The following is a 288,358-nucleotide window of genomic DNA, read 5'->3' as shown; positions in this document are numbered from 1 at the left end:
CTGGAACAAGGGTCAGATGTAATAGAGAGCAAAGGTGTAATGCGGTGCTCATGGCCATGTAGAGGTCAAGTAGGGGCTGGCTCTGAGGCAACATGTCACCTCGTTCCTTGGTTCCTTCAGAGCGTGGCCAACCTCTCTGCTGTGATTTCCATACCCAATTCTTTTATCATACGGACAAATCCTCATATTTCAGGATATTTGGACATCATCCTCGTATTGCTAAGATATGCCCTCTTGTATTAAGCCTCAAGATACTCCGAAGCTCTTCTTTGGCAAACATGGATGGTAAGAGTTCCAGATCATCTTTTAAAATGTCCCTCAAAAGAACAATGGGTGCTAAAACAGGTAGACTGACAATACCCAATTTGGACCACCAGATGTCAGGCTTTGCACAGTAATCAATCTCAGCAACCCCCAAAGATTGAAGATAAATGCATTCAGGATAAACATGAATTTTCCATAGCAGACCAAAGGCATCAGATGCTTCTATTAGTAAACAGACAGGCTCTGAAAATTATCTTGCAGTCTCTGCTGGTACCCACATTAGATCCTATGTGTCAATTGCCCTATACCAGGCAGAAACACATGCCAAGAGTGTTGGATTTGATAGGGCTAATCAATGGAAGATCAAAAAAATTCCCGTTCCAGGTTGAGGTGGAGAGAAGGTGGGAAGAATACACACTGCTTACGTAACACCGATTACATGTATGGCAAAAATAATTGTCTAGTTTGCAGAGCTTTCCCCATTTGGTAAGGGTACATTAAAGACCAAGTAGTCAAAACACTGCTAAATTTATATCATACTTAATCTAAGCATAATGGACTGGAAGAATTGTTCCCATCAGTTTGCTAGCCTGGATCTGTAATCTTATCCATTTCTGTGGTAGCATTGTTATCTTCAAAGACTTTCCTCAAATGCAATACCTTGGAAATCTAATCAGTGTGTCCTTCTCCATTTCCAGTGGCTTCCTATGCCACTTTAAACTCTCTGCCATGGTCTGCAATGTGCTGCATTATCTGGTCCCTGCCTACTCTACCCTTCATTGTGCTCACTACTCTACCACCCACAGTGGCCATTTTGCTATTCCAAGAATAAATCAAATGCATTCCTGCCTCAGGACATTTGCACTCACTGTTCCCTCCTCCTGGAATTTTATTCCTGGAAATCTTTGCCTACTTCCTCCCTTACTCATTGAGGTGTCTGCAAAAATACTGTCTTTTAGGAGAAATTCCCTGACAATTTCATCTAAAATAGAACTATCCACAACCCTACCAAACTCCATTTCTTTCTAACCCCTCACTGTACTTTATTTTTCTTTATAGACCTTTCGTATAACCCACAAAGAAATTACGTCACATTTTCTTTCTTTTTTGAGACAGAGTCTCACTCTGTTGCCCAGGCTAGAGTACAGTGGTACATTCTCAGCTCACTGCAACCTCCACCTCCCGGGTTCAAGTGATTCTCCTGCCTCAGCCTCCTGAGTAGCCAGGATTACAAGCACCTGCTGCCATGCCTGGCTAAGTTTTATAGTTTTAGTAGAGACTGGGTTTTACCATGTTGGCCAAGCTGGTCTCAAACTCCTGACCTCAAGCAATCTACCTGCCTCAGTCCATGCCTGGGATTACAGGCATGAGCCACCATGTCCAGCCTAGATCATATATTCTTTATTTGTTTGTTGCCTGTCTTCCATACTAGACTGTAATCTCACAAGGGCAGAGGTCTATCTTGTTCACCACTGTACTGCCCATGATTAAAAAGCAATGCCTGGTGTACACATAGCAGCTCCATAATAAATATTTGTTGAATAAATATATGAAATGTAGCCCTTATCCTACGACTACTTTTTTCATTTTCTGTTTATGGCACTACCATCCTCTTAATCAAATTCCAAAACTTGTGGATACTTTCGACTCATCGCTCTTCCTCATTCCTATATTCAGTCACTACCAAGACCTGTCTATTCTTCCATGCGTCTATCCCTTCCCCCGACCCTTCCATTCCCAGACACTATCTTAGATCGCTGACTTGCCATCTCATCCTGGGACATTTGCAATCCCTTCCATCCAAACCTCTGCTCCACACCATCTTGCCCATCACACCAGCTTCATCATCCCAAACCCTGCCCTCAGTAAATCATGACCTTCTATTGCCTCACCCCCACAACACACTGACACACTACCTCTGCCAACCCCGAGTCCAGATACCATCAGAATACAGTCTCCATATTCCTCTATGCAAACCATTTCCGCCAGTCGAGCTGCTCTCTGTTCCCTGCTCCTGCTTTCCCTTTCCTGACGTTGTGTACACTCTTCCTCCTACCAGTAGGCTCCACTCTTCACTTTGTCTGACTGAATCCCCTTCCCATTCTTCATATCCCACCCTAAATTCCCCTTATTCATAAAACTCCCCAATCCAGACACGGTGGTTCACACCTGTAATCCCAGCACTTTGGGATTACAAGGTGGGAGGATTTCTTGAGGCCAGGAGTTCGAGACCAGCCTGGCCAACAGAGTGAAACTCCATCTCCATTTAAAAAAAAAAAAAGAGAGAAAACTCGCATTGACCACCACACACTATGATGCCAGCTCCCTCCCCTGGCCTCTTGTCTATACCACCCCTGTAGCTCTAATGGACGCCTTCAATTAATGCTTTTACACACATGCATATACACAGACTCACTCACCTTTGCTGGGCATCATGCCCACTTTCAAACACTCTTCTTCCTTTTGCTACCAAATGTAAAAATGAGTGTTACCATTTACTGTCTGTTCATGTAAAATTACAGAACACTAGTTCTATAATTGGCTCAATTCCCTAAGTTTTAAGGATGGATATTCTGAGGTCTAAAGAGGCTAAGAAACTTACTGAACAACACATCTTCATTCCCCAAATATGATTTCTTTCCCTGGTTTTGGAATAACTCTAAGCTCCAGAATCTTATACTTACCACAGAGCTCTTTTTGTCCAGATAGAATTTGATAGAATATGTGATAGTTCCTCTCTCCAGGCTGCTGGAAAATCACCCTGGACTTTTCAAGCAAATCTGGATGATGAGAAATGAATAAAGATTCATACTTAGGTGTTCTTGCAAAACACAGAAGAAAAGTAATCAAGCTGAGTGCAGTGGCTCACAACTGTAATCCCAGCATTTTGGGAGGCCAAGGCAGGAGGATCACTTGAGGCCCGGGATTTGAAACCAGCATGTACAACATAGACCCCATTTCTACAAAGAAAAATTTAAAACATTAGCTGGGTATGGTGGCACATGCCTGTAGCCCCAGCTACTTGAGAGGCTGAGGTAGAGGATTGCTTGAGCCCAGGAGTTTGAGGCTGCAGTGAGCCATGATCATGCCACTGCACTCCAGCCTGAACAACAGTGAGACCCTTGAAAGAAAGAGAGGAGAAAGGGCGGGAGGGAGGGAGGGAGGGAAGAAAAGAAAAAAGTAATCAGACAGTGCAATGACTACTTACAGATATCAATGTCCACAGATGACAGCATGCCTCTGGCACCAAAGTGCATCCTGATGAATTTGCCCTAGTGTGAACACAGAATACAGTCTCCTATTCAAATTTTCCAAACACTGGCAATGGCTTCATTGTATGTAACTGTCAAAACGACTACTTCCCCAAAAGAAAAAATAAAGTAAGAAAAATGTGATGTGGGTTTGAGATGAGATAGCACCAGCTAATCTCTGAAGGAAGCCAGAGTAAGTGTCAGGACCAATGGTGGTTCTGGCTTCTAGCCCCCCCAGATCTGCTGATTGCTACCTGTGTGTTTTATGGGCACTGTGAATTGTGAAATGTCTTTGGGTCTCTGATCTAAAGATGAGAAAAATATTTCCTCAGCATATTTATTTATTCATTCAACAAACATTCATTGAGCATCTACTAAGATCCAGGAAACCTTCTAGGCACTGGAGATACCACACAAGAAAAACAGACATGAATCTTACAGTCTCATGGGTAAGCAGCTAATGCAATAGCTCTGACATAAAACTCACAAGAAAAGCCAGTATCCTGGAACTTACAAAGTCAGAGAAAAGGGTGCATAAAATGGAGTCAAAGAGGTAGACAAACTCCTTATCATGTGAGCCACATAGAACACAGGAAAGAGTAAGGTTTTATTTTACGTGTGCTTGGGAGATATTGTAAGGTTTTAAGCAGAGGAGTGATGTGATCTAATTTATGTTTCAAAGCACACCTTGGCATAAATAATAGATGAACACCCGTTCTTCCTTAACACTGAGAACCCGGAAGGCAGGCTCTAGAGGGGCAGAAATGCCATCCAGAGGTGCCAGTGCTCATGTCAGAATGTCAGATGCAGTTGAGAAGGTGGCACCATCTGATGGCAGCTAGAGCCTGTGGGATGAGGATGCTGGAACAGGGTGGAAGGCAGCCTGGTGGAGGGGGACCATGCCAGAAAGGCATCACGGCAGCACAGCAGCCTGGCAAGGGGAGGTGAGTGGCTCTGTACAGAGGGATCGAACTAGTATGTTAAAATATGTAGGACAGTAGGAGTCACACACACAAACACACATGAATATACACCCACACATACAAATGTGCAGGTACATATATATGTGTGCACATACACATATACAGAGGTATTGTATACATACCTACTCAGTATTAATTGAAAATTTTAACCCAGATTTCTTGATTTTTTTGAACTCCTTTCTCTTTTTCCTTCTCTCTTCTTTCTTTCCACTTATCTATCTTTATGTTTATTTTGCTCCTTTACTTCTTTCCTTCTATCTTTCCAACTTTTGTCTCCTTTCTGTTCTCTTTCAATTGCTTTCTTTTCTTCTTTTTCTTTTGTTTAAGGCAAGTTCCACGTCTGTTGCCCAGGCTGGAGTGTAGCCATATGATCATAGCTCACTGCAGCCTCAAACACCTAGGTTCAAGCCATCCCCTGCCTCAGCCACTCGAGTAACTAGGACTACAGGTGTACACCACCACTCCAGGCTATTTTTCTTTTTAGTAAAGACAGAGTCTCACTGTGTTATCCCGACTGATCTTGGACTTCTGGGCTCAAGTGGTCCACTCACTTCGGCCTCCCCAAGTGCTAGGGTTGCAGGGCTGAGCCAACATACCTGGTTACTTTTCTTTCTACCTGATGTTTTTCCTTCTTCCTTTTATTTTTCCTTGTCTTTCTTTCTTCTTACCTTATAAAATTTTATTTTTCCATCCCTCTGTTCCTTCCTTTTTCCTCCCTTGCTTTTTTCCCAGCTTTCTATCTTTCAGATTTCAGCAGAAAGTCCTTTGACATTCTAACAAATCCCAAATCTAGCAGTTGTTTTATGAACCAGTATTAGCACCTGCTATGACCAGCCAGACACTGTAAGCACATCTAAATGTGGACAGAGCAGCTCTAAGGCTTTGGATGGAAACTAGCCAAATCAGCATGAGGCTATTATTTAATTATGCCCAGAGACTCAAACAGGAAGCCTTCTGCAAATTTTCTTGTAAATTATACAGTGGCTCCCTGCCACTCATTCTTGGCATAATATGGATTTGTTAAGCTAGGTTTAGAAATCCAAATTCTTCCTCTGTCATGGGACTTCTAGTTATCAAAAGCTACTTAAAAATACTTTCTCCGTACCCCTCAGAAAGTTTCCAGTGAAAAATATGCAGGAATAAGGAGGCCATAGGCAAAAGTACAAACAGTAATTATAGTAAGCAAATTAGGAAGTGCCTACTAAATTGACTTGTTATAAGGAGTTTAGGAAATTATGAAGGAGAAAGTATTTCAAATACATAAAATGTAATAAAATATAAAGCATTATGATAATTTTTTTGGTGAGCTTCTCTAATGGGAGTGGAATTTGAAACTATTAAGATAAATGCTTTTTTCTTGGAATTGACCAAATAGGAACTCTTCAGATGCATATTTATTTATAAAAATTTAATTGTCTTAATGACATAGATGGTAATTATTTTTGAGAAATAACATTACAGACTTTAATCAAAGACCTTCCATGGTGTCCTAGATGTTTTTCATACCTATGTGCTTAGATATGAGTTTTGCCATTGCTTACAAATGAAAGACTTTGATATTATGCTAAATCATGTTACTTACAAAACGAGAGGAGTTGTCATTTCTCAGGGTTTTAGCATTTCCAAATGCTTCCAGGATAGGATTCGCTTGCATGATCTGATCTTCTAACGGCCCCTGAGATACATGCAAGAGAAGTACAGCTGATGAAGCTATTAGCAGAACTCTGTAATATGGCAAGCCCTCCATCCCCAGGTCAAACCCCATTCTTGCTTTGATAACCAACGGCCAAAAGCTGCTTCCAAATTTGGTTCTATTATCTTGGAATGAGGAATCAGAAAAACAGATGGATGAGAGAGGCTCACAATACACAATGCCCCTATGAATATGTGGGAGCTCATTTATTTGCAGTGCTTCGTTTTTGGTTGGCATTGGCCTGAGTGGGAAAAGAAAATGGTCACCAAATAAAAAAGAAAAATGTACCAGACCTTATTTCCAGACAAACGTTATATCATATATTCCCCCCATTATTCATCTTCCAGCTGATCTTCACACCTGGAAATTTATCCTAGGATAATACAACATACTCTTGGTATTATTAAGCCATATTTTTGCTTGCTTCTTTTCTTAAGCAATCTGGAGGTTCACACCATGTAGTGACTTTTAATAGTAATGATCTTGAATTTGAATCACGGGTGCTCAGGCTGATCGGCCAAAACAGATCGTCTACGTATCTACCATTTCTACATGGCTGTGTTGTTTTCCAGTCAGCCTCAAAGACCCAATTTATGGGGGTAATTTTATAGTACACAGTGTTCAATAATTTATGGATTTATAAATATTATATCCCTTCTCAGTAATATGGGTTTATCGTCCTTCAAATAAGTTAGGGAACATTATATGTATGGGCAGAGATTTCCATAGAAGTGTTATGTATTATGTATTGCATTATATATTATCATGAAACTCAATGGCTAGGCCAAACCATTTAATGCACACCCAAAAAAACCCACAAAAAATCTAAAATGCTTGTAAAAACAAAGTTATATCTAGTGAATAAAAGAGTTAAATGATACCCAAAGAAATCAATAATCGAATTCAGGAATGTGATAGTTAGAAAAGAAACTTCTATAGTTTAAAAATTGGGCCAGATGACTTTTTTTTTGAGATGAATTCTTGCTCTGTAGCCCAGGCTGGACTGCAATGGTGCAATCTCGGCCCACTGCAACCTCCACCTCCTGGGTCCCGGTTCAAGCAATTCTCCTGCCTTAGCCTTCCAAGTAGCTGAGATTACAGAAACATGCCACCGTGCCCAGCTAATTTTTGTATTTTTAGTAGAGACAGGGTTTCATCATGTTGGCCAGGCTGGTGTTGAACTCCTGACCTCATGATCCACCCTCTTTGGCCTCCCAAAGTGCTGGGATTATAGGCGTGAGCCACCGTGCCTGGCCCAGATGGCTATTTTAATATATTTCTTACTTTGCAAAAACAGCTGACAGCATCCAGTATCGAACTGAAAATGCAAAATAATCATGCCAGACATTTTTCTATAAGAATGAGAGGTCTAACAGCGCAATAACTCATTGATTTTGAGTTCTATTCAGCATTATCTAATTTTATTTTGCATAGCAATGTTTATGGTCTTAGTTATTCTCAAGTTATTATGACATTCATTAACATGCTAATGGAGCTAAACAAAGTAAGCTAAGCTAAAATCAACAAGGATTTTTTTTTTTTTTAATAGGGAAGGCAAAGCTTTTCTGGACATGGTATGTGATTAACATTGAGGGTATGTCCATTAGGCATTTAGAATTTGATCCAGGAGTTAGGTATGAATGAAGCAAACTTTTACTGGTACCTATGTGTGAGAATCTGATATCTCATAGTAGCTAAAGGGATTCAGAAATATCCAAGCCACTGATGACCCTAGCCTTCAGGTAAGATGATTTGAGTGCTGAGGATATAACTTACAGGTCCAACAAACAAAGACCAGACCAGAAAATGCCCTTTTAAGTAGATGTGAGATTAATTATGTAATTCATGTTTTCATGTTGTTGTTTGAAGCACTTGACAATCCTCTCAAGGAGCAAAGGAAAGATTTAAAAACATACTTGTCTATAATTTGCAAATTGTCCTGCCGTGCTTGTTGCCTCCTTACTTCCCAAAGGTAGTCAGGACAGAGCCCCCATGCTCCAGTGGATAGGGTCACCTTATCTTTTCTGCCAAGGTACATAAACACTTACCGACTTTTTCCTGGGTTCACTCACAGCAGCTATGGTGGCAAAATAGTGGATAATATGTTTGCTGTTCACAGTCTTTCCAGCACCAGATTCTCCTCTGTGATTTGAAATTCAGTGACACAGTTTACTGGTTCTGATTATCAATGCAATGAAAGTTGCCATGGCAAGCAGGGAAGCTTTACATAAAAGTAGAGCTTCAGATGGAATTTGAGGATATACTGACATTTACTTGGTTGGGAGAAGGACAAGGGCATTTCAGGCTAGAAAAATAGCATGAGCAAAAATCTGGAGTTAGGAATATCACAACTTTTTGTAAATATTAGGAAGCCTGTTCCTTGTGGTCCCAATAACAAAAAGCAGGACAGCACCTCTCCTAGCTAGACAAGTCTCCTCACAACCAGCTGTTCAAGAGATTCTCCTGTGTAAAGGCTACCACACAGCGAAGTCCAACCCTCTTCTCAGAAGAAGGCTACCAATCACTTCACCAGGCAGTTGGGCTTTGGGCTTTACCTTACTCTTGACAATCAGCTAACTTTGTAATGTGGGAAGAGCACAGTGGTGAATTTATAGCCTCTTCAATGTAAGTACCATAGGATCAAGGCCTGCCTGCCTTTATCTATACAAAACTCCAGAAAATAGTTCTGTTTTTTTTTTTTAGATGGAGTCTCTCTCAGTCACCCAGGCTGGAGTGCAGTGGCATAATCTTGGCTCACTGCAACCTCCGCCTTCTGAGCTCAAGACATTCTCCTGCCTCAACCTCCCAAGTAGCTGGGATTACAGGCACCCACCACCATACCCAGCTAAGTTTTGTATTTTTAGGAGAGTCAGGGTTTCACCATGTTGGCCAGGCTGGTGTTGAACTCCTGACCTCAGGCAATCCACCCGTCTCAGCCTCTCAAAGTGCTGGGATTACAGGCGTGAGCCACCGCGCCCAGCCCAGAAAATAGTTTATCCTCTCTGTGAAAGGCTGAACTCCAATTGTTCATTTAGCTCTAGAATTCTGTGACATGATGATCCCTCTTGAGATAACTGAAGCCAATGGAGAGCCCAATATACAAGGTGGTATCATCATTGCATGGGATGGTTAAGGACTTCAGCACTTCACAGCCCCTTGAATCTCAGTCACCATGCTGACACTTTTCCTGGCCTGCCAGTGCTCTTTTCATCAAAATTGACATATAATAAGATATCACTGTGATCTTTCCTTCTATCCTTTTCTTATTTCTGTAAACCTAACCATCTTTTGTTTGTTTGTTTGAGACGGAGTCTCACCCTGTCGCCAGGCTGGAGTGCAGTGGTGCAATCTCAGCTCACTGCAACCTCCGCCTCCTGGGTTAAAGTGATTCCCCCTACCTCAGCCTCTCAAGTAGCTGAGGCTACAGGTATGCGCCACCATACCAGGCTAATATTTTGTATTTTAGTAGAAATGGGGTTTCACCATGTTGGCCAGGATGGTCTCGATCTCTTGACCTCATGATCCACCTGCCTAGGACTCCCAAAATGCTGGGATTACAAGTGTGAGCCACTGCGCCTGGCTTAAACCTCACCATCTGTTAGTTCCCACTGCTTCTTGTACTTTGACCTGCCCCAATCTGGCTGCCCAAAACTGCTTGCTCTCTGTTCCATGGTCATACCTATTGGATATTCAGCCCTTCTGCTTAGCTAGTCCAGAGGCCTTTGAAGATAACCATTTGGGACAGTTGAGCTCTCTTAATCATCAAGAAGATGATTAAGACCAGCTTGTGCACTATTTCTAAAAGATCTCTGAAAATGAGGGAGGCAGACTAGCTGACAACATATTTGGAGTCATCACTGACTAAAGCACTATGACAATTTCCTGAGTATCTTTTTCTTATCAAATGTATTGCATCTAGGGGACAATGAATTCAAAGACGGTGAATATAAGTTTTATTCCCAGTGAAATGGAGGTGTCTATTGCCACTGGAACTTATTTCAGGCCAGAAATGAAAAGCAAGGCAAACACTTACGTGAAGAGTATAGTCTGATTTTCTCGATCTACAAAAGAAATAAAAACGCCAAAATATTCTTATGTTCGAGGCTTATGTATTAACATGATCTTATTCAAAATTTCCCTGGCTACAGTTTGAAATCAGACACAAGGGAAAGGATTTGAATCATTTATAATTGGAATAAAATACCATTCAAGTGGTACAGAGTAAAATGGATTTTCTCTTGCCCCCATGTATGCCAGTGATAAGAACATATACATTCAAGGCCTATTTCTTTGCTCTACACACAAATGATAATCAACTAATGGTTGAGATTCTTGCCATTTTAAGCCGTTTAAGAATCATTGTATAATAATAGCTATAGAATAACTTCTTTGTGCCAGACACTGTAGCTGATGCTTTATATAATAAAGGCTAACATCTATAGGGGGCTTACACTGGGCCAGCTACTGGACCGAGCACTTTAAATGCATTGCCTCACTTTGATGTACAAACTAATCAGCGCAATAACCCTAGGAGGTAGGTACTATTTTGCCCACATTTTATCCAGAGGGAAGCAGAGCCTTCAAGTGATTAGCTAACTGTAAAGGCCATGCTCTGCTCACAATGTCTAAGTGCCTCGTAGGGACACAGAGAAAAAGTAGATCAGATATTTTTACTTTTCATTTTGTAGGGCAGCTACTCACTGTGAAGCATGTCCTGAAATGCGTTATCGGCGACAGCAAAGATGTGAGGGGGAGCCTCTGATCGCCTCTTCCCTTTGTAGGCGGCCACAACTTCTTTCTGATACACGGGAAGCCATTTGTATGGGTTTATGGTCACACAGAAGAGGCCTGAATATGTCTGAGGGAAGATCAGAAAAGATTTCAGAAACTAGATTAGAAATACTTCCAGGTCTGTCAGCTCTTCCACTGTCAAGTAACATTTGCTCAAATATTACTTATAAAGGAACTCAGAGGAGAGCTTTTGGAATCATGTAGAGAAGGGACTTCTAACAAGAAGAGACAGAACCAGGTTAGAGTAACATCAGGACCTGGGATTACCTCTCTCCTGGGAGGCCTGCTAATTACTAACACATCCGACTCATGGAACTTCTGAAGACAGAGAAGACCCTAACGGCAGGCCTGCAGAGACTTCAGTAACCAGCCATCAGGCATTTGAGGCTGGAGGGGACTCTGCCTCAGCAAGATCAGGGGCTTGACTTTTAGGGCACTGAGAAGGAATGGCTCATGTGGGTCACTTAGTCACTGAAGGGGTTGAATTGTGGCCCCCACATAGATATGTTTATGTCCTAATCTCCAGAGCCTGTGAATGTAATCTTATTTGGAAAAAATGGGATCTTTACAAACGTAATTTAAGGGTCTCAAGATGATGACATTCAGGTGGGTCTTACATCCAGTAACTCATGTTCTTATAAGAAGACCCACAGAGGAGAAGGTGATGTGACAGTGGAGGCAGGGACTAGAGTGTTGTGAACAAAAGGAACACCAGAGCCACTAGAAGCTGGAAGAGATGAGGAAGGATTTCCCAAAGAGTCTCCAGAAGGAGTGCAGCCCTACTGATTGGATTTGATTTTGGACTGCTGGCCTCCAGCGCTGTAAGAGAATAATTTCCGTGGTTTTAAGGCACCCAGTTTGTAGTAATTTTGTTGCAGCATCCCAGGGAAACTAACACAGTTACATGGTAACTCAGAGAGCTGAGGAGCAAGCTGATTGCATGCCACAGCTTCAGTGGCAATGGGTCCCGGATGCTACATCTTAGCTTAATCTATTTAGCACTGCTTCTGCTACATAGTTTTTGAGTAAGTCCAAGAACTGGAGCAACTAACCATCATCAATTTAATGATGATGAAAAAAATCATCTCACTCATTAATCACTAACTAGTAGGTGATGGTGCTGGTGACTAGTCTGCCAGGCTTCAAGCCTCATGCTTTTAACTAAGGATGGCCTTTGGGAAGGCACATGAATGTTGACAAAATAAAATTGGGGAAACGCCAAGATAAGGACCCATCCCAGTAGAAATTCCTTAAGGACTATCCCCATGTGAGCACGCTTAAACTCAATGTAAGAGATCACCCAGGAGAGATTGGGACATCCAGTATGAATGCCAGCACTACAGTTGAGCAAGAAAGCTATGACACACATAGATCATCCACTGGCCATAGCGCCCCTTCAGGGTATGCAGCACGGAGGCCTCATTGAGGTGAGTCAGCATTGCCATGTCTTCAATCATTTCAAACTCCGGAGGATTCATCTGCTGGATTTTGTCCTCTTGTATGCTCAGATTCTGCAGAGAGAAGTAAAACATGATATATTCCCCTGTCTCCTACGCTTAATCATTTTCCCATGCATTAGAAAGAATATTCAGACTCAAAAAGAAAAAAAGATGCCTCATTAGGGGATGGGGCCAGAAGAAATTAAGCCAACCTTTGTGGAAGAAACAGGTGTTCTCCCTGAAAAAGCCCTCTCCTTTCCTAAAGATGAAGCAAACATAGTATTTTTGTTATATCAAGATTTTCTGTCTTGCAATACCTTAAGTTTGTGGCTTCTTGCTAGCCCTGATTCCCTCTGACAGCACACAGATCATATTACACATGACCTAACCCCTAACCCCTAGCCCTTGATGTCCCAACATATCTTAGAGATTTAGAAGAAGAAATCTGGAGTGGAAGATTAAGGAGGCAGACCTTATCCCTCCAGACGTAGTTCAAAACCTGTCTCCTCCATCAGACGTTCCCAGCTACTCCAGTTCATCAGTTTGTCCTCTTTTGTTAAGTCTTACCACTTGTACTATCTTTACATTAATACTCTTGTGTATGTTTTAATAATCGACTATGTTAGACTATTTTCTGGCTAGATTATAAGTACCTTAAGAAGGATTTTTGATGTTGTCTTCTTCTTGAATGAAGTTCAAAAGCTTGCACATGCATGTTCATTTTTGATGTTGTTGTCTTAATAACTATAGTTATTCAAGCACCTATCACAATGCCTGGGATATGGTAGATAATAAATATTAATATCTTGATGAAAACTATCAAACGGTTTCTTGGGATTCTTCTCACAGGTTTCCTAACACACTTTTGATAACCCTTTTCCACAATTAATAAATATTTGTGTCAACTGATTGCTCTATTTAATTATAGTTGGTGGTGGCTTCTTTCCAAGGCTCTCACACTCTTTACATTCTCAATTCAATTTCTATCCATCTGTCTTCCTTAACATTGTTCTAACAGTAATCCTTCTTCTTTTGAGTTTCCTCACTTTCTGTATCTCAAGGACTCCTCGTCTCCCCTCAAACCCATGCGGAATGTAATCATATCTCATACATCTTCAAAAACCTCCCCCTTTCTCTGATTCTATTTTTCTATTATTTTTCATTACCAACTTTTATCAATAAGTAGTACTTTATACCCACTGGATTTATTGCCTTTGTTAATGTTACAAAGACCAAAGGTGATAGGAAGTGTAGTCACTTCTAACATCAGGAAGAGGAATCCTGGAGCCAGCGAGACAGAGTGAGAGTGAGGCTGGGGGAATGGGACCTTCATTAAGTGAAGGAAGGACAAGCAGGACAAATTAAACCACCTTCAGGCTCTTTTTACTACGTGCATTAATGGCTTTCATGCTCTTCTTCCTGCGGTTGTAACCACATTATCATCACAAATCACCTTAAGTACTGTTGAAGGGACAGTGGTTTTGGAGAATGTGCTCAGAAGAGCAAGCCTCACATCTGGAGGCCTAATAAAATTTAGTTGGTCATCATTAACAAAATGAAAAGACAATGCATTGACTGAGAGAAAATATGTACAAATAATACATGTGATAAGGGATTTACATTCAGAAGGTAAAAAGAATTCTTACAACTGAATAATGAAGAGGTAATAGCCCAATTAAAAAATGGGCAAAAAGCTTGAATAGACATTTATCTGAAAGAGATAAACAAATGGCCAGTATGTACATGAAAAGGTGCTTGACATATTAGTCACTGGGGAAATGCAAATAAAAATTGTATAAAAATACCATTTCATGCCCACTAGAATGGCTGTAATCAAAAAGAAAATAAAATGTATTAGTGAGGATGTGGAGAAAGTGTAATTCTTATATGTTGCTGGTGGAAATGTAAAATGGTAGCCACTTTGGAAAGAAGTTTGGCAATTTCTCAAAATGCTAAACAAAGAGTTACCACATGACCCAGCAAATGCACTCCTAGATATACACCCAAGAGAAATGAAAACAGGTATCCCCACAAAAACTTGCACATGTATGTTCATAGAAACATCATTCATAATAGCCAGAACATACAAACAACCCAGTGACCATCAACTGATGAATGGATGAACAACCTCGTATATCCACAAAATGGAATAAATTTAGCCATGAAAAAAGAACTAAATATTTATTCACATGACATTGTGAATGAACCTCAAAAACATTATGCTAAGTGAAAGAGGCCAGGAACAAAAGGCCACCAATTATATGCTCTTATTTATCTGAAGTTGCTAGAATAGGCAAATCTATGGAGAGAAAGCAGATCAGTGACTGCCTGGGGCTGGTGCAGGAGGAAAGAAGTGGCTGTGACTGCTAATGGGCACAAGATTTCTTTGGGGGATCTTTTTTAATAAAATATTGTCCCAAGGCTAAATGACCCTGATTGAGTTTCTCTCTATTTTTTCGTTTACTAATTTAGGACTAAGGAAAATTTCTTGCTGAATTTTTCCTTGTCCACCTATTTATATTCCAGTTGAAAAGGACCAAGTTCTTTTCCTAATTTCATGAGTTATATAACATCTACCTAATTTGAGATTTATGTTCATAACGGATATTGACTGTCAGGAAGACATATGAAAGCATTCTGTGTGGTAGTTTATGAGTAGCTTCCAAAATTTTAAAAATCAAATTGCAACACGTTAGAACATAAATTGCCTAAAAACAAAGATAGCATTAAAAAGACAAACTTTCTTGATAACAACAATATCTGTTTGTTATAGGATGTGGCTTGTTATGGATTTAGGAAGAAGCAGAATTGAAAGGAGCTTAGAGAAGGGAATATTTGCAGGGAGTCATCTGTAAAATCTATAAGGAAATGTTCATTGAAGTCATGACGGAAATGGGACTAGGCTTACACCACGGAGTGGCAGGTAATGTGAAGTCAGAAATGTAGGCAAAGGTTCTGAAAGTCAGCTGTCTTCTCAATGTTACCCTGATGCTCTGAATGCTTTGGTGGTAGGGAGGAGGTCTGGGGCGGTTATGGCTTCACTACACATTTCCTCTGTGAACCTTAGAGTCTAGCTTATACCCCAACACTTGGTATAACCTTTTCTCTCAGAGGTCATAGATGACGTCCTCATTCTGAAATCCAAGGCTCTCTCCAACTCTTAATCTCCTTCTGGAGCATTTGACATTACTGGTCATTCCCCCATCTCCTGGCTTCTGTGACACTATGCCACTTTTATTCAAATTATACATCTCACTTTTGGTCCTACAAACATAGCTTGCTTCATGGCTCTTTAAGTCATTATTCACCCCACGGCAGACCTTTTTAAAAAAACTAACTTGAAACATTGATGAAAAAGTGAAAATGGCTGTGAGTTCTAGTCAATAATCCTGGCCACTGACAATTGTTTTACTGTGATTTATTCACTGTTCTTCATTCAATCTTTGATGGTAAGTAAAGGAGCTTTGTTTAAAAAATTTTTTTTCCTTCCTTCCTCCCTCCCTCCCTCCCTCACTTCCTTTCTTACTGCCTTCATTTTTTCCTTCCTTCCTTCCTTCTTTCTCTTTTTTTTGTGACAGGGTCTCACTCTGGCTGCCCAGGCTGGAGTGCAGTGGTGTGATCACTGCTCACTGCAACCTTGACCTCCTCAGACTCAGATCCTCCCACCTCAGCCTCCCAAGTAGCTGGGGACTACAAGCACACACCACCATGCCTGGCTTATTTTTGTATTTTTCGTAGAGACAGGATTTTGCCATGTTGCCCAGGGCGGTCTCAAACTTCTGGGCTCAAGCAATCTGCCTGCCTCAGCCTCCCAAAGCGCTGAGATTATAGGCATGAGTCACTATGCCTGTCCACTTAAGGAGGAGCTTCTTAAATGAATGACTTCAAAGTGAGTCAGTAGCATCTCCTATCCCAGGTCTTTAATTAAAATATTATAGAAAGAATATATTTAGTTATTTGATAAATAGAGAACATAGTTATCCCCACAATGAAATAATTCCTTTACCTTCCCATCTGTTGTCTCAACAATTACTGTTCCATCATCTTCACTCCCTTTTACCTCAGCCTCAATGTAAGCATTCTCACCATCAGGAATCCAGCATTTCTTCTTCCCTATAGAGAAAAAAAATAGGTTATAGCTATAGTACTTATAGAAATATACACTGGATACTTTCATACTGATAGGTCTAATCTCATTTCTGCTGAATCAGCTTGTTGACTATAGGAACTTGCAAAGTTAGATCAAATCATGAAAGCTCATCCTGAAGATACACTCACTCACACAGTGACTCTACAGGAACAAGAAACATCTCAGCAAGCAGCACCTTGGGGGCGCCACAGACCATTTTGCTACAAGAAAGTCACCTGTCAACACCCACCAAAACTTTAACCACCCTCCCGACACTTAACCTCCACTCACACCCCAGGACGTCAGTGGTTGCCCTGGTGCTTGCACCCCTTCCAGATTCCCTCCCCCAAAAAAACTCATTCAGAAAGGTCTGGGGATGAATAAGTGAAAATTTAGGTTAATGGTCATGTTCTTCAAGTTTCTTTAGACCTTACTTCTACTCTTGGAATGGAAGTCTGCTAAGTGAATTACATGATAGAATTGGCAGGGTCAGGTTGAGGAGAGAACACGGGTTGTTTTTGTCACACCAACTCATGTTATCTTCCCCCCACATGTTATTTTTCTCTCTTCAGCTTCCTCACTCCCATACCTCATCTCTAAGCAAAGTAGCCCTCTATAAAATGATTAACCAACAAGAGGTCTCAGGTGAAATGACCCAGAAGTCTTGTGAACACCTGAGGCAGCTTCTCTTTCTCTCCCACTTGAAGCAGATAGCCAGTGATAACAAATAATATACTTTTAAGGGCCTGGGTGCAGTGGCTCATGTCCATAATTCCAGAACTTTGGGAGGCCAAGGTGAGAGGATCGCTTGATCCCAATTCAAGACCAGCCTGGGCAACATAGCCAGACCCTCCATTCCCCGTTCTGTCTCTACAAAAAAAAAAAAAATTAAGCCAGGCATTGTGGCTCATGCCTGTAATCCCAACAATTTGGGAGGCTGATGCAGGCAGATCACGAGGTCAGGAGATTGAGACCATCCTGGCCAACACGGTGAAACCCCATCTCTATGAAGTACAAAAATTAGCTAGGCAGGGTGGCACGTGCCTGTAATCCCAGCTACTCAAGAGGCTGAGGGAGGAGAATTGCTTGAAGCAGGGAGTTGGAGGTTGCAGTGAGCCGAGATCACACCACTGCACTCCAGCCTGGCAACACAGCTAGACTGTGTCTCAAAAAATAAAAATAAAAAATAGAAATTAGCCAGGTGTGATGGTGCATGACTGTAGTCTTAGCAATTCAGGAGGCTGAACAGGGAAGATCACTTGAGCCCAGGAGTTGGCTCATTTTCCTTTAAAAGGTGTGTGTGTGTGTGTGTGTGTGTGTATCATACTTTCCTTTTAAAGGAAAATATGTGTGTGTGTGTGTGTGTGTATATATATATATGTGTGTGTGTATATATATATATACATGAAAAATGAGCCTTAGTAGAAGCTCAGAGAAGTTCCCACCTCACAGCTACTCAGGTAGATGGGGAAAGCCTTTGATTGAAAGAGGGAAAATGTTAGCCAATGGCCAGGGAAGACAGGCGAAAACCCCACCATAACCACAGCACTAGCAGATAATGCAAACTCAGTCACCACCACCACCTCTAAATATATGAGTCACAAAAGCTAGAGAGGGCTCACTGCTGCAGGATAGGCTGCCCTTATTTCCCAGAGGCAGGCAATAAGACTGGGGAAGGAGTGTGTGAGAAGAAACTGAATTTAGGTACCATTCGCCCTTCTTCCACCATGCTTGTTTCTGCAAAGCGTTTGGTTGCTCACGGCTTTCTTGCTATCAGTGCTGCCTATTTCGTTTCCCTGATTACAAACAATTCACCACTAAAACTGCTTGGCAAGAGGAGTTTATGTTCCCATCTGATTGTGCATTTGCTTTCTACTTATCGTTTGTGTTTTAAATACTGGCTTTGCATTGTATTCATTATTTTGGTCCCTTTTTGCAAAAACTGATTTTGCTTTGTGTCAAGTCTATGAAAATATGCTTGCTTTTGAAAAGCATCCATTTAGCATACATTTTTGTGTGTGTGTTTAAAATGCAGAGCATTGTCACTTGAAAGAAACTTGAAGGTCACCTGGCACAGATTCTCTCCCTCTGTCTTTCTCTCTATCTTTTTAGAAGAAGAACTTTGGGTGAGAGATAGAGTTGCCCATAGTCACATAGCTAATTAGTGGCAGTCACTGTAATAATGACTCTAGAAATGAGATCATCCACCTCCTAAATCAGTGTTCCTGCTTTCAGCCTGCCTCCTCTAACACATGCTTAGCTTTTTCTCCTCCAATTCTTCACATCAGGAGTAGGCTCACCGCCCACGTCATGATGAAGTCGCTCTTTTACCACCCCTGGAAACACTTAGTGGGGGATAAAAGTTTTCAGAAATCCTTTCTTATCTGAGCCCAAACCCTGACAGGGACATTTTGAAAAATGAAGTAAATGAACTCCATCAATTTTAATTCCTGGTGTCCATAAATAATGCAGAGCTGGAAATGCAGATAGCAATGGATTTGAGGAGCCAGCCAGGATTTTACATTGGCTTTACTTGTAACAAGATACAAACCCATGACTTCATCTCTTTTGGCCTTTGTATTCTCATCTATAAAGTAGGCCTTTTCCTATATAATTTCATATTTTTAGACAATTAAATATCTTTTCCAACATAAAGCTAATAAGTGCTTATTGAAGAAAACTGGAAGGGCAGAGAAATGTATGAAGAAAAGAATGTTTTTAATTATCCGTAATCAAACTCAGAGATAACCACTGTTACGTATTCGAAGCATTTCTTTTGAATCTTTTTCTAGAATATTGATTAAAACAGGGGTAATACTATATTCAGTTTTATAGTTATTTTAAATAGATTGCTTATATGTTCTAATACAAGAATTATTTACATTTGGCTTTGGAATAATGTTTTGTCTTAGCTCTGAAAACACCTGGACTTCTTCCCTGACACCCAGGAATTCTAGTTTTCCTTCTCTAATATCATCATAATGCATTATATTTATTTTTATATTTATGGTGTCATTTGGTCCTCACAGCAATGGAGGAATGTAGATAGGACAAGTATTATTATCTCCTTTTATACATGAGGAAACCAGGGCTCAATAAAGTGAAGTCGTTGCTCCAATCACACAGCCAGAGCTGGTCAAGGACAGGGAATTGGAACCCAAGACTACCTGCAAAATACTTGTCCTCACACCGCTTCCATTTGACCCGACTACAAAAAAGCAAGCAAGCTCCACTGTGTACCAGGCTGGGAAGATGAACGACTTTTGCTAACACTTGTCTCTTTGCTGCCAGTGCATTTCTATGAGGAAGGATTGTTTTGTCCAAAAATATTAATAGAAAATTACGTAGATTGCTATGTTTTAAGTAATTATTTATGGTGCTGATTTTAACAAATGCATCATCCAATTATCTCTAATGCTTAGGAGCAACTTTTATTTTCTTTCTGGTACCACTATTATCTTGTTCTCCATTATCTAACTACCTGCGATAAGCCTCTGCATGACCAGTTCTGACCTCAGGGATAGTTCCGTTAATGTATTTGATTTGATGGATTGTAATTAGCCTAAAATCCAATCACAGTCATGAAATCCAATGACTGGAAACTGGGAACTGATCCAGGACTGGCCTGTGATGGAAATATAATATCCTCCATAACTGGCTTAAATTATAATTGGTTATATTAAAGCCTAATGTTGACTAATTCTGAGTACAAGAACAACATTCAGCCAGTTCTTATGTTGCACTGTTGAGTAACTTTGGAATTAAGACATGTAGGTAACTTGATGCTATATCACACTGTGAATCTGATTTCTAAATCTCTAATTAGCTGAAATTCAGCCCAGACATGTAAAGGTAGCTGGAAAAAGAATAACATTTATTTAGAGATTTCAATGTAGAACTTAGCCTTGTTTTAAAAAAAAGGCTAACTCCTCACTAACCTTTGTCCTTGCCTGTAACTACCAAGGATTTATGAATCAGGGTGAGCAAGTCTCCTGATTATCTTTTGTTTAGCATTGGCTGAGTGACCCTGCTAACCTAGAAGACTGCCAGAGGGCAAAGCTCCAACATCAGGAAACGCTGGAGAGCCAGAGACAACTTCAAAGTCTGCAGCCTTACCAGAGCCTTTCCCTTTCTTCTTCCCCACAGTGTACAAGCCCCACCCTCTAGTCTAAAACAGTCCCCTCTCTCTACTGTGGCATTCACTGATAACTAAGAGGTTTCTGGGAAAGGCTTTGTCTGTGGCCATTCCTGCAGGTGTCTATGTTATAACTCTGGCTCCTTGAAGAGAAAACCTGTCCTAGGACCATGTGTGTAGGGCCCAGGCCTAGGCTGCCTCCCAGCCACCCTCCTCTTCTGTGGATACTTCCATTCCTACCCTGAATACTCAGAGGTCCTCAGTTACTCAGTTTCCTAGAGGCTGATCGCACCCCAAGCAAATAAGCTAGTCTCTAGAACTGATGGCTCTTCTCTATCAGTCAAAAATCTTAGTCGCCACCTTGAAGTAGCAAAATAAAGTGAAGCCAGAAGCCACCACATGTCTCACCGTCCCAAGCCGCGGCCTGTAGCAGAAGCAGCTCAGCCTTGCTTCTTCTGAGGAAGGCTGCAGCTTCTCCAAGCTCTGACAGATCCATCCTTATTAAAGCGATCCACCAACAAAGGGCTAGGCCTAAACATGAACAGAAAAGATTCACTCTGCAAAAAAAAAAAAAAAAAAAAAAAAAAAAATAGAGAAAATAAAAGTGAAAATGAGGCATCAAGCTCTAAATGAACAACCATTCACATAGATAGACCAAAGAGTGTTAAGTTTTCCTTTAATTACCTGTGCCCCTTCTTTCTCTTTGCTATGTCTCAAATTTATGACAAAATTGGACTCAAGAATATCTGACTCTAGCAGGGCTGACTTATTCACTGGACATAGAAGGCACAGTGCCTGAAGCCCACGATGCTTTCAGGGGCCACTGAAAATATTTATTTTAAAATCAGAAGAAAAATATAATATGAATGACACAAAATAGTGAACAGAGCCTGGATTATATTCATCTTTATGCCAACATAGTTATGAAACCTGATTTTTAACATTTTTTGGTAGAGAAATGGTCTTTAAAAGACAGAAGTGCCTATAGCCTGTGAAAGTCATTATGCAACCCTGGGCCATGGAGTTCTTACTGGTGGTGGATGGTCCAGATGGAGAAATGTCAAGTTGCAGACAGTAGGCCCTTTGTTAGAAGTGGACGCAGGTTTCGAGATATCTAATTACATCCAGGTGGACAGACCATCATAGACAGAATATGGTTACAAAGAGAAGTGATTCACGTAAATGTTCAGTAGTAGACAGTAAAGGGATAAAAAGATAAGGATCCTGGCAGAGATAAGTGTCTGGGAGTAGATGATTTACAAAAATACAGGTGCAGATGGGCATTTGGGAGGCCTGGCCAAGAGCAGTAATGAGGAAACCCAGGCTGAAGGTGGCTAGCAGGTGACAGGGTGATGAGAGTGGGGCTGGAGTAAATAACGAAGCTCATTGGCTCAAGCAAGGCAAGTACCACTCTTAAAGGGACTGAGTTGCTAGGCAAATTATCAAGGCTGAAGTCATTGAGCACCCGCTCTATACCAAACACTGGACATAGTTTACCTTTAATTTTCACAGTTTACATTTGATAACAGGGAGGAGAAGAAATAGAAACTGGGACTTCACTATCTTAAATGCGAAGTTATTCTCTCTGTTTGGACAAAAAAAAAAGGCTTCCTCTTCACGCAAGTGTGAGAGGCAAGTGTTACTAGCCCCACTTATAGATGAGAAGGTAGAGAAGGACTGCCCAAGTTTGCTTAGCTCAAATGCTGCCTTTGAGGACATATCAGAACCAACTTCAGAACGAGCTGTAATCACTTTCTGTCTTGCAATGAACAAATTCAATAAAGTCACTTTACTGCACTTAACCTGCACTCTTCTTCATGGTGGCTTGGATAGGTATAGTGATACCACTTCCAGGATCTAGTTTCAAGGAGTATGGTTTAAAGCAAAGACTAGTGGTCCGGGCTAAGAGTTAGTTTTGTTTTTGCCAGAAAATAGGCATGCGGCTTGTGGAATCAGTCCCCGTAGGTGCAGCTTTCTCGCCTATGCAATGCAAGGACTAGTCTTAATGTATAAGAATATTTCCTGATGTGGAGAGAAGAAAAGATGCTCAAGAGAAACAACATATGTGAATTCCCTCCAGAGATGGGACTGAAGGTGGCATTTCTCAGCAGAAAAGACAAAACTGATTTTTCTGTGGGTGAGCATTCAGATTCAGGTTTTATAACCATTATAACAGCAATAACATTATTAGACATTTGAATGTAGAAGAACTCAAGATAAAGGAAAGCTCTGAAAGTAAGGCAGAGAAATTTAGAAATAGATGATGGGAAACATCATTAACTCTTTGGGCAGGGACATGAGGAAGCAGTGTTTAGGAAAATGGCCCTGGCAGCATATTCTGGGTAGATGGGGATAAGGAAAAGCTGCAGTCAGGGAGACAACTTGTGAGTCTGCATTTGTGAAAGAATGCACTGTGTCCTCCTCCTCTCTGTATGTGTGACTTCCCAGTGGCTTACACTCAGTAGACAGTACAGCTCAGGAAGTATGATTGGAATATAAAAGATATCCATTAATATATGTGTGTACAAACTTCCTGAAAAGATACCTAAGAAATGGATATCTGTCTGAGTAGTGAGAACAGGAGGTGGGAAGGAGAGGAGAGAACTGCCTTTCATTTCGTTCCATTCCAGTCTGTCAATGTGTGCCATGTGCTTATATTTCATAATTAACAGATTTTTTACAAGTAGTTCTTATTATAACATCAGAGATGAAAAGATCACAGCAAGACATAGAGCGCACAGCTGTGTAACTCTCCTTCCAAGTTTGGAGCGTTTAACATATTTAAAGGTATACAAGGAACAGAATGTGCAGGAGAAGGCACTAGAAAGGAGGAAACAGTAAGTGCCAGGAGTCGGGGGCCCTGGCAACCACTTGGAGATAGGTAACTGCAGCCAAGAGAGTGATTCACCTTTCTCCTTGGCCCCCTCTGCATCCATTAACCCCCTAATGTCCTACTGACCTCCGGGTCCCTTTAGGTTCCAGTAGCACATATGGCTTTACCATTTTATAAAATAACACACTCGTCACAGCCCAGCCCTAGCAACATCTTAAAATAGAAAATGAAAGAGCCCAAATGCCCAAAAGAAGTAAACAAATTAACCTTGCCAGCAAAATAATCAGGAAGCTGTATTTTGTGAATGACAGAGAAACATAGAGGAGTATAGAACTAAAAGCAATTCTCTTAGAAGGGAAAGTTTATCTACGTGTTGAAGGGAAATTACATTTGAGACTGGTATACATGTACGTGTTTATCAGAGGATTCTGACGTCCACCATAAGTAAACTTGTATCTGCTACCGCATATATTTACAAGACAGGCGAGCAGGGGGCAGCAATGGAATGCTGGGAGAAGAGGAAAGGGTAGGGCAGAAGGGCTGCATCCACATTGCTGTGAGTCTCACTTCTAGGGCCTAGCTCTACCTCTGAACATTCAGGAGCTTGATTTATCAATACCTCCTGGAGTGATTAAGCTCTGGCAATCACATAACTATGCTTGTAAGAGTGCATATAATTCATCACCCAAACCTGGACATACTTTTTCTTACTGGGATTTTTAAGAAGGGATGCTATTAATATTTAAATCAGGACAATGGACTTAATCTAAGGTTGTCCCAAGCAAATAGAGACATATGGACCGTCCACTAATATGAGAATTGATGACTCGAAATGGTAATTTCTAAACCGACAAGGAGGGTACACCTTTTTCATAACTGCAAAGTCCATTAATTTGTCTGCACGATCCACAGGACACAGAGACAAAGCCATCACTATCAGAAGGTTGGATTCAGAGAGAGGCATTACATCATTATGTGCATGACATAATGCAGTTTGTAACACAGCAAAAATAATGCATCGTGCCCTGTTGTAGAGCTCACCGTTACAGAGACTAAGCATCATATAAACCACCAGTATTCTGTTTACCTTGACAGGGCACAATTCTAAGAATATCTTAGTTACCAGTTAACAAAGTCAAGACAAAGAATGGGAAGTCCTTACAGGGAAGGGAGAGCTGAGATGTAAGCTTTTCTCCTTGGTCAAGAAAGAATCATGTAGGTCTGACCTAGCTGCCCTTCGCAGAAAATATGTTTGAGCAGCTGCCCGCTGAGACAAGACATGAGCTATGAGGACCAACGACCTTTGTCTGCCCAGAACTGAGGTATTTCCCAGGGCTTGAGACTTTCAGTGTGAAAACCAGAAAAGTCCCAGGAAGGCTAGAACAAGTTGGTCAACCTACTTTTAAGTGTAGTGCCTATAGTTCTTTTAGGAATTCAATCTCTATTTTGGAAATTAGCTATTTTTATACTAGTTATATTTCTGTGGCTATCTCCCTCTCTCTCCTCAGGTATTTTGTAAACATCTGTTTGAAAATGTCTATTTCAAATATACATTTGAATATATTCATGCAAAATATATGTACTGCCCATCTATAATTGCCCATGTTAGGCCCAGGGGTACAATAATAGGCAGAATAAATACTGTGCCCTCTTAGAGTAATAGATTTGAATGGGGGTAGAACTTTCTTCTGTCTTGAATTATTATGCATTAGACAAATCCGTAGAGAGAAATTTTCACACTTTGGGGTGGGGTGTGGAGCTGGTCAGAAAAGGTCAGCAAAGAAGCCCAGAGAAGGACTGAAGAAGTGAAGGGAAGAGGTGAGCTTGTACAGCCATGGCTCCCAACACACTCTTCTGAGTGGAAACTTTAGACTGAGTTATGCTTTCTTAAAATGAGAGGCCTTTTCCTCACATCATTGTTTCATAGGCTCTTTGACTCTCTCGTTCTAATGGAAGGATCTCATCCTAGTCCTCCTAGTCCCCCAGGATAGAACCCTTGGAGTCATCTCTAATTGCTCCTTCTGTCTCATGTCACATTCATCTTCAAGTTTTATTGATTGTATAATTACCAGTTTGTATCCACTGGTAGCCGACACAGTTTGGAGTGCTCGCTGAGCCCACACTCCTATTAGAAGTGCCCGCTCTCAACCACAGGAATGAGCCACGAGTAGCCATATCCATAAGGTGACACTGGTGTCCTGGCCCAGCTTATAAACCAGGCTTGAGTATCTATCTGTTCCTGGGATAATCAGAGACAATCAGGGTACCCCCCTGGAATATAGATTTGAGATGGAGATGCCACTCTCCCTCTGGGCTCTTTGCTTGAGTGGGTTGATGCACACTTGAGGGTTGGGGTTGGCATTGTGGTGTGGTCATGTGGTGCCACATGCATGCTAATCAGCAAAAGCGTTAGTAGAGAGGAAGCCACAAGGATGAGGAGAAGTGGCAATAACAGACCAAAGAGAGAGAGAGACCATTTTCTTATATCCCAAAGAGCTTTCCTGGCAACAGTACCTCCTGAGACCTATATTCAGTTTTTGCCTTTGGTTTCTATAAGCTCTCTTAATGACCTTTCAGTACGTTCTCATTTCTTTCCCCACTTTTAATAATCTCAAGTGAGTATTTGTTATTTGCCGTCAAAATATCCTTAACTAATGCATTATGTCTCAGTCTTTGTCCTAACACAGGTTCTTAGTTTCTCTCCTAAGACGATGTGAAGATTGTGAATAAAACTCAGCACATTGTCTGGTGCATAGTAAAACCTTAATCAACGTTAACTGTTCTTATTACTATTCAACAAGCATTTATGCAGTCTTCGAACACTGTGCTAAATATGTAAGAGAGTAGCTTTGCTTTACAAATTGCTTAGTCTATCTGAGATGTGCAAAACCATAATGGAGAATAGTACCATAGGGAAGTAAAGAGGGAAATTCACATAGCGGCCGCTATTAGCTGAGTAGAGGGCGATAAGAGAAGGGAATTGTCTATTTGGATGGTGGTCGCTTCTGAAAGGTCACACTTTCTAGTCCTCTTACTGCTGACCACAGTAAATCTATCACTTAGCACCATCTCCTTCCATCAAAGCTAGACAATAAATGTGGAGATGAGGGGTGCAGAAATCCATATCTCCTTGGCATTTCAGAGCCTTAACGGAAAGCAGAAACTCAAATGATGCCTATGAAGTAAATTGTTAAAAGAGTTAAACTCTTTTCATGTTAGCAGCCCTGATACTTTTTAGAGAAGGTTTCGTCATAATTGATTAGATTTGCTTGAGTCCTTCATCAAGACACGTTATTATGTGTGTTACTTTCAAAGCCTTCTACTGCTGGGAAGCCATGATGCAAGTAACAAGAACAAATATTCATATTCCTTTGAGTAAACAAACACTAAGCATCTTTTGACACAGCCTCTTCTGTTATTAAAATTGGAGACAATGCCTGAAAATGAGAATGGATTTATCCAGATGTCAACAGCTAAAGGGGAGAATTATCAAGCACTTAAATGATCCCAAACAAGCTGAAACATATGTCTTAAGGCAGTAAATGAAACACATTTGAGTTACAGGGCCCAGTAAATGCCACAAATCTGGGGAAATGCTGCAAGATGCTCCTAATTAGGGACACTACTGGGTAGACAAATGATGCTGATGTTTCCTAGTATTCATGCTGCTGAGATAATCATGTTATGTGCCTTAACTCAGCAAGGTTCCCTCCACAGAAAATCTTAAGTGGTTAGTCTTTAGGAACAAATCTACCACCCCTTAATCAGCTTCACTACCTGTAATTTATTTATTCATATACAGTTTATCTCTCTACAATAGCAGGGGCTTTAGGCAGGTTTTATCTTCAAAGGAGGAATGTTAAAAGGTTGAATTACAAATCAAGAGTATTGTACAAATATTGATTATTTAAAGCATTTGCTTCAAAGGGTGATTATTATTACAGCTACAGGTCTCCAGGCAATGCAGTTTACACTCCTAGATTCTGCTCCCCACTCCTTTCCCACTGGGATTTGGCTTTTCCTTCCATCCCACCACAGAAAATTTTATTTCTAATGATCCCCTAAAGACAAATCCTAAATAGGTGCTTTTCAGTTTCTAATCTTACCCCCTCTGCAGCATTTGACACTCCCTGGTTTCTGGGATCTCTTCTTCTTTTTCTTCTCTTCTGCAGTTGTTCATTTACTAATCAAAGTTCCATCCACAGTAAAAATTGTGAATATCAATGACATTTCTTTTTTGCTCCCTCCTTCCAGTAGTTCCTCTCTCTCAGCGTTTGCTTGCTCTTTTATCCTTTCCAGAACTACCTTCTCCTACACTTTTCTGTCTCTCAATATCTGATCAAAATGCTAGATCTCTGCACTGAGCTATTGGCTATTGATCTAGAGAAAAAATTCCGATTAAATTCTTTTTTTCTGAAACAAAGTTTTGCTGTTTTCGCCTAGGCCGGAGTGCAATGGCGTGGTCTCAGCTCACTGCAACCTCCACCTCCCAGGTTCAAGTAATTCTCCTGCCTCAGCCTTTCAAGTAGCTGGGATTACAGGCACCTGCCACCACACACAGCTTTTTGTATTTTTAGTAGAGTCAGTGTTTCACCATGTTGGCCAGGCTGGTCTCAAACTCCTGAACTCAAATGATCGACCCACCTTGGCCTCCCAAAGTGCTGGGATTACAGGCGTGAGCCACCATGCCCAGTCACCTTCTAATTAAATTCTGTCATGCATTCATTTTATTTTTTTTATTTTTATTTTTTATTGCATTTTAGGTTTTGGGGTACATGTGAAGAACATGCAAGATTGTTGCATAGGTACACACATGGCAGTGTGATTTGCTGCCTTCCTTCTATATCTGGCATTTCTCCCCATGCTCTCTCTCCCCTCTTCCCCACCCCCATCCCTCCCCCATTTCCCCCCAACAGACCCCAGTGTGTAGTGCTCCCCTCCCTGTGTCCATGTGTTCTCATTGTTCAACACCCGCCTATGAGTGAGAACATGCAGTGTTTGATTTTCTGCTCTTGTGTCAGTTTGCTGAGAATGATGGTTTCCAGGTTCATCCATGTCCCTACAAAGGATACAAACTCATCGTTTTTGATGGCTGCATAATATTCCATGACCAAAACGCCAAAAAAGACAAATGGGACCTAATCAAACTCCACAGCTTCTGCATGGCAAAAGAAACAGTCATTAGAGTGAATCGGCAACCAACAGAATGGGAAAAAATTTTTGCAGTCTACCCATCTGACAAAGGGCTGATATCCAGAATTTAAAAGAACTAAAACAGATCTACAAGAAAAAAACAAACAAGCCCATTCAAAAGTGGGTGAAGGATATGAACAGACACTTTGCATTCATTTTAAAGTATGTCCTCTTAGGATCTGTGGATTAAAAAAGTAATAAGACTTCAAGAAGTTCCCACTCTAATGGGCATGGGCAACAGAGATATAAATCAGTGACTATAATTCAATATGATAAATGGTAGGTGCTAGGATAGAGCAATGTACAGGGCCATACAGGTCAAGGAGGCATAACTGTCTCACCTATATTTGTATTTTTAAGAATAACAGTTTACAACTTGAAGGAATCTCAAACATCCCTGAAATGGTACCTTTGGAAACAATACCAATATACTATTTAATAGAAGCAAATCTGAGTGTATCAGAAAGTTACCATTTCTGAATGTGTATCACACCCCAGGCACTAGGTTAAGTGCTTCACAAGTAACAACTCTTAGGTTTACAATAGCTCTATGAAGGACATATGTAATAACCTTTATTATATCGAAACACTGAGCCTTAGAGAACTAGCAAGTGTTGTCTCTAGTTTTAAATACAGATATACAAAAGTCATTCTTGTTTCCTACTTTGTTAATCTTTCTCTCCAATCAATTGCCAAGCTCTGCTAACTCTTTCTAAATATCACTCAAAACCATCTACATCTCTCCATCGCCCCTGCCAGCATCTGGATCAAGGCCATCATCATTTTTCTGCTGGCTTATTGCTGTATTCTCTTACTTAGTCTTTTGACAGCAGCCAATCCAGAATGAGGACCCCAAGCAGAGAAACACAGTTATCGTACTATCTGATTTAAAAAACAATGCATGTTCACCTTGTAAGTGGGTGTTGAACAATGAGAACGCATGGACACAGGGAGGGGACTATCACATACTGGGGCCTGTCGGGGGTGGGGAGGCTAGAGGAGAGATAGCAGGGGGTGGGGAGGATTGGGGAGGGCTAACATTAGGAGAAATACCTAATATAGATGATAGGGGGATGGATGCAGCAAACCACCATGGCACGTGTATACCTATGTAACAAACCTGCATGTTCTGCACATGTACCCCAGAACTTAAAAAGTATAATAAAAACAAAAATAAATCATTCTGCATCCTATGATAAAACCCCAACATGTTAACAGAGCCTATAGAGCTCTCCATCCTATTGCCTGACTGACACTCCCACCCCTATCTGTCTTACTGTCTCATCCCCAGGCTTGACCTGGCTGGGACACTGCTGATAGATGCCAGGAGAACTCTCTGACCTCTGGGTGTCCACACATTATGTAACCCTTGCCAGGAACATTCAGCCCTGTCCCTCCTCCTCTGGCTAATTCTTAATCATCCTGTGGGTCTCCAGTAGACAACATTTCTACAAGAAGGTATTCTCTAGGTTTGTTCTGTCAGCTAGATGTGTTCTTAGATTTCTTTGCTACTTGCATCATGATAATTTTCATCCTATTGTTATATAATTGCCCATCTACCAAATGAAACATAAGCAATCTGAGGGCAGGGACTAGGTCTGAAGCACTCAGAGAAGACTAGTTCTTTGCACAGTCTAGAGCTTTCATAAACACTTAGGGAACGAATCAACAAATAAAGTAGACCCATCAGTCTGACTCCTGAGTCCCTGCTCTTAAGCATGATGCTATACTTCCTCTGGCTGAGCTTCCAGCCTAGGAGGGGATGATGTTCTTGATTAGAAAAGCATTTAAGCAAAATGCAACATATCCATACAGGCAACATGTCCTTGTTCTAAAAAACCATCACCACTTCATTTCTAAGTTGGATGAGAAAAATTTAGATTTACAGTTCAAAAGAAGTATGCTAGGGATAAAAATCAACTGGGATACCATAACAAGAAAACCAAACTGGTAGGGAAAGATTTAAATAAGCAGCTTATTTTTTAAATAAAGCTATGTAAGTCAATACATCTGAATTGTATTGCCCCAAGATTTTTGAATCCATGGAATCTTAGAACTAAAAGTTCTTTAATATCAGCTGGCTCAGTGCTTCATAATTTACAGGTGAGTATGCAAGGACAAGCAAAATACATGCTTGACCCACATTGACCAACCAATAACAGTAGAGCAGGATGAAAGTATGGATAGCTTTGAGCAGAGTTGAGGGAAAAATACTGATGTGAGATCTATGAAGAGGAACTGAAGGAAACTAAGATTGAGGGCTGTATTTTTGTGCTTCATAACTGAAGGCAAATATACCCTCCTATAAAATACTGGTTAATACCACAGTCACGGAATAAAGATTAGCTCAAATCACATTGTCGTGATAATATTCCTTAGGGTCAGTGACCCATGATCTGCATAATACAGTGACACCAGTTTAGAATTGAGGCTGCTATTATTCAACACAAAAGATATGCATTAAATGTATTTAGTGATTCTAAAAGGTGATACATAGATTCAAGCTATTAATTGCATTATTTTCATTAATTTATTGGTTTCATATTTTCTGAATGTTCTTTACCCAGAATAATTATGAGTTTTAACAAAGTACAAATGTAGTAAACATCTTTGCATAATATTCAGATATCTAAAATAAAACTAGACTACTATGTATTCTAGTTCAATTAAATATAACAATTTTTTGAACATCCAATAAGTGCCAAGAATTATCAAAATGCTTGGGATATCAGAATAATTAAGACGCGGCCTCTGTTTCAAGATTCAAGTCTAGCAGGAACCAAGATTTGTCAGTACAGTTTTCAATATGATAAGTAAAATAATAGAAATACATTCTCCAAAAGATTATACTAAAAGAAAAACAAATTGCTGTTAAAATTCTCACCTCAGAGCAACTATCCTATTCTATGAATACATCATCTTTTTCTTAAAATATTTTGTTTCGTATAAAAACGCCCATGCAAAAACTATCAGTAAAAATAGCAAATTGTTTTTCATACCCGCTATTCAATGTAATGGTGGAAAAGGGAGAGATGGAAACCTACCTTGGAAAGATCAAAAGAAATGAGCAGACCAGGGTTGAGTCAAGACTTTATACACTCTTGTCAAGGTCAATGGTGACAGCCTCAGTCAATTTTGCCATTGTTTCTAAATTTGTCTACTGGTTTTTGAGAAGTTGAACCCTTGGATCTGGATTTAGCACCCCAAATATCTCTGAGGCAAGGGTATGAGATGCCAGAAAATGATTCCATTTCTATAACTAAAATCCACAGACTAATTTAACTCATTCCCCAAATGCTTGCTGCATAATAGGATTAGACAATATTAATAAGAGAAACAGCAACACCCTCTGGGGTGGCATCAATTTTGGAGACTTCGGCTCTAGTGCTATCTCTCCAATGATTTGGAGCAATTAAGTTAAGGGTCTCAACATTTTCCATATTGCCAAGAAAATAGTTAATCATAGTTATCTACTATTTATTTAGGCTATTCTAAGAACACTAAGAAACAGTATTTATTAAGGGTGTATTATGTTCCAAATAATTGTTCCCATCAATTTGCCTATGTAAATTCATATATGCCTAATAAAAACCTGATAAGATAGATTTTATTATTCCCATTTTAAAGATGTGGAAACAAAGGCAGAGGTAATAAGCTAGTAATTTTGGCATACAATATTTGAGCCTAGATGTTGGGCTTCAAAATCTATTCTTGTAATAATTATGATATACAATTTTTATCTCATACTTCTTATACAGTTCTTTAGTGTCTTCCCACACAAAAGTGTAATTTTTACAAGTGTCTATCCAAAGAAGTGCATTTTTTTTTTTTTTACCAGCTATCAAATTTACTAAGAATGTTCAGAAGCAAACCATCACAAATAAGACTTTTTATTTGCCACTATTATAAGTCTGAACTTTAAACAGATTCTTGGACTGGTGGTTCGTATCCATCAGCTCGTTCAACTTTAGCACCTGTCTCATCCCCAGTGGCTTTTCCAGAACTACTGCCTTCACCATGAAGCTCCATGAGTTTTCCCAATTCAAACTTGGGCTTCTTCAGCATTTTTACTTTTCTAACGAAGACATCATGGAGAGGATAAATAGATTGGCAAGCTTTTTCTATGTCTTTTCCAATGCTGTCTGGAATCAATTTATTGACCACTCAAAGAAGTGCATTTCTATTTGCCTCTTTCAACATTGAGAAAACTTTCTTTTACTGAGTGTCTAGGTGAAGCAAACAGCTAACTGATTGCTATAAATGGGGAGATTAGCCAGTAGGCCTTTGACTTTGAATTACTTTCTTAGGATTTATAAGCCTTTTACAAAACCTCAAAATGTCTCTCTGCAGCAAAGGACTTTCTGCACTATTTTTAAAATGGCTTTTGGGAAATAATTTTTTTAAAAAAGCAAACTCTTTGAGGCATAGGAAACAGTTTACGCAATCAGTTCTCACTACTCATGGGTCAGTTCTGCATAACTATTTTACAGAAACAATTTATTAACCATTTCCCATTGAGGAATAAAAGATAGTAGAGAGACACCTCTACTGAAGTCTATTACAACAGTATTGAGGGCAGAAATAAGCTAATAGTAAATGCTGAATCAAGTACTTATAATTACACCCAGTCAAGAATTTTACCAAAATAAGTCAATATGGCAGTCTAATTGAGATGATCCTTGTTGCTTCTAACAGGAATGTGATTTAATTAGAATCTCCAGCGATTGTAAATAGGTAAACTGAAGTCACCAGTAACCTCACAGAAATCCCAGGCAATATGAGATGAAGCGATAGATATAACACCCTGGCTGGCTTTTTGTTCACAGGAAATGGACGTGAAAGTTCCCCACTTGGCCCTTGGGAGGCTGCAAGCCATTTGAAAATGGAGTGCTTGGGGCCTAAATAAAAGGGTGTGGTGTTATGTCCAGACATTTGTAAAAGATTCAGTCCAGATCAAGCAAACAAAACAGTTTAACTTCCATTTCAAGGAGCTCTGAGGATTCAAGATGTCCAATTGTGGAAGAAATTAACAAGACTGGGTTTAAGAGGGGATTAGTTTGAAATAAATGAGAGACAGCTGTTAAAAGTAATAAGCCTATTTCCATTTTTGAAAGGTTGGGAGACATGCCTCAGTAGACTCTGAGGGCAGGTTGTGGGGAGCAAGAGGAGGTGTATGTAGTGAAGATGGTGGACAAACAGAGAGGGATTGTGGTCCTGTCTACAAAAAAAATCCCAAGAAAGGGCATGAAGCATGATCAGGGAGATGCTGATGTGGCTTAGTAGGCATTTGGTAGTTGACAAATCCGAAGAGTATACAGGTGTAGCAACTCTGGAGATTCAAATTTTGCCTATGGCATCATTTATTATAACCTCAGGAACTTGAGGCAGTTTTACTTCTTCTCTGGGTTGAACAGAGAATAGGGATCAAAACCAGGGTCTTAATGTAAAGTAAGATCTTTTTAAAAAATCAAGTGAGAACTAAGCTCTGTTAACAGTTGCTGTATCCAAATGATTCAATCCCATGGAATCTGTGGATGGCTGACTTGATGACAAAGTAACTATTCCCAGCATAGAGCCCCTCTGAAGATTTCTTGCCTATTGAAGACCACAAGTTGTCCTACTTCACATGTAGTTGATCTAGTACTGTAATTCACAGAGCCAAAAGTCAAATCTGAAACCTTTCTAATATAATTGCTAAAGAGGAAATGTTTTGTAGCATTTATGACACAGATGTTACCCAACTATTTGAGAGCCAAATAACAATTTAAAACATCAGTTATTCCTTCCTGTTCCTAAAGAAGGGGTGATATAATAAAAAATGTTAGTATGTATTAGGTGACGGAGGGATGGAAAGAGGGCATCTTCCACGCAGATTTTCTACAGATTTACAAAGGAAGGAAAAAAATCCTCTCACTTCCAAGGTGCCTATCTTCCTCCTTTCCCAGTTTTGTTGGTGTGATTTCAGAATGAGAACATTTGTCAAAGGACTTAATGTGTGGATATAAAATGATAGTTTCATATTTGTTAGAATGTAAGATCCTATGCTTCTGAGGAGAATTCATTATTAAAAATGTTTGTTATATTTAAATGAGCATGAATTATAAAACAGTATCTACAATATATTTAAGATTATATGCATAATAAAAGTTCTAAACTGGCTATCGCTGGATAGTGAGATTATGGATTCTTTTAAAATGATTTTGCAACTCTATATTTTCCACTCTTCTCTTTCTTTTTTTTTTTTTTTTTTTTTTTTTGAGATGGAGTCTTGCTCTGTCATCAGGCTGGAGTGCAGTGGAGTGATCTTGGCTCACTGCAACCTCTGCCTCCTGGGTTCAGGTGATTCTCCTGCCTCAGCCACCCGGGTAGCTGGGACTACAGGCACGTGCTACCATGCCCAGCTAATTTTTGTACTTTTAGTAAAGAAAGCATTTCACCATGTTGGCCAGGCTGGTCTCGATCTTCTGACCTCATGATCCACCTCACTTTGGCCTCCCAAAGTGCTGGAATTAAAGCGTGAACCACTGCACCTGGCCTCTTTTCTTTCTACAATAAAAATATCTTTTTTGTTCAATAAAGATTATCATAAAATAAGGTGATGGTCAGTATTTCTGGGTATAAATTGGGTCAGAATTAGATATATATCATATTGAAACATTACAGTGTACCCTATAAATACATACAATTACTATTGTGCAATAAAAATAAAATCAAACTTCAAAAGCCATTAAAGAATTATTTATATGTTTTTATATACATACTATATAATATGCCTCTGTAAATATATAAATAACATATAATTAATTTTACATATCGAGAAGTTAAACATGTCATAAAGCTTGGGGTTTTTTTCTGGCTTGCCTTTGTCCTTCTGTCATAGCCCATATTAGATCTTGGATTCTCTTAACCCTTCCACTCACATTATCCCTCTTGCTTTTACTCATCCCACACATAATCCAGATTAACGATTTAAGATGTACTCTTCAATATTTTTCTCCATGCCTATGTGCTCAGGTAAACAAATACTCAGACACTTCGCATATTGTTGTGGGTCATTTAACAAAATAAGAACAATTATATACAGGCCTCTATGTCCTAATTCTTCTCACTCAATTATACCTCATTGAAAATCTGCCAAATCAACTGCTACAACTCAAATGCATGATTTTAATGATTTCATATCGTACCTTATGTATCATAATTTATTCAGCAATTCCCTACGGACATTTCTAGAGTTGTTTTTTTTTTTTTTTGCCATTATAAAAATGTAATCAGCATCCTTGTATGTGTGTCATTACTCATGATTTTATTTATTTGCAAAATTATCCTGGGATGGGAATGTTAAGTCAAAGAAAATACACATTTAAAATTATAATAGATATTGCCAAATTGTTTTCCAAAAAGGCAGTGACAATTAACAATTTCACCAGTCATATATGAAAATACTTTTCCTGCATTACTGACAGTAATAGATCTTTTCATTCTTTGTAACTTTTTGACAATCCAATAGGTATAAAGTAATATTTCATTGTTAGTTTAATTTCATTTCTCTATTAAATAATTTGAACATCTTTTCAAATACTCATTTGGATTAGTTCTTGTCTGAGTTGTTTGTTCTGCCTGCTTATTTTGTCTACTTTTCTATGGGGGTATATGCTTTTTCTTTTCAATTTGCAATAGTTCTTTGTACATTTTGGGTGCTAATCTTGTCTTTTATTATTAATTTAATTTACCAAATTTATCATTTTTCTTCTGAATTCACTTATGGCAACTTTTGTCTTACATTTTTATACAGTTAAATATGCCTATCTTTTCTTTTTATGACGTAACATTTTTTTTGTGTGTCCAGCTTTGGAGGATTATAAATGGTTATATTTAGTCAGTATTTCTTGGTAGTCCTAGTATTAGTTGCCAAGGGTAACAACAACAATAACAAAATTGCCCTTTGCAAGTAGAGAAGCTAAAAACAGAAAAACCTCAAAATAACAATGACTTACATACAGCCAAAGTTTATTTCTCTCGTGAAGTCTGGAAGGAGTTAATCCAGGGCTCCTACATATATCCCAATGTAAGAGAGCAGGTTTCTTCTGTCTTGATGGCTGTTCATGGCTTTTATTCCCTAGGTCAGGGCATGATTCAACATTCTGATAAAGGCCCAGCCATTTTGTTTATTTCCACTTGGAAAGAAAGAAGAAGAAAAGAAGAGCCATGTATTTTAAGGATTTTTCCCAAACTTTGTCTGCCATTTCCATTCACATCACATTATCAAGAACTTAATTACACAGTTATACCTAGTTGCAAAGGATGCTTATGTTTCCCTGGCCACTACTGCAGAAAGTCTATGAAGTTGTCCTGATTTCAGCTAAAGAATAGGGGTTCCAGTCTTTAGAAGATGTGAAAAAATGGCTATTGGTCACTGCAATTACTTCAAAGAGTAATTAGCTGACATATTTTAAACCTTGTGATTTGGGATAGAATGATTTTGTAAAGATGCTATGCTATTCTAAATAAAACAGATAAATAATGACTAATAAATGAATGAACTCACTTTTAATATTTTTCTAGAGCTCATTTATTTACCTTAACCTCTCTCTTCCAACACAATCACTCTCCAGTCATCATATTCTGTAGCTACACGGGTACAGATGTTTTAGCAGATAATGTCTACTTGTTTGAAAAATTTCTGTCAGCCAGAATGACCCAGCACACTGCGTTGCTCCATTTCATTAATTGCTTATCTCACACATCTGATGGTCTTAGCAATTTAGAAACTTCCCTCATGAACCTGGTAAAATGATAAATGAAAGAATCAACTGGACCAAAAACACTTTCCAGCTAGAAGGATTAATGCTACTGGGTGTTTTTTTTAACGAGTGGCTGTATTCAAAGGAGTATCTTCTGTTTAGATGCTCTCATGTCTAGCCAATTTTTAATAAGATTACACATTGAAAAAAATGTAATAAATTTTATCTTTAACTGGTAAAGATGGAGGCAAAGCAGATGCCATGGCTTATAACATGGGTTGTTATCTGTCTGCTGTTTGGACCTGAGCAATAAATTTCAAAATCTATTTCACTGATGCCTGCTATATATTAAAAATACTGCAGACTTTTTGATGAAATCAGATCTCTAATTTTGAAATAAAATATCTGTATTATTAAATAAATGGTCTGGAATTAGAATTAAGGGCATCTAGTAGGCAAACAAATATCTTTTGATTTTATTCTTTGATCAGGTCTAGTAGTAACATGGAAAAAAAAAAAAAAAAAGGAAGAAATATCCGGTTCTGAGCTACTCATTTACAATTCCAATATCTGTGAAAACTCCCGGGTCTGTCATTCAGCACAACTTCTTCCCTCATGATTGAAACTCAACTCAAATGTGCCAAATGGGCCAATAAAGCTAGGCTCTTACACAGTGATGCTTCGATAAACAAACTCACCATGCAGCACTTTATTAATCAGTTCATGCCACCAACAAGTACATTAAAATGACAACTTATGCAAATTAGAGCATACCTAATTTTGCAGCTGTGTGGTGTATACTTCCACATAGAGCTTCTATTAGTCGTCACTAAACTAAAGAAGATAAAGTTGTCAATTCTAAAATTTATTTTCCCTGTTTGCTTCCTTTTACAATTTCTGTTTTCTCACTTGTGAGGGTAATGCTCTCTGATCTGTTCACAGGTTTCCAGTCAGTTCAGCTCATGATCTGTTTATTGAGCCAGTCACGTAGAGTGCTCTGGTGAATAAAGAAGGTCCCTGCCCTCAGGGAGCTGGTGCTCTAGAGCAGAAGTCAGACCTGTGTTAAGACCCCTGACAGTTACTTGAAACAGGCCAATAATAATTGCATTCTGATGTTTTCCAGTGATTTTCATTTTAAAAAGTATAAATTAGAACAGATTCTAAAATATCTGTCCATTAACACTTACAGCTTGATATCACTCACATATGTTTTCTCCAGTGGAAGGGTACGGCTGCAACCTGGTCATAAACTGCAGCCCATCTGATCGACGCTGCAAGCCTTATTAAGCCTTGACTTTAATGAACATGAGTCCTGTACGTGGCTGAGAAGGGTGAGGACTTATGTTTTGGTTGACTTATTTCCATCAAAAAGAATTGGAAAACAGATCAAATGCAGTGAATGAAAATTTATTTACATTTATCCATAACTAATCCACTTTGAAGAGCTCTCAACTATGTTCTCACATTTTAATATTCTTATTTCTAGTTGTGGAGCTCAAAAAGTTTTCTGCTTGCAGTTGTTCTTAAAATTTAGTTATGTATCAGAATTATTTAGGTGGTTTGTTAAAACACAGATTGCCATGTGCCACTTCCAGAGTTTCTGATTCAGTAGATCTGAGATGGGGCCTGAGAAGTTGCATATGAACAAGCTCCCTGTTGATGCTACTTGTCTGGGGGATCTCACTTTGAGAAGTACTGTGCTAGACTGGAGAAATTTTCTACCACAGTAAGCAAGCAGGAGGATTCTGTTTAGCTGCCAGGGGTTACTGAATTCTCATCAGATCTGCCTACCCAGCCAGCCCTATGGAGCAGCCTCAATTAGCCTTTCTCTGGTGACCTCAACACTAACATTCCCCAGCCCTTCTCCATAGTCCAGGAGAGGCAAATCTTGCTCCTCCCATGCACCTAGCCCTAGCACAGGTCTGCCTGAAAACATCCTTTACCACCTCTCATTTTAAAGGACTCTCAGCTGCAGATAGTCATACGTTTTATGAGACAATTTATGTTATTCTAATAGAGTCTAATTCTTTCTTTAAAAAGTTGCCTCCTACCTCACCCCTAAGAAGTTATCTGCAATGCATTTCCATGACTCCTACTTTGTGTTGACCATGTCTCTGAATTTCTCAGTATATACACTAGTCAGATCAATTGTGGGTTTGAAAAATAAGTCACCATAGACAAAATCTTATCACTTATCAAGGAGTTTAGAGGTTAAGAGTTGGCTCTGAAGTCAGACTGAGTGTGAATCACAACCCTGTTCTTGCCTAACTAGGTGTCACTGAGCAATTCTTTATTCTTTCTGGGATATAGTGTTCTCATCCATAGTATGCCTTCATCTTGGTCTGTTTTGTGCTTTTGTAGCAAAATACCACAGACTGAATAATTTATAAAAAAGAAATTTATTTCTTAGAGTTTTGGAAACTAGGAAGTTCAAGGCCAAGGAGTCTGTATCTGGTGAGGGCCTTCTTGCAAAATCATCCCTTGGTGGGGGATGGAGAGCAAAGTGGAGGGGGAATGCAACTTTTTATAAGAATCCACTTTCTTATAATAGTATTAAACCATTAATGAGGTAGAAGCCCTTATGACCTAATCACCTCTTTCTTAATAGTTTACCTCTTAATACTGTAACAATGGCAATTAAATTTCAACCTGAGTTTTGAAGGGGACACATATTCAAACCATAGCAGTCTACCTCATAAGGTTTTCATTTTAAATAAAATAATATCCGTAAAATATTCAGAAGAGTACCCAGAACAGAGAAGGTATTTGATAAAGAGAAAAAACAATTATTACAAAAGAACTGTAATTATATTGGGGGTATCTATGAGTAGAATTTGATCCAGTTTCTTAATAATAAAGAATGGCCATATCATGGGAAGACTAATAGGTAGGCATAAGGTATGATGGATTTCTCTGGATCTTAAACTTCTTGCAATAGTCTTCCTGGTAAAACAGTTGAGATTACAGACACACTAAAATCTGGGTGATGGTTGTGTTTTTCTGCATTCTGCCATGGGTTTTAAATAGTTTGATAAGGAATTTTGTCTTTAAAAGCAATGACTTAATTTAGTTGAATGAGCATGTATCTCAATTCAACCCAGAAGCAGTAAACTCTCACTGAGTGTGCAGAAAGATGATCTAAGTTCTTGTGTTTACACAGGACTCTATGTGCTGGGTACTATTATTGTCTTCTGTTTGTAGGTGAGGATTTGAGATTTGGAAAACAGAGATGACTTCACAAGGTCAGAGTGCTAATTAATACTCAGCAGAACCCATAGTCAAACTCATCCAGTCTGACACTATAGACTGTGCTTTTAACTATTCTGACTTTTTGCCTTGGGGTTGGTCCCAGAGAAAACTACCCTCAGTAAATTAGAATTCAGGCAACTTTGGTATCAGCAAAAATAGAGAAGGTGACATGTCACACTCTGTCCCACTAAGTACAGAGGGAAAATGTGGTGGAAAATTTCAGCACCATGACCCTTGGTGTCTGAGAAAAGGGGAGTGAGAAGTTGCGTGTTGTGGACTGGACACGAGCACACAGAATGAAATCACATGAAGCGTTTTACCATCTGTCTGGATTTTTAAAAAGCAGGCTGACTACATTTATGTCATATAATGATCACTCGGCAATTACATCATGGCCTATTTTTATGCTATCATATAGTAATTGGAGTGCTGCTGATTAAGACTAGCAAGAATAAAATTCTAGGCGCCTACTGTCAAGCTATTCAGCATTCTGTTAGATAAATTACAAACATATGTTGGGAGTCCACTCACTGTCCAGTCTTTTTGCTAAGCCTTTCAGGAAAAAAAATAAAGATATTAGACATAGTTCTTATCTTAAAAGAGCATATGATCTTTTTGGTAAGATGTGGTAATACAAGTAAAATGATTATAAGAAGAAGTAGGAATGACCTAAATCAAGGATCAGATGGGAGAACCGTAGCCAGGAAGGCAACATCGTGTTGACAGCATGGGAAATCTGTGAATAAAGAGGTAGAAACATGCAAGATATATTTAGTCATTGTGCTTGGAACAGGGAAATAATTTCAAAATTCAGAGTGACAGCATGCTGTGGAATGCTTTGGCTGCTTCGCTACAGAGTTTAGATTTTATTCCAGATTTCAACACATTCTTTTGGGGCAAAACACATTTTTCAAACAAGTCCAATATCGGTCTTTTGACTGAGACATTTGCTTCCAACAAGGCGTGGACAGGGATTTATCTACTTTTAAATAAAACACAGAACATGATACAATGGGTTTAAGTAATTGATTAATAAACAAAAAGGACAATGATCCCTGAAAGAGGGGAGCCAACAAAGTGAGCCCCATGACTGCCATAGCTTGGAGAGTTTCCAGGACATAGCACAGGGAATTTTCAGACCATGACCAGCAACCTCTTTGAGTTAAGGAGATGAAGATAGTCTGCAGTGGCCATGATGACTACAGTTGACAGAGAAGAGTACTGGATAGGAGAGAGCTGCTCAGAGAGAGCTCTGGGGAACTGCAGAGGATCCTTATCTACTCATCAGTAGAGCAGTGATCTGTGCATGTTTATGAGGAAAGGACTACTCAAATAAATTAGAAGAAAAATCCTTGGAGCCCTTTAGAAATAGATTTTGTGCTGCAATCAGAGTGGGAAACTTCATACTTCATGGGGAATCAGGAATTGTATTCACAAGGGTTTCATATCAATAGTGGTGATTAGACCTAGACTAAACACTGCACTTGTCCTTTCTAGCAAAGCTTAAAAATCCAAATGGAAAGGATCAGTTTCCAAGTAACTTAATTATACCTCAGAACAAAGCTCAAGGATATTTATAGGAATACAAACATACCTACCACCCAACAAGCTAGAATTCACAATGGCTGGCATCTAATTAAAAATTACCAGGCAGAAAAGGCTATATACTATATGACTTCAACTGTATGATATTCTTGAAAGGTAAAACATGGAGACAGTGAAAATATCAGTGATTTCCAGGGAGTTGTGAAGAGGGAGAGATAGGTGGAGGACAAAGGATTATTTAGAGCAGTGAAGCTTTTCTGAGTGACGCTTTAATGGTGGATATATTTGTCCATATCCATAGGGTGTACAATACCAAGAGTGAACCCTAACGTGAACTATGGACTTTGGGTAATAATAAGGTGTCAACACAGGTTCAGCAGTTATAACAAGCATTACCACTCTGGTGGGGATGTTGATAACGGGTGAAGCTATGTAGGTGTAGGGGCAGGAGGTATATGGAAAATCTCTGTACTTTCCTCTCAATTTTGCTGTGAACCTAAAACTGCTCTAAAGAATATTTTAAGAAATTACCAGGCATTCGAAGAAGCAGAAAAATACAGCTTAAATGAGAAGAAAAATCCAATAAAAATGAACCTAGAAATGACACAGATGATGGGATGAGTAGATAAAAACATTACAATCGTTATTATAACTGTATTTCATATATTCAAGGAACCACAGGAAATACTGAATATGATAAGTAGAGCATGAAATAGCTGTTCTGGCTCAAGAAGTGTTGACCTCAAGATGAGCAATATCATGGGATTCAGTGAAGCACAATTTGAGAATTATTGCTGTAAGTTATTGGAAACTCAATACTGAAGGCTTTTCAGCAAAATTTGGCTTAAAAGTTTTGGTATTTTAAGAAGATTGAATGGGTAATAGGACGCAGGACAGAACTGATGGAGAGAATGAGACCAATGATTTCAGGCACATGGTAACCTTAATACAACAGAGAAATGAGAAGTTTTGACCTAAAACCAGTGGGAATACAAAGAAAGATCTTATTTTTTAAATTAATATGTATGATAACACGAATGATCCCAGAGAAGCTGGCGGGAGCCCCAGGGAGAGTTTTATTTCCTTTGTGAAGGGCAGGGTACGCTAGAACGGGTTCATCCCAAGATAGTGGCCTGTGTGTTGGAAAGTGTCATGGTTCCTGCAGCATCTGGTGAGCTCTCGCTAGCTCTTGAAAATCTGGGGGAGAGGGTGTAAATCTCAAGCTGGGCCATACCCATATTTGCAGCAGGTTTCCAAAGTAAATAGCCTCTGACATGCCGAAATAATGTAGGAAAGGGAGAATATTTTTAAAATATTATAAAAGTAAAATATAAATATTTTGTTACTAAGAATGCCTATTAGCAACAGGTCTTGCCATTTGAAAAATTAAAACTTGACACTTAGAGAGGTTGAGTACTTATCCTAAGGGTACAATATTAGAGTAGAAACTGAAAGAGATAAAAACTGAAAAACAACTATCAGGCGTGTGAGAGAGCTCCCACTCTCATCTTAGAATAAATAATTTTTAGGGAAGCAATGAAAGGGAGGGGAGCGTGGGGAGAAAGTAGCTGAAGTTTTCTCAAGAAAGGTAAAAGAGAAAGGAGATAGAAATTAAAAGAGAACATTTTCCCTGTATAGAGATCATAAATGTTGCCATTTGTGACGGTTAAATTTTTGTCTTAACTTGAGTGGGCCACAGAGTCCTCAAATATTTGGCTAAACATTATTTTCGGTATGTCTGTGACAGTGTTTTTGGATGAGGCCAATCTGCTTTGCTCAGTCTACCAATGAACTTTTCTCAAGAAAGGTAAGAGAGAAAGGAGATAGAAATTGGTACAATATTGGGCAGACCTTATCCAATCAAAACATGTAAATATGATGTAAGGCTGACCTCCTGAGAATAAGAAGGAACTCATCCTGCCTGACTCCTTAGAGCTGGGACATTAATCTTTTCTGGTCTTTGTACTCTGACTAAAACATTGGCTATTCTTGAGTCTCTATTCTTCCAGCTTTCAAACTGGAACTAACACGGTCAGATCTACTGGTTCTCACACTGAAGCTACACATTGGCCCTCTTGTATTTACATCTTGTCAACTGAAGATATTGGGACTTCCTAGCCTTCATAATCATGTGAGCCAGTTTCTTATAATAACTCTGTCACTCTTGCTCCCTCTGTACACACATACAATACACCCTGTTGGTTCTAATTCTCTGGAGAACTAATATGTCATCTCAGAAAGACTTTCCTACTATTGATTTAGGAAGTAAATAGTTCTTTAAGATCTAAAGAACTTTAAGTATAGTTCTTTAAGATCAAGGGTATGCAACCCTTATTGTTTAAAAGAGGGCAGTAAAATTAAAGGTCAGAGGTGTACCAGAGAATACCAACAAGGTCATGCTTATCTGAATGATGAGCTCATCAGGAATAAGTACACTGTCAAAGCACAATATTGGCTACTGAGCCTGTAGTTCCACTTTACCATTGTTTCAACAACTGGTAACTGTAATGTATTCAGGGTTGAAACATGATGGTGGTGATTATGATGATAGAATTAAATAAAATAAACTTCCATGGGCCAGGATCCTTATTTATGAGATAAATTTGTTGTTTCTAAGTCTCAAATTATGCATTTTTTGGATTGTACTTTCATTTGATTCAGATATAAATATTTTTTAAAATAATAAAAATTTTTTTTTTTCTTTTCAGGAGTACCGGCAGGAGGATAGGCAAAATGGGCGAGACCAAGTTTGCTTTGAAGAGCAGACTGTCCTTGAGAAGGTCCCAACAGAATGGAGTAGAAACAAGTTCAGGCAGAAGTGCATGCCAGAATTTCAGGGAAGTCTGGCACAAAGGAAAGACAAGAAAAATACCAAACTTATGCTCAGAAGACCTGATCTCCCCTAATTATCTATTATTTACTAGCTCTAAGATCCTGGGCAGTTTACTTAATCCTTCTGAGCCTTAGATTGTCTGTAATTAAATTATTAAATGAAAATGTGATCACCATACTCGCCTGATAATTTTTGATGATCAAATAAGAGAATGTATAAAAAGATTAAGGTGGTTTGTTAAAGGCAGAGTCCTACACAAATATTAGTTATGATGATCAACCAGGGAGAGATACAATGGAATCTCCAATGGGCAAGCAAAAGATTTCAAAGTACTGGGTAGAATGCCAGACTGTAAAAATGGAGTTGGGACTATATATCTGGAAAGACTTGGGGACTACACAAGGCCCTACTCATGGAGGAATTGGAGTTCTGTAGAGGAAACCAGAATACCTGTGGCAGGACAGGAATCCATTTATTAGGACTTGGTTTTAATTTAGGATTTCGTTAAAAGACAAAAGCCTAGGTAATGGAATCTGGACATACAACTACAACTGGCTAGACAGCAAGTTCAGCAAGGTGAAACTGCCACCCTGCCTTCTCCTGCAGGGGGGTTAAATATATCCAGATAAAAGCCAGGACTGACCTCAGCATATTGAGACTGAATCTATAGATGAAGGGAAACAATGTATAACCAAGTAGATCTTTACCATAATCATTTAAAAAAAATACTTACTCTAAAAAAGATTGGCTTACAGGTTTGAAGAGCTTTTCTCAAAGATTCCTGCTTTCCATTCATGGGTCACTACCAGGCATTTCTTGTCATTAATCTAAGGAGTCCTGTGAAATACATGATCCTTCTCCAGCTGCTGCACAAATGATTGCACTGCTCGGTAGCAGAATTCTAATGAGATGCCTAGGTTTTTAAAGAAAGCTGAATGAATGATAGTAATCACTAAGACTCACATCAGAAAACTCCAATTGCATATTATAATAAAAGACAATGTCAGCCATATTAATTTTTTCCTTGAAAATAGAAAATTAGACCAGTCTATTTGATAGTATATTTTCTTCTAATATTTTTATCCCTAGAAGGATGTCTGATGAATGCTCTATCAAACCAATGGCATTTAAAGCTAAATTAAAACTATTTGGTCATAAGTTCAAAAAAAGTGAGGTATTCAATTATCACTAAACCAGAAACTGGTTTTTGTCTTAATTTTTATCACAAAATTATATGGTAAAAATAGTCTCATAATTATCTTCTTTACAAGTTGTTTCTGAAGCTTAAGAAAAATGATACAAGAAATCATTAGGTCAGGTTCAGTGGTTCATGCCTGTAATCTCAGCGCTTTGGGAGATCAGAGCAAGAGGATCATTTGAGGCCAGGAGTTCAAGACCAGTCTGGGTAACATAGCAATATCCCATCTGTACAATTTTTTTTTTTAATTACCTGGGCATAGTGACATACACCTGTAGTCCCAGCTGCTTGGGAGACTGAGGGCAAGAGGATCACTTGAGCCCATGGGGTTGAGGCTGCAGTGAGTCGTGATCACACCATTGCACTCTAGCTAGGGTGACAGAGTGAGACATTGTCTCTTAAACCAGTATGAAAATAAACCTTCACCGTTTCTGAGAAGGCAAATTTTGATGATGTGTTTGGTATTTCAGTTACTTCTGTATTCCCACTTGGTGGAAATTTAACATAATACACAGCTCCTCACAGCATCCGACACCAACTGGGGTCTATTATCTCAAAATAGGTGTGGAAGAAGACAACATGGCATTGGTATTGTAAGACGGCAAATTTCAAAACATGGTTCCAAGATCAGGGCCATTAACATTGCCTGGGAACTTGTTAGAAATGCAAATTCTTGAGCTGTCCCAGACCTACTAAATTAGAAACTCTGACGATGGGTGTCTTAGTTCCATCTGGGCTGCTATAGCAAAATACCATGGACTGGGTGGCTCATAAACAACAGAAATTTATTTCTCACAGTTTTGGATGCTGAGAAGTCTGAGATCAAGGCACCAGCAGATTTGGTGTCTGATGAGGGTTTGCTTTTTACTTCATAGATGACATCTTCTCACTGTGTCCTCATGTGGTACTGGGGGCATGGGTCTCTCCTGAGCCTCTTTTATGAGGGCACTAATCCCATTTATGAAGGCTCCACTCTCAGGATCTAATTTCTTCCCAAAGGCCCTACCACCAAATATCATCACATTTGGAGTTAGGATTCAGCACATGAATATTGTGGGAATGCAAACATTCAGTCTATAACAGTGTGTCTGCTGGGTGCCAGTAATCTGTAGTTTAACAAGACCTCCAGGTGATTTTAATAGACACTCAAATTTGAGAACCACTAAGGCGATTCTAACAATGTGAGAGCCTAGTAAAAAGCTATAGAGTACTTTTTTGAGGGTGGAGGTTTGTACACTAAGGTAAGTTTATTAAGAAGTAATATTAACTATTTTGACTTGTTATTTTATCCTCTTATAGTTAATAAAACAGGCCACCCCCAGAAAACCAAACAAACAAAAACCACACACACATCCAAATCTGACGTAAGTATCCGCTAACCAAGACATCCCCTAACTCCCAATTCAGAATAGTTGGTAAGGGTTATTTATATGCATAGTGACATTCCCTTTGTTGCTGAACAAATTGCATTAGAAAAACAGTGGCCTGTTTAGGCTGGGCCAGGTGGCTCACCTCTGCAATCCCAGCACTTTGGGAGGTCAAACTGGGTGATCTCCTTGGGTCAGGAGTTTCAGACCAACCTGGCTTTCTCCTTGTAGACACTGACATGCACATTACTGGTCCTGTCAACTGAATGGCCAATTTGAGTTCAGCAGAGTTGTCTTCCTTCATCGGATCCAACGGCTTCCTGGAGAAGAAGAGGAGCTTGTAGTAGTACTCCTTCAACTGGAGTTGCTGGCATTTAAGGACTCACCAGACTTGTTCTAATGTCTCCTTGGATCCCCAGATACCAAAGGTCGGGATCACCATATGGATGCTGGTCACATTAACTCATCTAAGCTGAAGCCCCTGCTAGCTCATACTTTGATGTGATACCTCCCTGTGGGTCGTATTACTATGGGCTGGATGGGTCCAGATGCAGGGTGATAGGCAATAGAAGTGTGCTTTTGCTTGCTGGGCCTTGTATCTGTGGATCTTTTGGGTCACCTGGTTGAGCTGAACAGCCACTGGCCACTCCTTGTGGAACTGAGACATCAGGATCATGCCATTCTGACAGGGTGCCATCGCTGCATGTGGTCCTCCTTTGAAGGAGAATGGTTGACTGGAAGGGCTCTCAACAGTTTTAAATTCCCAAGCTAGTTCACACAGCCTCTAGTAATTTGTCAAAATTACAGTTTAAGTGTTCCTACCAGAGCTTCAGGTAGGTTGATCCATACTCAACTGTATTCTCTACAGTGCTCAGAATGATTTATCCTGTAACCTCAATTCTATGATGGATCTAAAATAAGCCACTGATTTTTCAGTTTGTTCAGCTTTTTTTCTTGTGAGAGCAAGAGACAAGTTCTTTGCATGTTAAAACAGAAAGTCCATGTATCTTTTAATTTTTGAATTTTGTGCCATGTGCTCATATTCTCTCTTACTTTCCTCTGGCTCCCCACTTTCCTAAATAGAGAATCACACTTATAGTTGCTAAAATTAAGGTGATACTATTGTTTGTAGAATGGGAGATTTAAAAGAGGCATAAAGAAATAAATTTGATTAGTATGTAATGATCACAGAACTAATCCTACAAAGAAACATAGACTCTGGAATTAGCAGTATGATCAGAAGTTGGGTGGATCACATCTCACATCTACCCAGGCAACATGGCAAACAAAATATTATGTTCCTTGCATCAACCTACCACATCAATAATCTAAGTGTCTTATTTAGTAGCTCAAGGATAGCAGCAATTCAAGTCATGGCTTCAGTCAGTCTTATCTGAAGGGTACTTGCATGAAACGTCATTCAGACTAAATGGTTCAGGGTGACCTTGATTACTGCTCTGTTTTTACACAGCCAACTTCACGCATCTGCTATCAAGTTCTCTCTCCTCTGGATTCTATACAAATTCCTAAGATTCTTGTAACCCTTCCTTCATATTACAATTAAAGGTCTGTATTTTCATTATCTCTGTAAACATAACACATACATCTTAACTTTGAGGTAGATAACACTAAATGTTTTTGCACTTTTAAGAGGCTACCACAAAAAGGATATTTCTAAATAGAAATACTAACATAGATTAGGAAAACTTTTAAATCTGTCAAAAGAGCTGGGAATATAATGGGATCCAAGTCTTAGACATGTTGTTTTACTACAAAAATTTGGCAAACTTTTCTCAAGTACATCTTTTCCTCATAATCTCTTCCAGGAAATTAAAGAAATAACAATGTACAACCTCACAATGAATTTTGCAGGTACAGTCATTAGAAAATACTATGACATCCAAGAGAAGGCTAATTTGAAGTATGAAAAATGCTTCTTTCAAGAAGAGATGTTAATTTAACACTGCTTATAATTCATACCTAATAGAAATAAATAAGTCTGAGCAACCCAGACTAGTCTAGCCAATAAAATTGTTACTCTCAGTGTAGACAATAATTTAAAGATTTCACTCCTAATCTCTTTTCCTCCACTACTCGCAAAAGTAACAGAGAATCTTTATTGTTAATTTTACTTTTTCAATTGGCTACACGTTTGATGAAGAGAAAGAAGATACCAAGGACAAAGGACATAAAACTTTTTCATTCCTTCTCCAAAAGAGAGATAAACCATTATTGAAAATCTACTAAAAGCCATGAGCTTTATTTGTATTTTTTCTAACTTTTTTCTATTAAGTATGTATTATCCTCATTTACAAAAGAATAAAACAGATTAAATAAAAACTTTCCTTAGGTAGAGCCAGAAGTCAAATCCAGATGTGGTTACTAATCCAACGTTTTAAAACATGGTTTAAAAAAGTTAACGTAATATCGTAATTTTAGAAACCAAAGAAATCAATTATAATTTCATTAGGCAGAGGTTACCACTGCTCACGGTTTCTAATACACACACACACATGTGTAAAAAAATCTTAAAGACATTCAGATATCTGAATCATTGTTTACAAATACTTTGGTTTACTTTTTTTCACTTAACACACCAAAAATCTCTTCCCAAGTTTTTATATATATTTCAGTAACTTTTTAAAAAGAATACATATTATTTTACATGACTATACCTCATACCATTAACCAATCTATTATTGCATACATAAATTGTTTCCAATTTTGTGCCATATTACTGTACATAAATCTTAGTGTACAACCTTATTTCTTTCAGATATATTGCCAGAAGTGAAACTTCTGTGTGTTTCATAACAACACATGCTTATTTAAAAGTCACATCAGTTTGTGTTTGAATTATGGGACCTCTTTTCTGAGAATGAATCTTTTTTCACACAACGAACGGGCTTGGGCTCACTGTTCTTTCAGAATTCTCTCAGCTCTAACATGCTGATTAACTGTGGGTATTACACAAATTAATATGTAGTAGTTGATAGTAGCCTTCACTTTGAAGTAAAATGAAAACCCTGCCTAATTGAAGATGAACATTGTTGTCTTTTGCTAGGGCTAATCATAAGCCTTTTTATTTGAAGTTTGAGAAGAGCATAAGGCTACTCTAATAAATTATATCTTTTGGCTCTTTGAGATAAGTGAGATGAAATATAATGCTTAGAATAACAGTGAAGATAATTTAATGGAGAGGCAAAATCATGTTCACTACTAAATCCCTGCCAAATGCTCAGCTACTTAGTGGAAAATTAGTTTTTAATAAGGTAATGAAAGTGAAAGCCAATCCACTCTGTTGACTTTGAAAATGTCTCTCTCTAATGTAGTAGTGGACAGTCCTTTGCTATGTATCCTGGGATTATCCATCATATTTTGAGGTATCGAGAAAATATAGATACTGGGTCCTTAGGGAAGCAGACAACTAAAATACTACGTTTAGTTGGAAAGAAAGAGGCTTACTCTTTCTTGCATTTATGAAGGGATACTTGTTGCAAAAAAGCTGGGTTTTAAGAGTTATGATACCTCTTATTCATGGTTAAGTGATAGGTTTTCTCTGGGGTAGTTTTGAAATGTTTAAATGAACACAAGCATAAATGAAACAGGTCTCACAGAGGCATCTGACGACAGGAAGAAAGTAAATTCACTACAAAATGCTTAACCAAGTGAGACTGTATAAGGTTTCAAAGTGATTTGCATGTTCAAAATAAACCATGAGTTTTTGAGTTCACAATGTTTCCTCTCAATTTATGAAGTACACAGACATACACTTTCAAGTATTTATCAGGCTTATTATTCACACTAAAAAATTAATGAAACATCTGCCTTTAAAAAAAAAAAGGCCGTATTTTATATACACACATATAAAGTCTGGGGTGCAATGGTGCAATCACTGCTCACTGCACTGCAGCTTGAGGGACATGCCACCACACCCAGTTAATTTTTTTTATTATTTTTTGTAGGGACGAGTGTGTCACTTTGTTGCCCAGGCCAGTCTGGAACTCCTGCCTCAAACGATCTGCCTGCCTAGGCTCCCAAAATTACAGGAATACAGGTGTAAGTAGTAACCAAGTTTTAATTAATTTTTAAAAGTTAATTATCTAGAATGTAAACTCAGTGAAGCCTGGAAATGTACAATTATTTTCTTAATCCAAGATACTTTATTATGAGTAATAAACATTTAATATTCATTGGTGATCACTGAGAGCCAAGGTAAAGTGATGACCCAAATGAATCGAATCTCATGATTTAAACAAGCAATTCTCAATTTAGAAGGTTGGGGTAGAAAAATAATATCCAAAGGGTCTTGCAGTTAAAAAAAAATCAATATGCTTAACATACATATTTATTTTCTTAAAGTATAGAAAGCAAATCTCACATGCTTTGCTTGTAAGAATATGCACGAAAAGTATATGCTGTATTAACTGTAAAACTATAAGTACTATATTTTAATTTTATGAATGATATAAGTGATTTCATGTAGACTACTATTTTCAGCACATTATAACATTACCAAAATGTTCAATTTTCTACCTTTAAAAGGTAAGAATATAACCACTTGGCAACCAACCATCAAATTAAGAACTGATTCAAGTAAGAATTAGCAACAATACTAAAACCAGCGGATGTAAGGTGGAAAAGAAACAGCATATATGCAAGTATCTGCCCACAAATTACTTATTACTTCCAAAGGGAAAAATAGGAATGTTACACTGAAGAAACTATTGTATTGGTGCACGCAAATAGGTGAATATACTGATGCTGACAGTCAGAGTTTTTCTATATGACTGCTTAAAGCAAAAATTATCACATTGTTTGAGGGTTAGCTACATAAGCAGAGGTAATATACATGTCGACTACAGTATGCAGGATGAGAGGAGGAGAGATGGACCTATATAGTTGCAAGGTATTTACATTTTTATGTTAAGTGGTACAATATTAACTCTAACTGGACTGCAATAGATTTTGTCAAAATTGATTAAAAAAGCAAGACCTAACTATATATTTTTTAAATAAGTTATGAATTTTACATATAAACATACAGGTTAGAAGTAGACTAACAGAAAAAGATGTATCAGGACAACAGAAAACATGAAAAGGATTAAGTGGCTATATTTTTATCAAATAAAATAGACGTCAAAATAAAGACTACCAAGCATAAAAAGACATTTCTTAATAAGTAAATGTAACATCTAATAGCAAAATTTAGACTAGTTTTGTTAATAAGTTTTATTGGAACCCAGCCATGACTATTAATTTATGTATTGTCTGCTTTTGTGCTACAATAGCAGGGTTGAGTTGCTATGACAGAAGCTACGTTTAAAAAGCCTAAAATATTTACTATCTGGCCCTTTACAGAAAATGTCTGCTAACTCTTGCAAAGGATGAAGTCACAAACAGGACACATGTTTGGTACAATGATATATATGCCAATAGCAAAGTTGTAAATACAGTTCATAACTATCTGAAGGGAGGAAAAGAATAAGTAGATAGATCCTAAAAGACATTGACCTGATCACTTCCTAAGACACAGCATACAGTTTCATTATTTTTATACTGACATTAAATTAATGACCAACTTAGTATAAACTTCAATCAACCAAATTTTATGAGAAGTATCTATTTGTTCAAGTGGCCAGTGTAAATAGCAAAAGGAACTGTGTTAATGTATACTCTGGAGACAAACTCTCCCCAGTAAAATTTTAAGAAGGTGTGAGTAATCCTAATGTAATGATGCACTTCCTAAGTTTTGTTTTTTCCATTAGGAAATGGGCATGCATACACACATGGAAAACCCTGATAAGGTGGTGGTTCAAATTTGATTAAAATTATTTTTTAGAAAAAAAAAATTACACACACTTTTGTTTTTTTAATATGAGGTACACGGTCCAACAAGAAAAAAGGTAACCAATATAGTAAAGGTATTAAGAAAAACAACAGAAACAATATGAAAGGTGCTACAAGAGACAGAAAGTGGTAAAGGATGATAATTGGTACTCACCTTCAAAGCTACAGTATGGACTTTCCTCTTTAGGGAGAAAAGATTAGAATAAACAGGTTAAAAGTATATTTAAAAAGGGCTACTAATATATACATGGAGTAACTATGTAGATCTTTAAGAAAAGGCAAATTGAGTTCTTTAAATAAACACATGAGAATGGGATAGATCTGTATTTTCCAATAGGGTGGTTATGAAAATTAAGATAAAATAAAAGTAAAAATTTATTTTTTTCAGTTGCACAGGCCACATTTCAAGTGCTCAATGGCCACCTATAGCCACTGGCTATGGTACTGGACAGGATAGAACATTGCCATCATCACAGAAAATTGTATAGGGCAGCACTAGGATAGGCTGCCTCGAGATGTCTAAATTGTAAAGATAGATTGACTTTCCCTAGAGTTTTTGGTTCATTCATTTATTTCTTTAACTTTTTGTCCCTTTTATTTTATAGAACCTTCTGTTCTTCAGTCATATCTACCCACTTAAACTTTTTTATATTTGGTTGAAAATGCCATTTCAAAAGAGAAATAGAATGTACCTCCTCTTTAGAACAAGTAGTAATTTAAAATGTTTTACTCTGCACAATACTTGTTAAAAATTTCCAGAACTGTACAAAAAATCTAAATTCACTTAAAGAGATATATGGTGAAGAAAACCAAGTAAAATTAATGACTGTAATGGTAGAGCAATAAATTAAATCAAAATATTAATGTAAAAGCTTTTCTTACACAGAGTAGTTAGAGTATATGATGCAAATGAAAAATACAGAAGGACTCTTATACTTAAAAAAACCCACATTTACCCTCTCCTTTAAAATTAAATGAATTAAAAACTATTTAAGACAACATATTAAATGGAATTCCTGTCAGAATTAACAGTAAATAATATTTTTCTGAATATGTAGCAAGAGTAGAATCCAAATTATCCTTATGTAAATCATGAGAAACTTTAATTACAGATGATATGGACCACTATGCAACATTTTAAAAAAAGAGAAAAAAACTAAAGATACCTTACAAATAATTCTACAAGCTATTAGATTTTTTATGAGACACCTATGGTGTTAAATGTAATAATTTAAATGTAATAGTGTAACACAATAACAGTTTTCTAGTTTTTATACATTTGATTACCATTGCATTTTTTTCAAATTTAGAAATTACGTCATGTCATGCAGTAATAAAAATTATTTTAAATCCACTAATATTTTCTTTAGTGCTTCTTTAGAGAAAAACTTCTCTAGCAGTATTATACCTTCTCTCTTTTTACTAATAATTATATTTTAAATTTATAATCTTAGCATTGTTATATCAAGAAAGTTTGGTCTTAAAGATCTAAATAATCACAAATGAGAATAATTAAGACAGGCAAAACAGAATAGAAAGCAACTAACAAAAAGGAAAGAAGCTGAGAAAAATGATAATAGAGGCTAAAAAGGATTTTCTAATGTGAGAACCAACCTTAAGCAATAAAAGTCAGAAACAAAAAGTAAAACTTAAAAAATTAAATTTCTAATTCAAAAAAATCAAATAAAAAACATGTATCAGATCAGGTTCTTTACTAAATTAGATAATAATATTTTATTGTTGTTAAGTCACAAATTCCCTACCCACCCAGCTCCAATAGATAAATACATCAAAAAATATCATTAGATTACAAATTCCAAAACGCCATAATGTCTATATACTGAGATTCACAGTTTCCGGATTTATTTTTCCACCACTTAAACTGTGGATCATCGCTATCATGTGGGACTGTTTGTTCAATTCCTCTTGCTGAAGTTTCACCAAGGACTCTTTCTCTTCCAAACAACCTTCTAATTGTGCTTTTTGAACCTCTAGGGAGGAAGCCTAAGGAATTGGGGTTGGTGGAGGAGGAAGAATTGAGAAGAAAAATAACTTTAATGTTTTCTCTGTACAGATATTTTAAGATGCTTTTATTTTTTATTTGTACGATAACCATTTCAAGACACACTATAAATATTATGCTTTAATTAATTATATGGTAAGTTTAAAATGAATAATCATTGAACAATGTAATACAAATTGAGAATACACTTTCAACTTGTCTTAATGTCAGCAGCTGAAATTCTGTAGAAAATGCTATATACTACATATTAAAATTACTAATAAGATCATCACATTAAAGAGGAACCAGAAAAATTGTAAATGCAGTACTAAATTTTATGCTTCTGTTACTCATGCTCTGTACTAGATCAGTCTTTTAATCCTAGTCTGTTCTCATCTTCTTGGTAGTAAATGGGCCAGAAAGTACAATTCATAGCTACCACTCAAGGTATGCAACCATTGTAATGTAGAAAGAACCCTGGACTCGTATTCAGAATACGTTATCTATTGATTCACTTATTAGCTGTGTGACTTTAGTAAGTAACCTCAGACCCAGTGTCTTCAGCGGTACGTTGAAAATATTTATTAATATTTACATATTATATAATACTTGTTAAAGTGAAAATTATACAGCTACCTATATATGACATCAATAACTGGAAATCCCTTTCTGTATTCTTTGCAGAAAGTAGTAAGTAGTAAGTGCTGACACAAAGTATTTGTTTAATAAGGGTTTATTTTAGGAAATACATTGTGAAAACCTCATAACAAATGATACTCAAGTGGCTTTAAGATCCTAATATCTTTTTAAAAATTTGCTAAAGAAATAGAACATTCATTTATACATATTCACCCTTTTCACAACAGACTTTTTCATTTTACTGAAAATGAGAAATGGAACAGAGTCTTACGTTAATGCTCAACTCTTTTCTTATCTGTTCTGTTCTGCTTAATTCTTTTCTAAGGATATCAATGGTTTCTTCCGTATCTTCCTTTTCTTTTTGTATGGTTTTAATCTTTTCTTCTTGTACTTTTGTTTTTTGATGCAAATCTTAAAAAAAAAAATCAGTCAGCTATATACTCAGAGGTATTACGCTGACTACTCTGAAAAGGTTTAGTAGTTACTATAAGAGCAAAAGAAAAATAATTAGAACAATGAAGAGAAACTTAACACAGTATTCTATAGAAAATATCAAATCTCCATGTCTTTCCTCCATCCTCTGTTCTAAATATAATACGCTTTATAAGTGAAGGACAATCTCAGAGCATAAGGGTAAGAAAAGGGAGACCTCCAACTATGAAAAATTGTATAGGTAGGTGCCTGCACTTTAGGGCAAGTGAGAACAAAACTATTTTCTTGGATCATTTCTAATATACCATTAAGAGGCTAGTAACCAAAAGTTACCTAATACTGCCACCTGCTGTTACGTTCCTTTAACATTTTATCATTTTGAAAAGTGCAATCCATAATCCTAAGTGATTTAATGAACAAATAGAAAACTAAATACTCCAAGTTTTCACTTGTAAGTGGGAACTAAATATTGAATACACATGGATATAAAAATGGAACCAATAGAAACTGCAGACTAGAGTTGGGGGGCATTGAAAATTACCTATTGCTACCTATTTGGTACTATGCTCACTGGGTGATGAGATCCATACCCCAAGCCTCCATGTCAGGCAATATACCCAGTGTTACAGACCTGAACACATGTTCCAGATTCTAAAAGTTGAAATTATAAAAAATTAAATGTGCAATCATTTCTTTATTTTTTTGAGACAGAGTCTCAGTTTGTCACCCAGGCTGGAGCACAGTGCAGTGAACACAGCTCACTGCAGCCTTGACATCGCAGGTTCAAGTGATTCTCCCATTTTAGCCTCCTGAGCAGCTGTAACTACGGGTGCCCACCACCTGGCTAGATTTTTGTATTTTTTTGTAAAGATGGGGTTTTACCATGTAGCCCAGGCTGGTCTCAAACTCCTAAGCTCAAGCAATCTGCCCACCTTCATCTCCCAAAGTGTTGGGATTACAGGCGTGAGACACTGTGCCTGGCCAATTTCTTACAGCTCCTAAATTTCAAAAAAATGTACTGCTTTTTCAGCTTGATGAAACTGAAACACTTTTGTGAAATATTATGGCAAGAAAAGGGAAGAAGCCATTTCAAATGTGATTAAGGTTTAAAACAATAAGGGAAGTAGAAAATAAAAAAGCAAATGAAACCACTCATGCTTCCAACAGAAATACATTAAAAATTGACAATGTATTAAATAAGAAGCCACTTACTTGCTAGCTTATATTCTCTGTCTATTAGCTGATTCTGTAACTCTTTTCTCTGTTCTTCTTTCTCTATTAATTGGGCAATACTCCTGAAGTTATTTTAAAAAGAAGAAAACATTAATGACCATATGTCATTTGTGACTTTTTCTCCCTAACAAGTATTTTAAAACAAAATTTCTTTTATTTTTTTTAAGACGGAGTCTCGCTCAGTCACCCAGGCTGGAGTGCAGTGGAATGATCTTGCCCTCACTGCAACCTCTGCCTCCTGGACTCAAGCAATTCTTCTGCCTCAGCCTCCCGGGTAGCTGAGATTACAGACGCCCACCAAAATGCCCAGCTAATTTTCATATTTTTAGTAGAGATGGAGTGTGGCCATGTTGGCCAGACTAGTCTCGAACTCCTGACCTCAGATGATCCACCCATCCTGGCCTCCCAAAGTGGTGGATTATAGGTGTGAGCCACCATACCCAGCTTTTAAAACAAAATTTCTATGAACAGCAATTGCCTGCAAATTCCACCGAATGTATATCTTATATCTAAAATAACTGATAATTCTCTTAATTTTATCAATAAAAAACAATGTTCTATATAGAAAGAGAATCATTTTATTTTTGAAGAACCCCACATATTCAGAATATAAGACTAGAGATTTTACTTTTCATTCTGTTCCTTAAGTGACTCATTCAACTTTTTCACTGTCTCAATTTGTTTATTCAGAGAATCACATGTGATCTGTAAATCTTTATTCTTCTTTTCAGTACTTTCATTTCTGAAAAGACAAGAAAATGAGTTGGCACCATTATGGAGGAAAATATATGAACGGGAAAAGAAACTCGCAGTGTTTTCTCTACTACTTCTTCTAACCAAATTACGTATGCTGAAAGAGAAGGAATGTTATGAACAGACAAGACATAAATAGAATTTGATCAACTCTAACAGGACGTACATACATGTTTTAACTATGTTTTGGTTGACTGATGTGGTAAAAATTACAATGAAATAGAAATGTGTGCAACATTATCCTCATATTTATGGATATAAAGCTTTATTTCACAGATGATATTGCATTACATAATTTGCTCTAAATAAGTTTAGGGTTCTATATTTGTCTCCTTAACACTCTGCATCTAATAGTCTTATTTTATCTGCAAAGTAAACACAGAAAAAATACTTTCTAAAGTGATACTTTAATACTCAACTACCATAAGCATAAAATGTCACTTTTATTTCACTAAGTACCAAGACTTTTAAAAAGCAACCCAAAAACCAAATCAAACAAACCAAACCAACAAACAAAACCGACAGCCAAATTTGGCTAGCAGTTTTTGTATATAATCCATATAGGATTTTTAACAACCTGAGTTTGAGTCATTTGAGTCCTGACCATTACAAATGACCTTTTCCCTAGCCAGCGTCATTTATGTTACACATTTGTCCATTCAAGGAATTTCAACTTTTGGCCCCTAAATCACTAGCTGGAACATAAGCAGGTCTTAGAAACCATCTACCTTTCTTGGACCCTGCCTATATTCGTTCTCTATGTAAGACATAGCAGGGACCCCCTTTTTTGGAGGCTTGAGGACCTCAAGCTTGGAAATAAAGGAAAATCCTGAGTTCATTCAAGGGAAATTCCAAGGATCTAGGAGGCCCTCAAAGTAAATAAGTAACTTGTTAAACAGGAAGGTAATAGTAGCCTACATCAATAGTTAACAAACTTAAGAGTACCAGAGAGGCTTGATTCCTTACAGAGCTTAAAGAAGACAACTTACCATATGTCCCTGAGTTGTATTTCTGAGATCTGGACCCTCACTGAGAAACCCCACGGACCAGATCCATGGGCAAGTAGACCTCAGATAAGGGGGAAATGAAGGCTGAATTGTAACCATTGTTTTTCGTTCTAAGTTTCTTTCTCAGGGTCTTGAAGAAAGTCACTCTCCCTAGCTAGTTAACATTTTTCTACTGATCCCAAATTTTTAAACAAAGCTGCTCTACCTTAAACGGCAAATCGAAAAATCTCTGAGTCTACCTATGACCTATAAGCCCCTGCTTCACAATATCCTGTCCTTTAGGCTTAAACCAATATGTAACCTTTAACTATTGATTTATGATTTTGCTGTAACTTCCACTTTTCTGAAATTTACCCCTACCTTTAAAAATCTTTGCTTGCAAGCTATTTGGGAGGTCAGGATTTCAGCATTTTGCTGCCTGGTCCTCTTTACTTGGCACCCTGCAATAAAAACCTTTTTTTCCATCACTGCAAACCTTGGTGCAGATACCTGATTTTACTATATTGAGCAAGCAGACCCCATTTCAGTTCTATAATTTATTTTCTTCACTGCTGAAGTTCTCAACCTGACTTATCGCTAATGCCACACTTTATCAGTGGTGCCTCAAACAATCAGACTTTGTAAAATGTTGCTGGGGAAAGTATCCTGTTAAAAAATCACTTCATTATCATTTTCTAGATATTATTCATTTCTTACCATTCATTATTATTGATGGACAAATAAGCATATGTACTATACCAAACTAAAAATTTCTGTATCTCTGTATTAACAGCATGGAATGATCTTAAAATATAAAGTAATAAACAACTTCCTCCAGAGTGTTTTTATTTTTATAGATTGGTAGAAAATGTATAATTGTTCCTGGTCTTCCCTGTAATTCAGAAGTTTTAAAACTGGCCTAAAAATATAAAAGAGTTTATAAGGGAGGAAAAACCAAACTTTGTTAGTAGGGACACAAATTGGTACAGGTTGAGCATCACTAATTTGAAAATCCAAAATCAGTGCAAAATCGGAAGTGCTCCCGAATCTTAAACTTTTTGAGTGCTACCATTGTGTTCAAAAAGGATACTCAACCTGTCATATATTAGAGGAAAATTTGGAAATATCTATCAAAATTTTAAATACATATACCCATTAACTTAGCAATTCACCTATAAGAACTTATTCTACAGATATAATCACACATATAAGTAAACTATAATCAATGACATCAAGAGATGAGTTAAACACTTACACCTAAATTTCCATTCTATTAATCTGAATGATAAGAAATTGCCAATGTTCAACTACTTTCGATCTGCAGAATGACTATTCAACCTAATACTAATTTGCCTACTAAGTCTATTTAAAAATTATTAATGAAAGGCCTAACTATGCAGCAAGCACTCCTGAAGTTCCTAGGGATTTGTCAGTGATCAAAACAGACGAAGAAACTTGTCCTTGTGGAGCTTATCTCCCAAATGACTGGTGACTGTATGAATACATAAAAGAAGTCAACTGGAAAGATCTGTATTTTGTTTCCAACACTGACACTGAGTTTGAGGAAGCAATACTTCATTTCACGATGACTTAAGTTTCTAATTACTTACCTTATGTGTTATCAGAACATATGAAATGCTTACAGAAGGATTTTCGGGTCACAGAAAAGAAATGCTGCATGTTCATTTTAGGTTCTAACCTTACACAGAAGATTTTACTTTATTTACCTCTGAAGAAGTTCCATGTAGGATTTTGTCAGTATTTCATGCTCTTCAGCCACAGACTCTAACTTCCTATTATGTTGAAAGAGATGCTCAATATCACTCTGGGCTCTTTCTGATTCCACTTGCTGTGCCTTCAGCAACACACTAAGCTCTTCATTTTTTCTCTCAACCTCTCTCAACATACTAGCAAGTGTCCGTGCCTTAAACAAACAACAACAAAAAGAACATAGACTTTTCTACTATCATCTATACAACATGCTCAACAAATTCCTACAATTTAAAAGGTTTACTAAGTATCTAATAAGCTGGTATCTGTTGGGTCATGCAAAGCTATATTAATTAGTCATAAATACTTATGAATTTACTTCTAACAAGTATAGTTTTTTATTTAATTATCTGATAAAAACAATCTCATTATGATCAAATTAATGGAAATGAATACAACTGCAGAAATATGAAGATAGTGCTACATACAGTATTCAATTAAAAGGGTATGGTCCTCAGGGGTAGTCACTAACACTAAACTGCTAAGTGTGCACACCATCAGCATTCTCATTTCTGGTGAGAATTAAGAACAAAATCTTAACTACATCACAGATGCTAAATCAAACACTTAAAATTAATCTAGCATAATCAAGGAATGTAACCTATACCATAACCTGTATGTATGTATTATGTGACATGAAACACTAAAAAAAGCAGAAAAGTCCCGAGAATAAAAAGTCAGTTCCCCCCAGCCCTTTGGACTTTATCTTAAAATCCTAGACAAAACCCTAAGCCCTTCTGCTTTTATGACTTTAACTGTGAAGAAGTTATATCCAGTTATTTAGTGCTATTTTTCTAAGAAGCTTTCCCAGTAACAGGCATAAAATATTAAACTCTCTAATAAAATATAAGACATGTCCAATAGACAGAGAATATAAAAATGAGCTATGAGAGGGAAAAATTATTTTAATATTACTAATGATTCTTCCTTGTAATTTGTGACAGATTCGACATACCAGTCAAATGAAACCATGTAAAAATAAAAAGTAAATAAATACAGCTATATTTCTTTATATTATTTAGAATACCTTTATTCTGAAAAGACTTAAGAGGCATTTTACTTGTCACTCACTTTGATGCCTCTTTCAAAAGCCAGGAACACTGTATTATAATTCATTCATTGTAAATAATATCAAGTTGTATAATTCCATTTGTATCTGCTGGGAATTTCATGTTACTGCAGTAAGGTCACCCTCATAAGGTATACATTATATATGTACATAGTACAATGCCAAATTTACTGAGCACCTACAATGTGCCAAGTGCTATGCTAGGGCTTGGAGCTATAGAAGCAGTCTCTGATACCATGGGTGGGGGATAACAGCATTTCCGCGTGGTTTGAAAAATGTTATGGAGAGGTAAGCATAGGTTTGATACAAAGAGGAAGGATTGTCAAACATATGTAAGGGAAGGAGGAGACCAGAGTAGGCTTCTGGGTAATGTGGGTATTTTAACTGAAATCTGAAGGATTGTGAGTTAGGCAGAAGAGAGGAAAAGGTGTTCCAGACATAGAAAGTCAAGTGCCGTGACAAAGAAACAACCAGAATATGTTAAGTTCCAGAAAAAGCAAAGTGGCCAAACGTGGTTGACTGCAAAGAATGCACAGAAATGAAAATGTGGATTGAGAACCCTGTAGTTAGAATCCTTATATGACAAACTAAGGAATTTTAATGACATTCTTAAAGCAATAGCAGCTACTATGAAAGATACTCAGCACAAGAGGGACAGGATCATTTTACTGCCTTAGAGATCCCTGAGGGAGGGGCTAGGTGAAGGAAAGATGACTGGCTGTAAAGGAGCTGAGAAGAGAGTACTAGACTAAAGATAGGAAGACTAATTAGAGGTTCTGCTATGATTCATACAAAAAATGAAAAGGATCCAGCCTATAGCAAATAGTGGTAGAAACAGAAATAGGGCAGAAAAGAGTAATATTTACAAGGCAGAATCAACCGGACTTAGTAAATAACTCTAGAAGGCAAACTGTGTGATTTCCAGGTTTTCTATTTGTAGAACACTAAAAACAGTAGAGGGACTGCATAAGAGTAAATTTTTAAAAAGGGAAGAGCAATTAGTTCAATATAGGTTATGCTGAGTTTGAAGTATTTCCTGTATATTTAAATGGAGCAAATAGGCACGTAGTGCTCAGGAAAATGATCTGTGTTTGATATATAAAATTGGGAACGTTAATATTTTGGTAAACATTGAAACCAAGGAACACATAACTAAAGGAAAAAGGTTTAGAACATAATCCCTAGAGCTCCCAACACTTAAAGGTACAACATAAATAATATAGGAAAATGATATTAGGTAGAAAAAAAAAAAAATCAGAGGATAACGATGTAACCAAAATTAAAGAGGGCTGAATTTCAGGATGAAGGAAGTAAGCATGTCAAATGTTAAAGAGAATTTACTTCCATTAAAGTAACAAATACATAACTAATATTTTGCATGTTTTACTTCATTTGTTAATTTTTTTACTAATCAGATGTGTCTTTATATTCTACATACCTCTGTTTCTGCTTGAGTTCTTTGACAGCGATGTTGAGCAATCAGTCTATCAGCCTGTGCAAGGGCTAGAGCTTTTGTTTCCAAAAGATCTTGTAGCCTGCTTTCTTTGGACTACGAGAAAACATATCATTAATTTTCATTTTAGGAATACATCTATGAAAGCTTATTACACATCATTAAAATAAGCTTATACTCACAGCTAATGTGGATAGTTTCATCTCATATATATCCATTATGTCAGATATTCTCACATCACAAATCTGATCCTTTACCTACATTTTAAGAGTAAAAAAAAAATCAGAAAATTTCATTAAAATATTTTGACACAATGACAAAATAAACGCCTACTTCAAAACTAAATCATTAAAATTTAATGATGAGTAACAAAATAAAAACAAATGGTACATCAGGTCACAAATATTTCCTTTTTTAAAAAAAAGGTTTTTTTGAGACAGGTCTCACTCTGTCACCCAGGTTGGAGTGCAGTGGTGTAATCTTGGCTCACTGCAACTTCTGCTTCCTAAGTTCAAGTGATTCTCCTGCCTCAACCTCCTGAGAAGCTAAGACCACAGGCTTATGCCACCACGCCCAGCTAATTTTTTGTATTTTTGGTAGAGGGGGATTCACCATGTTGCCCAGGCTGGTCTTGAACTCATGAGCTCAGGGGATCTGTCCGCCTCGGCCTCCCAAAATGCTGGGATTACGGGCAGAAGCCACTGCACCCAGCAAAATGTTGAAATTTTATGACTTATTTTTCTTCCTTTATTTCCAAATTTGCCAGAATATTGTTATTTCTTATATTAAAAAATAAGTTTTCAATGATGAAATCTGTACCTAATGGTGTTTAGATAAACGTTATAATCAGGGCTGACATACAGCTGGTAACGTACCAGGTTATAATAGCTATTTTTCACTCACCACCATTCCAGACTGAAGTTTCTCTATTAATTCTTCAATATTCAATCCAGGAATGCCATCTTTCAAATGAGGAGGAGTTAAACACTTTACTGATGTTGGAAAACTGTGATTTAATAATTGCCAAGGCATTTTTCTGGGTATATGTTCTGTTTCCTGTTGTCTATAGGCATTATTTGCCGCTATACTTTCTCCAAGTCTGAATGGGAGTCAAAGAAAGGAAAATAAAAACTATATGAAAATAGAAAAAAAGGCAGACTTAGTGTAGAATTAGGAAATCTTTAACAATGGGTCCTTTTTTGGAATAGAAGTCTTCAAATAATCCTGAGACCATGATGAAATGAAGTCTTGGGAAATATTCCAAATTTTCCAGAGCACCCACTTTTCTGTTTCTAACCCTTTATAATGAGAGCTTCACCATTGGTTTGCAGGCATTCTAAGGCTAGTTTATGAGTGTGGATTATCTGTTATAAGTACAAAGTTAATGGTACTGGTCAGAATAATATTCTTATCATGGGTGATATCATCTGGCCTTTATGTCCTTATTCCTTTTCCTTTCTTACTCAGTATATACTTTTCACCAACCTGACTTCCATTTTATCCCTTTAAAATCCTATCTTTCTTCCGCTGAAGGCTTTCATATGAGCTATTCCTTTACCTGGAACATGCTTCCTACCAGATCTGCATAGGGCTGGCTCCTTCTTATCATCAGGTCTCAGTTCTAATTCACCTTTTCAGAGAGGCCTTCACTAATGCCGTAAATAATATTATTATTAACCACTCATCCTCTCTATAGTGATGTAGACAATATGAAAATTTTTTTTTTCACTTATCTTCTAACTAAAGTGCAAACTGTATGACGGCAGACACTCAGTCTAATTTACTATAGGCTGGCTCACACCTGTAACGCCAGCACTTTGGGAGGATCACTTGAGTCCAGGAAGTTCGAGACCAGCCTGGGCAACATGGTGAGATCCTACCTCTACAAAAAAATTAATAAATTAGGCAGGTATGGTGGCACACAGCTGTAGTCCCAGCTCTTCAGGGGGTTGAGTAGGGAGTATCATTTGAGCCCCAGAGGTCGAAGCTACAGTGAGTCATGATCACACCACTGCACCCCAGCCTGGGTGATAGACTGAGACCCTCTCTTGAAAACAAACAAATAAATACACACATAAAAAATGCTACCTACCAATGCATCCATAATATACATTCAGCTTATTAAACTGCTCAAGATAATGTCAAATAAGGGCATTAAATAGTAAGCATAAAATGGACACCAGAGAAAATGCTCAAAAAGAAAATTATCTGCAACACAAATAAGACAGGGAATGCCAAGACAAAGTGAAAATAGTGGGAAGGCCTCACATACAGAGGCAGAGGCTAAGACTCCCATGTTCAGTGAGACTGCAGATTTCCCCTCTGAAGCTTTGAGGTTTTGTTTCATTTCAAACAAAATCTGACATTTTGTTTCATGTCAGATTGCCAGTTTAGGCAAGCAGGCCACCACACGGACCACTTTTAACTTGTTACTTGAAAAGCATCCTATGTATTTTTGTTGTTGCTGTTAAAAAATACGTATTATAAAATTAAGGGAATTTTGGTTATATGGTCTCTAGGTCTTGCATACCATTCTTTAACTCTTAAGGTACGATGACCTAAATTGCTAATTCCAAAAAGTGGGAATTGCTAAATCAGTGAATAGCAGATAGCATGGACCAGCACACTTTTTCTTATAGGTCAAAATAGTAAGTATCTTAGACTCAAGGGTCTATTTGGTCTCTGTCACAATTACCCAATTCTGCTTTTATAGAGCGAAAGCAACATAGACAGAGTATAAAAATGAGTGGGTGTGGCCATATTCCAATAAAACTATTTACAAAAACAGATGCCTGTCCACTGGCCAGTTCGCTGACCCCTGGTATAAAGGGAATATCTTTCCTGTTTATCAACTGCTTCAAATTATTCAAACCATTTTTACAAATTCATACATATAAATAACTTAAATGAAAAAGAATTTTTTAACCAGACTCCTAATAGCCATTAAGTTCAGAAAGCCCTGTAACCTGATTTTTTTTCAAACATAATTGTAAATATTCTTATTGCTTGAAATTAACAAGTATAGTAGAAAACTCTGCCTGATCATCATTTTTCCACTTTGTGATAAAAGCACCAATTTTTTTTCTTTAGGAACACTCCCATTCTCCTATTCCCCAACTAACTTTTAGTCTACATTGTTCTCATGGCTGACCCAGATCTGGTCAACAACTGATGCTTAGACCTTTTCCTTAAACAGTTGAGAAGGAAACTAAACTTTCTATAGAGGAACTAAACTGGGAAGATGTAAGTTTAGAGTGTCCAGAAGTTATCATTAAAAAGAAGTGGCTAGAGACATAGAGGGATAGTAAATGAAGAAAACTTAACCACCAAGATCTAGCTTTTCCCTGAGTGAGTATACATCTGGACTTTTCATTTAAAAGAATCAAACATTTTTAGAAATCATTTGAAAAATTACTATTACAATGAAGTCTTCAATTCACTAATATGCTTGTCTATCTATATTGAGGACTAAAGAAACATAGTGGGATATTCCGACATCACAAGAGATAGACTGTAAATGATTACAACTCACACTAAAGCAGGGAAATCTGGCAGTGGAGCAGCTTCCAATAATATTCTCAGTCCAGACTGTACTTGTTCTCTATTATCTGACGTTAAAGCAAAAGCCAAAGGAGTAATCAAACGTGGGTCCTAAATAAATCAGAAACCAAAAAGGAAGCAGCAGAAAGAATAAACAATGTTAGCTCTTTCAGAGTTGAGGTGAGTAAATATATCTAAATCTTAATTCTGGGCAAATTATAAAGTGTTTCTAATGTCTGAATGCATTATAGTCTCTATTATAATATAGCTTGAATATCTTATACCTTGTTATGGCTGTTTACACTGCCATGCAATCAATATGAACATTAGTTTAAAAAAATCTGGCAAAGGTTTCGAATGCTTTCAAATATGCCTATAAAAATTATGCCTTATATATTTTCATGGCTTAAAAATCCACAACTGACTGATGCATAGAATTAATGTTTTTTTCCAAGCTATCATTTAAAAGAAAAACTTAAAAACGGCCAATCACTTCCAAATTAAGGCTATAAAATGAAAAGTAAAATTCAAATTAAATTAGAACATTTTATACTTACTTCAATCATTCATGTCAGTAAATATTTTACATTAGTACTGTAAGCCCCAAATCATCAACAGGTTGAGTATTCCTTATCTAAAATGTCTGGGACTGGAAGTGTTACACATTTCTGATGTTTGCAGATTTTAGAATATTTACATATACTTACTAGTTGGGCAACTCTAATCCAAAAATCCAAAATGCTTCAGTGGGCACTTCCTTTGGGCCTCATGTTGGTACTTAAAACATTTTGGTTCTTGGAGCATTTCAGATTTTCAAATTAGAGATGCTCAACCTGTATTATAAAAAACGTATCTTAAATAATTGACATAACATCAGTTTGACTCCTTTAAAAAATACACTAAGTTACTAGTGAAGACAATATTAAAACATAAATCCTCAATTAAAATGTTGAGTATCTTGTAGGTATTCAAGTATAATCCAATGTCATAGAACTGTGTAACAGCAGGGCTTTATCTCCAAAACTCTCAATGGTAAGCCTTGCTATTTTCAGTTTTTAGTCAAGGACATTGAAGTTGAGAGAGGTGAAATAAATTACTCAAAAGCGTATTAAGACTAGTAGAGCCAACATTTGAACTCAGTCCCTTAAACATGCTCTCAAAACATACCAGTGGTCCCTGCCTAAGGTTTCAGTTTTGGCTTCTATACCGTCTATATAGTCACTAGAGCCATCTCTGTTAAGCTACTGTAGTAACCTAATCCACCTATTTTTGTTAAACATCTGTTGTAAACATAAGTGTTGTAGATACCAAGGTAAATATTATTACACAAAGTTTTAAGAGGCCACTGTTTTGGACTAGACTCCTACACTAGCCTTTAGCAGACCAAACCTAACCAGAAAGGAGTCGCTCAGATGAGTGCCATGTAATCAAACTGCACTTTGAAATGGGCTAGTTTTCCAAGAAACCAGGAGATTTTAGTCAACCTGAGACAGTATTATAAGGAAGTCCCCTTTATTACAACTCTATAAGCAAAATAACTTTGAAATGACCAATCTGCTTTTAGATCCCTATTTGTGCTTTCTTCAGCCCTTTCCTGTCTATAAAGTTGACCTCCTCTGTTAGCCCAGGAGAATGATTCATTCTGTTTTATAGAATGACGCTGTCAAATTTTAGAATCACAAATAAAAGCCAATTAGAACTTTGAACTAAATTTGTTGTACTTTATCTTTTGATAACATCTAGAGATCTTACTCAGCTACTTATTGTCATTGAAATTTGTGAGTTATTACTTTCTGCACAGCCCTTCTAATTATCACAATCAAGTCCCTTACTTTCGGCTGTCTCCCTATCCCCTTAATACCCTACATCAACCCTAACCAAAAACAAAAGCCCTAAAACAAATACCACTCTTCCTCCAATGCCAACAGAAACAAATGAAGAAATTTACAAGCACAACACAAGAAAGGAAAGGGCTAAGGAAGCAGCACTATTGTGAACATTCTCTACATAAGGGTCATGAGCACTTATGTTCAATTCCTATAAAAGTATATAAAATAACTGTGCAGTGAGACTATTATAGCCACTTAAAACAAGAACTTTAAATTTTCTTCTCATGGCCAAATCTAAGAGAAACATCTTCTAAAGATTATTAAATATTAAAACAGAATATTAAAACAGAAACTTATATTAGGACCATTTATGTATGAATAAACTTCAATGTTTCAAGAGTTTAAACCCACCTGAAGGATTTTGTAGAAGCTTACTTCCATACCAGGAACCAATGGTTTAAGTTTGTTAATCAAATCAAGAGTTTTCAAAATTACATCAGCAGCAAGTTTGCTTTAAAGATAAATCACATTTAAATTAGACAACTGAAAAATTTCTTAGAGCTTGTTTCTGCCCAAAATTCTAAAGAAACTGAAAAGAAAAAAAAAAAAACTTGTGTTTTTAAGATTCAAGATGATAAAGTACTATTTCTACTGAGAAGTAAAAATACAAAGCAATCAACATTATAACTCGAGACCCAAAGAAAACAAACCGGCATTAATAGCCTTAGACAGCATTTCTTTTACTACCAACAGGCTTCAACTTTCTGTTTCAAGTAAGTAGTAGTTTTAAAACATGGTCCATTTAATTCTTAGCTTTGTCATTAGAATATCAACAGAGGGTAACCTTAGGCAATACAGAATATCTAATGTGTAATAAATGAATTATATTAGGTCATGTTCTGAATTTTGTACCTGAAAGGAGTATAAAAATATAAAAACAGATAATTCTTATTCTAAAGGTACACAATTACTGACAACTGTGACATTTACGGAAATAGAAACAAATAATAGTGTCTAGCATTTAGCAGGTTTTCAATGAAGATTTGTTAGATGGACTTAATTTATAGGGTATAAAAGAGTATCTTACTACCATCCAGCGAAAATCCATCTTTAACCATAATTCCTGACATGCTAAGGAAGGAGAGCTGTGATTAAAAATATCTTCAGCAGTGACTGATTTCCTTGTAATAAAACTACCCTTCTGTTTTTTCATGCTTTTCATTTAAAAAAGTAAAATTAAGGCCGAGCGCGGTGGCTCACTCCTGCAATCCCAGCACTTTGGGAGGCTGAGGCGGGTGGATCATGAGGTCAGGAGATCGAGACCAGCCTGGCCATGGTGAAACCCTGTCTCTATTAAAATACAAAAAATTAGCCAGGCATGGTGGCACGCACCTGTAGTCCCACCTATTGAGGAGGCTGAGGCAGGGGAATCGCTTGACTTCGGTAGATGGAGGTTGCAGTGAGCCAAGATCGTGCCACTGCAATCCAGCCTGGCAAAAAGAGCAAGACTCCATCTCAAAAAAAAAAAAAAAAAAAGTAAACAAATAAATTACTGAGGCAATGTCAAAAAGGAGCTCCAGAAATGTTCAGAACCCTTAGATAATTACAGTAAAACAAGACAAAAGAAACCTAAACAATAAAAAGCATGTTAATATCTTTCTTCAAAAGCACAAAATCTACAAATTGAATTTACAAAAAAGTCATTATGAAAATATGTTTGTTAATCTGTTATATATTAAGTTATAACCAAAGGATGGTCCTCCAAAAGGATGAGAATCACCGTATCTTTTGATTTTTTACTACCTTGCCATTTTGTCATTAGATTTCATATACTCACGATAATTCAGAATCTGCAATCTTTGTTCCAAATCCCAGGTCAATCTTGCCATATGTAAACTGTTGTTCTATCAGAGTGGTACACTTGACAGTTGTCAGGATTTTTGCAATATGCATTTTCATTGTATCATCTCCACAGAGAGGTAAGTTTTGTTAAGATACACAACAAAAAATTCTCAAATTACTTTATGTATAAAATATACCATTCGGGATGATTTCATACCAATTATATAATTACTGTTGTCCAGTATAATTATTGTTAAATTAGCTCAATGACAGACAAGGAAACTGCAACTCAAATAATTTAAGTGGCTAATAAGTGGTAAGAGATGGACTGGCACCCAAAGTTTCTGACTCAAAGGTTAAAAAACCAAGGATATTTCTCCATTGGATGTCTGTTTTTGTTAGCAAGAATCTCAATGGTTCAATAAATATTTATTGAATAAAGGGAAGTTGTTTTGTCATATTTGTATATTATAAATTAAAGTAAATAGCTATTATTTTTTAAAGGGCCAAGTTGTGGTCCAATTCAATGAGAAGGACCCACTTTATTAATTGTAGATATCTCTAAGGTCAAGCAATCATGTGTCCCTACTGCAGTGGTTCTCAAGGACCGTATGTTAGAATCACCTGCATAGTTTAAACAATCACAAAAAAGCCAACACACAAACACACACTACCGAGTGATTTCAGGGTTTCATATTACTCCAATTAAATCAGAATCTCTGGAAGTAAGGTTTTAGCATCAAATTTTTATTTTATTTTATTTTTTTTTACATGTTCTCCAGGTGATTCTAGGTAGGAAATCAGCGTTCAGAGTCACTACTTTAAAGAAAGAAGAAAATTAAGGAGCAGTACCTTAGAAGAGGATATTAAACAGAGGAATTTGCTCTAGGACATTTTCCTTTTGCTCTGAGATACAAGGAAACCTGACTAGATCAATTTAAGAGATCAGGTTGAGATACAGTGGCTCTTTGCTCACGGTAAAAAAGTATTAATGAACTGTTTTAAAATCGGGACTTGGACTTCTTTGCAACTCAGAATTATTTGATCTAGGAAAAAGTGAACACAAGGAAGACCTAGAAAATCAGTATACAGAAGTTAAGCAGTGAAACTAATTGTTCAAGTTTTCTTTTTAAATTAATTAATTTGTGTTGATATACTTGCCTTTTCTTATAACCATTATTAAGGCAATTATGAAGGCTTTTATTTTTAAAACATAAGCTAAAACAACTGGGCTAAAATCGTGACAACTCCATCAGTATTTCTTTATCCATGAATATATACCACCAAAAAATGGCACTACTAATCATCCAGCGGCAATAATTAGCAACAAGCAGAAACGAGTAACATGGAATAACAGAACAGTCATTTTAGAATATACTACCAAATATCAAATTGTGATACAAATGTAAAAATCAAGCTTAAACAGCATTTTAAAAAACGTATCTCCCCTTAAAAGTTTCAAACAGAAAAAGAAGGAAAAAAAACCTTGGATCTTTTTCAGACTCATTGAGAATTTTTTCTATAGTTTAAATTTTAGTTCAATAATTCTAGATAAATATGAGCAAAAAGTGAAAAATTACAAAGACAAAATGCAGTGAATGCAATATAGAAAAAAATGGTTATTTATATAGTTTTCACATTGATGACAGTAAAGGATATTTAACAAAACTTCAATGGCCTTGGCCATCCTTTCACATTTTTTTCTTATTAAAGCCTCATCTAGATTTTGTTCTGTGAACTGAAGTTGATCAAGGATTGTAGGTAGCAGAAGGGTCACAAAACGATCAGCTGAAGAACAGTTAGCAGCATCTATGACATCCTGGAGAATTACCCATCACAAATGATTAAAAACAAAGATGGAATATATGATACGGAAATAGTCATCACTGAGTTATAACACTCTCTTTAAATTTTTTATATTTCCTGCAGTACGCCATTGACCTAAGTCTCCTATTAATATTGAAGTTTTTATTTATAATTTACACCTTTATCCAGTTTTGAGGGCTTTCGCTTTTTTTCTCAAATTAGACAGTAAGGTAAAACTTTTTAAAATAAGACTTTTTAAAACAGGCTTTGTGAATTAAAAATTATTCTAAACTAAAAGTACTTATTGAAAACAAACATCCTAAATCTGCTAAAAGTAATTATAATAATAGACCTTGGTCTTAATAGTTTATAACCACAAATAATTTCCATCAAGACCTCAAAGAGCTTAATTGTTAAAACTGATTGTTAAACAATCATGAACAAGAGAAAATAGAAAATTTTGTGCATAATTCTTAATGAACACACTTAATCACTTCATACACATATTTGTGTATAAGATCAAGTTGGACAAGAAATGCTTTCAGAAGATATTGGGTTGGGCAGAATGAATTTAAAAACAGGGAGAATAGTAGAGAATACTAAATTGCCCAGATAGTAAGATCTACCAGAATGCAGAGTTTTGTCTGTATCTTAAGTGCCTAACACATTGTGTGGCATGCTCAACTCCATTTCACTGACTGAATCCAATATTCCTATATTATTCACTCAATGGCCTAATAAACTTGGAATGGAGAGACAATGTGACTATTCCAACTAGTCATGCAACAAATCATATAAATCTTAGTATCTTTACTTATTACACTGAAACAAGCGCTACATATATAAGCTATTCAGTGAAAAAAAAAGGAAAATACTAATATATATGAGGGGCAGAAAAAAACTTAGGGAGTCTAGTGGGTGACTGTTAGTAATTGACAAGTTTTCCTCGAGTGTATGAACTGGAAGTTTACTAAGAATGTTTTGAAGACAAATTGCTGAGAGTCACAAAAGTAGAAAAGTCAATCTGTCATTCATCCTATTACCTCAAATATTTCCTTGAACAACTCCAATGCTAAAACAGAACAGTTTTCTGATCCATCCAAAGGTTGGTTTAACCAGCGCAGTAGAGCCACAGTAGGCTCTAAACATTTAGGATGGCTTCCTAGAGTGGCGTTGCCAGATGGAGACTGTTCAAACATCATCTGAGTGAGCACATGGCGCAGCTGAGTCACTGAACAGAAGGCAAGAAGTAATTCTAAAACCTGTGCAATAGAAAGTCTTCATTAAATGTCAATTTCATTAGATTTTTAATATACAGAGCAAGTGTATGATGAAGCTGAAAATGCCATGTATTTTTAAAGAAAACATTCTAAAACAAAACTTAAAAGTAGCTTCTAATTTTTCTTTCAATATTATTTTTCAAATGTGTGAATAGGTTCCAGAATGTTACAAATAAATTTATTAATGGTGCTTACTCCTGAGAAGCAGGACTGTGAGAACCTCAGAGGCAAGGTCAACTTCAACTAATGTTACACTACTCCCACCCCTTCCACAGTACTTATTTTTAAACATACACGTTTTGTTTATAAATGACCAAAAAAACCCTAAAAAATAAAATTAGAATGAACAATACTTGTTATAATCCTAAAATTCAATAACTGCTATAAAGGATACTGCAGCATAGAATATTAAACCTTCAGGATGGTTATTTCCACATTGTTTGCACTGTTGGCATTATGACCCTTAGCTCTCCTACTGTACCCCATTTCTTCTCTACTTTATAAATGAGCCTTCCACCATTACATAACATTCCCCATCAATCTGTTTATTAGATGTTAAGCTAAATTCCACCTCATTTCATACACTACCAATCATTAAAAAAAAAAAAATTTTTTCATAAGATCTCCTTGCCTCTCTGATTTCCAATTTTTTAAGTCTGATTCTTACAAATGATATATAATTGAGATTAGTGTTTTAATCAACTTGAGAGTATCTGTATTTAAGAGAATCCAGTCCGTTAGCATTTGCAGTAACAAATAATCTTTAATAAATATAAACTGTAGCACAGCCATGTGGCACTTAGTGATGATATGTCGCTTAATGCATCATTAAGTGATTTTGTCGTGTGATCATAAGAGTGTACTTACACAAACCTAGATGGTAGAGCCTACTGTACACCTTTATTGCCTGTGGGCTACAAGCCTGTACAGAATACTAAATACTATAGGCAACTATAACACAATTGTAAGTACTTGTGTATTTAGACATAGAATACAGTATAAAAGATTAAAAATGGTATACCCGTCCGCATAGAACACTTACCATAAATGAAACTTGCAGGACTGGAAGTTGCTCTGGGTGAGTTGTGAGTGAATGTAAAGGCCTAGGACATTACTGTATATTGCTCTAGACTTCATAAAGACTGTATGCTTAAGCTATATTTTAAAATTTCTTTAATAAATTAACCTTAGCTTAACATAACTTTTTAACTTTATAAGAGTGTCAATTTTTAAAGTTTTTGACTCTTGTAGTAAGAGAAACACATTATATAGCTATACAAAAATACTTTATTTATATCCATATTCCATCGGTTTTTTTCTATTTTTAAAATGTTGGGTTTGTTTTTCTTTTTAAACTTTTTTTGTTGAAAACAAAGACACAAACAGATACATTAGCCCAGGTCTACACTGGGCCAGGGTAATCAATATCACTTCCACCTCCATATCTTGTCCCACTGGAAGGTCTTCAGCGGCAGTAATACATAGGGAACTGTCATCTCTAATAACAACAATACCTTCTTCTGGAATACCTCCTGAAGGATCTGCCTGGCTGTTTTACAGCTAACTTTTTATAAGTAGAAGTACACTCTAAAATAACAAAGAATAAGTGGTAACGCCTTTATCAAAATATTGTGTACTGTACATAATCTTATTAATACGTGCTATACTTTTATACAACTGGCAGCTCAGTAGGTTTGTTTACACCAGCATCATCACAAACACATGTAATACACGTAACACTACCATGTTAAAATGTCCATGATGTCATAGGCAATAAGAAGTTTGTGTCTGTCATTGACTAAAATGTCATTATGTAATGTATGACTATACTTATTTTTGAATAGGTAATAAATTTACATGGTTCAAAAGACAAACCCTGGAGGCAAGCAATGTTACCAGTTGCTTGTGTATCTTATAAGATGTCCATTATGAACACACAAGAAGACAGCTTTCCATGCACATTAGTTTTCTTTTAACGTACATACATAAAAGTAAAAAAATTAATCACTAGTGCAGAGCTGGATGACTTTCCCAAAATGGAACATATTCCACTGTTGATGGTATTTGGGTTATCATTGTTAGTTATTAGGAACAGTACTGCTACATTCTGTACACATGTATACAATTCTTTGTGAAAAATACCTACAAGAGAGATTTCTAGGTCACAGTTTATACATATGCCCAGTATTAATAGATACCAGTTTTCATAATTGGTTGTACTGGGAGTACTAAATGAAAGTTAAGGTATGTTTGCTATTTTCCATTTTAATCAACTGATGGGTGACAGATGGTATCATACTACCATTTAAATTTGCATTTCCCTGAAGATTGATAAAGTGTTACAATCACTTCATGTTTATTGACCAATTCAACTTTTTTGCTCGGGTTATCTTCTGGGCTCTGTGTTTTTTTCTGATACATACGTACAATGTAGAAAAATGATGCATTTTGGATAAGAGTTCTTTGTTAGATATATACATTGTAGATATCTATTCCCATTCTTCGACTTTTCTTTCTTTTATTAGTGGTCTTATCATGAATAGAAACTTAATTTTAATGTAGCCCAACTTATAAACTTTTTCCTTGTAGAGTTAGTGCTTTTGTTTCCTGTTTAAGAAAATCATTGTCTACCCCAAGGCCATAAAGATACTCTGTTAAGTGTTTCTTCTAAAACCTTCATTATTTTTACTTTTCACATTTAAATCTACAACCTGTCTTATACTGAGTTTTGCATTTGGTATGAGGTGGGAGTGGGGTGGGGTGAAGATTCAGTTTTTGCCATATGCATATTCAATTGACCCAGTGTCAGAAATGACCATACCTTTAAGACTCTACTGTTGTCAATCAGGAGACCATATGCTGTGGGTTTGGTTCTGCTCCATTCTGTTCCATTGGGCTATCTATCATTATGACAAAATACTGCACTGTCTTTAGACTAATCCCCTAAGCACCTGACATTTTAAAAAATCAGTAAATAGCATAAAGTTCTATTTGTCAAGAGAATATAAGTAAAATATGTATTTACTGATCTTGTATCCAGCCGACTTGTTAAATAGATTGACTTAATTTTAATAATGGTTTCCATAGATTTTAGGTTTTCTATATTCTCAGGTCATCTGAATAGTGAGTTTTATTCTCCTTTCCAATCTCTATACCTTCTTAATTTCTCTTGCCTTATTGGGCTGGTTGGGACCACCAATACTATGCTGAACATTACTGGTGATAATGAGCATTGTTTTCTTATTCCTAATCTTGAGGAAAGCTTTCAATAATTTGCATTTAAAAAGATGATGCAGTAGATTTTTGGTAATTACTAGATCAGGGAAAGGAAGTTTCTCTTTATTCCCAATGTACTAATCTTAATCATGAAGAGGTATTAAATTTTATCAAATGCTATTCTCCCTTTAATGAGATAATATAGGTTTTCTGCTTTTTTGGTAATGTGGGAAATTATATTAATTTCCAAATGTTAAACCATCTTTGCATTCCTGCAATAAACCTCATTTAGTAATAAGACATGATCTTTTTTATGTGTCGCTAACTTTGATTTGCTAATATTTTGTTTAGGATTTTTGCGATACGTTCATGAAAGATAAAATTTTCATCTGTTGTAGTATCCTTGTCAGGTTTTGCTATTAAGGTTATACTGGCCTTATAATAAAACACACTGTACTCTATTATCTATTTAAAAAGACACTCAACTATTTCTTCCCCACCAAGATGTATTTTGCTTTCACTGCTCCCCACTTCTATCATAACAAGAATTATTTTTTACTTTAAAATAAAAACTAAGTTTTAAATTTTTATTTATTTTTATTTTTTTACTTTTTCATTCTCTTCCAGGTTTTCTGATACCCATAGAATGCTTCTACTCCCCTGAGCTACCTGACCCCCTAAATTCCCTGAGATGGTTTAATAACTTTAGATTCGATTATTAGATTTTTCCCTTGCTGTGTGTCTCCTCTATTTCAAGAATCCTTATTTAGCACCTATATTAGAGATTCCTAGTCACTTTATTAAGATCCATTTAGATGCTAACTAGGAATAGTTCTCACATTGCATAGGAGAAAGGAATGTAGAAATTCTAGTGTTCAAAATAAAAAGAAAATATAGTTAAGTAATAAACTTTGTACTATTTCAACCTTTCTACCATCTTTTATATCACTGTTGCAAATGATTAGTTCAAAGTCATTCTAATTTTTTTCTTCTATAAAAACTTATAAGGTAAAAGCTGACCTGAAAAAGTCTTACTTCACACCAGACACAAAAGTCAATTGTAGGAAGACTACAGATCTATATGGGAAAGTTAAAAAAGCTAGAAAGCTTTTAGAGGAAAACAATGGAGTCCATCTTTGTGACTTTGGAATATGCCAAGAGTTCCTAAGTGGAACACAAAAAACACTAAATTGATCTAAGTTAAAATCAAGGCACCATTAGGTGAGTAAAAAGGCAACTCACAGAATGGAAGAAAATATTTGCATGTCATATACCCATCAAAAGACTCCAAAATAAATCCTCCTACATGTAAGTGAGAGAAAGACAGACAATGCATTAAACAAATGAGCAAGAGACATAAACAGGCATGTCAAAGAATATATAAATGGCCAATGAATAAGTAAACTGATATTAATTTTCATTAATTAATAAAATATTAATTTAAATCATAATGCAATACTACTATTAGAATTGCATAAATGGCTAAAATGAAAACGTGAAAAATATCAAGGGTTGACAAGAACGCAGACTGACCAAATCTTCATACGCTGGTCCAACTGATATTTTGGGAAAACCGTTTCATAGTGCCTACTGAACATATGTATATCCTATGACATAGTGATTCCTCTCAAAGGTATAAAGCTAAGACAAGCATGTCCATAAGCTCATCAAAAGACATGTAGAAAATCGTAAATGGAGGTTTCTTCGTAACTGATAATCATAAACAAAAGAACACCAATTGTGCTCCTTTCCTCCTGGGGGCCCAGTGTGCAATGGCTGCAAATAGCTGCTTCCTCGGTAACATATGCAGCCTGTTGCTTGTATGGGTTGCACTAAGAAACCTTAGAAACAGCCCTTTCCAATGTACATTCATGTCTCTGACCTCCTGCTGTCCCTCATCTAGGCTTCCGAGAGGTATGTAAGGTGCGTTTGGAAAGCCCCCAGGGCATAGTGACCAGGGTTCACATTGGCCAAGTCATCATGTCCATTCACATGAATCTGCAAAATAAGGAGCATGTGACTAAGGCCCTACATGCAGGGCCAAGTTCAAGGTCCCTAGCTGCCAGAAGATCCATCTCAAAGTGGGGCTTTACCAAGTTAAATGTCAATAAATTTGAAGACATGGCAGCTGAGAAGTGGCTCATTCCAGACGGTGGTGAGGTCAAATACATTCCCAAATGAGGCTCCCTGACAAGTAGTAAGCACTACGTTCATAAGGGCTTTCATTGTAATGCCCCCTTACTCATGCTCATCAATAAATCATACTTCCTTTCTAAAAAAAGTACCAATCTAACAATCTACAACTATATGAAATATGAATGAATCTCATCACATTAACATTATGTTGAACCAAAAAAAGTCTAGACTGAAAACCTATTTATTATATGCTTTTATTTACATAAAACTCCAAAATAAAAAAAAAACCTCTCTCTATATACGCTGTTAGAAGTCAGTATAGTGGTTATAGCAGTTATCCTTGGTAAAGATAAGGAATGGGAAGGAATAGGTACTGACTGCAAGGAAGCATAAGAAGGGTTCTAGAATACTGGTAACATTCTACATTCTGATCTAGACACTGGCTACATAACTGTATCCCTATTGTAAAAATACAGAGAGCTGTGCTTTAGATTTTTCTGCATTTTACAGTTTTTTTAAAGTTTAAACAAAAAGTCATGTTTTTACATACCTTTGAAGAGGAATCAGGATCCTTTCCATTAAGAAGAACTAATACTTGATTAAGACATGAAGAAAAGTGCTCATATCTAGGTTTAAAATAAAAATATACATCAAATGATAAAATTGATATATCAAAAGGGATTTACAAGATAAATATAAAAATTATGTGTATCTTCTTTCATCTATTTATTTATTTGGGCTTCCAATATAGAACACATTCTTGTAAAGTTTATACTTAAAACTTGTCATATGTCTTATCATTATGATATACATAAATTGGCCCTGTCATTTATAAAAACAGTGATTCATGTGGCAATAAATAAATCATTAAAATTTTCAGTGCCTCAGTTGCTCTATTTTTTTAAGATTTTGTTCAGTTTGTAAAAATCCAAAGGATAGAGGAACATCCTAACAAATTATACAGCTGCTTATTTATTTAAGGCACCTAAAATTGCCAGGCACTAAATAAGTTTCTGCAAGTAAAGAAGTAAGGGGCAGCAACCTGTGTTACACAACTCCAAGAGGTATCAGAGGTACCCCTAGCATTATATTCTATGTGACTGATGTATCCTAGATTTGGGAGATGGTGCACTGACAGGGAGCTCACAGTCTAAAGATGAGGGAGAAGGACAGAAAGAGATAATACAAGGTAATATAAAATATAATGCTCTAATGAAGGAATGTATGGGACACTATGGAACAAAGAATATTGTCTCGGTATTAAACCCAGACTCGAGTCTTAAAAAACAGAAATAGAAGTTAGACATGTAAAAGAGAAAGTACTCTAGTCTTCTAGAGGGAATACCCTAGAGAAAATAGCACATGGATACATGAAAGGGTATTTCTAGTAAGGTGGAAGTTCTATTTATTGTCTAATATGATTAGACAAAAAAACAAAATGTATGAAGAAATAACGTTGAGAGGTTGTCAGGGATCAGATTTTGAAGGGCTATACTGAGAATGTGGATATTTACCTTGAATGTAATGGTAGGTAGGTCAAAGATTTTAAAAGGGACATGTGGTTGAAGAAAAAGTTTTGAGTATATTTATAAGTTAAACAGGAAAGGTCAACTGAATGGAAGGGCCCTGAAGAGAAAGGAGCAAGTGCTTCAGAAAAGTCAAAATGAGACAATGCATAGAGTAATGAACATACTTATGAGTAAAACAAGATGCAACTAAGTAAGAATTTGGTATAAACATAGGTAAGTTTGTCCAGGGGCAAGGATTTAAGACATCTCCATTCAAATGAGGCTCCATTTAGATTTTTTTTTTTTCTGTGAAACAGAGATAAGGTCATTTGCATAAAAGGAAGCAAGAGAAAAAGAATAAATTTGAAAGACCAGCTGGGCCAGAAGCTCAAATCTATAATCCCAGCGCTTTGGGAGGCCAAGGCAGGTGGATCTCTTGGGGTCAGGAGTTCAAGACCAGTATGGCCAACATGGCAAAACTCCTTCTCCATTAAAAATACAAAAATTAGCTGGGCGTGGTGACATGTGCCTATAATCCCACCTGTTTGGGAGGCTGAGGCACGAGAATCACTTGAACCCAGGAAGCGGAGGTTGCAGTGAGCCAGATTGCACCACTCCAGCCAGGGCAACAGAGCAAGGCTCTGTCTTTAAATAAATAAATTTGAAAGATGCATTGTAGGAAACGAGAAAGTAAGCTGACGAATAAATATAAGAGGTCCGGCCCAGATACAGTTGTATGATTTTCTCATGCTCTAATTAGTAGCCATGCATTAAGTTAGACTTTGGAAGAGATTTATTCAGGATTGGGTTATTGTTCAATGGCATACCAGATAAACAAGAGGAGTTGCCAGAGGTCATTCTGGGGTTCAGGATGGATAGAGTATAAAATAGATAATAGAACTCAGAGACTTACGGAAGAAATGATTAAGCAACCTCTCACTAATGCTAAACCAGATTATCTTTCAGTCTTCCAGAAGAGGTTTATTCAAAAGAATTTTTGTTTACTATGAAGCTGCTGAATAAGCACCTTCTGGTGGCCAGAATAGATATACATGGATATTGGGAGAATATTACAACAGATGAAGAGAAGGCAGGTCATGGGAAGGCACTCTGGAAGAAAAATCTCACTTATCTAGAGATTCTTAAGAGAAGAAACAGTGAAATGCTAAAGTGAATATTTCTTGGTTTCACAAAATATCAGCGGAGCCGAATGAACAGTGGTCAAGTTTGTCCTAGTGCTTAGCTTTTATTAAAACTTTTAGATTCTATGTTTCTTAAACATCAGGGACTGTGTCTTCATATCCTATTGCGGCTAAGTGCCTGACCATAGGTGGGGCTCAATAAATGTTTCTTGTATGTGAAACTCTTTGAAACAATTTTAGTTATTTCCTAATTCAGGATCACAAAGCAGTTTATGCCCCAGCAAAATTGAATTACAAAGCAAAAAGGCTACAAGCTCATTGGAAAACAATTACTACTTAATCTCAAAACATAAATGATCCCATGAAATACAGAGACAGAAAGCCATATGAACATGTGTTCCCATTTCACTTATAACAAAAGAGGCACACACCAAAGGAAACATTACCAATTTTTATACAAAAAATTTAAAAAAAGACACAAACATAAGGACTTCAATGTTTCAAGATTATAAATGTTTCATTTATTTATAATTTATGTAGAAATATTTATTTGTATTGTGCCTATAATGAAAATATTCTTTCAAATAATCATAATGCCGCTTAAGTTTTAAAATTAGCCAAAATGCCTATACTTTGGAGAATGGCATAACCCTATTGATCTAAAGCAAAGACGGAAATACACACATACACAATGACCTTGTTATACTTTACATTTCAGTTCAGGAAAGAAAAAGGAGTGGGAGTATATAGCACATCAAAACATTTCATTTTAGTCTACCGTGAATAAGTAGAATCCAAGTTTATTATATTTTAAGAAGACAATTTCATTTATAACAAACACATCTTGGTTTAAAAAAAAAAAAAGGTCTAAAAAATTGACTGAAGTGAGTCATACCTGGTAAGATAATCAGCAATTTTAGGATTCTTAAGGAGATCCATCAGTAGGTCAACTGAATACTTTCTAGTTAGAGTGCCATCACCGTTTATGAGAATATTAAATATTAGTTGAAAAGTCTGATGAATGTTTCGAGCATGGAACAGCTTAAGGACAAATTAGAAAAGGCATATTATACAAAAAAATTAAGTTGACACCATCCTAAAAGGTAAAAATAAAAATGTCTCAATGACTTTTAAAATATCAGACTATAAACTTCAGAATAAATGTGAAAATTGTATTTACCTTTTCCCCCACCTCTTCGTTTAATGTCAAGCTGTATAATATTGAAAGTGCAAACACAACCACAGTTAAACTACTATGGGCCAACAAGGTAATCAGAGTTCGATAAAAAGATTTCACATTACTCTGAGGGAACAAAAGTTAAAAGATAAATTAGAATTATGAATTTTATATTTTGGTTTAAAAAGTATATCCTGCACAGGGTAGGCCAACTTTCATTAAACATCATTATCAACTCTATTAAACGATTGTCGCATTTAAAAGACAAATGTTCTACAAAAGAAATTTAGATCAGAGATAATTTTAAATTCAAAAATTGTTATAAACAGAGTATCTAGAGAAAAAAATAATTTGGTGAATATGTGCAAACGAGTGGGAGATAAATTTTTGCGAAGTTCTGTCACCTTAGAATAAATAATTCAATGATGGTAAATCAGAGTGTCAATGCTAATAATGGGACACATGCAGAGTGGAAACAAAAGAGCTACCTTAAATACCTAGGAAAAGTTGTTAAGCATTTGTGTTAACAAAAGTACTGTAATGAGGAACTCTCATAATTGCGGTAGAAGCAAAAAAAAATTCAGCAAATCAAGAATTTGTTTTCCATTACACACTGTGGAGTAGCAATTAACTTTGCCATATTTGCTGATTATCATTTAGATTTAAGAGATAATTGCAGGTGTGAGTGAGATGGGTACTTTCATATATTACTGACAGTCATAGAGATAGACATAATCTTGGTGAATAGCAGTTTCTACACATGGAACTATGAGCATGTTTATTCTTCCTTATATTTAAGTGTTTCCTAAATATGAACTTTTTTTTTTCAATTCAGAAATTGACAAACACATACACACTATACATACACATACACAACACACATGGTAACTCCACCTCCAAAGCAAGACGAGGTCAGAAAAATGTAGCACTTGAACAAGTGAGATACTAAATTTAAAATAAACAGGTAATGTTGAATAGCATAGCAGGGAAATTGTTCTCAAAGCACCTTAAAGAATCAGTGACTTGCTTGATTTAATATACTTCTAAAAGTGATTCAGTTAAATTCATGTGTGTAACTTCACTTATCACAAGTACTGTTGGTTCATACTGAGCACTTAACTCATGAATCTTTCTGGTGGAGTTGCATTGATTTTGTGGAAATACAGACCGAGATAAATGGGACTGCCAGTGATGTTTCTCTCTTCTAAGAGCACAAAATAATTTAGTAATTCCTGTACTACTCAATGTGATAAACAAGGGGATGCCATGCTAAGGAAAACTTTTAGAAATAAGTATTTGCATTAACCCTTTACACACAGTCTTCAATACAACATACACGAAGGCTGAACTGCTTCAAGTTATTTATATGTCAATCTGACTCTTCATTAATTTTGATGGGTCAGCTGATAAGACAATAATCCTTGTTCAAATTTGTTTTAAAGAAAAAGATAAAATTTTCTTTACAAACAGAATTTATCATAAAATAAGAAACATTAAAAATTCTTACCAATGTCTTTATGTGTGTTTGAACAGAAAGATTGTGCCGACAAAGATTTGCCAATAATCCTAGACAAGGCATTTTTAACTCATCTTCAGAAGATTGACTGTTTTTTTCACATTGGCGTTTTGTTTAAAAGAAAAAAAGCATTAATATCATTCTAAGTCAAAATGATATAGTTTATACATTTCAATTCCTTTCTATATGCAAAAAAAAAAAAAAAAATCTAGTTAACATGGAAAGCCAGAGAAGCTCTGAATAGTTTTGACCCTTTATCTTACGTTTTGAAACAAAATTACCCAATTCAATTCCATCATGAAAACATGAAAATAACTGCCAGCGTGGACCATATGCTGTTTAATCAGTATATTTTCCTGTAAGAATAACCAAACAATTTTCAGTTTCAGCAATTTTTTTCTGGCCAAGTCAATTCAGTCCATAAATTTTTGTTATGAAAATTAAAGCTGCTTTACAGCTTTTTTTTCCTTTTTACATTTTTTTCACCAAGGAATGAGGTTACATACTTTACAACTTTCAATCCTTAAAATCATCTGGGCAGAACAAGTAAGAATTGGAGTCTTATTCAGTTTACACAGTTAGAAAATGTTATCTTAGAAAAATTGATCTACCACATGGTTGTAGTTTAAAAATAAACAAATAGAGTATTTGGTTTTATGTTTGAATGCATACTCACATGTGATTTATCAGGAGCATAATTAATTCATCTATATTGGCACCAGAATAGAAAATTTTGACATTATATGTTAACTTCTGTAGAAGTTGAATGCACTGAGAATAAGAAAATAGTTATAAATATAATCAAATAAAAGCATTGCCTGCTTAAAATAATGGACTATCAGACACATTCTGAGCAGGTCCTTTTCCATTTCCTAAAACATTAAAAAAAAAAAAAAAAAAAACCATATAAAGTAATACAAGAACCTTAGGGCTCTTCCCTCAATTCACATATTTCTATGCATTCTGTCTTAGAGCATGGTTATCAACCTCATTCAGTCATCTTTAACTTGAATGCAGGTTGAAACACACATATAGAGCCCATCAATTAGAAGACACCCTTTTTCACATTTTATCATCTCTAAAATTGCAAGTCAATTTAGTTTGTGATGTTTTTCTTTCTTACAATTGACATTTTAGAGTCAATGAAATATGAATGAAGAGCTTTGAAACTATATTAAATAGACTATATCTACAGCTTTAATTTTTAAAGAATGTTTCCTCCACAGATTGAGACTAGATGCCAACTCACATTACAATTTTAATATAAATAGCTTATGTCTCAAAAAACACAGACATCTGTGTTTATAAGTCAAAGCAGTTACAATGTAGATTTGTTTCTCTTCAATAATAGTGCTAGATATGGATAAGCTTATCTTTTCTAGAAACATTTAAATTGTAGCATGTGTGCAACCAACTTTTATTGTGAAGAACTGTGCCTAAACATGTAGTATTTATTATATGGCATATACACTGTAAGTCAGCAGTTTATGACAGATACTATCAATTTTGATCTGACAATAAGGAAAGGATATACTGTGTGGGTGTATATACCTGCAAAAACACTGAATCAGTGTGGCTGCTCCGACAAATCACTCCGGCTAGCACACTATTCAGATTGTATGTATTCTGAAGACAATCTCTGGTTTCACTGTCTACAGCTGTAAGTTAAAATAAAATAGCACAAAATATATCATTTTCTTGTAAGGTTTTCATGGATAATGTATTTCATATAAATTATCATTTAAAATGGCATAATATGGCTATTTTATTTGCCAAAACACAATTCAGAAATTCTAAAGATTTCTCTATGTAAAATAAACTAGTATCAAATTAAAATCTTTTAATTTGAATATTAAAAGATTATCATTTTATGGTATATTTACACAATGGAATACGATTTGGCCATACAAAAGAATGCACGTCATCTGCAGCAACATGGATAGAACTGGAGGCCATTATGTTAAGTGAAATACGCGAGAGACAGAAAGAAAAATATTGCATGTACTCATTTATGTGTAGAAGCCAAAAAAAAAAAAAAAAAAAAAAAAAGGTGATCTCATGGAGGTAGAGAATGACAGTTACGAGAGGCTGGGAAGAATACAGGACAGCGTGTGGTGGCGTAGGGTGTGAGGGGGAGCTGTTAGCAGGGAAATGAAGACAGGTTGGTTAATGGATATAAACACACAATCAGATGGAATAAGTTCTAGTGTTTCATAGTAGAGTAAGGTGACCGTAGTTAACAATGCATTGTACATTTCAAAATGGTTACAAGTGAGGACTTGAAATGTTCTAAATACATAGAAACGATAAATCCTCTTTTCTGATGGATATCCTAAATACCATGTATTGATTGCCACATACTCTATGCAGGTAACAAAATACCATATGTACCTCAAACTTTGTAACAATATTATATATCTGAAATAATTAATTTAAAAAGATTATCATTTCAATTTTTCTGTAAACCCCAAATGCTTCTAAAGTATAAATGTTCGAAGTGACTGGTATTCTCGTTCAGATTGTTGGTGGATGTTAGAAGTGGAAGAATCTTTTCGGAAAGCAATTTAGTAATGGTTATCAAATTTTCAAATGATCTAGAAATTCTACAGGAATTTATCTAATAGAAACACACTAATATCTGAGCAAAATTACACAGACTGTTCACTGCACTCTTGATTCCAATAGCAAAAACTTAACGAACGATGAGTGCCCACTATTAGGGGGTCATTGAATAAATTATGATACCCTGTAATTATGGCACTAGGCAGCTATTAAAGATACTGATATGGAAAGAAACATCTGGTGCTCTGCAACACCATTTATGTTAAAAACAACCAATTAAAGATCCAAAATTATTGTTCTGTGACAGCAAAGAAAAATATCTGCAAAGAAATATATCAAACTATTAAATGAGATTATATCCCCAAAAGTGAACAAATGAGGGCTGGCGGTAATCTGTACAGACTCATCCAGTTTTACTCTATATCTAGGCTAATTTGATAGCCACTAGCCTTCATGTGGCTATTTAAATTTAGATTAATTAAAATCAAAGATTCAGTTTCTTAGTCCATTACTCACACTTCAAGTACTTAATAGATACATGTGGCTAGGGGCTACCATATTGGGTAACACAGTTCTAAAACAATTCTGTCACTGAAGAAAGTACTGTTGGACAATGCTACTTTGTATTAATACTTCTGGGTCACTAGAATTTTTTAAACTATGCATATATTATTATTGTCACACAAAGAAATATCCCCACCACCATGTCGCAAACTGGGGTAAAGTGATCAGTAAATGAACATTTAAAAACTAAAGCTATGGGGGAAAAGATAGAAAAAGCAACAACAGCACTTTTACCTTTAGTTCTAAATTCAGTGTAATTTATTACAGAAGGACGATTCTTTGATCAGTACCTAAACTTTCTGGTGGTATATTTAATACCGACATTATGTCTGGGTTTTTGTTTTTTAATTCAAAAGTAGTCCAGCATTTCCCAAAGTGCATTCTTTTCTGTAGAACACTGAACCTTTCACATGCTTCTGATTCCTCAGCCCAATAATTTTAAGAAATGCTGCATAAAATATTTCCCTCTTTCAAAAGATTCATAACGCATATTAGATTGAGAAATCTTTGAAGGTGAATCATTCTTTAAAAGACTAAGTTGGCACTTTAAAATATTGTTTACACATCTCCCAAAAACTAAAAAAAGAGAAATTAAATGCATTACCTAGTTTAGACAGCAAACTGATAATACTTAATATCAGTGAGGCACTTATGTTTGGGTCTTCAAGTAGCTCTACAAGACAACTCAAGCATTCACTTGTTAATATATGATTTGATGTAAACAGTTGTGTGAGTTTCTGTCCAGAAATTACCTATAAAATAGTAATCAAAATGTGTTAGTTAAGAAATGGCAATTTTCATCTCTTCTCTATTTCAAATTAAAAACTCAGTTCCTTCAAAGTACCATTGCTACCTTCCCAATTTAAAAACTTCACACATGCTGTGAAAAATTCACCCCTGCCTAGATTACCTAATCCCTTCCTTGTAATCATTTTTGACTGGATGTCAGTTTAAAATCATTTCCACCAGGAAGCTTTCCCTAAGCTTCTTAGGCTACCTAGGTTAGGTCTGCCTATTATATTATCCTATAGTACATTATATCTCTATGCCCTAAGTTAGCAAACTTTTGAGTATCTAGCAATATTTCTCCTTCACACTACATTGAACATTCGATGAAGGCATAGACTACAAATCTGCACTCTACAACCAATATATTTAGTTTGCAAATAAATTCTAGTACATTCTACCTACTTTGAGGGAGGAGAATGAAAAAGGAAGCTCAGAGGGTAGCTATGGGATTATTCCTTCTGCTTCTTCTCAAAGATAATAGGTGATCTTAGAAGTTAAGCAATTACATAGCTGGGCATGGTGGTGCATGCCTGTAATATCAGCTACTTGGAAGGCTGAGGCAGGAGAATCACTTGAACCCGGGAGGCCGAGGTTGCAGTGAGCTGAGATTGCACTTTTGCACTCCAGCCTGGGCAACAACAGCAAAACTCCGTCTCAAAAAAAAAAAAAAAAAAAAAAAAAAAAAAAAAAGTTATGGGATTACAAAGAAGGAAGTGAAAAATGAATCTTTTTTTAAGTAGCCAGGCAAGGCACTGAAAAATTTTATTTCTGATTATTCCATTTTTTTTTTTACTTCTTTCTTATAATCTATAAGCCACACACACAGGCACACAGGCACACAGACACAGACACACACACACACACACGCACACACACACAGAGTGGGGGGGGGGGGAGAGAGAGAGAAGAAAGGAAGTAAAGCTGGAACTGAAGACCAAAAGCAGTTGTCAAAAAGTATGAATTTTCAACATGCTTTACAGATGTATTTATTATAAAGCACATATTTTCTACAAAGATGGAAAAAAACATTAGTTACTTTAGAATAAGACTATATCTATCCAGAATAATTATTTTTTATAAGATCAAGCCTAAGCAGGCTGCTATAGCATCCCTCTCATCTTTCCTTTCTGTATCCTTCCTTTATTCTCTCATCCACGTCAGTTTTTCTTCTAAAGCTTTGCTGATAAGAGTTTCACATTATCTGTTCCCAAGGAGTGTTTTAACATTACTAAAGTAAAAGTATGTAAGAGAAAAAAAGTCCAAATATAACAGTATAGACACCAGTAACAGATATTCTGGGGTAGAAAATCCTCTGGGCATTATTACCCTGTTGCCTATTTATAAATCTAGCTCTCCAGAATAAGACACTTTCTGTTTTAAAAAGGATTCTCCACAGGACTGGACCTGTATCTCAATAACATAAATTGTCTAACATAATAATTACATGTACTAGGTAAAATAAAAATTGCTTTACAAATGTTCCCCTTCACTCGTATATATTGAATGTTTTAATACAAAAATATTTTAATAATAACTAATACTTATATAGCACTTACTCTGGCCTAGGCATCGATCTAGGCACTTTACATATGTTAACTTTTTTTTCATCTTCATAATAACTCGATAAGGTAGGTGCCACTATTTTGTTTTGCAGGTGAGTAAACTGAGGTACACACTGATAGCAAAGAAGCACAACTGGAATTCACACCATATCCAGGCAGCTTGGTTCATGAATTCATGCTTTTAGTCGCTACACAAAACTAGTGCTATGAAATACCACCATTAAAAATCGGATTAGCTCAGCTTTCCCAGTGATCAAACATTCAAAGCCTAGGTTCTGTATGGGGCCACAAAAAAGTATGGGAGAAGTACAGAAGAATGAATAATCTCCTTTCACATGATACCTATCTCCTCTCTTTGCATCCTTAGATCTTGCTCTTATGAAGTCTACACAAAGACATTCACCATTAAAAATACAAATATTGTCAACCAAAATGGTTAAAACTAAGAAATATAAAAACATCAAGAGTTGGTGTGGATGAGTGATGGAAAATTTCACATATTGCTAGTGGGAGGGTAAAATGGTATAATAGTTCAGAAAATCGTTTGGCAGTTTCAACTAAAACGAAACATATGCCTACCCAATGCTCTAACATTCTACTACTAAGTATATAAATGCGAGCATATATCCACAAAAAAATGTATGAAATGTCTACAACAGCTTTATTTATAATTCCACTCAGAAATGTAAACCACCCAAATGCCTATGAACGGGAAAGTATACGTAAACTGTGGTACACTTATAAAATAGAATTCTGCACAGCAATTTAAAAAAAATGTAGTGATACATGTGCAACATGAATTTCAGATTATGAGTGGAAAAGGCGAGACACAAGAGTACGTATCGTGTGAGTCTACTTACCTGAACCTTATGTGAAGAGACAATGATGAAACCCTATGGGGCTAGAAATGCTCTATATCATGATACAGGTGGTATGTAGTCTACCTATATGTTAGCTATCTATATATGGTAGCTATGGTACCTATATGTTAAAAACTATCAAACTCTTCACTTAAGATTAATGTACTTTATGCTCCGTCTGTATGTTATCTCTTAACAAAAGTCCTTTGGAGTAGTAACCTCAAGCCAGTGCTCTTCACACCTTTGCCACAATGGTAGGAAAGTTTTCTGTAAACCTCTTGAAAGTTTAGGAATACTGGGAAGACCTCATATTTTGTTTAAGCCTCTTTGTTTTTTTTGAGATTGGAGTCTCCTTCCATCACCCAGGGTTGGGGTGCAGTGGCGCAGCACAATCTCAACTCACTGCAACCTCAGCTTCCCAAATTCAAGAGATTCTCCTGCCTCAGCCTCCAAAGTAGTTGGGATTACAGGCAGCGCAACCATGCCCAGCTAATTTTTGTATTTTTAGTACAGGCTGGGTTTCGCCATGTTGGACAGGCTAGTCTCGAACTCCGGAACTCCTCACCTCCCACCTTTGGGAGTCCCAGGTGATCTGCCCACCTCGGACTCCCAAAGTGCTGGGATTACAGGCTTGAGCCACTGAGCCTGGCCTTAAGTCTCTTTGAATTCACAAACCCTTTATTCGCAAAGAAAAGTAATGTTTCAAAATAGCATATAAAATGCTTAACTCCCAATTTTTAAGTTAAACTGACGGCCTGGCTTCTTCTGCATCTTCTGGAGTCTATACTGATTCAGAAGCAAAGCCTTAAGCATTTAACAACTAACACCTTAATTATTAGGTTTGCGGGTACTCCTTCAAGTAATGGTTGAAAAAGAGAAAACGAACGTACTTGGGAGAGGGGCACCCCTGTGAAGCTCAAGAAAAGACAGACATATTTCATACAACAGCAGCTTCACTAATGGCTGTTGTTTCCGTGCTACTTGAAATCATTTTTTTTCCTGTAGGATTTTACAAATTGTTGGCACATAAGTCTTCTATCATAGGGTTAATATAATACAATATGTTTTAAAATTATGTACAATTCTATCTTAACAGAGGACAGCTGTGACAAAGAGAGTTAAAATGAGCCTTAATTGAGCTGAAAAAAAAATAAACTGAGGTCAATGTTAGTTTGAATTCCATAAATGCGTAACAAATGACAGCAGGAGATTAAGATCCTAAAACAAATGGAATAGTCTGGACACACATCACTAGAACTAACAGAAAAAAATGAAAGCAATTCAGCATTTCAGGATTAAAAACCTGAGCAATGTATTTTGGTAAAGAAAAAGAATTAGGCTTACTAGGAAGGGGGACTGCTCCTTAAATAAGGCTGAAATAATGTTTTTCAAGTCTGAGTCCAACCCGAGTTGAAATAAAAGCGGTAAGCAACAAATTCAATTATAGATTACCGAAGGGCAAAGCCAAGTTTTAATCATGACTCGCTGTCATTGAGAATCGTTATGTATTGAGGGCTTGGTTTCGTGGGTAAAAAACAAAACTAGAAGCAAAGGGAAAACAAGCTGCGAGCTTTGTCCGTTACCTACCCAAAACAGCCTAAATTTCCCAAACTTTGGTCCCACTCCCGCTTTTCCTGGAGCCTTCATTGGGCGCTCCTGCCTCTCGCTGCGGCCAGAGGACCCCCGACATTCACTCGCCTTTACTAGTACAAAAAGACAACAGAGGGAGCGAAGGACTGTCCTTTCTTTTCTAGGCTGGGGCCGCCACTCCCCTGCCTCACTGTGAACTAAGAATTACTAGGGGGAGCCCCATCTGTCCTCCACCCCGGAGCCTCTCACCTCCAAGTGCCGCAAAAGCTGAGTGGCGTTCGCCTCTGACTTCACGGCTTTGTACTGGCTGATAGTCAGAAGCAATGACTTCAAGCAGGCCGTGGAGTCCATTGCACTGGCAGCAGCCCCGCTTAGGGACCACCACCACCCAGCCTGCGCCGGCCTTCACCTTTCGCCGCGCTTTTTTTGATTTCTTTCGGCCCCACCCCCTCGCTCCCTGAAGCTTCCGGATCCGGTCGGGCTCCGGAAGTCCCTAGGCCCCCTGGGTGACAGTTCTCGGTGACGGCCGGGGTGGGCCGGGGTCGAGGTGGCGTGTGGATCCGAGAGGGGGCTTGGGAGCTGCCCCTGCTAACCCCCACTCGTCTGAGAGGCCGCGAGGCTTCAGCCTGAGATCCCGTGACGGCGAGAAATCTCGCGATATCTCGGGAGAGGAATCGGTTAGGCGCCGGTATTCCTACCTCAGCTGCGCGCTGTGTTTTAGTGCGCTTCCTCAGCCTTCGTGTTGGATGGCCAGTTTTTCCTTTGTGCGTCATCCTTTACCTGAGAAATGGTCGCTTGCCCCTAGTCTAGACACGGTGAGGAGCTCTGAGCAATCTTTGGGCCCTAGTTTCGAGGCGGCCTGGGAGGGGCCTAGCTTTTCAATCTCTCCTCCACCCGCCCCTTCTGCCGGGGATGGTAGTTTCTCAGAGATCCAACCTATGGACATTGGCGTTCTGTGGCAAGTTAGGCATGCCCTGACGATAGTATTTATCACATTTATTCGGGAAGGCCACCTCTTGCTGACCCTGGGCCAGGTATTGCTCCGGAAGGTGTTCTCGTTAGCATCAGTTTTTGTAAGTGAAGGTGTCTGTTTCTCTCTGGCATGATTGTTTTCTAATTTTCGATGTCTACGAAAGTGGCATTATTATTGACGTTTGTTTTTAATAGGACATAGCTTAATATTGTTGCATGTCTATATAATGAAGTGAGTCAGTTACTGGTTTTGGACCTTTTTGCTTAAAATTTCCTAACGTCGAAAAAGCTTTGAAAACCAGGGTGCAGAAATTTTAAGAATAGCGTACATTTCCATTTAATTAAGTCATTTATCAGAAATCATGTTTTTTCACTTCAAAAAACATTTTTTGAATTCCCAGATTTTTGAAGACAGGTTTGGTGTTTCGTTTTTGTTTTTATAAAAGTTTAAAACTAAATCTGAAAGAATAAAATGATTTAACCAGTTGGGACATTCATGTAAAAAATCTTTGGGCAGCTTATGTGTTCATTCATGCTTTCATTCATTCCGTAAACAACTGTAGAGCATGTAACTTGGGTTAGAAATTGTCAGTCACAGAACAGAGATGAGGAAGTATCCCCTGCTGCGAGGTAACTGTCTAGTAAGGGAAACATACAAAATGGATAATACTTTAGAAATTCACGACATAAATGAGAGGCACCATGCAGTAATGGTAAAGAGTAGAGAGCCAGGCTGCTTGTAGATTCTAGCTCTACCTTCGACGATATGACTCTAGGCAGGTTCTCATCACTGCTTCAGACTCATCATAAGGTAAAATCTGGCCAAGAGAAATACCTGTTTCATAGGACTGTTCAAAAAGTAATTCATTGAGAGTCTACAATGCGCTAAACACTTTTCTAGACACAGTAGACTCACTGAATAAACAAGAATACTACTGGCATGCAACTTACATTCTGGTAGGGAACCAAGTAAACACAGTAAGTAAGAAAAATTATATAAAGAGACAAACAGACGTTATTACTCTAGAATCATGCTGGTAATTGATAAGGGAATGGGAAGGTCAGAATAGACCTCATTAAGAAGGCAACATTTGGGGAAGTGCTTCAAGGAGTTGAGAAAGGGAGCCGTATTTTAGGGGAAAAGGTTATTAGAGGAAATGGCAAAGCAAGACCCTAAAGTGGGTTACCGTGTGCCAGGAACAGCAAGGATGCAATGTGGCTAATGTAGAAAGAATGAGGAGGAGTAGAGATGAGGTCCTATACGGCTTTGGGAGATGGTTAAAAAATGAATTAATCGATGTAAAGTGTCAGCTGTCATCTGGCGTATTTAAGTTCTCAGTGTTACAGTCAGTGGCGCATTGGCAAATGAAATAATCAGAGTTTGATACTGTTATCAAACTAAAAGTCTAACAGACTTTTCATCTGTAATGACAGGTGTGTCAGCATCATTCCCATTCAGCGCCCCAAGGTAACGCTCAAAGCTGCCTGCTATCAGTGCCATCTTTGTTGGATTTTAACTTAAGCAGTCAAACAAATTTTGCATTCTCTTCTGTATTTAATATCAAGTGTCTTTCTAAAAAAGTCTTCACCAAAATTGATGTTGTAAGTTTGGTAAGATGTATCGTTTCTACCTGTGGTTAAGTCTTGACGTTTTTAATGAGAGATACTTGTATATCCTAATTTGAGAAACGCCAGTCCATACCCTTAGATTTCAAAAAGGGGGAAGAAAAGGAAGAGAAGGCCAGGAGCAGTGGCTCACGCCTTTAATTTCCAGCTTTTTAGGAGGCTAAGGCAGGAGGATCTTGAACCCAGGAGTTGGAGACCAGCCTCGGCAACATATTCAATGAAACCCCATCCCTACAAAAAAATGAAAAAATTAGCTGGGCATGCTGGTGCTCACTTGTAGTCCTGGCTACTCTGGAGGCTCAGGTGGGGGGATCGCTTGAGGCTGCAGTGAGCTGCGATTGTGCCATTGCACTATGGCCTGGCAGACTGAGACCCTGTCCAAAAAAAAAAAAAAAGAGAGAGATGAGTCGGGGTCCAGATGATCAAAGGCCTTATTAGCCTTAAACTTGGACTCCATTCTGAAGTTACTGGCAATCTGTGGTTTTAAACTGGCACCTGGTCTAGTCAGGTTTGTTTTTAGCTTGATTACTCTGGCAGCTGAATGAACTGTGATTTGGGGGAGGATAAGACTGGAAAGAGGGAGACTCATTTTCTGGAGCCTTCTAAAGCATAACCAGGATAATTAAGGTGGAGATAGAAAAGAGATGATGAATTTGAGAAATATATATGAGGTAAAACAGGTAGGATTTGGTGACTGATAGTGGATGTGAGGAGTGAAGAGAGGGATGAGTCTAGCAGATATTCTAAGTTTTTAGGTTGTATGAATGAGAAAATACAGATACCACTGAGTTAGCTAATAGAAAATATTAAAGGTATGCCAGGCATGGTGGCTCATGCCTATTATCCCAGCACTTTGGAAGGCTAAGGCAGGAGGATCTCTTGAGCTCAGGAGTTTAAGACCAGCTTGGACAATATGGTGAAACCCCATCTGTACTAAAAATACAAAAAATTAGCCGGGTGTGGGAGGTGCATGCCTATAGTCCTAGCTACTCAGGAGCGTCGTGAGAGGAACACTTGAACCTGGGAAGGCAAGGCTGTGGTGAGCCATGGTTGCCCCACTGCACTCCAGCCTGGGCAACATGGGCAGCAGGAGGGAGACCCTGTCTCAAAAAAAAAAAAAGTAAGAAAGTAGTCAGGGTATATTTTATTTTCAATGAAATTTTATATAGTTTGTCATACCACCTTGTTCCATTGTCATTATGTTTATTTCTCATTACGTTTATCCTAATAGAGATTGGTTTATGTAGATGTTCTACCTGTATATCATCTGCAAATAATTGCTTTATCTCTTCCAGTATTTGTTGTTTTACATTATTGCATTAGTGTAAGCTCCAAAATATGGAAAGTCATGTTAACTTTGAACAGCTTTGTTATATTACTTAATTCAATCAGAATGAATATTACTTAATTTAATCAGAATGAAAAGTGTTTTAACACTTGGTATAATTTGTGCTATTGGCTTTTGATACTCATCATGTTTAAGAGCTTGGCCTTTATATCTGTTTCATTCTAAAAAATGTCTGCCAAAAATTATCCAGTTTTCACATTTATATATTTTATTTTTCACTTTAAAATTATAACACAGTGGATTATGTTGCCTTTTGGTTCTTGGGATAAGAATAGTTTATACTTACTGAGCATTTGCCATGTGCCAAGCACCATTCTAAGGACTTTCTACTTACCTATCTAATCTTTATAATAACCACATGCTGAAAGTATTATTATGATCTCCATTCTACAGATGAAAAACTTAAGACAGAAGAGGAGGAAGTAATTTGCTCAAGGTCACAAAGACAGTAGTAACAATCCTATGTTTTCTCTGCTTCAGGTTTTGATTTGCTGGTATTTTTATTCAGGATTTTATTATAGATATACCTGTTCATAAGTGAACATTTTCAGTAATGTTTTTCTTTATCCCCACATCAAATTTGGGTTATATGTTTCCTTTGAAAAATAAATTGAAAATGTTTCATCTTTTTTTATCCTATGGGATAATAAGAATCATAGAAATTATCTGATTCTTGTAGGCTGTACACAGTTTGCCTGTAAAATCATTAAGCTTGATAGCTTATTTAGTGGTAGATGGTAGAAATTTAGAAAATATTTGAATTTTTCTTGGTGTTTTTATTTTTGTTTATTTATTTATTTATTTGTTTGTTTGTTTGTTTTTGAGATGGGGTTTCACTTTATTTCCCAGGATAGAGTGCAGTGGTGTGATCATGGTTCGCATGGTTCGCAGCCTTGACCTCCCTGGGCTCAGTTTATCCTCCCGCCTCATCCTCCCTGGGACCACAGGCATGCCCCACCATGCCTGGCTGATTTTTATATTTTCTGTACAGATGTGGTTTCACCATGTTTCCCAGGCTGCTCTCTAACTCCTGGTCTCAAGTGATCCGCCTGCCCCAGCTTCTTAAACTGCTGGGATTATAGGAATGAGCTACCATGCCTGACCTTGAGTTTCTAATATAGTTATAGATCTGATCATTTATTCTATCTTTCCTTAATTTTAGATATAGAAGGTTTTTAGTATAAACAATTGTTTCTCTAGATTAAAAATTTACTGATAAAAAGTTGCATTCAGTATCCCAGTAATTCTCTTAATCTCATAGTAGTTTTAAATTTCCATTTTCATTTTAATGTAATCTATATTTTTTTCTTAGTTGGGCTTTCCAGGGGTTTTAGGTACATGTGCAGCTTTGTTATATAGGTAAACTTGTGTCATGGAGGTTTGTTGTACAGATTATTTCATCACCTAGGTTTTAAGCCTAGTAACCATTAGTTACTTTTCCCATTTCTCTCCTTGTTCCTACCCTCTGCCCTCCGATAATGCCCAGTGTGTGGTGTTCTGTATGTGTTCATGTGTTCTTATCATTTAGCTCCCATTTATGAGTGAGAACATGCAGTATTTGATTTTCTTGCATTAATTTCCTAAGGATAATGACCTTCAATTCCATGCATGTTCCTGAAAAGGACATGGTTTCATTTTTTATGGCTGCATTCTTTACTATATTTTTAAATAAAAATTATTTATTTTATGTCACAAATTTTATATTTTGGTTTTGTTTTGTGTCTTCACAGCAGAAAGTAAAGGCTAATATTTCAGAAACTTTAAAAAAGTCAATAGCTAAAGTTAACATCTGCATTTTACTTAAAATATGTATAATAATTTTAACCAGTCAGGTAAATACGTTTTTAAAATGCTAACAGTGATTTATTCATCAAATGTTTATTGAATGTCAGTTCTTTTCCAAAGTGGTTAGATTCTGTTGGTGAAACAGACAAACCAGAATAAGTAGTATTAAGAGAAATAGAATACTGTGGGAATACATGATATTTTTTAGGGTAAAATATTAAGTATACAATTCCTTCATTCTTCAAAGATTGGCATAAAATTCCTCTTTGTGAATTTTTTGTGTGTGTGGCGGGGGAGGTGGAGGGGAGACAGCATTTCACTTCATTGCCCAGACTGGAGTGCAGTGGCATGATTAATAGTTTATTGCAGCCTCCAGCTCCTGGGCTCAAGCACTCCTCACTTTAGCCTCTGAATAGCTGGGACTATAGGCATGCAGAACCATACCTGCCTAATTATTAAATTTTTTGTAGAGACAGGGTCTCGCTCTGTTGCCCAGGCTAGACTCAAACTCCTAGCCTCAAGCAGTCCTGCCTCAGCCTTCCAAAGTGCTGGGATTACGGGCATGAGCCACCACATCCACCTGTAAATTTTTATTACTGTCTGTCCTTTAGATTTTGCATAGATATTTACCATAATTTATAGTTTCAGAAACACACCTAATGGTAGTAACACTTGCTCAGGATCTTGTAACTCAAATTTAGGGCTGTCTAGGTCCTTTATTTCTTCTGGAAAAATCTAGAAAGAACATATTGTCTTCTGTCCTGAATATTTAATCTCTAGTAACCAGGGTTTAAGTAATAGTAGATGAATTAGACTGAATGAAGACTCGAATTATAGTTTTGACAGAACTGCAGAGTTTACAGAATACCAAGTATTGTAATATGGAAATTATACCAGGGGTGTGAACACAGGGCTAATTGTTCATTCATTCATCTCCTGAATATTTAATGATGACTTGATGCTAGGTCCATTTCTAAGTTTGGGGGATACATCAATGAATCAAATAGGCAAAAATTTCTGTCCAAGTTGTTTTCTTGTAATGAGGGATATAGACAATAAAACATATAAGTAAAATTACATGAATGATAGTAGTAAGTGTTAGGGAGTGAAAAAAGGGAAGAGGAATAGGAATTATCAAAGTCGGGATAAGGTATTAAAATTTTAGATAGGGTGGAGTGTTAATTGATATTTCCCAAGTAACAAATCACCTCAAAACACAGTAGTTAAGACCATGAGCATTTATTTCTTGCCTACAGATTTGTGGTTGATAGCAGTTTGTCTGATCCAGGCCTTATTTGACTGGGTGGCTCTGCTTCTGCCTTTTTGTGGGTAGGGGCAGATATCTGGATTTCTGTTTAGGTTATGTTGTGATGTCAGAGTTCCAAGAGAGGTTGACTAGGCTATTGGATTATTGATAGTTAAAGGAGAGGTCAAGGTTGGAGATAGAAATTTAAAACCTTGAGACTAAATGATAATAGGAGTGAGTATGGTTAGAAAAGGCATTTTAGGACTGAACTTCAAGGTAGTTAAGTATTTAGAAGTTGGAGAAATGTGGAGAAACTGGCAAAGGAGACAGAAGTAACTGCAAGAAAACACAGATTTTGTCTTGACCCCTTGTTTGTCTACAGGAACCAGTTTTACTGTAGCATATGAGCTGCCTCTCTAACAAGAACTTTAGGTTGGCTGAGAAGGCTGTTACAATGTACAGGGACCCTGTACACATAGGCTCCCTCTTTACATCTGCCTTCAGAGGCCTTGATGTGTCCAGAAGGGTGGGTGACTTCATTTTTAAAAGCAATATTGAGTGCTTAATGTGTGCCAGGTGCTATTCTAGGCACCGAGGAATGAAAACAAAGTTTTCCTAATTTCATGAGGCTTACATTCTAGTGGGGACATCAAGCCAAATCTAAAACCAGGGGATTATTCAGTAGACATAAACAGCTGGTAGAACAAAAGTTTCATTGGTCCAGTTTCCAAAGCAAGAAGTTAGAGAAATTCTGCATAGAAAATTGGCAGAGGTCTAGGCATGGGGTCATTTAGATAACTATGTGCCCCATATAGCTAAAACAAATCTAATACTAATATTAATCTGATTGTACCCCTCATGCAGAGTCAGGAAACTAAGTGTATGATAGGTGTCAACTCCCATTTTTCAGAAATGTTACCTTTATCACAAAGCCAGAAAATCTAAAAAAAAAAATTAATTCTCCTTTCGCAATTACTCTTCCTATTTTCTTTCACAAGTATCAAGTATTACAGTTCAGCTAAACTCTAAATGATTTGTCAAACCATAAAGTTAACTTTCACTTTTCAAACATTTTCTGATTTTTCTTTCTATACATTTCACAGCATTCAACTTTAGGTTAAGAGTACAAGGTTTGAATAATTTGGATATATATTTTTCCCTCCCCCATTTTCACATCTTATCCCACATCTCACACATCTAATCACATCTATCCCAGAATAAGAATGTTGCCTTGTCTTTTTTTTTAAACACAAGTACTATCCATTGTTTCTGAATCCAGTGTTGAGTATAAGTAAAGATGACAGTGGTATACTTTTAAGTTAAGGTACAATAATCCTGGTAACTACTATTTCTTGAAGACCTATCTCTTTGATGCAGAGCATGGGTCTTTACTTATTTCACTTATAAATTTCTAGTCTTTCAGAAAATGAATACTATTAGACTTATGAAATGGGTGGATATCTATTTCCTGAATTAAAATGTGAAGCTGTTTTCCAAGACAGTGGTGTCCAAAGTATAGTATGTGCACCTCAGGAGATGTGTGAAACTGTCTCTTGAAATGTGGGAACAAGTATTAAAGCTTTTTTCCCTGGCTTTTATCTCATTCTTTTTTATGTTATAATGATTAGGCCCACATGTAATTTATAAGTGAATTGATTTTCTTATATTTTCTTATATTTCAGCATATTCTCAGATCTTTTACCGTTTTAGGGATATGTGATCAAAAAAGTTTAGAGACTTCATTTTTAAAAATCTTTAACTTTGAGAGATCATTTAGTCAGGCATGAACTATTGTCCATTTCATTATTTCAGTACTATGTATAGTATCTGAATTGTTTTATTGAATAGAAAAACTCTTAGCACAAACTAATGTGACTAGTGACTATGAAATATTAAGGTGGCATAACTTTTACAGTATTATTTATAGACTAATAAGATGTGTAAATGGTTTTGTTTCTGAGTATGTGCATGTGCATATTATCTAGTCCAGCTCATAATTGTATATCAAGCTAATACAAAATTAAATATTGCACAAGAAGTAATGGGGCTTGGAAGAAAATGGAATTGCAGGTGCTAAAATTTGGGCATGAATTTCTGCTCTTACTGATTTATTACCTATGAGAACTCTCTAAGCCTCAGTTTCTTAATTTTTGAAACTGATTAATGTTTATCTTCCAGAGTTGTGTAAAGATCAGATGTTTATTCAATGTACATAGCTTGGAGCGTGGCACATAGGAGCTGATGAAAATTAAGTTTATTTTCAATGCAACCTTAGGTTATACACTCAGTTAATTTTCCAAAAGCTTGCTCTGTCTTCTTACTATACCCTTCCTACATATGTATGCCTTTCTGAGATAACAGTGAGCTGCCGGTTTTCTTACACGTGTGGAGCAAGTTGGAGGTGGATAGGGCAGGCTTTCATTGGTGGTGGTAGAGCCAAGTACATGAAAGAAGTATTTTGTATTCCCTGGTTGATCACCATATCTGCATGTGTTATGTCTCAGGATTTTCCCTTCTTTTCTCATTATTGTCTAACAGCTGTAATGACAATATAATATTTTTAAATTGCTGAAAATATTCTACCTTTGGTATATGTGCTTAAGGGGAGCATATGGTTCTTCCAGTGGTTTCTAGCTACATTTCTGAAGAGTTTGATTTTAGCAGTGCTATCTGTAAATATTTGAAATGAATGGCTTGTTTAGTATCTGGATGGTTTTTCAGGTAAATCCTAACCTGTGCATATTCATTGTAGCTACATTCCAACTATTCAAAACAATATGTATATACTGTAGGTTTACCTGTGTAAGTCCACAAGTAACTAACTGAATAGCTCTGAATAGAATTTAAAACCTGCTTAAGACAAGATGTTAATTTTGCTTTAGGAAAAGTTGTTTCCTATGTTGGCTTATTTGAAACAAGAGGTGGTGCATGTACATTACAAGGCTCTTGTTTCCCAGTTTAAGCAGGCCTATTGCTAACAATGATCTTTGCAAAGTGGCAAGAGCTAAGATGAACAGTGATCTTTTGGGACAGAAAATATCTTCCAGTTTCTGGCAACTTTTGCAAAGATTTTTCCACTACCATCCATCGGTTTGGGAGTTTGACTAAGCAAACTGTATATTTATTATTTGGGGCAAATAATATTTTAGCTACTCGTGTCTAGATGTTTTTATTTTGTAGCTTTACCAGGAAGTTAAACAAATTCAAAACTGGAGAAATTAATAGTAAATTATAAAACCAAATAGTCTGTATATTTTGTTTATTCTGATTACTGCTAATACAAAGTAATGGTGCAACTTGTTATTCTTTTGGGTCTAACCTAATGGCCTCAGCCATTTTTGTCTACACAGAGTTCACTAACATGAGAAATAAAGACTTTCCTAGTTCTGTAAACTCAGAACACCTGCTTAATTGGACTGAATGCGTTCCCCCTTGTTCAGTGTTGAAACCTAGCCCCCAATGTGATAGTATTAGGAGGTGGGGCCTTTGGGAGATAAATTAGGTCCCTGCTAATTTAGCAGACATACCCGGATCAACAATAGTTAAAATTCTGATTCCAAGGAATTCCTATCACAAAATATCCTGCCACATTCTTGAAAGTGTTTCCTTCAAGTTTTTTTTTAAGGCTTGAAGTGACCATGGCATCTTACGTTTCAACTTTAGGGAGTTTTTTGGAGTTCTTCTGGTAAAATTTAGCAGAAATGATAACTAGCAGTATCAGAGCCTGCTTGTTAACAGACCCATGATCTTCTGGAGTACATTTAATTCAATGTTGAGGTAGGAAATCCAGCTTTTCAAAATAGCTCTCAAAATTTTAACTAAGTTGCATGTTCAAGGTGGTGGTATTGCAGCATTGTTTGTAATAACAATTTTAAAAAAAAAGTCAAACCCAGAGACAGCTGAAGTTTTTATCAATGGTCTGGTAAAATGACATGATCATACACTGGTAAAATGATATATTCATACATTGGCCTATTATGCAGTTTAAAGACTAAAGTAGATGTATATGTGGTGGTGTGAAAAATGGAAGGTACTGAATAGTATGCACACATTATGCTGTCTTTTGTGTCATGGTGTCATGTGTGATATATTTGAAAAATAATTTTTCTTATCCCATTTCTTAAATCTCATTAACATTCCTTTTCATCAATAGCATTTCTCCTTCACAGACAAGTTAATTAATTTTGCTACAAACCTAAACAGTTAAATGATGATGATTATGATTATGGTTATGAAAATGCTGTTGATAGGAACACTTATAGAGTGCTTACTAAGTGCCAGGTACTATTCTATTCTGTGTTTTAAGCATTTAATCTTCACAACCCTATGAAAGAGGAGGTACTGTCATTCCTATGTTTTAGATAAGCAAGCTGAAGCACAGAGAATGTTTATTAATTTCACATAAAATCACACAGCTAGCTAGTATGTGTCAAAGCAGTGTGTGTGTCAAATGATACCCTTACAGAGTGATACAGGGTTTCTGTGCTCCTAAACTACTATGCAGTCTCTCAACTTAATGTTGACATTAATGGAAATGTAGATACTTTATGTCATTTTGCTTTCTTGTAGACATAAGTTTGTTTGTGTTTGTACATGTATAATGTCAGCACGGTCTTATTTTTCTTCCCCAAAACAATCTCTGTGTCCACTCAATTAAGCTTCTTAATCTTAACTTGTTCATCTAACTGAATGGTTCTCAATGGAAAGTAATTTTATGCCCCAAGGGGTATTTGACAATATCTGGAGATATTGTTGATTGCCACAATGGGGCTGATGTGTATGGATGTGTTGGAGTGTGTGTGTTAGCAGGGAGCTGCCTCTGGCATCTGGTGGACAGAGGCTAGGGGGTGCTGTGAAATGTCCTAAAAAATGCATATGACAACTTCCCGTAACAGGATTATCCAAACCTGAATGTCAGTAGTTCCAAAATTGAGAGACCCTGATTTTGTGGGCAGAGGAAAAGTTCTTAATAACTGAATTCCTTTCCTGAAAAATACAAAATATATTACTTTGTTTTAAATTAGTAGCATGGAGAAAAGTATTGAACTTTATTTTTGTTGTTTTCCACACTAATACTCTTTTTTTTTCTCCTGTCATTGGGTAGTCTGTAAGTGCTAGAGTTGACAAAGGAGGAAAATTCATGGGACATCCACCCACACGTTGAAATGTGAACTTGTTGGTATATTAGAGTCTCTATCTTGGTCAGGTATTTTTGAAATAATCCAGTAGTGCCATAGACAATTGTTTTTGGATATACATAGAAATTGATCCTTCCTTTGTTAAAGCTTCAGACTTTTATTTATTTGAGTTCTTTCCTCAGGAAAGGATCTTCAGGCCTCTCAAAAAAATATCCAAGAACTGAAACTTACCAGATCACTGTACCAGATGCCTCCTTGCCCCTTCCTAGTTATTGTTTTTTTGTGCATCGTTATATTTTTTCCTGCTATATAAACCCCTAATTTTAGTCAGGTAGATGAATTTGAGACTGAGCTCACATCTCTCCAATTAAAGCCTTCTTCCTTGGCAAAATGTGTTGTTTCAGCTATTAGCTTTCCAGGCGGCCAGCAGTAGGATCTAGACTGAACCCTTGGTATTTCGGTAACATTTTAGTCAGGATGAACATTTGAGTGGATTTTAATAAAAATGTGACTATATACAGGTTAGGAAGGTGACAGTAACACAAGTTAAATGTTTAAGTAGATTATTTAAAAATTATAAATAAAAACTGTGCCTGCTTTGATGTGAATATACTCAGCTTTAAAAATTGAAACAAAATACCTTTACAACTAAAAAATATTGTTAAAATTTCAGTAAGTGTGAGAGAAAGTAGAAGGTGAGAGCTCAGGTAGAAGGAACAGTAAGAAAGGCATATAATTAAGATATGGATGGCAATACCTTATTTTTCAACCAGTAAAACACAGCCTACAAATAAGATCATCTTGGTTAGTGGATATAGGTGTGCTATAAATTGATGTTGAACTTTAGCTTGCCCTCAGATCAACCAACAAGAACCTGGGTTCCTGCAGGAAAGCAGTCTCTTAATCCCAGGTAGTAAGAGTAAATATTGTTTCCTGCTGACAGGGAAAGTCTATTGAAATGAATACACTAGGGGAAACTAGATTTACCTCCCACCACCCCCCCTCCCCCCGCCATGTTAACCCTGACTTAAAAGGTTTCCTGCAACCTCTTCTAGAATGGTAAAAACCTTTGGATTATTTTAGCAGCACAGTGGTAACGTTTCAGGCTGGCTACTTCCTTTCGGTTGCTAGGCACTTCGCCTTTCTCCCCAACAGAGGCTGTCAAGTGCTATTGCTGTTGCTGTTGCCGGTAGTGTTTGCCACACATACCTGCTTAGCTCCTGGGAAATGATGAGATTGATGATTCTCTCTCCTGGAAAACCTTTCATCACAGAGATTCATTTCAGGTTGTATTTTGAGCAGGCTGAAAAAGCCATTAGCCTTTCTTAACTCTGTTAATTCAGGATCCAAATATCTTTTTGATTTATTAATTTTCCACCCATTTCTTTTTCAAGCTGAACACTGAACAGCTTAGCAGAGGCCTTCTCTCTATCTTGTAACCAGAGGATTTTCCTCCCTTCTTTTCATCCTTGCTGTGATCTATGCAAACATCTACTGGCCAAAGAAGAGCTTAGCAGAGGGAGAGGTCTCCAAGTCTGAGCTTTTATAAATTCTGGAAATGAGGGGATTGTTTTGTCTGGAAAAGGCATACATTTGTATTCTGTAGCTATGAAATAATGCCTTAACTGTTGTTACTTTTTATTAAAATAACAGGGAGATTTATAGAAACCAAACTATAAAAATAGCTTGATCACAATCCTAAAATCCTCAAAGCTATGTCCTTTTCTATACAGCTTTATTAACGAGATGAAGCAGATCTGACCTAATGTGAATGACAAGGTTTATTCAACCTCTCTGCTTCGTTATTAGCTGCAGTTTGTGTCTTTCATCAGTATTTGAACAGAGAATACAAATTAAAATATTACTTACTGAATTTTTGAAATAAGAATAAAACTATAAAATAAAGTAATTATCTAGGAGAACTCTTCATTCTATGTAGGCAAGTTGTAATACTGACAGCAGTGAAGTGAAGCGTTTTTGTTGGGGAAGAACAAGAAATTAAGAGCTACTAGAAGAAAGCTCTCTTTTAAATGAAATTTAGAAGGAAATTCTCTCTCTCTCTCTCTCTCTCTCTCTCTCTCTCTCTCTCTGTGTGTGTGTGTGTGTATGTGTAATTTTGTGTTTTGATTAAGATATCAGTAGCAAATTGTTGGAGAATTATTCTTGTCTCTCCAAGACTTCCTGTGTTACTTAGAGTAGGTGTGAGTCAAATGTAGATTATTGGTATGTAGTATCATAATTAGGAATGCTTGTTTTACAGATGATCTCCACAGAACTTGTTTTAGCCCTCATACCAGGGCTGAGTTGCCCCCTCCCTTGTTCTAAGCTTACTGAAAAGATATACAGACTTCAAGGTTTATTGATAGATTCAGGTCCTGCAGTTACTTCTTACTGTCTACGGTAAATTGCTTTCTTGGCGGGGGGAGGGGGAGGAACAGGATATCATTAAAACAATGTTTATTTGAGTAAATACAATCTGAATTCTTAATAGATGACTTATAGTGATCTTGTGGAATATACTTTATTGATTTGGGAATTACCCTATGCTGATATTACCTTTTAGTAATGGGCCTAGAAAAGATGTACCAACCTAATTTATGGAATTGTATTAAATATACTGTTACAGAAATGGCTACTCAATTACTGAGATATATAAGCAGTTCAGGAACAATAAATGAGAAACGTCATCCAGCCTTGTGCTTGGCACCAAGGCAATCCATGTCTGTTTCATTTATGCTATTGCTGCCACTTTCTTTTCTATTTCCTCTATTCCTTCTTTTGCCCAGAGCATATAGCAATAGTTTTACATGTGATTTAACACTTTCTGAGCTTAGGGTAGGATCAGAAAAGGAAGCCAGCCTAGCACAAAGCACTGGAGTCTACAGGCTTCAACTCTCAGTAAGGAGATAAAATAGGACCAGTTTTAGAAGAGTTGTTCTTGGAATATATAGCTATATAAATAAATATACATACTTATGATACTCTAGTCCCTTTGTTTTCATTTGTATTGCCTCAGCATTATTTTTCTTTCAGGAAATATCCACAACATCAGTTGATATTTGAATGAGATATTGTGCCAGTGTTCTTTACACCCTGTGTCTCCTATTTTATGGAGACGTAGAATCATGATTTGGGGGAAAAAGTAACTACATCTTATTTGTAGACTAAAAGAAAACAAAACAGTGCTGTCATAAAAGATTGTGTTAAACAGGAAGTCATATATACCTCTGTGGGAAATAAATTAGTAAAAACCTTTTGGGAAGCCATTTAACAATGAAATGTTTATGTCTTTTGATATATTAATTTTACTTTTGAGAATTTATTATAAAGAATCATAAATATGGAAAAAGCTTTGTGGACAATGGAGTTTATCATGGAACTATTTCTAATAGAAAAAATGGAAAATTAAATGTCCAACTATAAGGAAATGGCCAAGGAAATCCCAATCAACCAGCTATTGTATAGCCTTTAAGAATGTTTACTAGGAGGATAAAATAACATGAAAGATTCTTTTGCTATAACACTCAGTATTGAAAAAGGTGGGGTAGAACATCTTCTATTTAATATGATTACAAATTGGTAAAATATACCTATGCTTGGTAAAAAATAAGCATATTAAAGGATGGGTAGTGATTATGTTTAGGTGGTGAAACTATGTGATTTATTTTCTTCTTTTAGAGATGTTTCAAATTTTTTTCAGATGGTCATGTTCTGTTTTAATAGTGGGGAGAGTGTAACTTTCCTACCTTTATAAAAATATTATTTTCCTTACAGCACTAAAGGGCAGTATTTAAAGTCAGTTTGCAAGCAGTGGAGTAAGACTTTTGTAAAGAAACCTTGTGCAGCATGGACTCTCTACCAGAAGAATTTTTTGTGAGGTAAGGCAGTAGTCCCCAACCTTTTTGGCACCAGGAACTGGTTTCATGGAAAACAAATTTTCTGCAGATGATAGGGGTGGGGAGAATGGTTTTGGGATGAAACTGTTCCACTTTAGATCATCAGGCATTGGATTCTCATAAGGAGTGGGCAACTTAGGTCCCTGGAATAGGCAGTTCACAATAGTTTGCACTCCTGTGAGAATCTCATGGTGCTGCTGATCTGACAGAAGGTGGAGCTCAGGTGGTAATGCTTACCCACTGCTTACTTCCTGCTTGCTGTGCAACCTAGTTCTTAACAGGCCATGTACCTGTACCTGTCTGTGGCCTGGGGGCTGGGGACCCCAGGGGTAAAGGAGATAGGTTGACAGAAATGAACTGCCTTTGTTGTATTCCATAAGACGTAATATTTGTTTTTTCCACATAACCTTGGGACGCTAGTGTGGACAGGAGACCCTTATGCTTCAAGACATTTCAGCAAGTTTGATTGTGGGTGATGTAGACTGGGTGAAATCTAATTTTACAAAAGTTCACTAGGGATTACATCCTCACTTAAGAGCTAAGAATTGAAAAATGTGCCATACCTTACTGTTCAGTCTTTCTCATCAAGATGTTTTATCATTTAGCAGGTGCTTACATAGACTTACTATGTTAACATTGTTGTTTTTACATTATGTTTTACTCAAAAACCTCATAACAACTCTATGAAGTGAGTGCTCTTATTATCCCCATTTTCTAAAGAGTAATTTAAGCATAATGCAAAAGACTTTACTGAGTGGTTCAGTGGGCCAAGGCCAAATGACATGATCTTTTCTCTAAGCAGGGCAAGTTCAGTCCACCTGTACCTCATATAATGCTAAACAGGTTCATATTGGAGATCTCCCTCCAGGCTTGAACTATCTCATATAATAAGTAGCATGACCTATTTATTTTACAAAAGCATGTACTGATTCTTTGGTGCTTAGGAATAAAGACTAGACAATGTTTGCATACCTAGAGATAGCTTATAATAATAATGGGAACATATGCAAAAAGTAATTATATCTTTAGGAAAATTGCATAACTATTAGAGATACAATGGCTGTCTATAGGAAGAAAAAATAATTATTGACTGATGATTTGAGTGAGTTTCCACAAAGTAACATTTGAACTGATCTTTAAAGGTTGAGAAGCCGGGCACGGTGGCTCACGCCTGTAATCCCAGCACTTTGGGAGGCCGAGGCGGGTGGATCACGAGGTCAAAAGATCGAGACCATCCTGGTCAACATGGTGAAACCCCGTCTCTACTAAAACTACAAAAAATTAGCTGGGCATGGTGGTGCATGCCTGTAATCCCAGCTACTCAGGAGGCTGAGGCAGGAGAATTGCCTGAACCCAGGAGGCGGAGGTTGCGGTGAGCCGAGATCGCGCCATTGCACTCCAGCCTGGGTAACAAGAGCGAAACTCCGTCTCAAAAAAAAAAAAAAAAAAGGTTGAGAAACATTGTGATGGGTTTAGAGGCAAGGTAGGATGAGAGGTCATTTGGCTTAGGTGAGGAAATAGCAAGAAAAAGTACTTAAGAAAAATTCTTGGAGAGTATTGTGACAGTGTTGCTAAGAGATTTAGTTTTATTTTGTACAGAGGAGCAAGTGAAGATAAGTTGGGGTTACACATCAAAATTTGTAATGGAGCCTATAGAAAATATAGCAGCCTAACATGACACTTTTGATTCAGAAGACATGAAGTAGGTTTTGGGCATCTGGATGTTTCAAAAGCTTCAGCTGATTTTAATACGCATCTGGGATTGAGAAATATTGGGTTAAGGAGGGAATGATCATAAAATTGAGTTTGCTGGTAGAGTATACATTTGAGAACATTTTATACTCTTTCTCAAACCTTGAAAGACTTCAGAATACTACTGTAGTATTTTTCATTCCTTGGTAACACACGGATATAATTTGTGTTTTGCTTTATTTTTTGTGGGCAAGTGGGGCCCCACTTGGATGTAGAGGAAAAGACAGTTAATAGGTTTCTTTTTACCATGATGGTACCTTAAAGAGCACTGAAAATCATATTGTGAAATGTTTGCATGTGTATATCATCTTTTGTAGAAACTTCCACTAGAAGTTTGAAAATGGATAACATTTTATTTATCTGTCCCACTTTACCCCAATAAAATCAGTTAGCATATATTAGATGATAAGTGGTTGTCAAATGAATACATAAATGTAAAGTCAAGTAAGATAATATTTATAAAGTACGATTCTGTATAAATCCATCAAATAAATTTCTCACCTCAGTGTTATCTCTTCTGGAGTCCAAAGTTAATATTAAATAAATCATATATGACCCTATATTATGGTTCCTATGCAATGATTCTGTATGGAGGCAAAAGCAATACTATAAATAAAATTTTCTGTTCAGTGTATAATACTGCAATATGTTCATATTTTGAGCTAAGGTTAAAAGCAAAACCTGTCAAGTGATTCCTTATTACCCAAATAGTTAATAATTTCTAAATATGACATTTTTTCTCATTTAAAAATATTTTGGAACACTGGACAATTAGAAGTTTAGGAACCCCAAACAAAAAATAAAATGATCTATTTAAGATAGATGTCTCCCTAACCTGTAATATCTTCGTAAACAAACACACAAAATCTCAACCCTTTTAAGACCTTTTTCCTTTACCTTGAAACAGTGCTATAAGTATTTCTTCCTATTTTTTTGGTCTACTGCATATCTATTAAGGATGCAGTGTTTTTCATAATCAGCTTGCTGTTTTCTCTACCACCATCCAGTAAGGGCATGACCTAATTTGTCTTTCTTAACTTGAGTCCCTAAAGAGATATGGCACCTACCACCATTACCAGTCTTTGATACGCTTTGGTTGCACTTTCAGACAATAATTAGTTGTTAGATTCCTTACTATAATTTGTGTTCTTTGTGAGGAGATGTTCTTAATGCACCTTATTTTCATTTAAAATAGGCATCCCCATGTGGAGGATCAGAGGAAGGAAGAAACTGAGAATAAACCAGAAAAATCATCATCTGTTCAACTGGTAAGACAAAGTTTAACTTTCATTAACTTTTATTTAATTGATAATAACTAATTATATATGCAAATGCCGTGATAAATTTAGCTAGTCTAGTTATGTGTTAAAATCTTTTGAGTGGGTCTGCCTTCCTACCTTCATTAGTAAAATGGTCCAATTGAATCTTGCTTTGATGATTGATAGTGTGTCTCAGGGTTGTCATTCTAAACACCATTCCTCACCATAACTAAAAATTAGGAAAAAAATGAATAGAGTTATCCATAAATAGCCCAACAGTCAATTTTAAGAAATCCCTCATTTTTTTTTTAGGGAACATTCAAGCAAAACAACAATAAAACTACGCACATATAAAGAAAACACACATATATACATCAGAGTTTTATTTAGTAAGAAGTTTGAGTCATTTTTGAGCTTAAGTTTATTATTTATTTTTATCTTTATGGTTAGAACTCCTAGGTCTAAATGAAAGAGAATAACTGCATTATACAGAAAAGGCTTTTAGTACCAGTGATATGCTTTTGTGGTAGTTAAAAATAGTTGTATGAACATCATATGTTCATATATTTTGTGAAAGGTTGATGAAGAGCTCATTAGTATAACTTCTACCTTCCATATAGTTTTATGTAATGAATCCACTTGTTAATAAGTATATCAGTCTGTTCTTATACTGCTATAAAGAACTACCTGAGACTGAGTAATTTATGAAGAAAAGAGGTTTAATTGAATCACATTTTCTCAGGCTGGACAGGAGGCCACATGGCTGGGTAGTCCTCAGGAAACTTAGAATCATGGGAGAAGGCAAAGGGAAGCAAGCATATCTTCACATGGCAGCCGGAGAGAGAGCAAAGGGGAAGGTGCCATACACTTTCAAACAACCACATAATGTAAGAACTATATCATGAGATAGCACTAGGGAGATGATACTAAACTATTAGAAACCACCTCAGTGATCCAATCTCTTCTTTCAGGTCCCTCCTCTAACACTAGGAATTACAATTCAACATGAGACTTGAGTAGAAACATGTTAGCAGGAACATAGGTAGGAAAGTTTGCAGAGGTTATCCAGTAACTTAGGAAGGGAAAATATATAAACATAAAATAACCATGGTATTCACCTGCATGAGGTTATCACTGTAAACAATGTTGCAGAGGAAGTACATTACATGCAAATATATGTGGAATTGTACAGTTGAGCAAAGGCAAGAACCAGGGGACTAGATCCAGAAAAGGCATTTCTATATATAGAATTAGGAATACAAAAAGCGAGAAAGGTGGACACTTTGACCTGAATTTTGTTTAGATATTAAATCAATTTTGTCAAAGTGGATTAAGCATCAAATATTATGACAACTAACTTAAAAAATTAAAATTCTGGACCAGGCATGGTGGCTCACGCCTGTAATCCCAGCACTTTGGGAGATTGACTTAAGCAGGCAGATTGACTGCTTAAGCTCAAGAATTTGAGACCAGCCTATACAACATGGTGAACATCGTCTCTACTAAAAATACCAAAATTAGCCGGGTGTGGTGGTGCGTACTTGTATTTCCAGCTACTCGAGAGGCTGAGGTGGGAGGATCACTTGTGCTTGGGAGGTCGAGGCTGCAGTGAACTGTGTTCATGCCACTGCACGCCAGCCTATGTGACAAAGCAAGACCCTGTAGGCATGAAGTTTATAGTATTCCCTGTTGAAAAATGGTTTGTCATGCTATAATCTTGCCTTTGTATAAACTTTTAAATTAGTATCAGATGATTCTACAGTTACTTTTGACTAGAATTGACCTTTAGTTTGAATTATGTGCACCACTGATATTGATCATTCTTTATAAGGGGTTTTTCTAGTTACTTGGTAGAATTTTTTTTAACTTTTTGAAAAATTTCAAACCTATAGAAAGATTGCAAGGATTGTAAAATGAATGGTAGTACAATGAACATCCTTCATAGACAGTAAACTGTTAACGTTTTTCTGCATACATAATCTTATGAAATGCTATAAAATCTAAGGTACATTTGTTGAATATAGATGGGGATGGAGGAATCTTAACGTAGCACTCAAACCCATTTTTTACGGTGAAAACCTCATACAGGTGAATACCACATACCAGGGTTATTTTATGTTTACATATTTTCCCCTCCTAAGTTACTGGATAACCTCTGCAAACTCTTTTCTTTGTGGCAACTAACTAGAGAAGAGAAGGGCAGAACATCATAGTTAGATTAGGCAGATAGTCCTGCAGTGGACTTTATTCATTTCTAGTTATTTACAGATCTATTAGAGAACTGAAAGTGAAAGAATTACCCCATACCAGGGCATTTTCAGCATCTCAAGCTCTATGCGGCTTCTACAATAAGAAATTCTTATTTTCAAAGATCAACAGCAACATAATCATATTCCTAGAAGTTTCAGCAGAGTATAAGATCTCTGGCTTCTTAAGGTTTGAAGGAAGGCCGTCATCCATCTGTTATAGGCCATTTATCTCTGTTGTCCACTGGTTCTTCACAACTAATGTTAATAGATATTCCAGCAGGACTTGATGGTGTAGTTATCAAATTACTAATGCCTTTATTAATTCTGGAAGAATAAATTCCTGAAAATTATTACTATTTATAGAGCTCTGACTGAATTGAGATGTCATTCTACTTTACTACTTTGTTCACAATTTTAAACTATTACAACTATTCATTTTCAAATTGCTCTGTATTTAATAGATGAAGCATCAGTCATATAATGTAAAAAGCACAGTTAGATATAATTTTCCTGTTACTGAGAATATATGTAATATTTTAAGTTCCTAGAAAGCAGAGAACGTATATTATTCTTCCTTAGATTTTCTATAGTTCTGTCATAGAAGCTAGAAGAACAAGGTAAAGGGAGCTTTGTTCCTTTTTTAACGCTTTGGCTGATTTTGATAATAGAGTAAATGAGAATATGCATAATTGTGTAAATTTTTAATCAAAATGTCTTCTAGGACAAACAGGAAAAGAATGTTCCTACTGATCTTGTTCCTGTTAACCTACTATTAGAAGTGAAGAAGTTATTAAGTGCAATTAATACTCTACCAAAAGGTGTGGTTCCTCACATTAAGAAGTTCTTACAAGAAGATTTTTCCTTCCAAACTATGCAGGTAACATCATAATTTGATCTTTGTGGCAGAAGTGCAGCTATCTCTATATGACTTTTTTAATTAAAAAAAAAAAAATTTTAACCACACAATGTAGCCAAAGTCTTGAAAAATATCTCTGTCTTATCTGTTGTAAAGGGCTTTGGTACAACCTTGACTGTAGACTTTTAAAACATTGAGCAAATAGAGTCATGTGGTGCTAGCCTTTTAAGGATAATGGTAGGAATGTGGGTTGGTAGCTTGTAAGCTGTTGACTACAAGGTCTAGTGTTTATTCCAGTCCTACTAACAACCTATAACATGCCACTCTGGGACAGGGGACTGCTTTTGGTCTCCTAACTCAAAATGTTAACACATTTGGCTGGGCATGGTGGCTCACGCCTGTAATCCCAGCACTTTGGGAGGCCGAGGTGTGTGGATCACTGAGGTCAGAACTTAAACCAACATGGTGAAGCTTCATCTCTACCAAAAATACAAAAATTAGCCGGACATGGTGGCACATGCCTGTGATCCTAGCTACTCGGGAGGCTGAGGCAGGAGAATCACTTGAACTCAGGAGATGGAGGTGCAGTGAGCTGAGATCATGTCACTGAACTCCAGCCTGGGAGACAAAGCAAGACCGTGTCTCAAAAAAAAAAAAAAAGTTACACATTTGTCAAAAATTTATTTTCAAAAATCATCTCCAAAACTTTTGGAATTATTCATATAATATTCCAGAGGATATATTGTAGATTTCCATCTAGAAAGTAGTTTTTCTATATAATTTGTGGTAATTTTTAGCATAAAAAGGGTACCATTTCTTAAATTAATAGAGTTTTCTGAAGTTAAAGAAAATTATATACTCTTTTCTTTGTGGCAATTAACTAGGGAAGAGAAGGGCAAAGCACCATAGTTGTCTTGAGAAGGCTACATTTGTATTTCTATGAAAGAATATATAATTATTTCCATGAAACACTTTAATACTAGTATCATTAAAAATTCTAACAAACTCTGAAGATATTCATAAGACTTTATGTACAATTATAACATTAACTGAGATAACTTACCACAGTATAAGGCAATTCTGGCTTGAAATTGATAGAATAATGCCATCATTTCCCTCTTATGTTTTGGAAATCACTTAGAAACAAGACAGAAATCAGTAGCCTTCAGATATGTAAAAAATACCAACTAGAATGTAAAAATAGAAGAACAGTACAGTCATCTTTTGTTATCTGTGGGATGCTAGTTCCAGAACAGCCCTCAGTACAAAAATCCAAGAATGCCCGTCTCTTATGTAAAATGACATAGTATTTGCATACAACCTGTACACCTTCTTCTGTATACATTATATCATCCCTAGAATACTTATAATACCTAATACAATGTAAATGCTATATTGTCTTTTCAATTTTTTAAATTATTATATTCTTGCTATTTATTTATTTTTCAAATAGTTTCAGTCCATGGTGGGTTGAATCCACGGAGGCAGAACCTGTGGATATGGAGGGTGAACTATACTTATTTATAGTAATAACAAAACTGAAATACTGAGTAAAACACTTAAGAAATGTACAAGATAAACTAGTATTTCCTTAAGCTTGTTCTGAACCACTTACATGAGAATATCTGACCCTGTATCAATTCTAAAGAATCAAAATCTCTGGGGATAGATCTGGGAATCTGCATTTTAGCAAGTACCCAAGCACTGATTGTAGTCACATTAAGTTTAGAAGTCAGTACTCCTTATTAAAACAATAAATAAAACTTTCTAAAATTCTATTGAAAGTGTAAGAAATGACCACATGAATGGAATAGTGCATGTAGGAAGACACAGTATATTAAAGCTGTCAATTTTCCACAAATTAAAATCCACAAATATCACATAACTCCAGTAAAACAATAGGATTTTTTTGGTTAGTGTCCCTAAATGCCAAGTCTAAAGTTCACATGGGAAATAAGAGGAAAAATAGCCAAGAAAATTAAGAAAAGTATAAAGGAATAGGGCTGGGAATTTGCCTACTTAAACATTAAAAGTTATTATGGGCCGGGTGCGGTGGCTCAAGCCTATAATCCCAGCACTTTGGGAGGCCAGGCGGGTGGATCACGAGGTCAAGAGATCGAGACCATCCTGGTCAACACGGTGAAACCCCGTCTCTACTAAAAATACAAAAAATTAGCTGGGCATGGTGGCACGTGCCTGTAATCCCAGCTACTCAGGAGGCTGAGGCAGGAGAATTGCCTGAACCCAGGAGGCGGAGGTAGCGGTGAGCCGAGATCGCGCCATTGCACTCCAGCCTGGGTAACAAGAGCGAAACCCCGTCTCAAAAAAAAAAAAAAAAAAAAAAGTTATTATTGAAGCTTTAATAACTAAAAGATTATGTTACTTGTTCTTTATACCACAGACATGTCTAGAAAATAGAAGATAAGTTCCAGAAGTAGACCCAAATATCTACAGAACTTTCATGAATGATAAGATGGTAAAAATAGATAATACTAAAGGAAACAGACAAATCAATCTCAGTGGGATATTTTAACATACTTCTGTTAATAAATGAGAGAACATGGACACAAAATTAGTAGAACTATAGCAGACTCGGTCTACCTGAGACACATGTATAAACACTACACCCAACAGTGGCAGAATATGTATCCTTTTTAAGTGCACACAGAACATTTACAAAAAACTGACCATCTACTAGGTCACAAAGCAAGCCCCATCAAATTTCAAAGTATCAAAACATAACAGAGTATGTTCTCTAACATTCAGTTAATCTAGAAATCAATAAAAGCAATAATCTGAAAACCATATGTTCATAAGTTAAGAGATATACCTCTAGGTAACCAACTGGTCAAAGAAGAAATCACAACAGAAGTTAAACACATTTTTGAACTGAATAAAATAACATATCAAATCTTGTGTTATAAGATAAAGCTGTGCTTCAAGGAAAATTTATAACTTGCGATGTGATGTAAATATTAGAAAAAAAAGAAGCAAGATTGAATATCATTTATCTAAGCATACATTCAAGAGGTTAATGGAAGAACAGCAAACTAAAAGCACTCAAAAAGGAAATGATAAAGAGATTTAAAACTAATGAAATCTATTTAAAGCATAAAATAGGAAGGATCGATAAATCCAAAACTTGCTTTTTTGAAAAGAACAATAAAATTGACAAATGCTTAATAAGTATGTCCAAAAAAGAAAGCAAAAATATCCAAAATCATGAATGAATATGAAAACATAAATACAAATACTGTAGCCCTTGAAAATAGTAAAGATAATTCTGCTTATTGGAGTAGCTGCCTGGTTTGTCTCATAGCAACCTTCCTCTGTGAAGAACTGAGAAAACTGGACAAAATTTTTTCTAGTTATTTTTATTTTTGTTTTTCTAGTAAATTATTTAATTCAACCTGGGGTAGAGATGATTCCAATCTTTACTTAGTTCTTTGAAGAAGGGTCAGTTTCTCTACTTTTTGTAGCAGACTCTGTCAGTGCTCTTCCCATACCAATTGGATCCTACCAATATTTTCCGTATGCCCTGGACAATTGTAGTTTTTCATATCTATATCTCTATGCCTCAGGGATTTTTTTTTTTTCTAAAACAGGATAAAGTACTTCTCATGGCAGTTCAGAAAATCCAAGGAATTAATATTTCCCCATTACCCCAGAAAGCACTCAGTCAGTAGGTCTTGGAAGTTATATGAGTATCCCAGTTGCCTCTTCTGTTTTGTTGGTTAATACTGATTTGTAATTTTGAGCTTTCCAAAATTTCCCAGTTGTAATAACTGCAGTGGCCCACCATGGGTAACTAGCTTAATAACATATCCTTTAACTTAAAGCGTACTTTTCCTTTACTTTATTACTTTTCCACTTTTCTACCATTGTCTCTGTTCTTCCCAAATAGACTATTTCCATTGAAATCCTTGAATTCAGGTCCACTTCCATTGTAACCAAAACAGGGCCTCAATCAAAAGAATGAGCTGTTTATCAGGGCTGCTCTTCCTTACAGACCATGCACTCCAGTCTTCTCCGCAGCCTCGCAAATCTGCTGAAGGCTATGCCACAACTGAATGTAGCAGTTACTTTAATGAGAAAATTAGCTCCGAAAGTCAGCTTCCCAGAGATTTCCTTTCAGAGGTGTTCATTTTCATTGTCTTGGTAGAATTCCATTGCTCTCAGATAATTAGTTTATGTTTTGTCCAGTTGTTTTAGTCATTCTCACTGGGGAGATTGATTTGAAACCACCTAGACTGTTTGACAGAGGTGGAACTTCAGTATTATGTTTTATATTTCTATTCAAATTCAAGAGATATTGTTGAGTTGGCTGTGAGCCTGGAATACAGGTGATAGTTCTTGGCCAGAAATGAAAATTTGGAAACTGTCAGTGTGTAGACACTATGTAAAATTATGATAGTGGAGTACTTTATCTAGAGAATATGTATTGATAGAGAAGAGGCTCATTCAATTGATGGCTAGGGAGACTGAAATAAAGTATCTAGTCGGCTAGGAAAGAAACAGGAAAATATTATATATGGAAACCAAGTTAATGGAAATGTAGATTAAATTTTCCATGCAGATTATACATCATTAAACAGGTAATGTGATTTAAAGCAAGCACTTGTCAGGTAGAAAGCATTGGGGAATGGACACAAAGACATAGTCCTACCTTTCATTTCAACCATGTAAATAAACTATAGTACATAATAAAGCATGCATTAGCTCAGCTGCAATCAGATTGCAGCATAAAATGGTTTACCCCTTTATTGCTATTAATGCCAGCATTCCTGTTTACCACAGACTGGCTCAGAGCTGAAAGATTTTAGCTATTTCACACAGTAGAATGTATGAGAGTGAAGTGGGATTACCACTTTCCTCTGAAGTAGGTGTGGATGTTGCTAACCCCTTGACAGGTATAGGAATGCCTTTTTAAAAAATGTTTTAAGGAAATAGTTACAAATGACATTCATTAGACGACTTAAAAACTACTTAAAGAAGAGCAGAAGATCAAACACCGCATGTTCTCACTCATAGGCGGGTGTTGAACAATGAGAACACATGGACACAGGGAGGGGAGCACTACACACTGGGGTCAGTTGGGGGGAAATAGGGGAGGGACGGTGGGGGGTGGGAAGCTGGGGAGAGATAGCAAGGGGAGAAATGCCAGATGTAGGTGATGGGGAGGAAGGCAGCGAATCACACTGCCACGTGTGTTCCTATGCAACAATTTTGCATGTTCTTCACATGTACCCCAACCTAAAATGCAATAAAATAAATAAAAGGGGAAAAAAAAAAAAACTACTTAAAAACAAACATGAAAACAGTGTATCTGGATGGTATGGATTTTTTTTAAAACCATTTTCATCCTATTTTTCAAATTTTCTCCAGTGAGCATGAATTATTTGTATAATGTAAACATATGTAGATATTTGTTCAGACTTAAAGACTTTTTTAACTAAATTATTTTCCACAGAGAGAAGTTGCAGCTAACAGCCAGAATGGTGAGGAAATTGTCCCTGCTTTGACTTTACGTTTCTTGATAACACAACTGGAAGCAGCACTCAGGAACATTCAAGCTACTAATTATACTGTAAGTGTTTGCCTTTGAAAATGTGAAATAATGGACTGGGTCAATATTTCTCAGTGAGAAAACAGCTAATGCATGCTTATTTTAAGGTGTGGGCCTATTTTTATTTTTCTCTTTTACCTCTAGAAAAGGGTACATATAAATTTATTGCCTTTCTGTGTCTAGTACTTTCTTATATGACTTATAGATGACTTATATGTCTTGTACTTTCTTATGTGATTGTAATAAGCTCTGTAATAAGCCTATTCTAGTCCCCTTACCTACCACAAAATTCTTCATCTTAAGATAAACTTGAACTAATAGAAATTGACTTTCCCAATTAGAAATAGAGAATCATAAAGTTAAAAAAAAATAAGCCAACTATAGAAGGACAAATACTGCATGATGTCGTTTGAATGTGGAATCTAGGAGTTGACTCACAGAAGCAGAGAATACAGTGATGATAAGAGGTTAGGAGTATAGGCCGAGGAGATGTTAGTCAAAAGATATAAAATTTCAGTTAGATATGAGGAACAAGTTCAAGAGATCTATTGTAGAACATAGTGACTATAGTTAATAACAATGTATTATAATTTTGAAAAATTGCTGAGAGTAAATTTTAAGTATTTTCACAAAAATTATAAATATGTGAGGTTATACATGTTAATTAGCTTGAGTTAGTCATTTCACAGTGTATACATATTTTATAATGTCATATTGTATATGATAAATATATACAATTTTTATTTATCAATTTAAAAAAGAAAAAAATTCTGTCTTTAAACCATACTCAGTTTCTCTTTCTTCTGAGATTTCTGTTGTAGGTAAAATTAACAAAATGTATTTATGTGTTTAAGACCAAATGATACTTTAGCAATAAATAGATTTATCTTCAAAAAAGGACTACCCAGAGACCAGAAAAGGGAGCTAAGACATCAAATCCCATATCATAATGATGTACAAAAAGATGGAAAAATGATTCTTATTTAGTATTCTAGGAATTAGGGTTCTTACCCTAATTCCTAATGAGATATACCATTCAGAAGGAGATTCTAGTTGGATTCCAATGAGGAAACAAAGAAAATGGGGGGTTTACATTTTGTAATCCTCAGAACTTTGGGGATGTGGCAGACTTGCTATTTCTCCTACTGACCAGATTGCCCTTGAATGAAACAAATCAATGTAAATCAGCCTTAACAGGTACCCATGTCTTAACCCTCTTTACTCAGACATTACTTCAAAGATGAGTCTTGCACTAGGAAATGGAAGAGTTTCTCTCTTGGTAGCTCTTGGTAGTACTTGTGAGCAGTGGCTTTGTCATGATCAAAGCAGTCTACTACTCTGTCTAAATTACTCTCCCTGTCCTTTAAGGCCACCAAAGAGGGACAAGACAATCTTGTAGGAGGCAACAATGGATTATGTATGATGGAGGTGCATTTGCCAATAGCATCTCCATATTCCTGTTTTTCTAGTTCTTGGAATAATCTTTGCTGATGGGGGTAAGGTAGGATAAAAGGACGGGGATTTAGGTTAGAAATGTACCACTTGCATCTTTAAATTCCAGGGTTTTTCTTCTTCTAATTACAGCATTACCACAATCCTGCATCTTATCTTGTTCTTAGAAATGTTTTATTTAGAATTGTATTTAGCTAGTCTCTGTTGTGTTATTCATGAAGCTGTTTTCTTTTCATTGCAAAATAATAGCTCACACGTATTTAGTGTTTATGACAGCCACTGTTCTCAGCACTTTGTGAGAATTAATTCTTTCACTGTTCATAACTACCCCATCTTATTATTCCCATTTTGTAGATGAGGAAACCGAGGCACAGAGGTTAAATAACTTGCTAACTTGACCAGGTAGTAAGTAGTGGAGTCAGGATGCAGTCCATGTAATCTTGACTCTATTCAGGATACAGTCCATGTAGTCTATGGTCTGAACTACAACATTTTACTGCCTCTTCAGGGATGGGAATTCTAACACTTAGATGTTATGGGGAGTTTATATTAATAAACTCACTTAGTCTATCAAGAACAAACACATATGTCTATCTCTACTGAGATCAGTTTGAAGCCAAATTTCTAATCCCAATCATTTATCTCTTCATTTTATACTGTTGGTCATTAGAAGTGTACAAGGTGAGAGAATACGTTAGATCACTATAAAAAGAAAGGTTATATCCTATGGATATTCATTGTTCTATGTATTTTTTAAAATCTTGTTTATGATACAGGGTAATCTTGATGAAAAAGGGTAATGTGACAAAAGATAGGTCTATAATCTCAGTCAATATAGAGCTTAAGAGCAGAGGAGTCCAGGGTTCTCCAGAGAAACCAAACTGTTTTGCTGTGTGTGTGTGTGTGTGTGTGTGTGTGTGTGTTCTGTTTTATATGTACAAAACATACACACAAATACTTATACACACATGTGTGTATACATGATTATAAGGAATATATATGTGATTTATTATGAGGAATTTGCTCATGTGATTATGGAGGCTCAGCAATTCCCATGATCTGCTCTCTGTAATCTAGAGACCCAGGAATGCTGGTGGTATAATTCATCCCAGTTCTGAAGGCTAAGAACTATGGGAGCTAATGATATAAATCCAAGGGTGAGGGCAGAAGCGGAGATGAGATGTCCCAGCCCCAGCAAGTAGGCTGGAAGCAAAAAAAGGATGAATTCTTTCTTCCTCTACTTTTTGTTCTATTCAGGCCTTAATGGATTGGATGATGCCCACTTACATTGGAGAGGGAAACCTGTTATACCCAGTCTACCATTTCAAAGGCAAATTTCATCTGGAAACACCCTCAGAGACATACCCAGAAATAATATTTAATCTGGGCACCCTGTGGCCAGTCAAGTTGATACATGATCCTAACCATCACAAATACAATGGACAGGGAGTTATTGGTGTACACCTCACACTGTTTCCCTCAATAGTTACATAATTACATGACTCCAGTACATATGAAAAATAGGAAATTGATGTTCGTCCATGGGCTTTGTGTCTGGGGTCTCCAAGACCACCCTCATGTTCAGAGATTTGCTAGAAGGACTGGACTCACCATGTGGTTATACTAACATCTAAGATTTATTATGGTGATGTAGTAAGGATGTATGGTAAATCATGTGGGGAAAAGACACAGGTGAAGTCTGAAGAAAGCCATCTACAAGTTCCCCTTTATTTTGTCCCTCCTATGACAAGTCACACAGCGTATATGGCCACCTCCACAAATGAAAATGTAGCAACATCTGCAATGTTTCTGCCCAGGGAAGCCCATAAGAGACTCAGTGATCAACATTTTTATTGCGTGTTGGTCATCTAGGTACCTGCTGCATGGCATGTATCAAAATTCCAGACTTCCAGAAGAAACTCCTTGGTGGTCAGCATAAATCACATTGTTTGCACAAATAGTCTAGATATAACAAGGCACCTTTATCAGTTAGGGAACACTGCCAAAATTCAAGTTTCCAGACACAAGCCAAAGATCAACTTTGCAGGCAGCCTTAATAAGGATAGCATCCTCAGGCCAGCTATGTTAGCTTTTTAATGCCCAGACTTGTATAGTTCTGTGCCATTTTATAAAAATGTACATTTGTGTAACTATTACTGCAATCAAGATAAAATAACTATTCCACCACCACAAAAATCTCTCTTATGCTACCTTTATGGTCACACTCACCTCTCTCCCTCTACAATTCGCTGATCCCTAACCTATCTCATCTCAGTAATTTTACATAGACCATTTTTATATGAAGAAAATACCACACGGTTTAATTTTTCATTGAAGAAGTGATTAGCTTTATGTTCATACTATTTTGTGGAATCCCTATGGGAGAGTAAAGGATTTTGATTTAAAAGATCATTGTATTTTTAATGGTGGATGGTAGATACTTTAGTGTTCATTATATTATTATTTAATATGTTCTTGATACCAAAAATGTTATATAATAAAAGAGGAACCAAGTGAATGAGAGTTTTTGAAAGGTTTAATGTGACAAATTTTGATGATATTTGCTTCTTTTTTTACCAATTTTTAAAATTTTTATTTTTAATTTGTGTGGGTACATAGGTGTATATTTTAATGAAGTACATGAGATACTTTGATGTAGGCATGCCATGTGTAATAATCATGTCAGTGTAAATGGGGTATCCATTACCTCAAGCATTTATCCTTTGTGTTACAACAGTTCTTTTATACTCTCTTTCTTATTTTAAAATGTACAACAAATTATTGTTGACTGTACTTAGCCTGTTGTGCTATCAATACTAAATCTCATTCATTTTATCTTCTATATTTTGTTCCCATTAAATATTACCACTCTCCCCAACTCCCACCTACTCTTCCCAGCCTCTGGTAACCATCATTCTACTGTCTACTTTTATGAGTTCACTTGTTTTAATTTTTAGCTCCCACAAATGACTGAGAACATACAAAGTTTGTCTTTATCTGTTTTATTTCACTTCACATAATGACCTCCAGTTCCATTCATGTTGTTTCAAGTGACAGGATCGCATTCTTTTAATTTTTTTTTTTTTTTAATAAAAATGAGGTCTCACGCTATTGCCCAGGCTGGCCTTGACCTCCTGGGCTCAAGTGATCCTTCCACCTCAGCCTCTCAAAGTGCTGGGGGGAATCTCATTCTTTTTTTAAATGTCTGAATAGTGCTCTCCTATGTATATGTACCACATTTCCTTTATTTATTTATCTAGGTGGACACTTAGGTTGATTCCAAATCTTGTCTATCGTGAATAGTGCTGCAATAAACATGAGAATGAAATATTTCTTTGGTACATTGATTTTCTTTCTTTTTGTTATATCCCAGCAGTGAGATTGCTGGATCATATAGTAGGTTTATTTTTAGCTTTTTGAGGAACCTCCAACTGCTCTCCATAGTGGTTTTAGTAACTTACATTCCCGCCAACAGTGTAAGAGGGTTCTCTTTTCTCCACATCATCACCAGCATTTGTTATTTCCTGTATTTTTTACATAAGCCATTTTAACTTGGATGAGATGATATCTTCCTGTAATTTCTATTTGCATTTCTTTGATCATGAATGATGTTGAGCACCTTTTTATGGACTTCTTTACCATTTGTTTGTCTTCTTTTGAGACATGTCTATTTAGATTCTTAAAATTAGATTATTAGAATTTTTTCCCTATAGAGTTGTTTGAACTCCTTATATATTCTGGTTATTATTAATAGTTCCTTGTTAGATGGGTAGTTTGCTAATATTTTTCCTATTCTATGGATTGTCTCTTCATTTTGTTGATTGTTTCCTTTGCTATGCAGAAGTTTTTTGACTTGATATGACCCCAGAGACCCATTTTTGCTTTGATTGCCTGTCTTTGCCCAATCCAATGTCCTGGAGAGCTTCCCCAGTGTTTTATTTTAGTAGTTTTATAGCTCGAGGTCTTAGATTTAAGTCTTTAATCCATTTTGATTTGATTTTTGAATATGGTGAGAGATAAAAGTCTAATTTTATTCTTCTGCATTTCTGCATATGGATATCTAGTTTTCCCAGTACCATTTATTAAAGAGACCATTCTTTCCCCCGTGTATGTTCTTGGCACCTTTGTCAAAAATGAGTTCACTGTCGATGTATGGATTTGTTTTTGGGTTCTCTATTCTGTTTCATTGGTCTATGTGTCTTTTTCTTTTATGCCGGTACTATGCTGGTTTGTTTACTATAATTCTGTAGTATAATTTGAAGTCAGATAATGTGATTCCTTCAGTTTTGTTCTTTTTATTCAAGGATTGCTTTGGCTATTCTGGGTCTTTTGTGGTTCCATACAAATTTTAGGATTTTTAAAAAATTTCTGTGAAGAATGTCATTGGTATTTTGATAGGAATTACATTGAATCTGTAAATTGCTTTGGGTAGTATGAATATTTTAACAGTGTTGATTGTTCCAATCCATGAACATGGAATATCTTCTTCCCACCCTTTTTTTAATCTTCAATTTCTTGTATCAGTGTTTTGGAGTTTTCATTGTAGAGGTCTTTCACTTCTTTGGTTAAATTAATTTGTAGGTGTTTTACTTTCTGTGCAGCAATTGTAAATGGGATTACTTTCTGGATTTCTTTTTTAGGTTTGCTGTTGGCATGTAGAAATGCTACTGATTTCTGTTTGTTTATTTTATATCGTGCAGCTTTACTGAATTTGTTTTTCAGTTGCAATAGTTTCTTCATGGAATCTGTAGATTTTTCCAAATATAAGATCATATTATTTGCAAACAAGGATAATTCGACTTCTTCCTTTCCAATTTAGATGCCCTTTATTTCTTTCTCTTGTCAGATTACTCTAGTTAGGACTTGAGTACTATGTTGAATAATAGTGGTGAAAATGGGCGTTCTTGTCATATTCAAGCTCTTAGATGAAAGAATTTTAGTTTTCCCCCATTCAGTATGATACTAGCTGTGAATCTGTCATATGTGTTTTATCGGGTTGAGGTGTGTTCCGTTGCTACCCAGTTTTTTATCATGCTTTTTCATGAAGTGATGTCGAATTTCATCAAATGCTTTTTCAGAATCGATTGAAATGATTATACCATGATCATACCATGAAGGACAAGATTTTCATCCTTCATTCTGTTGATATAATGTATCACATTGATTATGTTGCCTATGTTGAACCATCCTTGCATCCTGGGATAAATCCCACTTGGTCATGATTAATGATATGTTTAATATATTGCTGAACTTGGTTTGGTACTATTTTGTTGAGGATTTTTGCACCAATGTTTATCAGATAGGTTGGCCAATATGTGTATATATTTTTTGACATATCTTTGGTTTTGGTATCAGAGTAATACTGGTCTCACAGAATGAGTTTGGAGGTATTATTTCCTCTGTTTTTCAGAATAGGTTGAGTAGGGTTGGTGTTAATTTTTCTTTAAATGTTTGGTAAAATTCAGCATTGAAACCATCAAGTAGTTTTGACCAGTTCATCTTTCAGTCTTTCTGCTGAATACATGAGTAGTTTATACACCACAATAACAGTGTTATAATATTCTGCGTTTTTTTGCGTGCCTACTATTACCAGTGAGTTTTGTACCTTTAGATGATTTCTTACTGCTCATTAACATCCTTTTCTTTCAGATTGAAGAACTCCCTTTCTCATTTATTGTGGGACAGGTATGGTGTTGATGAAATTGCTCAGTTTTTGTCTGGGAAAGTCTTTAGTTCTCCTTCATGTTTGAGGAATATTTTTGCTGGATATACTATTCTAGAATAGTATTTTTTTTCTAGGTTTTTTTTTTCCTTCAGCACTTTAAATATGTCATGCCACTCTCTACTGGCCTGTAAGGTTTCCACTGAAAAGTCTGCTGCCAGCGTATAGAAGCTCCATTGTATGTTACTTGTTTCCTTTTGGTTGCTGCTTTTAGGATCCTTTCTTTAATCTTGACCTTTTGGAGTTCAATTATTAAATGTCTTGAGATAGTCTTAATTTGGGTTAGGTTTACTTGGTGTTCTATAACCTTCTTGTACTTGAGTATTCACATCTTTCTCTAGATTTGGAAAGTTCTCTGTTATCCCTTTGAATAAACTTCCTATCCTGATCTTTCTCTCTGCCACCTCTTTAAGGCTACTAGCTCTTAGACTTGCCCTTTTAAGGCTATTTTCTAGATCTTGTAGGTATACTTCATTTTTAAAATTCTTTTTGGGGTCTCCTTTATGTATTTTCAAACAGCCTGTCTTCAGACTCACTACTTCTTTCATCTGCTTGATAAATTCTGATGTTAAGAGACCGTGGTGAATTCTTCAGCATGTCAATTGCTTTTTTAAACTCTAGAATTTATACTTGATTTTTAAAAATTGTTTTCAATCTCTTTGTTAAATTTATCTGATAGGATTCTGAATTTTTTTTTCTGTGTTATCTGGATTTCATTGAACTTCCTCAGAAAAGCTGTTTAGAATTTTGTGTCTGAAATGTCACATGTCTGTCTCTCTGGAATTGGCAACTGGTGCCTTTATTAGTTTGGTAAAGTCATGTTTTCCTGGATGGTCTTGATGCTTATGTATGTCCATCCATGTCTGGGCATTGGAGAGTTAGGTATTTACTGTAGTCTCCACTGTATGGCCTTTTTTTGTACCTGCCCTTCTTGTGGAAGGCTTTCCAGGTATTCAAAGGGATTGGGTATTGTGATCTAAGTCTTTGTTCATTGCTGCCATATCTGCATTAGGGGACACTCTAACCCCAGTAAAACTGTGGTTCTTGCAGATTCATAGTGGTACCATTTGGTAGTCTTGGGTAAGATCTGGAAGAACTCCTTGGATTACCAGGCAGAGACTCTTGTTCTCTTCTCTTCCTTTATCCCAAACAAACAGTCTCTCTCTCTCTTGTGCCAAGCTGCCTGGAGCTGGGAGAGGGGTGACACAAGCATTCCCGTGGCCACGATCACTAGGACTGTGCTAGTTCAGATGTGACGCCAGCATAGCACTGGTCTTGCTCTGTGGTGACCACTGCCTTGCTACCTATATTGAGTCTCTCCTTTCAGAGCAGTGCCTTTCTCTCTGGCCCAGGGCAAGTCCAGAAGTGCCAGACAGGACCCAGGGTCTGGAAGTGGGTCCCCCAGAAGCCCACTTAGTGCTCTACCCCACTGTGGCTGAGCTGATACCCAAGCTGCAAGACAAAGTCCCCTTTACTTTTCCTTGTGCTTTTCTCAAGCAGAAAGCCACCTCTCACCATAGCCATCACAGCTGGGCATATGTTGGGTCACACCTGAAGCCAGCATGGCTCTGAGTCTCACCCCATGGTGAGTACTGCTACTACTGTTGATTATTCAGGGCCCAAGTGCTCTTTAGTCAGCAGGTAATGAATCCTGCCAGGATTGGGTTCTTACCTTCAAGGCAGTGAGTTCTTTTCTGCCCCAGGGTGTGTCTAGAAATATTGTCTTGCTGCTAGAGCCTCAGGATTCTACCATGGCTGAGCTGTTATTCAAGTTGCAAGGCAAAATCATCTTAACTCTTATCTCTCCTCTGCTCAGAGGGAAGGTGTCTCTCCCAGACCTGTGAGTTGTTTTCCCTGGAGTTGGAGGGGTGACATAATCACTTCCTTGCCTGCTCCAGCTGGTATCTTACTAGATTGTGTACACCACAAATCCATTGGCTCCAATCCCAGCACAGCACCAGAACATGGCCAGGAATTGCAGTCCTTGTGGCCTAGACTGCCTTTTATTTAGGACCCCAGAGCACTTTGGCTCGCTCTGGCAGGGCTTGCTGGAACTCAGGCTCTGACTGCTGGGTTGGGCTATTTGCCTCTGGCTAACTCTTGTCTAAATGCTTCCTCCATGATCACTGACTGAATTCAGTGATCTCAGGGTGGCTCACTCAGGGTGGCTTTCAGATGTGACAGGGCAGCAGAGTTCCAATGCAAAGTCCCACAGTCACTGTGCTTTCCTTCCCCCAAGCCCGCAGATTCTCTGTCCATGCCACATAGCTGTTGTCAGGGGATAGAGGAAAGCATGGTGTAGGCGATTTAAGACTGTCTTTCCTACCCTCTTCAGTGCCTGTTTCATTAATATGATGTTCAAACCAGGTACTGTGATAACTCACCTGATTTTTGTTTCTTATGAAGGGGCTTCTCTGTGGGGTAGTTGTTCAGTTTGGTGTTCCTGTGTTGGGACAATTGTTGGCGGCTTCTGTTTGGCCATCTTTGTTCCATATGCTTTCCTTTAATTAAATTTTAATGTTTTATTTTGAGATTATTGACTATCCTCTTTCTTCTTCCGGGGTCAAATTATCAAATATATCTAAAATATATTATCTATAATTATTATTAGATAACTGAGAATGTAATGATAATTTTTACTCATTTTAATAATTATTAATTAAGCTTAGGATATTTAATTAAGCTTGTACTGAAAAGTAGCTTAGTCAAAATAACCAATTAATATATATTTTTTTCTTTTTAGGCACACCAGATTAATATTGGTTATTATTTGACGTTACTGTTTTTATATGGAGTAGCACTCACTGAAAGAGGAAAGAAAGAGGTATGTAACACGGTATTTACCCTTTATAAATCTTTTTACATCTTAGAATAATCAGGCCAAAAATCATAATATGAAACTTAATATATTTAGAAAGGAAACTTAGTATTAGCTTATAACTTCATTTCTTTTATTTATCTTTTAAATGCATATCATTTGTGTAAAATAAAAAATTATTTAGCTTCTTTCACTTGTATGATACATTTTAATCCATTTTCTAGTGTAGCATAATCCCTGTGGTTTTAATCTTACCCCTTTGGTAAAATATGCCTCAAATTCTTTGCCAAACTTAAGTTCAATTAAATAAAAATCTGGGAATTAACTAGATAATTTCTAAGGGTTCTGTTGAATTTAACATTTCCTTTCTTTTTCTGATTTTTTAATGATTTCTCATATTTTCTTCATAGCCTTGATATTTCTCTTATTTTTTCTTCCCAAATCTGTATTTTTATTTGACTTCATAAATTAAATATATAAATATGAATTGTTATTTAGATGAAGTAGAATTGATAAGCATCCAAACTGAAAACATTTCTATTTTATTTTTATTTTATTTATTTATTTTGAGACAGAGCCTCACTCTGTTACCAGCCTGGAGTGTTAGTGGCGCGATTTCGGCTCACTGCTACCTCCATCTCCCAGGTTCTAGCGATTCTCCTCCCTCAGCCTCCTGAATAGCTGGGACTGCAGAAGCACGCCACCACGCTTGGCTAATTTTTGTGTTTTTAGTAGAGATGGCGTTTTACCATGTTAGCCAGGAACATTTCTATTTTAAATAATTTTATGTAGTGCTAATTATTTAGTGTGATGTACTAGAGAATATTTTAAAGTAAGGCCATGCAGTATTTTCCTAGCTTTTTTTTTTTCTAGAGAGACTGAGGCTATTATGCTTGTTTTACTGAAGCATCTATTATAACAGATCCTGATATTTACTCCCAGACCTATATTATTTATGATTAAGATGGTGATACCCCGAAAGAGTCTACACCTATGATCAAAGAGTCACTTACTTTCTATTTGAAAAATTGTGAAGAATTGTGCGCCGATTAGGAAAATGATAAAGAATTGTGCTCTAACAGTTATCAGAAAAGCCCTTATTTTGGCTAGTAATGCTTGTCAGTTATGTATGTGTATATATATGTATCTAAAAGATGGGGGTCTCACTATGTTGCCCAAGCTGGACTTGAACTCCCAGGCTCAAGCAAGGAGCTGGCACTATCAGTGCGTGCCACCATGCCTGATTGCCAGTTTTAGATACACAAATTGTTGTTACCATCTTAATATTTACTTTGAAATACTGGTTAACGAAGGTCTTAAATTTATGTATAAATAAATATTTTAAACACTGACTACATGATCTTTGTAATCACATACAGAGATGCCAGGATTCAAAATGTAAATAAATGACCAGATGATTGGATTATTTTTAAAGCTGCCCTAATTTCTCCAGTTTGAGAAATAATTGTTTATTGTAAAAGAAAAAAAATGCTTTTTACATCAGCTAAACTTAGTTTTATGTTACTACAGGATTATACAGAAGCTGAGAATAAATTTCTGGTGATGAAGATGGTGATCCAAGAGAATGAAATTTGTGAAAACTTTATGCCTTTAGTTTATTTTGGACGTGGTTTACTGCGATGTGCTCAGAAGAGGTAAGGATTTTAATTAATAGGTAGATCTTCCCTGTGAAGTCTCAGCATTGTGCAATGGAATTAATGTGCACAATATACCAGGCATTGTGACATTTGTGCTCTATTGGTTTATCCTTGTCTTCTTTGCCTTTTTGTATAGATAATTTCTTTAATATAGTTGAGAATATTAAATATCAAACTTAACAGGCTATGGCATTAAGAGGCAGTCTAGCATTAACATTAGGAGCATAGGCTTTGGAGTCTGATAGACCTGAGATCAGCTACATTTTCTATCACTTAATCCTAAGAAACTTAATGTTGTTAAGCCTTATATTTTTTTTTGTACCTCTAAAATAGAACTAATAATAGTGTGTGGTTCATCTCATAAGGATGTTACAGATGATTAACTCAGTGCCTGGGACACAAAAATGCTGTACTTAATAAATAAATGATAGTTGGAGTTACTAGTATTATCACCACTAACTTGGAATAGTTTTTAAAAGTATAAATAAGCTTATAAAGAGTTGAAAAGGGTCCAAATGCTGAGTTTTTGGAGTATTGGCTTCTCCTTATTTTAAGAAAGTGAAATTGTATGGATAAGACTATATAGATTGTCTCTTTACTTCCTATATGGAGATCCATAACCGTTAGTAGCATCATTCATTCATTTTATTTACTAAGTATCCATTATATTCCAGAAACTGTTAGGTGTTGAGGTTACAATGGTTTACAAAATACAGTTCCTATCTTCATGTAACTGAAAGAACAGTGAAAGATACAGATCTTAATCAAATAATCAGTCATAAAATACTCATTTATGAAATAGGATAAAGAGATATGAAGGAAAATTCAGTGAATAAAGTCTTTCCTGGAGGCCTGTTCTGGGAATCAGAAGTCTCCCTGAGGAAACAATGTTTGGCTAAGATCTGAGGGATGAATTAGGAAAAGTTTACTTGGGCAACCTCTTATGAAGGATTACTGCCGGGCCAAACTATTGGATCCCTAATAGTGTCACCTATGTGGTAGTTCCTGGATTCTTTGCAAGGCTGATTTCCTATTCTCTGGCTTGGTGTTTTTTTGCTAGGATATCCACAAGACTTCTCACTTCTTGTTCCCTGGGTCTGAGCAACATGTGCCATCAATATAGTGGGGCTAGTGTGACGGTTTGCACAGTGTCAAGATGATCCAAATCCCTTCAGTCTATACTGTGACAAAGTAAGAGAATTAACATAGCCTGAGACAAGAATAAAGAATCTATCCTGCTGTCCTTCCCCAGATGTGAAAACTGTTTTATATTCTCTTTACTGATGAACATTGGAGATAATTCGTTTTCTACATGATTGACACTAGAAAGTCCAGTTGTATGGCAGCATCATTACTTTCATCCCTAGCCTATAGAGGACAACCACCACTGAGTTCTTGAGCTCTTCAAAGACACATGTGCCCTTCTTACTCTGCATTTCTTACTGTATTAATGAATGGAGTATCCTTTGAGCCTTCCTAGGAACACTGAATTAGTGGTGGGTTCTGTATTTTTATGTAGTAAGTCCATTCTAACATTCTCACTTCCTTGAACCTCCTGACTGCTTTAATATTCCTCCAAGAAATTTTTAGCATTTCTACTTCATTTACTATAGACCATCATGTCCATGTTTCAAGGAGCCTTCTCAGCACCTTATTAGGACTGGATTCAGGTGTCCTTTCTAGGAAAGTAAATCTTGAATTATGGAAGAGTTTTTCCATATCCAGCCTTATGTTTACCCTTAATTCAGCACTTTAAAGATCCACTCCCACTCGTGTTCCTGCCAGTACATTCTAGTGGGATTCTGCAATTCTTAAGATTAATAAGGTTTTTCTTCCTGGGCAAGGGCTCTGTTTTCTCACTTGGGCTCTCCACCTGACCTTAGATTTATTGTCTGAAGGCGATGAGGTAGGGAAGATCTTAAGAAGGAAGGGCATCATCTTTTGAGACATGCATCTCAGCTGATGTTTTTGCATGGTCTCTAAATAAATGTGGGCTGTTCTCCTGTGGTAAGGAAGAGGTGTTTGCCAGTCAAGAAGTTCATGGGGGAATTTAAGGATTCAGTGTTTCTACGCATATTCACCTAAATATCCCCATTTTAGATCCCAGGGTCTACCCATTGCATATCAAAGTCCTAATTTTAGTGTAGTTCTGTTGAGGCTGTGCTTTGGGTTTCTTTTGCAGCTGTTCTACCCTTATGGTTAAATTCTGAACTTCATTTTCAGCATAGTCTGCCTTATGTCTGGAGGAGGTTCTTTAGATGTTACCATAGAGGCCTTCTAGTTTTCACAATGTCCTGAGTTGATTGTATTAGTCTTGTTGAGGCAGTGTATTCAATATCTTTGCAGTTCGTGTCACTTTATGATTAAATATGGGCCTTATTTTCAGCACAGATTATGGCCATAGGAGATGAGAGTTTCTTTAAATTGCCACCATAGAGGCCGTCTGGCTTTTGCTGTGTAACCTGAGTTAATAGTTGCTGACCTGTGACTGTCATTCTCTTTGTTCAAGGCCTCCAAGACATTTAACAAAAGCCAACCAACTCTATAGTCCCTTTAATTACCATGGCCCCCATACTGTTCACGCTTGAGCTACTACACAATCTAGTGCCTCCCCTTCCACCTGTATTTCATCCCAATCTGCCACAGGCGAGAGTCCCAGTGTTTGTATTTCTATGGCATGCCAGAGGTTGTCACCGCCCTATTTACCACAAAATGTTGGTTACTTGTTGTCTCATTGTAAACCATCCATCTGCACACTCCCATTCAAACTAACCTTATTTTAAAATGTCTTGCAGATATAATGGGGGACTGCTAGAATTTCATAAGGGCTTACAAGAAATTGGAGATATAAATGACCATTGGTTTGACATAGATCCTACAGAAGATGAAGATTTACCTACAACTTTTAAAGTAAGAAATTATTTAAGAGTAACATTTTATTTGTAACTAATCAGAATCATCTTTGATAAAGTGTGAACCAACTATGTCATATTCTTATAGCAAGCACGTTGTTTTATTGACACACAACTTTTTATATAAGAAACAACCTTTATTGGGTTATCTAGTGCAGAATGTATGATTCAACAAGGAGGAAGAAGTGAGGTGGCAGTGTTAGCATTTTCAAATAACAAGAATATTAATAGCCATATTAGGCTAGTACCCTGCATGATTAGAGTAAAATGTAGCAGTTAACTTTTTTTCCTAATTATCTTTACCATTATTTTGCTGTTGATTTAAATTATAAACTACTAAATGCTTAGTTAAGAAAACATGGAAAATATAAAAATGCCCAAAGATAAAGATGACATTAATCTATATTTTTTCTTCAAATGGAGAAACCATTGTTAGCATTTTCATTTATAGCTTTCCAGACACACACACACACACACACACAGACACACACACACACACACACACACACGTATAAACACTCATAGCCTTTATTTTTCCTAAGTTGGTATGATGTTGTGCATACTTATTTATAGTCTGGAAATATATAATAGTTTTTATTTCTCAGTAATAAAGATTATAATACACTGTGATTTTGGTATAAGCCATTGTATAATTTTGCTTTAATTGGCTTAATTAGTTACCTGCTAGTTTATTCTAGACATTTCCAGTTTTTCCTTCTTATATAAAGTAATCTTTGCATATTTCTTACATCATTTCATTAGAATAAATTGCTAATAAATTCATTAGAATAAATTTCAAAGGTGTGATTGTGGAGCAGTATTCACACAATTGTAAAGTTGTTATATGTCTCCAAATTTCCTCTCAGAAAGATCGTACCACTTTATATTCTTCAAATAGTGTGAGACTTTTCATTTTCCCATACCTTCTGGGTATCCTTTACCTTTTGGTAATTTTTAATCCACCTGATAAGCCATTTGGGTCTCTTTTTAATTTGTTGAATATGAACATGGCTATACCAGGTTTCTCTTGGTTAATGTTTGAATGACATGTCTTTTCCAAAACCTTAAAGAAACTTTAAATATTTATTGATCTTTATGTTTTACCTGACTTTAAGGCCAAAAGAATTACTCAAAATAAAGAGAGACACTTTATAAAAATACAGAATTCAATTATCTTGAAAGATATAACAACTCAAATTTGTATATACCTAGTAATATGGCTTCAAAATATATGGGACAAAAATTGACAAAATTGAAAGTAATACAGCTTCAAAATATATGGGTCAAAAATTGATATATTTTTAAATCCCCAATCACAATGGAATATTTTAATATACCTCTCTCAGTAGTCAATGGAACATGCAGACAGCTTTTGGCATTGTCAAGATAATCATATAACTTTTAATTTTGACTTGCTAAAGTAATAATTTTATGCATTTTAAAAATACTAAATTTTCATCCCTACGTAAAGCAGTCTCTTACTTGGTGGTTTTACTCTTTTTCTTCCTCTTTTAAAAATATTTTGCTTTCTGGCCGGGCGCGGTGGCTCAAGCCTGTAATCCCAGCACTTTGGGAGGCTGAGGCGGGTGGATCACGAGGTCAAGAGATCGAGACCATCCTGGTCAACATGGTGAAACCCCGTCTCTACTAAAAATACAAAACATTAGCTGGGCATGGTGGTGCGTGCCTATAATCCCAGCTACTCAGGAGGCTGAGGCAGGAGAATTGCCTGAACCCAGGAGGCGGAGGTTGCGGTGAGCCGAGATCGCACCATTGCACTCCAGCCTGGGTAAAACAAGTGAAACACGTTCTCTACTGTGCATAAAAAAAAAAAATTTTGCTTTCTTTGTTATCTAACTTTTTAAGGGAATTTTTATTTTATGCACAGTAATATACTTACTCAGTTTGTCAAATAATATTTAAAGACTTAAAATAAGAGTTCCTGTTTTGTTATCTCTAACTGAAATTCTGCTTCTTAGAGACATTCTTCCAACTTTCTAGACATTTTTCTTTGATATTTATTTTTCAAAAAAAATGCTGCTATTTAAAACATATTCTCTTTTGATTTTTCACTATGAAAGATGAGAGTTTAGCTTGCTTATATGTCCACACACACACACACACACACACACACACACACGCACACACATTCTCTCTCTCTCTCTCTCTCTCTCTCTCTCTATCACTCTATCACTCTCTCTCCCTCCCTCCCTTCCTCCCTCTTTCCTTCTCTCCCTCTCTCCCCCTATCCCCTATCCTACCCTACTGGTAGCTATAAGTTATTAAGCTGGCCTCAGGGTTTCTGTTCACTCTCATCCTGGGAATTTTCTTCACCTTTCTTCTATCTGGAATCCTCTGTTTCTGAGAATTCAAGTTTTCCTTCCTAGGGTTGCTCCCTTCTTTTGGTGGTGCAACTCCTGTAGCCTCTAGAGCTTCCCGTAAAAGAGAGCTTGCATGGAAGGTAAATTTTTTGAGACCTTTCAAGTATCAAAATAATTTATCTTTTGTATGCTCTATTCATATCTTGCTTGAGTGTAGAATTGTGGGTGGAAAATAATTTTTCTTTTTAGAGACAGGGTCTCACTCTGTCACCCAGGGTGGAGTGCAGTGGCATGATGATAGTTCACTGCAGCCTCAACTTCCTGTGCTTAAGCAATTCTCTTGCTTCAGCCTCCCAAGTAGCTGAGACTACAGGCACATGCCACTGCACTTGGCTAATTAAAAAAAAAAATTCTTTTCTCAAGTAAAGACAAGGTCTTACTATGTTGCCCAAGCTGGTGTCAAACTTCTGGGCTCAAGCAATCCTCCCACTTTGGCCTCTTGTGTATTTTTCTGTTATCTTTTAACTTCTAATGCTACTTTTAAGAAACCAGATTTTATTATGATTTTTAAAATTTTGTATTTGACCTGTTTTATTTTTTTCTTTCTGGGAATTGTTAAGGATATTTTCTGTGTCCCAGTGTTCTGAACTTGTTTTTTGCTTCTAGAACATTTTCTTGTTTTATATATTGATATATCTTCTTAATTTTCTCTTTTTCTTTGTGAAATACTTATCCAGATGCCTTTCATACTAGACTGTCTTTAATTTTTTTTATTTCTCAATTATTTTTCTACTTTCTGGGAAATTTTCTCAACTTTATCCTCCTGCATAGAGCTGATATTTGTGAAATAATTTCTAGAGGCTTATTTATCTTATCATATACCCTCAGTATATTAGCAGTGATACTATTTGAAATTTTGTAACACTCTTCCTCTAAAGGATAAATATGAAGCACCTAATCAAATCATTTAACTTAGACCTGATAACATGATTCAGCTGCGTTTAATCAGCATTTCATTTATTTTTTATGTGTTTTATACTATTTTTTAGAGATGGAGTCTCATTCTGTCACCCAGGCTGTAGTGAAATGGTGCTACCACAGCTCACTGCAGCTTTGAACTCCTGGGCTCAAGCAGTCTTCCTGCACTGACCTCCCAAAACACTGTGATTACAGCCATGAACCACCACTTCTGGCCATTAAATCAGCATTTTAAAATGAGAAATTATATTCTGATTTGTAACTGTAGACATTGAAAACATATTTCTCTACTGTACTTTAGACCGTCATGGCAGTGAATGTCATACTGTACTACCACAGTTGTTCCACTGCCAATGCAGTGACCTAGGGGTTGGTTCTGATCAAGATTCTCCTGGACACCAGCAATTTATTGTCTTTCTGTGTGTATATATGAGAGCAAATAATACTCCTTTTTTTTTTTTTTTTTTTTTTTTTGAGATGGAGTCTCACTCTGTTGACCAGGCTTTAGTGCAGTGTTATGATCTCAGCTCACTGCAACCTCCTCCTCCTGAGTTCAAGCGATTCTCCTGCCTCAGCCTCCAGAGTAGCTGGAATTACAAGTATGTGCCACCACACCTGGCTAATTTTTGTATTTTTAGTAGAGACGGGGCTTCACCATGTTGGTCATGCTGGTCTTGAACTCCTGACCTTGTGATCCACCCGCCTCAGCCTCCCGAAGTGCTGGGATTACAGGTGTGAGCGACTGCACCTGGCCAGAGCAAATAATTCTTGATAGGAACATGCCAGGTGTTATGCTATGGATTAGATGATAAAGAGAAGTAAAGCGTCAAAATACACTTCTCTCCATCCTCCATGTTTATATCATTCACTGAGAAATCCAGTACTTTTAATTTAGTACCTTCCTATACATTGTTTACTTTGAATTAGGGAAATGTTTTATTACTATTAAAAAAATACATATATACAAGCACTTTAAAAAGGAATATGATATGGACATATTACCAAGGTAAAACATGGGTAGTCTTAATTGTGGTGTTAATTTTTTATTAATAATTCATGAGAATTATTTCTGTTTTTAAAATCTAGGATCTTCTTAATAATTTTATCAAGACAACTGAAAGTAATATAATGAAGCAGACCATTTGTAGTTACCTAGATTGTGAACGATCTTGTGAAGCTGACATTGTGAAGAACACCAGTTATAAGGTACTGTGATTGTCATTAACAGTTTTTTTTAATGTAATTGAAAAATTATATATAACTATATACCATTATAAAAATTATATTATTCATAAATTATTTTTAAACAGTATTTAGTTTAATTACAATGGAAAAGCAGTTGAAAAGTTATCTCTGAGAACTTAAGATTCAGAGCCATCAGGAATTATTTATATTTCATGAGTCAATAAAAGAATAAATTGATTTTGCTAAGGTTTTTGTAACATTCACATGCATCTGAAGTTATAAGTATTATTCCCACAGCCAACCATACAGTGAAAATGATCTAAAAATGGTTTACTTTATAGTTAGAAATGTTAGTGGTTGAGAATGGTAGCATTTGACTAAGGAGAAAGGCTGTCACTCCTCAGGAATGATGCTACTACATAAGTGATCATTATCTCTTCTGTGGGCCTTGACAGGGGAAAATGTAACCAGCCTTGATTTGAAGAAATTTAGCTATCAGAATACCTCTGATAGATCTCTCTGGATCTATCAGAACAAGACTTGGTGAAATCACAAGATAGAATGAGATGATATGCAAATCAGATAATACTTCTAAAAAATAACTGAAATCTCAATTTCAAGGCATGATGTGTACAGCCCGTGCAGTAGGTGGGGAGAAGGAGAAGACCAAGATCTATTCAATAGAATAAGACAGGGATTGAAAAATGAGCCTGGTAGATGCAGTGCTCATGGTCAGGCTTGTTCAGTATTGCTTTAGGTGACATGGTGATATAGTCCTAAGGTTTCCCAAGAATGCTTTAGGGTTCTAATCAAATGAACAGCATGTAGCAGCAACAATACCTGAGCATACAATTTAATTTTTGTCATCAAAACAAAAATTGTAAAAAGCAAGGCTGTAGTTTCCAGGGAGGGTGCAATGGAAAGGACAAGCAATCTATACCCTCAGATAATGCAGTAGCTCAGGAGCTATCACCAAGGCAGCAAACCTGAGTTCTCGTGATTGGTAACAGAGGAGATTGAGGCAGTAATGGTATGGAGCTGGGGTTGGTGGAAAAGAGAAATGTAAAAATGGAGATGAAGATGGGTAGATTGCATGTTCCTCTATAGACAACCCTCACTGCGTTTCTGATGTTTTGTTAACAGAGCATATGGAAAATATTATATTAACATTTTCAAATTATTCACCTTTTTTTTTTTTTTTTTTTTTTTTTCTGCCTTAGTTTTCCTGTCTTTAGTGATGTAAAATGACTTGTAAAGTTATTTGGTGATCTCTGATTTCTGTTGATAAATTTTGAATACCTTATAAAATCTAATTGTAGAACAGTTTTAAAAATGATTTAGTATAATTTTTTATGTGTATATAAGAATCGCTATGTCCTTAAGTGACACTTACTTTTATATTTTTCCAGGGATTTTTTCAGTTAATGTGCAGTAAAAATTGCTGTGTTTATTTCCACAAAATTTGCTGGAAAAGGTTCAAGAATTTAAAATATCCAGGTGAAAATGATCAGGTACTATATTCGTTCTTAAAACTACAATAGCATGTCTTCCTCTACCCTTTCCTCTTTTGTTCTCTTCCCTATCGTTTCTTCCTATTCATAACGTCCCTCCTTTTTACTTCTTTTTTCTTTTTCTTTTAATACCTTCTTTGTTCTTTCCCAGTTCTCTCTGATGCTTATCTCCCTACCACTTTTCATTCATCATCATTTATTAAACAGTTCTTTGTAGATGATACACTACTGGTTGGTTTGCTTAGTGGTTTCCGTCAATTTATTTCCTTCCTTTTAGAAATGTATACTCTTAAGAATAGAAATATTGTTGCATATATGCATGTAGGATAATAGAATAGAATTTCTTAATAAACATACAAAGGATAATTATACAATTTTAAGGATTTCTATTTAAGAGGTGAAGAACAAGGACAAATTTCATGGTCTTGAAAAATATATTTGGAACTTTTAATATCTGTAGTTATAGATACATATATATAGTTATAGATAATATAATTATATAACATAACATAGTTATATATTATAGTTATGACTATTATATATAACATATAATTGTTATAATTACTATTATATAACATATAATAGAGTTATTTGCCTCTAATATTAAAGTGAAAATACTAAGCCCAGCTCTGTATTAATTTCTCTTTAGTGAGTTGATGACCATAAGTTGGGTCTATAATATTTGATTCTGTAGTGTTTACATTCTGCAAACAATAGAAAACCCCTTTAAAGCAATTGTGCTGTAGTAGAAAGTGCATGGAATATGGAGTTGGGAGATCTGGGTTAAAATCCAGACTGAGCCACTTACTAGTTTTATTATGTTAGACTGGTAATTGCTCAAAGACTAATTTTTTTAAGTTCTAAAGTAAGGATAAGATAAACCTATTTCATAGGGTTTTTGTGAGAATTAACAGATAAAACAGATGAACTCACATTATAAACTGTAAAAACAACTTTATAAATATTTACTTAATCAATTTTAAGTGGTATATAAATACTTTACAATTTCCTTGATTTGGGGACCAATTAATATTACTGAATTTTAGAAAGAGAAGTAAAATAAAAATAAGTGACTTAACCAAAAGAAATCACAGGCCAGAACTAGAAAAAGGATGTAACATTTTTATTCTTTCCTTTTCCCTGATAGAAATTCAGTAATCCTTTTTATACTCACTTAATTAATACATTTTATTTGAAGTTGCTTTCTCTGGAGCAGCAAATGCATTTTAGTCTGTAATGTTGCTGCTTGACAGTTTTGATGTAGAGTGAAATGCATTTTAAATAGGATATCCATTTATTTATGAAATGGACCATCTTTGAACAGCTACTTCTCAAATATTTATTCACATACTCCAGTTTACTATCTAGCAACATTTGTTTCTAACAACATTTATTTAAATATAATCGGATTTGCACATCAGTGATTTTTTTCTATTAATAACTTTAGAGTTTTATTGCGAAGAAATGTTTGAAGGAAGGATGTACAGGTGACATGGCAAGGATGCTGCAATGTGATGTACCTGGAATTGTTAAAATTTTGGTGAGTGTCTTATTTCACCTTTTTTTTTTTTTTTTTTTTGCTTTCCTTCATTGGAAGAGTATTTTTGACCTGAAACAGAGTTGGGGATCATCGTAATTGGATTCTAGCCATATTCCCTTTGATAGTGACTGGGTTTTTTGACATTTTTATTGCTGTGATTTATGCAAAGTAATATTTAAGTGTCCTTAAGAACAAGAAAAATTTAAAAATAAAGAGAAAGACACGCAAAAAGAGAAACAAAGACAAAACATGCCGTAAGTATACCAATAAAGAAAGCATCATGAACTAAGAATGATAATCTAATTCTTTGACACCTACGTTTCAAAATAATTTTAGACTTTCTGAACCTCTTTTGGTCTGTAAATATCCTCCTGTGAAAATATCTGTAGAACATCACATGTAGTACCTGTTACATAAAATGCAGTCAGATGATGTCCATTTTATGTTTTAACTAATGAAATATCTTGTTGAATTTTTAGTTTATAACTAAACAGACTAAAATTATGAATAGAAATGTATCTTATTTGTTTCTTTATTTTTAAATATGCTGTTTTAGTATTTCAGATTTGGCATTTAAATCCTATAGTGATGGAAAGTCTAAAGTAGAACTGCTTTTTTAAGGTCAACTCTAGTTTGTTTTTTTGATCAGGATTGTTTATTACTTACCTTGTTATTTCTGTTTTGTTTGTTTTATATTCACTTTAGCTTCACTCTCATTGTATTTTTCAAATGTTAAGGCTAAGAAATAACATTAAAAATTTTGAAAATTGAAGTACTTTAAAGCTAATTTTTTCCCCATTACTTGCAGTTTGAAGTTGTGAGAAAGGATGAATATATAACCATTGAAAATTTAGGAGCAAGGTAAGTTTAAAATAAACTACTCTGTTACCTTTTTTGGAATCTGTATATATTTTTTGGTTGCTTAATTCTTCTGTGTTTCTGTCACCTAATGGAACTCCATTAAATTTTAAGGTAGTATTAGGTATATGAAAAAAATCATATTTAATTCCATTTGTTTCCCTCTCTATTCCCACTTATTTTAGACATTTACATTCTAAAACAGATACGGAGAAATTATGTGGATGCTTTCACATTAAGTGTGAAAATAATCCTTTTCTAAAGATAAAACATATTTTTCTTAAAGTAGTTTGTTATGAAATAAAGACTTTTCTATCTTTTGAAGCTTATCCAAACCACTAAGTTTATCTTACAATTAGAACCTTCCTGTTTCTTTGATGAGAAAACTGTATTGCAGAATAATATATTTGATAAGACTGGAATTAATAGAGGTACTATAGAGTCTTGCTACTGAAGTTAGAAGTTTCAATATAAAAGTTCTCCTAATCTATTGATTCTCTTTTTCTTCTGTCTAAAGTGTAAATGCCATTTTTCAGTCTAGTAGGGACATTTCATTGACATCTAAGGCATCAATTTTCCCTTATTAGTTAATGAAGCCCAAATCTTGATCTCTAGCACGTATCTCTCTCTTAAAAGCTTTACCTTGTATACCTACCTCCATACTGAATATCTCCAGTTTTATTTTTCAAAAATATTTATAATTTAGCATGTTCAAAACTGGACTCATTATCTTTCTTTCTACCACTGCTTTGTAACTTTTAAAAAAGTACTATCAATTTAGCTTTTAAAATATAAATTTATTCTTAGTTCTGCCCTATCTCTACTACTTCACTAAATGAAATCAGGTTATCATTATTTCTCATTTGGAATTCTCAAACAGCTTCTTAACGTGTCTGTCTTTAGCCTTTCCTTTATTCAGTCTGTTGTTTTCATAACCATCAATAGGACTTTTCTAACATTAAAATTGGAATATATCACTTTGTGCATGAAGATCTTTCAGAAGTTTCTCATTGCTTTTAAAATTAAGTTCAGATTCTTTAGTTTGACTCTTGACTTAACCTTGTACACAGCTGAACTCATTATTGTCATCCCTTGACACTTTAGTCTTAACCATATATGTACCAACTATACGGAGCTTCTTTTGGTTTCTTCAGTGTGCTATGTCAAGAAACCTGCCCAGTTTTTGCACTGAAGTATATCTGGTTTAGTATTTGACCTCCAAGCTTTGCCTGGAATACTCTGCTCCTTTGACTTTGCCCAGTTAAAACTTTCGAAAAGCCTTACTTAGATTACAGTAGATGTTCTGTGATGTATTTCTTCTATGTCTCCTATCAAAACATTTATTAACTTTTGTTATACTTTCTTGGCCATCTTCTCCATTTGAGTGTAATTACACCTCCATGAGTACAAGAACTTTATCTTGTTTTCTAGGATGTTCCCAGCATGTAGCGTAATACCTGGCACATAGCTAGACAGCAATAAATACAAAGTGGTTGTAGAGATTCTGGATTCCATTATTCTCTAGTGGGTAATCTTACTTTTACTTTGACAGGCCACTAACTTGGCTAGATGTGAACTTTGAACTCTTTCTTGGGTGGTGCATCCAGTCTCAGTCCAGATCTTTTGGCTTTAGTTGAGCTGCTTTTAGTCTGTTCTATACATGCGGTTCAGCGTTCAAAGACGTTGTGAGAAAGAATTTGAGGATCTCTTTTCTGACTGCTTTTTCTTCTAGGATTACCCCATTCTCTTACTGGTCATGATTCCATTTCAGTTTTCTGGTTCCTTCAGCCAAAGAGACCTTTTCTCTGTAGCAATGTCACCTTTCTCATTTCTGATGTTGGCAATTTGTGTCTTTGTTTTTTTTTCTTGATCATTCTGGATAGAAGTTTATCAATTTTGTTGATCTGTACAAATAATCTGCTTTTAATTTTGATTTTTCTATAATATTTTTGTTTAAATTTTATTGATGCTTGGTCTTGGTAATTTCCTTGCTTTTGCTGCTTTGGGTTTAATTTGCTTTGTTTTTTAATTTTTTTTTAAGGTGTAAGTTTTGATCATTGATACAAGACCTTTGTTCTTTATAAACTTATTTTACATTAAGCATTGCTTTAGCTGTATTCCCGTATATTTTGATATGTAGAAATTTATTATTACTATTTTCATTATATTTAAAATGTTTTCTAGTTTCATATGTGTGTGTATGTTTTAACCATGGGCTCTTTAGAAGTATTTGTTTAATTGCCAAATATTTGGGAATATTTCAGCTATCTTTCCAGATACTGACTTTCAGCTTAATTCCCTTGCAGTAATTTATTTTATGATCATATTACTATATATCTTGGTGAATGTTGCACTTGCATTTGTAAAGAATCTGTCTGCTGCTCTTGAATAAAATAGTTATTAGATAAAATTAGTTTACAGCTCTGTTTCAGCATTCTATGTCATTTTTTATTATTTACTTTTTCTATCAATTACTCAGGGAATGTTGACGTCTACTATTTATATTTTTTGTCTACTGTCTAATTGTAATCTAGAAACTTTTTTATTAAATGCTACACACACATCTAGGATTGCTACCTTTTTTCTTGGACAATTTGACCCTTTTATTTTTATTTAACATCTCATTTTAACCCTGATAATATTCTTGCCTTGTGTTTTTTGTCTGATATTAATATAGCTACTCCAGCTTTGTTTTGATTAATGCATTGAAGTATATCTAGTTTAGTATTTTGCATCCATTTACTTCAACCTATATATATCATTTTAGGTGGCATAGGTCTTTCTTGTTTTGTATATCCAAAATGACGATCTCTGCCTTTAAATTGGGTTTTTTATTTCATATGGATTTTCTTTACTAATTTATATGGTTGGAAATCTGTCTTCCTTGTTGTTTTCAGTGTGCTTTATCTGTCTTTATTGTTTATTTCCTGGTTTGGTTTATTAGTTTTACCCTTTTTTGAGGGCATTATGTATTGCTTGAGGACTTATAATACATATTTTTAACTTACCAAAGTCTGTTTTTAAATAATACTATACTACAGCATGTATAGTGTAAGAACCTTGCAATAATAGATTTCCATTTCTTCCCTTTTTTGTGCTATTGTTTTCATATGTTTTATTTCTACTTATTTTATAAATTATTGTTACTTATAAGTGTAGTTTAATTTTTTTTGTTTTGAACATTATGTATGGAAACATTTGTTTTTATGCATTTTTATTTATTTATTTATTTTATTTTATTTTTTTGAGACGGAGTTTCACTCTTGTTACCCAGGCTGGAGTGCAATGGTGTGATCTCGGCTCACCGCAACCTCCGCCTCCTGGGTTCAGGCAATTCTCCTGCCTCAGCCTCCTGAGTAGCTGGGATTACAGGCATGCACCACCATGCCCAGCTAATTTTTTGTATTTTTAGCAGAGACGGGGTTTCACCATGTTGACCAGGATGGTCTCGATCTCTTGATCTCGTGATCCACCCGCCTCGGCCTCCCAAAGTGCTGGGATCACAGGCTCAAGCCACCGCGCCCGGCCTGATTCCATTCTTAATATCATTCTTTAGTGTTTTCATTTTATTGCTCTAACTTTAGATTATTTCTTCACTAATTTAATCATTCTACCATTGACAGATTTATTTCTAGTTCCTGGCTATAACCATAGTTTTGCAGTGAACTCTCTTGTACGTGTCTCTAGGTCTATATGAGCAGAAAAATTTCCAGAATGTATACCTAAAAGTAGAATTTCTAAGCCACCTGTGTGTATCTGTAACTTTACTAGCTTTTGCCGAATTGTTTTCCAGAGTGGTTTTACAAATGTACACTCCCCACAAACTGTATAGGAGATACCTTTTACTCAGTATCTTTGCCAGTAACTTCATATTGTTAAGAGTTTTACGTTTTTTTCAGTGTAATGTGTAACTAACAGTGTAATAGTGGTACTGGAGATAAAATCAGTTAAAAATAACAACCACCACCAAAATCCCTTTCCTCATTAAGCTTGCATTGTGGTGTTGTCCAATATTTTTTTGTTTTGTTTTCTGTGGTTCATTTCAAAGTGAAGCTGTCTGTTTAATGGCAACATTTACCTAGTGCTTAGTCTAGTTAATACATTTTGCTACTTCATTTTTCTAATTATTTTTATTGTTTTGGCATCTTTATTGTTTTTAATCACTAGGCGTTAAGTGAGTTGGGTTTTCTTGGAATAGTTATTGCCAAAAAATTTATGTGATGAAGAGAGGGCCAGGGAGGACTTACAAGTTTGCTATTTTTTGTTTGCTTGTTTGCTTTTTTTGTTTTACAATGCAAAGCTTTCTTTCCTTGTTTTCTGCTACCATACAACCTTTTTGCAAGGAAGTTTGTAATGTGATTGTTTTAGTATGAAATCTGGCACTACTGCTTACTTGATAATTCCAATGAAAGTGACAATGTAGGGTTGTCATTGTTGGTGGGCTTTATTTGTTCATTTATTTTTCTCCTTCTTGAATTATTTCTAGGAGTAGAAGATGAAAATACTCAGCTTATACTAGAAATACTCATGCTTATACTAGAAATCTTGACTGACTTTGGCATTATTTTATTTCCACTGTAACTTAATTTTTTTCCATTTTCAGTTATAAAAACTTGGTATCTCTGAAAATAGCTGATACTGATATAAGACCGAAGATCAGTTTAAAATTTAATGCAAAAGGTATTATTTTATTTTTATATGCCTTCCATTGAAAACTGTGTTAAAATTTTTTACTTCTGTTGTCAACTTTCATGCCATTAACTACCACATCTTCACTGCGTTTGTCATTCACTGAACTTGGGTTTATACCAGCAAGCAGCATTTGGTGTAGGCTGGAAATCACAGACAGGAAGATCAGCAGATGTATGGACCTCACATTACCTTGGCATTCTATAGAGAGACATGCTAGTTCTGGTGCATAGCTCTAACTATACTGTGGGATTGTGACCTAGCAGAGGTTCTCTACCAACCCTCCTTCCCTTGCTGCATTCCTTCTTAACAGAGCAAGCATTAGAGTACCCTTACATGAAAGGAATGAACATTTTGAGTTTGAGACCAACTACTCTAAACTTAGCTGCCAGCTGTGTAGGAGCGTGCTAGTACATTTCCTGCCCAGAACCTGAAGACCTTAATTAAGGGACCCTGGGCTCATGGAAGAATAGTTTGGTGGCAGTCCAGCCAACTTCTTATTTGGCAACCCAAAGGAAGCTCCCTGTGTCATTTGCTTTTTAACTTTGCCCCCCTCCCAGTGTATATCAAATATTTCAAGCAAAAATGTTAATTTAAAAAATCTCTTGAAACATAAAATCTTGAAGGATAAAATAATAAAGTTGTATTATGTGACAGATACATATTTTGATATACATACAAAAGCCAAATGCCATCATATATCAAATTATTAGTACTTTCTAATTCACTTCAGCCTACTTTTCTCCTTTGAAATCATTATTAAAACAGGAAAATACCAAATAGTTCAGTTTCATGCCTTATTCCGTATTATTGATGAAATATCTACTTTATTATCTTTTTTTGAAGGGGTAAGAAGATGACGTTTATTAAGTCAGGGTTTCTCAAACATTATACATATATTTGATATATCTGGTGATTTTGTTAAAATGCCGATTTCAGTTCAGTAGGTCTGCAGTGGGGCCTGAGACTGTGCTTTTATAACAGGCTCTCAGGTGGATGCTGATGCTGCTGGTCTCTGGGCTACCCTCTGAGTAGCAAGGAACTAGATTTTTTTGCATTTCTTGATATAGATCTGAGCTATCTAGTATAGTAGTCCCTAGCTATATGTGGCTACTTAAATTTAAGTTAATTAAAATTAAATTTAAAATTCAGTTTCTTAGTCACCCAAGCACCCAAGCAGCATTTCCAGTATTCCACGAGTATTAGTGCAAATATAAAACATTTTATCACACCACGTTCTGTTGGACAGTGCTGATTAGGATAAAGTATAATTGATTAAGTAAAGCATAATTAAACGTTGACAATTAGCAGCCTTGGCAAATTTCAGAATTTTTAAAGATCTAATACTTTGATGCTATTTTGTTGCCAAAGATCATTTACTTGAACAAAACCTTGGATGGTTGAAAGACTTCTGTGGTGATTAGTCTTTCATTACTTTTGCTTGGGAACATGTTTCTGTTTAGATTTTTTGACAGAGAGAAAGCAGCATGCTTATTGAGCACTGGTTGTAGCAAAGCAGTGTACTGTGCTTCATTCTTTTGGAACAGTTTTTATCCTACGGGAGCTAAGGATAAAATATGAGAGACCAAATAGAAAAAGAGCATTAATGTGGAATGTCTTGACTTCCCAAAATTTATTTTCAGATGAAATGCCTATCTTCAAGCTTGATTATAATTATTTCTATCATCTGCTTCATATAATTATTATTTCTGGTACTGACATTGTTCGGCAAATATTTGATGAGGCTATGCCACCCCCTCTTTTGAGAAAAGAGCTTCTTATACACAAGAATGTGCTGGAATCTTACTACAACCATCTCTGGACCAATCATCCTTTGGGTGGATCATGGCATCTGCTTTATCCTCCAAACAAGGAGTTACCACAATCCAAACAGTTTGACTTATGCCTCCTACTAGCTCTCATAAAGCATTTGAATGTGTTCCCTGCACCCAAAAAAGGATGGAATATGGAACCGCCATCTTCTGATATCTCTAAATCTGCAGACATCCTGAGACTGTGCAAATACAGGGATATCCTCCTTAGTGAGATTTTGATGAATGGTCTCACTGAGTCACAATTCAATTCAATTTGGAAAAAAGTTTCAGATATTCTTCTGCGCCTTGGGATGAAGCAAGAAGATATTGATAAAGTGAAGGAGAATCCCATTGAGAATATCTCCCTTGATTACCATCAGCTGTCCATCTACCTAGGCATACCCGTACCAGAAATCATACAGAGGATGTTATCCTGCTATCAACAAGGTACTAAATGATTATTTACTTCAGCAAATAAACTTCCACTGAATGTCTGCTCTGGGCCAGGCACAGTGCAAAGGGCAAGAGAGTCAGTGAGCTCACATTTTTGGGAGAATGGACGCATTAGGAAGGTAATAGAAATTATAGTGCTAGAGATGTTTCCAGAATACCATGGGAAATCCTAGGCTAAAGGAGTCCAAAAAAGCTTTCTGGAGAATATAATAGTTAAAGAATTATTAATGGCATGCAGATGTTAGCCAAGTGACGACGAAGGAGAAGAATGTTTCAGAGAGAAATAAAAATAAAGGTATAGATACAAAAATATACTGCAGCAAAGTAAAAAAGGTTGGCATTATTAAGATTAAAGTAGGAAAGAGCTCATAGAATACATTCAAGAGGATTTTTTTAGTCACATTGAGGAGTTTGCATTTTTCAGAAATAAATCATTGAAGACTTTTAAGTAGAGTTTTATCACTTTAAGTGGTGTTTTATTCTCCAAAATTAGTAAAGTCTAAAACCATCACATATAGGTACTATGTGGTTTCAAAGATGTCCTTTTAGACGCAGTGGATATGTTTTTTTCTCCTTTTTAGCAGAACCTTGTTTAGTTTACAATTTTAGCAGCTATTCATTGGCTGTAGGTAATTTTTAAAATCAGATAACATTCATGCAAGTGTCTGCATTCAGCAATGGCCATTCCCCAACTTGTCTGTTGATATGGAAAAGACTTCAGACTTCTTCTCCCATATCTCAGGATCCCTTCTCAGCTATTCTCTTGGAAAGCAGAGTTCAAGGCATGTCAACATCACTGAAAACCTTGCTATGCTATTCAGGGAACTTCCTGGTCCCAAGTTATTTACAGCCTAGTGAACAACTGAAGATGCTATGTAAACATACAACTTTACAAGTTTCTAGTGATCTGGTCCAGATTTTCTTTAGAGATAATTATTATGTCCAATTTCAGTCCTGGTATTTACCAAGGCTCTGGAATACCTTTGTTTTCTTGCATAATATAAGCATGAAAGAAAAGGACACAGTTTGATATATAAGAAAGTCAGGCAAGAATCTTTGACTTACAAATTTGGGTTTTAAAAAATATATTTATTAGGATTTTAAATAACAAAAATTCATGAGAATAGAGTAATTATTTGAGAAAGAGTTTTGAGTACTCATTCAATGCAAAGCATTTTAAACAGCTTTTACTCAAGTAGTCTGAAGAGCTTATTGGTCTTTAATAGAGGCTTTCTTAGAATCTTATATTCCTTTCCTTAGCTATTATAGTTGCTTTTCATTTGGATATCTGGTAATTTGATTAACATACATCATCCCACTAAATCTCCAGGAAGATTGTCTTTTTTCCTTCACCATTCAATCTCTAGATCTTAACACAGCCTGATATAGACTGTAGGTGCTCAATAAATATTAATGGGCAAGGAGAACAAGTGCTAACCTGGATAAATCAGATTGCCAAAAAGGCCCCAACTTTCAGTGGAGGTTTGCTGTATAATTAACTATTATTTCATGGCGTAGGACTGTAAACACAAGTATTTGTTGCTTGGTTTAAAGTGTTTGTGTTCTAGGCTTTATCTGTGATACTACATTTTTGTTTGTTTACTCTTTTTTTTCTCTAATCATGAGTTTATAACCTTTATATAATAATCTAAAGATTGTGCCTTGTCTAAACTGGACTGATGAGCAAAACTGGTTATTTTTCCAGCTGCTTACAGGATAAATTGGTGCAATATAAAAATATTCTGCCTTTTCTTAATCCTAGCCAGACATTCATTTGTTGCATTTGCAATTATACATCTAAAATTTATTTTTATGTATTATAGGAATTGCTCTACAGTCAATAACGGGCAGTCAGTGTAAGTATATTTAAAAATAAAATATGTAAGTGACTTTTTAACAAGGGGTATCTGTGGAATTTTTATTTGATCAGATAAGCTATAACTGTTAAGAATTTGGAAAATTATGTGGTCAAGTCACTACTGGTCTGCTGAGTGGAGAAAGATCTTTATTCTGCCCTGGACTTAGTGCATGTGCTCCAGGATTTTCCCAAAAAGGATATTCTCCTGTTTTACTCACAGAAACTTCAGCAGGAAAAAATACCTTCCCGTTTTCCCTATCTGTTTGACATTTAGCATGTATAATTTTATTTAGTCTGTCTATTGTTTATAGCTATATATTTTTTTGCCAGGTGGTGAGTTGTAATTTTTTTATTTCCATTTTTGTGCTATTATTTTTTAAGTGTAATTAATATCCTTCGATTAAAATTATGCTTAAGAAAAAATACCACGTATTTGTTTGGGGTAAAGTGTTGTTGGACTATCTGAGACCAGTCAGACAAAGTCTACAAGTTTTGAGACTGAGTCTCTGGGGCAATATCAAGGAGCAACGTGTCAAAGAAAAGGTTACGTAATAGGGGGCTCACATCCCTCTTATGAAAAATAAAGAAAAAATAAAAAATAGATCTTCTAGTTTCTTCTTTATATTTCAGATATATGTGCTAAAATAATACTAGTTGCAGTATCAATAGGACCAAGGTCAGAACATGCAAAAAGTTAGTATTTAGAGTCTATTTAAGTTCTGGAGTATCCCATATCTAGAGTCTACTTAAGATACCAGTAGGTAACATGGCATTTAGGTTCCAGGCTGTTTGGCAATTTGGTAATTGATAAATGAACATCACATTTTCATTGAGTAATTGAAAAGAGTAAGATATCTTTTATTTCTATTTTGGGAATGTTGCTTTTTTGGGCAAACATTATTTATAATATTGATAAGAAGCTGAAATTATTTCATCTAGATTTTGAGAATTTTGCCTTTAATGTTTAGGTATTGAAATAGAAGAGTTACAGAACGAGGAAGAAGAACTAAGTCCACCTATCATGGAATACAATATAAATGTGAAATCAAGCCCTGAAATACAGTTTGCAGAAATTAATAAAGATGGGGCCTCAATACCCAGTGAATCTTCAACAGAATCTCTTAAAGATCTCCAGGAAGTATAAGCTTTCATTAATATTTGAATTAGAAGAACTTATTCTGGGCCTTTAATTTGTTGCATGTGCTATATTTAAAGCATCCCAGATAATTTTAGTTTACATTTATCATAGTGTTTATACAGAGCTTGAATTGGAATGGTCCTTTCCTCAGTACTTCCTTCCATAATCTTTCCTGCCATAACCATTTATTTTGCTACCATTTATTAAACACTTACATGGCAGGCATTATGCTAGATTATAATATGTTTGTTTTAATCCCGATCCAAGTGGATGTGGGAAGGTATTGGAAAGTAGAAGAAAGTATAGTGTAAAATAGAAAGGAAAGAAAGGAAAAGTGGGATATTTCGACACCATTTGCAGAGGTAGAATGAAAATTATCCAAAATGGAATCTCCATATTTCGTTACAAATAAGTGGTAACGGTTATAATATAGTCACTAAATTCTTCTTAGACCTTTTTTTTTAATCTCATGGGCATCAATATGTTGCTTTTAAAAAGCGCCTTCCTCTTTGTTACTCATATCCATGTGTGTAAGTGAGTATCTGTGAACTTTTATCAGTAACCTACTTACTGACATTGTGTTGTTCCTTTATACATCAGTGATTATGTAAGGACAGAAGAGTAGGATTAAAATAAAAATGATAAAAACAAAAATAATTGTTTCCATAGAATCTAGAAAGAAATATCTATAATATTAGAAAACAAAAGATCTCAGTGGTTACACGAAATATATTTTGCAAAATAACCCTTTGTGCAGTTTGAATTATATATTTAATAAATGATTTCTTACCTACTAGGTTAAGAGTAAACAAAGGAAAAAGAAAAAGACTAAGAATAAAAAGGTAAGAGACTATACTAGCATTATAATACTGATAATGGACACGAGTTAAATACAGGAATACATTGTTAGAACTTAAATTAGTTCAGGTAGACATATAGCTCAAATGATTCAATGGCTTACTTAATAAATGATTATAGAGAAGTCTACATTTGTTATATCCTGAATGATTTTTAAATGATTTTGAAGTATGAAATGGTATTTCGTACTTCACGTCCCTAAATTGTAATTTATACATTTGCACCATATATAAATATAGACTGAATTAGTCACATGGAAATTTCATTAATTTCTGCATACCACTTACTTTTAAAATGCATACTGATTGTTTTAAGAACAGTTTATTTTTGTCATATCTTTATTGATATGTTTAGAAGCCGCTTTCAAAACTTTGAGAAATCTTGATTTTTTTCCTTTATGTCTGAGACTATGCCAAAATGCAATAATGTGCACAAAAAGGTACAAATACAAACTTCTTGCATTGCTGCTGCTTTGATTTTTGTCAGTTGCAAAATGAACAAGTCAGTATCTAGCACAGTTTTAGCTGCGAGTCTCTTAATTGCTTGGAAAACTATAAGGGAAAGCCACTTGTCTTTTTTTAATCAAGCGTATAGCTAACCACCATGTTATGCAACTTTGTGGTGAAAAAATGATTTTCTAGCCTGAAAAATATATTTAAAACCTTGATATATTCTGCGTATTATAAACTGAATGAGAATATTTGCCCAGCTACAATCTTGTGACCCCATGTTGTTAGTCATTTGAAAGTGTAACCAAATTGTAATCATTAATGAAACTTAAGACAATGAAGATGATTTTGTAAAATACTTAATGAAGTCAAGATTTTAAAAAAGATAATTTATATTCAAATCTGATAAGTAAAATATCATTATTGTTATATTTAACAATCACTTATAACTTATTTTAAAAGTTATGAAAATTAAATTTTATTTAAAAATGTGAGTATGGAGATATTTTTCTTACTTTTAGACAGTTCTTATCTGATAAAACAAACGTTTGTTATTTTGATGATATTTTTAATTTTTGCCAAAGTATCGATTAGTAGAGGGTCTAATACTACATAAAACTGGCCAAGTAAATTCACAGCTGTCAAATCACCAAACTAAGTTGCAAGGACATATAATGTGTCTTGTTTTTACTGCCATAATATTAAAATATGATAATGCTCAAATTCTCAAATTTAGTTAAATGAAAATCCTATTTCTTCATCAAATTGAAATTAAAAAGGGAACAAACACAACTGGAAATAATATTATTGTAAATATACCACTCAGAAATTCATGACTAGTAATTTTTTAATTAAATGTCAACAAATATCTAGGAACTTTTGTTTCTTTAATATCCTAAGGTTTTCTTCAATTTATATTATTAAGTTGAAATACTTTTTGAAAGTAAGATAATTTTATCAAGATAAAATTTGGACATTAGAAGAGAGATCTTATATCGTATCTTTTACCCAAGTTTTAAAGTGGGACCTAAAAAAATGTCCTAGGACATAAAAATGCTAAAATTTATACATGTTATTATTTCATGTGGAATAGTCTTATTTAAATAATTACTGTTATTATAGGCATAAAAAATTGTTTAGTTGTAGCGCAAAGCAACCAGTTATAAAAAGCGAAGTCAACCAGAGGGAGACTCCATTTCAAAAAAATAAAATAACATAAACCAAATTCTCTAATCAGAAGTTCTCATGAAAAATTATAGCATATAGAAATTTGCATTTGTTATGCAGTGCTGACAAAGGCTCCATGCATGAAATTGTGTCCTCTGTTACTTATTTTATTATATAACATGTCTATCCGACATCCTAAAAGGACCTATCAGGGACTCTCTGAAAGAATATGAAGGAAAAGTAAAATTTATATAGCAAATAGAGGGGACAGTATAGATAACTTCTAACTAGAAGGTATGGGAACTTTGTAGCTACTCTATATGTTCCCTTTCTTCAGTTAAGCATTTAGTATTTGGTTTCTAATGTTCCCAAATTGTTAATAACTCTTTTGGGGGTTAATTAGATCCTCCCGTCCACCACTCAGAGTTAAGTAGGGCACAAGAATAGAACACTTGTGATGAAGCTTTGGGAAAAAGGAAACATGACAGGAAATAAATCGAGCCTATCAAACTGGGTGGCTTCGTGTGGCTGTTATATCCATTGGCATAAAGTTGTCATGGGAAGAGCCAAAAGGAATTTGAGAAATAATCCATTATGCTAGATGTGTTTATTGTAAACAACCTAAAGTCTTTTCAAGTCAGGTATTCAAGTACACTAGAGCAAAGACAGGAGTCAATAATTCTAAATCATAGAATCAAATTGGCACTGTATATTAAGCATAAGGTCAGACACTGAAACACAAAAATCTTAGTATACAGACAAGAAAGTAAACAAATTCATACACACAGCATTGTATCTGTGGAGAAGGAGACCCTGAAGTTTCTTGTGTCCAAGAGATGGTAGAAATTAATACTGTAATACTCTTAGTTTAATATGTGTTAAATGTCACTGATATTACCTTTATTTGGTATGTTGCCTTTATAGTTTTCTTTTAATGAACATAAAGTTTTAGGCTTTTAAGGGTTTTTTTCAAATTTTGTTCTTCTTAACACTTCTTTTTCTGAGATTCTTAAAGTATCAGTCTGTTTTCTCCTTATGTGTAGGTTTTCAGGAACACTTGTAGTTAGTGTAGGAATATGCTGGAATTACATACATTGTGTCCAAAGGCATACTAATCAGTACAAACACAGCCGCAATACTCATTTCTATCATCTGAATCAGTGATTTTCAAGTCATGTTTCAAGACTCAGTAATAGATTATAAGACCAATTTAGTAACTCACAACTGCCATTTTAAGAAAAGGAAATAGAATAAATAGAAATAAAAAAATGCTAGAGTTCATCACTACAATATGAGTAAGTTTTATTTCACGGAACCTTATTTCAGTTTTATACTTATGTGTAAAAATTTATGTGCAAGTACATATGACATGATGAATTATATTTCTTACTTTAGTTATGATCACAAATTTTTGAGAAAAACTGACCTAAATGCAATCATATTACTATTATGTTGTTTTGATATAGTTGATATAGATTACTGATTCTTATGTTATTTTTCAGAATACAGACTCAAAAGACGAGCAAGTGTAAGTATTACTTTAATTTTTAAGTTTTTCTTACTATTTTTAAGGCATACTTTTCTAATATGACACAGTCTTCCTTCTTTGGGGACGTTTTCCTTGAACATAATAAAAACATTTTATTATAAGTTTTCTCAAGGAAAACGTCCCCAAAGAAGGAAGATGTGTCCTATCAGGACTCATTTTCCTTGAGAAAACCTCCCAAGAGAAGAAGAATAGTTTCTTGTCTTAGTAATTAATAAGTTGCTGCTTTTTTATAGAAAGTAACAAAAAGTTAAATTATCATTTAACATTATTATTTGCTTTGGAAGAATAGAACCTCTTATCATTTTTCTGTAAGGCTACTTGAGTCATTTTAAAATATAGTCTACACGGTAGTTAGACTGCATTTTAGTCTAGACATTGCAGTCTAGACCAAACCTAGACTAAGACCTAATTTTAAAGGATGCATCATTGTTATGTCTCAGTCACCCCTTTTACCAAAAAGTTTGGCTTTGTTGTTTTTAAGATTTAACCTGTTTTTTTTTTTTAATCCAGTTATTCACAGTGAATTTTGAACCTTTAATGGAAACATTTTAATGGCAAAAAAATCACTGTATTTTGCATGTAGCTTGCATGATTAATGACAGTATAGTATATGAAGGAAGGGGTGGAGACAGCCTAATGAAGAGATCATCATTTCTACCAAAATGTTTGTTAATTGAATAGTAGTTACTTCAGAGAACTCTGAGGACATAAAGTATCTTCAAAATAGCAGCAAGAGGAACATATTTTGTTAACTTTAAATCTATCACTTGTAGTTGATTTTTTCAATTGATGTGATCCACTTGGTATATAAAATAGTTCATCATTTAAGATGTGTTTTCACTTTCTTTGGCAACAGGTTGAGCCACTGGAGCGATAGTTTTTGTTTGTTTTTTAGGCTGTGTCTAATGCCATAAATATAGCTTAGTAAAGATGAAACAATGTCATCAGTCATTTTGCTTACACAGTGGATCCAAATCTGGATGTTGATCAGAACATCCAAGGAGCTTTGTCTTTAAATGGAAATTTTCAAATATACACAAAAGTAAAGAGAATAGTATATATACAATAACATATGTACCTATAACTTTGATTCAACAATTATTCTGTTTTTCACATTTGTTTCATACTTCCTTTGACATTTTGTTCTTTACTGAAGTGTTTTCAATCCCAAACATCCTTTTAATTCCACCCCTTCATTCTTCAGTTTACATCTTAGAAATATGAACATTTTTTATATTATCTCAATGCTGTTATAGTACAGTCTTGTACTGCATAACAGCATTTTGGTCAAGGACAGACCTCAGGTATGATGGTGGTTCCATAAAATTAAAATGAAGCTGAAAAATTCCAATTGCCTAGTAGTGGTGTAGCTGTCATAACATTGTAGTGATATTACTTTATTTTTTAATAAATTTAATGTAACCTAAGTTTACCATGTTTATTTTAAAGTCTATAGTAGTGTATGGTACTCACCACTCATTCACTGACTCACCCAGAGCACCATCCAGTCCTGTAAGCTCCATTCATGGTACATGCCCTATACAGGTGTACAGTTTTTTATGTTTTATATTACATTGTGACTGTAATTTTTCTATGTTTAGATATGTTTAAATTCACAAATACTTATCACAATTGCCTATCATATTCAGTAGAGTAAAATGCTGTAACAGGTTTATAGCCTAGGAGCAATAGTTTATGCCATATAGCCTCGGTGTGTAGTAGGCTATACCATCTAGTTTTGTATAATAATACTCTGATATTATGTTATGACAAAAATGCTTAATGACACATTTTTCAGAAATTGTCCTTGTTGTTAGGCAATGCGTGAGTATACTTTAAAAAATTTAGGAATAACCTTGGTGAACTTTTCAAAAATAGAAATTCATCTGTATTTTTACAGTTGTGGGAATGTTTAGAAACATTTAATTTTTAAAAGCTCTTCAGATAATTTAGAAAAGTAATTAAGTTTGAGAATCAGTGTTCTACACAAGCAATTGATTTCGTCGAACTTTTCAGAATGTTTGGATCACTCTAGAATACCTCAGTAATACCTAATTACTGCTTATGTAGTATTTTATGAATTATTCCACAAGCATTAGATTTCATTTTTTCTAGATCTCAGTGTTCCAAAAAGTAATAATGTATCCTGGAGTTTCTATTCACTAGCTAAATCAAGTCATTTATATTACAATCTAAGTAAAAATACTATTCTTGTTGCCATTCAAAGAGATTAGGAAGGAAATTTATAACTAGTAAGTAGCAGGCCAAGTGAAAGGACAGTAAAATTTAATTCAGGCAATTAAATTTTAGAAAAAAAGTGTAGAAATTGGTTAATTGCTATCATTTGTATATAGTATTTTCATTATTTAAAAGTGGTCTCTGTTAGTAGTTGTTACTGAAATCCATGTTATTACTGTAGTTCTTTTTTAAAAGTCCTGTTACAAAAGAAACCTCCATTTTATAGTCTGTTTTATGTTGTTATTTTCGACCTTCTGTTTAAAAGTACATTGGACCTAATCACTGAAGTTGCTTAAACCAACCTACTTGTCAAGGAAATTATGGGAGAACAAAGGATGTTATAATGGTAAAATAATATATCAGATGCAGAAATGCTTGCCAATATTTCTGAAATACTGTTTTCCAAAGCAACTGATATTACTAGTTATAATTTATAAAGTGAACTCTGTAGTGTCATAATTTTTGAAAACAGTGGCATGAACAGAATTAAATAGGTACCTTGATTAAGTGCTGCTTTAAATATGCTAATGTTCATTGTGAATCTTCAAAAGAAAGACTCAGTATGAGCACTATCCAAACTTTCTTTGACCATGAACCCTTCTAATGCTGAGCATCTCATGAAACCAGTACAATACTAATTTGGGAAGCCATAGCTTAGATGAAAATCACTGTACGATTGTAAAGGCTCACATTGATTATGTTGCCACTATAGCCCATATGTGGTAGAAAAGGAAGAACAGTTGAAGAAAGAACAAGCAAATCCACACTCAGTCAGTAGATTTATAAAAGATGATGCAAGTGATGTTCAAGAGGATTCTGCAACGGAAGATAAGTTTTATAGCCTGGATGAATTGCATATTCTGGACATGATAGAGCAGGTAAGCTTGATTGGAGAGGGTGCCTGCCTTTTCTAAGATTCAGTTGTTACCTGGTTTTTCCTGTGACTCTTTAAACAGCATAACCCTTTGAAAATCCCAGTGGTTTATACTGTTTGTGAGGAGAAAGAGAAAAACAGAAAAGGAGGTAAGGAAGGCTATATGAAGGAAAATAGAATAAAAAATAAAGAACCCCTAGGTGCTGGAAACTTCAGGAAACTTCACCTTAGCCCTCAAACCATTTCCTGGCTTTAAATATAGGGCAAAGTTGATTACAGATGCTTTTCTTACAAAGGTTTTTTGAATACCACAAGGAAAAAAAAAAAAAAAAACCTAGCATAATACCACTAGATTACAGGTCATGAGAAAAATAGTTTTGTAATATAAAGCTGCTTTGATTTTTAAAAATTAAATATGATTTTTACCATGAAATGGCTACAAAAATGACTACGTATAATCATTTGTTTTTTTCTGGCTCCATTCCTGGTAGTAGACACTGCTTGGAATAATGTACCTATATGTGAAAAGGCATGTGAACATGATTTAAGTGCTCAACAGCAAATGAAAGAATTTTTTTAAAAACCAATTTTTTTTACCTGCTAGTGTGAATTCAGTGATAACCTGCTCTGCTGTTTAAATATAGTGGTATATAGTATGTAGGAATACTTATTGTCTAAGGGTACAGTTAGTACAAATGCTTCCTTGGCTGATGGTACAACATTCATATAATTGTCATACCTTTTTTTCTCCTAATTAGAATATGTACATTTTAGCCAAAATGATACATTCACCTGCATTTTGTCAAGAGCTATGCTAAGACAGAGTCTCTGTTACGGTGTTTACAATCTGGTGGATAAGTTGAACATTAAACTCAGATGATGCAGTGTAATAATTAAGTGCTTGTGCAATTAAGACTGCCTGAGTTAGAATGCAGGCTCCTCCACTTACTGTCTATGTGATTTGGGGCAAGTTACTCACTATTTTATCATCTCTAAAATGGAAATAATGACTGTCTACATCATATGGTTCTTATGACAATAAAAGCATTACTCTTACAAAGAAAATGCTTAAGAAATGGTAAGCATGCAGTTAGTGGTTTCCAGCAGTAGCAGCAACAGGCAAGTAACTGGTACTTTTTATTAAATGCTATAATTGAGGGGAGCTGGGTTTATCTAATGGTGAGTTTATCTAAGTTGGGTGTTTTACTTGAGACAAAAAACATGAACAGGAGTTAGATGGCAACTCTAAATCCCTTTCAAATAACTAAAATATTAGTGTTTTTTTTTAGAGGAAAGTAAGGCATGCATATTTCCTTTGCTCAATAGGGCTCAGCTGGCAAAGTAACTACAGACTATGGAGAAACTGAAAAGGAAAGGCTTGCTCGTCAAAGGCAGCTTTATAAATTGCACTATCAGTGTGAAGTAAGTATTTTTGCCATTAGATCTGAGGGAAGTGAGAAGTATTTCAAATATTAGACTTACAGGTGCTTTCTGTTTGAAAATAACTTTGTTTGCATTTTTCTCTCAATTTCTGGTTATTTGAACAGAATTATCTGAAATAATATTTTTATTGATCAGGATTTCAAAAGACAGTTGAGAACAGTGACTTTTCGGTGGCAAGAAAGCCAAATGCAGATTAAAAAGAAAGACAAAATTATTTCATCTCTTAATCAACAAGTGGCTTTTGGAATCAATAAGGTTTCCAAGTAAGTGTAAATCTTTTGATAAAAGGAAATTCTGGGTTTGCCCCGTAATAAACAGTATCCTTAATACTTAATCCCTGCATAACCACTAGGTGGCACTGTGACTACACATTAGGAACTCCAACAATAAGGCTGCGCTTGTTTAAAAACCAACCATATTTTTGTCTTGCCAACTGGATTGAGAAATAAGCAGCTGCTCACACTATATATCAAGCTTTTCATGTATTGGCGAACAAGTGTGAATGTAATAGAATTACATGAGAAAGATAATTAACTTTCAGGTCATGACTCTAATTTGTAAAAATGTGACCAATGATTGGCTGTTTCTTTATAGTATATGAATACATTCCTCAAAGACACCAGGGAATCAGTTGAGTGCATTTTTATGTTGGTCTTTCAGAGCATTTGTGTTCTAAGCCTGTGAGATTGAAAATAAATCTCTTTTTTTGTTTGTTTGATTGACTCTTTCCCACTTTACCCCAATCTCTTTTCTCCTAAACCTAAAGTTTAGGATATACTTTATGTATCCTGACCAAAAATTCTGACTGACTTAGGGAAAAATTAGTAACCTTGTTTGTTCTTTCTTTACTAATTACTGCTTCCAACCTGTATTGATTTGAATAGTAGCATAGTTTCAACCAAATTATTTTAACAAACTAATACCATAAGACACCAGCCATCCAAAAAGTCTAGTTTAAAATACATTGCAGTTCCTAGAATGCTGATAGGGAGAATAGACAAGTACTGGGAATGTCTTAGAGTGGGGAGTCCAAGCTGTTTCTTATAAAATTGGGGAAATATTTGCCAGAGATTTAGGTCTAAGTTTTCTCTCACATATTGTATCTGCCACATGAAGGGGTTATTAGCAAGAACTAGATGCCATCGTTCTGACAACATAATTTCATTCACAAGCATTGTCAGACTGATCCTTACTAGAGTTAGAGAGATCATTCAAGTTTAGAAGACTGTGGGACTTAAGAAAGCTTAGACAAACGAAGGTGGCTGCAATCATTTAAGAAACTGTACTTCAGCATTCAAACTTCATTGTTTAGCCTAAAGAGGATGACTAATCTAGAAATATGTCATATAATATCAGAGACTAGAAAAGCAATGCTGTCAGTTCAGATGAGCTGACTTCCTTCCATCTGAAGATACTCCTCCTCAACTCCTGACAGGTGGCCCATGTACCCTTACATGCTTGAGGCTATAAGCAGTCCACTGTAGGGGATGCATATGCCTTCACAAAATGAGCATTTAATGTTGGCCATTCACCAAACATTTATCAAGGGCCTACTATGTTAGAAAACTTACAGAAGGCACATGTAGAAGATACCAAGATGTGTGAGACATTCATTATGATCCAATGGAGAGTGTAGATTAACACGTAAGGATAAAATTACATAAAACAGAGACTTCCAGGTCCACTAAGATGTATAGCCCCATTTCTCACAGCTGTTTCTTCTTAAAAACTTAAACACCCTGGATATAACACAACAGAAAAGCATAGTAACACTCTAGAAGGTGGAATAAGAAAGCATGCTGTCTAAAGACATTGAGACTTAAGGAATGATCTGGCAATAAATTTTCTGATTGCCTCCCATATATCTCGGGCACTGCTGAAGCCTTTAACCTGGAATTGCTAAAAAGCAGAGGGGAAAAAAAACTCTAAAAAAGCCTGTTTCTTCTAGCCAAAGGATCAGTAAAAGGAAATTATAATAATAGAAGGGCTTTTTGACAATACCCACCCTACTGCAGCCACACACAAGTGGTCCCATGCCACCCCTTGGAAGTAAGCGGTACACACCGATTCTCCCATCTAACAGAAGTAGGTAGCAGGAATCCTGTTTTTCTTGTAGGATAGTGTTGGCAGTATTAACCAGGCAGCCGACTTCCGTGTTCCACTGGGGAGAAGGAGACGGTACTTTAATTCCTCTGCAGGATGTGTCAGTCAGCTGAAAGCTGAACTTTACCGCTACCCAGCACCAATATTACTTAACAAGCCAGTCTGAGACAAAACTAGTCAATACTAGGCTTCATCCTTACTCCCTCTCACTGATAATTAAGTCTTCACCCATGGGGCTAGTTGGCATTCCCTTTCCCCCCTTCCCTCAGCTGGTGCTAGAAGGGCACAACAGGGAGCTGAACTTCTGCCTCTACCCTGCAGCAACAAAGTATTGTGAGTCAGTCCTTTGCTTTCTTCTTTCCTAATGTCAGCAGGGTCCAGCAAAGAGCTGATCTTATATTCCACTTGGCGGCAAGAAGGCAATGTGACTTGGTGCTCCACTTTCATGGGAAGGTATCAGTGGGACTGGGAGGGGAGCTGAACTTGTACACCTCTCATTTGCATTGAGGCAGTGCGAGTCAGTGCCCACTTTTCCTGGGGTGCTTTTTGTAGAGCACAGTGCAAAGCCGTGCATACCCACCTTCCTTGGCTTTTACATTATACCTTAACAGGAGACTATCTGTTAAAAATAGGAAGATTAAATAGAACCCAGAGTCTCATAATATTCAAAATATCTAGGGTAGAGTAGAAAACATAGACCATACCAAGAACCAGGAAATTCAGACAAGAAAGATAAAAGACCAGCAAATCACAATATTAATATTATTCAGATATTGGAATTATCTGACAAGGATTTTAAAGCCACCATCATAAAAATGCTTCAACAAAACAGAATAATCTTGATACAAATGAAAACATAGAAAATCCCTGTAAGGAAATAATAAGTTATAATAAAGAGTGGGAAATATATAACTAGAAAATACAGTGATTAAATTAAAAAGTTGCTGGATATACTCACTAGTAGAGTGGAGATGACAAAAGGATTCAGTCAGTGAACACGGGGACAGCTGAATAGAATGAACTCAATCTGAAGAACAAAGAGAAAATAGACTGAGAGAAAAATACAGAATGTAAGGGACCTGTGGGACAGTAACAAAAGAGCTAAAGTACTTGTCACTGGAATTTCAGAAGGAGAGCAGAATGAAAGAGAGACTGAAAAAGTATTCAAAGAAATACTGAAAATTTCCCAAATTTGATTAAATGTATAAATGTACAAATTCAGAGACTAAGTGAACCCCAAATAGCAAAAACTCCAAGAGATCCATGCTAAGATACATCATAACTTCTGAAAATAAAAGACAAAGTCTTGAAAAAGGGCAGAGAAAAAAATTACTTATGAAACAGTAATTCGAATGACAACAGATTTTGTTCATTTGAAACCATGAAGACCAGAATGAAATGGCAGTTTATTCAGTTACTGAAAGAAAAAAGCAGAACCATGAATCCCATATTTAGCACAAATATTCTTTAGGAATAGAGGAAAATAAAGACAGTCTCAGACAAGGGAAAATTATTAGAATTTATTGCTAGTAAATTCATATAGCCTACCTTTAAAGAATGGCTATAGAAAGGTGTCTAAACATTAAAAATAGATATATGATAGAAGCTTGAAACTTCAGAAAGGAAAGAAGACCATCAGAAGGAGTAAAGAGTACAATAAATAATAAGAGATTGTTCTACTGTTTATTAATTTCTTAAATCATATTTGATGGTTGAGGCAAAAATTTTAACGCCATCTCATGGAATTCAATGTACGTAGAAGAAACGCAATATATTCAAAAAGTGAGGAGGGTAAAGGGACCGAAATAAGAATAAAGTTAAGGATATACCATGCAGAGGTTTATTAAAAAAAGTAAGAGTGGCTATATTAAAATTAGATTAAGTGGACTTCAGAGGAAAGAAGACTGCTGGACACAAAGAGGGATATTACATAATGATAAAAGGCTCAATCCACAGGAATCTTAAGGTATATGTCCAAAAACATCCTCAAAACACATAAAGTAAAACCTGATAGAACTGAAAGGAGAAATAGAGAAGTTTACCATTATAATTGAATACTTCAAACCCCACTCTCAATTTATAATACTACTAAACAGAAAATCAGCAAGGATATAGAAGACCTCAATAACCACCATCAACCAACAGGACTTAATTGATATTTATAGAATACCCCATCAGACCACAGTAGAATACACATGCTTTCAGGTGACCACAGGATGTGTCTACCAAGAAAGACAATATCCTGGGCCATAAAACCTCAACAACAAATTTAAGAGTTGAAATCATACAAAGCATGTTCTCAGGTCAGGATGGAGTCAAATTAGACATCAGTAACAGGGAGATACCAAGAAACCTCCAAAGGCTTGGAAACTATGCAACCCATGTCTAAATAATCCATAGGTCAAAGAGAAACAAAATACATTGAATTTACGTGAAAATACATTATGTCAAAATTTGTGCCACACAGCTGAGGCAGTGCTGAGAAGATTATAACACTAAACAGACAGACACATTAGAAAAAGAGAAAAGTCTTCAGTGGATAATCCAAGCTGTTACTTCAAGATCCGAGAAAAAGAAAACCAAAATAGACTTAAGCAAAAGGAAAGAAATTATAAAGATTAGAAATAATGGAGGCAGGATGCAGCGGTGTACACCTGTAGTCCCAGCTACTTGAGTGGCTGAGATGGGAGGATTGCTTGAACCCAGGAGTTACAGTTCAGCATGGGCAACATAGTGAGGCCCATCTCAAAAACAAGAAACTAAAAAAGAATGAGTTGGAAAAAGAAAAATAGTAGAGAAAATCCGTGAAACAAAAGGTTGTATCTTTGAAAAGGTCAATAAAATCGACAGACCTCCAGCAAGACTGACAACATAAGAGAAAAGACATAAATTACTACCATCCAGAATGAAATAGTGATATCACTGCAAATACTACAAACACTACAAACATCAGAGAATTATGCTGAATGAAAAAAAGTTCCAAAAGCTTATATACTATATGTTTCCATTTCTTGAACATTCTTGAAATGACAAAATTATAAAAATGGAAAACAGATTTGTGGTTCCAATGTTATAAGAAGGGAATGGGAGTGGAAGGGAAGTGTGTGTGGCTTTAAAAGGACAAAATGAAGGATCCCTGTGATGATAGAACTGTGCAGTATCTTGACTATCACCATCACTATTCTGGTTATGGTATTATACTATAATTTTGCAAGATGTTACCACTGGGAGAAATTGGGAAAAGGATACATGGGGTCTTTGTATATTATGTCTTATACCTGCATATGAATTTACAATTCTCTCAAAATAAACAGTTTGACTATTTTTAAAAGTATGTAATAAAAAACTGTCAAGGATATACTTAATGGAAATTTTGTAGGGTAGATAGAATACTTTTGATTGTTGTGATAAGGAACTTCCTTCAATGAAGAATTTTATTAAAGACATAGTACTGATCCTCGGCATTGAAGGTTAGGTGGGATGAGTTGGAAGAAAAGACAGGGCATCAAGGCAGAATGGACATAATGACTCCTCTGTGTTCTCATATAAGCTTTTGAATGTTTTCTTTGTTTAATTCATCCGATCATTGCCCAAGAGTATGTGATAAAATATAAATATTCTTTAATTGTAAATGCTGGCTTCTTTCATCCTAGAATATGGAGATTAGAAAGCAAAAAATCATTTTGTTTTTTTTGTTTTTTTTTTTTTTTTTTTTTTTGCCTAATTCAGTTTGATGTGTGCAGTAAATGTTTGGCAAATATTTGTTGATGATAAAGTGTTAAAAAGAAAATTTTATGCAAGTGACTTACTTTGCATAAACTACACTAAGCACTTAATAAATGTCAAGAAACTGCTGTTAATAAAGTCTGTAATAAAACTCAATAGCCAGAGTTAACTTGAGAACTTTAGATTTTTTAGAAAAGAAAATATAATAATTTCATCCTGTCATATTAAACATGAGAAAAAGACTGCCTGAACATATGTAGCTGACTCTTACCTGAGCTGGATAATAAGAACTATGCCTACCTTATCCTCTATTATTTAAGAATCTAGGTGTTCTGAATACCCACTAGTTATGTCTACTCTTATTGCCCACTCTAAACTAGAGCTAGGTACAGCATTGAAGTAATGGAAGTATACAAAGGAAAACAAGATGTCAGTCTTACAAATTACTGCTTTTTCAACTCTGTCAACATATTCCTATGTATTACTGTAATCAAACTTATATTTCTTAATATTTCACTTTAGAATGTGACCTCTTTTGTAAAGAAAGAGACCTGGTTTCTTTTCACTGCATTCTCAGACCAACAGAACATTAACTGTAAATCTCTAAATCTAAGAAGTTTACCGTAAAGGTGAATGGGTAGTCTCTGACATCTAGTAGTGAGCAATCCATCCAACATTACAGTTGTCATTTCAAGAACTTATTATTCCAATACTTTATATTAACCAAACTCTTCTATGTATTCCAAGAGCTTAAACATGTTAGAGACTTAAAGGACAATGTGCTTTTATTATAAATCTCTTCATATTTAAGTTAATTACTAGGTTTATGTAAAAGCTTGGTTGTGAAAAGAAATACAGCAGCATAAGGGAGGAACATGAAAAATGGCATGTGAATATATGTCAAGCAAAAACATGTATTTCTCTTAGTTTCTTACATATTAATTTTGAAGCTGATAACAGGCTATATAGATTCTGATTTATACAAAATTTTTACCCATTCTTTCCATGATAAGAGCATATGAGTGACCCACAGGTGCTAAGTCATAGTTTTAATTAAAATTAGCATTTGCATACACCCTCGTCACTTCAGTATTTAAGGTCTGATTTCCTTTAGATCAGTCTTTCTAATTTGCATGACTTGATATAATACCACTTTAAGGAACTTAAAGTTCTCAATCTCACAACAGTCTTATAAAATCAGAAGATACGATCTCTGTTTTCTAGTAAGTAAGCTGAAGCATGAAGAGCCAAAGACATTTTTCCATGTCGTTGAGCTGAGGATACAAGATATGCTGTGTAATTTACTGAATTAGAACTGAGTTCCCCTTTCTTTAGGAAGTAAGTAAATCAGACATCAGAAACAAGATACATTTCAAAAGGATCAGGTATAGGAGTTCATTTGTATTCAGGCTGAAGATTTGTGGCCCCAAATGGACATACTTGGTCTCCTGCACAGTTGTAGCTAGAGCTGTTCTGATTGTGTTAATGAGACATATTTTCTAACATTTTTTGACTTTCTTGTTTGCTTGCTTAGATTACAGCGTCAAATCCATACTAAAGATAATGAAATCAAGAACCTTAAAGAGCAACTTTCCATGAAAAGGTAACAAACTTAGCTTTTTCTTTGGGTGCACTCTCTCTGTGTATTTCACTCAACGATTTCTGGCTGGCATATGAATGTAATTTATCATTCCAACTGGGGTACTTTTGAGGCTGCTATTGAACAGTATTAATAATGCATTGAGACAAAAGGCGTAAACTGGGAGTATCTTAGGCAAATAGGAAGGTATGGCCACTTTAGCTCTGACTCTAGAAAACTGCCAGAAGAATCTGTATCAGCAATGTTATAGTCCCACAACAAACTACTAGAGCTTAAGAGTTACCCAAATCAGTACTGTTAGGTGTGACTGCTTTATGAAATTGAGCAAGTTTTATTCTTACTCATCTGTTTTGCCTGTGAGTAATTTTTTTAATAACACCTTTTTGAAATCTATTTCATATAGCATAAAGTTCTCTCTGTTAAAATACATAATGTATTGATTTGTTTTTAGTGTATTCACAGAGGTTTATAGTCATCACCACCATCTATTTCCAGAACATTTTTATCACCTCAGAAAAGGAACCCATTAGATATCATTTTCTATTCTCCCCTCCTCCCACTTCTGGCAACCACTAATGTACTTCTATGGATTTGCCTATTCTGGACATTTTATATAAATGCAATTATATAATATGTAGCCTCTTATAACATTTTTTACTTAACATATTTTCAAAATTCATCCATGTTGTAGGATGTATCATTATGCATTCCTTTTTATGGATAAATAATATTTCATTCCTTGGATATACCTTATTTTATTTTTCATCCGTTGATGGACACTTGGCTTGTTTCCATTTTTTGGTTATTATGAATACTGTTATTGTTATTTATATACAGATTTGTGAACATGTTTTTGTATTTCTTGGTTTGTAGCAAGGAGTAGAATTGCTGGGTGATCAGTAAACTTTAGGTGTAACTTTTCGAGGAATTGCCAAACTGTTTTCCAAGTAGCTGCACCATTTTATAATCCCACTAACAGTGTAAGAGAGTTTCAGTTTCTCCACATTCTGATCAACATTTGATACACTTGTTAAATTGCATCTTTATTTTACCCATTATATTATGCGTGAAGTAGTATATCACTGTGATTTTGATTTACATTTTCCCACTGATAGTTATGTTGAGCATCTTTTCATATGCTTATTGGCCAATTATGTATCTTCTTAGAGAAATGTCTATTCAAATCCTTTGCCCATTTAAAAAATTAGATTGTCTTTTTATTGTTGAGTTTTAAGAGTTCTTGTCCCTGATCAGATACAAGTCCCTTACCAGATACATGATTTCCAAATGTTTCTCTCATCCTGTGGGTTGCTTTTGCATTTTATTGATGTCATTTAAAAAACAAAATTTGATAAAGTCCGATTTTTTATTTTTTCCTACAGGCAAATTTCACATAATATTTAGTGATATAATAAGTAAACCTATGTTAATAATCCTGCATGATCTGCACATGTACCACAGAACTTAAAGTATAATAAAAATGAAAAAAAATCTGTATTAATCACCAAAAACAGCACCTGGCACATTGTGAGGACTATTAAAAAATAAATAAATATAGTTTTTTTTTTTAATTTTTTTTTTTTTTAATTTTTCTTGAGACAGGGTCTCGCTCTGTCACCCAGGCTGGAGTGCAGTGGTGTGACCTCAGCTCACTGCAACCTCAGCTCACTGCAACCTCCTGCTTGAACTCCTTGAGGTTCAAGCGAGTCTCATGCCTCAGCCTCCCAATTAGCTGGGACTACAGGCGCGCACCACCACACCCAGCTATTTTGTTGTTGTTGTTGTTTTTAATAGAGATGGGGTTTCAGCACATTGGCCAGGCTGGTCTTGAACTCCTGACTGCAAGTGATCCACCTGCCTCAGCCTCCCAGAGTGCTGGGATTACAGCGCAAGCCACTGTACCCAGCCAACAACTTCCTTTTTTTTTCCCCCATTTATTTATTTTATTGCATTTTAGGTTTTGGGGTACATGTGAAGAACATGCAAAATTGTTGCACAGGTACACACATGGCAGTGTGATTTGCTGCCTTCCTCCCCTTCACCTACATCTGGCATTTCTCCTCTTGCTATCTCTCCCCAGCTTCCCACCCCCCACTGTCCCTCCCCTATTTCCCCCCAACTGACCCCAGTGTGTAGTGCTCCCCTCCCTGTGTCCATGTGTTCTCATTGTTCAACACCCGCCTATGAGTGAGAACATGCGGTGTTTGATCTTCTGCTCTTCTGTCAGTTTGCTGAGAATGATGGTTTCCAGGTTCATCCATGTCCCTACAAAGGACCCAAACTCATCGTTTTTGATGGCTGCATAATATTCCATGGTGTATATGTGCCACATTTTCCCTATCCAGTCTATCGTCGATGGTCATTTGGGTTGGTTCCAGGTCTTTGCTATTGTAAACAGTGCTGCAATGAACATTCGTGTGCACGTGTCCTTATAGTAGAATGATTTGTAATCCTTTAGATATATACCCAGTAATGGGATTGCTGGGTCAAATGGAATTTCTATTTCTAGGTCCTTGAGGAATCGCCACACTGTTTTCCACAATGGTTGAACTAATTTACACTCCCACCAACAGTGTAAAAGTGTTCCTATTTCTCCCCATCCTCTCCAGCATCTGTTGTCTCCAGATTTTTTAATGATCGCCATTCTAACTGGCATGAGATGGTATCTCAATGTAGTTTTGATTTGCATTTCTCTGATGACCAGTGATGATGAGCATTTTTTCATATGTTTGTTGGCCTCACGTATGTCTTCTTTTGTAAAGTGTCTGTTCATATCCTTTGCCTACTTTTGAATGGGCTTGTTGGTTTTTTTCTTGTAAATCTGTTTTAGTTCTTTGTAAATTTTGGATATCAGCCCTTTGTCAGATGGGTAAACTGCAAAAATTTTTTCCCAATCTGTTGATTGCCGATTCACTCTAATGGTTGTTTCTTTTGCTGTGCAGAAGCTGTGGAGTTTGATTAGGTCCCATTTGTCTATTTTGGCTTTTGTTGTCAATGCTTTTGGTGTTTTAGTCATGAAGTCCTTGCCTACACCTACGTCCTGAATGGTTTTGCCTAGATTTTCTTCTAGGGTTTTTATGGTGTTAGGTCTTATGTTTAAGTCTTTAATCCATCTGGAGTTAATTTTAGTGTAAGGTGTCAGGAAGGGGTCCAGTTTCTGCTTTCTGCACATGGCTAGCCAGCTTTCCCAACACCATTTATTGAACAGGGAATCCTTTCCCCATTGCTTGTTTTTGTCTGGTTTGTCAAAGATCAGATGGTTGTAGATATGTTGTGTTGCCTCCGAGACCTCTGTTCTATTCCATTGGTCCATATCTCTGTTTTGGTACCAGTACCATGTTGTTTTGATTACTGTAGCCTTGTAGTATAGTTTGAAGTCCGGTAGTGTGATGCCCCCCGCTTTGTTCTTTTTGCTTAGAATTGACTTGGCTATGCGGGCTCTCTTTTGGTTCCATATGAAGTTTAAGGTGGTTTTTTCCAGTTCTGCAAAGAAGGTCATTGGTAGCTTGATGGGGATAGCATTGAATCTGTAAATTACTTTGGGCAGTATGGCCATTTTCACGATATTGATTATTCCTAACCATGAACATGGAATGTTTCTCCATCTGTTTGTGTCCTCTGTTACTTCGTTGAGCAATGGCTTGTAGTTCTCCTTGAAGAGGCCTTTTACGTTCTAGTTAGTTGTATTCCTAGGTATTTTATTCTCTTTGTGGCAATTGTGAATGGAAGTTTGTTCTTGATTTGGCTCTCTTTAAGTCTGTTATTGGTGTATAGGAATGCATGTGATTTTTGCACATTGATTTTGTATCCTGAGACTTTGCTGAACTTGCTTATCAGTTTCAGGAGGTTTGGGGCTGAGACGATGGGGTCTTCTAGATATACAATCATGTCGTCTGTGAATAGAGACAATTTGACTTCCTCCTTTCCTATTTGAATGCCTTTATTTCTTTTTCTTGCCTGATTGCTCCGGCTAGAACTTCTAATACTATATTGAATAGCAGTGGTGAGAGAGGGCATCCTTGTCTGGTGCCACATGTCAAGGGGAATGCTTCCAGTTTTTGCCCATTCAGTATGATATTGGCTGTTGGTTTGTCATAAATAGCTTTTATTATTTTGAGATACGTTCCATCGATACCTAGCTTATTGAGGGTTTTTAGCATAAAGGGCTGTTGAATTTTGTCAAAGGCCTTCTCTGCATCAATTGAGATAATCATGTGGTTTTTGTCTTTGGTTCTGTTTATGTGGTGAATTACGTTTATAGACTTGCGTATGTTGAACCAGCCTTGCATCCCCGGGATGAAGCCTACTTGATCATGGTGGATAAGCTTTTTGATGTGCTGTTGCAATCGGCTTATCAGTATTTTATTGAAGATTTTTGCATCTATGTTCATCATGGATATTGGCCTGAAGTTTTCTTTTCTTGTTGAGTCTCTGCCAGGTTTTGGAATCAGGATGTTGTTGGTGTCATAAAATGATTTGGGAAGAATTCCCTCTTTTTGTATTGTTTGGAATAGTTTCAGAAGGAGTGGTACCAGCTCCTCTTTGTATGTCTGGTAGAATTCAGCTGTGAACCCATCCGGACCTGGGCTTTTTTTGGGTGGTAAGCTCTTAATTGCTGCCTCAACTTCAGACCTTGTTATGGGTCTGTTCAGGGTTTCGGCTTCTTCCTGGTTTAGGCTTGGGAGGAGGCAGGTGTCCAGGAATTTATCCATTTCTTCCAGGTTTATTAGTTTGTGTGCATAGCGTTGTTTGTAATAATCTCTGATGATGGTTTGAGTTTCTGTGGAATCTGTGGTGATATCCCCTTTATCGTTTTTTATTGCATCAATTTGGTTATTCTTTCTTTTCTTTTTTATTAATCTGGCTAGTGGTCTGTCTATTTTGTTGATCTTTTCAAAAAACCAGCTCCTGGATTTATTGATTTTTTGAAGGGTTTTTTGTGTCTCTATCTCCTTCAGTTCTGCTCTGATCTTAGCTATTTCTTGTCTTCTGCTAGACTTTGAGTTTTTTTGATCTTGCTCCTCTAGCTCTTTCAGTTTTGACGATAGGGTGTCAGTTTTTGATCACTCCTTGCTTCTCATGTGGGCATTTATTGCTATATATTTTCCTCTAGAGACTGCTTTAAATGTGTCCCAGAGATTCTGGTATGTTGTGTCTTCGTTCTCGTTGGTTTCAAAGAACATCCTTATTTCTGTCTTCATTTCATTGTTTATCCAGTCAACATTCAAGAGCAAGTTGTTCAGTTTCCATGAAGCTGTGCGGTTCTGGGTTAGTTTTTGAATTCTGAGTTCTAACTTGATTGCACTGTGATCTGAGAGACTGTTTGTTACGATTTCTGTTCTTTTGCATTTGCTGAGGAGTGATTTACTCCCAATTATGTGGTCAGTTTTAGAGTAGGTGTGATGTGGTGCTGAGAAGAATGTATATTCTGTGGATTTGTGGTGGAGAGTTCTGTAAATGTCTATTAGGTTTGCTTGGTCCAGGTCTGAGTTCAAGTCCTGGATATCCTTGTTAATTTTCTGTCTGGTTGATCTGTCTAATGTTGACAACGGGGTGTTAAAGTCTCCCACTATTATTGTGTGGGAGTCTAAGTCCCTTTGTAAGTCATTAAGAACTTGCCTTATGTATCTGGGTGCTCCTGTATTGGGTACGTATATATTTAGGATTGTTAGCTCTTCTTGTTGCATTGATCCTTTTACCATTATGTAATGTCCCTCTTTGTCTCTTATGATCTTTGTTGCTTTAAAGTCTAATTTATCAGAGATGAGAATTGCAACTCCTGCTTTTTTTTGCTCTCCATTTGCTTGGTAAATCTTCCTCCATCCCTTTATTTTGAGCCTTTGTGTATCCTTGCATGAGATGGGTTTCCTGGATACAGCACACTGATGGGTTTTGTCTTTTTATCCAATTTGCCAGTCTGTGTCTTTTGATTGGGGCATTTAGTCCATTTACATTTAGGGTTAATATTGTTATGTGTGAATTTGATACTGCCATTTTGGTGCTAGCTGGGTGTTTTGTCCTTTAGTTGAGCTGGTACTTGTTGTTCCTTTATATGTGTAGAGCCTCTTTCAGGAGCTTTTGTAGAGCTGGCCTGGTGGTGACGAAATCTCTGAGTACTTGCATGTTCCCAAAGGATTTTATTTTTCCTTCACTTATGAAGCTTAGTTTGGCTGGATAGGAGATTCTGGATTGAAAGTTCTTTTCTTTAAGGATGTTGAATATTGGCCCCCACTCTCTTCTGGCTTGTAGGGTTTCTGCTGAGAGATCTGCTGTGAGTCTGATGGGCTTCCCTTTGTGGGTAACCCGACCTTTCTCTCCGGCTGCACTTAGTATTTTCTCCTTCATTTCAACCCTGGTGAATCTGACGATTATGTGCCTTGGGGTTGCTCTTCTTGACGAATATCTTTGTGGTGTTCTCTGTATTTCCTGGACTTGAATGTTTGCCTGCCTTGCTAGGTTGGGGAAGTTTTCCTGGATAATATCCCGAAGAGTATTTTCCAGCTTGGATTCATTCTCTTCGTCGCATTCAGGTACGCCTATCAAACGTAGATTAGGTCTTTTCACATAGTCCCACATTTCTTGGAGACTTTGTTCATTCCTTTTTACCCTTTTTTCTCCAGTCTTGCCTTCCCATTTTATTTCATTGAGTTGATCTTCGACCTCTGATATCCTTTCTTCTGCTTGGTCAATTCGGCTGTTGATACTTGTGCATGCTTCGCGAAGTTCTCGTGTTGCTTTTTTCAGCTCCATCAATTCACTTATATTCCTTTCTATTTTGTCCATTCTCGTTAGCATTTTGTCAAATCTTTTTTGAAGGTTCTTAGTTTCTTTGCATTTGGTTAGAACATGTTCTTTAAGTTCACAGAAGTTTCTTACTACCAACCTTCTGAAGTCTGATTCTGTCATTTCATCACACTCGTTCTCCCTCCAACCTTGTTCCCTTGCTGGTGAGGAGTTGTGATCCCTTGTAGGAGGAGAGGTGTTCTGGTTTTGGGTGTTTTTATCCTTTTTGCGTTGGTTTCTTCCCATCTTTAAGGATTTATCCACCTGTCGACTTTGTAGTTGCTGGCTTTCAGATTGGATCTCAAATCTTTCAGATTGACGTTCTGTTTGTTGATGATGAGGTTATTTCTGTTTCTTGGTTTTCCTTCTGACAGTCTGGCCCCTCTGCTGTAGGTCTGCTGAGGTTCACTCCAGGCCCTGCTTGCCTGGGGTTCACCTGCAGCAGCTGCTGAACAGTAAGGGTTGTTACCAGTTTTCTTCTTCTGCTATCTTTGTCCCAGAAGGATACCCGCCTAGTGTCAATCTGATCTCTCCTTTATGAGGTGTCTCTTTGGATATATAGGGGTGAGGGAGCTGCTTGAGGAGACGATCTCTTCTTTATAGGAGCTCAAATGGTGAGCTGTGTGCTCTGTTGTTGTTCATTCAGAGCTGCTGGGCAGGTACGTTTAGGTCTGCTGCAGCAGAACTCATAAACTGCTTTTTGTTCCCAGGTGCTCTGTCCCAGGGATTTAGGGCTTTATTTATCAGTTTCCGTTATGCTGCCGCTGCCTTTTTTTTTTTTTTTTCCTTCAGACCTGCCCTGCCCAGCAAGGGGGCAGCCTAGTCACTGTCGGCCTATAGAGGCTTTGCTGAGCTGCTGTGGGCTCTGCCCAGCTGCCGAGTGAACTTCCCTGCAGTCCTGTTTATATGGGTGTAGTTAGAACTGCTTTGGCGATGGTGGCCCGCCTCTGTTGAGGCGGAGTCTCTCTGCTGTGGCGGGTTGCCTTGGCAATGGCAGGCTGCCTCAGCATTGGCCCACTACTTCCGTCCTGGCGGGCTGCCTCGGTAATGGCGGACGCCCCTCCCCCACAGAGCTGGACCGTCCCGGGTTCAGCTGCTCTTGCTGTGAAAGTCTCAATCCAGAGTTTCTGGTTGCTGTTCTTTTGCGGGGGTGGGACCAGCCGAGCCTGATCGCCTGGCACCCTGCCTCAACTCCTTTTTTAAGTTTGTGTTCCAGTCGCCTGTTGAAGAGGCACCGGGGTCTGTTTGTTTTCCCCTGCGGCCACTCACTGCGCTGGCTTAAACAGCGGCACTGGGGTTTGTGGCGCTTTTTTTTTTTTGCCCTGGAATCTACTGTCCTGGTTCTCTGCTCAGTTCCCTTTTTAAATAGACGAATGGGTGGCTTCCCGTGGCTCCAATCACCAGCCAAAAGGGCACCCAGACTGGTGTATTTCGTACGGAGAACCGCTGCTCCGGGGCGCCGACAAAGCAGTCGCGCGGGGCAAAGCAGCGGCGCTGGCCGGCACAGCTGCGCTGGCCGAAACAGCCGCGCTGGCGACCGTGGAGCTCCTCTGCCTGGGAATTTCCTAGTCTGTGGGCAATAAAAACGCGTCGTCCACTCACCCTCTGCGCTTTCACTGGGAGCTGCAATCCTGAGCTGTTCCTAAACGGCCATCTTGGATCCTCTAAATATAGTTCTAAGAAGCTGCTAGCAGTCATCTTAAGAGCAGACACTCTTAGGAAGGTATACAAATTATGGAAGGGAGAGAGAAGAGAGAGAATATTGGGACTGCAGCAATAGCATTAAAAAATAATAATTCCTCTTATGTTAATATATCTGCTTTAAGAGCTTTATTTTTTTCTCCTCAAGAAAGTCTAGCTTTAATGATACTTATTGTAGTGATGATATTGTTACCAAGTTTCTCATCAATGTTTGTTAGGTCCTCAAGTATCCAAGTGTTTCTAATAATAAAACATTGAGGATGGCCTTTGACTGTCTCTATTATAATGCTATATTTTCAATTAATTGTTTTCATTAAATTTAGAATTTGATTTGTATATAGAATTCTTGGAGTCAAGTGTAGGAAACTGAGATGAGAATAAAAAAAGAAACCTTAAAGGTAACCACTTCCCTAATGTCCTTGGAATGATGGTAAACAATGTCTTTACCATCATCTCCCTCCTTCCCTTTCAAACTATAGGGTGTGCTTTCTGTCAAAAACATTGACTATGAACACTGAAATAACCAATCAAATATTTTAATGCAGTGACTTCACTTAATGACAGGAATAATAAAAACCTATGTGGTTGTTATTGTTGGAATACAAAAAAGCTTATAGAAATTTCATGTAGAACATATTAATCATGATACTAGCTAACATTTATTTAGTGCTTATTATGTGCCAAACACAAAGTGCCTTGTATTATCTGAATTAATTTTCACAATAGCTCTTTAAGGTAGGTAGTACTATTTTTTCCTCTAAACTGAGGTATAGAGAAATTAAGTAGCTTGTGGTCTTAGGTTGAGCTGGTATATCAAAATACTACTGAGTGGGTGACTTATAAAAATAGAATTGTATCTCTCACAGTTCTGAAAGCTGGGAAGTCCAAGATCAAAGTGGCAGCCTATTTGGTATCTGGTGAGGATCTATTTCCTCATAAACAGTCGTCTTCTGCTGTAACTTTACATAGCAGAAGGCATCCAAGGGAGCTCTCTCAGGCCTCTTTTAAAAGGGCATTAATTCCATTCATTAGAGTTGTGCCCTCATGACTGATCATCTACCAAAGGTACCACCTCCTAATACTGTCACCTTGGGGGTTAAGATTTCAACATACGAATTTTGGGGGGACACAAACATTCAGTTCATTGTACTTGCTGAGGGGTTTTAACATTTAATAAGCTGTGGAGCTGAGATTCATCCTCAGACAACTTGATTTCAGAGCCACATTTTGAATCATAACCTATACCCTGATAGCTTTAAAACTTCTATATTATTGATAGTAAAGGATAACAGCAGGGATTGAACAATATCTTCTCTTGTTTCCATGTGCTATACACTTTTCCAAGAAATAACTTCCTACTGATTGTATAACTTTTTTCCTCCTGAATAAGATGAAAAACGCTGTGCTTGATGTAATATTGCTGAGTCTTTAATGATCATATATTTCAGATCTCAGTGGGAAATGGAAAAGCATAATCTGGAAAGCACAATGAAAACATACGTGAGCAAACTGAATGCAGAAACTAGCAGAGCTTTAACAGCCGAGGTAAAAACCAAACAAATGAGGGCCGGGGTATGGGGTGTTGGGGGAAAGTTTTACTTGTATACCATATACTAAAGAATTTTTAAAAGACTACTTTTTGTATAAACAGAAATAAGACATCTTAGGATCAGCCAGGAAAATACAGCTCAAAGTCTTGTGCTTTTTTGACTCATTGGCCTATCATGTATGAATACTTCAGTTTTGATGATCTTATGTTGTTCTCCCCCAGTGACTCGAAGAAATCAGTCTGTTGCAGTGTGTATAGCAAATACAGACATCTTGGGAAATTCTCATGAAACCAAGTCACTAAGCCAGACTTCTAATAATAACATTTTACTACTGTCACAATATCTTATTTGTCTGCCACTTCCTATATAGATCTTACAAAAATACAGACACATCATACACCTGAATGTAAAAAACCAACTTGCTTTTCAGACTGCCATAAAATTACCCAAACTTTTGTAAATTAGCTTAGAACACCACAGCTAGGGTCTCTCCAAATAAATATGATTGTATGTGTGTATGTAATTTTCATTTGTACATAACCAAACTTGATATACAATAAGACTCACATTTTTAGAGAGCTTCCTGACATTAAAAACATTACAAACCCTCCACCTCTGTCATGGGTAAACTCTGTTCTCCAGCAGAGAACTTGGAATCCTGAAAGTCAGCAACCAAGAAGTAGTATCTGAACCAAAAATTCATGAAGAATATTGTTGGGATACTAGCTTTAACAAAAGAACAAGTTCAGATTCTTTTAAAAGCTCAAGTGTATACAGTGTTTTTTTATTGTTTTTAATCAGTAAATTTCTTTGTGCTTGTATTGTTAATTTTGAAAAGGAAGAACTTTCTAATACTTAATGCTGCCCAACAGTGTATTTTAGTGAATACTGAGTGATTAGTAGTGAAAAACAGAGGCTAAATGACTGTGCAAGTAGTGATACAGAAAGGTTTCCTGCTACAGGAGAGACACTGGACCATGTAGTCTCCAAACCCATATCTTTCTGTATGGTCTGATGTTTTTGTTACCTCTTCATCAATGAGAAAAAATAGATAGCAGGAGTGTTCTCAGACTTTAATGCATGTTAGAATTACCAGAGAGTTTTTAAAAATGCCAGTGCCCAAGCTATAACTAGTATCAATCAAATTAGAATATCTGCGACCAAGGCACTATTTTTGAAAGTTTCTGAGATGATTCCAGTATGAGTACAAATTTGAAAAGATATATTCTAGAATGTTTACCAACCTATTAACCATTAAATAAGGAAATTAGAATTGCAGAGGTGGCATTGATTTAAAAGCTTTTGTAATGTATCTTGAATGGTCAAGAAACCCAGATACTATTGGAAGAAATTGAGAAATAGCTTTAAATTTACTTGAGATGATTGAGAAGAGAATGTTCTTTTACAAGCACACCTTCAACTTCTTTCTCTTTCTCTCAAAAACCTGTAGGTGTATTTCTTACAGTGTCGTAGGGATTTTGGTTTGCTTCATCTGGAGCAGACTGAAAAGGAATGTCTCAATCAACTTGCCAGGGTGACTCACATGGCAGCAAGGTAACCTTTCCCTCTTCCTTAATGCATCTTAATCTTAGAGATGTTAGCAATTGTCTCCACAGTTGAATGTAATCTGTGATGTGTTTTACATATGTGACATCAGAGTTCTTAAAGAAGCTCTTATGGGTTTTGTGGGTTTTCATTTTTTTTCCTGTGAAATTCCTTTTACCAGAAGCTTTTGTTGTTTTCATTTTTAAACCTCAAAAGTCATTTAGTTACTTTGATGCTTGTACTTGGCTGCTTCTGCTGAAACACTGAGAAGTCTACTGAGTACTGTGTACAATAATACCTGCTAAAAGATTTTTCCCTTCCTCCGTCGTGAAGTAGATCAAAAGTCTCTCAGTCAGAGATATACATGAATACCAGATACTTATGAAACAAGGTGGATTCTAATTGGAAGACTTTTTTTTCTAATGGTTTTCCTTTGTAATGCCTGATTTTACACTTGATCTTAGCCAAAAGGCCGAGAAGCGATGTAATGCCTGATTTTAAATACCTAGGGAATATGTTGAGGGAAACGTCAATATTTAACACCTAAATCATATGTTAAAGGTAGTTTTCTGCTATGCTTTTATAGTAATTATAGAGTAATTTTCAAATATTGAACAGGTTGCATGAAATTCTCCTTAAATTTATAATCTTATGGGATATACCTTCAAACTTAAAGAATTAATTAAATTAGAATCTCTGGGACCAGGCATCATTATTTTTAAATGATTATCATTTTAATAATCAGCACTGTTCTTTAATTCTAAATAATCAGAGTCTGATGAGCAAGATTATCAGGATATACTGATGTGCGTTCAAGTCAGGGAAGTACTGTTGTAAATGGTCAGTCTATCTTTGCTTGCTAGAAGGAAAGAATGCTGTATAGATTAGGATATTATGAAGCTTCTTTATATGAGATGATCCTAGTGATAACTTAGTCAGCTCTTATAAAATTGTTGGGCTGGGTGATACTGGCGTGGGATGTTATAATGGATAGAACCTTTTAAAAAACCATATGAAATTTGTTTTCTAGAGATCATAGACCCTAACAACTTCAAAGTTGTTTCTACTTTTGTTAAGTCATTTGATAGGCATGAGTTGATATAACTATTGTTTGTGCAATTTATATACTGTATAAAGGCAGCAACCTCATTCATCCTGAGAGAGAGGGTATTTCTAATTTATCCTTTCCATAGACAGTATTTTTTTCTAATTTGAAAGGAGCCATGTAGGCCAACCATTGCTTTTGGATTTCATAGTTAATATGAAGATAGTCCAAAACTTGCTTCCAACATGAGTTAACATTTTTGAGAACACTGCTGTATTAGATGACTAAGATTTTCCTGCTTCATTGGAAAGATTCCTTATAAAGGTTTTATAATATGTACTAAAAATACATCATCAAGATAGAAGAAAACTTGTTCTGGAAGCATAAATTATATTTGCTCTTGAAAAATTAATTTTTTTGTTACTGGTTTTTGTACTTATTTTTAGTAACAAACCTGTCTGTACATCTTTATGTGCATTTGAGGTAATTGTTGTTGTGATGGGGGTAATTTTGTTTTTTGTTGACATATATGCTAGAAAGCATGATAGAAATGTTTGGAAAACTTAAGTGTTATAAAAAGAAAGAGCTTTCTTTTATGTCTCGTTTTCTACAACAGCAACCTAGAATCACTTCAATTAAAAGCTGCGGTAGACAGTTGGAATGCCATAGTGGCAGATGTTAGAAACAAGATTGCATTCCTCAGGGTAAGTCCTGAAATATATTTAGAGTAAATTGGCTTAATGTTATAGGTGGTGTAAAGCTAGAAGACATATTAGTAAAAAAATTTAAGGAAGAATATATTTTTCCATTTTAGTTATAAAAGTTTATGCCTTCAGTTTGATATTACTTCTATGTGGTTAGTTGTAGGTAACATCCTTGACTCACACATGTAGTCTTTTATATCCTTAGTCAAGAAAACAATAAATTAAAAAATTGTGCCCTCACACCTAGCTTTCCTTGAATTTTAAACCTAACAATGCCCCAATCAAACCTAAATGTTTTGGGTGGGCACAGTGGCTCATGCATATAATCCCAGAATTTTGGGAGCTGAGGTGAGAGGATCACTTGAGCCAGGTGCTCAGGTTATGGTGAGCTATGATCATCTCACTGTACTACAGCTTGAACAGCAGAGTGAGACTGTCTCTAAAACAGAAATTGGAATAAAAACTAAATGTTTTCATGTATTCTGAGTAATAATGTGTTTATAGCATTAAAAGGAAAATCAAGTAGATCTGTATTAGTTTTCATTCTAACTGTTTATGTAATTATTCTATAATGCAAAATAGTAAATTCCTAAGTACTGGTGGAACGATGCTACAGAAGATAATCCACTGAATATTTATTAATTAATTTTGTTTTAGAACACACACACACACACACACACACACACACACATAAAGGTTGATATGTAATGTTGATTGTTTTGTGATTTCACAACACTATCAGAAAAAAAAGCATTGTCATTAAATTGTGAAATGCCAAGTACTGTATATTTGTCCTGCTCCTTTGGGGGTTTTCACTGTTTCTAAACTCTTTCTTACTCAATCTTTAGTGATGCTTAGCATTTCTGTTGGATTTATTCAAAATTTTGGCCTTACAAGACCTGCCCTTCAGAGCACATGTCCTCTGTGCAGAAGTTTCTAAACGTTTTGTTTTATAAGACTTTCTTTTCCAGCTCTTTACAAAATAATATGGTAAGCAAAAGTGAGGACAATGCCAAAAAATGTTGAAAGTGTGTTGTTAAACTTCCAGGTTGGAGTCTCATTTTTGGCAAAATCCAAGAGAATAAAATATATATGGACCCGGAGCAAGCTAGAGTTAGAGATGTTGAGATAAACACAATGTAGAATTTAATAAGTAATCTCTATAGTGTTTCCTTCAGTTTTTAAAATGAACATTTGCAAGTAGTTTAACTCTTTGTTACAAATACGTTTTTTTCCTGTTTTTTTTGCCAGTATAATATTTATAGCTTCTTGAATCTTTAATCTCTTTTTGTACTTTATATCAGTGTTTCCTAATTTAGAGCTGAAAATTATGGAAACACTAAGGAATTATCACAAGGATCCCTGAATTGTCTGTGTCTCTGTTTCTTATTAACCAATAACCACTCCTAAAAATACAACTGTTTACATGTGGGGATGGCCTGTAAAATTTTCCTTTTCAGTCAGAACCTGTTTTTATGTTATTTCTGACAAGTTGGGAACCCATCTTCTATGTTGTATTATTCAAAACTACATCAAGTATTCCCATATTCTGTTTCTTTAAAGTTGGTTGCACTCTAAAGTGTTTTTGCTCTTTTCCTACCAGACACAGTACAATGAACAAATAAACAAAGTAAAGCAAGGATTTGCCTTGAGTACCTTGCCTCCAGTCCAGCTTCCTCCTCCACCACCCAGTCCGGAGATACTGGTAAGAAATAGAACATTTTGAGTAATTGCCCTTTTCATTTTGACAAAATGGTAAGGGCTGTGAAATACTGAATATACAGTATGTTTAACGTGTGTTCAAAATGGAATAGTCACATATTGTGAGTATCAATTGTAATTATGACCATACCTTCTAGTCACCAGATGATATAATTAGACGGCTGAGGCCTATTCAATAGGTTGTATCACTGGATTTTAGTGAAGCATTTTATATATGTAGAGTAATATTTTCTCATTCATTCTATTTCACCTACCTTGTGGGAGCTAAATGATGAATACTTGGAATTCCCAGTGCCCTCATATTTCCAACTAGATCAGAGGTCCCCAACCCCTGGGCCATGGAGGAGTGCACGGCAGGAGGTGAGCGGTGGGTGAGCAAGTGAAACTTTATCTATATGCAGCTGCTCCCCATTGCTCATATTACCACCTGAGCTGCGCCTCCTGTCAGATCAGCTGTGGCACTAGATTCTCACAGGAGTGCAAACCATATTGTGAACTGTGCGTGTGAAGGATCTAGATTTTGCGCTCCCTGTGAGAATCTAATGCCTGATGATCTGTCATGTCTCCCATCACCTTCAGATGGGACCATCTAGTTGCAGAAACACAAGCTTGGGGCTACCACTAATTCTATGTTACAGTAAATGTAATGGGCTTTAATTCTCCTGAAACCATCTCTGCTCCCAAGTTCATGAAAAAATTGTCTTCCAGGAAACGAGTCCCTGGTGCCAAAAAGGTTGGGGACCACTGCACTAGATGACTGAAATCTCAGTGTAATACACTAGATGGCTGGACCTCACCTCTGCATATCTACTTTAGACTTTCTTTTTGTGAAGTTTTATATTCTATTCTACCTTCAACAGCAAGGACAGCTTCCACTTTTGCCCCTTCTCTCCTTGTTGTTAGGGGCCAGTGGATCTTGATCAGATAAACTAATCCCTGTGCTGTATTTCTGGGAAACATAGTACCCAAACCCAGTAAATGCACACAGCTTTCCAAAAGACATTTTACAAGGGTGTCATTAGATGATAATTTTTATTATCCTTAGGAATCTGGCGGTAGGAAGAGAGGAAAAGTGTAAGATATTTGGGGACAGATGACTTTGATATCACCACTCCTGCTTATAATAGAAATCTGAAATGTTATTTCTCTTCATGGTTGAGTATAACAAAGAACTTAAAAATTATACACCATGGAATACTATGCAACCATAAAAAACGATGAGTTCCTGTCCTTTTTGAGACATGGATGAACCTAGAAACCATCATTCTCAGCAAACTGACACAAGAACAGAAAACCAAACACCGCATGTTTTCACTCATAGGTGAATGATGAACAATGAGAACACTTGGGCACAGGGAAGGGAACAATACTCACAGGGCTAGGTGAGGGGGTGGAGAGGAGAGGAGGGGGGGACAGCGCAGAGTGGGTGGAGAAGAGGGGGAGGGAGAACACTGGGAGAAATGCCTGATGTAGGCAACAGGGGGTGGGGGATGGAGATAGCAAACCACCATGGCATATATGTACCTATGCAACAATCCTGCAGGATGCAGGACGTGCACATATACCCCAGAGCACAAATACAATAAAAAATAAAAATAAAAAAAGAAATGCAGAGTTTAGCTTTGCTAATCTACTTTTTCTTATTGAAAGATATCTTTATTCATGTAAACACACCTCCGATTACTTTTTACTGGATAACTCTGACTTCTCTCCTGATTACTTCGTCTCTGTTCTGTGTGAGTGACATATAGTGAGTAATTAATTCATTTTGTTAATTGGTGACTTTGATGGGAATTCTGTAGCGTAGTACATATGCCAGCTTGCATGTAAACAGTGAAACATTATAACTGTTCTCTGTATCTACCTGTGTCAGATTCTCTAGGCTGTGGATCTCAACAGTAGATCTGCCTTGCCAGAACAAAATGCATGGAATAAATACACTGTTTCCCTAAAAAAAAAATTACATCATTTGTATGGAGTTACACTGTTTCAAAAGCAGGATCCATAGCTAAAAGAATTATGTGACATACGCCATGGGCTTTAGTTTGGAATGATAGTATTGCCTTTTATATTTTTGGTCAATTCATTTTCTTTAGGAACACTGGATTATGAACATTATTATTCTAGGCTTAGATCGTCATCATACCCAACTACTCTGATAAGGAATGTGTTCCAAAGAAATTCCAAAGATTCCCTGCAGTAACATATATTTTTTGTAGGATATCTAAAAACACTGTTCTCTTTGCCCATATTCAAAATACTGCCCTTAGATTGTAGTTCCATGGTTCTTCCATGGAACTCTTCCATGCCTCTAACTATAAAATGGCTCCAGAGACTATTAAGCTAGATATAGAGTTGTTGTTTGGTGTTTCCTGGAACCGGACCAGTATAAGCCTTGGCTGTCTGATACAAGTGATACTCTATAGCTGAAAAACATACTCAAACCTTGACCTCCATACCCCTCTAGATCTTTTTTTATCCCTTTGGAGACTCTCTTAGGTCTGACATGTGATGTGTCTTACCCAGATTTAGTTAAGTATAAAAACCCACTAGCAGTTAGGCTGCGTGGTAATTCATAGGCATCCTTTGCTAACATTTTGAGGGGTTCACATGTATCTTTTGTGCTTCCTAATTAGGGTCACTACTGTGCTTGATTAAGCTAACAGTTGTATTAATGTACAAACATTGTTGACCACTGAGCTTCAGAGGAGAGAGTTTGGGAGAACAGCAGCTAGAAACGTTACAGTGTTATTTGCTATAAATTGAGATGGTATATACAATTGCAGTACGCTAATGATGTCTGGGTTCAGATCCTAACTTTGTGAAGAGCTATGTTGATCCTGGGAAAATCAGCTGTTCTAGACTTTTGCTTTCCCATCAATGAATTAGGAAATGGTACTGGATGATCTGACCACTCTGTTCCATCTATCTCTGGGATTCTAGTGTTATAAGGAGTGGTTACCAGGCTTACATAGTAGTCTAACTAAAGAATTATTTGAAAGTGTGGATTGTTCCCAGTTTTACCCAGTAATTCCATGTGTTTCATTGTTTGTTTGTTTGTTTAGAGACGGAGTCTCACTCTGTCACCCAGGCTGGAGTGTAGTGGCACAATCTCTGCTCACCACAACCTCTGCCCCCTGGGTTCAAGGGATTCTCCTGCCTCAGCCTCCTGAGTAGCTGGGACTACAGGCGCATGCCACCACGGCAGCTAATTTTTTGTATTTTTAGTAGAGATGGGATTTTACCGTGTTAGCCAGGATGGGGTCTTGATCTCCTGACCTCAAGATCTGCCCGCCTCAGCCTCCCAAAGTGCTGGGACCACAGTCCTCAAAGAAGTGTACCATTAAAAAGATCATGGAATGGTTATTTAAAATATACAAATCAGTAAATAGGATATATCATATCAATAGAAAGAAGGACAAAAACTACATGACCATTTCAATAGATGCAGAAAAAGCATTTGATAAAATTCAACATACTTGATGATAAAAACTCTCAAAAAACTAGGTATAGGAGGTACATACCTCAACACAATAAAGGCCATATATGACACACCCACAGCTACCATTATACTAAATGGGAAGAGGTTTAAAAGTATTTCTTCTGAGATCTGAAACAAGGCAAGACACTTTCACTATTTCTATTAAAAATAGTACTAGAAGTCCTTGCCAGAGCAGTTAGGCAAGAGAAAGGAATAAAAGACATCCACATTGGAAAGAAGGGAGTCAGACTGTCCCTTTTTGTAGACAAATGATCTTATATATAGAAAATCCCAAACTCCACTTAAAAACACCTAGAACTAACAAACGAATTTGGTAAAAATTTAGGATACAAAATCAACATGCAAGGATCAAAACATTTCTGTATACTAATAGTGAACAATCTGAAAAAGAAATCAAGAAAATCCCATTTACAATAGCTATAAAAAACAAAGATACCTAGAAATAAATTTAACCAAAGAGGAGAAAGATCACCGGAAACTATAAAACATTGTTGAAAACAGCATGGTACTGGTACCAAACCAGAGATATAGACCAGTGGAACAGAACAGAGGCCTTGGAGGCAATGCCACACATCTGCAACCATCTGATCTTTGACAAACCTGACAAAAACAAGCAATGGGGAAAGGATTATGTGTTTAATAAATGGTGTTGGGAAAACTGGCTAGCAGTGTGCGGAAAGCAGAAACTGGACCCCTTCCTGACACCTTACACTAAAATTAACTCCAGATGGATTAAAGACTTACACATAAGACCTAATACCATAAAAACCCTAGAAGAAAATCTAGTCAAAACCATTCAGGACATAGGCATAGGCAAGGATTTCATGACTAAAACACCAAAAGCATTGGCAACAAAAGCCAAAATAGACAAATAGGACCTAATTAAACTCCAGAGCTTCTGTACAGCAAAAGAAACAATCATTTGTGAACTGGCAACCAACAGAATGGGAAAAAAATTTTGCAATCTACCTATTTAAGGGCTAATATCCAGAATCTACAAAGGACTAAAACAGATTTACAAGAGAAAAGCAAACAAGCCCATCAAAAAGTGGGCATGGCCGGGCGCGGTGGCTCAAGCCTGTAATCCCAGCACTTTGGGAGGCCGAGGCGGGTGGATCACAAGGTCAAGAGATCGAGACCATCCTGGTCAACACAGTGAAACCCCGTCTCTACTAAAACTACAAAAAATTAGCTGGGCATGGTGGTGCGTGCCTGTAATCCCAGCTACTCAGGAGGTTGAGGCAGGAGAATTGCCTGAACCCGGGAGGCGGAGGTTGCGGTGAGCCGAGATCGCGCCATTGCACTCCAGCCTGGGTAACAAGAGTGAAACTCCGTCTCAAAAAAAAAAAAAAAAAGTGGGCATAGGATATGAACAGATACTTCAAAAGAAGACATATATGAGGCCAACAAACATAAAAAATGCTCATCATCACTGGTCACTAGAGAAATGCAAATCAAAACTGCATTGAGATATCATCTCACGCCAGTTAGAATGGTGATCATTAAAAAATCTGGAGACAACAGATGCTGGAGAGTATGAAGAGAAATAGGAACACTTTTACACTATTGGTGGGAGTGTAAACTACTTCAACCATTGTGGAAGACAGTGTTTCGCTTCCTCAAGGATCTAGAAATAGAAATTCCGTATGACCCAGCAATCCCATTACTGGGTATATACCCAAAGGATTATAAATCACTCTATTATAAAGACACATACACACGTATGTTCATAGCAGCACTGTTTACAATAGCAAAGACCTGGAACCAACCCAAATGCCCTTCGACGATAGACTGGACAAGGAAAATTTGGCACATATACACCATGGAATATTATGCAGCCATAAAAATGATGAGTTCGTGTCCTTTGTGGGGACATGGGTAAATCTGGAAACCATCATTCTCAGCAAACTGACACAAGAACAGAAAATCAAATACTGCATGTTCTTACTCATAGGTGGGTGTTGAAGAATGAGAACACATGGACACAGGGAGGGGAGCATCACATACTGGGGTCTATTGCTGGGGGCAAGGGAGGGACAGTGGGGGATTGATGAGGTTGGGGAGGGATATCATGGGGAGAAATGCCAGATGTAGGTGATGGGGGCATGGAGGCAGCAAACCACATTGCCATGTGTGTACCTATGTAACAGTCCTGCATGGTCTGCACATGTACCCCAGAACCTAAAGTACAATTAAGGAAACATTGATGAAAGAAATTGAGGACACAAATAAATGGAAAGATACATCATATTGATAGATAAGAAGAATTCTGGGAAATGCAAATCAAAATTACAAGATATCACCTTGCTTTAGTTAGAATAGCTATTACCAAAAGGACAAAAGATATCAAATGTTGGCCAGGATGTGGAGAAAAGATAACCCTTACACACTGTTGGTAGTAATGTAAATTAGCACAGCTATTATGGAAAACAGTGTCAAGGTTCCTTAAAAAAATAAAAATAGAACTACCATATGTTCCAACAATCCTTCTACTGGCTATAGTGGGAAAGGAAATGAAGTCAAGTATCCTGAAGAGACATTTGCACTCCCATGTTCATTGCAGCAGCAGTATTTACAATTGCTAAGATATGGCATCAATTTAAATGTCCATAAAGGTTGAATGGATAAAGAAAATGTATATATAAACAATGAAATATTATTTAGTCATAAAAAAGAATGATACCCTGTCATTTGTGACAATATGGATGACCCTGGAGGACATTATGTTAATTAAGCCAGACACAGAAAGACAAATACTGCCTGATCACACACATGTGGAATCTAAAAGAGTTGGTTTGATAGAATTAATGAATAAAACAGTGGTTGTCAGAGACTATAGAGGGTAGATGGAAAGGGAGCATAGTGAGAGTTTGGTTGGTCAATGAGTACAATTAGAAAGGAAGGATAAGTTCTGATGTTTTATTAGTAAGATGATTATAGTTAACAGCAAGGCATTGTATATCTCAAAATGGCCAGAAGAGAGTATTTTGAATATTACAATCACAAAGAAATGATGAATGAGATAATGGATATGCCAATTACCCTTTGATTACTACGCAGTATATACATGTATTAGAACATCACATTGTACCCCACAAATATGTACAATTATATGTCAATTGAAAATAAAATAAAGTGTTAGTTAATAGTGGCTGTCAAACAGAGCAGGACTGTTGACTCAGTACCCACCATTAATTCATTTTTTTAAGACTTCACATGTAAAAAAAATTGATACATCTTTGGGAGGCCAAGGTGGGCGGATCACGAGGTCAAGAGATCAAGACCATCCTGGCCAACATAGTGAAACCCCATATCTACTAAAAAATACAAAAATTAGCTGGGCATGGTGGCACATGCCTGTAGTCCCAGCTACTCGGGGGCCTGAGGCAGGAGAATCACTTGAACCCGGGAGGTGGAGGTTGCAGTGAGCTGAGATTGCACCACTGCACTCCAGCCTGGTGACAGAGCGAGATTCCATCTCAAAAAAAAAAAAAAAAAAATTAAAAAAAATGTAAAAAATAGTATAATGAACCTCTTCAAACCCAGGAGCCAGCTTCAACATTATCAACATATTTTCAGCCTTGTTTTATGTCATTCTCTTTTTTCTCTCCACTGGAATATTTTAAAGCAAACCTCAGATATCATACAATTTATTTATACTTTAGGATACATCTTAGATGAGGAACTCCTACTGGATGTAATCATAACACCATTGTCTTACCTAAGAAAGTTATAATTTTTAATACTCAGTAAATTAGATTTCCCCAGTTGTTTCAAAAATCTCCTTTTCTTACCCAGCAGGCATATAATGGTCTTTCTTTTCAGACATTAAGAATCAAATGCCAATCCAGCCTATCCATTGTAAAGTTCTCCATTAATTTTTCAAATGCTAGTTTTAGGATCATTATTTAGAGCTATGTTGCTGTTGCTCATTTTTTAACTTCAATAACAAATTGTTATTGAACTCCTATTTTATGCTTTATGCCAGTACTAGGCCTGGAATATAGTACATATTCAATAAATCTACCCCTTACTCTACTCCAGCCAACAAGCTACCTATTTTCCACAGATAGCTGCTAAGAAAGTCTAGATTTCCACAATCCCCTGGGAAGTATGGTAATACCCACAAGCATATCTCCAAGTCACTATAGCAGAGTTTATCTCCCAGGCTCATCTTACTTCCTCTTCCAACTCTCCTTGGAGCTAAACATTAAGTCAGAATTTCATCAAGTATTACCTCCAATAAACAAAGAAAGAAATATTGTCTGTGGATAACTTTGGGTTGTTTTGTGAAATTTCTCATTATCATTATTGTCCACCACCAGGGATAATACTTCTTGAGAATCTTCTTTGCATAGTCTTATGTGATTACAGTTGGGAAGGAACCTTAAACATTACCTTATCAGACCCTCTCATTTTATAGATTAAAAAATTGATTTCCAAGGTTATTCAGCTAGATAGAGAGAAATATGACTAGAATCTATTTCTTTTCTCTCTTTCTTAATGCTGTTTTCAGTATATCTCATTGCCCTTTGTTTTTTGGATATTCATATATTTAATTTTCTGACATACATTGTTTCTAATGTGCTTTGCATCTTGAGTTCAAATGAGTGTCGCCCCTCATTATTGCTGTATGAATTTAGATGGTTGCATATATAAATACATAAATATGTGTGGGGTTTTTTGTTTGTCATTATTGTTTATGTTTTCTGTTTTAGATGCAGCAGTTCTTAGGAAGACCCCTTGTGAAAGAATCTTTCTTTAGACCCATACTTACTGTTCCTCAAATGCCTGCAGTTTGCCCAGGAGTCATCTCTGCAACTGGCCAACCTAGAGCCCCCCTGGTAAAAGCTTTCTTGGTGGAATAGATGTTAATTAGTGTTTTTATTACTATAGTGGGCTTCCTGAATGAGTATATTCACTTTGTTCCTTTATCTGATATGATAATGGTGGCGGTGGTGGTGGTGGTGATAACTGAATGAATACTTCCTGTGAAGCACTGTACTCAGGGTGTTACATATATTATTTAACTGATAATAGCTTAATTCTGGGATACAAAAATAAATGTTTTTATACTAGAGAGTCCCTAAAATTATAGCATTGCTTCTGAACAGGCAACAATGCAGGGTAAATTGATATTTTTAATAGAATTTTGGGGCATGGTTGTTGGGAAGATTGAAAAGCAAAGAAGCCAAATCACAACAAACTAAATTATAGCACAAAACTAAAGAAAATTTTATTTCCACACACGTACACACACATAGTACGACAGTGTATCAACTATATCTATAAACAGATGATATGAATAGCATCCTCTTGGAACATATACTGTAAAGTTATAAATCTCCCCAGCTACAAATAGCCAGATAAACTTTATCCAAACTTGAAGAAGGAACAAATACATTTAAAATTACCAGAATTATCAGTTGTAATCTTGGCAAAGGTAAGCTTCTTTTATTAAAGAAAAATGTGCCAAAAGAATGATGTTAGATATAATTAATGAAAATTCTCTAATCTTGAATTTCTTTTAAGTATATTTAGGTGCATTTAATTGTTTCTTTTCTTTTCTGGTCCCCATATATTGTTAACAGTTTCCTTTTGAAATATATAGTCAGATGGACTCTGCTTATTATTGTCGAGACTACCTGTCTACAAACAAATATGTATATAGTCTTTAACAAGTAACACATCTTTTTATTATTATGATATTACAGTGTTAACTCTTGCAGTTTGGTTTCCCACCATTCTATAAGGAACTCTGATAAATTTTTATTGAAAACATTAAAATATGTTAACCCCGTAATAAGATTACTTTCTGATTCCTGGGGTAAAGCTTGACATTGAAACAAATTCAGATTTCTGAGAAGCAATATTCTGTTTCTCACTTACTAGGCTTTGTACAAATTATTCCAATGACTGCTACTAGTTACTAGTTTTTCACGAATAATAACCTAATATTTGAAAATAACTCATTAGAGCCTTACATAGAAGGTGCGTCATTCATAATTATCTGAGTAATCAAATGGACACTCCAAAAATATTCACTTATTGTATTATTTAATTAGAATCTTAAGAAGGAACTACAATAAAATGTGGGGAAAACTGATAGTTTCACAGCTAAGTGTCACTACAACTTCTACACCATCATTGTCTACATTGATGAGACATTGGGAGAGCAATTCTAGTGGTGTTCCCATCTTTATTTGGTGGTTTGAAAATTTAACTTTACCTTCTTGTCATAAAGGTAGATATGCTAATCACAAAATGCAAATAATATAGAAATGTAAGCACATTAGGAAACAAAGTTACTGTGCAGTTGAATCCCTAAGAAATAATCACTTCTTACACACTGTAATTTACAGATCTTTCTCTGTGTATACATATGTATTTAAAAAATTTTAATGTAAAAGGAAGTCATTTCATAAATCATATGCCACAGACTTTTTAAAAAATCATAATTCATGGCCATCTCTTATGCCCAGACATATGAATCTATTTTTAAAAACTTGATTAGATGTGTCATAATTTATTTACTCATTCCTCTATTTATAGACCTCAGGTTGTTTTCAGTTTTCACTGTTAAAAAAAATGGCAGTAAACAGCCTTCATGTTTTTCTGTACGTGTGTGTAATTACTGAAGCAAGCATGTCTATTTTAAAGATTAGTTTAAATATTTATAAACAATTAGAAATATTGTTTGTATTAGTTAAAAGGAAAACCCTAAAAGGGAATGTGTATGCTAGTATTCTTCATTCTACCCATTTTCTTTGTCCTATTTTTAAACTAAGTTTAAAACAGTTATGAACAATTAGAAATATTAGTTAAGAGAAAAACTCTAAAAAGAGAATGTGTATACCAGTACTCTTCTTCATTCTACCCATTTTCTGAAATACAGGAATGTCACTTCTTAATAATTAAACCTGATGGGCTATAACTCTCTGCCCCTTACAGATGACTGGCATAGCCTGGACTCTGCCAGTGCCTGTAGGAGACGCCGTGCCCCCCAGTGCAGGTCTGGGGAGTGATCCCTCCATGATGAATTGGGAGAGAATTACAGACAGGCTGAAAACTGCCTTTCCACAACAGACCAGGTACCTTAGTTTTTATTTACTGGTGGGTACAGATCATGTTCTCCAACTTTCATAGCCTTAATTGTGGCAATGAAACGTTTTAGAGAAACCTAAAAAACACAAAAAATATACAGATGTTTCCTTACCTTGGCCTTGGTAGGGAAAAAAGAAATTTACCAAGAATGGGCAGTGTTCAATGCTGAACTTCTTCATTAAAAAGTTACTAGTCTCAAATCATGAGAGAATAACTTTAAATTTAGGTTTGCTCATTTACTGAAAGTACAACTAGATATAAACCTACCCAATTTTAATGGTATTAACCGCCATAATTATCTTAACCTATCTCCAAAGGTGAATTTTAAGTTGATTGTATGCTACGTAAGCCCAAACATCTTCAGGGTTTAGTTTCCTAATGTTCTTTATTTTGAGGATCCTTATAGTTTCTTTGTTAGAGAACATAGTAAAAATGCAAAAAACCATGACTTCACTGTGTTTTTCACAGTCTATCTTTAGTAGAAAGATATATAATTCTACTCCTACACAAATGAAGTTTATTTTATCTCAACCTATGTCTAAGGAAATAATTCTAGTTTTCACAAGTATTTTTATTTGAATACATTTAATACACATCCTGGCATACTTCATTATTAAATTATAGTTTTATAAATTTCATAATAGTGAATAGATACTAAAAATAGAACTCTAGTATAGTTGTTATAAATATGTTTACAAAGAATATGGTATAAATCAAAGGTAGTTGCATAAGGCTGATGACATGACACTTCATTTGGGAATGAAAAATATTTTATTTGTCCCATCAAAAATGTAGATGCAGGCTTTGGGTCAATTGAAAAGGAACATATCAATTAAAATAATTGTAGGTTCTTTCATTATATAATTAATGTGATTTTTAACTTTTGCTTTCCTGTTCTGTTTGTTGTTGTTGTTGTCATTGTTTTGTTGTTGCTTTTTGAGACAGTTTTGCTCTTGTTGCCCATGCTGGAGTGCAGTGGCATGATCTCAGCTCACGACAACCTCTGCCTCCTGGGTTCAAGCAATTCTCCTGCCTCAGCTTCCCAAGTAGCTGGGATTACATGCGCCACCATGCCCTGCTAATTTTTTGTATTTTTAATAGAGACAAGGTTTCTTTATGTTGGTCAGGCTGGTATTGAACTCCCAACCTCAGGTGATCTACCTCCCTCAGCCTCCCAAAGTGCTGGGATTACAGGCATGAGCCACTGTGCCTGGCCTCCTGTTCTGTTTAGTCTTTGTTTTCTGAGTTTTACAAAAGTACAACTATTAACACTGATAAAGAAGAGAGAACCCAATAGCAACATAGCTAAAAATGAGTATGTTATCCTGAGGAAGAGACCACTTGAGAGAGATGGTATAAAGAGATGGTATAAAGAGCCCAGTGCATAAATAGGTGAATAAACTTAATTTTTGCCTAGTTAGGTCTCAAAAACAAAATCTCTTTTTGGAAGGAAAGATAGTACTCAAGTTTATCACTCATGAAAATGTTAAGTATCATTAATGAACACAATTAGGAGTTTTCATTTTGGTTTAAGATAAATGCAGGTGGACCTGTGATCACTTTTTAGATCAAAGACCTAAAGAGTCCTTTCTGTATGCTACATATGAATCATATGCTAGGATTTTATATCTCTTTTAGTGGGCACATCCTCAAGGTATTAAGGAAAATCATTACTGCTCTTTCCTTCCCTTGATCTCTTCCAGAAAGGAACTTACAGATTTTTTACGAAAACTGAAGGATGCTCATGGGAAGTCCTTGTCTGGACTGACATTTGATGAAATTGTTTGCAAGATTTCCCAGTTTATTGACCCCAAAAAATCTCAGGTAAAATGCAAAAACAAACAAACAAAAAACCCTGTATCTCTCTGCCCTTATCTCTGGTAGTTAGCTGTTTTAAATGTCTCCATAATCTGTTCATAAAATCAGCAACTTGTAATCATATTAAATCATCTATTAGCAGTAAATAACAAGTTCAACTTAACAAATGATATCAGAAGTCTTTTTGAAATACCTATCACCTAATCATTCTAGAATAAAACTGACCTCCTTGAAATTTGCTCTAGTTACTTTGAATGAGTCTAAAGAGGGAGATATTTTCTAATTTTCTTGAAAGATTTATTTTAATTAAAATATAATTATTTTTGTTTTTACCTAGCTCTGAGTATATAAGTATTGCCTTACTTTTGTTCAGGATTTCTCATGATTCTGATTGTTTAGCCTTTTGCTAGTTCTCGCTATGCCCCATTCTGTGCTACAATGTGTCAGTTCTTACTATTTTGGGACAATTCTGAAAAAATTAACATTATATTCTTATTTTCAGAGTCAAGGAAAATCAGCGTCAAATGGTAATTGTGTTTCACCTAGTCATTCTCCATCACAGCCTAATGCTGCCCAGCCCCCAAAACCAGCCTGGCGGCCCCTCACTTCACAAAGTTCTGCCACATGGGAAGGAGCCAATAAGCCAGTGAGACTGAAATTGTTGATTCTGTACACATTTAGATTTGGGAGGAAAAAATGAGCTAAATTTAACATATTCTATATTTTCCCTAGGATGAGGAAGAGGAGGAAGAAGAGCCTTGCGTGATCTGTCACGAGAATCTGTCTCCAGAAAACCTTTCAGTTTTGCCTTGTGCTCACAAATTCCATGCTCAGGTAACCCTTTAAATTTTCCCATTGATCAGCTAAGTGAGATTTATATGCCTTACTTACTATCATATACATGCATCACTATTTATTGTTGTCTCAGGAGTTCCACTGAGTATAACTGAGCTTTTGGGTGCCACACAGAAACATGCCTTTCCCATACATAGCCATGGATTGCACTGTGCTTTCTCAGATCTCCATCTATCCTACAGAATAAGGGGACAATGTGGATATTCAGATAGTACACAGTAGGCAGTTCCTTTGAATAGAACTGGGACAAATGTCAATTGACGTGGTAGTTTAGTGGCAGAACTAGCAACAGCACCACTTGAAATTGACATGTTATAAATACCATATAGTGTCCTTTGTCCATAATTAATGACAGCCCCCATCATAAAGCATAAGACTTAGCAGTCTATTCAGGCTCCTATATTTGCTTTTGAAAGATGCTCAGGCTTGAGGTTTGATGTTAGAAAAATGTGAGGTTGGCATGTCTTTTGTTGATTCTTGGCATTTATATAGATTAACTTCTGGTGTTACTGCCGTGCAGTTATGTTGATGTATAATTTATGATCCAAGTCCTCTGCTGCAGATATGCAATTTGACACAGAAAAAGAAAATCATACAAAAGAAAGGCTTTTCAGGGAAGTTAATAATAGCCAGTTCAGTCAACCCATGTTTTTAAGACATCATTTCAAAGATATAATATGTGATACCTGGTATAGAATTGTATTTTACATTTGCTTTGATATAAAGAGAAATCCACAAAATGCCTAATCCCAAAAGTTCTCCAGGAAAGATCCTTAGCCATTGACTTTCCCCTTTGAAGTTTATAAGCTCCTATAATTTAGAAAATACATGTTCAACAAAACTTAATTTACTCTTTGCCATTGCCCATGAGTAGAAAGCACATAATTCATCTATGTTATTTTTTATGACTATAGTTAGTGGGCCTATTATATATAGTGCTTAATATTAATCCTCTCTCATCTGACCTGTTCCTCCATTATTTATATGGGTAAAAATGATTTGTTTTTGAGAGTCAGTATTCAAGCAAATGACTTAACAGATAGTTCATGGTCAAAAATTACTGTCGTTATCACCAAAAAAAACAATCTGAGAAGTATATTTGTCATTTAGGGATTTTAACTGCAAACATAAGCATTTCATACCAGGTACTAGAGTGACTTTTATAGATTAGTTATGACTTTTTCTGGATTATAAATGAGAACAGTATATAATAAACCAAAGGAAGAATATAGCAAGTTTCTCTAATTTCCTTGTCAGGAGGAATTGCTAGTCATCTTGAAAATGGGGATTGGAGAAATAATTTCTAATAGAATAAACTGGCTGAAAGGTATTGTGCATTTACCACTTACTTTGCTCAGCAAACCATAGGAAGGACCATGTTTGCAGTAACTGGCTTGACAATCCATAGGGTAAGGCTTTAAAGATCCACCAGAAGAAGTGACAACTGCCTTTGCTAGCCTAAATTTGAGAGACTGACATAAATCTTTTTGCTCCTTAGTGCATTAGACCATGGTTGATGCAACAGGGGACATGTCCAACCTGCAGACTCCACGTTTTGCTACCAGAAGAATTCCCTGGTCATCCTAGCCGGCAGTTGCCCAAGATCTGATATAAGGTGGGGGGTGCCTATGTAGGGGAAGCTCAGTTTTCAGACTCCAAAATTTAGGTCTGCCTTTTATTATGAGCTGCTTGTGTAAGTGGTGTAAAGCTGTGTGCTCTTCAATATAGTGTTAAAGAAGCCAGCTAATCTTATCAAAACAGCAGCCAAAGAAGTCAGAACAGATCTTCAGGACTTGTGAACTGAACTGAAGGGGCTTGAAGCAGATGGGATTTTAATAGTTACACTATATTTGCTCTTATCTTAGTAGGTTTTTTCTTATAATGGAAACATGATAACTGTTAGTATATTTCTTAGGATGTTTTAATGTTTTTTCTTGTCTTTTTAAAATTCTTATTTTACTCATCCTTTATTCTCCCCTCAAGTATTCTACACTATAATTTCCTGAAATAAATTTAAGCAAGAGGAAAAGGGAAATAGTAAAGAAGTAGGAAAATCACACAAATTTGCATTCCTTCTAACTTTTTTTTTTTTTTTGAGACAGAGTTTTGCTCTTGTTGCCCAGGCTGGAGTACAATGGCAGGATCTTGGCTCACTGCAACCTCCACCTCCCAGGTTCAAGCAGTTCTCTCGTCTCAGCCTCCCAAGTAGCTGGGACTACAGGTGCATGCCACCATGCCCTGTATTTTTAGTAGAAACAGGGCTTCATCATATTGTTCAGGCTGGTCTTGAATTTCTGACCTCAGGTGATCCACCCGCCTCAGCCTCCCAAAGTGCTGGGATTACAGGCATGAGTCACCATGCCCAGCCCCTTCTAACTTTTAAAACCTTCTTAAAAATATAATTGACTTAAGTTTTATCTCAATATTCCCCATTCTTTTATATCCTCTTAAATAGGTACCCACGAAGAGATTATGAGCTACTTGAAGGTAGAGAGCATACGGTGGTGTGTCAGAGCTGCCTTATAATGGTTTATGAGCAGCAATCATTAGTTTGAGGAGTTTTATGAGACAGTTGACAAATTGTTGGTAGCTTGAAATCTGCCACAGTTGGAGTATTTATACCGTAGAAATTGGTAAATGCTATAAGTGAAGACCTACCTTTCCGTCAAGAGCTAGTTGTTAAACCTTTACCAGCACACCAGTAGACCTTTTCTAAAACTTCTTTGTGTGCCCAGTGTCTTGCCCAGTAGATACAGGATAAATTTTACCAGAATCAGAAATCAGGAAGTGGTAAGAAAAGGAGTTAATATGCAAACTGAATTATTCACTCAATTGAATAATTGAGATCTTCTGTTCATTTGTTCCTTGTACTTTAATCATTTGCATTTTGGAGAAAATTTTTTTCTGCTTTAAAAGTCTGTAATTTCACTTTCTATGTCAGAAGAGGGGAAAACTATTTGTCTGTAGTTGCTTTTTGTGACAAAGTTAATACGCACTGGGATAAGTTGCATATCTAAAGCTTGTCACTAAGAATTTTCATTTTTAGGGGTAAAAAATCTATTTTGAAAATAGTGTTGTGTGAATTCTGTAAGTGTTGTACATATCTCTGGTTTCAGATTTAAAAGAATTCAGAGTTACCTTGTGAGATCAATGTTCTTTGGTTTGTATTCACAGTTTAATTCATGGGGAAGAATAAATATTTCCTGACTCAAAAACAATTGTACCTGTATATTTCAGTCCAAATATATTTTGAAGGTACTTTAAATCTCTATTTGAAACCTCTGCTTCTGTAATTGTATGTTAAACGTATTCTTCTGTAATAAGAATAGACCTGAACATGTGAGGGAAAAATACCAGAAAATGATGGCAGTCATCTAGAGATTTAAAATACCAAGAATGTCTTAGAATTACAGAATTTAGAATTTATAGAGCCCCACCTTGTCTAGCACCTTGTATTAGTCCTTTTTCATTCTGCTGATAAAAACATACCTGAGACTGGGCAATTTACAAAAGAGGTTTGATGGACTTAACAGTTCCACATGATTGGAAAGGCCTCACAATCGTGGTGGAAAGCAAAGAGGAGCAAGTCACATCTTACATGGATGGCAGCAGACAAGGACAGAGAGCTTGTGCAGGGAAGCTCCCATTTTTAAAACCGTCAGATCAGGCCAGGTGCGGTGGCTCATCCCTGTAATCCCAGCACTTTGGGAGGCCGAGGCAGGTGGATCATGAGTTCAGGAGTTCAAGACCAGCCTGACCAATATGGTGAAACCCCATCTCTATTAACAATACAAAAATTAGTTGGGCATGGTGGCACACACCTGTAGTCCCAGCTACTTGGGAGGCTGAGGCAGGAGAATTGCCTGAACCTAGGAGGAGGCAGAGGTTGCAGTGAGCCAAGATTGTGCTGCTGCACTCCAGCCTGGGTGACAGAGGGAGACTGTCCAAAAAAGGAAAAAAAAAAAAAAAAATCAGATCTTGTGAGACTCACTCACTATCACGAGAACAGCATGGGAAAGACCCACTCCCATGATTCAGTTATTTCCCACCAGGTCCCTCCCACAACACAGAATTATGGTAGCTACAAGATGACATTTGGGTGGATACACAGAGCAAGCCATATCACACTTGAAGATCATGGTCATATAGCTAGTTACGTTATAAAACCAACATTTCTTAGTTCATGTTTACAACTCCAATTTTACTTTTATTTAGAAAAGAATATATGTTTCTTAATTGAACAACTATTTTATCTGCATATTCCATTGTAAGCATATTCTGAAATCTCTACTTCAAATGTATCTTTCTGTTTAATTGGGCTTAAACTTTTTCTTCTGAGAAAGGTTAGGAAAATGGGAAGGAAAATATCCAAGAAAACAGTCATATAGACTTATAAACTTTCTCCCAAGGAAGTTCATTAGTAAATGAAATGTATTTTCAGTGGGAACATATTCTGGTGTATGGGTCCCCAATGCTGACTGGAGACTACAATCTGCAGTGTGAGTAGAGCATGAAGGTTTCATTAACACACAGCTCAGAACCTAGCTGTGTAGCAACCTGTGTGATGAATGGGGTCTTGGTTTCTACTTGAAGCATTATCACATAATATATCAGTTTTATGTCAAATGAACTGATGGTTTTATGGCCTTTCCATTCAATTTAATAGGGCCCTTGTCACAGTCTCTTTTTAATAATGCTAGAGGACATTTTTTGGTAGTGGTGACATAGTGATTTATAAAACCCACTTCATGCATCAGCCACATATATGTAAATCAGAAAAATTTCCTTCTGGGAAAAGGTGTCATTGCCATTCTGTGATAAATAGGCACATAGTGAATGAGCAGGCATTCATCAAGACACAGATTTGAGTTCACGTTTTTATGTACCATGTGACCAAGTAATTAGCATCGTGTCTAGGAAGTAGTCTTATAGGGCAGGACCCTCCCAAATGGAAGACTTGCAGCATGTGAGTTGAGTTTGCTGCCGACTTGACCTTCAAGGTGCTGGAGCAAGATGGCTGGAAACTCAGCTGGAGGTATGAGAGCATCAGCCTTGAGGGTGAAGGAGGGGAAGGGGTTCTTAAAGGAAGCAGCACAGACAAGAAGAAAGGACACACTTTCAATGTCTGTGTTCCAGGATTGCTATAGAACTTACTATTATCTTCCTTATTTAGTCTTCAAATCATGCTGCAAACTGGGAGTTACCTACAACTTAAAGAAAACTGAAGCGAGAACTCATCTCAGACTTGAATCTTGGTCAGTGTGATTCCAAAGCCCATGCTCTTGCTGCTACACTACAATGTATACTGATGATCAATGTTGTCACAAAAGCACCTGCAGGTCAGTGTAAGTGAATTATGTCCTGTGATACCACTTTTGCTGAGACCAGATTCCAGCTCTCAGCAAATGTACCTGCCGTCTGCTTCCTGTGCCCAGTCTTGAATCGGTAAAGATACGACATCAGAAGTGCTAACGGCTAATGTTACATAGAGCTTAAAAGGCTTTAAAAAAATTAAAGAACAATTCTCTTTAATTGATGAAATCAAAGTATCAAATATTCCTCATTCTTAGCTACCTGTATGAAATAAAATCATGAGTGTTAAAATGTAGAATAATTGACCACAGGAAAAAAAAAATCTTATTTTCCCTCCAACTCACTTCACAAATATTTAGGTAATAAAAAAAAGAAATATTTTTATTACCTAAACATTTGTGAAGTGAGTTGGAGGGAAATTCATGACATTTTTTTCATGGACTAATTAACATATTATACCTAAGAAAGAGCAATAACAGACCGGGCGCGGTGGCTCACGCCTGTAATCCCAGCACTTTGTGAGGCCGAGGCGGGTGGATCACGAGGTCAAGAGATCGAGAGCATCCTGGTCAACATGGTGAAACCCTGTCTCTACTAAAACTACAAAAAATTAGCTTGGCATGGTGGCGCGTGCCTGTAATCCCAGCTACTCAGGAGGCTGAGGCAGGAGAATTGCCTGAACCCAGGAGGCGGATGTTGCGGTGAGCCGAGATCGCGCCATTGCACTCCAGCCTGGGTAACTAGAGTGAAACTCTGTCTCAAAAAAAAAAAAAAAAAAGAAAGAGCAATAACATTTGAAAAAAGGAACAATTAACTTTACAAGCTTTCAACATTTGCATATCACTTTAATACCGTGTGATCCTCACATCTCTTCTGTGATGTTGGTAGGTATGATTTGATCCATTATTAGATAAGGAAATGAAGGCTCAGAGACTCTGAAATTAGGATTCCACTCTCAGAAATGCTCACACTGCCAGTGATCAGAAGATGAGACTTCACACTCTAAATCCCACGTTTCTCACTGCTCAAGAAAATATATTCTTTAAAAACTACTACTTTTCTGCTTTTCCAAGTCTCCATATAGAAGCAAGAATATATTTACTCTAAGAATTACAGTAGCAGAGTATATTCTTTTTGTAGAGAGAGATCTGTTGACTCAATTATTTGATTGGGGACACCCTATATAATTTGGGGCCCAGAATGTTATCCTGAATTGGATATTACTTATTTCTGTTTTTCTTATTCTATTCTTTCTCTCTAAATACAAAATTAGAGGTGAACATGTGGTACACAGGAAAAAAAAAATCTCAGGGGCATCTGACTTCTAAATTTAGTTAGAGAAAATGAAGTCCCCCAAAAATAAAGCAAAACAAAAATGAGAAAGAGAGATTATGGGTTTCTCTTCAGCGGGCAGAAGAGAGAGGGAGCAAAGAGGAGGTATAGCTCAAAGGACTTGGTTTTTGGAAGGAATTCTGAGGCTTCCTTAATGTCAAGAATATTTGCTGCTTTTATCCCGAAGTATCTGGCTGGGGTGGAATACAAATGTCTCTAATCAGGGTATTTATTGAAAAGACTGAGTTCAAACTTTGTAGAGAGGAGAGGCAGTAGTCTGAAGCATGGTTTATCCAGAGCAGAGCAGAAAGCTGGGAAGCCTTTCAGGCAGTAGAGTGGTCTGCAGCCTGGCTGGGTAGATGCCCTGTGGCCTATGTCGATGGTGGCAGAGGCACCCATGTTCCAGAGCTGCTCCAAACAATCTGGAAGCCATCTTGGTGATAGAAATCACTGGTCACTTAGGAACGTAGAGAAGTTTCTGCCACTATTTTCAGCTAAATGGATGACTAATATTAGTAATAATAATGCTAAGTTTAAGCCAGTCATTATATGTATTTTCTCCCCCCCATTATTTATTTCTTATTTTTATTTATTGAGATAGGGTCTCGCTCTGTCACCCAGGCTGGAGTGCAGTGGTGTGATCATGGTTTACTGAAGCCTCAACCTCCCAGGTTCAGTCCATCCTCCTGTCTCAGCCTCCTACATGCTGGGACTACAGGCACATGCTGCCACCACATCTGGGCTAAAATGATTATTATGATTATTTTCACAGAGATAGGTTTTCACTGTGTTACCCAGGCTGGTCTCAAACTCCTGGACTCAAGCAATCCTCCGCCTCAGCATCCCAAAGTGTTGGGATTAACAGATATGAGCCACTGCGCCTGGCCTTCTGCATGCATTTTTAAATTTGATCCTTATATTCATGAAGTGGGATGATTGGTTTCATTTTACAGATGAGGAAAGGAGCTTAGAGAGGTAAAGATATTTTCCCCAGTGTCTCTTTAGAACTGGAGTTTGAATCCAGGGGCAATGTACCTGCAGTGTATCACGCAGGCAGTTCTGAAGTAGGGTCCAGACCGGAGAAAATTCAGTTACTGGTTTTCTATACATTTCATCTTTATCACAGAACACCTAGTAGACCTATCTAGGTGAGGAGACCTCACCTAGGAGCAGATGTCTATAGATGCATCTATACACTGAAATGCCTGCCTTCTTATCGCTGGGTAAAGTCACTTCCTTAGGAGGCCTTCCCAGCTTCTGGTCAACGTTTAATATCCTAAGTATTTGTTTCTACAACTCCCTTACTACCCCTTTCTTACAATCACTTGACTTGTACTTACTTGTTTCATGTTTGTGAACAGAGCTGTCCTTGTCTGATTCTCTCTGGTCCCTGTTATCTAATTAACATAGGGCTGAGTGTTGTGGCTCTAAGAAATGTTTGTTAAATTGAAATGAAAAGAAGGTCATAAAATTTTGAATGACATGAGAAAATTTAAATAATGATTAAGTAAAAAGGCAAGAGGTTACAAAACTGTATGTACATTATGATTCAATATTTTTAATTTTTGTTTAAAAGTTTTTTTTTTTTTTTTTTTTGAGACGGAGTTTTCCTCGTTACCCAGGCTGGAGTGCAATGGCGCGATCTTGGCTCACCGCAACCTCCACCTCCTGGGTTCAGGCAATTCTCCTGCCTCAGCCTCCTGAGTAGCTGGGATTACAGGCACGTGCCACCATGCCCAGCTAATTTTTTGTATTTTTAGTAGAGACGGGGTTTCACCATGTTGACCAGGATGGTCTCGATCTCTTGACCTCGTGATCCACCCGCCTCGGCCTCCCAAAGTGCTGAGATTACAGGCTTGAGCCACTGCGCCCGGCCCTAAAAGTTTTTTTAATATGCATAGCAACACACTGGAAATAAATATTCTAAAGTACAATTGTGGTTTTCTAAGTAGTAGATTCCACATACTTCATTTTTATTCTTTTTCTTGGCTGTTATTTCTTTTTTCTAAAAAATTATTTACATGTTTTATGTAGAAAGAAAATAATAATAGACATTTTTAGGCTCTCTAGAGAAGGACTGAGACTAAAGTTTTTTTGTTTGTTTGGTTTTGTTTTTTGTTTGTTTTTTGGTGGGGGGGATGGAGTCTCGCTCTATTGCCAGGCTGGAGCAGTGGCACAATCTTGGCTCACTGCAGCCTCTGCCTCCTGGGTTCAAGCAATTATTCTGCCTCAGCTTCCCAAGTAGCTGAGACTATAGGCATGCAACACCACACCCAGCTAATTTTTGTATTTTTAGTAGAGATGGGTTTTCACTGTGTTGGCCAGGATAGTATCAATCTCTTGACCTTGTGATCCACCCGCTTTGGCCTCTCAAAGTGCTGGGATTACAGGCATGAGCCACCACGCCTGGCCTCTGCTTCAAGTTTAAAGAATAACTGATGGTTTACTGTAGTACTTATCTGACCCCTGTTCATTTGAGCCTCAGAGAAAGAAGGGCAGGATTCAAGTGTAAGCCAAGTTAGCAGAAGCCTAGAAAGAAGCTAGAATAAAAAAGAATGAATTGGCAACCAATAGAATTGGAAAAAATTTTTGCAATCTACCCATCTGACAAAGGGCTACTATCCAAAATCTACAAAGAACTAAAACAGATTTATGAGAAAAAACAAGCCCTTTCAATAGTGGGCAAAGGATATGAACAGACACTTTGAGAAGAAGACATATATGAGGCCAACAAACATGAAAAAATGCTCATCATCACTGGTCATTAGAGAAATGCAAATCAAAACTACATTGAGATACCATCTCATGCCAGTTAGAATGGCAGTCATTAAAAAATCTGGAGACAACAGATGCTGGAGAGGATGTGGAGAAATAGGAACACTTTTACACTTGTTGAGAGTGTAAATTAGTTCAACTATTGTGGAAGACAGTGTGGTGATTCCTCAAGGATCTAGAAATAGAAATTCCATTTGACCCAGCAATCTCATTACTGGGTATATATCCCAAGGATTATAAATCATTCTACTATAAGGACATATGCACACGAATGTTCATTGTGGCACTGTTTACAATAGCAAAGACTTGGAACCAACCCAAATGCCCATCGATGATAGATTGGACAGGGAAAATGTGGCACATATACACCATGGAATACTATGTAGCCATAAAAAACAATGAGTTCGTGTCCTTTGTAGAGACATGGATGAACCTGGAAACCATCATTCTCTGGAAACTGACACAAGAACAGAAAATGAAACACCACATGTTCTCACTCATAGGTGTGCCACTATGCCAGGCTAAGTTTTGTATTTTTGATAGAAATGGAGTTTCACCATGTTGACCAGACTGTTCTCAGATCCCTGACCTCAGGTAATCCACCGGCGTTGGCCACCCAAAGTGCTGGAATTACACACGGGAGCCCACCCCACCCCTATCCAAGTAAATTTCTTGAGGCACAGAGTGTATGGTGATATTGGTAGACTTAAGGACATCCTCTCCAGCATTGAGTGTTGTCAGTGTCTTGGGTGTGCTGTGCTTTTTGTCTGTTTGTTGTTTTTGAGACAGAGACTTACTCTGTTGCCAGGCTGGAGTGCAGTGGCATGATCTTGTCTAACTGCAACCTCTGCCTCCCAAGTTCAAGCCATTCTCCTGCCTCAACATCCCAAGTAGCTGGACTACAGGCACATGCCACCACACACAGCTAATTTTTTAAAAAAGTATTTTTAGTAGAGACAGACTTTCACCATGTTGGCCAGGATGGCCTCAATCTCCTGACCTCGTGATCCGACTGCCTTGGCCTCCCAAAGTGCTTGGATTACAGGCATGAGCTACTGTGCCTGGCATGTGCTGTGCTTTGCTTTTAAACTCTTTTCTTTTTAATGTGGGGCAGATTGGAAAGTGTGCCTTGTTTTCATGGCCCTCATGAAGCTTGTTTTGAACTGTTTTATGTTCACAGTTTGGGATATTTGAAGCAATATTGCTGAGCTGTCCTGTCAACCTGAATTTGAGCCCTTTATCTGCCATTAACCTTGCCATGTGACTATGAGCAAGGTACCTAGCATCTCTGTTCTTCAGTTTCTTCATCTGTAAAATGCAGATTATGACCAGCTCATAGCACTGGTGTGAGGAATAAATGAAGATATGTGCAGATCACTTTTACATGGTATGTGACACTTGGTAGGCATGAAATCATTATTCCTGGGAGTATCAGTACATTCTTGCTTGTCTACGCGCGCGCATGCGCGCGCGCGCACACACACACACACACACACACACACACAGAGAGAGAGAGAGAGAGAGGAGAGAGAGAGAGAGAGAGAGAGAGAGAGAGAGAGAAATTGCAGAGATCATGCAGAGAGTTCTCATGTACCTGTACCCAGCTTCCCTATTAACATCTTACATTAGTATGGTGCATTTGTTAAAATTAATGAACAAATATTGAGATGCTTTTATTCACCCAAGTCTCTACTTCATTCAGATTTCTTGGGGTTATTCCTAATGCCCTTTCCTGTTCCATTGTCCCATCCGGGGCACTGCATTCCATTTCATCATCATTTCTCCTTAGGCACCTTCCCTGGCTGGGTCACTCGATGAGTTTCTTTTGATTACATTGAAATTAAGTTTTGGTGCAGACAATGAGATCTCTGTTACAGAATTCTTAGGTTAAAATTTAGTTGCAATGGCTGGGTGCAGTGGCTCATGTCTGTAATCCCAACACTTTGGGAGGCCAGGCAGACTGATCACTGGAGGCCAGGAGTTTGAGACCAGCTTGGGCAACATAGTGAGACCCCTGTCTCTACTAAAAATAGAAAAAAGTTCACCAGGCATGGTGGCACACATCTGTAATCTCAGCCACTCTGGAGGCTGAGGCATGAGAATTTCTTCAACTCAGGAGGTGGAGGTTTCAGTGAGCTGAGATCGTGCGACTGTACCCCAGCCTGGAAGATGAAGCCAGATTCTGTCTCAAAATAAATAATAATAATAAAAGGCAAACCTCATTCACAAAATTATTATAGGACACCTGGTAGTATATGAGCTGGATGTGTAGTAGACTCCCGAGATCTTAACCTAAAGTCTGTCTGCCCTACTGTAGTGAAGCCTGTTTGTATGCCAGAAAGCAGACCCAAGCTGCCGAAAACCACCTGTACCCTATCCTGCCCCTTTTGTCCTCCCCCACCTTCTGGTAAATAATGTCCATTGAAAAATGCTGGTTGGGCTGACATGGTGGCCTGAGTGATAACACATCTCAGGAATGTGGGAGGAGGTGTGTGGTAAGAAAAGGAGGCTACTGTGTTTTTTCTGACAGTCACCTCAAAACTGCTGGTGGCTTGGTGATGGAAGGGTGTCACCCAGCATGTTAGCTGAGCTGTGTGGTTTCTCTGAATGTTAATAACTTTCACTGCTTTGGCTTGTGTTTCCTCCTTGGTATCACCAACTGAAAACATAAGTCAGAAGTTTTTGGTTTCTGGTGCCAAATCCAAGGCGGTTTATCAGCAAACACCCCCTGCCAGACAATGGAGTCTGTGTGCTGGGGCAGAGCTGCTTTCCCTTTGACACTGGCTCTTTTCTAACAACTGAAAATAAGCTGCAGAATCTGTGACTTCACTTTTCTTGGAATTCCTTTACATTACCCCCCAAAATGCAGAAAACCCTCATTTAGCAGCTTTTGGATTACTGAGTTCTCTAATTCTTTCTGTCGCATATTCTTGTAATGCTCAAGTTTGACTGACAAATTCTTCTGCATCAGGTGAAGCAAGAGGGGGAAGGAATGACCATGTGAAGGAACTGGGTGCTTTGTCACTTGGCCTGTTTGTGGTTTAATGGTTGATGAGAAAAAGCACCTAGAAGAGACACTGTGTGTAGAATGGCTTCCAATTTTAAGGGTCACAACTCTGTGATCTGTTTGCCAGCAGTTGGCTAGGGCTGGGGTAGATGAACATCAGGTCACAGCCCAAACTTACAGAGCAGCTGCAAGGACAAGGGGAAAAATGCATTTTCAACCATAATGACTCACATTTAGTAGATACTTTGGAGCTTGTGCAAAAGGACATCTTCAAGTGGCCTCTGCCTCCTGCGATAAGGGAGATAGTGATGTCAGCCAAAGCTGGGGTCCGGTCCTGGTCCTGCTGGTTCCTGTTTGACTTTGGCCTTCAAAGTCAGTCTGTGAAGTGGAGAGCACTCTTCCTTTGAAGGGTGGTACCTGGTAGGTTCTTGGGAACTGAATTAATGTTCCCCTCCTAAGAGTGGGTCTCTGTAGTCAGGCACATATGCTCTTCTGAAATCATCTGTTGCTATCTCTGTCTCTGTTGGATGGAGGTGCTTCCAGTGATGTGTGATTGTGCCTTCCTTATCTCCGTATCCCTGCCCAGCATGGGGTCTTACGTAACATACACGGGCAGTCAGTGTTAGGACTGGCTGGATTTTAGGCTGGAAGACAGTGGAAATATACAAGCAAAGGCAGTGTCTTGAATTTACACGTGGCCTGCAGCAGTTTTCAAATGAAAGGAGCCCCCTGCTTAGGAGGGCCTTTTGAATTGGGCCCCCTGTATAGTTTATAGTGAACCTGAGGGTGACAGCTAGACTGTTGGGGAGTGCTCTTTAAGTACAGAGGGGGCCGGGCACGGTGGCTCACGCCTATAATCCCAGCACTTTGGGAGACTGAGGCGGGTGGATCACGAGGTCAAGAGATCGAGACCATCCTGGTCAACATGGTGAAACCCCGTCTCTACTAAAAATACAAAAAATTAGCTGGGCATGGTGGTGCGTGCCTGTAATCCCAGCTACTCAGGAGGCTGAGGCAGGAGAATTGCCTGAACCCAGGAGGCGGAGGTTGCAGTGAGCCGAGATCACGCCATTGCACTCCAGCCTGGGTAACAAGAGCGAAACTCCGTCTCAAAAAAAAAAAAAAAAAGTACAGAGGGAAGACTTTGTAAAGACATAAAAGCGTGGAGGAAAAGGAGATAGCCAGCTGAGTCCAAAAAATGATTCATGTGGTTAGGGCAGAATCTGAAATGAGATTGACTCTTGATAAAGAATGCAAATTCAGCTGGGCTCAATGGCTCACACCTGTAACCCCAGCGCTTTGGGAGGCTGAGGCGGGCAGATCACCTGGAGTCAGAAGTTCAAGACCAGCCTGGCCAACATGGTGAAACCCTGTCTCTACTAAAAATGCAAAAATTAGCCAAATGTGGTGTGTGTGGGGGGGCATGCCTGTAATCCCAGCTACTCGGGAGGCTGACACAGAAGAATCATTTGAACTCAGGAGGCGGAGGTTTCAATGAGCTGAGACTATGCCACTGCACTCCAGCCTGTGCAACAGAGCAAACCTCTGTCTCAAAAAAAACAAAACAAAACAAAAAGAATGGAAGCTCAACAAAGAATTAAGTGCCAGGGATTGTGCTAGAAGCCGTCTCATGAGTTGCTTCATTTTACTGTCCCAGGACCCCTGGGAGTCGCATTTCCCCTGTCCCCTTTCACAGCTGTGAAAACTGCAGCCATGGAGATGAAGTCCTTTGTCCGTGGGTTCTCTCCAGCCACAGAGCCAGGTTATGAACCAGTAGGTGCCACTCATCATTAGGGACACTTGTGGGTGGTCAGGAGCAGGCACTTCCCTACAGCAGCTCTTCCCCAGGGCAGCTCTGGGAGCTGAAGTTCTCTGCATAGGCACTGGCACCCTCTGCTGGTCTGTGCTCGGGAAATGGGATGACAACCAGTCACCAGAAAACAAAGGCACAGAATGAAGCAAAGGAACAAAATGGGGCCATGAGAAACTTCACTCCTGTTTACCCAGGAGTTCTGCTCATTTTGGCCAGGCCAAGGTGGGGGTGGGGGGCTGCTGGGTTTGTCAACCCGAAGGGTTCTGAAGGGCTTGCAGTGGGGCCAGCCCCACTGTTCATTCATTGGATAACATTGGGTGGGTTATTTCACTGCCCTTACTTTTGATATCCATAGAAATGGGATGGCATGGGGTCAGAGAGATTAAATAATTCACCCACATGCCTGCTAGCTGGAATCCGGTGCTTAAAAGTTCACTTTAGTAGCTCACACCTGTAATCCCAGCACTTTGGGAGGTGAAGTGAGCGGATCAGCTGAGGTGAAACTCCATTTCTATTAAAAAAAACAAAAAATTATCTGGGCGTGGTGGCACATGCTACTGGAGAGGCTCAGACAGGAGAATCGCCTGAACCCGGGAGGCAGAGGTTGCAGTGAGCCAAGACTGCACCATTGCACTACAGCTTGGGCAACAAGAGCAAAACACTGCGTCAAAAAAAAAAAAAAGAAACCACAAAAGTTCACTTTATTGGCCTTTCTGTGGCCAAACACCTGCTGGGTTCCAGGCTCTGGGGATACGCGAGGTGAGCAAGACTCATGGTTGCTCCCTGTGTGGCGTGGTGACTTCTCGGACCTCCCGTTCCTCCTTATCATTCCTGTTTAAGCCCAAGAAAGTCCTGTGCTTTTAAGAACATGTGTGGTTAGATTGGGCTTACCTGGGTATCCAGGCCAATCTCCCTGTCTCAAACCCCTTGCTAATCCCACCTGCAAAGTCCCTTTGGCTACATAAGATGACATATTCAGAGGTTCTTGGGGATTAGGGCACGGACATCATTGTGTGGGGAGATTGAGTCTGCCTACCTAGTCAGCCCTCTAGACCCCAAAGATGTAAGTTCAGTCCAAATACAAAATACATTCACCCTGCCCCAAGGCCTCATCCCATTATAACATCAACTCGGGAGTCCAAAATCTGCTCTAAATCTTGTCACCTGAATCCCCTCAATCTGGCATGGGGGAGGCTCTGGGGATGACCTATCCTGAGCAGTTCCTCTCCCTCTGTGAACCTGGAACTCACTAAAACAGTTACCTGGCCCTAAAGTGTAGTGAGCGGCCACCCACAGGGGTACAATCTAGTTCTGTCCCTGATCCAAGGGACCTGATATGTGATATGGGCAAGACAGATAAGGAAGAAACGAAGAGGCTGTACACCCAGAAATACCAGACCACTAAGCCTCCTTTCCTCCTGGTCACAGAGGACAAGGAAAGGAGTTTCTCCAAAGGGTCTGTCGGTGCCTCATTCCGTGTCCTGTGAGTTGGAAGAAGGCTGAGCTAGACACTTTTCCCTGGCCCACCCTGGCTGCTAGGGACCCCCTGGCCAGAGGGCTCGTAGCAGGCCCCTGGGCCACCCTGGCTGCTAGGGATGACTGGCTATTTTGAAAATGTGGTGTAATATGATACTCAGAACCATATCATAGGGAGATGATAATGTTAATCTGTTTTGTTTTTATATTAGGCACAATAACACTAGTTCTAGTTACACCTCTGCGATATTGACAAAAATGTCATTCTCACCCCCCTTGACATTAGGATTGAAAGCAAAAGGGGGTTTCACCCCTTTCAATGTTTAATTCAATATAACTGGTTTTTTTGTGGACATTAGTGACCATATCAGAGCTTGGTGTACGCCTCTTGCCATATTGAGAGTATTTTCATATGGGAAGTAACATCATCCTCTCCTTCCCTGGATATTAGGAACAATATCACAGGACCGGTGTACAGCCCCAGTCACATCATGAGTCATATCATCTGTAATCCCCTAGTTATTAGGATAATATCACTGGGGGTTTGTGCGCTTCCTGAAATATTTGGAGTAATATCCTCTCCGTTTTTGGATATTAGAAACAATATTACAGTGGTGGTGTACACTTCCTGCGATATTCAGGGTATAATCATCCTCTCTCCCCAGGACATTAGAGAACTACGTCACAGAAGCGTTGTACACCACCTGTGATATTGGAAAAATCACAGTGTACACTTGCTTTCACAATGAGAGTAATACCTACTTAGGATATGATGGATAATATCACAAAATGTACACACATGGGTGTATACCCACTTTGATATTAGAAGTAATTTTTATCTACTACACTAAAAATAATATCCCAGAATATACTCATAATGTGTACATTTATTGGGATATTACAATAAATGTATATAATATGTACCATATGTACATTTTCTGTGATGTACATATGTGCATACAATACACATGTACAATAAATGTACATAATCTGTACAATATGTACATTTATATGTACATAATGTGTACACAATACGTATGTACATGTGTACAATATGTACATTTATTGTAATATAATGATATATATAAGCACAATAACATATCGCAATATATATGTAATACATATCACAATAAATGTACATATTGTACACATGATGGGCATATACATTTATTGTGATATTACAATATGTACACATGTACATAATGTACACATGTAGACGTGTACAATATACATGTGTACATATGTGTGCACATTATATACATTATGTACACGTGTACAATATGTACACGTGTACATAATGAGCTCATTACAGATGCACAATATACATATATGTGCACAGTATGTAGATATGCACAATAAGGACACGTGTACATATATGTACACATGTAGCTATGTACCATCTATACATGTGTACATAATATGTACAATATGTACACGTGTACAATATGTACACACATGGTGTATAACCACTTTGACAATAATTTTTATCTAATATACTAAAAATAATATCCCAGAATGTACTCATAATGTGTACATTTATTGGTATATTGCAATAAATGTATACAATATGTACATTTATTGTGATGTACATATGTGCACACAATACATACATAGAGGAAATGTACATAGTCTGTAAAATATGTACCTTTATATTTATATAATGTGTACATAATATGTAGGTACACATGTGTACAATATGTACATTTATCGAAATATCAGTGATATATATATAATCACAATAACATATATAATCCCAATAATATATAATACATATCACAAGAAATGTGCATACTGTACATGTACATATGTATTGTGTACATATGTACATATACATTTATAATACCATATGTACATGTGTACATAATGTACACACTATGTACATGTGTACTATATGTACAAGTGTACATATATGTGCACATTATGTAAATTATGTACACATGTAGAAATAGGTGAAAAGTATGTACATATGCACAGCCCCGTAGCCCACAGCCCCCTGGCCCATCCTGGCTATTAGAGAAACCCTGGATAGGGGGTTGTGCCCACAGCCCCCACCAGAGGGCCCATAGGAGCTCCCCGGCCCACCCTGGCTGCTAGGTACCCCCTTGCTAATAGATAGCATAAAAGGGCAGTATGATACTACAAACTTTGGCTAATAAAACAAACTGACACAATTAAATGATTATTGAAAATAAACATTGTGGTTTCAAAGATTTATTGATGATTTAGGGTGAAGTTTTTATCTTATGCACTGTCTTAATGTGGGACAATTCCCTTTCTTTGTGTTTATGTAATAAATATTTGTGAAGCACCTGTATCCACTAGGCACTATTTTAGGTGCTGGTGCTTCAGTGGTAGACAGAGCCCCTGCACACATACAGTTCTCACTTTGTGGGTCAGGAGGCAGACAGCAAATCAGTAAACACACACAAATACATGACACAATTTCAAATACCAGGTGTTTAAAGCGTTCCACCTGATTTTTCTGAAGGAGGGAGCAAATAACTTTCTGCTGGCTTAGATTTGTGCTGACTAGGACACAGATCTACACAGATCTTACAAACTGTGATGTGTAAGAAACTATGGTTACTCAGAAAGATACAGGAGTATTTATACCTTTATGACACATATACAATCAATAAGGGGCCCTGGGCATTTGATTTTTATTTTATTTCAATGATAAAATAGGTCTAGTAATGTTAGTTGTCATAGTTACTAGTGCTGATTTAATGTTAGTGAATTTACTTCACATTTAGCATAGGAAAAGTTTGGATTTATTATTTGTAAATTAGAAATACAGAATAAAACCTGATTAAATTACTTGTTCTGGTATAAGTATCGCATATGTGAATTATTTTTGCATTTGCTGAATTATAATGAAGTTCTTAACAAAATGAGAGGTATTAAAGGCCCACTGCAACGGTTCCCACTGGAACACTTCCCCAGGTTGACTGAAGTTCCAGGTTTTTTTCTTATTCTTCCTTCCACCCTCTATTCAGTTTCAGTTGAGAATCTACCAAACTAAGATTACATTGACCACGCAATTTTAGGCAAAAAGGGACTGCACTGATTAGTTCAACTGCCTCGTTTTCAAAGAAACTAAAGCCCACGGACCGATTTACCAAAGTGGGTGTATTCTTCTTATCTGTGCTGTCCTATTATTCAAGATCCCAGACTAGTCATAAAGCAAATGGTATAATTACTAGCTGATGGGAATTTCTGGAATGGGTTTAGGTGTGAGGAAGACAAAGGTCTAGTGGCAAGGTCAGCTCTGGAGATAGGTTACTTGGATTCAAATCTACTTAGTTGCGTATTCTTGGGCAAATTACATAACTTTTCTGTGCCTCAATTTATTTGAAAGAGGGTGTATAATAGCATCTATCTCACAGCGTAATCGTGAGGATTATTGAGCTATTCTACCAAAAGTATTAAAACATGTGGTTAAACTCCCAGTAGACACTATTTTTACCCGAATTACAAACTGCCAAACCCTTAAGTCTTGAGCTCCCAAGGGGAGTTAGGAACCCTCCTGTGGCATTCCTCTTCTAAAAGTCTGCTGAACAAAAGCTGATGTTGCATTTGCAAAGAGCTCAAATGGATTACTTTTATGAAGTTTGGGGCAAATGAATTACACATATATATGACCCTCCCTCAACACCCAGAAGGTATGTGGACACGCAGAATCCAAAAGTCTGAGGGTGACTGTGCTCCGGGGGTAAAGGGATGCTCTTTGAGTAAGGCAGGACGTTCAATAAGAGCGGCTGGCGACCAAAGAACTAAACTTTAAGGCAACAAAGGTGAGTCGGTCTCCCTGAGACCACAGGCATTCAACCCAGGAACACCTCGCTCCACCTGGAAGGCCCAGGTGCGGCTGGATGGGGACTGAAAGGGTCAGACCACGGGATTGTTCTCAACTTTGGGCTTTTACACAGCAATTTCAAAGACAAAGAGGTTTTTCAGCCAGGTTTGGTTCACCGTCCCCCTCCTCCCAGGCCCAAGCTTGGTCCCCAATGTCCCCAGCAATGCTTAGGATGTCCCTCACTTCGCTCCTTTTTCTTGGGGCCACTGCCCACCCTTAGGTTGCCTGCTGTCCCTCCTAGAGAGAGGTGGATGGCTGTGACACTCCAGGGAGAACAAAGGGAGGGGTGAGGCGGCAAAGACGCCCTTCTAAAGTCCCGCCCCGGAAAGGCATCCCACTACGCCGGCCGCGAGGCGCCCTCAGGCTACAGCCTTTGCCCCAGCCTCCTCCCTTCGCCCCGCCCCTTGGCACGGGGGACGTGCGCTGTGCGGCCGGCGCTCTCTGATTGGCTGCCGCGTCAGGGTTCCACGCCGCCATTGTGCCGTGGGCGGCCCTCGGCGCCTGCGTGCACAAGGTGGGGAGCCTGCGTTGGGAGTTGCTGAAGTCGGAGGTGGGGGAGCGGTCACTTGCAGCCAGCGGAGGCAGCTGCGGGGCGCAAAGTTGAGAGCAGTCCCTAGTCTGAGCCTTTCCGCCGCCCTCCGGCACCGCCAGCACCATGGACTCCACCCCGCCGCCGCCGCCGCCCCTCGGCGACGCGGTGCAGCTGCCACTTGACCAGGTGGGTTCAGGTACCGCGAGGCACCCAGGCGTCGGGCACGCGCCCTCGCCGCCCTTTGCTGCCGCGGTGCTGCCAGACCGGGGGCCTGGGAGAGAGGTGGGGACTGGGACCCGCTGCCCCTGGAAGGGAGGGGAAGACAAGCCTGTCCCGGTGAACTCTCGCTCCCGCCGGCCTCCTCCCTGCCTCCCCGGCGGGCCCCCCAGAACCCCATCCGCCACCCAGGGCCGTGGTGGTCCCGGCGTTGGTGCCGGCGACAGCCCCGGGGAGGGTCTTCATGTAGACTTGAGGGTGTGCGTGCTGGTCCCTGCCCTCCGCCGCAGCGGGGCCGGGACCCAGCGGTTGGGTCCCTTCGGGTGCACAGGCTGGGATGTAGCCTGAGCGGAAGGCTGTGTTCTGGAGAGGCTGGCGTGGTGGTGCCTGCCCGGCGGGTGGCTCTGAACGACCCCCGGAAAGGCTGATGCGTAGGTCTAGGTCTGAACGGTGCGTTAGAGATGGCGCTGATGGGTGCGAGGGGCACAGAGAAGCTTAAGTGCTACTGCACTTTGGGGACAGTTTGCATTGGAGTGTGGTTTAAGGGAGACAAAGGCAGTAGTTTCGGGGAAGGCAGAAGTTATGAAGAAAAGTGAGAGGGAGTTATCCCTAGGATCCTAGCTGAGAAAGTTGCAGCCTTGTAGATAGAAGCAGCCACCCTTACCTCCTGGCCCAACCCTCAAAAAAGCACTTGGCAGTGTTCAGAGAAGGGTGGTATTTAAATGAGGCCAATTGAGTTTGATGGTTAAAGGGCCTAAGGATTACTGAGAAATCAACAATATTGTGGTGGAAAAAGCAGCGCCATTTTTATTCAGCAAAGAAAGCTTGGAAGTATTTTGTTGGGATAATTCAGCCTAAGATTTAAGGAAGTTGTTAATGCCGGGTGTGGGAGGTCGAGTTAGGTGATTGCTCCAGCCCCAGGCTAAAGGTGGTTGACTTTGGAAAATTTGCTTGCAGTTGTTTGTAGCATACTTAACCTAGAAGTAAGTGTTTGCACTTTACAAGGGATACTAGTTCACTGTCCTTAGCTGGAATGTGCGCATGTTGTTTAGGGGATTTCATTTATACTACAGATTCTCTCTTACCCAGACTGCTTTTCCTAGCAGCAAGTTGGAAACCTGACATTAGGGTACAGGCTGCCTTGCACTTTACTCTTTTAAATAACCTTATGTGGAACGAGTGTCAAATAAAAAATAATTAAATAGAAAAAAGTAAATAATTCTGCCTTCTCTTAAAATCTCTTATTGCGGTCATCTCCACCTATCTTTAACAGCAGTTATAATGTGTATCCTGTGAATAAAGTGTTGGTAGTGAAATTCATCGTGTATTTGAAGAAAATACTATTCTCTGTTTACTAATAAATTGATCAGAATTTAGTGTTTTTCATCTGCTCAGCCCTGTGAAAGATCATCGCTGTTTTCCACCCTGGCATGCAGTGTAGCATGTCACACTCCTGATTTAAACAGGCTGCTGCCAGTGTATCAGCAAATGCAGCGTAGGTGTCTGTAAAGAAAACATACTGCTGATGAGGAGCAAGGGAGATACCCATGTACATTTACATTTCTTTTAGAGAGACAGGCATATATTCACATTCTCTCTTTCTCTTCCCTCTGAACCCCGTGTCTGCTATAGGCATACCCCTCCCTCCCATGCCGAAATATTTTCTTTGTTATGCTAATAATACCTTTAAATTTATATAATGCTTGTAACTTTTTAAAAGTGATTTTATAGTAATGAACTCATTTAAACATCTCAGCAACCAGAGAAAGTTCTTTTCAGTACTGAAATAATCAGGAGAACCATGGGAAGGAGACAGGACTTAAAACTTTGTGACATGTCTTTCTTTGTTTAGCTGAAGGTCTTGAGTTTGTAGCTTGGGACTACTATAAATTTGTACAGACACGTATAGCCCTAATTTGTGTGGTACAGTTATGTAGTGCATAGTGCCAGTGAGGTCATCAGAGCTCATATATGATTTTGGTTCTATGGATTATAAGGGAGCTGAAACATTCCCATTGCCTAGTGAAGCTGTAGTATTCATAATTTCTTAGTTACTCTTGTTTTTGTGGTGATGCTGGTGTAAACAAACTTACTGTGCAGCCAGTCCCTGTAAAAGTGTAGCATATGCAATTATGTACAGTACATAATACTTGATAAGGTTACATTATTGGTTTGTGTATTTTCTACCCATTTTATTGTTTTACTACGTACTTCTGTTGATTAAAAAGAAAAGTTAACTATAGAACAGCCTGAGGCGGGTCTTTCAGGAAATATTCCAGAAGAAGCCACTGTCATAATAGCAGGCGACAGCTACATACGTGTTGTTGCCCCTGAAAACCTTTCAGTGGGACGAGATTGGAGGTGGGAGACAGTGATGTGCATGATCTGGATCCTGTGTAGGCCTAGGTTAGTAGGTGTTTGTGTCTTAGTTTTTAACAAAAAGTTTTAAAATTAAAAATAGAACAAAGCTTATAGAATATAAGGAAAGAATATTTTGTACAGATGTACAATGTGCATTTTAAGCTAAGTGCAATTATAGAAGAATTTAAAAGTTTGTAAATAAAAAGTTACAGTAAGCCAAGGTTAACAGAAGAAAGAAGAACTTTTCAGTGTAGCCTAAGTGTAAAGTCTTTATAAAGTCAATAGTGGTGTACAGCAATGTCTTAGACCTTAACATTCGTTCACCACCCACTTACCCACAACAACTTTTAGTCCTGCAGTCTCCATTCATGGTTAGTGCCCTATATAGGTATACCATTTTTTATCTTTTATGCTGTATTTTTACAGTACCTTTTCTATGTCTAGATACACACGTACTACAGTATTCATTACAGTAAGCTGCACTGTAGGTCTGTAACCTAGGAGTAATGGACTGTACCATCTAGGCACCTGTGTAGTAGGCTAGACTGTCTAGGTTTGTGTAAGTCCACTGTGATGTCCACAGTGAATTGCCTAATGATGCATTTTTAAGAATGTACCCCCATTATTAAGCAACACATGAGTGTATTTGCAGTTGTTTTCTGTTTGAGCAAGTCTTGAGAATATTTAATTAATACCACATAAGCCTTAACTTTTCATACTGATAATTGTTTCTTTGAAGCACCTAAGAATTGACTTGCTTGTTGTTGAAGTTCTTGAAATAACTAAAAACTCATATTGTAAAATTGGATGAGTAAAATCATTTAGCTATCATTTTAAAGTTGAGCATTTTAGAGAACTTGGGACATTTTTATAATGTAAATAGTCCAGGTTGAGAAAAAGCTTAGGAATTTGTTGTAATCAAATAGTGTGAGTCAGCAGGAAAAAGGCAAATCGGGAAATGAAAAGTGCAAAAATACAACTTATAAGCATGTTAATTTGGTACGTGCAAATTAACAGTGTTTTGAAAAATTAGAAAATTATAGAAGTAGTTGTTTAATGTCAGATGAAGAAAAGGACTTTAGTGTAACAAGAACAGTTAACTTTTTACTAAAGTATAGAATTTATGAGATAATAGAAATTATTGATCCACATTGAATGTAAGAACGTGCCTTGAGGGGGCCAGGTAGCAGAAGGGAGGGTGTGTTTTGCAATAAGGCTAAGGCCAGGGAAGGAAAAGGAGCAAAAGATCTTGCCATTGACTCCTGTATTGTTTAATCATTACTGATAATTCCAGAGCGACCTTGAGGTAGCCATAGTGTTTGTTCAGTAGGCCTTAAATCTTAGTAAAAGATCTATTATCAAGTGAGGTTACACCATGCTGTAAGATAGGAAGTAACTAGCATCTGAGGTTTGCCTTTGTAGGCCTTGCTTTCCAGATAATTTTATTTCTAGGGTAATGTTTAGTAGGTGATTTTGATGAAAGGAAAATATGGAGAGAAGGTTTTGAGGAAGAAATTGGACTAAGGGAGAGCTGTGCCATGAAAAGGGCCAGATGTGTTATTTAGAAGACATCAGATATCATTGAGCATATTTGTGTTGTTATTTTCTGATGTGCTGATGTTCAGTTCATCTGTAACTTGAAAAGTAAGGTGGGCTAGGCGAGGTGGCTCATGCCTGTAATCCCAGCACTTTGGGGAGGCTGGGGGAGGTGAGTCACCTGAGGTCGGGAGTTCAAGACCAGCCTGACCAAAATGGTGAAACCCCGTCTTTACTAGAAATACAAAAATTAGCCGGGCATGGTGGTGCATGCCTGTAATCCGAGCACTCAGGAGGCTGAGGCAGGAGAATCGCCTGAACCTGGGAGGCGGAGGCTGCAGTGAGCGGATTGCGTTCCAGCCTGGGCAGCAGGAGTGAAGCTCTGTCTCGTGGTGGGGAGGGTGGGGAAGTAAGGCAGAATGAATCAAGTATTTTGTAACGTTTTTGCTGTTCGTGAGTGGATTCTTTTTTTTTTTAATAATGTAAATATGTTTGACATTTTTGCATTTTCAATTTCATTTGTGTTTACTCTAGTGTATTATGTACGCTAATAGGGAACTGAATTTTTTCATCTGATTTAGAAAGTAATACATGTTTATGGTATAAAATTTATAAAATAAAAATGTATAACTATGAAAGTTTAAAAATCACTCATTTTCCTTCACTCCAGGGAAAACTTCTGTTAATTTTTTTAGGATGTGTGTGTATATTGAAACAGAATTAGAGTCACACTGAATACAAAGTTTTTGTAACACAGCCACCATATGAGGAATCTCGGGGCCCATAAAAATGCCTTGTGTCTGTGCTTGAACCTGCAGGCCCAGCTAAAGTCGCAGGTGACAGCCAGCATTCACCATCTGACATGTGAGTGAGTGAACCTTTAGGTAATACTAGTCACTGGCTACTGGCAAGTAGAGAAGTAATGAAGTGTCCATGCTGATCCATGTCCAAATTGCAGATTCCAGAGCAAATGAAATGTTAGTGTTTTCAGCCACCAAATTCAAGGGTACTTTTTAGGTCATTAGAGTATTCATTTGGCAATCATATGTTTTAAAACAATTCTAATTGAAGTATAACATATATAGAGAAATGCATAGATCTTAAGTGTGCAGTTTGATCAATTTTGACAAACGTGTACATGTGTGTAACTCATACTGTGTAACCCTTGTAAAGGTGAACATGGTACACCAGAGTAAACAAGGTGTGAGTATTAGGTGATGAGTAAAAGAGATTGGGAGGCCTTTGGTTTAAAAAAATATATGATGGGAAGCCATCGGATTTTTAGAAATACACTTTGTGTTTTAGAAGAGTTTTAAATTTATGGAAAGTTGTGAAAATAGTAGAGAGAGTTTCCAAATAACTCACATCCAGTTTTCCTATTGTTACCCTGTTACATTAGTGTGGTCTTTTGTCACACTAAGTAATAGTGATACATTATTATTGACTAAATTCTATACATGATTGATTTCTTTAGTTTTTACTTAAGGTCTGTATCAGTTAGCTGCCAGAACAAAATTCCATGGACTGAGTGGGTTAAACAAAAGAAATTTGTTTTCACAGATCTGGAGGCAGAAAATATGAGATCGGGTACGAGGACAGTTGGGTTCCAGTGAGGAGTCTCTTCCTCACGTGCACACGGCACAGTCCCCTTTCCTAGGTGTGTGCTCACCAGAATAGAGAAAGAACAAGCTCTCTGTGTCTCTTTATAAGAGCACTAATCCCATCAGACCAGGGCCCTGCCCTCATGACTTATTCTAATGCTGATTACCTCCCAAACGCCCTAGCTCCAGATACTATTACGTTCGAGGTTAAAGCTTCAACATACGAGGATTCTGGGGAGGCCACAAACATTCAGTTTATAACAAGGTCCTTTTTGTGTTCTGGATCTTATTTAGGTTACCATATTACGTTTAGTCTTTGTGTCTCCTTAGCTTCCTTTAGACTGTGGCAGTTTCTCAGACTTTCCTTTCTTTTTTGGTGACCTTGTCAGGTTTGAGGACTACTGGTCACATATTTTGTAGAATGTCCGTCAAGTGGGATTTATCAAATGTGTTTCTCATAATACGTCTGGGTTTATGGATAACTGGGAGGAAGACTGAAAAGATGAAGTGCCCTTTTCATCACATCATATGAAGGAAAGGGTGTGTACTTTTAATGTGACTGATCACTGTTGATGTGGATTTGGTCACCTGACTGAGATAGTGCAGCAGGATAATTTCCCTGAATGCTTTGCTGGTGGGAACTGGGATGCGGGTGCTGAAGTAGCTGGCCACTTAGGTGCTAGCAGGGGCAGACTCCACTCACTAGAACCCCCTGTGCTCAACCCGTCATGGGAGGAAACATGCAGGTAAGCATGTGCAGGAGCTGGGGTGAGTGCTTTTGGGTGCCGGGAGGAGCAAAACTCTGTGCAGGCCCTGAGGCCCCAGAAGGAGTGTTACAATCGGTGCTCTTTTAGCTTCACCGCCCATGGACAGTTTAAGTGTTAACAGCTAAGTGTGACAGCCTTTTACACCAGCCTGGAAGAGAAATGGCTGTTGGAATATGAGAAAGGGTGGATATGAAAGATGATCCCTTCGACTGTGTTACGTTTCAGTTGCTGGCTAGCCTTTGAAGTAGAAATGTGAAGAACATTGAAGATGTGAATCCGAAATTCAGGCAATAGGGCAGGACTCAAGATTCTACTTGGAGGTTGCACATTTTATCTTTAAAGAATTCCATTGGCTGGGTGCTGTGGCTCACGCCTGTAATCCTAGCACTTTGGGAGGCTGAGGTGGGTGGATGACCTGAGGTCAGGAGTTCAAGACCCACCTGGCCATCATGGTGAAACCTCATCTTAAAGAAAAAAAAACAAAAACGATTCCATTGTATTTTTCAGAGTAAGAATTTCATTTGATAGAATAAAGAGCCTATGGTACTTTGAGTAGAATGATGAGAAAAATTTTAATCAAAAATTTTTTTTTCCCGAAAGCATTGCGAATAAAAATAAGAGTAAAATATAGGTGATTTTCAGTCAGCATCAGTCTGTATCTGACCTGAGTCCCAGCTGATATAGCCAGTTGACAGTAGAAAATTTAGGATTTTATTTGCATGTTTTAAAGCTATTGAGAAGAATTAGACATTTTAATTCCCTCCCCCATAAGGAGCCATGTGGGTATATTTTTGAGACTTACCTTTTTTTTTTCCTTCTTAGCGGGAAACCAGTCAGAAGTGGGAGGCCTCTGAACAAACTGTATACTGTGTAGCCGCCAGCTTCTTCTTTCTCGAGGCAGAACGCTAGCCCTCAGTGCCTCTTTCTGCTTCCTCTTGTTCAGACCACTGAGGACTGCCACTCTCCTGTCTGACTCCTCCTGTTGTGGTGAGCAATATAGGGAGGCTGAGGGATTGATATTATTTGGCTCCATATTTTAGAAAGCTACTTGGTAGTTACATGAAGTACATCTAGTTTGACCAGTACCACTTATAACTTTAAATTGTCATACAGAAATTGATCCTTTGTTATTTAGAAAATATACTTTAAAGTTAATAATACTGAGAGAATTCATGACTCTTAACTTTTGCCTTCCCTGTCCTTTAATTCTTTATTTTTAGAGCTTTTGTACTGGCTCATCTTCCCTTTCCTGGGGAGTTGATTTTAAAAATTAGATTTGCAAGAGCTTATCCTTTTAAAGGATGATGAAAACCACTTGTACTTGAACTTAAGGAATTTTTTTTTTTAAAGTTCCCGTGTGCCCTTTTCAGATCACATCCCAGAGAAGAGAGACTTCTGCAATCTTGTGTTAACCATTTCCTTTCTTTCTTCAAATGTTACCCACAAATGTATATATGTATGTGGTAATAAGCATGAAATTTGCCATCTTAACCCTCTTGAAGTGGGTAGTTCTGTAGTAATGAGTGTATTCACAACATTGAGCACTAGATCTCCACTTTTTCATCTTACAGAACTGAAACTGTATATTAATTAATCAACTCTCTATTTCCCCCAGGCCCAATAGCTGGCCTTTTGTTTCTATGAATTTGACTATTCTAGGTACTTCATATAAGTGGAAACTTACAGCGTTTGTCTTTTTGTGAGTGGCATATCTGAATTAGCACGTCTTCAGGGTTCATCCATGTTGTCACATATGATATATGTTATATGACTCATAAAAGCCAGAATTTCTTTTCTGTTGAAAAGCTGAATAATGTTTCATTTATAAAGTTCTGAATCTTCATGTGACTGAATTTATAACATTCATATTTGCAGTGTTTTTATACCTAGTTTAGGAAATTCTTCTATATCCTGAGATCATAAAGATAGCCTTCTATATTTTTAAGAAATATTTTTTCTTTGTTTTAAGACAAGATTAAATTTGCAGGAAGGTTATCAGTACAATTCAGATAACATTCGCTTTTCCCAGAACCATTTGATAATAAGTTGCTGACCTGATGACCCATTGCTTCCAAATATTTTAGTAGCATTACCTAAGGACATTCTTCTGTGTAATATCAAAATGACCATCAAAATTAGAAAACTAATATGTTTCTATCATCACATCTTCAACTTTATTCAAGTTTAACAACAGGATCTAGTTTGGAATTACTGGTTGCATTTGGTTCTAAACTCTCCTTAGTCTCCTTATGTCTAGACCACTCCCTTTATTGAATTGAGATGTATTCCTTCCTCTTCTATTTTCTGGGAGGGATTGTATAAGACCAGTGTTAATTCTTTCTAAAAAACTTGATAGAATTCTTCAGTAAAACCATCTGGGCCAAGTTTTGTTTTTTTTTTTGTTTTTTTTGGTTGGGGGTTGGGGGATGGAGTTTTGCTTTTGTTGCCCAGGCTGGAGTGCAATGGCACGACCTTGGCTCATTGCAGCCTCCACCTCCTGGGTTCAAGGATTCTCCTGCCTCAGCCTCCTGAGTAGCTGGGATTACAGGCACCCACTACCACGCCCAGCTAATATTTTGTATTTTGAGTAGAGAAGGGTTTCACCATGTTTGCCAGAGTGGCCCTGAATTCCTGACCTCAGGTGATCCACCCGCCTCGGCCTCCCAAAGTGCTGGAATTACAGGTGTGAGCCACCGCACCTCACTGGCCTAGAGATGTTTATGGGATTTGAAATTACAAAGCCAGTTTTCTTAACAGTTATAGGGCTATTTAAATTCATATTGGATGAGCTGTTGTAGTTTGTGTTTTTTCTGGAATTGGTGGATTTCATCTAAAAAATTGCATTTTAGCTAATCTATGTGCAGTTTTATTCTTCTTTACCTTGTATAGACATTTTCAGTGAAAAGGTAATCTAATACATATATTTATAAAAATAAATGCATATTTCACATTTGTATCATGTAATTGTATTTCTGTTTTATATACTTTGGATCAAGCTCTAGATGTAGCCAAGATCTCAGGGGCAGGCTATATTCAGCACTGATGGGAGACTCAGTGACCTGTAAAGTCTGTGTCTCTATGCACTTCAAGTTTGCTCTGACAGAGACTGAGACTATTGTGACTGAGTCACAAATAGCTGTACTGTGGCTATATTGTGCTGACACCTCATTGTATTTCAATTTTTTTCATGACGTATTATTCAAAATAATGTGATACAGTGCAAATCAGATTTGCTGTGGTCCCTGACCTCAGGTTGCTTAGAGTCTCTGTAGGGGCTGCAGAGAAGTAATTAGGAAATCAGTAATCAGTGTGGTCAGCGTTGTGATGAGGAGGCAACAGGTCCTCATGAGAACACAGAGAAGAGGTGTCTCTTTTATTCTCTTCATCTCTGGTACCTAGTAGAGTACCTTGCACATAGTAGCTTCCCATTAAGTCTTTGTTGAAGGAATGAATAAACTCAGAACTGGGCGATCACAAGGTCATTTTTGGAGAGGACTTGTGTCTGAGCCAGCTTAGTGATATCTATGGGCAGTAGATGAGTGGAGGGAATTCTTTCATGTGGACGCAATAATATGCAGTGTTGTAGAAGGACAGAAAGCTTAGCAATCTAAATAGTTGTCTAAAGCTGTCTATTTGCAAGTGGGGAGTGGTTTCCAAAAGTGATTGCAGACTGAAGGCTAAGAAGAAATAACTGACCAAAGTATGTATTGGGCAAGGTTAGCTAAGAACCAGAATTGATTTTTATGAATTAGCATTTTTGGTTCTGGCTATTGTGTTTACCATTAGTAGGTTTAGTTTCTAACATGTCTTAAAAATAATGCTCTCCAAATGAATAGGAAGTATTTTTTTTTGTGAAGCATGGTACAGTTTTCTCTGGCACTAAGTCTTATTCGTACTATCTTTGCTTTAAAACAATACTTTTTTATGCTCTAAATATATCTGTGATAAATCATGCGTTTACCAGGAATAATGGTGGGTCATATTGTTGTGTTTTCATATGTCAGGTACTGTATTGAGACCCTGCCATGAGTTATTTCATTTAATGTGGACAGTGGCCTGTCTGTGAGAAAACCAAACCTAGGGTTCCCATTTTACAGAAGTGGCAACTAAAGTTTGGGGAAGTTAAATTGTGTGTACCCAAGGTCACTTAGGTAAGCCTGGGACTCACATTTGAATCCAAGTCTGTCTGAGTTCATTTAACCACTGAGCTATGTGTGCTCTTTCCAATGTTTCATATGTCTTTTTATTAAACAAAAAAGGCCCAGGATTTAGTTTTACTTGTGTATATATCCTTAGAAAGTTTATCAGTTAAGTAGGGAAAGAGTTTGTAGTGAAGTAACACATTAAGACTCTCCTAAAAGCAAATTACAGAAACTCACTTTGAACTAGCCAGCCTGGCTAGATGCAGATGCTCCAACAATAATTACTGTGCTTTTCCTCTCTGCGTCTCCTCCTTTCCCACCTTTCTCTTTCCCCCTCCTTCTTTATCCCACTGCCCCACTGCCTCTCTCATCCTGCTTTTCTTAGAGTGTTGGCCCAGTCTCTCTTGTCACAGAAGCAGCTCCAGTGAAACCAGCTCCACCTGTGATCCTAGGAAGAGAAAGCATCTTCTCTGGGAGCTCTGGCAGAAATGCCCTGGCGAACACTCTTGGTCATGGGGACTGGGGGCTGTGAGAGGACTTTGTGAACTATATGGAATGTAGCTGTTGGGGTGACAACATGTCCATAATTGATCTTGATAAGACATGTCATTTGATGGTTGAAAGCTATAATTATTTAAAGATAATGCACAATATATTTTAATAGCTTTATCAAGATATAGTTCACATACCATAGGACTCACCCATTGAAAGTGTACTGTTCAATGGTTTGAAAATATTCACAGTTGTACAGCTATCACCACTGTCTAATCTGTAACACTTTCATCACAAAAAGAAACCTTGTACCCATTCACAGTCACTCCCTATTTTTCCCAAATCTCTCAGCCTTAAGCAAGCACTCATCTACTTTCTGTCTCTATAGATTTGCCTATTTTAGACATTTTGTGTAAGTGCAATCAGACGACTTGTGGTCTTTTGTGTCTGACTTCTTTCATTAGCATGTTTTCAAGGTTTATCTATGTTTGTATATCATCATGCATTTTTTATTAATTCCCAAATATTCTGTTATATGGATATATCACATTTTATTTGTCTGTCTGTTGTTGATGGACATTTGGGTTGTTTTCATGTTTTTGCAATTATGAAGAATGCTGCTGTGAACATTTGTGTAGAAGCTTTTGTGTAGATTTGTTTTTTACTACTTCTGTGTGTATACCTGGGAGTGGAATTGCTGGCCCATATGATAACTATACTAACGTTTTGAGGAACTGTCTTCCAAAGTGACTGTATCATTTTACATTCTCAGCAGCAATGTGTGAGGGTTCCAGTATCTTTACATTCTTGTCAACCGTTACTATCTTTTTGTATATAGGCATCTCGGTGGGTGTGACATGGTATAATGCATATTTGTTTGTTAAATAATGGCCTGTTTACTTGTCATCTTACCTTGTATTGGAGCTCTCCCAGTGGCTTCTGAACCTGCTCCTCCTCAGTCCAGCCAGCCAGGTAGGCAGATCATGCTGATCAAAGGATCAGAAGTATATGTTTACTTTTCTTTTTCTTTGCAAATTTTATTATTTACAAATCTAGACAGGGATTCTTCTTATTTTCATATTAAGAAACAAGTTATAAATGCCAGTGGTTACTTGGTTGAAGATGGAACAGGGACTCGTATTTAGGATTTATTAGGTGGTAGAGAGCTGCTTGCTTCAGATCTGCAGTGTCAGCCTGCTTTGACATGATAGGTAGCATTCATATGACACACATTCCCACTCGTGTTCACTGTGTTATATGTAGTTCCCAGTAAACTAGTTGTATCTGTATCTCTGCTGTTTTTTTCTTAGAAATGTGAGGGCAAGAGTAATGTCTTAGGAATAATCTTGATTATTCATGAATGATTGTTCATGAACTTGACTATTTCAATTTTCATTAGTATAAATTACTTGCAGCACACCAAAAACTAAGCTGCTTTTTTTTTTTTTTTTTTTTTTGGAGACGGAGTTTCACTCACGTTACCCAGGCTGGAGTGGAATGGCGCGATCTCGGCTCACCGCAACCTCCGCCTCCTGGGTTCAGACAATTCTCCTGCCTCAGCCTCCTGAGTAGCTGGGATTACAGGCACGCACCACCATGCCCAGCTAATTTTTTGTATTTTTAGTAGAGACGGGGTTTCACCATGTTGACCAGGATGGTCTCGATCTCTTGACCTTGTGATCCACCCGCCTCAGCCTCCCAAAGTGCTGGGATTACAGGCTTGAGCCACCGCGCCCGGCCGCTTTTTTATGATTCACAATGGTTGCTTCTAACTACTTTATTATGGCAACGTTCGTTGTCAGCCCTGTAGCGCTATTTAACATTCACCTTGGCATCAGTCTAAAATTTGATACTCTCATGCACAGACAGATGGTCTTCTATCAGTGGCTTTCTCCCTAGCCCTAGAGCAGTCTGTGTATCCAGACTCCATATTGAGTCTTGCCTCCTCAGCACAATGTAAGAGAATCTATGTTGATCACACCTTATGCGAAAATCTATGTTGATCTCTTGCCACCCATTTGCCATATATCACTGTATAACTTGAAAGTCAAGAATTTGTGATTTAGAATTTCTGTTCAGATCATGCCTAATATTTTCATGTCTTCAAGCAATAACAAGAAGATATTACACATATCAGCAGTATGCTCTAAATGCGGAAGTAACATGCTGATCTCCATAAGATAAAAGAGGAGCTTGCAGGTATTTAACAACACATATTATTTTAAGCTGATAATATGCCGGGAGTAGGTGCTGGGGGATACAATGAGCACACTGGATAAATATCTCTGTCCTTATAAAATGTACATCCCAGTGATTAATGATTTTCTATAGATCATTTATAATGTGCAACAACCAGGTAAAAAATCAATTGTGATTTTTTTGGTAGCAGTGTCTGAAAGCTTTGAAATTCTAAAAAAGAAAATAAAGGAATTAAAAATGTTTAAATTGGTGCATTTAGATAGTATATTATGTAACTGACTATTTGCTAAGTATCCCAAAGGTAAGATATTAGAGATCCCAATTTAATCATTAAAAGTAAATACTTTTTATATTGACCTTATCCTTATCAAAAAGTGTACTATTATAGTGAAAGGCCATGCAATCTCAAAATTAACAACATTCATGTAAATTGATAAGTTGATATTATATCAAATGGAAATGTCATGGTAATGAGGCAGGCCAGTAGTTGAATTTTTCAGTTGTTTAGACGCATAATTTGAAGACTTGAAAAATTAATAGGACAGTTGAAATTGAAATTTATTTTTAAACATCAGACAGGTAATGTACTGATGTAAAAAGGTTTAAGAAAAGAGATTTGGAATCTTGTAAAATTAATAGGACAGTTGAAATTGACCTTTATTTTTAAACCTGAGACTGGTCATGTGCTGATGTTGTAAAAAGGTTCACATGCAGGTTTGAGTGTGGAAACCCAATCATCACACTTAGGAATTTAAAAAGAACTAAAATAGACTTTAAAAAAAAATGCACATGGGTACTTTTCAACCAGTAGTACCAGGCACCTGGAAATGAATGCTTTCAAGTGAAATAAGAAAAGATCATAGTTCTTATTTGGGCTAATGCTTCTGATAGGCATAGCAGGAATGAATGAATGAATAAATGAATGAATGAATTTTATTAGCGTATATAATAAATAAGTAAAGAACTTTACAAGATAATTTTAGATAGTGATAAGTACCGTAACATCAGTAAAATGCAGTCTATGATAAGTTAATTAAATATTCACTTGAATACCTAATACATTTCTAAACGTATTGTGACCAAAGGGCTCCTGATTCATTCCCCTAACCACCAGCTTCTCACCAGGGGATGCTTCTGTAGATTGTGAGGTCTGGGAAGCTTTTGAAGATGTTATTTGAGTTGAGATATGAATGGTGAAGTATCTGTGTGCATTCCAGCTATGGAGGTGGGAACGCGTTGGCTTTGGGGTGGAAATGAGTTTAGTGTGTTGGAGACAGTCAGTATGAAATGTTGGAATGTATCCAGAGAAGAAATAGTGGTAGATGAGGCTAGAGAGGTGGAAAGGGCCTTGATCTTTTAGGGCAGAATAAGGAATTAGTATGTCACTTTAATGATGGCAGCAAGTCTGTAGAGTGTTCTAGGTCTGGGGATTGATGGCCTCATGACTATGGCTACTGTGTAGTGACTGACTGGTAGAGGCAGAAGAGGAAATGGGGATCTTTCAGAGCTGTTGTCTGGGTAAGAAGCCATAGTAGCTGTGTAGATGGAGCCTGGGCCAGCTTTGGCAATATACTTTGCAGACAGAGCTAAGAACTTAAGTGTGGATTCTGTGTAGAAGGCAGGAGATGAGTAGTCAAGAGTTGATTTCTAGGTTTTAGTTGAGCAACTGAACGTGTGAGGGTTCAATTACTAAGATGGGGAAAATTGGAGGAGAAGTTGGTGGTGAGGGGAATCAGAAGATACCTTTTGGCCACAATTGGTTTTAGATACTTATTAGATAGTTAACTGAGGTGGTTTAGTGGGCAGTGGAATAAATGTCTGTAGTTCAGTGGAGAGGTCAAGATTAAAATGACAAAGGTAGGTGTCAGCAACATAGAGCAGACTTCAAAGCCATGAGACTGGATGAACTCCCTATAAGGGGAGGGGCTAAGTTTACTTCATTAAATTGAGAAAGTTGGACAGGATGATGTTTAAGTCCCGTCTTTTCCAAAAAGTTAAATGTTTATTGAATTTCAGAGAGTCTCTGTAAGAAACTTGAAGTGATGGAATTTTTTTTGTAAAATGCTTTAGCTTCTTTTAAATCATGAAAAGGATGAATGGGAAGAAATACAGACATTTAAATATTTGACATCTGTATTTATTCTGAAATTGCTTGTCCACAAAGCATGATATGTAACTGCAATCAGATATCCTTCTGAAAGTGAAAATAATCTTCATTTTGTAAGGTTTCAGTTAAACCCGATTGGTGGTCAATGTGAACTTATTTTTATCAAGAAATTTTAAACAGCTTTATTGAGGAGTCAAGTGACACCCAAGCTGCACATATTAGAAGTGTAAAGTTAGATGTTTTCACACAGGTATTCAGCCATAGAGCTGTCACCACTAGAGATAATAGACGTACTTGGCAACCCAACAGTTTCCTTGTACCCTTCAGTACTGTCTCCCTCCTGCTCTGATCCATAGGCAACCACTGATAAGCTTTTTGTAACTGTAGATTAGTTTTCATTTTCTAACTTATATAAATAGAATCATACAGTAGGTATTCTTTTTTTCTGGCTTTTTTCATTCAACGTGATTATTTTGAGATTCATCCATGGTGTTTTTTGTGTCAGTAGTTCTTTTCCTTTATTTGCTAAGTAATATCCTATTGTATGGATATACCAGAGTCATTTTTGTAGTCGTAACGAAGTTAGACTACCTTCTTTTTCCCTTCAGAGGGTCTCCTGATTTGCTGGTATTATTTGTAACCCTGAAAATTTGAGACAAGTCTCAGTTAATTTAGAAAGTTTATTTTGCCAAGTTTGAGGATGCATGCTCCTGAGACAGCCTCAGGAAGTCCTGATGACATGTGCCCAGGGTGGTCGGGACATAACTTAGTTTTATACATTTTAGGGAGACATGAGACATCAGCCAACGTATGTAAGAAGTACAATGGTTGTGTCCGGAATGGCAGGACGACTTGAAGCTGGAAGGAGCTTCTGGGTCACAGATAGGTGAGAGAGAGGAATGCTTGCATTCTTTGAGTTTTTGACTAGCCTTTCCAAAGGAGGCAGTCAGCTATGCATCTATCTCAGTGACAGGCAGGTTGTCCCTAAGCAGTTCCCAGTTTGGCTTTTCCCTTTAGCTTAGTGATTTAGGGGCCCCAAGATTTATTTTCCTTTCACACACCTAAGGGACTAAAAATGTGAGTACATATACACACAGAGACACACTCCAAACTCTCTTTATAGAAGGGCTTCCTTGTTCTTGTATTCATCCCTCTTCATCCTGTTCAGGGATGAGCTTCCTGGCTTTCACTTACCAGAGCAAGCTTGACAGTGTTGTGGGTAGGAAGCAGGCCCACCCTTTCTATGTGTTGGTGTTCTGTGTGATTTTCTGGGGATGCGTGTATGTTGTTGAGCTTTATTTTTTATCTAGATTGTGTTTATGTCAGGAGGTTGCCTGAAATAAAACTGAAGCTTCATAGTTTAGCCTTTAGTTGTGTTTCATAGTTAGCAGTTATGGATTCAGTTAATCTAGTACCTCTGATTTCACAAGGAAGTATAATAAATCTTTTCTCAGTTCATAGGAATTTTGTATAGTTGGTTAAGACAGAGATCAAAATGAGACAAACACTCATTCACGTGGTAAGTAGATGCTTACCTTTAATCTCTGTGGTGTCTTGATTAAATCACTTGCTTTCTGCTTCTGTTCCTGTGCATTTGGAAAAGCTCACTGCTTTTTGGTTCCTGTGGATGATCTGAGAACACACTTGGGGATTCATGAGTTAATCACCCTCTGGCTGTTTTTAACCTCATGAGCTTACATGGAGTTTAAGGATGTCTGAGCTCTCTGGGGTTGTCTGAGGAGGAAAAGAAGCAGATTTGGTAGGATGATGAGACAGGTTAGTGTGCAAGTGTAGTAAAGAATTCCGTTTTGGATGTTTTTAGTTTGAGTTTTCTGCAGGATGTTCTGTTTTCTAGGTAATTTGTAGATTTTTACGCTGCTTTATAAAAAGCTCTTTCCCCAATTGGTAACTTTGAATTCTTCTTCAGACCCATATTCTTGAATTAGATGTTCTGCATTACCTTACCAAAGATGACTCTACCAGTAGTGAAGCCCAAGAAGGAAAAAGATCTGCTGCTCTGGATATCTAAAGAATCACTTCATTTTGGTACTTATGGGACTGCCCCATTCTTTGTGATGGTTGTAGAGCATTCACTCCATCGACTGAATGTAACATGCTTTAGTAGTCCCTGCCACTTTTCCTGTTATATCTGTGCTGAAGTACATAATACTTGCATGTAAATACATCATTGCCCACATTTCCAAATTGTTCTCCATTAACATTTTGTCGGTATGTACTTCCACCAACAAGGCTTTAGTGTGTCTGTTTCCTTATACACTCAACAGTACAGAGTGCTACTAGAGTTTATCTGATTGGTGAAAATGTTATTTTATTCTGATTTTTGACATATATCTCTTATTACAGAGTTTGGGCATCTTTTCATGTGAATGAGTCATTTGTAATTCTTTTTCTGAGAGCTCACTGTTCCTATATGCTACCTATTTTTCTGTTACATGATTACTGTTTTATTATTGATATGTAGGAGCTTTAGCTATATTAAGCAAATTAGCTCTTGGTGATATGACTTATACTGTTGCTTTTAAGTTTGTTGTTTGTCCTTTGACTTTGCTTGCCATGTTTTGCCATGAGGGAATTTTTTATATTGATGTAATGGAATTACGTCTAATTTTAAAAATTGTTTTCAAATTTTGTGTTACACTCAAAACATTTCAGATATTATTTTTATATATTCTGAATACCCACCTCAGCCTCTCAAAGTGCTAGGATTACAGATCCAACAGTGGCTGGAGCCACTGCACCCAGCTACTCAAGGCAAATATTGAGCCAATGTACTTGGCCATCCAAGGTTCCACCCTGGGTAGGGGAGCTCTGAGCAGTGGTGTCGGAGGGAGCACAGCTTCTCGGCTGAACTCTGGGATAGACACATTTCCTGATGGGCAGAGCATTCCAAGGCTTCTCACTCAGATCTTCTACAACTCCAAGTCTTGGGATGCCTCAAACCCATACTCTACATGGGCCAGCCTTCATTAAGCAGCTCGTGTGGGACAGACAGGCCAGGGTGGGCATGCAAGAGGAAGGAGACCCAGACTTTGCCTCAAGGAGATCACATTCAAGCAGGGACACAATTACTCCAGAGTGTGGCAGACTAAGGGACCAAAGCCTCTGATTTTCTTCCTTACTTTATTTCTTTCTTTATTTCTCTCTCTTTCTTTCTTTCTTCTTTCTCTCTCTTCCTCTCTTCTTTCCTTCTTCCTTTCTCTCTTTCTTTCTCCTCCTTTCTTTTTTTCAAGACAGAGTTTTACTCTTGTTGTCCAGGCTGGAGTGCAATGGCCTCAGGTGATCCACCTACCTAGGTCTCTGAAATGCTGGGATTATATGTGTGTGCCACTGTATCTTGCCACCTCTAATTTTCACAGAAGGGGGCACAGAGAAGTTTGGCACCCAACAGAAATGAGTTCAAATATCAGTTTCCCTGATTCTTGGCTCAAGCTTTTCTGGTTCTCAGTGACTTCCTATGTAAGGGAATGAGAGGGGTCTGTGGTGACAAAATGATGCCAGGCAAGGTGACACTCACCTGTAATCTCACTCAGCAGGTTGAGGTGGGAGGATCGCTTGAGGGCCTACCTGGGAAACATAGGGAGACCCCCAACTCAAAAAAAAAAAAAAAAAAAAACGGGCATGGTGGCTCATGCCTGGAATCCTAGCACTTTGGGAGCCCAACGCAGGTGGATCACTGGAGGTCAGGAGTTCAAGACCATCCTAACCAACATGGTGAAACCTCATCCCTACTAAAAATACAAAAATTAGCTAGGCATGGTGGTGCATGCTTGTAGTCCCAGCTACTTGGGAGGTTGAGGCAGAAGAATTGCTTACACCCAGGAGGTAGAGGTTGCAGTGAGCCAAGAACACACCATGGCACTGCAGCCTGGGAGGCTCCAAGGAACGGAGACGGAACCCCAAAAAAAAAAAAAAAAGAGAGGAAGAGACATCAACGAATATTGGTGATGAATGGGGTAGCGGTGGCACTGCCCGGCTAAAATATATATGTATGTATGTACATGTATATGTGTATATATATATATATATATATATATATGTATATATATATATGCATATATTTATATATGTATATATTTGTATTTTTAGTAGAAAGTAGGTTTCTTCATGTTGACTAGGCTGGTCTCAAACTCCTGACCTCAGGTGATCCACCCACTTAGGCCTCCCAAAGTACTGAGATTACAGGTGTGAGTCACCACACCTGGCCCTCTTTTATTTTGAGAGGGAGTTTCACTGTGTCTCCCAGGCTGGAAGGCAGTGGCAAAATCTCAGCTCACTTCAACCTCCCTGTCCCAGGTTCAGACATTTCTGCAGCTCAGCCTTTTGAGTAGCTGGGATTACAGGAGTGTGCCACTATGCCAGACTAAGTTTGTATTTTTGATAGAAATGGGGTTTTGCCATGTTGACCAGGCCGTTCTCAGACCCCTGACCTGAGGTAGTCCACCGACGTTGGCCTCCCAAAGTGCTGGAATTACACACGGGAGCCCACCCCACCCCATCCAAGTAAATTTCTTGATTGCACAGAATGTATGGTAATATTGGTGGACTTACGGACATCCTCTCCAGCATTGAGTGTTGTGTTTTGGGTGTGCTGTGCTTTTTGTTTGTTTCTTGGTTTTTTTGAGACAGAATCTTACTCTATTGCCAGGCTGGAGTGCAGTGGTATGATCTTGTCTCACTGCAACCTCCACCTCCCAAATTCAAGCGATTCTCCTGCCTCAACCTCCTGAGTAGCTGGGATTACAGGTGCATGCCACCATGCCCAGCTAATTTTTTAAAAAAGTATTTTTAGTAGAGATGGGGTTTCACCATGTTGGCCAAGATAGTGTCAATCTTTTGACCTCGTGATCCAACTGCCTGGGCCTCCCAAAGTGCTGGGATTACAGGCATGAGCCACTGTGCCTGGCCTGTGCTCTGCTTTTAAACTTCTTTTTAATGTGGGGTAGATTGGAAAGTGTGCCTTGTTTTCATGGCCCTCATGCAGCTTGCTTTGAACTGCTTTATGTTCATTCTCCGGGATATTTGAGGCAATATTGCTGAGCTGTCCTGTCAACCTGAATTTGAGACCTTTATCTGCCACTAACCTTGCCATGTGACTATGAGCAAGGTATCTAGCACCTCTGTTCTTCAGTTTCTTCATCTGTAAAATGCAGATTATGACCAGCTCATAGCACTGGTGTGAGGAATAAATGAAGATATGTGCAGATCACTTTTACATGGTATGTGACACTTGGTAGGCACCAAATCATTATTGCTGGGAGTATCAATACATTCTTGCTTGTCTACGTGCGCGCGCGCGCACACACACACACACACACACACACACACACACACACTGAGAGAGAGAGACAGAGAGAGAGACAGAGAAATTGCAGAGATCATACAAAGAGTTCCCATGTATCTGTACCCAGCTTCCCTATTATTAACATTGTACATTAGTATGGTGCATTTGTTAAAATTAATGAACAAATACTGAGATGCTTTTATTCACCCAAGTCTACTTCATTCAGATTTCTTCGGGTTATTTCTAATGTCCTTTCCTGTTCCAGTGTCTCATTCAGGACACCGCATTCCATTTTATCATTTTTCCTTAGGCACTCTCCCTGGCTGGATCACTCGATGAGTGTCTTTTGATTACATTGAAATTGAATTTTGGTGCAGACAATGAGATCTCTGTTACAGAATTCTTAGGTTAAAATTTAGTCACAGTGGCTGGGTGCAGTGGCTCATGTCTGTAATCCCAACACTTTGGGAGGTCAGGCAGACTGATCACTGGAGGCCAGGAGTTTGAGACCAGCTTGGGCAATATAGTGAGACCCGTTTCTACTAAAAATAGAAAAAAGTTCACCAGGCATGGTGGCACACGTCTATAATCTCAGTTACTCTGGAGGCTGAGGCATGAGAATTTCTTGAACTCAGGAGGTGGAGATTTCAGTGAGCTGAGATTTTGCGACCATACCCCAGCCTGGAAGATGAAGCCAGATTCTGTCTCAAAATAAATAATAAAAGGCAAACCTCATTCACAAAATTATTATAGGACACCTGATAGTATATGAGCTGGATGTGTAGTAGACTCCCGAGATCTTAACCTAAAGTCTGCCCTACTGTGGTGAAGCCTGTTTGTATGCCAGAAAGCAGACCCAAGCTGCCGAAAACCACCTGTACCCTATCCTGCCCCATTTGTCCTCCCGCACCTTCTGGTAAATAATGTCCATTGAAAAATGCTGGTTGGGCTGACATGGTGGCCTGAGTGATAACACATCTCAGGAATGTGGGAGGGGGGTAGGAAAAGGAGGCTACTATGTTTTTTCTGACAGTCACCTCAAAACTGCTGGTGGCTTGGTGATGGAAGGGTGTCACCCAGCATGTTAGCTGAACTGTGTGGTTTCTCTGAATGTTAATAACTTTCACTGCTTTGGCTTGTGTTTCCTCCTTGATATCACCAACTGAAAACATAAGTCAGAAGTTTTTGGTTTCTGGTGGCAAATCCAAGGTGGTTTATCAGCAAACACCCCCTGCCAGACAATGGAGTCTGTGTGCTGGGGCAGAGCCGCTTTCCCTTTGACACTGGCTCTTTTCTAAGAACTGAAAATAAGCTGCAGAATCTGTGACTTCACTTTTCTTGGAATTCCTTTACATTACCCCCAAAATGCAGAAAACCCTCATTTAGCAGCTTTTGGATTACTGAGATATCTAATTCTTTCTGTCGCATATTCTTGTAATGCTCAAGTTTGACTGACAAATTCTTCTGCATCAGGTGAAGCGAGAGGGCGAAGGAATGACCATGTGAAGGAACTGGGTGCTTTGTCACTTGGCCTGTTTGTGGTTTAATGGTTGATGAGAAAAAGCACCTAGAAGAGACACTGTGTGTAGAATGGCTTCCAATTCCAAGGGTCACAACTCTGTGATCTGTTTGCCAGCAGTTGGCTAGGGCTGGGGCACATGAACATCAGGCTACAGCCCAAACTTACAGAGCAGCTGCAAGGACAAGGGGAAAAATGCATTTTCAACCATAATGACCCACATTTAATAGATACTTTGGAGCTTGTGCAAAAGGACATCTTCGAGTGGCCTCTGCCTCCTGCGATAAGGGAGATAGTGGTGTCAGCCAAAGCTGGGGTCCGGTCCTGGTCCTGCTGGTTCCTGTTTGACTTTGGCCTTCAAAGTCAGTCTGTGAAGTGGAGAGCACTCTTCCTTTGAAGGGTGGTACCTGGTAGGTTCTTGGGAACTGAATTAATGTTCCCCTCCTAAGAGTGGGTCTCTGTAGTCAGGCACATATGCTCTTCTGAAATCATCTGTTGCTATCTCTGTTTCTGTTGGAGGTGCTTCCAGTGATGTGTGATTGTGCCTTCCTTATCTCAGTATCCCTGCCCAGCATGGGGTCTAACATAACACACATGGGCAGTCAGTGAGTGTTAGGACTGGCTGGGTTTTAGGCTGGAAGACAGTGGAAATATACAAGCAAAGGCAGTGTCTTGAATTTACACGTGGCCTGCAGCAGTTTTCAAATGAAAGGAGCCCCCTGCTTAGGAGGGCCTTTTTAATTGGGCCCCCTGTATAGTTTATAGTGAACCTGAGGGTGATGGCTAGACTGCTGGGGAGTGCTCTTTAAATATAGAGGGAAGACTTGGTAAAGGCATAAAAGCGTGGAGGAAAAGGAGGTAGCCAGCTGAGTCCAAAAAATGGTTCATATGGTTTGGGCAGAAACTGAAATGAGAGGCCTTTGAGATTGACTCTTGATAAAGAATGCAAATTCAGCTGGGCTCAGTGGCTCACACCTGTAACCCCAGCACTTTGGGAGGCTGAGGCAGGCAGATCACCTGGGGTCAGGTGTTCGAGACCAGCCTGGCCAACATGGTGAAACCCTGTCTCTACTAAAAATATAAAAATTAGCTGGATGTGGTGGTGTATGCCTCTATTCCCAGCTATTCGGGAGGCTCAGGCAGAAGAGTCGCTTGAACCCAGAAGGCATAGGTTGCAGTGAGCTCAGATCACTCCATTGCATTCCAGCCTGAGTGTCAGAGTGAGATTCCATCTCAAAAAAAAAAAAAAAAAAAAAAAAAAAAAGTGAGCCCTATTACAGAAAACTGTTAAGTAAACAGCAGTACAGCGGTACCTGAGAGACTGATGTGTGGGTACTTGCGTTTCCTTGATGTTCTAGAGGAGAGCCGCACTGTCTAATGTGATTGTCAGCAGTCTCATGGATTTATGGAGTACTTGAAATGTGCTGGTGTGACAGGCAGAGTTGCCAAACTCAGTAAATAAATTTGAGGATGCCTCCTTTATCAGTGTGGGCTGTGCACAGTGACTTTCTTCCATAACGGAAAGGGGGATAAAAGAGTAACTTTACGGTGGCAAAACCCGATAGACTAACCCAGACAGACAGCCAAGGTTAACATCAAGTGATACATCATGTTAACAGCACACCTGCGTAAGACACCTGAGGCCCTGGGGGGCCGGGACTTAGAAGCTTCAAATTCCACAGCCACTACTCTCCTTACTGCTCTCAGTGGCTCCTGCAGAGTAGTGACAGTGCCCTAAGGGGCCTTTAGGAGGCTGATGGGACCACAGGAGGTCTCTTGGAGGCCTGGAGAGGCATGTGAGGACTTGGCATTTTCCACAGGTATGACAGCCGGGGTTGGTGCTTGAGATCTCTGGTCAGAGCTGGTAATGCTGTGTAATGAATTGCCACAAACCTAGGAGCTTAAAAAAACAAATGTATTGGCCGGGTGCGGTGGCTCACACCTGTAATCCAAGCACTTTGGGAGGCCAAGGCAGGCGTATCACCTGAGGCCAGGAGCTCAAGACTAGCCTGACCAACATGGAGAAATCTTGTCTCTACTAAAAATACAAAAACTTAGCTAGGCATGGTCATGCATGCCTGTAATCCCAGCTACTTAGGAGGCTGAACAAGGAGAATAGCTTGAACCTAGGAGGCAGAAGTTGCAGTGAGCCAATATTGCACCACTGCCCTTCAGCCTGGGTGACAAAGCAAGACTCCTTCACGAAAAAAGAACAGCCTTGTTAAATTCCTCCCATGTGTGGATACACTTGCTGTAATATTTATTCCTGCTATTATGAGTCACCTGCTCCCGGGGCTGCCCTGCCCTTTGCGAGATCTCTTCTGTCTTCCTAAGTGTGAGACAGTGTTTTCCCGGCCTTTACCACATTGTCCACCTCTCTGGCTGGTGTCACACCCCTTTAAGGAGAGTGAGCACATTGGCTCTGGGATCTTGGTCTCCCCAGCTTGCCAGCAGGCCCCAACTTGGCATGAGAAATAAATGTCAGTGGGAAAAATCTTTCCTTTTTTTTGAGATGGAGTCTTGCTCTGTTGCCAGGCTGGAGTTCAATGACATAATCCCGGCTCACTGCAACTTCTGCCTTCCAGGTTGAAGTGATTCTCCTGCCTCAGCTTCCAGAGTAGCTGGGACTACAGACACGTGCCACCACGCCCAGCTAATTTTTGTATTTTTTTACTAGAGATGGGGTTTCACCATGTTGGCCAGGATGGTATTGATCTCTTGGCCTTGTGATCTGCCTACCTCAGCCTCCTAAAGTGCTGGGATTACAGGTGTGAGCCACTGCACCCGGCCAGGAAAAGATTTTTTAAAGATGCACATATAGAGTAAAATGCATATCCCAACACAAATGTTGTTGCCCCTGTTGATGTGAGTCTTAAGAAGCCTGAGGTAGGGAAGTTTGGTAGGTGGAAGTTACTCTCCATCTCCTTTCTCATAGCATGGCACATGGAAGAGAAGATTTTGGCTTTAGCACTTCACTGTGAGCGTCCTGTTTACTCCATGGTCATAGGCCGTTAGTGCCAAATTTACTTGAAAACCTTGTGAAGTTATGCAGAAAGAAAGAATGAGGAATCTTGGGTAATGGGAAAGCAACCAGCCATGTTTTATAAAAACTCCAACATGGGTGGTTTATAACTAATTGGAAAAACATATCTTATCTCAGTTGACTTAATCCTTTTTGCAGTGTTCGGGGGAACTTAAGTGTTTCCAGAAGGTTTAAGGAGCAGAATTAGCTCCCAAGGTGGTCAGCACAGTGACAAAAAAGGACAAAGGGCCCTGCCTGCCTCTGAGGGTCCTTCAGTCACAGCCACCTCTGTCTAGGGGAGCAAAGATCCTGTCTGTCCTCAGCCTTCCTGTCTATGGTCAGGGCATGGGGTTGGGAGAGCAGAGCATGGGCACTTGTTCTGGCTGAAAACTTAGCCTTCGAAACAAGGCTCCAGAGGCAGAGTTTAAGACCCAAACAGGAGAAGGAGATGGCCCACGTTGATTCTCTCAGAGCGGAGGGTCCTGAACTGTCTGATTATAAGCGCAGTGTTGGGTGCTTACGTATGATTACAAAGTTATTTTGAGAGACACAGATGTCAGTGGACCTACTTTCTCTTCCTTATTGGAGTTCTCTGGAAAAGAGTGTTCCCAGGGACAGATGATCTGATGGGACCACTACCCCACCAGTGTCCTTAAGAGGGAAAGCTCTGTCAGCAGAGGGAACCTCAGCCCCAGCTGATCACACAGGCTGCACTAGGCCGGGATCTGTGGACACCAACAGTGTGCCCTAAGGCTCCAAAGTCAGAGAGGCCCGGTCGGTCCCGGTCCTGGCTTTGCCAGCCAGTCTCAGTCCCTGGCTTCATCTCTTGGAGGGCTGATGCAATCTTGTTTGTGAGATGAAGCAAATGGCATTGCTCCTACCCCCACCAGGCTGGCATCAGGATGAAATTCAACATAGGAAGCACCCTCCCCCTACCCCCATGGACCAAGAGGTGATGCTATTAGAGTTATATGGGTTTGTGGTTTCCCCTTACTGTTACCATTTCCTTCTTGAAACACCCTGCAAGAGGCTTCATGGGAAAGGTAGGGTCTTTCAGATACCTGAGTGCAATTGGCAATGGCTGTTCCCAGTTAGCCAGGCTGGTTGGAGCCCAGGGTGAGTTGGCTGGGTTGTGGGTTTGAACCGCCAGAGCCACTGAGGCACAGCTGGCCCACCGCCAAGTGCTGCCAACCGTCCTGCAAATGCCATCAATGCTCATGCCTGGGAGATGTTTCAGCATTGACCGAAAGGGTTGTTAGGTCTTGTCCTGCTCAGGACAGGGCACTAAAGAGTGATCTTTTGTCATACTCTAAGGACAGATCTGGGTCCTGTGCCTCCCAGGGACCCCAAACATAGAATGCCCATGACAGGACCCCAGCCCATGGGCACAGCCCCTCTTGTTAGTATTAATTATGCACTTACGTGAAATGCACCCGCTCTTGAAGAGGGGCACAGCCAGTGATTAAAACAGTTGAGGGCAGGTCACCAGGCTGTTTCAGACTCCATTAAGAAATGGCTCTGAGAGGGTTACTTGAAAGCAAGGGAAAGGTCTCCCTGTTGGAGGGGCTCTGTGCCTGTCCAGCCCCTTACTTTAAATCCCGGCTTACTCTAGCCACCTGAGAATCTTCATTAAGTGGCTCTGAAGTAGGAACTGCTACTTAATTTGCAGGGATCAGCACAAAACAAAAATCACTAATTTTCAGAAATTAAGATTAAAGTGGACTGGGCGCAGTGGCTCATGCCTGTAATCCCGTCACTTTGGGAGGCCGAGGCAGGTGGATCACTAGGTCAGGAGTTTGAGATCAGCCTGGCCAACATGGTGAAACCCTGCCTCTACTAATAATACAAAACTTAGCTGGGTATGGTGGTGGGTGCCTGTAATGCCACCTACTAAGGAGGCTGAGGCAGGAGAATTGCTTGAACCTGGGAGGTGGAGGTTACAGTTAGCCAAGATCACGCCATTGCACTCTAGCCTGGGTGACAGTGAGAGACTTTGTCTCGAAAGAAAGAAAGAAAGAAAAGATTAAAGCAGCAGAGCATTCAAGCAAGCATTAGGGACACTTTTGAGAACAGGGCCCTGGCTGTGTAGTTTGTACACTGGTCCACGTCTGGAGACAGTGCAAGGCAGGCAGCTGGCCTGCACCATGTGGGTGAACTGAGTCACCCTGCCCTTTGTGGGGGTTGATGGGGATCTTTTCTAGGCCGTTGGCCTAGGCAAGGCTTATGACATGAGCAGGGCTTGTCCTGGTCTGGGCTGAATATGATACACTGGGACAAGTTGAAGGGAGGGGGATTGGAGCGGGGTGTTCCAGGGAGCATCATCTGTGTACAACAGGAAGTCCCTGAGCTTGGACACATGACTTAATCATCTATCACGAGGTCCAGAGCGAAACCCAGAAGATCAGGCAATGATGCATTGAAACTGTGTCACTACCCAAGTTAGCATTTTCCTGTATCATTAAAAAATGTTTTATACATGAGAGGTCTCGCTGTGTTGGCCAGGATGGTCTCGAACTCTTGGTCTCGAGTGATCCTCCTGCCTTGGCCTCCAACACTCTTTTAAAATTTTTGATATATCTGTTATTTTTGGATTATACCTGTTTTGTTACTTCCATTAGAGAAAGTTTACCTCGCCAGGTGAGGTGGCTCATGCCTGTAATCTCAGTATTTTGGGAGGTCAAGGTGGGCAGATCACATGATGTTTCTCCTGTGAGAGTTTGAGACCAGTTTGGACATGGTGAAACCCCACCTGTAATAAAAACATACAAATTAGCCAGGCATAGTGATGGGTGTCTGTGATCCCAGCTACTCAGGAGGCTGAAGCAGGAGAATCTCTTGAACCCGTGAGATGGAGATTGCAGTGAGCTGAGATTGTGCCACTGCACCTCTGCCTGGGCTACAGAACAAGACTCTATCTCCAATAAAAACCTTCAAAAGCAGATTTTTCTCACTATACTAATCACTAACCATGATTAGTGATAGCATAAAAGGACAAATGAAATGAGAGCAAAATAATTTATGCCTTGTTTTCTTTGCCTTTGACCTTCAGCCCCATGCATTCCTGCAAATGCTTTGCCCACAGCAAACCTTTGAAGACCTTAACTTTTCTGTTTGAAGTGAGATTTCCAAGTGAATTGATGTTGTCTGGAAAGACAGTTCCTTTACTGGAGAGCAATTGGTATTTGAAGAGAATGAGATCAGCTTGCTAAGGACACCCTTGTTTGCAATTTTTGGTTTATATAAATTATTGGTGAATAAGAAAAATAAGTTTATTCTTTCAGATGGTAAACCAGAGGAGAGGCGTGTTACGGGGTAAAGTGAGTCATGGGGTGTGGGAGGCTCAGATGGAACAGGGCTGTGGGACCCCCCTCTTTCTTTACTTGGGACTTCTAATTTACCTACCAGTCTTCAAATTAAGACAAAGACTTCTAATCTGGTTGGGTGGGAACAGATACAAGTTCCTCTGGGTGGATGGATAGGGGAGGGAAGGAGGAAGTGTGCAGAAACTGAAAGACGACATTTTTGGGGGAGAGAGGAAGAAATCTCTTGTTTAATTACAAAACCAAAATATAATTTTCAGTGCCTTACTTCTCCTACCAGTCGTTTAAGAAATTGACATGTAATTCACATACCACAAAATGCAGCAGTTTAAAGTGTACCATTCTCTGGTATTTGTTTTTGAGATGGCATCTCGTTCTGTCACCCAGGCTGGAGTACATGGCATAATCTTGGTTCACTGCAACCTGTGCCTCCCAAATTCAAGCCATTCTCCCATGGCAGGCTCTTGAGTAGCTGGGGTTAAAGACACCTGCCATCGTGCCTGGCTAATTTTTGTACTTTTAGTAGAGACAAGGTTTCACCATGTTGGCCAGGCTGGTCTTGAACTCCTGACGTCAAGTGATCTGCCCACCTTGGCCTCCCAAAGTGCTGGGATTGCAGGCCTGAGCCACTGCACCAACCTCATATTCTCAGTATTTAATTGTTCTGTCGAAGTAGGAAGCCCACATATTACTTAGCTATTTATCTAATGTTAATAGAGCTTTCTTATAACTAATGTTTACATAGATATGTTTTTTCATATCTGTTGTTTTCATCTTAGCTGTGTTTTTGTATTTAAAGGGTGCCTCTTCACATTAGATAGGTGGGTCATGTTTTTGTTTGTGTTTCTTAAAATTCAGTCTCAATATCTCACTTTCATTTGGAATGTTTAGTTCACTTACAGTTCAATGGAATTTCTAACTTATCCCATTTGTGTTCTTTTTTTTTTTTTTTTTTTTTTTCTTTTTGAAGCAGTCTTGCTCTGTTGCCCAGGTGGGAGTGCAGTGACATGATCTCGGCTCACTGCAATCTCCACCTCCCAGATTCAGGTGATTCTCCTGCCTCAGCCTTCCAAGTAGCTGGGATTACAGGTGTGCGCCACTGTGCCTCGCTAATTTTTTTTTTATTTTATTTTTATTTTTAGTAGTGAGCCAGCGTGCCTGGCCTATTTCTCTTTTTTTGTTCCTCCTTTCCTGCCTTCTTTTGGATAAATGAAGTGTTTCTTCACAAATCCTTTCATTTCTAGTGACTTTTTGGCTATATCTTTTTGCCCTATGTTTTTAGCTATATGTGCTTTCTTTAGCAACTGTTCTAGGGAGTACAACACACACCCTAACTTTTCACAGTTCACCTGCAGTGCTTATGACACCACTTGGGCAATAAGGCAGTGAAAAGGAATGAAGCACAGACATGGGCCACATGTGGGTGAGCCTGACACTTTATGCCAAGCCCAAGCAGCCAGTCACCAAGGGCCACATACGGTATCATCCCATTTATATGAAATGCCCAGATGGGAAAATCCAGAGAGACAGGGAGCAGATTACTGGTTATCTAGTGCTGGGGGAGGAAGGAAGAATTGGGAGGGGTGATGACCAAGGATGGCAGCATTCCTTGTTGGGGAAATAAAAATGTTCTAAAATCAATTGTGGTGATGGATGCACCATTCCGTGAGTATACAAAGAGCCACTGATGTTGACACTTTGTTCGGAGATAGTCTCACTCAGTTGCACAAGCTGGAGTGCAGTGGCATGATCTTGACTCACTGCAACCTACACCTCCCAGGTTCAAGTGATTCTCCTGCCTCAGCCACCCGAGTAGCTGGGATTACAGGCGTGTGCCACCACACCTAACTTTTTTTGTTTTTTGAGGTAGAGTCTGGCTCTGTCATTGAGGCTGGAGTGCAGAGGCATGATCTCAGCTCACTGCAAACTCCACCTTCCACTTTCAAGCCGTTCTCCTGCCTCAGCCTCCTGTGTAGCTGGGATTTCAGGCACCTGCACCACATTGGGCTACTTTTTTGTATTTTTAGAAGAGACGGGGTTTCACCATGTTGGCCAAGTTTGTCTCGAACTCCTGACTTCAGGTGATCTACCCACCTTGGCGTCCCAAAATGCTGGGATTACAGGTCTGAGCCACAGCATCCAACTCCATAAGGTAAATTTATATTTACCTAAGAAACTGCCAAACTGTCTTTTGGAGTGGCCATTCTGTCTTATGTTCCCCCAGCATGTGTGAAGCCTCCATTTCCACACACCCTGACTTGATATTGATAGTAACAACTTTTTGTTTGTTTTTTGAGATGGAGTCTCACTCTGTCACCCAGGCTGGAGTGCAGTGGTGCAATCTCTGCTCACTGCAATCTCTGTCTGCTGGATCAAGCAATTCTCCGCCGCAACTCTTGAGTAGCTGCAACTCCAGATGTAGGTCACCATGCTTGGCTAATTTTTTTGTATTTTGAGTAGAAACAGGGTTTCACTATGCTGCTCAGGCTGGTCTCAAACTCCTGACCTTGTGATCCGCCCACCTCGGCCTTCCAAAGTGCTGGGATCACAGGTGTGAGCCACCACATCTGGCCACGACATCTTTTTAATGTTGAATCTTTCTCGATAACATGTGCAGCTGTGGCTTTCTTTGCATTCAAAGTGTTTCATTGAAAGATTTCTTCATATGGATGGTGTGTGCATATTTTTGCATATTGATTTCTGGAAGTTTTGTTTTTTGAGGGGTGTGCTGTTGCAAATGGGATGTTTTCTTCTCTTTTCTAACTGCTTGTTTGTACACAGGAAGACTGTCAGTGGCCAGGTGTGGTGGCCTAGGCCTGTCATCCTAGCACTTTGGGAGCCTGAGGCAGAATTGCTTGAGCCCAGGAGTTTGAGACCAGCCTGGGCAGCATAATAAGACCCCATCTCTTTATTTATTTATTTATTTATTTAGAGACAGGGTATTTATTTATTTATTTAGAGACAGGGTCTTGCTCTGTTGCCCAGGCTGGAGTGCACTAGTGCAGTTCCAGCTCACTGCAGCCTCCACCTCCCAGGTTCAAGCAATTCTCATGCCTCGGCCTCCAGAGTACCTGGTATGACAGGTGTGTTTCACCGCACGTGGCTAATTTTTGTATTATTAGTAGAGTCAGGGTTTTACCATGTTGGCCAGGCTAGTATCAAAGTCCTGGCCTCAAGCAATCCACCTGCCTTGGTCTCCCAAAGTGCTGGGATTACAGGCATGAGCTGTTCCCAGCCCCACCTCTATAGATTAAAAATGAAGAAAAAGGGAGGCTGTTTAGTTTATTCCTTTGTACCTAACTCCTTAGCAAAATCTGTCTGCCTTATTTTTCAGAGTAAATATAACTATTTCACCTTCTGCTTTTCTCTTTAATGTCTTACTTTCCTCGCCTAGTTGCATCAGCTAGGGCCTCCAAAATAATAGTGGTAACAGAGGGCATTCTTTCATTCCAAAGATTGATGGAAGCTTCTATCTCTTCCATGCCTTACAAATGATGCTGGGCTTTGGCTTGATGGGTGTGTTTCTGTGTTTAATTTCCTTTATTGTGTGTAATTTAAGGAAGTATCCCTCTTTCTAATTTGATGTTTCTTTTTTAAATTTTGTAGTAAATTTTTTCAAATGCCTTTTCAACATCTATGATGATTATGATTTTCAACATATTAATATAACGAAAAGTTCTAATTTTGAGCCATCCTTTTCATACTGTACAAGTCTCCTGGTTTAGGTAAGTTTTATTTTAAGCCTCAGTGGGGTTTATTTGCTAATATTTTATTTTGGATTTCCATATATTGATTTTTCTGTAAATATCTCGTTTTTTTTTTTTTTTTTTTTTTTTTAAGATAGGGCCTTGCTCTGATGGCCAGGCTGGAGTGCAGTGATGTGATCACACTTTATTGTAATTTTAAACTCCTGGGCTCAAGTGATCCTCCCGCCTCAGCCTTCTGGGTAGCTGACACTACAGGCATGTGCCACTACGCCTGGCTAATTTTTAAAGTTTTATGGAGACAGAGCCTTGCTCTGTTGTCTAGGCTGCAGTTCAGTGTACATTGTAGATGTGAATATTTATTGGTCTTTCTGCTGGAATCATTCCCTCTCCCATCTGTTTGTCTTTAAATTCTGGGCATGCACACACACACTCCACCCGCACATCCTAAATGCAAAATATTGATGTTGTCCAACTTGCCTTGAGAAGGGAGAACTGTTTTTCCCTCTTTGTATCTCTGCTGGTGTCCAGTCCACTGCTGTGTTTTTGGTAAATGCTTGACCCACAGAGTGTGGGAGGCAGGAAGGGAAGGCTTCTGCATTTCCTTTGTGGACCCGACATCATGGATCCATTAAGCATATTGGGAAATCAGCAGGCCAGGTGCCTGCACACTCTAGTTGCCTCTAACTCTGAATTGCTCAGGGGCCCCTGCATGCCAGTGATTTGCTTTTCTTTGTAAGTTGTCTCTTCACTCATATTCCTAGGCTGAGTTCCCCAAAACAGTGGCTAGCACAGCACCTGTAACAGTTGTGGGTGCAGATCTGATCTTGCATGACCTGATTTTGAACAGGAGCTACCTGTTATGGCTTGGGATATGGCTAAAGTTTACTTGACTTCCTTTCATAAAGTAACTGGTAGAATATGTGACATAAGGCTATTATTGCAAAAGCAGAAGTGGTGGGGGGTGATTGAGCTTGGGCAGCACTGGGAGGCAGACAGGCCCACATCAGCAGCATCCTGGCCATTTGTAGGTTATATGACCTTGGGAGAATCTCCTCAACTGTAGGACCAGGCAGCTGAGAACTTGGCTTCCTGTTCCCCTCCACACAGTCAGCTTTCTGAAGCCATGGCTTCCCACATGGCTGTTGAATAAGTGAATAAATATCTTGGGCATGAACAGAAGGTGGGTAGAGCTCTGTCTGCAGGGCTGGGACTTGCTGGCCATGCTGTCTCTTGGTTTACAGTGAAGATGTGAAAGAAGGGGGGGAATTACCCAGACCAGTGGGAGAGTTTCATGTCCTCAGAAGTATTTTGAGCGCAATGGCCAATAGCTCTTCTTCCCTGCATTTGAAGCACTTGCCGTTCTGAGTTTCCTGGCATTCCATGCTGGTTATTCTGTCCCAGCCAAGAATCTTGCCCTTATCAAGGAGCTGGAATTAGAGTAGAAGGTGAAGGAGTTTGAAATCTTCGGCAGCCTAGTGCTGGCTTAGACAAAGTCTCAAACTGTAGAGAAGAGAGAAGTAAGGCCAGGCTATGGGCCCCAGAGGAGAGGGCCCCCTGCTGTTTCCTGAAATAAATTATGCTGGGGACCCTATTACTGCCTCTGGCCCTCCTTATTAAAAGGACAACTCTCCATCCACTCCCACTCATCTCCCTCCGCCCTTTCTGTAAGAGCAGCAGGGACAGGTCGTTGAGTCCCTACAACTGCCAGGCCTTCGCAGGCAGTGGTGTTAGGCCCAGGCTGCTGAGTTCCTAGGAACTTGAACAAGCATCTGTGGAGCACTCACTCCATGTCAGGCTCTGCCACCAGCACCCTGGAGACAGAAAACCAAGACATACTTCCCAGCCAAGAGGAGGGTGGAACCTTAACACACGATGCATTGAGAGCTCGGAATGCATCCAACCCAAAGTGCAGGCTAAAGGGAACTCTCACTGTGTGGGTGGGATCTTCAGTGCAGCTTGCAGCGGAGGCTGCTCTACTGTTTCCCCATCAAATGTTGTGGGCAAGGGCACCGACTGGACACTCAGAGCTACCAGGGTAAGGAAGCGCTCTTGTATCCCTCATCTGCTAGGAGAACTGTTTAAAAGATGGAATTTATTTAATTTTTTTGAGATAGAGTCTCACCCTGTCACCCAGGCTGGAGTACAGTGGCTCACTGCAACCTCTGCCTCCGGGATCAAGCAATTCTGCCTCAGCCTACTGAGCAGCTGAGATTACAGATGCCTGCCACCACACCCAGCTAATTTTTGTATTTTTAATAGAGATGGGTATGGCCAGGCTGGTCTCCAACTCTTGACCTCAAGTGATCGATCCGCCTCGGCCTCCCAAAGTGCTGGGATTACAGGCGTGAGCCACTGCACCCTGCTATTTATTTTTTTGAGATTGAGTCTTACTCTGTTGCCCAGGCTGGAGTGCAGTGGTGCAATATCGGCCCACTGCAACCTCTGCCTGCTGGGTTCAAGTGATTCCCCTGCCTCAGCCTCCTGAGTAGCTGAGACTACAGGCATGAGCCACCACGGCTGGCCAGGAAGTGTCCTTCTATCCCTCATCTGCTAAGAGCACTGTCTAAAAGATGGATTTTAGGTGGCCTTTTCTTCCATCTCTTTCTACTACATTCTGGTTCTTTTTCAGTATGTAATTTTCAGTAATTAGTAAATTAGCTAATTGGCTAAATTAATTACTGAGCTACAAATTTAGTGATTAGTAATTTTAATAATTTCTAGTTCCCTTCTTAAATCTATAATCTCTGTCTAATAAGCCTACTATCTGAGTCCTGTAGGTCTGTGTCTATTATTTTCTGTTGTGCTAGTTTATACACTTAGAATTGTACCTCCCTAAGAGTGCTTTTTATAACTACAGTGTTCATAATCGTATCATCATGCCCAGTACGGAGGTGCAAAATAAATATACATTTCCAATGTCAAAAATTTTCAATGTGGTGAAACACAAAAAATATACCATAACCATTTTAAAGTACATACTTCAGTGTAAGTACATCCATATTTTTGTGCAGCCAAACTCTGGAACTCACTAAATCCTGCCAAACTGAAACTCTGTCCCCATTGAATAAGCCATTACTGGCTCTCCCAGCTCCTGATCTTCTGTCTGGGTGTTGTATCCATTATTGAAAGTGAGTTATTGGGCCAGGCACAGTGCCTCATGCCTGTAATCCCAGCACTTTGGAAGGCCTAGACAGGTGGATCACTTGAGGTCAGGAGCTCAAGACCAGCCTGGCCAACATGGTGAAACCCTGTCTCTACTAAAAATAGCCAGGTGTGGTGGCATACAACTGTAATCCTAGCTACTCTGAGGCTGAGGCACAGGAATCGCTTGAATTCAGGAGGTTGCAATGACGTCTGACGCCGCTGCACTCCAGCCTGGGCAACGGAGTCAGATTCTGTCTCCAAAAAAAGTGACATGTTAAAGTCGCCTACTGTTACCATAGAACTATCTGTTTCTCCTTTCATTCTGTCGGTGTTTGCTTCATGTATTTAGGAGCTCTGAAGTGTGCTGCATACACATTTATAACTGTCACATCTTTTTGGTGAATTGACTGTTATTATCTCTTAAAACAGCTTTTGACCTTAAGTCTAATTAGTCTGAGATTAGCTCCTCCTCCTTTTTTTGGTTACCATTTGCATGGAATATCCTTTTTCATCCTTTCACTTTAAATCAATGTGTAAGTCTCTGACAGTCTTTTGATTGTAGAATTCATTTGCATTTTTAAAGACTATCATCTGACGAAACTCACTGCCCTGTTGGGTGACTGTGCCATGAGGCCCACAGCCAAGGGCTCAGTGAGCAGTTCCTCTGGGAGGACTCCAGCAAACCATTTGCAGGGCCTCCCAGTGCCACTCTGTGGATTGTTTTCTGCATGGCTCATGGTTTGTTTTCTCTCATTTTCTTCCTTCTGCCTTCCTTTGTGTTAATTGATTTTTTGATGTAACACACTTAGAATCCCTTCTTATTTCCTTTTGTGCACATTCTATAGATATTTTCTTTGTAATTCCCATGAGGATTACATAATACATCCTGAAATTGTAGCAATCAATTTTAAACTAGTAAGATCAATCACATACAAATAATCTACTCTTTGACAGCTCTACCCCGTCCTATGTTGTTGTTACAAAGTATATCTATATTTTAGAGAGAGGGTCTCACTCTGTCACTCAGGCTGGAGTTCAGTGGCACTGTCATAGCTCATTGTAACCTCCAGGCCCTGGACTCAAGCGATCCTCCATAGCTGAGACTACAGGTGCACGCCACCATGCCTAATTTGTTTTTTTTTATAAATTATATATTTAACACAGACTTATGATTACACATCTCTTTTAAATCCAATAAAATTAAAATCAGAGATATGAATCAAAATTCCAATAACACAGGTCTTTATATGTGGCTTCAAATGTCCACCTAGCATCCTTTTGTTTTGACTTGAAGGACTCCCTTTAGCATTTCTTGCAGGGTAGGTCCCAGTGTAATGAACTCTCTCAGCTTTTGTTTATCTGAGAATGTCTTAATTTCTCTGGTCGGGTGCGAGGTGGGAGGATCACATGAGGTCAGGGGTGAAAACCCCATCTCTACTAAAAATATAAAAATGTGGTGGCAGATGCCTTTAATCCCAAATACTTGGGAGGCTGCACCAGTGTAGTGCAGCCTGGAGGACAGAGCAAGACCCTGTCTCAAAAAGATAATAAAAAGTGTCTTAATTTCTTCCTCTTTTTTTTATGAGAGTTCATGAGATGCCTTTATGTTGTAACTTATTGTTGTAACCGAACCAGTGCAAAATCACCACCTAGACAAAGACTAGGCCAAATTACAGGGTCTTCATTGCCGGTGGTAATGAGGACTCGAGCCTCAAAGGGAGGGTGTCAAGACGTTTTATGCCTGTAAACCACCTCCTGGGTGGGGGTGAGGGTGAGGGGCTTCAGACATTCCGAGGGCCAGGGGACTTTGGTCATTCCAGTTGTTACTTAAGTGGTTCATGGAAGTCAAGATAAGCATAGTTTACACATTGTCTGGGTAGGGTGGAAATTACAGACTTTAGTTACTTATTACAAGTCGCAGGGGCCAAGATGGTGTGGGTTTGGACTGCTTGCCTGTCACATCAGGGTTACAGAGAGCAATTTCAACAGAAAGCCGACATGGCTGAGGTATGCAGTTTTATGGGGCATTTCCCATGTCACATTATAGCCACCTTTTAATTTGTCTTTCAAAATTTCTCTATAATTGGTGACTGCTTTTCTTAAATACTTCACTGGTGTCCAAGAGAGGGGAAGAATTTAGCCCCTGTTTAAAAAAATAAATAAACCTGGCCGGACATGGTGGCTCACACCTGTAATCCCAGCACTTTGGGAGGCCAAGACAGGTGGATCGTGAGGTCAGACGTTCGAGATCATCCTGGTCGACATGGTGCAACCCAGTCTCCACTAAAAACACACACACAAAAAATTAGCTGGGCTTGGTAGCACCCAATTGTAATCCCAGCTACTCAGGAGGCTGAGGCAGGAGAATTGCTGGAACCCAGGAGATGGAGGTTACAGTGAGCCGAGATTGTGTCACTGCAGTCCAGCCTGGGTGACATAGCAAGACTCTGTCTCAAATAAATAAGCCCTAAGAGGAAGGGAGAGGACTTTACCCTGTGGCTATAAATCTTCTGAGTTGCTTGTCCCGCCAGATGTTCTATTGATGGCCATAGTAGCTGACAGTTTTGTATTTACACGGTCAGAACAATGAGTGCTTCTGCTTGATTCCCAGATTCTCCAGCCTTCCCATGGAGCCGCACCACCTGCTGCCTTGGCATTTCATGAGTCCAGTGCTGCTTCCCAAGAGGATCTGGTTGGTAGACCGTGACCTTGATTCCTGCCTCTAAGCCTAGCTTTATTCTCAGCAGCCACCACCTTTTTGGTACTAGAACAGTGCTTTCTCTAGTACACTCAGAAGTGGATGCTGAAATCACAACCTGGCCATTTGGATGTTCAACTAGTACTTTATGCCACAGAGTCTCTGGAACTCACTGGAGCTCAGGTGTGTAGCACTACCTTGTTTCTCTATGGCTGGGAGTGCAAACATTGTTGATGTGTTTATTTCCCATTTTTTACTTTGGAGGTTTTGTTTTGTGAGACAAGGTCTCACTCTGTCATGCAGCCAGGAGTGTAATCATGGCTCACTGCAGCCTTGACTTCCTGGGTTCAAGCCACCTCACCTCAGCCTCCAAAAGTGCAAGGAGTACAAGTGTGAGCCACTGCACCTGGCCTACTTTTGAGTTTTGAGTTCTTTATATATTCTAGAGGTGAATCTCTGGAGATGAGTCTTTGGTCTAATAGGTGGTTTGTAAACATTTTTTCCAATCTGTAGCTTATAATTGAGTCTTTCAGAGAGCAAAAATATGGTCTCTCTTGGCAATACTCTGCCGCTGTAGCAGGAGAGCAGACACAGACAGTATGTAAATAAATGAACATGTGGATGTATCCCTTGAGTAAGTGTCCATTTGTGGTAAAGAGATCTCTAGACAGGTCAGTGCTGACAGGTTATTTCGTTAATAGTTGAGCTGCGGATCATCTGTAACCTCATGCTTACTTTCTCTTACTCCACTGTCTTCCGTTGCTGCTGGTGGGATAGCAATTGTCAACATGTTCTTCCTTCTTTCCACCCTCCTCAGTTGCTTTTAGGACCTTTTCTTTGTCTTTTCTGCAGTTGTGTTTGGATGGGTCTAGGTATGGATGGATTTGGGGATTGTGCCTCCTGACTCTAAAGGGTCCTGGGTCCTGTCTCTTTTTTCATTCTGGATTTATTTATTTATTTATTTATTTATTTTTGAGACAGACTCTTACTCTGTCACCAGCCTGGAGTGCAGTGGCAAGATCTCAACTCACTGCAACCTCCACCTCCTGGGTTCAAGCGTTTCTCCTTCTTCAGCCTCCCAAGTAGCTGGGATTACAGGCAAACACCACCACACCTGGCTAATTTTTGTATTTTTAGTAAAGACGGGGTTTCACCATGTTGGCCAGATTGGTCTCAAACTCCTGACCTTAGGTGATCCAATCATCTTGGCCTTCCAAAGTGCTGGGATTACATTAATGAGTCACCATACCTGGCCTGGAATTTCTCTGAGACATGTTGGATCCTCTCATGTCATCTGCCCTTTGTCGTATTTTCCAGTTGATTTATTTTCTCTTCTGCTGTTGAATTCATTAAGTTTTAAATGTCTGTGAATGGCAGCCACTAATTCTGGCATCTGAAGCTCTTGGAAGTCCACCTCTTGTTGCCACTCACTTCTGTGTCCTTTTAGTGGGGCTTTGGCTGTGGCAATCTATTTGCAGCACTGGCTGAAGAATCTCAAGATAGCTAGTGTTAGAACTGAATTAGAGGTCCACCCTGGTAGTGGGGACAAACCCCCACACATTTGCTCACAGAAGTCATCTTCTGTGTTGATGATGGTTTTTGAGGTATGAGAGCAGAGGGAAAACAGGGGCTGAGCATTTTCCCTAAACGAGAGTGGACATTCAAATCCCTAGTGAGGCTGGGTGTGGCGGCTCACGCCTGTCATCCAGCACTTTGGGAGGCCGAGGCAGGTGGATCACCAGAGGTCAGGAATTCATGACCAGCCCGGCCAACATGGAAAAACACCATCTCTACAAAAACACCTGCCTGTATTTTGGGGAGGCTGAGGCAGGAGTATTGCTTGAACCTGGGAGGTGGAAGTTGCAGTGAGGTGAGATTGTGCCACTACACTCCAGGCTGGGTAGATCATAAATAAGAGAGATAATTGACTCACATTTCTACAGGCTGTACAAGCACCGCTCCAGCATCTGCTTGGCTTCTGGCGAGGCCTCGGGAAGTTTACGATCATGGCAGAAATGGGAGTGGGTGCAAAGAGAGAGAGGAGGGGCCAGGCTCCTTATAAACAAACTGCTTTCAGGTGAACTAACAGAGCAAGAACTCACACTTCACTGAATGCAGGATGCTAAGCCATCCACCCCCTCTAACAAACGTGCGATTTGGAGGGGACACACATCCAAGCTATATCAGGCCGTAAATGTTTCGTTTTGACTCTTAGCTCCTTGAATGACAATTATTTGTTCTCCCTGGCAAGAGAGAGAGATGGATTTTTCCTCCAGCTGGAAGGCAGATGCCCAACAGGGGGCAGAGTGCCAGCCGGCTGGGGCAGCTTACTGCACTGTGGAGGAGGGGCCAGGGGCCTGAAGTTGTGGGCACACAGGTGGATGTAGGCAGCTGCCAGAGTGCAGACAGGCTGGAGCTTCTGGGTGCCACAGGGGTCTTGCACACACAGGCTGAGGAATGGTCCACCCAGTCACTGTCTCTAGCCTAGGTGCCTCCTCCATGCCACTCCCCAGGGTAGACTGCGGAAAGGGCTTTCTTTGCCCCAGGGGCCACGCTCACACTCACCATCCAGAAGCAGTTCTCCAAGCTGGAACGGGGGTCCTGGAAGAAGGCCCGGCAGGCTGGGCTCTGTCCTGGGCAGGTCGGCTCAGTCTTAGTGGCCCTGCAGTCACCATCCACCTGGCGAGACAGACGCAAGACTCAGGTCTCCCACTGGACCATGTGGCTCCGCCACATACATTGACCTCAGCAGGAGACTCCCCCCAACCCTGGGTCTCCAAAGACCGCTGCAGAGCCAGCAGGCCACCTGCCTCTCCTGGGACTCTGCAGCGAGCAGCCCTCAAGAGCCTCAGCCAGAGGGAGGAAGGGCAGATGCACCTGCTCACCTGCCAGGCCAGGCTGAGCTCCTCCAGGCTGTGGGCCACAGAGCCTGCCGGCAACATCAGCTCATTGTCTGCTTTATTGCCATTGGTGCCCAGAGGGCCAGCGGATATGCCTGTGGGGAGGAGGGAAGCTGAGGATGTCCTGAGAGCCCATGATCCTCCCCCGGGGACCTGTATGAGAGACAAGCCTGAGGCACACTGAGAAGTGGTAGAATCCCGCCACCTCCACCCCAGACTCCCGGAGCCCAGGGCTCTGGCTCCAAATCCTCATCAGAAGAGGGAAAGAAAGCACAGGGACTAAGGACAGCATGTGTCCCCTGACCCCTCTCCACATCCTCAGCTCGAGTGGCTGGTATCCAGCCCACCCTTTATGTTCCTTGGCAGAGGGACCACAGAAGGGCCACTCTACCCTTATTCCAGGGAGCCACATGTTCCAGGGATGGGGGCAGAAAGCCCTGGGCCTCAGTGCCATCATCTCAACCACAGTCGCCGCCTACAGCCCAGGGACCTGTCGCACTGGAAGCTGAGAATGGTGCATCCCAAAGAGGGTCTTGGTGGTAGGGCCAACCCTGCCAGGGCCCAGACTCACCGTGGTGCCAGAGGCCCAGAGCCAGGCTGCAGAGCCTGGTGGGCACGTAACAGGAGACAGACACCCCGTCCTCACTGGCCAGCTCAATCCTGGGGACGTCCCTCCTTGTCATGGTAGGAGGCGGCTGGAGGTCTGGACAGGTAGGAGTTGTATAGCCTGTAGGCCTGTGGACCAGAGGGGGTGGGCAGGAGGGCTGACCCACAGCCAGGGGACAAGCTTGAAAATGCCATCCCCCAGGCAACCTGCCCCAGGCACAGGTCTCCAGGGGAAGTTCGGTCCTCTCCTCCTCACCTGCAGGCTGGGGTAGATGAGGGTCACGTGTTTCAGCTCCACGGTCACGGCCATGAACCCCAAGCCTGTCCGACTCAGCATCAGGGAGAATGTGTTGTGAGCAAAGTCTTGGGCCAGGAGGATGCTGCCGCACTGGATGCTGAGGTCCCACACCCGGCCGTCAAAAGTCACCACGTGCTGGGCCCCGGCCACCAAGGCATGGTCTGGGGAGAAGCAGCCCCAAAGGCAGGGTGAGTGGAGCCAGCTCCACCCACCACAGTGGGAGCACAATGCCTGCTGGACACCCCAATGCCTAGAGCCCCGGCTTAGGCTGCTCTGAGGCCAGGAGTTCCCCTGCCCTGGTGCAGCAGCCAGAGGCCCAGTGATCCTCCACCAGCTTCAGGATGACATGAGCTGAAGGGCTACAGCCAATTCAGCCCTAATGAGGAATCAGGTCCTGAGACCCACTCCAAAACTGCTGTGCTAAGTAACAAAGCCTGGCTCAGACCCATGTATTCTATGCTTCCATTTATATCAGATGTCCAGTGCAGGCACAGCCATGGACACAGCAGGCAGACTGGCAGCTGCAGGGTTTCATTTGAGGATGATAAAAACATTTCAAAATCGATTATGGTGAGTCATGCACAACTCTGAATAAACTAGTAGCCACTGAATTGTGCACTTAAAATTCACAGATCGGCCAGGCACCGTGGCGCTAAGCCATCCCAGCACTTGCAGGGCTGAGGTAGGAGGATCACTTGAACGTGGGAGGTCAAGGTTGCAGTGAGCCGAGAGCACACCACTGCACTCCAACCATGACACCAGAGTGAGACCTAGTCTCAAAAAACAGATTACACAAGTCATCCATTTAATCTCAAGGAAACTACTGGGGGGAAAAAGACGTTAAGTGGATGGCCAACGGCTCCCTCAAACATGACAGCGCCTCTTCAGGGTAGGGAAGAGATGGCCTGTGAAGGAGCAGGTCTGACCAGTCCAGCCAGCGCGGCCCCTGAGCTGTGCCTTAGGGGTGCTCATGCCCATGGCGGGAAAGCACCATCTGTCGTGCACAGCCAGACACCTGTTGGCCAGGGCTAGCATCCTCTGGGAGGCACTACCAGTCCTGTGGTCAGCTATCAGAACTAAGGGGCACAGAGAAGCCCATGGTCATACACACACAGCTTGAAGACCAGGCTGTTTTCAACAGCATCAGCGTGCTGCTTAGACATGACTGCACCCACGCTTCTAGGGAGCCCTAGGCCTCCATGTGAGTCACACACAGATAAACCGCTCTTTGCCAGGCCTGGGTACCGTGGCTTCCCCGTGGACACGAGGGGCTCCCTCATGCATTAAGAACCGTACATGCCCCTTACCCATGTGAGTGAGCCACGTGGTTACCTGCATTTCAAAGTGGAGGAATCCAAGTCCACAGAGGTTAGCAGACTCACCTGAGCCACACGCAAGCTCCCCAGGAGCCCAGAGCCGGTCATCCCAGCACCACATTGCCCCTGCCGGTGAGCCTGAACTCAATTAGTGCCCTTCCAGCTGTAATGGGAGGTCTGCCTTCTGCTCCAGCAGAGCCCACAGAGAGGGAGCTGGCTGAGGCCCTAAACCACCCACTGTACTCCTCTGTTGGGCCAGGCTTTATGTTCTGGACAAAAGCAGGATGCGTAGCCTCAGCCCTAGTCCCATAGGACCTTGGCAAGTCCAGTAAGCTCTGGGCCATGAGCCTCTGCAGGCTTCCCTGTGCCCCTACAGTACCTGCCCCTGCATGGCCCTACTGCTGTGGCCATGGGGCAGGGTGCTCCCAGGGACCCTGCAGCAGGCGGTGTCTGAGCCAGTAGAACTCGGCCAGCACGTTGGCCCTGGACAGCTGTCGGAGTGGCCGCAGCAGCTTCTCCAGCAGGTAGCCAGTCACCCAGGCCACGTCACCCCCAGGCAGCAGCAGTGTCACCACCACTGAGGAGTTTCTAGAGGGAACGCACAGGACAAGTCGCTGTGCCTGGCTGCAGAAGGGGAGCTCACAGGTCTGCAGGAAGAGCTCTGCCTTGGAAAGTATGGGGGGTGCCTCTTGGGGAGGGGCTGTCCTTGTTTTAGGAAATCCCATAATGAGGTGGAGGAGCACAGAGGCTGGCATGACAGCAGAGGTGGGGTTGAGGCCAGGACAGAAACAAGCTGCCCTATTTTGAGGACACAGATGTCTGATGTCATGCCTGATCTGCCCCCTGGGTCTTGGGCAGCATGGGGCCTGTGTGTGGAGATGCTTAGGGAACAGGAGCTAGAAGGTGTAGGAAATTGTTTTGATTTGTTTTCTGGGACAGAATCTCATTCTGTGTCACAGGCTCGAGTATAGTGGTACTATCTTGACACTGCGACCTCTGCCTCCTGGGTTTAAGTGATTCTCCTGTCTCAGCCTCCACAGTAGCTGGAACTACATGCACTCACTGCCATGCCTGGCTAATGTTTGTATTTTGAGTAGAGTTAGGGTTTCACCATGTTGGCTATGCTGGTCTCGAACTCCCAACCTCAAGTGATCTGCCCAAAGTGCTAGGATTACAGGCGTGAGCCACTGTGCCCGACTAACAGGTCTAGGAAATGTCTACAGTTGAGGGGAGGACTGGACCTTTCTCAATATGTAGAGTAGGGTCAAGCCTGGGAGATCTGAATGATCAGGGAGATCTCGGCTCACGTCGGGGTGGAGTGAGGCGAGGAACATTGCTCACTCTGTTGTTGAGGGTCCAGTGGAGGGGGTGCAGGGGCAGGTGGACTCACCTTCTAGGGAGCTCAGAGGCCCTGCAGCTGGGGGCAGGAAGCAGCCTGAATGCCCTCCTTGCCAGTTAAATCCATTTTTTGGCACCCCCACCAGATCCCACTCACCGGGTAGGCGAATAACCAGGCAGGTGATTCTTCAACCAAGCCAAAGCCCCGCCCTAGGAGCTCTTCCCTTCCTCAGCCTACATTCTGACGGCAAGGCAGCAGGAGCAGGAACTTGTATTACATGGAGCCTTTTCCCCATGATTGGGTCTAGTCCCTTTTCTACAGCTGGGGAAACTGAGGCACACAGAGCCGATGCAGAGGATTCCCAGTTAGAGGCAGAGCTGGAGTCCAGACACTCTGTGAGGCCACCAGCATGGAAGAAGGGGGCTGCCTGCCCTCCTGGAGCCCAGTTCCTGGTGGGTCTCATGCCTAGGAGGGAAAAGAATACTGGGCCCCCAGGCCCCTACTCTAGACTTGGTTCCCCACTTCCATCCACCACCGCCGTGTTCTCAACACAGGGACCAAAGGGGCCTTTTGAAGTGAAAGGGTGATCATGTCCTTCCTGGGTCAGAGCAGAAGCCAGGGTCCTCCCCACCACGCCCTGGCCTCGGGACCTCCCAGTCCCTCCCAGTTGCATCCACTCTCCCTTGCTCACATTCTGCTTCAGCCCAACCAGCTTGCTATTAAAACAGGCCAGGCATGGTGGCTCTTGCCCGTAATCCCAGAACTTTGGGAGGCCAAGTTTCTGGAGCCCAGGAATCTGAGACCAGCCTGGCTAATATGGTGAAACCCTGACTCTACTAAAAATACAAACATTAGCCACGTATGGTGGTGCATGCCTGTAATCCTAGCCACTTGGGAGGCTGAAGCAGGAGAATGTCTTGAATTTGAAAGAGGTTGCAGTGAGCTGAGATCACACCACAGCACTCCAGCCTGGGTGACAGCGAATGAGACTCCATCTCAAAAACAAACAGGCCAGGCACATCCCTCCCCCAGGCCTCTATGCAGTGGTGCCCCCACCTGGAGCTCCCTTTCCACGCTGGCCCCATGGCTCTTGCTTGAACTGTACCTTCTCCAAGCTGGCCATGGCCACACCATAGGATCCCCAGCCCACCATCTCACCAATGTTCCCTCTCTAGCATTTGCCACCTAAGTTACGGCTCGGTGGTGGTAAATGATGAGCAGTGGGCCACACCCAGCCTGTGGCCGGCTTCTGCAAGGCCTGCAAGAAAGAAGGGATTTGTGTGTTTAAAAGATTACAAAACAGGCTGGGAGTGGTGGCTCATGCCTGTAATCCCAACACTTTGGAAGGCCAAGGTGGGGGGCACATTACCTAAGGTCAGGAGTTTGAGACCAGCCTGTAGTGACAAAACCCTGCCTCTACTAAAAACTCAAAAACGTAGCCAGGTGCGGTGGTGTACTCACCTGTAGTCCCAGCAACTCGGAAGGCTGAGGCAGAACAATCTTTTGAACTCAGGAGGCGGAGGTTGCAATGAGCCGAGATCACACCACTGCATTCCAGCCTGGGCTACAGACCAAGACTTCATCTCAAAAAAAAAAAAAAAAGAAAAGAAAAGAAAAAAGCATGATTACAAAACAAAAGGAAATGTGACAGAGTGGAATGGCCTGCTTAAGAGGTGACTCTCAGGCTCTCTGCAGGGAGCTGTGCATACCCTGCTATTGATGATTTCTTGGGCTTCGTGTCTGCCCTGAGAAAAACTGAGCTTCCTGAAGGCAGGGTTCAGCCTTGCCCACTGCGCTCCTCCGAAGCAGCTCCTAAAATCCTGCCTGCACTGGAACTGTGCTCACGAGGTCTATGGAGTGAGGAAGAAACCCCAGCTTCCTCTTCTGTGAAATGGGGAGTGAAGAAGCCTCTGTGCAGGGCGGTCGGAGGAGTCAGTGAGTCAGAGCATGTCGAAGCATTCAGCATTGAGCCTGATACATGGCAGGAATGCTGGATGCGCCACTCCCAACCCTGTGTTACCTGGTTGTGAGGCCATACAGGTCCAGCAGGGGTTTGCAGAGACTCTTCTGTGCCCATGAGAATGTGGCCTCAGCCCAGGACAGCATCTGGTGGGCCACCTGGAGAGGGAGGGGACAGTGAGAGCTGTCTCGGTCATCCTGAACTGCCAGCCACAGCCCCATCCTTGCTCTGACTCACTAGCTCCAGGGCGCCTTTCACGGCCCCCAGGGCCACCCTGATGGGCCTGGGACCCTCATTGCCTGGCATCCCGGGCACCCAGGTCTGCAGCCCTCACATGGCCTCCTCTGCCCCCTCCCACGACACCTCCTTCAGGGGCCGCAGCATCACCTCCAGGTAGGAGTCCTTCAGTGTGGCCAGGGACCCTGCAACTGGCAGCCAACACCCACCATGAGGCCTCCGGGCAGGTCAGAGGCCCAGCCCAGGCCTCAAGGAGACAGGGCCTGTCCCTGGGGTAAAGATGGTGGGGGAGTGGGGGAAAAGGAATAGAGCAGCAGGCACTGGAGATTGTGGGTGAGTTGTCACAGCAGTCCCGAGCTGCCTCTGCATGGCCTGCTTATAGCTTGTCTGGGAACTTGGATTGGGGGAGGGTTCCCACCACTCCTAGAAGTGATACGAGGCTCTCTGCACCTGAACTGTTCGCACAAACGTGGTTTATGCTGAACCCCCGCTTGCCTCCTAGGAGTCTGACAGTGTGGTCTGCACCAAGCAGCCAATGGGGCAGCCCCACTAAACACCCTGGGTCGCATAGTGCTAGGACAGCCAAGTTCCTCCCATGTGAAGGCACTGGGACTGGGAGAGGACACTAGGTGCTGTTCCTGGTTCCCTCTGGACTCTGCCCCGGCCCCTTTCCCTGCGCCAACACTCCTGCCTCCTCTCACTATAGTCAATGACAGCTGCGAACAGCACAGTGTGCCGAGTCATGGAGCACCCTTTCAAATTCATTGCCGTGTGGGTGGCCATGGGACTCTGGCACAGCAGAGAGGATATGGAGGTGACATTCAACAGCCGGTCAGAGGGATACTCACCCTGGCGCTGGGCCGGACATTAGCTCGATGATGGAGAGGCCAGAAGGTCTTAGTCTTGCCAGGAAGACAGTAGCTGTGAACGTTTAACGACCACATGGCCACAGAGATCTCATTGTGGAACCAGAAAGAGATCCTGTGGCAGTGAGCTTCACAGAAACAAGGCTGTCCACTCAAAAGAAAGCAGGCGGAAGACTGGAGAAACCTAGGCAGCAGGCATAAGGGATATTAGCTTGGAGACCCTGTAAGAAGAAGACAGCAGACCATGGAAAAAAAGAAAGTTGGGCCAGGCATGGTGGCTGACACCTGTAATCCCAGCACTTTGGGAGGCTGAGGTGGGCAGATCACAAGGTCAAGGGATCAAGACCATCCCGGCCAATATGGTGAAACCCCATCTCTACTAAAAATAGAAAAATTGGCTGGGCATGGTGGCGCTCACCTGTATTCCCAGCTACTTGGGAGGCTGAGACAGGAATCGCTTGAACCCAGGAGGAGGAGGTTGCAGTGAGCCAAATTCGTGCCACAGCACTCCAGATTGGGCAATAGAGCGAGAGTCTGTGTAAAAAAAAAAAAAAAAAAAAAAAACAACGCTATAGGTCTGTAAGAAGTAAGGCGGGGATCTCAACAGAGCTGGGCTGCAGGCCGGTGGGAAGCAAGGCCACCATTCTGATTGAAACAGTGCCATAGGCCAATGTGAGGGCTTAGGGCCCTGGACTGGGCGTGGATTTTGGTGCAGGGTTGAGCCGTCCCTCCCACATTCACATTCCAGCTCATTCCACGGCTGCTCCAGGTAAACAGACAGGTGCTGGGTCAGTGCCTGCCTGGCCTGGCTCTGGCCACAAGGTGGTGACCGCCCAACCACTCACCTGCATGGCCTCCAGCCCTGCCTGGGACAGCCGAAGGAGGAGGCCTGCTATGCCATCCAGGGTGCCTGCCGGCTGTACCTGAGCAGGGTAGCCAAGGCAGAATCAGGGTGAGGTCCAGGGCAGAGAGAGCTCCAGACCCTCCTGCCCAGGGTGGCATGCCTGGCAAGTGGGGGCTACAAGCCAGGCCAAAGAGGGAGCTCTCCCCCCAATCTTTCCCCCCTGTGCTACCCACCAGGTGCTGGAACCTTCTCACAGAGGCACCCAAGCCTTGAATCTTCTTTTCCAGCCAGGCTTGCACCTGGGAGCCAACTGCTGCAATCCCGGACTGTTAGGACAGAGAAGAGGGCTGGGACTCCCTCAGGGCCGCATAGGAATGAAATAGACAAAAGGTCTCAGTGCCAGCGGCAGGTGCGGGCCTCACCCTGGGGCCGTGTGCTCTGGTTTCTGGGCACAGATGGACCCAAAGGGCTCGGGGTTCCTGGCACTGTGGCGTCTGCCCAGAGAGAGAACCCTTTCCCTGTGTCCCAGTCCAGGCTCTCTCACCCCACATGGCCCAGCAGGAGCCCCTGGCAGCCGTATGCAGCCAGCAGGAAGCTATGGTTGGCAGCCTGCAGCGTCAGGTGTCCCAGGGGCTGGAAGGGCTGCCTGCCATCCCAGAACAGGACCTCCACCTCTGCTGACTGCCCGTGGGCACATGCCCGCAGCACCACACTCTCTGCCCCCTGGAGCCAGAAGGGGACCTGCTGGGGCACCCTGATATTTCCAGCTGCCTCCTCCTCCACCGCTATCCATAGCTCCCTACTGCCCCAGGCCAAGCCTCAAAGCCCTAGGACTTGAGAACCTGGAGCTGCACCACCTCAATCAACCTGCTGAGCTATCTGAAGCCCTCTCTTCTGTACCCTTCCCAGCAGCCTCACCTGACATGGCTGTCAGTGAGGGATGCCATGCCGTCTTGACAGGGTTTCCTGAGCCTTTTTTGAGACAGGGTCTCAGTGTTACTGAGGCAGGAGTGCAGTGGCACCATCGCAGCCGGGACACAGGAGCGCACCACCCCACCAGGCTTTAAGTAGAGATAGGAGTCTTACTATGTTGCCCAGGCTGGTCTTGAACCCCTGAGCGGAAGTGATCCTCCTGTCTTGACCTCCCAAAGTGCTGGGATTATAGGTGTGAACCCCTGGGCCCAGTCCCGACTTCTGAAATCTTAATACCCAGACCCCTCTCCTTTCTTGAGCCAATGGGGGCCATGACCCAGTGAGCCGAGCTGGGACCCAGCCGCCACTCACTTTCCTCATGGGACACAGAAGCCTGGAGACAGCTTGGGGCCCTGGACATGGACAGCCTCACTTTCTCCTCCCTGTTGTCCGCATTTCCCTCCAACTGGACCAGGCTTTGAGAAGCTGAGGTGGAGACACGTCCCAGTAGGCCAACCTGCTGAGCCTTGGAGCTGCAAAGCTGGGAGCGGGAGGGCAAAGTCCTGAGTGGAGCATTCCCTGGTCTCTGTCTCCTGCCAGCCCCAGGCTTAGGAAGGGGCTGGCTGAGGAGGCTGCAGTCGGTCCTGTAGGAAACAAAGGGAAGGCACAGTAACCACACCCAATCTCCAGAGCACCAAGGTCCCTTTGCCACATCCCTCCCAAAAGCCTCCCAGTGCCTCATCACAGAAAGCACCTATGAGAATTCTCAGGGTCGGGCACGGTGGCTCACTCCTGTAATCCCAGCACTTTGGGAGGCCCAGGCAGGTGGATCGTGGATGACGAGGTCAGGAGCTCGAGACCATCCTGGCTAACCCGGTAAAATGCTGTCTCTACTAAAAATACAAAAAATTGGCCAGGTATAGTGGCACACACCTCTAGTCGTAGCTACTTGAGAGGCTGAGGCCAAAGAATCGCTTGAACTGGGAGGCGGAAGTTGCAGTGAGCCAAGATGGTGCCACTGCACTTCAGCCTGGGTGACAGAGTGAGACTCTTTCTCCAAAAATAAAAAAAATTAAAAACCATCTAGGAGCCCACCAACCCAGCAGCAGCCTCCACAGGGCAACTTAGAGATGGCTTCCCAGGCCCCACCCAGACACTCTGATTTCACCGGTTTGAGGGGGCATCCCGGGCACTTGTGTTTCTAAAGTTCGCAGTTCCCCGGTGTTTCTGCCAACAGCCCAGGGTTTCCGAGTTTGCATGGGAACCACTGCAGAGGTCTAAGCAAGTTCAAGGAGATGCGGGTAACACCTGGCATAACACCCCAGGCACTGAGCAGTTTACCTAAATCCCCGCAGGTGCCTATCCTTGGGGCATGGCAGGGACCAGGACCAGGCAGGTGTCTAGAATTGGGTGGGGGAAAGGCTCAGAGTCCCCAAGAGAACACAAGCCTGCAGGAAGCCCTGCGGGGGAAGGAGCCTCAGCTACCCTGTATTCTACTCCAGACACTGCAGCTAACAAGCTGTGTACCCTTCAGTAAGGGCAGCACCCTCTCTGGGCCTCAGCCCCAAGGTCTGTAAAACATACAGAACAATGGTTCACAAAACTTAGAAGAACTTAAAAGAGATTGTGTGTGTGTGTGTACACGTGTGTCTGTTATGGGTTGAATTTGGTTCCTCACATATGTTGAAGTCGTGACCCACAATACCCGTGAACGTGGTGTTATTTGGAAATAGTTTTTTTTTGCAAATATCAAGTTAAGATGGGACCACAGTGGATGAAGTTAGGCCACACACCCAATGAATGCTGTTCCCAGGAGAAGGCCATGTGAAGACACCACCCAGGAGGCCACCACTTGGGACAGAGGCAGAGACTGGCGCGATGCCACCATAGCCAAGCATTGCCGGCAGCGACCAGAAGCTAGAGGTGGTATGGAAGGATCTTCCCTAGGACTTTCAGAAGCAACGTGGCCCTGCTGACAACTTGATTTTGGACTTCTGGCCTCTAGAACTGTGAGACCAACCATGTCTGTTGCATTAAGCCTTCTGGTTGGTGGCAGTTTAATACAGTAGCCCTTGGAACTTAATGCAGCGTGCTTACTAAACATGCAGAAGCACATTGATCTCTGAGGAGATCCAAGTTGGTAAGAAGGTACAGCCTAGGACTCCTGTGGAATTTCAGAGAGCACAGTGGGATCCTGCCAGGCAGGTGGGGGCAGGGGACAGTCTGCAGACCACACAGAGTCGGCCTCAGCCCCGCTGGCTATCACTGAAGAGCACGGGCCCCCCACGCCTCTGTGCAGCCTGGGAGAGTGCCTGACCTCCCTGAATCTGTCCCTTATCTGTCCTGGGGCCACTGGGTTGTGGGAAGGAACGAAGGAGGAGAAAGCCTCTGACCACTCCACAGACCCCAGAATGGAGCCAATGAGGATGCACCAGAACAGCTGTCCCAAATAAATCTGGGACAGGGGAGCAAGAGGACCTGTCACTTGCTGAGTGTCCACCACAGGCTCATTCCCAGGCATCTGGTTCCATCGGGCATGGGACTTACAGATCTGGGAGCAGCCAGGAGACTGGCTGGGAAATGGGAAGTGACCATCAGTCCCAGAGAATGAGAAGCTGGGAAGGAGAAGCTCCTTTGAAATGGCCACAGCTGCTGGACTATCAACCCACAAATGCCACCCTCATCCAGCTCCAGATGCCAGGAAGGGAGGGAATTCCCTTCTCACAAGCACCTACTATGTGCAGATGTTGTACAAATGCCTGTTTTCCTCCTAAGGATTCTGCAAGGGAGATGTTAGATGTTCCTGTTTGACATTGGGGAAGACTGAGGCTCAGCAAAGGAAAGTCACAAGGTCAAGTTCACCCAGCCAGGCAGACAGAGGAGGCCGATGGAAACACCGAGAGACCGCCTTCTATGTCACGTGCCTTGGCTATGCAGGCAGTGGGAACTGCTATCCAGACCCCCAAAAACCACCCTATGAAATACCTGATCCAAGATGAGAAAACATGTTCAGAGAGGTTCCTTGCTGGGATCGCCTGGCCAGGTCAGGGCAGAGTAGGCATTGGAGGCAAACTCTGCCCCTTCCTACTTCCCAGGGCTTCTGGGAGGCAGGAAGGTGAGAAGATGGGGCCAATAATGGCTAATGACAGCAAATACTTACGCAGTGGCAGTTTTCCATCAGGCACTGCTCTAAGCAATCTATGCTTATGAACATATGTGATCTTTGCAATATTAACCCCATTGGAGATAAGGCCAGTGCAATTATCATAACCATTTTACAGGGGAGGAAACTCAGGTGCCAGGAGGCAGCTGGGCTCAGATTCAAACTTGGGCAGCCCAGCTACTACCTCTCCGTTATAGGAAGGGCTGGGTGTTGGGCCGGTGGAGGAGCTGCTTTGTCATGGCGACAGGTCTAACCTGGGGTTCAGCAGGTGTTCCCTGCACCCAGAGTGACACTCTGGCCCCATCCAGGGTGCTCGTCTGCAGTTCCTCAGGTAGCCACTAGGTGGCGGGGCTGCCCAGGCACTGTCAGCTTGGTCCTGGCCATCCACCTCCAGCTCCCCTGAGAAGTCAGGCGAGTGAGACCTGCTGTGGTTTCAGAGGGTCAGGCTGAGGTGCAGGCCGTGGGCTGGGGCTGGGGCGAGGCCGAGCTGGCAGTGGGAATGCAGCAGGAGCCCACCCTAGCCCAGGATATGTTCCCCGGAGATCAAGAGGGCCTAGGATAAAAGAGTCTGGGTGTCAGGCAGGCACGGGGGTGGGGGGTGGTTGGGCAGTAAGAGCTGCTTCTCACCATCCCCTGCACCTGGAATATCTCAGCAGCTGTCACCCCCCAGCCTCCACGCCTGCCCCTGCCCCAGCTAACCTCTAAGAAACACAAATCAGGGCTGGGCGCAGTGGCTCACACCTGTAATCCCAGCACTTTGGGAGGCCAAGGTGGGTGGATCACAAAGTCAGGAGTTCAAGACCAGCCTGGCCAACATGGTGAAACCCTGTCTCTACTAAAAATACAAAAATTAGCTGGGCATGGTGGCGCTTGCCTATAATCCTAGCTACTCAGGAGGCTGAGGCAGGAGAATTCCTTGAACCTGGGAGGCGGAGGTTGCAGTGAGCTGAGATCGCACCACTGCACTCCAGCCTTGGTGTCAGAGTGAAACCATTTGTCTCAGAAAAACAATAACAACAACAACAACAAATCAGACATTGTCCCCTGCACTTAAGAGAAACTTCGCTCTGGCATGGCCTATGGACTGTTTCATCTTCCCAACCTCACCTTCCTCGCTCCCTCCATAAGGGCTGCCCCATGGTCCTCAAGACAAAGTCCTGCCTCAGGCACCTTCCCTCTGCAGGGCTCACCCTCACCAGTGAGGCCCCTTTTCCAACACCCTGCCCCCTCTCCCTGCTTCCTCCCTGCACAGCATTTACCAGGCTCTGACCACAGACCAAACAGCTCTAGTTTGCTGTATCTTCCTGGCCCCACTGGAATGCACCGCCCAGGAGGCTGGCACCTGGTCTGTCTCTCTCACTACCCAGTCCCTGAACCTAGAGGACAGCCTGGCATAGGTAAAACACACACGTGTTTTCTGAACGAACAGTGGAATAGATAAGGGGTGGGAAACGATGGTTCAGGGCTGAATCTGGCTCACTGCCAACTCTTACAAATACTTTTACTGGAATACAGCCACATGTATTCACATATATCATCCATAGCTGCTTTCACAGTGGTGGAGTTGGTAGTTGAAACAGAGACTGGATGGTTCATAAAGCCTAAAATACTATGTGTCCCTTTACAGAAGAGTGTGGGTCCCTGGGATGCATGGATGGATGGTGGATGAAAGGATGGATGGTAGATGGATGGTGGAGGGATGGAGGGATGCCAGGGAGTGAGGGTGGGAGGTTGGGAGGGCAGAAATGGGATGGAAGACGGGAAGAAGGAAGGATGGGTGAATGAATGGATGGCTGGGTGGATAAAACAACCAATGAACCAGCTACCAACCCCAGGAGGGGAAAGAGGTTGAGGAAAAGAGGTCCCAACACCTCTCTTCTGTGCCAGGCACCAAGGCTGAGCATTCCTGCATCACATCTCTCTTAACTCCCACCATCACCCTACATCCTGGAACGTGCTGCTGCTGCCATTCCTCAGATAAAACACTGGAAGCTCAGAGAGGAGATGGGCCCTGCCCAGTCACCCAGCAGGCAAATGGCAGAGCCACCATACTGGTGTCTGGCTGCCTCGCTCACACCCCTCTGCCTTCTGTGGGCACCACCCTCCGTACTGCTCCATCACCATGGGTCCCTTGTCCTCCAGCTGCCCCTTTCCTCAGGGCAGACTCACCCTGGGCAGGTCACAGCCCCAGGTGGAGGGAGTGCTGCAGTCAGTGCGTGTAGTCAGTCTATACTTCTCCCCAGAAGCTCTGCCAGGCACAAGAGGCCCTGAGGACGTGCTCCAGCAGGGCCTCCATGATGATCTTGTCTGGCTGAGATGGCCGATGCCTCTGGAATGAGAAGGGCGCATGTGTCAGGGGCTCATGACATAAGAGAATGCCCATGGCCAGCTGCAGGTGGAGACCCTCACCTAGCAAGAACATGTCAGAGACCACTGTCAGAGCCCTCATCAGCCATAGCACTCCCTTACACTCTGGTGTAGGATTTTTTTTTTTTTTTTTTTTTGAGACAGTCTTGCTCTGTAGCCCAAGCTGGAGTGCAGTGGCACAATCTCGGCTCACTGCAACCTCCACCTCCCAGGTGCACGTGATTCTCCCACCTCAGCCTCCCAGATAGCCGAGACTACAGGTGCACATCACCACGCCCAGCTAATTTTTTGTATTTGAGACAGCGTTTCACCATGTTGGCCAGGCTGGCCTCGAACTCCTGACTTCAGGCAATTCCCCGCCTCAGCCTCCCAAAGTGGTGGGATTACAGGCGTGAGCCACTGCACCCTGACCATGGCAGGATTTCTGCTGTGAGCACTTAGGGGGATGGGCCTAAGAGCCCTAGGAACCCAGATGGGAGGCCCAGAAGAGGAGGGGGCTTCCAGGGCCAGTTCTTCCCAGTTCTCCATGGGCGGGTTCCTGCCCGAGGCTCTGCAGAACAGTGCTGGGCCCCATGAGGAGCCCATCAGGTAGTGATGCTGGAGGATACCTGGTCCCTGATGCCTCCATGAACCTGAGCTCCAGATCTCCCTCCGCCCCCTCCTGAGAAGCCCACTAGCACCCACCTCCTTCCCCATCTGTTTCCAGCATCTCATGCTGAAAACACATGCTCTTCTTGTCTTCCAGAGCCCTCACCACAACCCAGGTAGGAAGGGAGTATTGTGCCCATTTCACAGGTGAGAAAACCAAGGTGCACAGCAGGGAAGTGAGCAAAGGGGAGCCCCACACTGGGCACAGCGGCCAGACCCCACGTACCTGTCCTGGGTAGGCAGCCAGGCAGCCATCCCAGGTGGTGCTGTGTGCTGAGAACCTGTCGGCCCAGGTGAGCTGCAGAGTCACAGGCTGTCCTCTGTTCCAGGTGAGCTGTACCTGCGTTGAGATGGGAGGGCAGTGGTGGGGGTAAGGGGGAGACTTGGGGGAGAAGAGAGGCTAACGGCACGCCCACACCCCATCTGTTGGGAAATGAGAGGCTAGGGAAGATGGAGAAGCTGACACCGCCCTCCTGCAATATCCCTGTAGAGGAATTAAGATGGAGGGTGAAGAGATTGCCCTGCCCCTCATCTCTGGAAGAGCCCAGAGCTGTTCCCAGGCTGCAGACTGAAAGCATCTGGATTAAAAAACTGCCTCATCCCCAACACCCAGACTCAGCATTTCCAAAAGCAGAAAGCAATCGCGTGCTTCCTTGCGGCCTCCAGGGTCAGCAGGATCTGTCCCCCGTCAAGCACTCTGCCCCTGTCTATTCCCCTTCCAGCTCTCCCCGAAGCACCAGGCTCCTTCCCACCACAGAGGCCTTTGCACATGCTTGTCCTGCCTCCCGCAGTGCTGCTTCTGCAGCTTTTCACAAGCCTGGTCCTTCCCATCTCAGGGCTGCCTCTCCCATGAGGCCCTCACTGACCACCTGCCTACAGCAGCTCCCCCACCCACCTGCCCAGTTACTCTCAATCTTATATACTCTTGACTTTTTTTTTTTTCCTCTGAGGTGGAGTCTCACTCTGTTGCCCATGCTGGAGTGCAATGGCATGATCTTGGTTCGCTGCAACCTCTGCCTCCAAGGCTCAAGCGATTTTCCTGCCTCAGCCTCCCGAGTAGCTGTGATTGCAGGTGTGCACAACCATGCCCAGCTAATCTTTTGTATTTTTAGTGGACAGGGTTTTGCCATGTTGGCCAGGCTGGTCTAAAACTCCTGACCTCAAGTGATCTGCCTGCCTCAACCTCCCAAAGTCCTCAGATTACAGGCGTGAGCCACTGCGCCCAGCCCATCTTTACTGCTTTATGGTGCTTACTGCACCTTCTGATTTTTAAATTCATTCCTTGGCTTGAATCCTGGACAGCGTCTTTTGCCTGCACACAGCTGGCCTATTGTTCTCCCTTTCACAGATGGAAAAACTGTAGACTCAGAGAGGCGATGGGAGACGCCAGAGGCCACCCAGCCAGATGGGGTGCCCAGCTGCTCACTCAGTCCCCAAAGCTACCACTAAACAGGCAACTCTAAATGAATTGGAGACGCCCAGACCTGTTTCCCATGTTAAAATGTGAACTGTCCGCAAACACCACATGGTATACAGCAGGTGCTGAATGAGTTATTGATAAAGAAACAACTGAATGAAGGACCCTGGAGATGGCAGGCTTCAGGGAGCTGTGATTCTGGAGAAGTCCTTGTCACTGGTGAATACGGTCTCCTTCTCCTACCTGAGGTGCCCAGCCCCCCAGGCTTAGCCACATAGCTCCTGGCTCCTGCCCCCACCAAGGGCGCCTGGGACATCCTCGCTCACCTGCCAGCTCTGCCTGCCACCCCTGCTCTTGGCAAGACCACTTGCCTCAGCTTGCTGCCAGGAGACATTGAATGGGTGAGCCAGGGCCAGGCGGGCAGTCAGCTCGCTCTTCCCCAGCCATAGGGAGGAGGAGACCAGCACCTGGGGAGGAGGACAGACTCAGCCAGGGGCCTTACAGACAGGCTGCACCTCTTTCCCACCCGCACAGACCACCTTCTCCATCAAGGTCAAAGCTGCAAGGACAGATGGCGTTGAGCACAAACCCAGCCCTGTGCAAGGCCCTGGGAGAGCTCAGCCCATTTCTCAGAGGAGGACATCGAGGCTTGGAGAGGAGCAGATGGAGTGAACACGTGACAGATGAAACTGGAGGTCACCCTCCTTTCCACCATCTTCCCTAGCTCTTTGGCTCCGGGCAGGTCATAGCATATCTAAGTCCTTCAATTTTGCCATCTGAACACGGGGCTATTAATAGCACTGAGCAGATTGGAGGCTGAGGTGTGGCTGACCCACAGCACCTACCATGGGATAAGCATTCAGGGCCTGTCAGCCACTGCCACTGCCGTGCCTGTCAAGGTGTTGTGGGGACCCAGGTCTCTTGCTGCCCTTCTAGTGAGACTGTGGGACATGGTGCAGCCTTCTCAGCCCCAGGTAAGAATCCTCGAGCAGAATAGGGCCCCAAGGACCCTGTTCAGCCTGCAGGGTGGAGTTCAGCTCTGCCCCAGGGTGACCTTCAGCCCTGACACCTACCTGGTTCCTGCCATCCCAGCCGACAACAAGGCCGTCCCGGTGGCTGCCTCCCGAATGATCTGAGGACAGGTGGAGGCTGCAGTGTCGAGGCAGGGGGAGGGGCAGCAGCAGAGTGAGCTCCACTGGGCGGGGGAGGACACACACAAAGGGTAGGCCATGTGAGTTGAGGTCAGCAGCTCCAGCCCTAGGGTGGTTCAGAGGACTCTCGGCAGCTGCCGCTGCCAGCTCAGGCAGGTGGCCACTCGGGGCCACACACCCAGATAATTTTTACAAAATTTGGAAGCTATGCGCTCACTTTGTCACCATCACCACTTGGCACCCTGCACTGTCCCTGTGGGACTCCCCGTTACAATGAGACTTCAAGGCTTCTCCAGGAGGTGACATCTGCCTCCCCAGCCCTCAGACCTGGGCTGCCCTGGTGATGTTCTAATAGAATTCAGTGAAGTAACCGAGCGAGCGCCAGTTCTAAGCCCAGGCCTTAAGAGGCCTCGCCACCTCCTCCCTTGAGCCCCTTCCCAGCCACATGAGAACCAACCCTGCTCGCCTTTGGGCTGGTGCCACCCGGGGTTGGAGGGAGCCTGGTTTCAGCTCAGGATGTCCGAGCAAAGCTGACAGCCAGCCCCCGAGCAGGTCAGAGAGCCCAGCCAAGGCCAGCAGAGCCACCTGCTCACCCTACAGACCTTGAACATGTGGAAGACCAGGAAAGCTGCCCAGGTAACCCACAGCCTTGTGAGCAAGGACCAATGCTTGCTTGATGCCTCTGAGTTTCAGAGCAGTTTTTTACCATCTTTAATCAAGATCTAATGGGAGCAGCCCCAATCCCCAACAACCTGCATTGTTCTTGGGGGCCTCACATGCATGGGTGACCTGTGCCCTCGCAGATTCCCCACACCCCCATGCCGCCCAATCCTATGCTCTCCTTCCATCTCGGGGTATGACAGGTGGCACCCCATAGCTGAGTCCTCGCAACAGTCTGCACACCCTGGGTCTTCCTTTGTCCCCAAGGTGAGTCAAGCTGCCCTGACCTCCTGCATCACTTGACCCCACCTCCTGAGGCCCCTGCACAGCCCTGCTTTCCCAGATCCCTACAGCAGGAGGCTGCCTAGGGGCCCTTTGTGCTGTGGTGGCCTCTGAGCTCTGTACAAAGGGCACCCACCTGTTCAGATGGGCTGCAGGGAGTTGTGCCCAGACACTGGCACTGGCTGGTTCTCAGGACATCACCCAGTCACTGGTTCTTGGGAGGCTGACCACATGCAGGGCTGGAAGCCTCTTCCCTGCCACCTGCTGACCCACCACGTGCAACACAGTGACCACAGTGTGGGGCTGCAAGCTGTGAGGCTCACCAAGGGTGGCACAAATACACAAACACACCCATGTACACAGGCATACACACAGGCCCACACATGCATGCACACATCTACATACAGGCATGCACATACACAGGCATACATACTTGCACATACAAGCATGCGTACACACATGCAAGCACTCATGCACATACAGGCATGTACACATGTGCACATGCAGGCATGCACACATACACAGGCACACATGCGCACATACAGGCATGCACACACATACACACAGGCATACACACACATGCACACTGCCTTGGCTTGTTGAGGACCTGCTCATTTCCTCTGCCTTCCAGGGCACACAAGTGGCAAATGTGACACTGGGAGGATTCCATCAGGCCTCCTGGCAAGCCGTGCCCCTGGGCTGGGTTCTGCACTCTGTCTCTGCATCTGGTGGGTCTGGGGTTGGGCTCTTCTGTGCCCAGGGGGTTTCTCACACAGAAACTGACAGTCTGCATGGCTGCAGAGACCACGAATGACAGCCCCTTCCAGGGATGCCTGTTCCTGGCTAATTTTGTTTTGTTTTTTAAATACAGACAGGGTTTATCCATATTGGGCAGGCTGGTCTTGAACTCCTGACCTCAGGTGATCCACCCGCCTCAGCTTCCCGAAGTGCTGGGATTACAGGAATGAACCACCACGCCTGGCCTTCCCGTAGATTTTCAAATGGCTGCACTTATCATCCAAGACAGGCTCAAGCACCACCTCCTCAGTGGAACCTTCCCTGCCCACCTAATCTAAATACACTCCCTGTTCACTCAGTCACTTCAGTACATTTTCTCCAGATCTTACTACTATCTATTTGTGCCATTTTGGGTAGTTAATCTCCCCCACTACAGTACACAGTTGATGAGAAGAAGGATTGATCAGTTCCATTTTAGGTCACACCCCACCTTCTGAAATAGTGCCTAATAGATGTTCAATAAATCATGCCAAAGGAAGAAGGGATGGATAAAGACACCAGCTGATAATCTACTCCAGCAAATTTTGCCATTTCACAGCCTTGCCTGCCCTTCTTCCAAGGAATCAGGACATTAGGACAATTTCTTTTTTCTCCAAGGGCTGTCCCAGGAGCCCTCCACCCCCACCCCAGCATGCCCTTGGCCTGAGCTGTCCTCCACAAACCTGCAGGAAGGAATGTTTCAGCTTCATGAAGTTGGCGATACTGGCCTCAACAGCTACCAGATGGGTGCTGATGTGAAAATGATGCTCCTCCACGCCCAAGGCAAACGTGCTCTGAACCGTAGTGTAGCTGAATCAGGAAAAAACACACACACACACACACACACACACACACACACACACGATAAGCCTCATCAGGGCTCTGATGGAACATTTAAGCAGATGCTGGCTTTAAGCTGTGAGCTCTGCCTCCGGAAGCCCAAGGCCCAAGAGACCCACAGCTTCCTGGGCTGGAGGAACTTTGGTGACGTAAGGGCTTGGAGCCTCAGTTTAGGCCATCAAATGTGGCCATAGCAACCATCTTCTCAGGCCCTCCCTGCTATAACACTGACTTGAAAATACCTACCAGCCTGGCACTAGCAGGCAAGAACTCTAGTTGCAGTACTGTTGCAGACAGCAGGGGGCAGTCTAGCAGAAAGGAGAATGCTTGGGCTGGTGTCAGTATCAAACACAGAGCTCCAAGTGTAAATGCACCACGGAGAGGTGAGTGATCTCCAACTAGTTCCTTAACCACCTGAGCCTCAGTCTTCTAATTCAAAACACAGGGATAAGGACATCTGTTTTATTATGGGTTGCTGTCAACATTGTATGAAATAATGTGCTAATTTCCAGGTTGGCTGAACAGCAGATTTGCCAGGGGAAACTTACTAAAAATATATTCTGGGCTCCCACTTAAAACCTACAAAAACGGAGTCTCTGAGAAGAGGTTCAAGAGCTAGTACTTTTTTTTTTTTTTTTTTTTTTTTTTTGAGATGAGTCTCACTCCGTCACCCAAGCTGGAGAGCAGTGGCACAATCTCAGCTCAATGCAACCTCCACCTCCCAGGTTCAAGCTATTCTCCTGCCTCAGCCTCTCGAGTAGCTAAGATTACAAACATGTGCCACAATGTCCGGCTAATTTTGGTATTTTTAGTAGAGACAATGGTTTCGCCATGTTGGCCAGGCTAGTCTCGAACTCCTGACCTCAGTTGCTCTGCCCACCTCAGGATCCCAAAATGCTGGGATTACAGGCTGGAGCTGCCACATCTGGCCAAGAGCTGGTACTTTTAATGAACTCATCAGAGATGTGTCATTACATTAGTGATATCCCTGTCAAAAATGTTCTACCTGAATCTGAATCTTGTCTTCAGCAAACAATCTGACAAATCCACATTAGGAGAATGCTTTGCAAAACAACTTTCTGGACACTTCAAAATTGTCAATGCAGGATTTATTTATTTATTTATTTATTTTTTGGGACAGGGACAGGGTCTGGTTTGTCATCCAGCCTGGAGCGTGCAGTGGTGTGAACACAGCTCACTGTAGCCTCCACCTCCTGGGCTCAAGCAATTCTCCCATACCTCAGCCTCCCGGGTAGCTGAGACTACAAGTAGGGACTGCCATGCGTGGCTAATTTTTTTTCTTTTTTGTAGAGACAGGGTCTCCCTAGGTTGCCCAGGCTGGTCTTGAACTCCTGAAGTCAAACAGTTCTCCCTTCTCGGCCTCCCAAAGTGTTGGGATTACAAGTGTGAGCCACTGCATCCGGTTGGGATTTTTTTTAAAGGTGGTTAATGACAATAAAATGTTTAGGGGAAATCATACTGATATGTGCAACTTACTTTGAAACATATCCAAAACTAAGATGGATGGAGAGCTATGGGATTATGCAAAATAAAATGTGAACAGGAAAATCTAGGTATGTGGGTGCTCAACTGTGAAATTACTTCCATTTATTAGTGTCTGAAAAATTCTATAATAAAATGTTGGGGCGGTGCTGGGCACAGTGGCTCATGCCTGTAATCCCAGCACTTTGGGAGCCCAAGGTGGGTGGATCACTTGAGGTCAAGAGTTTGAGTACAAGCCTGGCCACCATGGCAAAACCCCATCTCTACTAAAAATGCAAAATTTAGCCAGGTGTGGTGGTGCATGCCTGTAATCCCAGCTACTCAGGAGGCTTGGGCAGTAGAATTGTTTGAACCCAGTGGGCGGAGGTTGCAGTGAGTCGAGATCGCATCACTGCACTCCTGCCTGGGTAACAGAGAGAAACTCTGTATCAAAAAAAGTTAAAAAATAAAAATAAAACATTGGTTAAGGAAAGGTAGGGTGTGAAAGGAGAATATTCTAGATCAGGGGCTGGCTTTTGGGTCAAATGTGACCCACAACCTTATTTTGTAAATAAAGTTTTATTGTAATGCAGCCATGCCTATTCACTTACATGTCATCTAGAGCTGCTTTTGTGTTACAATGGCAATTCTGAGTAGCTGTAACAGCAATCACAGGGCCTGCCACCTCTACATTTCACTTTACAGTAAAAGTTTGTAGACCTCTGTTCTAGATTAAGAAACTTAAAAAGACATGGCAACTATGCATGCTGTGCAATCTTGGCCTGCATCCCAAATTTAAAAAAAAAAACAAAACAGTTTTTTGAAAGAACGTTATTGGGAAAGCTGGCAAATTTTATATGGGCTGTACATTAAATGAAGGTATTGCTTCAATGTTCAATTTCCTAAATGCTGTAATTATTGTGTTAAATCAGAAAATATCCTTGTTACAGGAAAGAGGTGAAGTATTTCAGAGTAAAAAGGTGACGTTTTCAGAAACATCTCTATATTAATTCTTAATGATACAGCAAAAAATATATGTATGATAATACCAATTTATGTAACATAGATGAGAAATATGGAAAGATGTTAACAATTGATCGATGTTCACTGCCCCACAGTAACTTTTATATAGGTTTAAATGACTCAAAACCCAACTTGGGGAAAAACTAAGCAGCTCCCTGAATGGAGCCAGGTGTGGCGGTACCACCTGTCGTCCCAGCTACCCTGGAGGCTGAGGCGGGAGGATCACTTGCACCCTAGAACTGGAGGCTGCAGTGAACTCTGATCATGTCACTACCCTCCAGCCTGGGTGACAGAGCAAGACCCTGTCTCAAAAAGAAATTTTTCCCCAAGAGAGGGTCAGAGAGCCAGGATCACATCAGTGGTCCAATGCAGGGCTATTCCCACACCCTGAGGCCCAAGGGCCATATGGTGTCCTGGTTAGGGCTGGACTCTGGAGCCAGGTGACCTGGGTTTGAATCCCAGCTTGGCCTCTACCTAGCTCTGGCACCACGGGCAAGCATCTCCATTGCCCCTCTCTAAGCCTCAGTTTCCCCATTGGTATCAAGGGTTAAGCATGGCTCTGGGCTGCAAGTCTGCCATGAGCCCATCCATGAGTTTTCTTGGGTTGGTCCCATGGGAGCCCCAGCAGGGTCTGGATAGCAGGATTGTGACCCCCTGGCCGCCTCCCAGGGCTCCTCACATAGCTCCCCTCCCCTCAGTCCTTCAGGCCAGGGTGGGAATCATCTCAATGTTTCCTTTTCTTTTTCTTTTTCCTAGAGACAGGGTCTTTCTCTGTCACTCAGGCTGGAGTGCAGTGGTATGATCTCTGCTCACTGCAGCCTCTACCTCCCAGGCTCAAGTGATCCTCCTGCCTCAGCCTCCCAAGCAGCTGGGACTACAACAAGCATCACCACACCTGGCCAATTTTTAAGACTTTTTATAGAGATGGGGGTCTCACTATGTTACCCAGACTGGTCTCACTATGCTGCTGGAGCTCCTGGGCTTAAGCAATCCTCCCACATCGACCTCCCAAAGCACTGGGGTTACAGGTATGAGCCACTGTGCCAGGCCTTGGTAACCCCAGGGCACTGCACCCTCCTGTCGGGTTCCTCCCCACCCCAGGGTCTCAGCCTTGGCACAGCTGATGTCTTGGCTCATGGCCTCATGGTCGTGGGTGTGTCCAGCGCACTGTAAGATGCTTAGCAGCATCCGTGGCCTCTATACACTGACCTCATAGTGTCCTCCTCCCCAGTGTAGCAACCAGAAACTCCCCAGACATGTCAAAAGTCCCTGGGTGTTGGGGGGAGTCGCCTCTAAGTGAGAACCACTGGTTTACCCCTTCAACAAGTGGCTTACTCCTTCCCTCCCTAGCTGCTGAGATCTGAGCACTGGAAACTGGCTAGTGGCGCCTGACATACCGCATGTGTGAGAACACCAAGCACCTCACCAGGCGCCCAGCCCTAAGGGCAGTCACAATCACTAGTAAGTGTCTAGAGCCTGGGATGCACTTAGTTACTGAGACCAAGAACTCATCAGTACTCTGCCTGGAGAGGTTGAGGGATTTTTATAGCTGGGTGACCTTGGAAAAGTCACTTGCCCTCTCTGAGCCTTCCTGCTCACAGCGGTGCAGCGGGGCCGAGCAGAGGATTGAGAGGTGCTGTGTCCAGCATCGTTGTACAGTAGGTGCCCAGCTAATGGTTCCTCCCCCCAACTCCTCTCCTTCTGGTAGGTGGGGGCCTCACCCAACTGTCTGGTTCTGGCCATGGACGCCAACGACCAAGCTGGCCTGAGAATCGCAGGTCAGCAGCAGCGAGGACCTCATCTCTTCTGCTGCCCAGAGTCCTAGGAACACGAGCTGAGGAGGGAGCAGACTGTGAGGTGAGAGGGTACAGACAGCCTGAGGACCCTCACAGGCCAGTTGGGGACCCCAGCCAAGCTCTACAGCCCAGCACGTCCCTGTCCCCAAGCCCCACAGGCCTGGCTCATCCCACGTTCTCATGGGTGCTGAGGATGCAAGGGGTCGGTCCCTGTTGCAGCTCAGGATGGCAATGCCCACTCAAAGGACAGCTGCAGCCCAGACATCAGCCATGAACATGCTCCCCAGGGTCTCCCCATCACCTGGCCTCAAGTCCAGGATAGAGTGTAAATGAAGTCAGGGGCATGGGGTATCCAGTCCACTCAGTTGTGGGGTACAGAGCTGAGATCCTTTGCAGGAGGGGTGACATCCTGGCCCCCTGAGCCCCAGGAGCCACCCCCTCCTCCCACCACAGAGTGGACTAGGGCAGGGGTTGCTGGGTAATCTGAAACAGGTGTGTGTACGTGAAAGAAGCATTGGAGCCTGTTCTGGAACACACTCTGTGGCTCTTGGAGAAGGAGGGCCAGCCAGGCAGGATGAGTTCATGCCAAGTGACAGTGGCCATGGCATGGCTAACATGGGTTCCTCTGCTGAGGCGGGGGGCCCCATGAGGAAGGACCTGGGTGCCAAGTCTGAGGCCCTATTTTGCTGCTTGCTTGCTAGGTGACCTTGGGCAAGTCACCCACACTTTTGCCTGTGACCCAGATACCATGGTGATGATGATGATAACGGTCACTGTCACACCATCAGCATCACCTTTTTCATCCTTATCACAAGTGCTTCTTATGCATCTACTCAGGCATTCATGAGATTAACTCACTCAACCCTCACAACCTCCCGTTTTAGGTAGTATCATCATCCCCATTTTGCAGATTAAGAGATGAGGGCATGGAGAGGCGAAGGAATTTGCCCAGAGCCACACAGCTGGCAAGCAGCAGAGGTGGGATCCAAACACTGGAAAAATGCTTGGTAAGGAAGGGGCCATCCTGCCTATCTCTGGGACGTTGGGAGGATGAAACTAACAAATGCCCATGAACCCTTCAAAGGGGGCAGGCACGGGGTGGGCACTGGACAAGCAGGAGCTTTGATTCTGACCCAAGACTGCAGGGCAGAAAGACAGGTCAGAAGCCAGACGCTAATCCAGGGCACCCGTCCACACCAGCCCTGTGATTGGGAAGGCAGAGACTGCTGAGCAGACCTGGTTACAGCGATTACAAATGAAGCCTTTGTAAACTGTAAAGTGCTGGGGATACCCAAGGCCTGGCCCTCCCCATCTGCCCTGCACACAGCGGGTCCTCTGCACCCCAGAAATTGGACAGAGGGTACAGAATTTGGAGGGAGGTCTTCCCCATCCACTCCTTACCTGGCTGGAGAAGGGCAGGACCAGCCTCTGAAGAGTGGGCACTGTGTGGCTGGCATTGGCCACCATCTGCAGTGGGCCATGCAGTGGCCAAGCCACCAGGGCTGCCAGGTCCATGCTGACACCACCGTCCCTGCCACGGAGGGCCACGTTGGCCTGGGTCTGGGACTCCAGAGACAGAAAATGGCACAGGCTACTGAAGACAGGTTCACCTCCCTTCCCAGCCCAAGAACACACCAGACTTCAGGAGGGGCCATGCCCTGTGGCCCTCAAATACAACACCAGCGGGAAAGGGAAAAGCTCCCATGGGGGGCTGGGTGGGTTCAATCCCTTTTGAGCCTCCTTGACATCATCTGTCATCGTTTGTCCCTGAGGATCTAGGCCTGGGTGGCTCCTCCTTTCATTGAAGTTGTTGAAATGACACCTCCTCCAAGAAGCCTCCCCTGACTACCCCTCTGAAGTCCCTCCCAATTCTTTGCTGCCAGGCATCCTCCATCCGTCTCCCTGGAGTGGGGTTCCCAGCACAACCCGAAATGACCTCACTCACTTACTTATTAGGTTCCTGCTCGCCTACTGCCACTCCATGATAATGCCAGCCCCCCAGGGCTGGGGTTTCTCTTAGGACAGCTCCTGACACACAACAGGGGGTCAGTGAGTACTTTCCGAATGACTGAGGGAGGCTGCTTCTCTGTAGGAATTCTTGGGGATTCTCTGAGTAGCCTGCAGATGACAGCATGAGGTCTGCTCTTGATAAATGGCCACTGTGGCCTGATACCCACCTGCAGCCACCTGGCCCTGGCTGGAGGGTCCCATCCCTCCCATCACCCCCACAGAAGAGGAGAGTCTGGCTCACAATAGGAGTTTCTTCTTGGACTTAAATTCCCGCTGCTACACATAGAAACCCAGCGGGTCCAGGAGCCGCCCAAGCAAACAGATGGCGCCTACTCTATGTCAGATGCCAGGTTCCCATGGGGTGCAGCTCATGGCTCAGGCCCAAGTGACACTCAGCCAGGCTCCAGCACCTCCCATCTGGCCAGCAGGGTGGATAAGCCCCACAGCTCTGAGCCTCAGCTTCCTTATCAATAAGGTGGGCACAGCCCACCCGCCTCAAGGGACAGTATCCAGAGAAAATGGGGTAACACATGGGAGAGGACCACCTGTGGGGCATGCAGGAGGCCTGGGAAACCCTTCCTTCCTCATTCCACACTCAACCACGTGTACCTACTACGTGCAGGCCAAGAGGAGGGAGGGGACACAATTCCCACGCCCGGGAGTGCCTGGCTGTCAGAGATACCAAGAATGTTAACAGGCAGAAAGTGTCCCCAAGAGGGGGTACATCAGACTGTGGACAGCCATGCGAGGAGGGAGAGGTCACTCCTGGCTGGGAGCAGCCACGCCAGTCATCCTGGGCCAGGAACTAGAGCGGCGTGAAAGTGTTCATCCAGAATGACCTCCTAACACTCCATCACTTGTCCCCAACAAATTCTGAGGTCAGCTCAGACTAGGGACAATTTCCTCATGTGATCCAGTCCTCTGTTCACCCCTCAGGAGGCTGAGGGCCAAAAATAAAGTTTTTGCTGTTTTTTTGTTGTTGTTGTTGTTTACTTTTTTGAGATGGAGTCTCACTCTGTCACCCAGGCTGGAGTGCAGTGGTGCGATCTCGGCTCACTGCAACCTCCACCTCCCAGGTTCAAGTGGTTCTCATGTCTCAAACTCCTGACTAGCTAGGACTATGGGCATGCACCACCATGCCCAGCTAATTTTTTTTTTTTTTTTTTTGTAGAGACAGAGTTTGGCCATGTTGGCCAGGCTAGTCTCGAACTCCTGACCTCAAATGATCCACACGCCTCAGCCTCCCAAAGTGCTAGAATTACAGCCATGAGCCATTCCACCAAGCCTCCAAAATAAAAAAAGTTTGAGGCCAACAGAAGATGCACTAGGGGACTAGGGAGACCCAGGGGTCCTGAATGGTCAAGAGCCAGGTCTCTCTAATCTATATAGGGGTCAGAGAGTAGCTCTGGGTTCAATCCTTGCTCCATCATTACCAGCTGTGTGGCCTGGGCCAGGTGACTTAACCTCTCTGAGCCTCCATTCCTCACCTGCAAAATGGGAATGGCATTCCAAACCTACCTCATATGCTCATTCACACACATTCAACACCTACTATGTGCCCTGCAGCAAAGCAGACAAAAATCATCCCTGCCCTCATGGAGCACACATTCTGGTGATTCTAGTGTAGAGAAAATGAGAAACCAAGGTATTTGTATGCTACATGGTGTGTTCAAATGACAGAGCTGGGAAGAGATTGGGAGGAGATGGGGAGGTGGAAAAAAGGCCTCCCTGAGATGCCATTGGAAAAACACCTAAGGGAGGTGAGGGAGCCAGGCAGGTGTGTGGGAGAGAGGCATTCCAGGTGGCAGGATCAGCCCGTGCCAAGGTCCTGGGGCGGCAGCAAACCTGGTGTGTTAAAGAATAGAAAGGAGTGGAACAGGTGGGGTTGGGGGTCGGGAGACGAGGTCAGTTGGGGGAAGGGTGTGGGTTCTGCTGGCTCGCAGACCCCTCTAAGAGCTGTGGCGTTCTCCCGCGTGATGGGGACAGCTGTACTGTGTGCACAGCTTGCCTGGCGTGTAGGTAGTAAGTGCCCAGCCAATGCTGGCTCCTTTTATTTCTCCCTCATAATGGGCTGAACCATGGACCCCAAAAAGAGATAATGAAGTCCCACTGCCCTCACCCTTGGTCCCATGAATATGACCTTATTTAGAAATAAGGTCTTGGCTGGGCGCGGTGGCTCACAACTCTCACCCCAGTGCTTTGGAAGGCCGAGGTAGGTGGATCACAATGTCAGGAGTTTGAGGCCAGCCTGGCCAACATGGCAAAACCCCATCTCTACTAAAAATACAAAAATTAACCAGGCATGGTGGTGCACGCCTGTAATCCCAGCTACTTAGGAGGCTGAGGCAGGAGAATCACTTGAACATGGGAGGCAGAGGTTGCAGTGAGCCAAGATCACATCACCGCACTCCAGCCTGGGTGAGAGTGAGATTCTGTCTTAAATATATATATATATGTAAGTAAGTAAGTAAATCATCTTTACAGATGGAATAAGTAAAAATAACTTCACATTCAAGACAGATGGGTGTTCAATCCACTGTGGATTGTTTTATTTTGAGACAGGGTCTCATTCTGTCACCCAGGCTGGAGCACAGTGTTGCAATCATAGCTCACTGCAGCCTCGACCTTCTGGCTCAAGCGATTTTCCTGCCTCAGCCTCCTGAGTAGCTGGGACCACACACACGTGCCACCACATCCGGCTAAGATTCCTGTGTTTTAAGCCATTTGGTGTGTGGGACTTGGTTGCAGAAGTCTGAGGAAACAAATCTGCCTGCCTTGGGAGTGAGGCCATTCATGGGCAAGGCTGTCCTGGCTGTCCCAGAGCCCAGGGCCACACTGGGCTTGACAGGGTGCCATCTGGGTCCAGGCCTGAGGCTGCTGGCTGGCCCAGGCATGGAAGAAGCTAGCTCCCCAGTCCCAGGGCTGTGCGCTGAGTGCCTTACCATGTATCTGCAGCTCTGCGAGCAGGGAGGCCTCGCCTGGGAATCCAGCCCACAAGGCCTCACTGTTATGCCGGCTCTGGCCAGAGAGCTCCAGGTGCCCATCATGGTAACAGCAGCTCAGAGTAGTTGAGAGATGTGGGTCCCATCAGAATGCATCCAGAATGCTCAAAGCTCTAACTACCATTGTGAATGTCTGTGAAGACCTGGAATGCCACCAAGGAGATGCTGGGCTGCCCTGTGCAGAGAGACAGCCAGCCCTGAGCAACTTGGCACTGGCTCCCACACACCCTGGGGTTATCAGTGCCATCGTGTCCCTGTGGTGGGAGGACCTCAGACCCTCTTGAAGGAGCAGGTTTGATGACTAATGCAGTTACTCCAACTAATTACACATGCACCAAGGAAGCCACAGAGAAAATACAGAGAACCAATCAGGAGGTGGGGCAGGCAGGGGAGAGGGGTCCTGGGGAGGACGGCTAGATCAAACTCCTGACCTCAGGTGATCCACCCACCTCGGCCTCCCAACTTGCTGGGATTACAGGTGTGCATGCCTCCGCCCCACCCCATAACCCCATTTTCTTTTCACCAACTTTGATTAT

At 39.3% G+C, this 288,358-nt stretch overlaps 3 protein-coding genes, 3 long non-coding RNA genes, 1 other non-coding gene and 1 pseudogene across 14 annotated transcripts in view; 4 read left to right on the top strand and 4 right to left on the bottom strand.

Annotated features, from left to right (window-relative positions):
* MYH15 (myosin heavy chain 15) overlaps window positions 1-24,449 on the bottom strand; it is a 141,971-nt gene extending 117,522 nt beyond the window's left edge. Inside the window, exons 1-10 of the mRNA XM_032298920.1 lie at window positions 24,367-24,449; window positions 21,094-21,242; window positions 16,428-16,534; window positions 12,350-12,493; window positions 10,893-11,049; window positions 10,225-10,252; window positions 8,240-8,333; window positions 6,081-6,173; window positions 3,473-3,536; window positions 2,949-3,044 (exon numbers count right to left, since the gene is read on the bottom strand). Of these exons, the coding sequence (XP_032154811.1) occupies window positions 2,949-3,044; window positions 3,473-3,536; window positions 6,081-6,173; window positions 8,240-8,333; window positions 10,225-10,252; window positions 10,893-11,049; window positions 12,350-12,493; window positions 16,428-16,534; window positions 21,094-21,242; window positions 24,367-24,449 (1,015 nt within the window). The remainder of the gene's footprint in view (window positions 1-2,948; window positions 3,045-3,472; window positions 3,537-6,080; window positions 6,174-8,239; window positions 8,334-10,224; window positions 10,253-10,892; window positions 11,050-12,349; window positions 12,494-16,427; window positions 16,535-21,093; window positions 21,243-24,366) is intronic.
* Window positions 24,450-27,091: 2,642 nt separating this feature from the next.
* Window positions 27,092-32,871, bottom strand: LOC116565508. Its single transcript, XR_004275473.1, has 4 exons — window positions 32,599-32,871; window positions 28,667-28,673; window positions 27,555-27,568; window positions 27,092-27,103 (listed from the first exon to the last, which is right to left on the bottom strand). It is a non-coding gene; the product is annotated as an uncharacterized LOC116565508 (long non-coding RNA).
* Window positions 32,872-53,875: 21,004 nt separating this feature from the next.
* CIP2A (cellular inhibitor of PP2A) lies at window positions 53,876-93,367 on the bottom strand. Of its 2 annotated transcripts, XM_032299173.1 has the most exons (22): window positions 93,003-93,084; window positions 92,751-92,866; window positions 88,557-88,704; window positions 86,378-86,484; window positions 85,503-85,597; window positions 84,818-84,914; window positions 83,314-83,436; window positions 83,029-83,174; window positions 80,034-80,109; window positions 73,895-74,113; window positions 72,705-72,864; window positions 71,041-71,182; window positions 69,615-69,714; window positions 67,367-67,485; window positions 64,738-64,933; window positions 64,017-64,091; window positions 63,820-63,930; window positions 61,270-61,466; window positions 58,432-58,545; window positions 57,783-57,865; window positions 56,410-56,549; window positions 53,876-55,501 (listed from the first exon to the last, which is right to left on the bottom strand). In XM_032299173.1, exons 2-22 carry the CDS (start codon window positions 92,808-92,810, stop codon window positions 55,331-55,333), a joined length of 2,679 nt encoding a protein of 892 aa, XP_032155064.1. In that variant the 5' UTR covers window positions 92,811-92,866; window positions 93,003-93,084; the 3' UTR covers window positions 53,876-55,330. The 2 variants fall into 2 exon arrangements, with proteins under 2 accessions (XP_032155064.1, XP_032155063.1); XM_032299172.1 differs by lacking the exon at window positions 92,751-92,866 and having other exon boundaries at window positions 55,196-55,501; window positions 93,003-93,367.
* Window positions 79,067-79,201, top strand: LOC116565629. Its single transcript, XR_004275546.1, has one exon. It is a non-coding gene; the product is annotated as a small nucleolar RNA SNORA70 (small nucleolar RNA).
* On the top strand, window positions 93,265-199,724 carry DZIP3 (DAZ interacting zinc finger protein 3). 7 transcript variants are annotated; one of them, XM_032299168.1, is made up of 32 exons: window positions 93,265-93,284; window positions 108,643-108,746; window positions 111,712-111,784; window positions 114,746-114,901; window positions 120,351-120,467; window positions 130,364-130,444; window positions 131,969-132,093; window positions 134,892-135,006; window positions 139,394-139,513; window positions 140,902-141,003; window positions 142,451-142,543; window positions 143,352-143,404; window positions 148,005-148,081; window positions 149,734-150,351; window positions 152,181-152,213; window positions 153,184-153,353; window positions 154,151-154,195; window positions 157,330-157,355; window positions 160,327-160,492; window positions 161,815-161,910; window positions 162,067-162,194; window positions 169,295-169,363; window positions 179,293-179,389; window positions 180,845-180,948; window positions 182,601-182,688; window positions 184,292-184,393; window positions 192,631-192,756; window positions 194,864-195,003; window positions 196,720-196,840; window positions 197,337-197,480; window positions 197,567-197,668; window positions 199,188-199,496. In XM_032299168.1, the coding sequence occupies exons 2-32, from the start codon at window positions 108,715-108,717 to the stop codon at window positions 199,296-199,298; spliced, it is 3,630 nt and encodes a 1,209-aa protein (XP_032155059.1). In that variant the 5' UTR covers window positions 93,265-93,284; window positions 108,643-108,714; the 3' UTR covers window positions 199,299-199,496. The 7 variants fall into 7 exon arrangements, with proteins under 7 accessions (XP_032155059.1, XP_032155056.1, XP_032155055.1 ...); XM_032299165.1 differs by lacking the exon at window positions 93,265-93,284 and adding an exon at window positions 93,414-93,568; XM_032299164.1 differs by lacking the exon at window positions 93,265-93,284 and adding an exon at window positions 93,689-93,826 and having other exon boundaries at window positions 199,188-199,724.
* An 18,852-nt stretch (window positions 199,725-218,576) lies between these two features.
* LOC116565505 lies at window positions 218,577-234,594 on the top strand. Its single transcript, XR_004275472.1, has 3 exons — window positions 218,577-218,588; window positions 233,138-233,146; window positions 234,061-234,594. It is a non-coding gene; the product is annotated as an uncharacterized LOC116565505 (long non-coding RNA).
* On the bottom strand, window positions 231,776-231,869 carry LOC116565635 (annotated as a pseudogene).
* An 8,533-nt stretch (window positions 234,595-243,127) lies between the features above and the next one.
* Window positions 243,128-251,637, top strand: LOC116565504. Its single transcript, XR_004275471.1, has 3 exons — window positions 243,128-243,217; window positions 244,157-244,160; window positions 251,628-251,637. It is a non-coding gene; the product is annotated as an uncharacterized LOC116565504 (long non-coding RNA).
* Window positions 251,638-288,358: the final 36,721 nt, after the last annotated feature.

This window comes from Sapajus apella, unplaced genomic scaffold, assembly GCF_009761245.1.
Source record: "Sapajus apella isolate SASKATOON/1434 unplaced genomic scaffold, GSC_monkey_1.0 scaffold40, whole genome shotgun sequence".
In the NCBI taxonomy this organism is placed as follows: domain Eukaryota; kingdom Metazoa; phylum Chordata; class Mammalia; order Primates; family Cebidae; genus Sapajus; species Sapajus apella.
Note: the sequence above shows the minus strand (reverse complement) of the source record. Positions and strands in the feature narration are given on the sequence as shown.

Coding starts and splice junctions, on each gene's coding strand:
- CIP2A (XM_032299172.1), bottom strand. CDS start 93,104: ATGGACTCCACGGCCTGCTTGAAGTCATTGCTTCTGACTATCAGCCAG. Junction 80,110..83,028: donor ATTGCTGATTATCTTACCAG/GTATGACTCACT, acceptor TTTTAAACCTAG/ATATGAGCACTTTTCTTCAT. Junction 63,931..64,016: donor TGAAACTATCCACATTAGCT/GTGAGTATAAGC, acceptor GTTTTCTCGTAG/TCCAAAGAAAGCAGGCTACA.
- DZIP3 (XM_032299164.1), top strand. CDS start 108,715: ATGGACTCTCTACCAGAAGAATTTTTTGTGAG. Junction 130,445..131,968: donor CTGAAAGAGGAAAGAAAGAG/GTATGTAACACG, acceptor ATGTTACTACAG/GATTATACAGAAGCTGAGAA. Junction 182,689..184,291: donor ACAAGATTGCATTCCTCAGG/GTAAGTCCTGAA, acceptor TTTTCCTACCAG/ACACAGTACAATGAACAAAT.